Here is a 253,250-nt window from a genome sequence, read left to right as displayed (position 1 = left end):
GGGAGATCTGTGCTGACTCTTCTGACGTGTTCATAGTGCTGCAGGGAGAGGGCAGCAGCTCGTCAATATCTGCCTGTCAGTCATGGCAGTGACACGGAGAGGGGAAAGAGTGGGTGTGCGGACTTTCCTTCTCTCTGAGTGGCTGGGAGGCGGGTCTTGGGGGAATTGCTGACCCTATAAGTTTCATTCTGCTGTTCCCTCAGGTCTGCCCACGGAGACGTAAAACGGCGTGCGGAAGCGCTGGAGGAAAATCAGCCGGGACGAAAAATCCCGGCGAGACAAATAAATAAGAAAACAAAGAAAGAAAGATTTAGCAGTAGCAGGGAAAAAGAAATCTCTTGGGCAGCCCCGATAAAGTGGATAGCAGGCTGAGGGAGCCGCTAGAGTAGGACGGAGACCCGGGCCGTACGAGTAGCGACGGTTGGGGAGAAGCTGCCGAGTGCAGCACTTTTTATTTTGTAGTTTTGTTTACTGTGTTTTGTTTTCTCTGTTTCTTTTGCCTTTTGATTAGTATTTTTTGTTCTAACCTCTGTACCCTGTACCGCTCCGGTATAGTTGTGGCTCTGTCGCTACCATAGCTGGTACGGCAGGCCACAGACAACAGCGCCCTCTGCGGGCTGAACCCAAAATAAGTTTCTAATAAAACTGGGCACCTGTGCGGTGTTTTCAGCCTCATTTCTGTCTCCTGTGTCAGTGAATTACCCACCACCCTTCCACACGTGGTGTCAGAAGTGGGATTCACTGGCACTGCCCCCTTCAAGCAGTGCACACCAGCATGGATGCTTCCCAGTTTGCGGAGATGATGAATCTCCTGCGCCAGACCCTAACGGCAGCGGTGCAAGGGGCGGCTAGACCGGCGGGACCTGACCCCCGGTTGATGAGACCAACCAAGATGACGGCAGAGGATCGACCCGAAGCCTACCTGGAGGTGTTCGAGGCGCTGGCGACCTCTGCCGGGTGGGATCAGGCCCAATGTGCCAGTTACCTCTTGCCCCAGTTAACGGGGGAGGCGCAAGCAGCAGCGAGGACGCTGTCTCCCGACCGGATGATGGACTACCCCACGCTAAAAGCTACCATCCTGAATCCCGTGGGGGCCACACCGGAGGGCTATCGGAGGAGGTTTCGGGAGGAGCGCTTCCCGCCCGAGGAGCACCCTAGAACCATAGCGCATCGCTTAAATGAGTATGCCATGGGGTGGTTCCGGCCAGATGCGACCACGAAAGCGAGGCTGGTGGAGGTGATTGTGGTGGAGCGCTTTCTGGAGTGTCTAGCTCCGGAACCACGGCTGTGGGTACAGCGGCAGGCACCCGCCACCATGGATCAGGCGGTCGCACTGGCAGAGCAGTACCGGGCAGCCGAACCAACGCCAGCCAGGCTGCCGGGGAGAAGCACTGCGGCATCATCGGCCCCACCGGCCCCGGATAGGGCGAAGGGACTGGGGGGAAGGGGTGTACAAGGTTTTGGGCGGGGGGGGGCTGTGCGAGCTCCCGGCCCGGGGACCGGGGCAGCGTGGGGTTCCCCGCGGGCTGCTGCGGGGTCGGACCGGGGTCTCGCACGGTTTCCTTACCGTCGAGCCCCTTTGATGGCTCCGGTGTTTCCACCTCTTGCCGAGGCTCCAGGGCGAGAAACTAGCCCACTGCGGTGTTGGACGTGCCGGGAGGTGGGACACCTCGCGCGGGATTGCCCCGTGATGGAGTGTGACCTCAGCCGACCAGGTAAGCCTGTTCAATTACCTCAGTCACTTCAGCAGACGGGTTTTGTTATTCCTGTGACAGTGGATGGTACAAAAACCCAGGCGCTCCTGGATTCAGGGTGTGGTCAGTCCCTAATACAGGATAGCCTAATCTCACTGGGGCATAAACGGTTATTGGGACAGGTGCATATTAAATGTATTCATGGGGATGTACGCTCCTACCCTAAGATAAGTGTGAATATAACGATTGGCCAGCAGGGGACGCAGGTGCATGTAGGGTTATGTCCTCGATTGCCAGTACCAGTAGTTCTGGGGCGGGACTGTGGGCAGTTTAAGGATTGGTTAGCTGCTCTGACAGCCCCGCCCACCCTATTGGCCAAGAAGGAGGAAGTAATTGGAGAGATCTTCCCCTTCTGTGACCCGAATTGGTTTTGCCATAGATTTAGACCCCGAAAAACTAAACGGGAACGTCGGGCCGCTAAGAATGAGGGCTGGCGATGGAAGGAGTCCGAGAGGTTTCAGGTGGGGGCGGTTGGTGAAGAGTCAGGGGGGGAGGCTGCGGAGCCGGCACAGGCGTCCGGCTCGGCTGCCTCCGCTCCGGACCGACCCGACCCAGAGCTGGAAGCCATGGGAGCTGATTTTTTAGCTCGTTCCCGTGACTTCCGACTCGAGCAAGGGCGTGACGACGTGCTGGGCAGGCTCTTTGACCAGGCAGCGGTGGTTAATGGTCGGGTGGTCGAGCCCAGACGCGCCGCCACGTACCCTCACTTTGAGATTAATCGAGACCTGCTGTATCGTGTTGACAAATTACCCCAGACGGGGGAGGTGCGTCATCAGTTGCTCATCCCTCAGCCCTTTAAGGAGGATTTGCTGCAGCTTGCTCACGCTATTCCCCTGTCTGGTCACTTAGGAAGGGACAAAACCAAAGCGAGGCTTGTGACACGGTTCTATTGGCTGGGGTTGGATGGTGACGTCAGACGGTTTTGTGAACGGTGTGGGGAGTGTCAGAAAGCTAGCCCTAGAGCCGTCCCACGAGCACCACTGGTGCCGTTGCCCCTAGTGGAAGCTCCGTTTGAGCGTATTGGGATGGACATAATCGGGCCATTGGAAAGGAGTGCGGCGGGATACACACACCTATTAGTCATTTTGGATTACGCGACGCGTTATCCAGAGGCTATACCCCTCCGATCTATGTCCGCTAAGTCTGTTGCCGACGAGCTCGTGAAGGTTTTCTCCCGGGTGGGGATCCCCAGGGAGATACTGACCGACCAAGGCACCAACTTTATGTCTCGGCTAATCCGCGGAACATGTAAACTTTTGGGGATTAAGACCATTAGGACATCGGTGTTTCATCCTCAGACCGATGGTCTTGTGGAGCGCTTTAATAAGACCCTTAAGAGCATGTTGCGCAGATTTATTAGTAGTGATGTGCGTTACTGGGACCAGCTGATTCCTCCCCTTCTCTTTGCGATCAGAGAGGTACCCCAGGCTTCCACGGGGTTTTCTCCATTCGAGCTGCTGTATGGGCGAAGACCCCGGGGTGTGCTCGATCTGGTCAGAGAGATGTGGGAGGAACAGCAGGATAATTCGACTAATGCAGTCCGGTATGTGTTGGACCTGAGCAAACGTCTGGAGTCTGTTGGAAAATGGGCGCAGGATAATTTGCAGCAGGCACAACACAGACAGGAGACCCAATACAATAGAGGAGCCCGGTTGCGCACATTTCAGCCGGGGGATAAAGTGCTTCTATTATTACCCAGTTCTGAGTCAAAACTCCTGGCTAAGTGGCAAGGACCCTTCGAGGTTACACGCCGGGTTGGGGCGGTGGATTATGAGATCTGCCAGCCGGAGCGACGGAGAGAGAAACACATTTATCATGTTAACCTCCTGAAGCCCTGGCTGCAACCGGAGGCATTGATAGTGGCGCAGGCAGATGACGTCACCGACCTGGGACCTGATCTTTCTGTGTTGGCGAAAACAGGGTCGGTACAGATTGCAGAGAATCTGACACCAACACAGAAATGTCAGGCTCGGGCGCTGGTGACGAAATTTCCTGATGTGTTTTCTCCCGTCCCGGGGCGGACTCGAGTAGCCCATCATCACATTGAAGTTGAGCCGGGGGCGCTAGTTCGCCAGAGGCCATACCGTGTACCTGAACGTAAAAGACAGGTAATAAAAACGGAAATTGATGAAATGCTGAGACTGGGGGTAATAGAAGAGTCCCAAAGTGACTGGAATAGTCCAATTGTTTTAGTGGATAAGCCGGACGGGTCAACTCGATTTTGCATTGACTTCAGGCGAGTTAATGAAAAATCGAAGTTTGACGCTTATCCCATGCCCCGGGTAGATGAATTGCTGGAGCGTCTTGGCACGGCTCATTTTATGACGACACTGGATTTAACGAAGGGGTACTGGCAGATACCCCTGACCCCGGAATCCAGAGAGAGGACGGCGTTTTCGACTCCCTTCGGATTATACCAATTTAGGACCATGCCCTTTGGGTTGCACGGAGCACCAGCCACTTTCCAGCGGATGATGGATCGCATTTTGCGGCCCCATCAGCAGTACGCCGCTGCTTACATAGATGACGTGGTTATCCACAGTGAGGATTGGCCGAGTCATCTGTGTAAGGTAGCGGCGGTATTGCAATCCTTGCGGGAGGCTGGGCTCACTGCTAACCCAAAGAAATGTGCCATTGGGAAGAGTGAGTCGGAGTATTTGGGGTATCGAGTAGGGGGTGGCCAGATCAGACCGCTGATTGCTAAGGTGAAAGCCTTGGCTGACTGGCCGGTCCCTACAACCAAAACCCAGGTGTGCTCTTTCTTGGGACTAGCGGGCTATTACAGGAAGTTCATTCCGGACTTCGCCACGCTTGCTGCTCCCTTGACAGACCTCACCCGGAAGGCTGCCCCAAATACGGTTCAGTGGACGGAGCCGTGCCAGAGGGCCTTTCTCGCTTTGAAGCGGAGATTGTGTAGTAAGCCAGTGCTATGCAGTCCGGATTTCGGTAAGAGGTTCACCCTGCAGACGGATGCGTCAGAGACAGGTCTCGGGGCAGTGTTGTCTCAGGAGGTGTGGGGAAGCGAGCACCCGGTCCTGTACATCAGCAGGAAGCTCCTTCCCCGCGAGAAGAACTATAGTACCATCGAGAAGGAGTGTCTCGCAGTAAAATGGGCAGTCGAGTCACTCCGGTACTACCTCCTGGGGCGACACTTCACCCTGGTTACAGATCATGCCCCCTTGGCATGGCTTCACCGGATGAAGGATAACAACGCCAGAATCACGCGATGGTACTTGGCCCTGCAGCCCTATGCCTTCAGGGTTGTCCACCGAGCAGGGAAACTGCATCAAAACGCAGATTTTTTCTCTCGGGAAGGCATGGGGTTGTAGGATTTTCGAATGGACCGGTGGTGCCATTCTAAGGGGGAGGATATGTAACAGGGGAGATCTGTGCTGACTCTTCTGACGTGTTCATAGTGCTGCAGGGAGAGGGCAGCAGCTCGTCAATATCTGCCTGTCAGTCATGGCAGTGACACGGAGAGGGGAAAGAGTGGGTGTGCGGACTTTCCTTCTCTCTGAGTGGCTGGGAGGCGGGTCTTGGGGGAATTGCTGACCCTATAAGTTTCATTCTGCTGTTCCCTCAGGTCTGCCCACGGAGACGTAAAACGGCGTGCGGAAGCGCTGGAGGAAAATCAGCCGGGATGAAAAATCCCGGCGAGACAAATAAATAAGAAAACAAAGAAAGAAAGATTTAGCAGTAGCGGGGAAAAAGAAAACTCTTGGGCAGCCCCGATAAAGTGGATAGCAGGCTGAGGGAGCCGCTAGAGTAGGACGGAGACCCGGGCCGTACGAGTAGCGACGGTTGGGGAGAAGCTGCCGAGTGCAGCACTTTTTATTTTGTAGTTTTGTTTACTGTGTTTTGTTTTCTCTGTTTCTTTTGCCTTTTGATTAGTATTTTTTGTTCTAACCTCTGTACCCTGTACCGCTCCGGTATAGTTGTGGCTCTGTCGCTACCATAGCTGGTACGGCAGGCCACAGACAACAGCGCCCTCTGCGGGCTGAACCCAAAATAAGTTTCTAATAAAACTGGGCACCTGTGCGGTGTTTTCAGCCTCATTTCTGTCTCCTGTGTCAGTGAATTACCCACCACCCTTCCACAATGCCTTAAACCCAGTCTGTCATATCTAGAGCTAAAACAAACTTGCCATGTAAACATATCTAAAGGCCAACAACTTGGTTAATGAATCTTGCAGTTATTGGCCAAATAATAATTGTATTGTTACTGCTTGTAGTGTGCATGAACCCAAAACTACAACATCTGAAAATCTCAGGCCAAGACACACAACCCTACTTGCTATCACAGAATCCTTCAACGGATGCACATTGAAACTACCATAGGAGATGTGAGGCTTCAAAAGTGTGTAAGCCCATACAAAACTGATAATGGAGAATGCAAAACTGTACTAGTATAGTAGGTGGTGATTACCAAGTAGTTACATAATAGTTTTTACACTCCATGTAAAGCATAATTATCAAATACTCCAAGAGGAGCTATATGCAGAATTATTGTAACTCATTCATGCAGCTAATTTAATCTTGCTGCACTTGGTGGTTTAGTACTTAAATTCACTAATTGATTAGTGCTGCGCTGGAAAGCAAAAGTGCAGAAAAAGCATTGCAGAAAAAAAGAAAACTGTGATTTTAAGGAGTTATAATTGAGCCTGTTACAGTACCACAAAGAACAGAAGTCTATATTTAGGTTTGGAATTAGGAGCTATTATAATAATAGTAATGACTTATGTAGTGGTACATACAAAGGCACGTCTGAAGACAGTAAATGTGTTGGCTTCTGCTGCAGTAGTGAGGCTTCTTATCCAGTGTTTTGATACAGGATGGTTTCAAAAATCTTTCAGAACTTGGAATAAAAACATACACTATTTGGCTTCTTTTACCAAGATCACGTGACTGTGACACGAGTCACTTTTGTGGGGGTGCCATCTTGGTAAAAGAGGGCAGCACAAGTACGGCAGCCGTGTCATGATTCAAGTGCTTTAAGAAGACAGAGACAGAGGGCTGGGGGGAGGGACGACAGTGCTATTAGTTAACCTGTGCTATTTTTCAGATTCAAACGTATTGCTACAGAAACTCACAGCCTGTCATTGCCGTCCCTCCCACATCCTGGTTTATTATGTTTTTTTTTAAAAAATAACAAACCTGCTTTGTTTACTTTTGTTGTTGGATTGTGTTTGTTTTTTTTAATTACATCACCACTCACCCTATCCTGGCACACGGAGGAAGAGGCTGGTGCGGCCGGGCATCTGAGGTTGGGCAGTGAGCTTCACTTGCTTCCAGAGGGAAACTATTGCACAGGTGGTGCAGCATAGTGGAGGAGGAAAGGAGGAATGAGGAAATGGAAAGGGAGATAGGAAATAAGGGCATGACCTGAGGTTAAATAGGGAGTTTGACAAATAGGGACAGACCAGGAAGGAAGAGCCCTAGCTCCTGCCTCCTGAGCCACACCCCAAGGTTACAATAAAATATTTACCCAATACCATAATTTACCCTATACCACAAACTGAGATTACATGCCCTGTTCATAAGGCACAAAGCTGTCAGTTTATTGATGAATTAACTAATGCCATTTTTCCATCTGCCAATGGGACTAAGTTGAATGCAATTTAAAATCAATCAAATTTGTTTATCAGCGGACCAGGATAAAACTAATTAGAATTGAGACTCTGTCAGCAGTAGTTAGGATTGCATGCTGGCAAAACTTGAGGTGATTAGGAAGTTACCTAATTTGTGTCTAATGCCAAGAACACAAAAGGCATGTATTTAAACGTCTGATTGTATAAAGAAAAAACATGTAGGCAGAACAGAGGTTTGTGATATAATTGTGCAGTACTATCAGAGAAATATTTGATAGGTGACTGGATTTCTAAAGTGAAATGATACAAAAAAAAAAACATTCTACAGCCTGCAGGTTGTGTAACATCTGGTTGCATACAAGGCTATACATTTAATGCTTTCATGCTTTAAAATCTACATAATGTGAAGAGATTGTGGAGGCTGTGTGGTCCAGTGGTTAAAGAAAAGGGCTTGTGATGAGGAGGTCTCTGGTTCAAATCCCACCTCAGCCACTGACTCATTGTGTGACCCTGAGCAAGTCACTTAACCTCCTTGTGCTCCGTCTTTCGGGTGAGACGTAGTTGTAAGTGACTCTGCAGCTGATGCATAGTTCACACACCCTAGTCTCTGTAAGTCGCCTTGCATAAAGGCGTCTGCTAAATACACAAATAATAATAATAAGATACCATGCTAGCAGCTACCATTGTTGGCATCCTAGCAGGGGCTGTGCTGAAATTTATGAATACTGTAAACCTGGGCAGCTGCTGCTGTTTCAGAGAAAACCCTCTATCTCTCTCTCAGAGTCATTGAAAGCAGATCCCAGTCCCGGATTGCAGAGGGAGTCTGCATAATCAATTTCAGATTTATGAAAAAGACCAAAAAACAAACAAACAAACAAACCAAAAAAAAACAAAAATATACAACAGCCGAAGCAGTGAGATATTTTTCCTGATAGAAACTGGAATGGCACTGTTTGTCATTTGTTCATTGATGACGGTGTGACAGCAGGATTGCATTAAAGCAACCGTCTGATGCAATTACAGGGAAAGAATAATGTATTTCCCTAAGGAAGAGTTGTAGCAGCATTTCTTAGACTATAATTAGCTCATCTTAAAAGCCAGGGGTATTGGAAGCTATGCAAGATTTGCTATGCATGTTCATTGTTTTTTATTTATTTATAAATGTAACAACTAACTGTTTTTTGTTGTTTTTTTTTTTTGGGGGGGGGGTAATAATAATATTGCTACACTCCTGCATAGTTGGTTACTAATATGCTAATATGCTAATTCTTTAAAGAACGGACTGGAATATTGTATTTGCTTTCTGGAGCGATGAAACCAGAGACCATTATATTCTCTGGTAATTTGTATTTGTGCTTGACCTTTTACAAAGGCAAAATAATACTTTATCATTTAGACTGCTTCAAGATACAGTACAAAGGCAGGTTGTATCAGTAGGTAATGACCCTTTAGTTAACTAAGAAATTTGTTAAATTAATGTTAACAACTCTGGTTGCCTCAGGGAAGAGTAAGCCTCACTGAACAAAATAAAAATGGGATTAAAGTTTGTTTTGAAACATTAATATCACTAAGTAACACAATTTTTGTTCCTGGGTAGTAAGTGTTATTTCCTAATTGCTTATGCCTCAAAAGTATAGAAAATGGTTATTATTCCCCACAAACTTTGCTTTTGTGACCAGGACAGTGATATTTTGAAATGTACCTATTTCCAATGAGAAAACGGGCGAATTTGTGTCTTTTCGTTCACATAAAGTCAGAAAAAAACAACATATGAATCCAAATTAACATGTATTTATACTAAAGTAATACAAAAATGACTACAAAAGATTTAGAAGTGAGTAGTTTTTCGAGATTTATGATTATACTGTAAATCACTTTCACGAATCAGCCCCCAAATGTAGTCTCCCATCATGTTCTCGTTATACTGTCCTTGGTAGCGGCGTTCAAAGTCCAGTATATCCTGGTGGAAGCGCTCGCCTTGCTCCTCCGAGTATGCTCCCATGTTCTCCTTGAATTTATCAAGATGAGCATCAAGGATATGGACTTTGAGGGACATCCTACAGCCCATTGTGCCGTAGTTCTTCACCAGAGTCTCAACCAGCTCCACATAGTTTTCGGCCTTGTGATTGCCCAGGAAGCCCCGAACCACTGCGACAAAGCTGTTCCAAGCCGCTTTCTCCTTACTAGTGAGCTTCTTGGGGAATTCATTGCACTCCAGGATCTTCTTTATCTGTGGTCCGACAAAGACACCGGCTTTGACCTTTGCCTCAGACAACTTAGGGAAGAAGTCTTGAAGGTACTTGAAGGCTGCCAACTCCTTACCTAGAGCTCTGACAAATTGTTTTGTCAAGGCCCAATTTGATGTGCAGTGGTGGCATCAGCACCTTCCGGGGGTCCACCAGTGGCTCCCACTTGACGTTGTTCCTCCCCACAGAGAACTCAGTCCGCTGTGGCCAGTCCCGCCTGTGGTAGTGTACCTTGGTGTCCCTGCTGTCCCAAAGGCAAAGATAGCAGGGGAACTTGGTAAAACCGCCTTGGAGACCCATCAGGAATGCCACCATTTTGAAGTCTCCTATGACCTTGATGCCATCTCAGAAAAATGCAGATATGTAACCACTTAGGCAGCTGGAACTAAACTGAACTGGTGGGCTTAAGGCCCCTGTATTTATACTACTATTTATATTACTGGAAAGTTCTAGAAAGTTCTAGAAGTTACTCCAAGTTTACTCAGCACTGAATCTATCTGGAATGTTCTGGAAAATAGGTAAATTTCAAAATATCACTGTCCTGGTCACAAAAGCAAAGTTTGTGGGGAATAATAGCCATTTTCTATACTTTTGAGGCATAAGCAATTAGGAAATAACACTTACTACCCAGGAACCAAAAAAAAAAAAAAAATTGTTACACGGTGTATTTATTTGGATTGAGATAAAATGCAGTAGAGATTGCATGTATTTAATTATTAGTATTTGTCTCTTAGCAGACGCCTTTATCCAGGGAGACTTACAATTGCTAGAAAATATCACATACAAAGTATCACGTTACAGAATATCACAGCTAATCTTCCAGTGGTGGAGGAGCGAAGGGGGTGAGAGGAAATGATAGTCTGGAGATAGGAGGTAGCAGAAAGGTCAAGACAGCGATAGGCGAGTGCAAGAGTTTTGAATTGGATGCAAGAAGCGATAGGGAGCCAGTGCAGAGAGCGGAGCAGCGGTAGTTCTGGAGGGATGAGGAATCCAGGGAGGGCTTTTTTTAAGATGGGATGATGCAGGCCTGTGTGGTAGTGTTATCAGGGTAGATCCAGGTTTCAGTGAGAGCTACCAGAGAGAGAGCACGGGGGGGGGGGGGAGCAGAGGAAAGAGGGAGAGGCAGGGAGATGAGGTTAGAGGAGTTAGATTTGCAGCGGCAGGGAGAAGCCAGAGGATAGGAATGAGAGGAGAGGATTACGGGGATATTAAAGATAGTCATGGTGGGGAGTAGTGAAGGAAAGGAAGCAGAATTGTACCGAGAGGGAGGCAAAAACAGACAGGTACAGGAGGAGCAAGAGCTTAAATAAAGAGAAATAAAGAAATGCATGCAAACCTGGTCTGGAGTTGGAGCCTTCAGTTCAAAGATTGGGTAGAAAGTTATGCAGTTGGTCCATGTTGGCCTGCCCTCGTGGGGACTACCACAGTTTAGACTACCAGCTCTTTTGGTGATGAGGCCCATTGGTGAACTGGCACTGAGTGCTGGTGCACTAGCTTAGCGTCAGTACTTATATAATGCCCTACAAGTTGAGAGCTGGGTGCTGCCAACAATTGTTTTGAAATTATTCTAAATCCAGTCAGCTGCGCCCTGTGCAAGTTGGTCGATTGTTACACCAACACAACTCACTTATGTTACAACCTCAAATGGCAATCATTCAAATTACATATTATTTACTTACAGAGCGATCTGATCCGTCGACTGCTAGGCTGCTTGCAGTGTGGCTTACTGCAGACCTGACAGTTGCAGGAGTGTAAATAGGTCTTTGCTTCAAACAAAGATTTAACTTTTTAATGGCAAAATAAAACAATAATACATATTATAAATGCTGAAATCAATGCAAGTAGAGTAAAGTTGTAGGTCCCTTCATAAGGTGAATTATTATTTGTTTATTTAGCAGATGTCTTTATCCAAGGCGACTTACAGAGACTAGGGTGTGTGAACTATGCATCAGCTGCAGAGTCACTTACAATTACGTCTCACCTGAAAGACAGAGCACAAGGAGGTTAAATGACTTGCTCAGGGTCACACAATGAGTCAGTGGCTGAGGTGGGATTTAAACCGGGGACCTTCAGGTTACAAGCCCTTTTCTTTAACCACTGGACCACACAGCCTCCCGCATATTCTGTGCTAGGGTATACAATCCAATACGATACAATACAATTGGTTTTTATATAGCGCCTTTCATGACACAGTTATCACAAAGCGCTGAACAATGAAAAATAAGCCAAATCAAAATGATATGTTTTTAACCTATTTTTAAAAATCGAAAGCGAGTCAGCCAAGTCTCAGGCAGCAAATTTCAGAGTTTAGGAGCATGAGTAGAAAAAGCTCTTCCACCCATAGAGACAAAGTGGAAAGAAGGAACAGAGAGTAGACCTGAGTTAGAGGAATGAAGAGAACGACCCAGAGTGTATGGCTTCACCAGCTCACAGATGTAATCAGGGCCAACTTCCCAACAAGCCTTATAAGTCAGAAGTAGGATTTTAAAATAAAATATCTGCTTAACAGGCAGTCAATGTTAGCGTCTGCGAAGAAATAAATAATAATAATATCCTTGCATTGTTCCATCATCTTTGTTAGGTTTAACCAGAAGTCAAAACAGCTTAAAAACTGAAATCCTCAATAATGCCATACCATGTGTTACAATTCTCCAGCTACAAAGCTACATCGGTAGGTGCACTTCTACTATAACCCCCATTGCCAGAGAGATACATTATCTGCAGGAGATAACTAGGTCCAAAGTATTTTTTATCTGGCACACAGTGACGTTCAATCACAGGACATAGAAGTTTTTTTGAAGCATAACAAATGTCAACTGTGGTAAATCAGTATTCAAAGTGAAGTGTAAAGTAATTTTAAAAAGTAGCACAGATCCAAATCAAGAAGCATCTAAGTATGTTATACGCTACAGACTTAAATTCATTTTTGGCCTTATAATATGTTTATCTTCATCGTAATTTTTTTTTTTTTTTACCATGACATTAAACATATTTTAAGTCCACAAGTGGAAAAATGAATTGAAGTCTGTAATTAATGTTGTTTTCCTAAGGAATGCTTCTATTCTAGTAATATTACCATCTCTATTGCAAGTCAAGATAAATTTGGGATCCCTCAGGCGGGGATTATATTTGAATTATGGCCTTGCAATCATTATAGAGGCTTTAAAGTATCACCAAATAACACAACAAACAAGACCTGCTCTAAAGATTAGTTAGCTTAGTTAGATTACATCTTAAATTTAAGTATAGTATAGTGATGCATGTATTAAAATCACCAACAAAAGACATGACTACCCAAGTACACAAACAGCAACTGACTGCTGAGAAAAGCAGCAACGTGACTTACTGCCGAGAAAAGACAAACCAAGCTTCCTAAGGAATTCCAAGAGAAACTTTTACAAATCCATATGCGTATGTACTGTTCTGTTAGTTGGTATTGTGCATACCGTTCTGGCTGTTGTGTTTGCAATGCGATCAGTGCTGTTGTGGTTGAGCTCAAGGGCCAGTCCAGCCTTCCCTGTGGGATGCCCAGCTAAGATCGGCAAATAGGGGCAGCCAGGAAGCAAACTTGCACTCCTCTCATTGCATGACTCATCCTTCACACTATGCAGTCATGCATTTACCAAGCGAACCCGTCAGAGATCCTTCTTTGATTTATTATTAATTAACCCATTAAGTGCCATTGGCCTAATTTGAGGACAGGTTACTTTGTAATTTTTAACTGCCATCTCTACCTCTTATTTTAGTTTTCTTTTTAACCATATTGTTATGATAACTTACTCGAATTGTTAACTGCAAAAGGTATGTCTAAATATGAATGTAATCAAATTACATAAAAACATCTTGTGTTGTGTTTTTTTCAAAGAATTTAATTTGGTACTTCATGAGTTAATTGTGTAAAGAACAGAAAATGTAATTGAACATGAAATCAGAGGTGTCTGAATGTGTTCTCTGACGCAATTAAGATCTGTCTTTTCTTCAAGCAATGATTCATTCATGAGGATTCTAACATCATGATACATTGTGCTCAACCACCATGAATCGAGTAAAAAATAGAGAGAATTTGCCCTAAAGAGTGTATTGGCTACTGTATAGCCAACATCTTTTTTTTTTTTTTTTTTAAAGATAGGAGAGTAAATGTTTACTATAAAATGAAAATAATAAGCACACGATTTTATCACAGACCATTTTTGTAATGCTGTTATGAAATTTAAAAAAACATGGCAACCATAACATCTTTTCATGTTTCAAGGCAAATGGCAAAAGAGTACTTAAATGTGTTCCAGCATAACACACATAAAGGATTTTCTTAAGTAGAATAGGCTTTTTAATCTATAGAAGCTGGTGCTTTAAAAGGTTTTTTAATGGAAACTTCCTTTTTACCTAATGCTTCGATGGGTAATGTATTAATACTTTAGGGGGTTACAGATTCCCTTGCCGTGATTCTAACAATTTGAACATTTTCATTTGTACATCTCAGCTATTCCTCTGATCTGCTTTTAAATTAACGAGAACTGGCTAGAATGAGACTCAGTGAATGGACTGCAGAATTTTAGCTACTATAGGCTTATGTACAGGAGTATGGAAAGATGGCTAAAATACATATTCTTTTTCTCCAACACAGGTTATAACAGCATTGCCGAGTATGTTAACCCACCAACACAGGATCTATTGAGTCAAGACTAATAGCTGTTCCAGCGCTCAGCAGTGCTAGCAGCAGGGGCTCTTCAGTACTGCTGTACTTTAAGTGTTCCTTTTCACAGCAATGCCATAACATCTTGTTCCCTGCTAACCTTTCCAGCAATTCACATTATTGGAGTTTTCTTCTCTTTTTATTATTGAATTGTGGTTTGTCACACTTGAACAAAAATTATTGTATTTCTTGCTCTTATTGTATTACTTGTATTGTAACACTTGAATGTATTTGTATTTGCTTGCGATTGTAAGTCGCCCTGGATAAGGGCGTCTGCTAAGAAATAAATAAATAATAATAATAATAATAATAATAATAATAATAATAGACAATACTATCATACCATCAAAGGGTATGAATACTTTTGAATTAACAAATAAATGAAATAAATAATTGTTCACATCTATTTCTTTAATAATTGTAGCCATATTTTTTTTCCTCATACACAAAAGCAAATCTTTTGCTACCAAATATTTTTCCTAAAATTATTTGTTTTCAGGAAATTTCGATTGGGGTATGTAAACTTTTGACAACTGTATATAATGGGAATTGATTTTATTCTTAATACAAGGACAGTAAAATGTGACTAACGTGTATTGTATATCCAAATGCTGACTGTATATAATTGATCAGCACTGTATTTCATAGATCCTTATTCTGAAATAATTCTTAAATTGTTCAGCAGTGTTTTCAGAAGCAGGAGGAGGTAAAACAATCATTACTATGCTGTCCCTTAAAAACACACTTTTCTTTTATGTTCTAAATTAGTTGCAGGGTTGAAAATGACCTGAAACACTGATACTCCATTATCTGAAGCACAAACCAGCATAAGATCTAAAATGTGTGTGCAATTTGGCAGCTACTGAGGCGCAGAAAAAATTCAGTTGAAATGCCAAATGCCATGTTGCGATTCATCAGACCCTTCTGTGACATTTAAAGGCTCAAGTGCTTAAGCAGTAGAATGCCATGGACTGGGTACAGTGGTCTAAAGCCAAGTCCTTCCCCTCTTGAGCAAGCTGTGGACACCTGTGTTGTAAACAGTAGATTGATAGATGCCATATGGGTGGTCAAGGAGGATCAGTCTTGCATCTGCTAATGCCTGGAACACATCCAGAAGAATAGCAGAAAGCTGCAATACCACCGGGATACCTTGGTTTCCCTTCCAATTCTCACGAAAGCTTCACTGGATTCAAATAAAATGAACTTGCAGTAATTGTTTTTACTGAAGCTCCAAAAAAAAAAAAAAAAAAGCGAGTGTGTAAAATGTCCTATTACCCTTTTTAATGTATTCCTTTTACAGAATTACTGAAACAAGAGTTAAACCCAAAACACAATCGGGACCTGAAAAGATGTGAATTAATCTACTGTCAGCACTCTACCATGAATGTACTGTACATATGGAACCCCAGCACCACATCAATCTTCTTAACGCAATGTGCTTCCAGGAAAATTATGCTAGGTTATTAATCAACTTTTCTTTCTAGGCTAGGCTTCTAAAATAATTCTTTGGAGACAACTTGGAGCAAAAGATTTTCTAAATAAGTTGTACAGCATGACAGGCCTATTATTTATTGAAACTGGTGTATCAAAATTTGGTGGAAATCTCAGATGGTAATGCAGGTCTGGTCCTGGTACAGGATCCACATAACACAGAATACCTCATGTAACTGTATGCTAAAAAAAACAGATACATGTTTGCTTTTGAACCATTTTATTACAGAAAACACACCATGTACACAAGCTACAGTCACAAGTAGATTGTATTTCCAAATAAAAAGAAATTATCCATCAACAGACTTTTTTCTTGTTCAATTGCATTAATTCATTCACTGCGTAATATGCTACAAACTTGCCTTTGCAAATTTGAAAAATCTCCAATGAATATTATTTTTTTCTGCTTTACATGAACTCATTTTAAGCTATAGGTCCATATGCAGATCCAAAGCAGCAGGACTGAGTTGACATGCTTCAGCCACTTTCTGCATTTATAGAATACGACTCCACTCCTGATATCTCTCCCACCACATGAGGCATCCTTGTCCCAATCTCCTCCATTCTGAACTGGTACGATTTGTGAGACCATGTACCTGCGTCTGGGAAAGTTTCCCAGTATTTGATTACTACCTTCCCAGGCATGAGCAGGGGCTGCTTAAACCTGACCTTAACGCAAACAGGGGCTTGGATTGCATCTGTTCCTGTGAGTAAATAAATACAAAAGAAAATGCAGCACATTATCTCTAATGAATACAGAGTCCAACTCACTACTCACAATAATCTTTACATGTGGGCTATCATTACAGAGTAGAGCAATAGAGACTGGCTTTAAGAGTATTTTGTACAATGGGAACATAACTAAGTGCTAAACACTTCAACTGCAAATAGAAATTAAGCTATTGAAACGTTTACTACTGTAGGGTGGTCAGCTTTATATCATAATCATACCAATGCTAATTTGGAGAAAAAAAAAATACTATATTGGAAAAATAGCTGTAGCAGAACATTTAGGAAATGAATGGGTCTTTTGTGAAAGTAGGTTTTAAAAGTAAAATAAAGAAAGTGCTGCACCAATGTAATGGCGGAATTAAATAAGTATAACGTTGGCATGCAATATGATCTTCCAGAACTATTTTGTCAGGGTGTTTTTACACATAGTAAAAAGGGACAGCACACATTAATAAGGGGAAATATTTGCTAGACTGTGGGACTATACCTAAAAATGTTTTACAGCTTTTTTTCAATTCCATATTGTAGCTAATTCACATTTACATGCTGGCTGGCAGCAGAGAAGTATTTTCTTCTCCTAGCTCGTATTAATCTTATATTGACAAGTCTTGTTTCAGGCAACACACCATTTTAATAACTAACACATGAACAACACGTATATCATCTATTAATCAAGGTATTGTCAACTGTTTTGGCAACTGGCTGCTAGTATGAATACTATAATATACAGTATATAGTATATTAAATCTAATGGGACATGGGATGCATTGTATGTTGGTTTATTATAAGCAATGTAATTAATTGAGTTTCTGTTATCACATTAAATTTCATGGATTAGCTTGTATAAGTGGCAATTCACTTCAATCTTATCTGACAAACAATTATGGTACAAAATGTATCCTTAAGATCTTTCATACGGTCACCCCAAAACAATAACAGTTTGATTTCTGTATGGTCAGGTTGCAAACACACAGGTCACAATAGTCTGATTGCATGAGAGTATCTGTTTTTAGCTACTCCACTTCTCTGAATCTGCAGTACCAGATTTATACAACATTAAGCACAAACCATGCTGAATTCCAAATCAAATGGAATATACAGGACAGTGCATTTGTAATCTCAATCTTTCTTGTAGGACCTTGTGGAACCAATACAACAAATAAGTGCTTAATGAAGCTGACATGTAACTGAATTTGGAATTGACCTGCCTATACGCCTTATCCACGCAGCGGCCATGTTTGATTGAAAACGAGGCTTGGTATGCGAGCAACTGTCACGGCCGCCGCAGCTACTGATAATATCCACTGTGGACGAAATCTTTAATATGTGTTCCTCAAATAAAAGTTGAAGAAATTGATAATTGGGCAGATGGTAATGCGAGGATTCCAAAACACATACAGCAGTAAGGTTACAGCAATTGGATCGAGGGTTATATTCATGAAGTAGAAGGTAAATTAGCAAGCGTATTTGTGATCGGAAAGTGAATAAGCTACTAGCCTATACTAGATTCATAAAATCTGTTTAGATCTCGCAGTTTTGGTTAGAGAACGTTTACTTTAATTAATATTGATGTTGACATTAAGCCTCTGTATTGTTTCACGTTTATTGGTTTGGTATAAGCATGTGTTAATTGTTTTCTAAATACAGTTATGAGGCAGGAGAATGGATGTAGCGTTAGGGATAAGGCATTCCGGTCAATGAAAAAGAATGAGTCACCTTACAGGGTTCAGGTAACACCATATCTGAAAACCTAGGCTTTGTTTGTTTCTCCAAGCTTAGTTCTGAGTAGGAGGAGTGCTCTGCTTCCGAGCAGTCATTAAAAGGAAAAAGTAAGTCTCAAGAACAGAGTGTTTTGTTATTGGTCAGGTAAACGGCTTAGCCGTCCTGAGTGTTAGTTTAGGTTGCTGTTTGTGTTTTAGTTTAGTGCTCAAAAAGAGCTAGGCGTTTGTTTTGTTTATTTTGGTTTTTTTTTTTTATTAAAAGTAGCGTGTCAGCACTTAAACCTCAATTTCCTGTGTCCTGGGTCAAAGAACCCGAGTGGGTGTGGTTTTGTTACAATATTATATAATTAAATAATACATGTACAGAATTTGGAGCTTTAACATCTAAAAAGGGCAATGTGCACTGGGTTACTTCTTAAATCAGAACCACAAAATGGAACGCACCAGTGCAACGCCATAACTTCTCTCCACTGCAGTTGGAGACATCAGCGACCGGAAGTTAGCAGCTGCACTCCAAGCCTTGTTTTGAGGCTTGCATGAATAAGGTGTATTTGAGTAAACCCTGGCCAAATATTAAGCTTAAAACTAGGAATGTTGAGTGATGGTGATGGTCATTAAGCTACAATCCTACTACTTTTACCTTCACGCTTCTCTATTTCAGCAAGACATCGAGACACCATCCACATCCCGTGAGCTATGGGGCTTTTATATCCAAGTAGCTTAGCCGTTGGTGAAAAAAGGTGATGTGGATTATAGTCTAAAGATGCAAAAGCGTATTTGAGTCCTGTGTACCAAGGTACCAATATTTCAATCACTTTCACTTCCTCAGGCTCTGAAAGTGATAGAAAACAAACATGGATCATCAATTTCACAGCTTTCTTCTTCAAACAAAAAACAAAACCAGTGCTAGTTATGTTGTGACGTCACAGTAAGTGCAAAAATGTAATAGAACACGCAGATGTAAAAACATATACAATATTCGTGTACATGATATCATTCAGTCAAGACTCCAAAACACAAACCATCTACAACTAGATAACACAGCGAGTTTACTTGGCTTTTTTTCTGGCTCATATAAAAGCCTTCTTATTCACGTGATGAGCCCTATAGATATTGCTTAAATGTATGCCCTGTAATAAGCACTTGCACAATAATCATTATTATCAGTAGTAGTCGTAGTAGTATTACATTATTTATTTTTAATTACCACAGCTTTCTTGGGTATGTTGCTTTTTTCTGTTGAGTTTCTTCATATCTCTCGAGAGCAATGTCATGATTCCTTCCCAAACAGGCTCCTTGACTCTATCTTTTAGCTCAAACACAATGTCCACCTCTATACCAAGTTCTACTGATCTGTATTCCTTCACAGCGGCCTGAAGGAAAAATGGTCCTTTCTTTATTTCATCCACAGGTTGGGAAGTTCTCATGGTCTGCTGTACATGGATAAGTCCTATACAGCAAAAACAAATGACATAAACATGATATAGAGTACATGAGACAAAGCAATCTTAAACAATATACTGCAGGAAATCACATAAACAGAACACAATGCAGGAGATAAGATCTATAAATACTGATCTGGGTGGGTTCAAGTTTTCTTTTTCTAAAGACTTCATGAAAAGATGTATTTTTTGTATTTAACAGTGTTTCATTCATTCACTTACCTAGATCTACAACATGAACATTTATTCATTATATGACATTGGGAAAGTATTACACTTGATATATTTGTTTTTGAGGCTTCACATTTTCAGAAGATGAAGCAGTGCCTCCTGTCAATGCCTTTCTGTTCAGCAAGAATGATGACAATGTTCAGAAAGCATTCAAGAACCTGGGCCAGGCTAGCAGACAACAGTGCTGTTGAATACTGAATTCTCAATTGCATTTAAAAAAAACGAACTTAATCAGGCTCTAAGCATTTGTATATTATTTATCAATGTATCTAAATACATGTATACATATAGGGTGGTAGCATTCCAAGGAGGAAAAGTTTGATTGATGGGATTTGCCAGAAGATTAAGACGTAGAGTTTTTTGCAATTATTATTTTTAACTCTCTATGTAATGTTATAAACCTATTACTTCAATTATTTTCCCATCTGTTATGTATGTGTATTACTTGCACCATACATGCAGTATGTGGTTTGAACCACTATGTGCAGGTTACATTTCCTAGCGTAATTATCTCCTTTTTTAATATGGTTGTCATACATAAATACATTCTTGCTTATTTAGTTTCTCCATAAATCCTCCCTAACTTTGCTATTTTTACCGCTTTGAAAGTCAATGTGAGTTTCCTTTTCCTAATAACTATAGTTTCACCAGGATTTGTCAATCTGAAGTTGTCTAAGTTAGTAAGGGTTTTATGAAAACTGGTAAAGGCAGGATACTGACAAGTTTTGTATATTTTTTTTGCAACACACTGTTTTGGTGATTTTCTTTTGTTGGCTAAGAATAGGAGAAGTTGGCAGTTTTCATTAACTTGTTTTCTTTTTTTATTTCTTCCTGAATAATGCATGTACAGTGTATTACCAAAGTGATGGTGCTTTTTTGTTCTTGAATGGCTATGCATTTTATCACTCAAAGAAAAGCATCTACAAACTCCTTGCATTCTTCATGTAACAGCAGGGCAAAAACAACCTGGGCTGGTGGTCCTGTAAACGTTAGCTTCCATATGAACATGAATGTTAGCATTTCAGGACAATTTATTGTTGCTTTGTGTAGGGCTGGGAAAACAAAATATTGGATTTCTACACAGAATCGTCATAAAATATGTTTTATATTGTTTGCCATTAGTTAAGGTTTTCTGTCAGGGAAATGGGGTGTGTTTAAGAAAGTCCCAGGTACATCATAGGTAGTGTTCCACATTTCCGATTTATTTAACATTTATGAATGTTACCGGAGAAAATGTAAATCATTTTATGAATATTAAAAAAAAAGAACGTTTTGAAGTATACAAAAAGCCAAATAGAAGGGGGCCAGATGAGTCAGAGGATACATAGCATTGCAAATACTGCTGCATTGAGGTACATGTTCATGCTGAGAGAATAAAAGAACATACTGAAAGTAAGCGACACTAAAAACTAAAACAAGAAAGTGAACAGAGACAAGCAATCAATTTCTGCAGCTTTTACACACGCTTTAATAAAAGAGAGCTCAGAATGACTGTGTTAATGAGTTTGTCAGAGCTCTGTGCTTTCCTGGACAGCCACTGTTTATTGCAGAGAGGTATGTATTGGTGACTTTGTGCGACAGTACTGTCCATCAGCTAAATACTGTGTAATGCCGACAATCTTAATCGTAAATATTTGACAGAAAATGATGATGCTTTAGTTGGTAAACTTATGGAACGTATTGATGGAAATGTCTCCCGATAGCTTGGACCGTCCAGTTCTGTCAATTCTCTTTTCTTTTTATGATTTCAAGGCAAATAAACTTGGCTTGTTTTGTGCTGATGTCATGTTCATACCTTCTGCAGATACTATTTCCATCAGCACAGCGATTGCCCAAACGTTCGCAAAGTACCAGCTAACTTGGGAAAATGTGGCCTCGACTTGCACAGATTCTGCTTCATCGTACATGTCAGGGACATTAAACTTATTCAGAAACCAGAACTGCTACGCATCATATTCCACATGTAAAGTGTGTATACTGAGATTTTTTCCCCCCAATTTTTACAGATGTTTCAATTAAAACATTTTTTTTTACTGATTTTATCCCTATTTTAATATTTGCAAAATAAACTCTGAAAAATTCCCGGGACATTTTTTTTAATGATAAAACCCGTAAATGCGGAACACAAATCATAGGCCACTTTAATACAAATTGGGGTTTATAGAGTAATGCCTAGTTTCAATCGTTTGGCCTTTTCAAACAATTAAATAAACTCAATGGTAAGGCAGGACATGCATCACGTGTATTCAACTATATAAACATAAAAAGAAAAACCACAAAGAGCACTTGCCCAGGGGGCTTAACCTGAATCCATCAGAGCTTATAACCATTGCCAACAAGCGGAAGAAGAGTATCTCTGGATAGCACACAGGGATGTCTCTGTTGGTAGAATCAGGATAGTCCCAGCCATAGCCACAAACACTGCAGTACTGTCTCAGGCCTTTGGACTCTAGTCTGCAAAAATAAACACACCTTTGTAACTGTATACAAGCCTCTATTAGAAAAAACTTACACAGACAGGTGCTATTTTATTGTGATCAATTATACCAAAATGATTTATTTTAGAATTAATGGATAAATACGTTGTAGGCCTATGACATTTAAACTACACATTTTCTTTTTTATTTTTAATTAATTTATTTATTTCTTACTAAAACTCAAGTGTCTTATTTAAATTGTAATTCAGATCAACTCTCAAAATATACAGTAAACTGTAGCACAGACACTCTGAATAAAAACTGACCCTTCTTTATAAAACACTAGCTTACAGCCATTTTTGGCTGTATTTGTATCATTCAGTTAGCAGTAGTCGCATCTTTCACAATAACTTTCACACAAGGCCAACAGATGCAACATTGCAGCGACGTATAAGTGCATGGGCAATTGATAGCCTTGCCAAAAACAATTCTATGCTTGAGTGAATAAAGAGTGGACAGAAATACTGTCTGATGCTTAACCCCATATTACAGCTTTAAAAGTATTTAGATACCATATGCATATCTTATGGACTAAAGGTGAGGTGGGGCTATCTCATCCACCTTTTGAAATGGTAATCATAAGTGTGCATACATATGAAAACTATGATGCTGAAAATATACATTAAAGTAGTGACTAAGGCTGCAAATTACCCAGAACAATACAGATACATGTATGCGAGTCTATTTATTAAGAAAAAGGATACTCCACCCCACAGAACCAAAACAATATTCTACACTGACCAGGTACAGGTCTATTCCACCCCCTCCCCTGCAATTGAGGGTTTTCCACACCAAACAAAAATTCGCGGCCATTCCATCATTTTGCATCAATTGCATCTTTTTGCAAAGTATTTGTGCTATTACTAAACAATGTGCACACGATAATTCAGATTTCTAAATTTACAAGATACATAAGACAATATGTGGGCCTGTATAAACATCGGTGTAATATATTATGTTATGAAACACTTTAGTCAACTTATTATTTTGAAAGCCATAAATGTGATTCTGTAAGAACTGTGATTCAAATGTACTGAGGAGATCGATATGCAGTCTGACCATATCCTAATATTTTGCTCTTGACAGTAAAATGTCTGATTTCATGATTAGCGCTTCATACGATCAGAGAAGACCTGTAATCAGTCTAATCTAGCCCAACCTCCCCTACAGAGCCTGGACAAAGGGACGAAAAGATTTGTATACGTGTATGAAACATCAACCGTGCAATTCACAATCTGTCAGCCACACTGAATTCACAGCTATCTATCTTCTGCGACGCATCTGATCTGCGTATAAAACTGTGTAGTGTTACTCTACTACTAGTTTATTCGTAATACCAAAACAGGTATTATTAAGAAATAAACTAACTTGCAAACAAAAACATGAGCAGAAAACAAAACTGTGAAGAAATATTTTCCCCGAGGCTACATTTTAATTCCCCCCATTAAGACAATTATTTTTTACATACAATTACCCATTTATACATTTGGGTTTTTACTGGAGCAATCTAGGTAAAGTACCTTGCTCAAGGGTACAGCCTATTTAAGGGCCGATAAAAAAACTGCGCCAGCTGCCTATTGGCAGCCGACGCACGGGTGAAAAGATTCAGTTTCTTAGCAGACGCCCTTATCCAGGGCGACTTACAAGATATCACATTATTTTTACATACAATTACCCATTTATACAGTTGGGTTTTTACTGGAGCAATTTAGGTAAAGTACCTTGCTCAAGGGTACAGCAGCAGTGTCCCCACCGGGGATTGAACCCATGACCCTCCGGTCAAGAGTCCAGAGCCCTAACCACTACTCCACACTGCTGCCCAGTATTTCAAAATAAAAGACCCAAATAATCTGCTAAAAAAAATGCCTTACTGTATTTATTTTTGTTTATATTGCTTATTGTATTTCTATTTGTTTATATTGCTTATTGTATTTATATTTGTTTATGTTGCTTATTTTATTTGTTTATATTTCTATTATATATTTTGTATGTAAAAATCTGTCGTGTATATTTCAGCCATTCCTGAAAAAAATAAGGATTGTAACTCAGTAAAAGGGGGGTTAAATGTAATGAATAGACTCATAGTGAATAGAAAATGGGGTTGGTTGTGCCGGATCTATTTAGAACCGGACCCGAGACTACCCCGAGGTGGTCTCGAGTTCAGTTCTTAAACGCTGCGTAGTATGGACGCTAATTGGGCTTGTTGAGAGTCGCTTTAATTTTTTGAGTCGCGGTTTTTTTTGTAATATTTTTTTTTTAAATTATGGAATTTGTATAAACACCCCACCCCTCCCTCTGAAATAGACTGGGCTTGTTTTGAAAGGCAGTGCCACTTTTTATTTCTGGTAAAACATGGCAACACTGATGCTAACCATATTTAGCACTAATACGGTTTTAAAAGCATAGTGTGGACAGGGCCAAAGAAAACATTGAATTAGACTACAGTATAGACTAGGGTAGGAATTGACCTCATCTATCACTAAGACTACAAAAACATTTATTACATTCCATTGACTTTTCATTGCAATTTTGCCAGTTTCTCTGGCATTTGCATCAAATATCTTTTACATGGAAGGATAAGGAGAATCATACCTTGCAAGGGACACCTCTTAAGAGACAACGGTGCATTATGCCATACTCCTGACCATTCTAACAGTTATACATAATACAGACCTTTCTCCCATATAGCATTACAATCAGAAGCTCTTCCCCAGCCATGATAATGCCACGCATATCCCACTAGGAAAATAATAATAATATACATATACAAATATGATGGGTGGGCTATAAACTGGATTATGCAGCAGCCAGCAAACCAGACGGAGAAAAACTTTGATAACTATACGGTATGAACTTTAAAAACATTTTCTGTTTATATATATATATATATATATATATATATATATATATATAGTTGTAGTCAAAAGTTTACATACCCCAATGGAAATTTATAATTTCTAGAAATTTCTCAAAAACAAAGAATTTTAGGAAAACTCTTTTGTAGCAAACATTTTTTTGCAAAACTCCAACTTTAGCAAGATGAATGTCCAAGGTCGAAAAAACCAAGATGCAAACCTTTGTTAAAAACAAAACACAAAAGAAAGCGATTGAAGTTTTCCATTCAATACTTGAAGAAGCCTGATGATTTCTTCAACCAAATTTTATGGTCAGACGAATCCAAAATATAACTTTTTTCACCAAGAAAGAAACAATATGTTTGGAGGAAGAGAAGAATTTAATGAAAAGTTCATCATGCCCAGTGTTAAACATGGTGGAGGTTGTGTGATTGTATGGGCTTGTTTTTCTTCCTCAGGCAACCTTTCTTCCTTGGCAACCTTTGTATTGTAGAAGGATCGATGAATGTTGCAAAATATGAAGACATTTTGCACTCTTATTGTTTACCTAGTGCTAGAAGGCTTATTGGGCAGAAGTTTATATTCCAGCAGGATAATGACCCTAAAAGGGAGATTACAGTTATGGATTGGCCATCTCAGTCCCCAGACTTGAAGATGTTGTGGATTGAATTGAAGGCTGCTGTTGCAAAAAGGAAACCAAAGTCGATTGCAGAACTCAATGCTGTATGTGTTGAAGAATGGGCAAAAATATCTCTGGAAAGATGCCAGGAACTGATTTCAAAACACAAAAAAAGACTGCAAGCTGTAAAGGAAGCAAATGGTGGGCACACAAAATACTACTGTAAGGGTGTCCAACTGCTTTTGTCAAAGTATGACATTATTTTATGTATGTTATGTAATAGTTGTTGTTTTATTATGAAGCTGAATATCTTTCAATAGAACAATTAGAAATTATAGAAATCACTTTCTTTGTGGTTTTTCTAAAAAAAAAAAAACTTGTCTGTGATAATACGGAGTATGCAGTTACCCAAAGTTATACTGATGTTAGGTCATAACTATATTTATAACAAACAAACCAGTGAAGGATCCTTAGAGGGGGCAAGGGAGGTAGTGGCTCCTCAAATTTTCAAAGTGAAACATTATAATATACTAATTTTCAATAAAATAAACTAAAATTATTGTCTACAAATTTAAGAAAAAAATGCAATTTTAACCTAAACCCTAGTCAACAGTATTGTACTGGGTAAGCTAAGCATGCAGTATGAAATTGCAAAGAAATCCATCAGCCCGTACCAAATGTTTAAAAAGCAAGTAAATGTCAATACATTATTTTTGCTTCATGCACTGCAATAAAACTATTGCCAGTTGAAAATTAGCACCCCGTATGAGGTAAAAAATTTATGAAGCTATTTTATTTATGGGAACATTGCTCAGCCAGTTATAGGGGATATGTAGTAATTGCTCTGGAAGGCAGATGGAGGAAGGGCACTTTTTCTACAATGTCAAGAGGCCTCACAAATATTAGTGGTTCAACCGTCAGAAGTCATCATAACATTTTGGAAAGCAATTGTGCGTGAACGCCTAGAGTCTAGAAGTTGCTCTAATTGCACAGGCATGCCACATTCCTGATGACAACACCCCACTCAAAAAGTATTTCATACAGCAGAAACAGCATGTCAACAATGAAAGTACAGAAAAGTGAAGAAAAGCAGTGTTACTTAGTGGCAAGGCATGTTTTGAAAGCTATGATTCATGAACTGTGGTGGGGAGCATGCAGTTCATGCCACACACCTCCTCTCATGTGCACAGCACACATGACCGCAACCAGCCACCTCCCCCCTTGAAACACCACCCCCCTCCCGCTTTGTCAGTTTTCCCCCCTCTGGATTATTGTGGGTTGGCTGTCGGGTTGATCCCGACTCCAGTGCTTCCCCCTGGAGACTGAGAACCAGCGACATGGACAGGGATGTGGACATTGCAACAAACTGATAAACGTGCATGAATAAAAATAAAAAACCCACAGTGCCTGAAGATTGAAGTTATACAGTAATAACATTGTGTAGAAAGGTGGTTTAAAATATTATGATTGACGTTATACAATGCATTAGTAAGACCTCACCTAGAATATTGTGTTCAGTTCTGGTCACCTCGTTACAAAAAGGATATTGCTGCTCTAGAAAGAGTGCAAAGAAGAGCAACCAGAATTATCCCGGGTTTAAAAGGCATGTCGTATGCAGACAGGCTAAAAGAATTGAATCTATTCAGTCTTGAACAAAGAAGACTACGCGGCGATCTGATTCAAACATTCAAAATCCTAAAAGGTATAGACAATGTCAACCCGGGGGACTTCTTTGACTTGAAAAAAGAAAAAAGGACCAGGGGTCATAAATGGAGATTAGATAAAGGGGCATTCAGAACAGAAAATAGGAGGCACTTTTTTACACAGAGAATTGTGAGGGTCTGGAACCAACTCCCCAGTAATATTGTTGAAGCTGACACCCTGGGATCCTTCAAGAAGCTGCTTGATGAGATTCTGGGATCAATAAGTTACTAACAACCAAACGAGCAAGATGGGCTGAATGGCCTCCTCTCGTTTGTAAACTTTCTTATGTTCTTATGTTCTTATGTTCTTATGTTCTTATGTAATAATATTGTGTAGAAAGGTGGTTTAAAGTATTATGATTGAAGTTATACAGTAATAACATTGTGTAGAAAGGTGGTTTAAAGTATTATGATTGAAGGTATACAGTAATAACATTGCATAGAAAGGTGGTTTAAAGCATTATGATTCCTTTATTTTGGATGCAATGCATTCTGTGCACTTTAAGCTTACCTTTCATAATAAATTAAGATTAATTAGGACTACCTTTTTTCTCGGCAAGTCTGGTCGCTCATCAATGAGTTTGTTGCGCTCCGCCTGTTGACTTTAACAACAGTTCAGTGAGCACAGAGGCTCACCGGTGGAGCAACCTGCAAATAACACAAGGCGCCCATTATATCTGTGCAGGGAGGCAGACCCCTCCCCTAGACTGAACCAACTACATATGTGGTAATAGAAAAATAAACTAAACATTTTATAATCATAAATAAATACAAACGTAAGCAATAAATCAAACATAATCAAGCAAGCACATGCATTAAAAACTACAGCTTTAAACAAGCAGAGGGATACTTAATTAAAATCAGCTACCCCTTCTCTACATTATCAATGGTACTGCCCTGACTACAGTAAGTTAGTACCCAGGGAAGTTATTAAAAGATTCCCTCAACAAGATGGTGGTTTCCCCACTTCCTGTAACAAAATGGAGGACCTCACCACCACACCCCACTCCTGGTAGGCCAAACCATGCATACAAACAAATGCATAATAAAATCATTTTGGTTTCTTTTTAACCAATTATATTAGTAATAGTTACTGCAATGCATTGTCTTGGGCGTGTGCACCCTTCCAGTACAACTACATGTACAAAACATTTAAAACTTTCTTTTGTTTTATTTTTCAGGACCCTCCCAGCTGCAAAACAGGTAATACAGTATGTGAACAATTAAAAGAAAGTCTTTGCAGTCCATTGCAAGATTCACAATGTGAGGGCCTAACCTTCACACTGATACCTAAACTAAAGTGTTACCCAAATATTTGTATTATAATTTTGTTGCAGTTAGAGGTTTTGCAAGTGTGTAGTAAGGGATTATTGGTTGTAAATCTGTTATTCTTTTTTTTTTTTGCTTTCTGCTGTTCACTGCTCACATATTTTGACAAGACCCATTTAAATTAACTTCATATTAAATAAGTGTATTCATGGCACTTCATTTTAAGTATTTGTCAGTTTTGCCATTTGAAGTGATCTTTGTTAAGAACATATCCAGGCCATTAAAGAGAGTGGAATAACAATTGCAGCTATCAGATTTTAAACCACGACCCAAAAGTAATGAACTTCCAGTTAATCAATGCACTTCAGTTGCCAGATCTGTCTGAGCAATTTTCTAAATCTTTAATCAGTTACAAATGGCCTGCCACTGGAGCTTTTATAAACTAGTCAATTCTATTTTATGTGAGCATCGAACTTCATATGAAACAAGTCCCATTGCTTCCTATAAATTTAAACCAAATATATAAATGCTTTATGGCATACATTAACCGATTCCTGTACGTATGGACGTACGATATAGTGGAGCCCATCTTTCCATGTATCTGGAGAATCCCTAATTCAACTGTCACCAAACTTGGTATTAACATTATTCAGCATACATTTTTGGAGATATAGGGGTGTCTGTCTGTTTGTACAGTACATCAGTCTATCTGTATGTCTGTAGCAGTACTGCGGGTTGAAGCGCTGCTGCAAGTATTTATAGTACAGAAATAAACGAAACACTTTTACAAAATACTGCTCACAGAGGGAAATAAAAGTTCAAACAAAAACACAAAAATACTGACACCAACAAGTACCATGCTGGTCCTTTACATGCAGGGCTCTTTTACCCTGCTACAATGTCACACTTAAGTTTTTGCATATATCTGGATAACCACTTATCCAATTTATTAACATTATTTAGTTGTTGAGAGTATCAGATTCTGGAAATATATGGAGGTATCTGTCTGTCTGTCCATCCGTCTGTATTTTACACATATATTTACATATGCATGATCTGGAGAATCACTTTTCAAATTGTTATTAAACATGTGCATTGCCATTTCTTATTCTACACTAACTGTACATACTGTTGTCATGGTCATCAAAATTCTCTTGATACTGATGGCTCTAATTTTGAACTTACAGCTGTGGTGGAGGATGTACGTAAGTAATATACTTGTTTACTTTGAATCCTAGTAACTGGGGTACACAATAAGACATATATGTATACTGTATATATTTTTAATTTAGTCATCGCCAATGTTTTTTACCCCAGTTTTCTCCCAAATTTGGGATGCCCAATTATTATTTTTATCCCCCCAGCAACTCAGGAAACGGAGGCTGAAACACGCGTCCTCCGAAACTTGTTCCTGCCAATCCGTCATTTTTCGCACTGCGGATCCACAGCGAAGCCACCAGACCTATAGTGCCGGAGGACAACACAGATCTGAATGGCTCCATTGCAGAACCGCAGGTGCAGCCACAGTGTGCCAATTGTGCGCCGCCCCCTAGGAACCCCCAGTCACGGTCGGCAATGACATAGCCTGGATTCGAACCTGCGATCTCCAGGCTATAGGGCGCATCCTGCACTCCATGCGGCGAGCCTTTACTGGATGCGCCACTCGGGAGCCCCAAAACACAATTTTTTAAGACAACCTTACACAGCTTTCATGCCACACCTGGAACAGAGAAACAGCTGTGGGAATTTACAAAGGACAACTTTTAAGGAGAATAAGAGTTCAACAGAATCAGGGTTTCATAAAACTAAGGAATGGCCATAACACTTGAAAGGTATGAAAAGCAGAACTGTATAACGCCCATTACGGTATCTCCATATTGTCTTACTTTTAACAGCATATAATGACACATAGTGTCATGATTTGCACTAGCCCTCAAGCCTGAACAATAACCAAAACATGTGCCATAACAGCAGCAAAAGCATGTCAACCCTAACACAAACTCCTAATGATAAGATTAACCTAATTGCTCCAAATTGGTTCTAGAAATGCCAAGTCGAACTCTGTTGTAACCTATTGTAACAAAGGTTTGGATTCAGCACCCACCAGCACTTGAAGCATCTGAAATGCTGCATTCCAGACCACTAAAAAGCCATAATAATGTGCAAACAGGGTGCAAGTCAAGTGTCCACCACTGGAACCACTGATGCCAAGCTCTTTGGCCTGATTAGTGGTCTCTAAGAGCAGATCTGGTTTAATTTAATTCAGTTTCCCCATGACCGGCTGCATTATGCAGATCATGTCATCAATCATGGAGCTCTTTCTTTGCTTTATATTTCTCCTGTGTATAGTTGCTAAAATAATGTCACTTTAAAGACTGTTTTTATTTACACTAAATTAAATAAATAGTGATTTCTTCAGGCTACTTTATTGACTTACTCTGCATCTCGAACCTTCAAAGTCCCAGTGCTCAAGGAAAATCTTGTGTTCTAGCTTCTGTCCCCTGTAGTCTGTGCTTTCTCCTGTAGTCCCATTATACTGGAATGGCTTTGTTTTGGTTTACTCTTTACATCTTCCTCAGTAATTTACCTTTTTACTTCTATTTTCCTTCACTCATCTCTGTGCAGGTTATTACTGTACTGTAGTGTTGCAAAGAAACAAAATCTTATTTTAAAGTGGAACTGAATAGGCTGTAGGGTTTACAACCAATCATGATACTTCCCGTTGCAGCCTGCTGTGTTGTACCAATTCCTTCATCATCTATATCTATAATTGCTGAGATATGTGTTGTCAGTCAGAAACTGCAATAGAGTAAATTCTATGTACCCTTGCTGTTCCTGTGGCTTGCCTAACAAGTTGATTTATAGTGTTGCTATAGGGAACATTTACAAACCATACAATATTTCAAACACAAAATCATCCGTGTATCACGGTTTACTTTAGTGGACATTCTGTCTGCCGCTCACTGTAATTGGGATTCCAAATCCACGGTGTAGTTTCAAGAAGTAAACTTCACAAATAATCCTATTCACAGTTTGCCACGGAACGAGCTTGAAATGGAAAGTCTAATACACCCGTTTCATAATCGCTTTTGCTTGAGGATGCAGCGAGTGTACTTGGAGACAACTGTCTCTATACTCAATGCGTCCTGTAGTTACTGCTTAAGTATCTCTACTGCAGGGGTCTGACTGTTAACATGGTCTGCTTCCAGGTGGTAAAGTAGGCTAAACTATGGAATAATGTAGTAAACAGACACTCAGGAATTTATTGCCGTACTGAATAATTTCCTTTATCCTGATTTCATTAAGTTGTAAAGTTATTGTTAATCAATCAAAGATCACATTGTGTTTTTGTTGCAGGCTTTTTTTATTCTCATAGTATTATAATGTCACCAACAATTAACTCTCACCATCCCAGTTAAATGCATTATTATCTTTTCAAAACCAATATGAACATGATCATAATATTTGTGTGTACAGTCACTTGTTAGAATCTGACTCTTGCTCCAGGCCTTATGGAAAGGAGATCTTAACTCTCGTGGGAGCTTCTTTAATTTAAAGGGAATTTGAGTCCAGTGTGAAGAATGTGTTTGACTAAATGCATTTTGTCTGAATGTTTAAGCGTGGTGTTTGGAAAAATACATTTCATCCACAAAATGATTTTTACGTCTGTGACTTCAGCTGCAAAACCCTCAGTGACTTATCTGCATATAAGGACCACTCTGAAAAACGATTTCTTCCCCATGTTAAATACAGAGATATAATGACCACCTGTCTGTAGAGACCACTTTTAGATATCCCTTGGTTGTTTGACTGTATATCTTTGTTTCTGGCAGCTGATGTAATGAAGCAAGTGTGAAAGGAGTTGACAAAGAAATGACTGTATTTGGTTCATTACAAGTTTCTACTTACAAATGACACGGAAAAACAAATTGTCACTAGAATTTTGAAGAAAGTAATGTTTAAAAAAAAAAAAAAAGTAAGTACACATTGGAGTAAGGGGACTTTTGTTTTGGATATGTAACAAATAAACTAATAACATAAGTTGATGTGCACAGCCCATACAATATCCAATACAGTTTTATTTGTTATTGACAATTCATATCTGGCAGAATATGGAATGAGGCAAAATAGCAACGCATTTCAGTTGAACTCTTGACCCATAGTGAATGATCTAAAACTGATGGCTGTGGCTGGCAGGACTTCATCCTATGCTTCAGTGCTTTGCTCTATGGTTGCCAATCTAGCTATATTTAAGCCCTTCATTGGGGTTACCTGGACTCCCAAGCACAAATTTAAGAAGCATCTGTTCTGGAAGAATAATAATTATTTTTCACACACCATTTACTACTATAGATATGCTAAATCAATTTAACCAGATCTCTAAAGGTCATTGTGCTAGTTTTTTTCAGTTTTATTATGGCATGGCACATACACTAGGCTATATGTATGTGAAATAATTTGATTTGGGCATCAACCCAGCCTGCCCCCCACCCCCTGCCAATACACACACAAAATGACACTTTTTCAAAATAAAGTTGTAGTAGAAATATTACCGGAAGCGGTGGGCCATATGTATTTTACTCAGGGCATATAAGACATCTTACCTGCTGATGTTCCAAGTGCCAAGTACAGTACTGGTCTGTATGCTGTCTTCTTTCGCTTCTGTTAATATTAAAAGTCATATCTGTTATTCAATTGAATGGTTTAGTAATACTACCTGTTACTGTTTAGTAATTTCTGGTAGTTGTGGTGGATTTGTCTTGTGCCATTAACCTTCGGCATAGCAACAGCAGCGAAAGAAGAAAGACACAGACTTACCCTTTTCTCATTTGGGAACGGTGTTATTTAGGATATGATTAATACAAGGGAATTGAAGATTAATCTATTTTTTTTAAATCGACTACACATTTAATTTAACTGTAATAAAGTAAACACTAAGTAGAGCCAATGCATTTACTAAAATAGCTGTGTTTTTACTTGGTATTTCAGAGCTTCGTTTTATTATATAGTTTTACTTCTACTGAATGTTCTAGTGTTGACTCGCTCTAAAATTCTGTATCATATGGGACACATGACTAATAAAAACCCTAGTTAATGTATTTCCCATTCCTTATAGACTACTGGCATGCAGTAAATCAGTTATCAGTAGTTTTACAGTTGAGGCATTGACTACAAGCAATTACGGTATAAATAAGTGATACATTTCAGCTGCTTTTTTTTTTTTTTTTACGGGACACTGTAGAGAAATGCAGGCCTGTTGTATTTGTAATTTATTTACCAAAGGAGTGATGTTTCTTTTAAGACTAAAACTAATTTCCTCCTTAAAAAAATAATAGCTGATTTAGCATAAACCATAAGAAGCTTCTGTGCAGACATTTCAAAAGTTGTTTGTGTATTTTCTTAGGGGTTGTCAAGAATCATCACAGAGACATGTCGTCTGCAAGGTTGACAATTATACTGTGTAACCTTCCAGTAAAACAAACACAGTGGAGAAAAAGAGCATGAAATCAGTGCTTTGGCTGCTTGTCTTCATCTGGGGGAAAAAGTGTAAGCATACTACAATACATTATACTGGCAAATGAAGTGCTACTTAATAACAATGTTCTCTTTTTGTTCTTGTTGACATTTTTTTCCCATCTGAAAAGTCTTGAATGTCAGACAATGGGCAGGATTTTCAGAAGGTTGTAAATGATAGCTCCAGTGCTAATCAACTAATCAGTATGTAGCATTGATTTTGGCATTTTCAAGCAGTCGTTATGCCAATTTCGTTATTGTGATTTCTGAAATGATGTTGATTTACAAAATAATATTAATATCTTAACGAGCAGTGCTTCTTACGACTATTTCTTTTGTTTGCAGGTGAATTTAAAAGCAAATCTGTGTTGTCAGAATTTATCAGGAGTTCATTTGCACTTGGAAAAGGAGGGTTTTAATTAACGAAAGAGTAGAGAGAGAGCATACAGGACCAGAGTTAATTTCTTACAGACTAGATCATTCAATATTTGTAGTTATGAAAATATTTATTTTCCATACTTGTAGTTATGAATGAGATTTATTCACTTGTTTTAACCATTTTTAACCTTCTGGAATGTTTGTTGTATTGCTAAAATGATATACTGTTTTTTGCACCCAGTGTAATGTTACTACCAAGAAATGATCAATGCAACTGTGGCCTATCTGAATTCTGCATAAGTACATTATATGACATATGACATCTGACCTCTACCTGTAGATTTTATTTGAATTATACAAATAAAACCTAACTGTAAATAATGAAATCTTGGTATAGAAAATGGCATATTAGATATTATAATAGCATTTCCTTGGGTGATTGCAGATTTGCAATGCGTCCTTGGCTTTAGCACCTGTGTCTAATCCACACAAGAACGAAGAACAAAGGAAACACACATCCACGGTAATGACTCCCCCCAGACTTTATGTACTATGTACACTTTCACCTTCACACGTTTGAATGCATATACAATGTTCTTATAATACTGTAAGTGTTCGGTGGCTACTTCTAATCATGTTGCGTTTATTTATTGCGGAGGCAAGCAAAGAGTACCAGAGAAAATGCATGACTAGAGGAATTCACCAAACAATTAATTATAAACAAATTGTGTATTGGGTTAGGGAGTTCTATTGTAATTTTAAAAGTTTAATACATATATAATTAAGTACTACATACATGGTATACAGTACATGTTTAATAACTAACAACTACAAACACTTTATACGTATTTATTTATAGCCTACAATCGTACATACTAAAAATTACAACCAAGCCTACACTTCATGAGCTGACAAGTCTACCACACCCACCGCCCCTTAAAAAAAAAAGTGCTTTTTTTCTTTTTAACCAAAAAAAGATTGCAAAATACACATTAAGAGTTGTGTATAATAAGTTGTGGCAGGTGGGAGAGCTGTATCCCTGTTATCTACAAAAGCTCTTATTACCATACCGCGCTGGGTTTTGAAAATCCTGCCCAATGGGTTTTACACTGTAACCAATTGTCTCAGCAGGGCATTGGAGCAAATGTGCACTGTACCAAATTGGAGAATATTGGATGCTGAGTTACCAAAGTTGTTTGTGCTCAAATTCTGCTTAATGGCCACTTCAATACAAACCCCCAATTAGAGCCATATTATTAGTCTACTTATTGACTTCTCTGTAAATAGACCTTCAATATTAAGGCCAAGCCACTATTGCAGATTACTTTTATGTTTGATAGCGTTGCTGTAATTGCAATTGCTATACACAGGATATATATTATATACAAGACGTGCAGTTTACATGTGTATCATAAGTTACAACCTAAATTAATACTAACTGTTTTTCTTGCAGCTGTCCACAAAAGATGATGTTACTGCCAAGTCTTTATTTATATTTGAGAAAAAAAAAGTTATATTGTGAAGACTAAAGCTTATGCTTAATTGATAATATACAGTAGTGTATATCAACACAGTTTAAATGATGATCGAACTATTAACAGTGTGTTTTTGGCATACAGAAGAGTGCATTTTATGAGAGGAGCTTGTTATACAAAGCATGGGCTTTATACAAGGGATGTTAAATGAAACTGTTTAGTCATGCGCCCAATGCGTGCGGTACGTGCACTACATGGCAAGAGAGTAAATTCTGTGTACCCTCAGTAGTAATACCCCCACTCTATTAAGGTTATATTGTGGTGGTCACTTGACTGGTCTTAATAGAGAGTTTTCAGGTTATTGTTTATTGCCACCTTAATCTACTTAATATCTGCCTTATAATTCCGGCATGTACAAAATTATTAAAATGCAATCTCCTTTCCTTTTATTATGAGCACCCCACATACAATGCTGTATTTTTCAGAGATGAGCTGGAAAACTGGGTGCCTGCTGGATTGTAGCTACATGTCGTAACATTGATTCAGTAGGTCTGTGACAGTCCTCCAATGGCATTTTGACCCCCTCATCTGTTAATGTTGCTCTCAGCTGCTATGACAAGCTAGGTGGTGGCTGTCTTGCCTGGAGTCATCGCTCCAAATTAAGGTCGGGGTACAGGGGAGGTCACTGGAAAGGCCTAAATTGGTTTCATGCTCATTCAACCAATTGATGACTACCCTGGCCTTGTAGCATGGCATATCATCTTGGAAAACTTCATCACCTCTGGGGAAATACTGTATTCAGGGGTACCCTGGACATATAAGATGGATGCCTAGACTATTGCCACATCTCAGCTGTCAGGTGGAATTTAAAGTACTGTGATGAAAATTGAGTTGGGGGGGGTAGGGTAGGAGACCCGGTTCCGGATTTTCTACCCGTGCCGACCTCTAGTTTAAATAAATAAAAAACAATTCTGTATTTCTACTATTCTGTGTTGTTTTCAATCATTGTTGTTTGGATTCTGTTTAATTCCAGTAAGTCTACTTTCTCTTTAAAATACCAATGATGTCCTTCCCTTCTTTTAGCTAAAGATGACTATGTAATTACTGTATATGCACAGTTGAATATGTCTCTTATTGTAGAATACCATCTTGTAGTACTTTGCGGTTTCTGGTCTCCTTGCCCCTCCAAAACATATTCAGTACCAGTGCCTTTCCTGCTTAAAGAAGCCTCTGAATCCACCACACTAAGTCATTTTTAGATATGCATGACATTAAATTCGCTTTGACATTGTAATGGGAACATAGCCATTACTTCATTCACACTTATATCTTCAGAATGTGAATGTTGTTTATTATTTAGGTAGTTTGAATAGTATATCAATTAAAAAAATATATTCTTAATCTAAACAGGGGGTACAGTATGGGAAATGATTATTTTGCACTGAAAAACATATCACTTGCATTTTAGATTACAGGATGCACATAACCATGTAACAAGATGGTAACAAGTGAAATTGAGTTGAGTGTGTTTGTTACAAACTTTTTAACAAGTGGGTAACTATCAACGTTTCCTTCTCCTACATGGTAACTACCAATGGTGTGCCCGAGTCCAAGCACTAAATATATATATAGGGGGAATGGCCATATATATATATATATATATATATATATATAAGGCTGTTGCTCAATTAAAAATTAATAGGATAATTTTTGTGCATTAGTTGATTAATCGGTAGATTCATCCCTGCACCTTTTTAATAATGGTAATGATCTTATAGTGGCTGTCCTGCATATTAATACACACAAAAAATCAATAGAATCTAGAATAACATAAACCCAATGGGAATTTTGTCATTTTAAAAGTGTTTTTATTTCAATAAATGTAACACATTTTCACAGAACGTCGTTAATCCATGAAAGAGTTTAATAGCAAAATATAATGCACACTGAGAATGGAATTTTTTTTTGTCTTTGATGCAAACATACCGTATATAACACTTATGGCTCCTTATAAACAACCTTTATTTTATTTATTTACATTATATTTAGGGCTTCCAGATTTTCAGTATTAAAAATAACAACAAAAAAAAAATCAGGACCATGAAACAGTTAACCATCAGTTAAAGCAACTCTCCTACCCATGTTCCACAATATAAACTAGTAAAAATCGGTACACATAAACAACTTGAACAGTAATGTAATATTAACCGTACTAACATCAATAAAACAAAACGTTATAGTCGCAGCTTGTGACACTAGTAAAAGACATTTACTCGCCTGAAACCATGCCAGGCCAAATCAAGGAATCGTGAAAGATATGCTGCACTGCAGTCAACCCTGTTAAAATGAACTTTGTACATCCAACTTCAACATAACATATATACACTACCGGTCAAAAGTTTTAGAACACCCCCATTTTTCCAGTTTTTATTGAAATTTAAGCAGTTCAAGTCCAGTGAATAACCTGAAATGGTACAAAGGTAAGCGGTAAATTGCCAGAGGTTAAAAAAAAAGTTTAGGTTACCAAAAACTGAAAAATAATGTACATTTCAGAGTTATACAAAAAGACCTTTTTCAGGGAACAAGTAATGGGTTAACAACTTACAGCTGTTCTGCAGCAATGGAAGTAAATTAAGCCTTGAAAGTTGATGCTAACAATTCCTACAGGTGTCCCAACTTTTGTTGATTACTTACAAACCCTCTGTCTGTATAAAAGCAGTGTTGGAACACTCTTAAGCATTATTTGGACAGTATTGTACTGCAGGAAGTAGTATATTGCTCTCATAATGGCGAGAAAAAGGCAATTAACAAAGGAAGACAGACAGACCATTATAACCCTTAAAAGTGTAGGTCTTTCCTTTAGAGAAATTGCAAAGAAAGCCAACGTGTCAGTGAGTACAGTTTCCTACACCATCAAAAGGCACTTGGAAACTGGAGGAAACTCTGACAGGAGTTTCTGAGAGTCAACAGCTTGCGTGATAGGCGGCTCACAGGACAACAGCTTCAAGCACAGCTTAACACTGGTCGAAGTAAGCAAGTCTCAGTTTCAACTGTGAAGAGAAGACTTCGAGCTGCAGGTTTGATAGGTCGAGTGGCAGTAAGAAAGCCATTGCTAAGATGGCAAAATAAGAAAAAGAGGCTTACCTGGGCCATGAAGCACCGCCAGTGGACTACTGAAGACTGGAAGAAGGTCTTATGGACCGATGAATCAAAATTTGAAATCTTCGGTTCATCACGCAGGGTTTTTGTACGCCTTCAAGTAGGCGAAAGGATGGTTCCTCGGTGTGTGACACCAACTGTCAAACATGGAGGAGGAAGCGTGATGGTCTGGGGCTCTTTTGCTGGATCCAGAGTCGGCGACTTGCACAGAGTGAGTGGCACCCTGAACCAAAACTGCTACCACAGCATTTTGCAGCACCATGCAATACCCTCTGGTATACGCCTAGCTGGTCAGGGGTTCATCCTACAGCAAGATAATGACCCAAAACATACCTCCAGGCTATGTCAGAACTGCCTTAGAAGAAAAGAACAAGACGGTAGGCTTCAAATCATGGAATGGCCAGCACAGTCTCCAGACTTAAACCCCATCGAGCTGGTTTGGGATGAACTGGACAGAAGGGTGAAAGCAAAGCAACCTACCAGTGCAACACATTTGTGGGAACTTCTGCAACAGTGTTGGGAAGAACTTTCCGAACAATATTTGATTTCCATTGTAGAAAGAATGCTACGAGTGTGTTCGGCTGTTATATCTGCAAAAGGTGGCTACTTTGATGAGTCAAAAATTTAGATTAAATTTTGTCAAACAAAACGATTCCATGATTTCTTTTTTATCTCCAATTGTTGATTTGTTCTATGCTTTAATTTCAGAGTACATTGAGACATTAAACTGCGTAAATTTCAATAAAAACTGGAAAAATTGAGGTGTTCTAAAACTTTTGACCGGTAGTGTATATATATATATATATATATATATATATATATATATATATATATATATTGTTTATTTAGCAGACGCCTTTATCCAAGGTGACTTACAGAGACTAGGGTGTGTGAACTATGCATCAGCTGCAGAGTCACTTAGAACTATGTCTCACCTGAAAGACAGAGCACAAGGAGGTAAGTGACTTGCTCAGGGTCACACAGTGAGTCAGTGGCTGAGGTGGGATTTGAACCGGGGACCTCCGGGTTATAAGCCCTTTTCTTTAACCACTGGACCACACAGCCTCCTTATATTCCAAGCTGTATTATATATATAAAAAAACACAGCTTGGAAAAATAACAACCTCTGATTGGTTAATCAGCATCACATGACCGTGCAAATATATAGCGTATAGCACAGGTTGCATACTAATGAGCCGCTTCACACTGAATAAATCACTACGCACCACTACATTCTAAATTCCATGACAAACTGCCATTTTATTTCTTGTTAGTTACAAAACCACAGCCCAAAATGAGTGACATTTCACCTATTTCCTTTAATATATTTGGGAATGAAACTCCACTTAAATGGTACAACACTAACTTTCTGGGTGAAGACAGCAGTCCATCTAAAAAAAAATAGATGAGGAACAGCTAAATGCAATAGAAGAAAACAAAGATTGAAAAACACACTACAGCATGGGCTGGTTAATGTACTTAAGGAAAAAAATATGGCCATTCATTTTATGGAAATAAGTCCAAAAAATCTCAACAACATTAAGGGAATTTTATGCCAGTGCAAGTTCTTTTCAGTAGTATTCAGTCTCCGGTTTTATAACGCTGAGCTGGACTAAATATATTTTTTAACAGTAGAAGTTTTAACATCTCTGCTGACAACGAGTTTAAAACCAGCAATAATGTATTCTAGTCAGTCAGGAAAACTCTTAGAAAAGCAGGTAAAGACAAGGCCAGACACCACCCCCCGAATTACCGGCCTGGATTTGAAGTGTCTGTGGGAAACTGAGGCACTGTCCCCTGACACCGCGGTCGGATTGGTGCGTAACATCTGGTTCGATCGTCAACTTAATCTGGCACGACTTGGACGCGAGGGTGTCCGACAACTAACGACTTCCGACTTCAGTCTCCATTGCAGCTGCTCCCCTTACTTCCTTAGTGTCATTTGAAACTCCACCCATCATCACAGCTTGTGGTCAGTCCTCCAGTTTCTAGTGAGATGGCACTTTCGATGCAGAAATTAACAAAAAACCAACATGTACAATTTATTTTTAATAAGCGAACAATGAATTAAATTCAATTCAATTTGGGACTATATTACACTGCGGATGTATACACAATAAAAGTTTCTGGTTTTGTCTTAATTTAAATGTGTTTTAATTTGAATTATTTTTCTTCCCACAAGTAACAGGTAGCCGTGTTCCAGGCGTGGTATATATCATGGGAACCGCACGGCCCGTCGAGGTGTATACCTTGCATATATGGGTCAGAATATATTAACACACAATAATATGTCTCGAGTTGGTTTTGAGCCAGAATGCATGAGTGGTGCAGCCACAATTGCATTACAAGCTCTAGTATGACTTTGTGAAGTTTATATTCTATATCATGCGCATGAAAGACTGCATCCCAGCTAAGACAGCTATGGAATGGACCCCAGAAGGACCCCACAGAATATGAAGAACCACAACAATGTGGCGAAGAACAATCAAGTTAAAATCTGCTGGGTTAACCTGGGGCACGACCTTGTGCAAGCTTTATGTGCCACTACTAGGCATGAAGAGGGTGAGTGAGTGAGTGAAATAAAAATGTTTTAAGTGGGATTACCAGCTCAATGCAGATTTGTTTCTCTGGTTAACCACTTATCATTTTCACCCCTTGCAGAGGAATGATGCAGATGTTTATATTTCATGGAATTCCTCTCATTATTTAACATTATTTAAGGTTTAAAAACTAGGGGTGTGCAGGAGTTTGCTTTACTGTAAGTGGGACAACTGTAACTGGGTGTAGTCATAACAGGAAGTCGTGTAAAATTATAAAATAGCATGTATAGGGATCATATTCGAAGACCCTGTCGTGCTGTCATATACTTCTGGTCAGAAATGCATGTCTCACTAGTCGGAGCCCACTGTAAACATGTCCTCTTCCTGTTGACCACCCCCATTTCTGAACCTGAATCCAGCACACCCCTATGAAAACCCCTAGTTCCTCTACAAGAAATGGGTTTGTGTATCTTCTTGTTTTTCAGACTCTTGAACATAGTAAAATATATTGGTGAACAAGCTCACCAAACCAGTTACAGTTTGAGACCTCCTTCCTGATGTTAAAAGTAAAGATGCATCCATCTGCAATTCAATAGGAATATAATTGTCTATTGTAATTTATTTTGCAGTTGAAAGAAAACAGGTAAGCAAAAAACTGGAAACATTGTATCTTATTGCTCTGAAGCTGTTTGAAATTCATTAAAGCCTGACAGTCAAGCTCCTACCTCTGCAAACAGCTTGGTGTATAAAATAAACCTGACGTTTGTGATCTTAAGTAACACTACCCTTCCCTTTGTACATTTGTTTTACTAATAGGCCTGAGCAGTATCTTCTGTTATGTTCAGATCAAGGCCAAAACATAAAATCTCAGAACCAGCTGTGTGTGTGAATTAGGTCATTAAAACTGATTTCACATCATGGCAATCGAATGCTACAGACATTCAAAATGATGGACAGTCAGTAATAGCTGCAATCATTCACTAAGGGTGTGCTACAATATAGATGGCTTCAAAAATGGATGTAATAGTGGTTCAAAGTTTTTCCAGAAGCAAATGGACCTTCTGTAACTGAAATATATTCCAATAAAAACATAGGGCAAACAATTGACCATTGTAACTGAGATTGTAAGTATGCAATATATAGTAGAGGTTGACAAACATAACACCTTGGTGTGCTTTCAGTGATGTAAAACCATGTTGTGTAGTGTGCGTGTTGAATGAACAAACAAGCCACAAGCAGTTTGGTAGTGATGTATGACTACAACCTCTAAATTACAACATACTGTCCTATAGATTCCCAGTGTCAGGGGTCAATGTGAAACTGGTGTTTTTGTGTGGCAGCATCTTACAGACCATGGGCAATGGTTTTCTTAGAGCAGCAAAGTGCATATCATTGGTAATCAGATTTCCATTCTGTGGGGTAAACAGTATCATTACTCACAGGAAGGTTTCAACTATATTTCTTATTGCTTCAATTAGTCATGCATTAACTTCCACCCCTCAGATAATCAATGGCTGTAGGCTATTCTTTATGTATTAATACTAGATTTGTAGGATGCTTTTAAGCACCATGAGATTTTTTAAAACCCTGAAGCCATTTAGAATATTATATAAAATATCTAGCTTGAAAGCTTCATTACATTTGTAAACAACCATATGGGGATGTAGTTTGTTTTTCAATGCCTGCCTTTTAGATACAAATCATACAAAAGAGCATTACATTCATGGTTAGAAAGAACACACTTGCAAAATACACTTAATAAAATTACTTATTTTTTATAATAAGTTGAAAACCCAGATGTGTTGTGTCTAAACTATTTATAAATGACCACATACTGTACAATATAGTACAATACGCTGTACTGGTATTCTAGAGGGGAGTCCCAGCTTTTAAGAAAATGTACCTCACAGATGTATGGGATGACAAGGAATGCCCTGTTTAAAGGAACAGTGAGTAGGCAAATACTCATTCTTCTTACCTAGCACACTTCATTTTGCAGTGTTTCTCTGTATATTTAGTTGTTTTTTCAATGCTGTGAGCTCTTTACCACTTTCGTTAAGTGGCCCAATAGTCTATAAACCTTTTGTTCACCTCAAAGGATCTGTTGTGGTTAAAGTTGCATGTAAAATGAGATTGTTGCTACAAAATGTTTTATATTCAGCCTTGGAGGATAAAGCTACAGATGGGAATGCAGTTTGGCATGACTTACAGGTCCCAAGATTTCATTACCATGGAGACTGAATTACTTTTTCCTTACCATAGAAGGTGACCCATTTCAACACTTAGTTTGCTTAACAGCAAGGGTTTGCTTAAGTAACATGTCGATAAATGGTACACATAGCCTCAGATGCAGTATTTTTTCGCTTTTAAAAAATGAAATATGATATAACACAAGTCATTGCTTTGTCCAGTGAAAAATTGTTTGGTGAATATCCATGACTCCGGGAGCATATGCACTTTTACATCACTAAGCGCACAAGCTCACAACATCTGTTTATGTTGATGTTTCTTTGTTGCTGTAGGCATTATTATTATTATTATTATTTTTTTTAGCAGATGCCCTTATCAAGAATCACAGTACAAGTATTAATACAATTAAGAGCAAGATAAAATACAATGACTTCGGTTCTAGCAAGTACAAGTATATGACAAAATACGATTCAATAACGGGGCAGATAAGTGTCAGTGATAGTTACATCAGGATATAATTGAATACAAAATACTACAGATTAAATAACATCATGGTGCAAGGGAAGTGTCTCAAAGCAGTCAACCTGCACATCCAACAACTAATTTGATGGAAAATTATGATTTTTTTCAAATAGTTTTTCATACAGAAATTATACGTGTTGTTAGGTGAAATTACAGTACATAGTAGTAAAAGAAAATAAAAACTGCTGCTGCTTGTCATGTGATTTACACAGTGGCTTTGTTAAATGACTGGTTGTGTTCGCTCTTTCTTTCTTTATGGTGATTATTTTGAGCTGCATTGTATAATGGTTTTTGGAAGTGCTCATTGCGGTTTTCCACCTCGTTGCAGTATCCCCTTGGCTTTTGGAAAACTGGTGGTTGTTAATGTGTACTGTATAAATGATAAGTCCTAAATTTACTTTTTTTTTTAATAGTCCCAAATTCATAGTTTCTACGTATTTCTTTATTAGCTTTTACGTTGGTAATCCACTAGGAAACCATTGGAAAATGTCTCAATCTCATTTGGTTTTCATGGCTTCCCTACAATTATCTCCAGTGGATAATGTTCCAGTGCCTCACTCATTCATAGAAAAAGCATTATTAGCATAAACAACACAGTGTGCTTAACATAGACTTTTTTTTCTTGTGTACAGTAACTTGATTCATTGAATTGGATGGTGGATTGATTGGTCTGATTCATTGTTAAGCAGATATGTACATGATGGTCATTACCTCACCCTATTTGCCCACGAGAAGGCAAGCTCAGAACAAGCTGTTCGGTTTGATGTGAATGTGCTGTCTAACAACTTCTGTGAAGCAAAATAATCTCTATTATATTAAAAGCTTTTAGCTGTACGAGTATTTCTAACATTTTGTAAAGCATGTCAGGTTATAAATGTGCAGTGACTGTATAGAATAAAAGGGTTCTAGGCAATTTTGTTACTCAAACAGGGAGCAGGCTGACTGACTGTCCCTAATTGATGTGATCTAGTGGTCACAGCTGTGGACTTCCGTTCCTGGCACACTTCATGTAATTGAGCTGCGGTCCACCTAGCTGTCAAACCTGGTAAATGCAAGACCCTAGTGACAGCTAAACACACACACCAGTAAATAAATAAACCTCAACATTTACGTTAGCTACTTTAAGTTAACATTCATCCAACACATCAACACTTCCTTCCTTAATCAAAACATTTAGAGCTGTTTATCACCTGTATAGCTTTTCTGCTTTGTAGAGCTATTCAATAAATGTCCAGACAAAGAATGCCAGGCAGTGACTTTAACACAGTGTCAGAATGTAGATATAAGAAAAAAACTAATATTGCATATCACCACAGCACAGGAAAATATGTTATTTGTAGTAGGGCTTCTACAACTAGCCATTAAATAGATCATCTGAGTATCCCACACAATAAATAGTGAAACCAGTTACAACTTCAGGAGGATCACAGACTTCAAGTTATTTATGAACTTTTCCTAGTCTGTCATCTGAAATGTAAATAGTGGTGTCATGTGTGTATGTAGGTCAAATCCTGACCTGAACAAAAGTTGCTGTTGTCCACTGTAGCAGCACATTTCTGACCACTGATTAAAATATAGCTTTTATGTTGAGACTTTAAAACAAGTTAAGAAAGACAAAGAAAAAGTATTTGTCTAAATTTAAGACGTACCCATTCAGAGTGAATAAACAACTATTGAAAGTATAATTTTTTATTGTTTTATAAATACAAATTCAACCCCCCACCCCCCCACCCCCAAAAAAAAAAAAACCTTTGTCCATTATTCTGAGCTCTCATTCATGCCATTCTGTATGAATTTAAACACATATTTGATGGGTCTATGATTCTGTTGGGGCTGTTCTCTTTGGTTTCTATTACTGTAGTTGTCTTGAGTGACTTCCTAGGAATTGTCATAAAAGGAAATAAGAGCCCAGTGTCCCTGAAAGTGTTCATCCAGGCAGGGTCAATAAAATATTATTTGATTTGAAGCAGTCAGTCCAGACAGTAGTTGTTTCCAAGAGAGAGGGGCAGCTGCAGATAGTAAATAATGATAAAAACCCACAGCCCTGGTGCACTGAGGAATTGCTGATCAAATTTTGGAGCAAGAAAGCAGTCCCAGAATATGTTGTTCTAATGTTATTTTGCACATTTAAATACATTGGAATACTGATGTCAAGCAAGTAGCTTGAATAATGGTTTTCCTGGTTCAATGACCAAATACATTTTCAGTATTTAATAAATAGCCATTCCCTGCCTTTACAATGATGGGAAGGTGAGATAAGCCTTATGTAGCCAATCCCCTTAGGATTTATTTTGAATTATCTTCAAAATAAATGTCAAGTATTAATGATGAGCTTACCAAACATGTCAGCAAACGTTTTTGATTAAACTGGTAAAAGCACTTTTTAAAAAAAAAATATCAAATCCCTAATTGAATTGTACAGTAATGCATTTTATTTACATTAAATAGTCCTTAAATTATACAGTATATGCCACTACAATGTATCAACATTACAGTAACATACTCTATAAACACACATGCCTGCAGTTTTACTGTGCTGTCTGTGAGTATGTGTGTGTATACAGCATATTTATAATTTTATGGCAGGGTGTTGGAATTACATCATTATGGGCCAGACGGTATCTAAGCTCCATTTAATGGCAATTCCTTCAGTCTCTTTTTAGTCTCTGTCACTATGGCAACCATTTCTACTAACACCACTGCCTCTGGGGGCTTGGCCTTATTCTCTTGTTCACATGTATCTCAGCTGTTTCCTCTCTAACAAAGCAATTAGCACACAGGGATATAACCTGCATTTTAAATCTGGTATGCCCAAGGGTTTTTTTTCATTCTGATATATGTGGGTCACAATTTCTTTGATTTTGGTGTACTTTATTATTTGTCCTGCAGGCAGTTATGTCCCCTCATTAACTTTTTTTTAAAAAAAAATATTGTTGTTTAATTGTTTTTCAGCATTCTTTAAAGTGTGAGCCAAACAAGATCCTCCCAAAGTGACTAAAAAAGTGTTTTTAAGTAGCCACAAGAGATTTTAAGATTCAGCAGAAAAAGAGACAATGCTGCAAATTACCTTCAAAAATAATGTTAATCTGTCATAAGCAAGGTAATTACACATTCATAAATGGTCTCCTCAAACCCCAGTCCTCTGTCTTCATAAAGAACAAAACCATTCAAATCCAGTGTACTGTTGAAATGTCATAGTGTGCCTTTTTGCTTATTAAAGACGAAACTCAGTAGATAATTAGAGTAGATTCCTACAGCAATACCGTTAAACAAATTTGTGCATCTACAAAGCCCTCAATTTTGTCAAAACCAATGCTCTTCTCACAACCCCCAAATCATTCCAGTCATATGTATTACAATGGTATTAACCCTCATCCTTGTCACAGTGCCCTAAAATTTGAACCAACATCCAATTTATGGTCGTAGAAACACTGACAATAGCAAACCTGGTAATTACTCCAAGAGGTGTTCTTTTTGGTTGCATAATAACCTTGTTTTTTGCAATTTTATATTCTTCTACAACACCTCTGGCTAAGAACATACAGTATTGCACATATGAAGAAACTGATGTCTGCTAACTTAGTGATTTAACATTTTTCAACAGTATTCACATTTTTGTCACCATCCTCATCATTTACTTTTATATTAGTGTAACACCCACTCGCTCAGAGGGGTTATTTTTAATATATAGTCAGATTAAGCCTGTTCAGTGCGATAAGTGCAGAACAATATTAGATAATCATCAGGTTCTTTTTATTCAGATACAGGGCTAAAATACAGGGAACAGTGTCCCCAAGAAAAACACAGACAATAGATATAAAATCAATGAGAATGTTTTTATTTGACAGCACGGTTAAAAGGAGCAACAACACATTGTTCAATATCCAAGTGATCAATTACAGATTTTCCATTAACAGGTTGTCATAATTAAGATTTATCAAAATAGTAATTTTAAGCCACTGCAGTATTGCACTTTAGAAAGTGCTTAGTGCATGTAGTAAGGATATGGCTTGTTAACCAGGCGTAAATAGAGGATAATAGTACAATCACTAACCATTGTAAAAACACAAAACATATAACACGTTGTCTGTGCAGGGGAGGGAGCATCAGAACGAGAGAAAAATATGTATAACAATCTCTTACTTTACTTTCCATGTTGTAGGTTCGGGAAAAAAAAGCCCTCTTAATTAACTCACGCTCATTGCATTGTACGCAGTGCTTGAGTCCTGCCAGAAGGCACCGGAACTGTGGTCCAGCACTTTTTTTTAACCTTTTTGACAATAAATAAATATTTAGCAGCAAACTATGTTCGAATTTGACCACACACATGAAAATGTATCAAAGAATATTGCCTTTGCTTCGTTCCAGGCATTGTGACCACAAACTCCCGCTGCTTGGGTGTGGACCGTCAGTCTCTCTACATGCTCAAAGGAAAAGACAGCTTTTTTCTCTTGATTTGTATCTACATATGGAATGTCTAATAAAAAGTGTAGTGGTATACTGTCCTACTTATCTCTCGTTAACAATAAGCCTAAAAACAACTTTGACAGGTAAGTTACATTTCCACAATACAATACTGGGCTTCTACTGTATGTTTTTCTAAAGTATGATTCGCATGGGACACAAATCAGGTCTCCTCAGAGTTGATCAAAAGCGGAAGATGTCTAGTAACCTCCCAGAAGTGAATTACTTTTCATCAAGCAAAGTTGGTAAACCCCCACATATCTTCAAATGCACCGTTCAAAGCATCAATTTTATAAATAGTCACCAGTTATGTTTTGTATTTTCTCTCGATCCCCAATTTGGTTATGCCCAATCGTTGCGTTTTAGTGAACTGTCGAATCTCAGGACAGATTGTATCAATTTTAATATTATATTATGGTTTATTATAAAGTCTGGTGTTGCTTTGAGGCAAATACACCCCGGAAATACTGTATCAATTCTAACATAACACTGACATGGTCGATTTGCTCAGGAGTAAAAAGACACAGGTGCCTGAGTTTTACATTTTACAGAAGGTCCCGATGGGATAAAAAGAAATGGATGGTTTGCACGTAACTAAGTTTCACCAATGTTGGTAAAAATTCTGAAACCACCTGTTTGTAGTGATTTTTAGTCCTGTGCAGACTTAATTTTTAACTACTTGTTGAAATGATATGTGTTCCCACTCCTGCATAAACAAAACCACAACAAAGGACGGACAGACAGACACAAACTGCCAGGATGGCCATCCAGTTTGCAAGAGATGTGGGCTATTTATATTCAGGTGCATAAAACTATCAATAATTCAATTAGTACCCAATAAGGCATTACAAGTGAACTGAATGTTTAAGCTACTAGAAAGTGATAAATCAATTACAAAGTGTTAGTCAATAATATATCAAACATGCACTTATCAAATAAAAGTGTAAACTTATAAAGATAAAACATACAAGTGACAAATAAGTAAGGGAAAGATGACAGGGACATTATTGACCATGTTACATTAGCCTTCCACAGTTACCCAAAATTCCTTCATAGAGTTAGATTGAAATTCCAAATCGATCCTAGAAAATTAATTACTAAAATTGTAATTTCCTGCTTGCAGACCTTGAGTGCTGTTAATCTCCATCTGGAATATGAACAGCTCCCTCATCAGGCTCATTTAAAAGAACCTGCTAAATGTCATAACAGAGACACCATTGTTAAAACCGTTACATAAAGCCATGACAACAACTGTTCAGTTGAGGTGTATTCAAAGTGTGTATTCTTTTAGCAGCTGTGCATTGCCAGGTATACATAGTGTCCTTCTTCTTCTTCTTCTTCATCATCATCATCATCATTATTGTTATTATTATTAAGTGCCTTTGGTGTTATTTGACTTTGCTCCTGCTTCAAGTTAGCCTCAATATTTTTCTGGTACGTTGCAGTAACAGTATGCAGTGACTGTATGTATTAATATGTTAAATAATTGTAGTGGTACAAAACCTAAAGGAAACTACTCAGAACAATTAAAAAAGCAAATAAATACAAATTATTTTACTGATATTTACTTTTTCGATAGATAGAAATCTCTGGGCTTTGTGTTTCTCTTAAGTCTGTTTGCATGAATAAAATAAAGTTTGGTTTTCATGAAAGTCTTCTCGACTTGTTAAAAACGTCATAACAGCATTGAACAGATTAGTGAATATATTACAGTTTTCTACGAATAAAAACAGACTTTGAAATAACATTCTTTAGATTATTCACCAGTTAATGTTTGGTGTGAAGGTCCTTAAAGTGCTATTTATTTAAGGCACACAAGGTTTATATTGTATCATTACCTGTGTAAAGTCAATCTGTAGAATGAGCCACGTGATAAATATACTGCAGAAGTTTGCTGTCGGTACTGGTAAATGTTTCAGGTGATGAGGGCATTTCCTGAAATCTGATGGAAGTTGTTCTTACAAGAACTACAGGGTGTGCAAACCTATCTGAAGAGTAATTACTTTACAAAATAATGAAGTAATTAAAATGAAATCAAAGTGTAAAATGCACAGTCAAGTAAAATATGACCTTATTAATGAATGTCTTACCGTTTCAAGGAGGATGCAACTCCCATCATCTGTGTTCAAAAATCTCAGCAGTATTTTATTCCTTCTAATGACTATTTAATTGGATTTAGTTTTGCACAATGTAACATAGTGCATAATGCAATTCTACTGAAGGCCAGCATTGTGTGTCTATAGAATTAATCTAAATCTGAGTTCAAATTGACAAGGACAGAAACTGATTGTGTAGAAAACAAGGCGAATGCTATTCAATTAAAACTGTGGTGCACCAGGTTATGAAAGCTTGTCTAGAACCATTGCTGCATTTTTTCAGTCTCATGGAACACCAGTGCTCTGTCCATAGGCAGGGGTGGTGGTAGGGGCGGGAGCTTGGGTGGGCTGAAGCCACCCCAAAGTTTACCTCAGCCACCCCTGTAGACCCGCCACCAAAAATTTAGAGGGAGATCTCATATTTCTGAATTATCATCGTGACTTACAGTTGTGTACAACTTTTAGGAGACTTCATGTGGGTTTCAACAATCGAAAAGCACTCCAGGTATCATCTTCAACAAGGCAACTTTAATGAGGGACCATCAATACAGTACAGACATTCAACATGAACTCACAGCCTTCACTCCAGGAAATGCTATCTCACAAACTCTTGTGTTGATTCCATTTCAGTACATTCAAAAGTTCCTATTGGTTTATATATAAAGAACACATTTAGCAACTCTTATTGTTTTACTTTTAAACAGGACAGAACTGCGTTACTCTCAAACATTCCCTCAAGGAAACACTATCTCAAAAACTCTTATGTTGATTCAATTTCAGTATGTTCAAAAGTTCCTATTAGTTTCTATGTAAATGTTATTTAAAGTTTCTAATTATTTCAACTTCTACCCCTTACTTAAACATTGAAATATACAGTATAAACTATAAATGTTAGTTGTTTGTCCACTTCTTAACTGCTTATTGTGTTACAGTGTAACGGGCAGTGTTGTGTGATACCCTGCCGTTACAGATCCTGCAATGTGTCGGTGGTATAATATGACATTAAAAGCTCTAAAACCCTGGTTCTTTTACATTGTGATGAAGCATGCTTGAGGTGTGTGGGGTCGCTGGTCCGTGCCTAGCCTCAGCCCTGTTACAACAGCACTTTCTTTATACTGCACTGTAACCCTTGCAAATTGTGTTGGATAAAGGCATCTGTTGCTTATTTTTATTTGTAGCTTTGTTTTGTTTTGTTTTCTTTATTAAATCCGGTGCGAGGATAACCATTGTTGGTACCCTAACATCGGGCCTGTGTTGTAATTAAATCTGCGCACCTCTGTGGCGTGTCAACACCCACTGCTCTGTGTCTGATTCAGTATTATTCAGTGACGACGCACACATGAACACTTGTTACAGACCCTTTTAAAATATAAAACATTATTCTTTTGCTGCTCTTCTGAATAATGAATTAATATTTAAAATGCGTGATTTTAGCAGTCCATGTAAGTCTAATTTAGCACCATTTTTTCCTAGTAAATGGATTTGAGCACAGTCAGTTGACACCATTAACCGAGCACATTAATGTATTTCAATGCTGTGTAAAAAAAAAAAAAAAAAAGAACCAAGAAAACTAATATCAAATAAAGACTCCCTTGTATTGCCTTAAACCCACTTTAAACAACCATGAATGATCTTCTGTTCCTCCTCATTAAGTTCTTGGGTTAGGGGAAAGCAGCTTAAAAAGCCACATAATTAGCAATTATGACAGTAAACTGATAGTCATTTATATCAAATAGGATTAACCTTCCAGCATTAGGAAACACTGTCATATTTCATTTGTATTTCCTAAGTAGTGGGGATAATCTTTTTGAATAATCATGCCCTTTTGTTTTATAAAATCACCTTGTTTTCTGGGTTTAGGCCAATCACACTGTGGACCTACAAAGCTTCACTGCTGCTCAGGTTTAATGCAAACTACTGCGATTGACTGTACCTATTGTCATTTCTAAAATCTCTGAACTACCTCAGCAGAACTCAACCTGTTCAGTCAATGCAGGCACACTGAGCATAAATTCCTGTTGGTGCAGATCAAAATTCATATTACAGCTGCAGCAAGGCACTTCCACCAGTTGGTGAGCGATTTTGTAGTTAAGCAATACAGTTTTAATGGATTTTACATTCAATTATTCAGAAGGTAGCAGCAGAAATGGCTGCAGGAAAAAAAAGCAATTTTGGATTTTTTTTTCATGAACTTCAGCCAAGGGTCTAAGTAATAAGGGAGCCAAGAGGGATACAGACTTTCAGGGCAATAGTATGTGGTAGGCCTTGTGTATTGTTTGAATCGTTTTCATTATTAAGCATCCTGTGGGAGATTTAACAGAGCCATCATCAAGTAGTCACTGCAAAAAACAAGAATAAAACGACTAACAAATGCTGTCAAAGTGCTTTCATTTACATAAAATTAAAAAAAAGCTGTGAAAAGCAAAAGTGAGCTCTTACTGTAGCTTGAGAGTGAGTACGGGTACTTAGACAGCAGCTACAAGCAAATATTCTCCTAACCTGTTTCTCTTGGGCATAGATTTTCTTCTTTCCCTTATTCGGTTGGGTTTAAATAGTCCCTTCCTGTAAATATCCCACTATAAGATACCATATGATAATAATGATATTTAAATGTAAAAAGAAAATATGTATCAGTTGTAATAACAGAAAGTGTAATTATAGTGTTACTGTGTTACCTTACTAAATTAATTTAGTCATGTCTTATCATTATAACTAGGCTTGCTACTATTCGATTTTTATTTTTTTGCCAAATCGACGATTAATAACGTTTGGTCACAGCAGAGCTATACCTTGTAAAGATAAAGATCCTACAGAAATTAAAAAATTGTCTCAAATGAATCATGGAAAACGCAGCATATAAAAGTGTATTACACAGACTTTTATAGCATACATTTACGAGTAAAAATAATATGCACAGAACAAAACATTAGATAGCTGAACAGAACTAACTTGCATTTCTTATTCGGAGTCTGAGCTCCACCCCTTCAGCACAGCTGGACTCAGAGTCACTGGAAGGCATGTCAGATGGGCCCGCTTCGTCTTGCTACGGAGACTTCAGCTGTCAGCAAGGGTACTGTGCACAATATTCATTAAGTGTTTTTCTCTTGCGCCCATTTTCAAATCAAACTAGTAAAGTCAGACAGCAAGTATAAAAATTACACAAACTAGGGAGGATTTATAAATGATTATTTTTGGTAAGAAAATAAAAAACAGTGAGGGTTTTACTGACGTTTGTCATATATAAATTTATTTCAGTCAAACTCATATTTTTGGGGAATTCAACGTTTAATGAGCTTTACTGATTAATATCAAAAAGTAGCAAGCATGATTATCACAGAAAAATAGGGCCCAAGGTGACTAGCCATCCCCTTATATACTGTACATGTGGCTTCTTTTTATTCTGTTTTTAAACAGGGATTAGACAAATTATATGTCAAGACTGATACAGTGTTCCTAGCTCAGCAGAAATACTAATTTACAGCTACGTGTGTGTGTGTGTGTGTTAGAATCTGCATTGTGTTAAAATTGCTGGTTATGTTGTGCACTGCTAGGTGTGTTGTAAGGCACAAGGCAAAACATTCTAGGAAAATATATGTAGTGTAAGAAAACAAAAGTTTAGCATTGGGGCTAAAAAGTTCCAACTAGTACATGGGTTGTCTGACAGCGATGTGTGAAATCTTGTTCAGCCAATCAAAGTGCTCTCTTCACCCAAGTCATTTTTTAATATTACTTCTTCTAAAGTTTTGTCATGGTAAACACTATTATTATAATGGTAGCATAATGATATTGTAAGATTGTGATCATTTATTAAATGTTTTTATGTCATAAAAATATAATAATAAAAACAATGACAAACTTCTTTAGGTAAATCAAATTGAATTACACGATTTATTTAATAACACACATTCCATCATTGCATGATTATAGACAATACATGATTATAGACAATAGACCAGGGGTGAACAACCTGTCACAGACCAAGAGCCAAGAAAATAAAATGTACAAACAGCCACAAACTTTAAAAAGTGCTTCATTTAGCATTTCACTGATATTTGCACTGCAATATTACAGTATATCACACACAATATTACATGCAGCTGATCTTTTATCCAGTACATACTTAATATTGATAGATATCCAAACAAATATATTTTCAGTATATATAAAAACATAATTTTGTTTTTGATTCTTATTTGGGTGAGTAGCTAACTAGAGTTTTTTTTTTCCTCATTAGAAAAAATAACTACAATAGTAAGACTTGCTTACCTTGCACGATACACAGGCAGGATCTGCACTATTTTTTTTTGTGGCTTGTACTCTGTTGTGCTTGAACGCAACAATTCACGTAAGTGCGAATCAGTCAGAACAGATCTGTGCTTGGATCTCACATGTTTGAGGGTAGAAAAATCGGACTCACAAACATAGGTTGAGCCAAACATTGAAATAAGTCGGAGGGTAGCATGTCTTATGTTTGAGTATTTTTCCTTTGGCACAGCACTCCAAAAGTGAAGCGTTCCCTTTTTTAGAGCCGACTTCAATCTATCATCTTCCCAAAGTTTAATGATTTCTATTTGAGAAGCTGCTTCATCAGTGACTCATGGGGAATTCAAACAGTCTGCTTCAGCACTGAAAGGGCCAACCAGAAATCGAATTTGAAGTCTTTTCAGCTGAAGATCTTGAAATCAGCTAACAAAACTGTCTTGAAGATCTTGAAGCAGGGCTGAGTATTGATGTATACTCTGTTGTAGTGCTTCTGCTGTATCGCTACTTGAATTAGCTTTTAACATTGACGGAAAGTGTGTCAGTTATCCTTTTTACAACTGTCTCTGAAACAATGAACACAAACACACTTTGCAAAAGATTGGGCAATAACTTCCCTTGTAGACCCACATTTAGTTTATCCAAATGCAACAACATATCTGCCAGAAATGCCAAATCTAGCACCCACTAAGAGTATGTCAGTTCACAATATTCTTTGCCCTTTGCTTCCATGAATAGTTTAACAGTATTCAATAATTAAAAACAACAAAAAAAAAGAGGTTACCTTTCCTCTGGAAAGCCATTGTACAGTGCAGTGAAGCACCAGTTCTCCTGGAAGATCTTCGATCTTCTTTGATCAGAAGAAGATCAAAGTACAAAAGAAGTTGACAATTTCCAGAACAATTTTCATGACATGTTCAAACAGGTGTTTCGACACCAGGTGCTCTCGATGAATAATGCAATGAAATGTCCAAAATTCAGAAAAGCTATCATCAACTTTACAAAGGCCCACTAACCCACTTACAGATCCTAACATGGATGGTGCTCCATCTGTAGCAATTGCAGTAAGCTTCTGTAAAGGTAGCTCATCTTTCTCAATCACAGACATTACTGCTTCTTCAATTTCCACTGCCTGGGGTCTGTCTTTAAGTGACACAATGTCAAGCAGCTCTTCTCTTACAGTACAGTCATCTGACACGGTTCACACAGACACAGCTAATTGAGGCTTGTCCTGAGCATCGCACGACTCACCCAAAGCGATGCTTAAATATGCACATTGTTGGAGTTCTGAATGCAGCTGTAGTTCAATGTCATGATTTAGATTGGAGATCCTATGTTCTATGTGACGTGAGAGCTGCAGGTCTGAAATTTGCTTTTTTAAGTTGTTTTCTGTACATAGGATAGCAGTAACATCACTAAGGCAGGTTTTCACAAACTCGCTTTTGGAGTAGGATTGTTTTGCACGGCAATGTTCCAGGCTAGAGCCGTGGTCTCAGATTGTTTGGCAAATTTGGGGAACATTTGCGTCTGTGTATCCATTTGCTTTTTCAAGGTCTTAACTTTTAAAGACTGAAGTTCAGAATCTGTCAGAAATTCCTTGTCAATATGGGCATTGTTTGTAGTGAAATGACTTTGCAGATCTGAGGATTTGAACTGCCACATAAAGGCCTGGTAAATAAGGCACATAGGTTTTCCATTGCATTCAACAAAAAAGACATACTGTCCCACTCCGGTAAGAAGGTTTGATGTTCATCTTCATAGTTTCTTTGTCACGTATTTTTTCTGCTATTATGAACAAAATAGAAGCCGATCCTGTTCACAATAAAGTTAATGGTCTCCAAGCTCCTGTAACTCGAGTCCCACAGAAAAGTGTTGCTGCAGTGCTGCTGATTGGCTAAGGTTGAAAAACAAAAAAATCCTAATAAAACCTTGTGTAATAAAATATATGGAATGTTCGAAGAACTGCATTTTGACCACAAAAGAGCCGCTTGTGTCTCGGGAGATGCCCCTGCAATAGACAGTTATTGCAAATATTTCTTTATACAAAAAATATTAGACTAGTTTATATGATACCAGCATTAGACTACTGGGAGTGTTCTCTCATGGCAGGGCTGGAGGTCCTCATTTTTTGAGTTGTATTCCTCTAATCACTTATTTGTATGACGAATATACTCCTTATTTTATACCCACAAAACAACTCCACAGTCAAAAACCCAATGTGTTCTAAGTTGATTGGCTGTCTATACAAGGCCAAACTGTTCTCTTATAACTGGGTAAGACCGCTGTTGCTATGCACTCATTCTGATTATTCTATCACTGTTCTGCTTTTATTATTCTTATCTTAACCGGTTTCAGCTAGCTTTGTGGTTAGGCTATTGTGATCTGACCCAGTGCATGCACTTTTGAATCATATCTCAGCATAACAGAAAATACTTTATTTCCCTACAATATTTATTCTACTTCTATAAAGAGCAGTGGCTCTTGTAGCAACATTTAAATGAAGTTTACATATTCACAATCACTAAATACAATACAATCATTATGCATTTTATTAGTTTCATTACGAAAAGATATAATCCTCATGATAACCTCATCTTCAAATAGACAGAGATTCAACCAGGATAACAAGGAGGCTAATTAAATATGTGAAGACACTGAATAAAGGTGAAGAAAGATTATGAAGCTTAAAACTGTTCTTTTTAAAGAATTATGTTCAAAGCATTTCTAACTTATCTGGACTAGATATATTCTATAGTGATTTTAAAGTGGATTTTACAAGAAATGCATTTCACATAATTAGAGAAAATAGCAGTCAACCAAACACAAACACAAAACACTTAGGCATGCAGAATGCATTAAGCTGTGCCTGTATTATTCATAGCCATGTATTACAATGGACATGATTTTTTTTATTAGATTAGTGTAGAATTGGGAAGATTTTTTTATGATACTCACAGAATACAGTCAATTCTCATTAAAACAAATTCAAATTAGACACATTTCTTGATACTACGTGGTCCTGGTTAAATTTAGCAGTCGCTTATTCTAAATTACTTCTTATAATACGAATTCACGTAACACAAATTTCCTGTTAGGGTGAATTAATCTGGAGTCAAGCAGCCGACTCTGCCCTCTGGGCCAGGGGAGAACAGTTAAGCCTCGATTAATTGGGCACACAAAATATAATCGTTCGAGTAAATATCGATGATTGTACCGCCCTCATACATTTTTGCTCCATTCCTCTCCCCACGATATTATTATTTTAATATCATTGCTGTTAAGTAAAAACTTATGCACAACAATTCAATGCGAGGGGTAATTACGCCTTGGTAGCATCAGGAGAGAAAAAAACACAACAACATTCGCAACAAGCCTAAAGCAAGTTTAACATACTACAGGAGTGTTACTAAAATATTTATTCCAAACAGATTACAGTACTTTGGAATGTTATCTATATAAACTGCTTGTCTGGCAGAAATACTGTAAATAGCAAGGCAGGGCATTCGATGGATTGATAAGCTTAAATAATGTTATTAACTATGCACGTTAAAAAATGTAATTATTGAATCGATTATCCAGTATTTCTATCGATGTATATAATGAGGAATGGAATCGATCAAAAAATCGATTTTCGCTTTAATCGTAGCAGCCCTAATAGATGGTGCTTCAGAATCTGTCACATTTATATGGTTAAATGGTATGCAAAACTAACTGAGTTTGGGAGGATTGCAGGAAACTTTCAGCACTTCAATGTTTCCTGTAAATCCTATGGTGGAACCATAACAAATACTTGCCACACTAAGGTATAGCAGTAAGTGTATGTGTATTGGGCCACTACACACCATATGACTTTTCTGGGATAATGATAAAGGCAATGACAACCAGTTCAGTTCCTCTTACTCTGTGTGACACAAGTTGGAGTGCTAGCGTCAGTAATATGGGTTCAGAAGTCATTTTCTTGATTTGCTTTGGGGGTTTTTGAAGCTGCAGCTTTTGAGTCAAATCAGGATCTTTGAATTTGAAGCAGATTTCAAATTCCCTGTGGCATGGCTATTACAAGTGTGTCACACAGTTCAACCTTTGATAGTTACAGAACATTCACAGAAATTGTTTATCTTTTCCAGGGCAAATTAGGTGGCGATGTATTCTAATCTTCCTTTCCTAGAATTAATGGTTTATGCAGAGATCTCTGAGGGTACTTTCCATGTGAATATTTCACTGTGTCCAATATTGTTTTGAAGACACATTCCCTGCATTGTTAAATACACAATTTCAAACATACTATTATTTTTTTATACATAACATTTTAATAAGATTGCTCATTCATACTGAATAATAAAAACACCATTTGGAAATGGCTATCACCTTTTATTTTGTTTTGCTTCTTCAAGTATAACGGTTTGACTATAAAGTTGCATGTTTATTTAGCTGATGTAGTTGCAAGCATATTTAAATATGACTGTAAACAAGTCTTTTTTATAAAGTAAAATGCAAAGAAAAGAAAATATGGAAGGATGTTGAAAACAGACACCAAATATGTTAGTGTTAAACATCACCTGCTTTATACTACAAAGCCAGATGCCAAAAAGGGTTTGGACAGCATAGAAAAACAAGGTTGCATTTCAGCAGATCAGCCAGCCGTGTGACACAAATACTTTTGCAGCATTGTCACTTTAATGTGTTCAAATTAAATCCAAACATTCACAATCGCTGAACTGGAAGTTCCAACAGGGCACTGCAGTGTTTTGTAGTAAATAGATGTGACAATGGCCTGGCTTCGTAGTGTTATGCAACTGAACCAATCCTTGTTTACGTTTGTAAATGTCTCTTTCACAGATGTGTATTCCTCATAAGAAAATAAAGAATTCCAAATGTGATCTAGTTTGATAAATATTATTACTGTCATACTTTCAATCATCCTCCAGTGTATCTCCTCTGTGCAATCTCAAATTATTACAGGAACATCAGATGTGTGGAATTTCGGTTTCATACAGTATAGGCAACCTTTTCTCAAACGCAAACTGCATATACTCCAGGTTAATTTAATGTTCTATCAAGCCTCATAAGATTTGATAGCCTTCGGCAATGAGCCATGAAAGAAAATCACTGTTTCTGTCTTCCTCTCTCAGTTTCGCTGATGAACACTACTGCATCATGTGACAAGTGGTTTGCAGTGTGAGGGTGTAGTTGGTGTAGTGCTCAAGAATAACACACACACAAGACAGTGAAAGTTCGATAAAAACAACTTCTTTATTTGGCTGGGTTGCGTGTCAACAACACTTAACTAATAAGCACAGGCTCTACACAGTAATTTGTATTGCTTCGTGCAAAAGAAGGGTTTCAGTCCCGAAATAATAACACAGTTTATAATTACACCCAATACAGACACTATCACTTCTCCCGACAGTGCTCTTTGTGCAGGGGTAGTGCAAGACAACAGTTCGTGAGACAATGGTACAGTGTAATCCGGGTTTGGTGCTGGCTTGTAGAGACAGCTCCCGGTTAGTGTTTAGCCGTCTGACAAAGACAAATGACAAACAGTTAAAATGACAAACAAACAAAACACTTAACACTCATGATACGTTTAACACTCTGTTTCATTTACCTGTCCTTTTGATAACCACAACAAAGGAACAGATTACAGCGTCACATCCCCTATTATACCTTCAGTCACGACCCCTGCGATAGTCTCCTCCAATCCATGACTGACGCTTTGCGTATTGCATTAGGGCGATGACTTCGGGCATTGTGACTCCGCCCCTTCCTGGATGCCAGGCTTCCGACTGACCCTGGAATGAACTGCCAGACCATCCAGTATGAAGCACGCTGTTTCTACACATGGAGTGTAATTAATTTAGTCAGTCCTACAATGGTTCAAATTACAATGTGTTTTATTTTTTTTAAAATGGTCATACTGTAAATTACAGTATGACCAGAGTTTATTGTACGCCAGTAACATTATGGAGCATGCTGTGGCACAAATGTATGTGCAATGCAGCGGAGGTAAATTAATTGCCAAATAGATGGTAGTCATATCTCACAGTAAGTTACTTTGAAAAAAGACAACCCTACTTTAACTAATTAAAAAATGTTTCATGGAAATAAGTTAAACAAAACATATATCCAATATACCAGGAGCTATTAACTGGTCTGCTGTAAGGTTTTTTTTTTTTTTTTAAACAACTAAATATTTGTATTGCTAGATGAGCTGGTAGGCTTGAATAGGGCTATCACTCCAGTTTTGCTGTTCCTTTAAAGCTCAATATGTCATCTATCACTTGGTACAGTAGATGGTGGAAAGTATACCAAAGTATTTTACAAACATGCTGTAACCTTTTTATGTTGTGGTCCATCTGTGTTCAATTGTGCAAGTCAAGCATGACTTCCCACATCCATACAATCATGTGTCTGGCCACGCATACACAACATGCTGAAATCCAGCTCTCTGGTTCAGGGTCTGAAATCACCTGCATCACACTCAACACTAGATTGTTTTGAACTATTTTGCCCTCTGCTGTCCTGGATTAGTCATAACACACTTCACATCTGGATTTTAGGATACAATTTTAGGATAATTCAGGACCAGTTCTGTGGGGATAATTCTTTTTTTTATCCAAAGTGTTAATTATGCACCTGTTTAGCTTACAGATCTTGACATAAACACATAATGTGTTTCATAATGATACCATTTGAAAACAAAAATAATAATAATTTACTCTTTGAAGTAAAATGCATGAAAATCCCACTAATGGCTTAACCATGGGCTTTCAAATATAATAATCATTAAAAAAATATCATTTAATCACGTGGAGCCTTTACCGTTTATTCTCACAAAAAGGAAAGGAAATGTATATTTATTGAATGTATTATTGCTAATGAACAGGATACTCCCCTATATCTCATGTTACTGACTATAAACAATTTGGGGAATATGCTTAACCATACATAACAAGACATTGATTAAGTTTCTAATTTATTAAACATTAAACATACAGTATGTACATTTATTTTTTACTCTACTGTAATTATGACATTTAATTAAAGAAAAACAAGAGGAGAATTTAATAGAAACAGTAGAAAATAAGAACATTGTGAAATGTAATTACCTGCTGCTATTCACTTTTTTAGTCACAGTATCTACTGTATAATACTGCATAATACACGGCACAGTGTTAATGGTAATAGTCAGCATATGTGGCATCAATATAAAGTAGGAGTTTACTTACAGAAAAAAGCAATGACTTGGTTTACATGCAAAAATAAATTCTCGCCATTTTGTCACAACATTTGTCACAAATGACCTAATTGAAGAAGAAGAAGAAGAAGAAGAAGAAGAAAAAGAAAAAGAAAAAGATGAAGATGAAGATGAAGATGAAGAAGATGAAGATGAAGATGAAGATGAAGATGAAAAAGAAAAAGAAAAAGAAAAAGAAAAAGAAGAATTTATCATCTGGTAAGGTCCACTTGGTGCCGTTAAGTTCCCAAGGTGAAGGAGAAACATTTAACATCATGAAAAGGGCCTTACCAGATGGTAAATCCTTCTTATGAGGGCCCTATTGCTATTAGCAAATGGATACATACAAAAATAATAGGATTTAAAGTTTTTCTTTTTTATGCAGCACTAGTTTATATTGCTAATGAATACAGAAATGTTCCTCAATATTCCATGAGTAATGCAGTTTGCTCAGAATTCCATATGTGGTCAGATAGCCTTCAGGCTTCAGTGTCCCAGCGGTGAACGGTGTTGTGTCGTGGATATTTACAATATCCTAAATAATACCTCAATACTAAAAAACAAAATCTTATGTGGAGCTGTCCTTCAGTTCTTGCCAGTAGAATGTTGTTATATTTTTTTTCGTTATTGGGGATCCAGTATATCGGTAGCCCATGCTAATCCATCTGGACATTTTTGTAATTTTCTGGAGCATTGTTCTGCAGGTCTCTCAGCAAGCTGGTGTTCAGCCCCATATTTGTATTTATGAACTCATTCGTGGAACCAGCAGGTTTTATTTCATGTTCTCGTTTTTGTTAAATAAATCTTGCCCTATGAATTAAGTTTAAGAAGTTTTACTTGAGCTCTATACACGGTCACTCAAGCCTGGTGCTGAGGCAGGTAGCTGCACAGCAATAATATAGGAGACCACTGGCATGAATTTCCAGCTATGCTAATTTAATACATTTTGAGGTACAAACGTGACTTCTTGGTAGGTCCCCATGATAGATGCTACTTAAGGCTAGTGTAACATGAATTGCAACTCATCTTACTGCTAAGTGACAGAATAGTCTAAGCTTAAAGCAATCAGCTATCCAATCAGCTAACCTGTCAGCTAACCTGTCACCGAACATGAAAATAACAAAAGTGTAATCTGGAAGAAGAAGAATAATTCTATGCTCATTATTTATTTATTTATGTATTTATTTAAAAGAAGGTGTCCCGTATTCATAATCCAGCAAAAAGATGCATGGGTTCAACATGAAGTTGGTAAAGCCTTTAGCACAAAAACTTTTGCTCTCAGTGATTATATATATATATATATATATATATATATATATATATATATATATATATATATATATATATATATAAAATGAGCATAACATGTGTAGTAGACGTGTTACGGTACAACAGGGTATTCAATAGAGCCCAAGTCCCCCCAATTCCCTCTCTAGTAAATGAATGCATGGGAGGCCTCCAATGCTGCTACATTGTCGCACCACATGGTGGCATTCTTACCATACAATATGATGCTGTGTGTTTTCTCTTGCCTTCTCCAAAGCAGTCTTGCTTCGCATTAGGCTGAACAAACATATTTAGTTTACAGGACTTGGAAAAGTAGTTGTTTTTCTGAAAGGAGAATCTGCCCCTTAATCAAATACATAATCATCAAATCATATATATACAGTCAGTTGTAGTCAAAATTTACATACCCCAATGGAAATTTATAATTTCTGGAAATGTTTTGAAAACAAATAAGTTCAGGAAAAATCTTTTGTAGTAAAAGTTTTGCTTTTATAGATGTCTACAATTATTTATTTCAGCAATTTTTTTGCAAAACTCCAAAAATGCTAATTCAAAGTATTCATACCCTTTGATGCTATGATAGTATTGTCTGCAAGGTGCTAGAAATTTCAATATGATATTGCAGAACCTAATTCTAGAAAAGTCTAGAAAATTCTGGATTGTAGGTGAACATTCTTGGAGAGTATAAATGGGTTTGGCACAGGATGATTGCTGTCATTACCAATAAGTCAATATGGGAAAAAGTAAAGAGCTATCTGAAGACCTTAGGCAGAAAATGATTTATTGTCATAAAGCTGGAGAAGGATACAAGAAGATTTCCAAGCATCTGAGTATTCCAATTTCAACTATTGTTTCTATTATCAAGAAGTACAAGACTCATGGTACTGTCACAACGCTCCCTGAGGAAGGTTAATAACAATACAAGATTGACTGCCAAAGGTATTCAAAGTGAATTGGCTGAGAGAGTATTTTTATGGTCATGTTATCTAGAGAGTGAAATGGTTCCCTCCTGTCAGTAACAAAGCAGCTGCTTTCGCTAATCACTGACAGGCTTTTGCAGCCAGTAAGATGCTTGACCCTGATGACACTGCTCAGGAGAAATGACCCAGGAAGTGCAAATGTAACAGACTTCCAGAAAGGCAAGACAAGCAAACTGGGAACTTTCTTATCAGTAGAATACTGGAATTAGGCAAATAACCATTAAGGTTTAACCGATAAAATGACCTCGTAAAAAAAAAAAATGTAGATGGAAACCACTTATAAGGCCTAATCACTATCGCATGCATATTACAAATGGGAATGTGTAATTCACCACACTAAGTAATTGGAGATGAGGACATTTTGAATTGTAAACAGTAAGTCCCTACTCTATGAAAGAAAAATCATTGAACAGTGAAAGAAATCCCTTCAGTCCCTAGTTCTTGTTGTGAAGAATTCCCAAAAGAGCAAGGCCCTGGACTTTTGTTAGGAACCTAACAAAGCTAACATTGTCTCAGCCTCTGATATCAGTGGTACTGTGAATGGTCTTGTCACTGTTTCCCCCTCCTAGCCCTTTGCGTTGTAGACACACTGAAGCTTTACCATGCGATCCAAGATTCCAAGACTGAAAATAAACTTAAAAACTACATTTTTGTCATGGTCTGTAAAAATTCTGGGATACAAGTGACCGGTAAACAACTCTGATGTAACCCAGTCCAAGCAGTAAAGTTGCCAATGCTGTGGCTCTGAAGAGAAAGAGATACTGTACAAGGGCACCCAGAAAATGTCAGCTCCTTTTGGAATGCTAGAGGTCGCATAGTGTTACAGCCTTCAAGGGCAACCGCTTATCCAAGGCTTGTAAGTACAGTCTACTTCAGTTGATAAGACATTGCTTTGTCCTGTGTCTAAGCTCTTTTTTCTGTACTAACACACATTATTTAGGCACTGGAAAATCTTCACATTCCTTAATTCATTTTAACCTATGCTAGTTTCGTGTGTAAGTACCAGATAATGGTTTATCCTCAGAACAATAATTGACAATACAAGAAAGCCTTCCTGTGTTCTATTCACCTGTAACAGAAGTTTAATGGTTTCTGTATTTTACTTGCGATATATTAGTTCAAAGGCAAAACAATTCTAGTGAATGTCCTATGGATTCATAGTGTTTTTACTTATATTACTGCAATACTCATACATAATGTATTACTATGTTAGGTTTGAAAAAAGTGCAGTTTAGCAGTTGTAGGCATTGGGCCTGCTTCACAAAGCTATTAACTTGTAACCCAATTTAAAAATAAAATAAAATAAAGGTAAACACCATTTCATAAATTAATATACCCATTTAAATACTTTCATTCACAAATTATACATGTGGCTTGTGTGCAGTAAATAGGCATGCATTAGTTGCAGATTATATGCACCTTTTTTCATCTAAAGGGTTGCTTTTTTAAGGTACATGTCATTTTTCTGACAGGAGAAATCAACAAAAAATGTTTCATGTTGTATCCAATTATTGCTGCCATAATGAGGGCAACACCAATCTCAGTAATAAAGGTCTTTATATAACTGTTAGAAGCATACCACCAAAGTATTTTGGTAAGTAATGATTTGTAATTGACATTCAAAAGTCTTGTATCACCTGAGAATACAATGCTGAGAAGTCTGTGTATCACCTGAGAGCTGTGTGTATTACCGTATGAACATACAGACAGGAGTGTGTTACTATGCTTACATGTCTTGATATTGTAAATAAAGAAACTAAACAGCAGTGACCAGGATTGTACAGACGTATTTATACAGCTATGGAGTGTTGCTGGCCAGTCAGATCGCTCCCAAATGAAAAGTGATGAGCTGATATGGTAACTTCATTGGATGAGGTTTTTCTTCTTGATAAACAAAGGGCTAATGGTGATTTGGAGTAAAAAACTTTTTTGTACAGGAGAAAAACAGGAGTAAATGGTACACAACAAATTGAGGTTAAGTACAGGTAAAATAAGTTAAATTAACATTCTGCATTTAATAACATCCAGTGTTGCTGCAAAAGGCCTTCCTTACAGTGCCTTCATGAGGCATGTGGCAGGGCAAAATTGGCTTTTTCCTTGCCAGCAGGCATTTAGGGATATTAAGGTACAAGACCAGTAAAAGACCAGCACCACTCTGGGTTAGGCTTGGAAGGGTTCAGGATTTGAATAGTTTAGAGACGTATGATCTTGGGATCAAAAGCTTAAAGTCAAATAAAAGTTCAAGGTAGTTTGTGAACCAGTCATAATTGTGATATTTACTACAAAGCATTTTGACTGCATATTTTATTTATTTATTTTATAATATCATTACCTGAAACTAACCCGGTTTTTGCAACAATCCTTAAGTCAAAATGTTTAGATAAGTACAATTAAAACATATTGGTAATAAATCTACTATAATTAAGTGAATGTCTTACCATTTGAAAAACTCTTATTTTACCCCTTGTAGATCAAAGAAGTTTGCAAGGGCTATTTCTTAATAGCTTTATTAATGAGATATTCTCTGCTGAATCTCAAGAACACACAGCATTCTCACATTTTGGCAGTTTTAAGGCCTTTTTCCACAAAACAGTGATTTAAACAGTCTTTTTTGACTAGGCACTTCACGTGTTATGATAAATTTGTGCGATATGTGCACAAGGTTGATTTTAAATCCAAACATGTACTACACTTAGATTCTACTGGATGGCTGTTGTGGGTTATCCGTCTAGTCTTATTGTACCTGTACTCATGATAAATGAGCAAACAGCCTTGCACTTTACAAGAAAACCCAGAACAGACAAGAAAATGTTTTTGTTTCAATAAGAACCACAATTCATACACAAGTATTTCAAGTTATTACTCAAGACAAAAAAACAGTTCAAAATTGAAAACGCAATACATGTCATCAGTCACTTTTGAACATATAGCAGACAGGCAATCAGAGTGCTTGCTGACTTACTGTACAACAGTAGGATTATAAATTATTGATTACTAGATGTTTTACCCTGCATTCTCCAGAGATGTTTGCTGTAACAGATAATCCCTTTCAAATGTGAACCCTGGTGATGGTTTGATTCTTGTGAGTGGGTGTGTCACACTGACACTTGACATTCCAAAACTAGGAGATCAGGGAAAAATGCTGCCAAACAAGATGTGAAAGAGATTGTATTTATGCCTGACAGTCTGATAACAGGTGCTAAATAGCTAGCTGTCATGTAAAAATGTGTACCCCCTATTGTAATACTTATAGCAAATCTTTATACACTACCTTGACCAGTGGCGGAGGAATAGCTGGTGCAGCCGGTGAACTTGGAGAGAAAGTTATATTGCATTGTGCAAAACTTCCACTTTCTCAGTGTCTCATTATGTAACCTATAGAAAAATGCACCCTGATGGTCCGTTTTAACTTGCAGGGATGGGCATTATCTGGATGCTAAACTTGACTGGCATATTTAACATGATTGCTTTCTTAAAATAAAGAGGGCATTGTTAAAAGAATAAGCACATTATTAAAATATTTTCAATAGGGCTCCCGAGTGGTGCATTCGGTAAAGGCGCTCTGCTTGGAGTGCAGGATGCGCCCTATAGCCTGGACATCGGCGGTTCGAGTCCAGGCTATTCCACTGCCGACCGCGGATGGGAGCTCCCAGGGGGCGGCACACAATTGGCTGAGCGCCGCCAGGGGGGTTGGGGGGCTTAGGTCAGCCAGGGTGTCCTCGGCTCATCACACACCAGCGACCCCTGTAGTCTGGCCGGACGCCTGCAGGCTTGCCTGTAAGCTGCCTGGAGCTGCGTCGTCCTCCGACGCTGTAGCTCTGAGGTGGCTGCATGGTGAATCTGCAGTGTGAAAAGAACCGGTCTGCTGACGACACACGCTTCGGAGGACAACGTGTGTTCGTCTTCGCCGCTCCCGAGTCAGCGCGGGGGTGGTAGCGGTGAGCTGAGCCTAAAAATAATTGGGTATTCTTGAATTGGGAGAAAATAATAAAAATAACTGGCGACGACTAAATTTAAAAAAGATATACACTGTATATATTTTCAATGACTTTTGTAAATCTTCTATGACAGGACTCTTAAATGTTTAATCCAACAGCCCTGCTTGAGTTTCATATGCATGTGGCTTCTACATTTGTGGCGGACTAATGCATTAGAATTTAATCAAAGAGATGAGGCTTTGTGTTTATACTAGATGGCTTTTACTGGTGGATAATGATTTGAAATGTTGCATCTTAATGGGTTGAGACACAGTCCATGTATGGTTCAAAGGACAAAAATGAACCAATAGTCTCCCTATGGTTCTTGACTTGCTTGGATAACATAATCTTTGTTCAATCAAATTGTCATTTGAAAGCCGAGCACATGATGCAGTGATCCTGTCAACAGCACCATTATGATAACAATATAAGGCCTTGGTTGTTACCCCGTAACTTACTGCCAAGAGACAGTTCCTGGGATTTGATTTGATACAGTATCTCCCTTAAGATAACGAATACTGTTTTTTATTAAATCCATCGTTCAGTTATTTCACAAAAAGAAAAGATTTCCTTCCAACAGTTGGCATGACAGGACTTCTAGAAAGCTTAAGCTCTCCCCAAGCTGCACATAGTTTGTTCCATTGAAGTCGGATCATATTTCCAATTACAAATCCTAAAACCTGTGAACCATTTGATGGACATCCTCTAAACTTTGCAACTTGCAACTGTACTACACTATTGAAAACAAGTAAGTGTATGAAATAGAAAGTATGTTAAAACCTATATTTGAAAAACTGAATGAATGAATCTCTGCATCTGCTTAGCAACGCTAAATAATTTAAACAATCCGATTCACCCCGTCATTCTCTTGTATTTGAATGAATGTAAGATCGATTCCAAAAGGGGATCCCATTAATATCTATTTCTGTATCTAATATATATATATATATATATATATATATATATATATATATATATATATATATATATATATATATATATCAGTGAATATGAAAAAGTTATTACAAAAAGTTAACATTTTTCTAAAATACGTTATGACTCAATTTCACAATCCCAGCTTCTCCACATATTTTCATTTTGTAGTGCAGGACTAAAAAGAGTGTGAACTGTGCAGCTGCACATAACTTGCTTAGATGAAGGTTTTATTTGATTGCAACAGCCTGCCTTAGTCTGTAATGCGCACAGACACTTCCTTCTCATCAAGGGGGTCATAATCAACATTCACACAGAATTTACATCAAATATTGCCTTGCGGTTCTCTTGGAAAAGAAAAGTGTGGCTTTGGACAAGAGTCATGCAGCTTTAAGAACTAATATAGGAATAAAGACCAATGGCTTGACTCTCTGAAATCACGATAACTAACCAAAGGCAGAATAAATAACTGAGTGCCAGCTTACAAGGTAACTCAGTTTTCAGGTCCATTATCACCCGGTCATGGCTCAATGAATAATGAAGTATATTATTATTAGAACTATTGCTATTATTTTTACTGTACTAATATTTGTAACAAATCAGGTCTCAAATTTTTTGGTTGCTGCCACCCGATCTTGCAAGTCATCTATCATTCTCTTCTGCATTATTGTACTTTATTTTTATTTTATTTTTATTTATTTTGTTGGCAATAAACTGACTTTTTATAGCATTGACTTTAGAACTACAGTAAATAATACCGTAAATGTTCAGTTTTTTGTCATCAACTTTGTTTGAGACAGAGTAGAATAATTTGGTTTGCAGAATAACATTATTGTATACTTAAAAAAAATATTACTTGTATAAAAAAAAAAAAAAATTCTCTTGTAAAAAATAAAACAGCTTGTGGTTTACCATGTCATACAAACCTCTCAATGGCAATATTATGCACAGTTGGTTATGCATATTATTATTATTATTATTATTATTATTATTATTATTATTATTATTATTATTATTATTATTATTTATTTCTTAGACGCCCTTATCCAGGGCGACTTACAATTGTTACAAGTTATCACATTATTTTTACATACAATTTCCCATTTATACAGTTGGGTTTTTACTGGAGCAATCTAGGTAAAGTACCTTGTCAAGGGTACAGCAGCAGTGACCCCCACCTGGGATTGAACCAACTACCCTCCGGTCAAGAGTCCAGAGCCGTAACCACTACTCCACACTGCTGCCATTATTATTATTATTATTATTATTATTATTATTATTATTATTATTATTATTTGTTTTTGTGGGCATTGTTTATTTCAAAACACACACAACTTTCGTATGGATGGGTCAACCAATTACTATTGTGGTTTTAGAAATTCCTTTGGACTCACAGTTTACAGGTCCTATGCCTCCCTAAAGCTTCTGAATACGTGGGGTTCAAAGCAGCAAGTAATTATTATTTTGGGTGGGCCTTGTACTATGGTCAGACCATGACTGCTGTGCTTGGACAGCTGCCTCGAGCAGATGACAGCTGCTCTGTCTACCTTAGATGAGCCTTGGGAGGAATGCGTAGGGTACTGCCCTCAATGGCTGCCTTGGCTTCTGTGCATCGCTAAGAAGTAAGGGTCAGTTGTTCTGAGGAGTGGAACTGCACTTAATTAGAATGAATTAAAAATAAATAAATGCATACATTACATGTCTGGAGGTTGGACATAATTATAGTGATAATTTGAATAAAAGGAAGTTTAGTAATGCCTGTTATATTTAGCAAATAACGGTAACTTAACTTGAAGTTGTCTCAGTTAAATATAATATTAACTTTACATCGTGGGCAACAAATTATGACACCACATTTTATTGAATTGTTCATTAGTTTGCAAATAGGCAGGCCTATATCTTTAAATAATATATAGCTTTTAATTTTCCATTACTCAAAATAAGCAGAATTATGACGCACAAATCATCTATGCATTCTGGGTCAAAATTTTAAAAAAAGTGCCCGTTCATGCAAAATAAATGTTGTGTAAGAATGTATTACATATGCAATAACTGAAGACACTTGTTATAAAGTTATACCACCTTGTATATATTGGCAAGTTCAGGAAATTAAGATTGAATATCCTCTGCCATAGTGTGTAAAGAGAATTTCATATAATTAGATATGATGAGCAAGCAGCCTCTGAAAACCATTTGTCTAAAAGTGGAATATGTTAGTTATGGTTGCATGGTGTGGGGAGCATAGCAGCAGTGGTGCTGACTGTAGTTGCTTTTCTAGAGTGATCAACAAAACAACAAACATGTACATAGTGGCGCTCATGTCAAGCAGCCCAAAGTGTTGGATCTGTGTATGCAGTTGGTCCAGAAATAAACACCTTTCAACTGTATGCATTTGATGGAGAAAGGGGGTTGCAGTTGATCACCTACATCAGATACATTTATTTTCCCAAGACACATCCACATAATCCTTTGGCAGTGGTCATCGGAGCATTCCAAGAGCATAATGTTCTATTCCACAAAGCCAGGGCTATAATAGAGACATTTGATGAGTTTAAAATGGCATTGGAAAAGCCACAATAGAAAGAAAGAAACGCTGATGTACAGGTAAGTAAGCTGGGCTGAGTTGAGTGGGGGACGGAGGGGGGTGATGCTGGGACGCCAGAATCACCGTCGAGCCCTCTTGAGGTGTCGTGGGCTAGTCGACGAAACACTGAGGATGGAAGGTGCCCACTTGAAAACCCCAGAGATGTACCCTACTTAGCTCAATCCAGACGGTTGTCATGCTGATGCGCTGGGGAGGCCGCACTGTGGTTGATCCCCGGAGCCAGCATCGCAGCCGTTGTGTGTGCTGATGCGCCAGGGAGGCAAAATAAGCTGATCCCTGGAGCCAGCATTACACTTCAGCCATTAACACCAGACAGAAGGATATCTACATCATCATATGGAAGGAAACGTAAATGGATGGAGACACATATGGATCACATTAGTTTACTGTAAAGCTACGTCTTAGTTGGTGCTTATCTTGGCGAGAGCCGAGTTCAAATCAGCATGAAGTTTTAACATCTACTCTCGTGTAATGGAAATCAGATTTGATGGCAAGACATGGTGCTGGTTCTGAAGGCAGCTGGTGTTATAGTTCACACTAGTTGATCTGAAGTGAGAATCTATGTGATTAAACCTATTTTGATCAATCATCCAGCTGTTTTGAACCACTAGGTAATTTTTAACAGACTCCTAGATTTTTTGAATCTTTTGTGGATAAAGGGAAACAATGGGATCAGAAGCTGTTGTCATAGACCCTACTTGCTGTGAACCTCCATATCAAAGGTACAGTCAAATGTTGTCCAGAGAAAAGCACCAGAAGTTAAGTTGCAGAAATAAATGAGAGTTCTCTTTGCCAGTGATTTCATTTGTTTTCACTTATATCATCAAGTTGGTTGTCGAGTCTCATGGTGGCAGCAACATAGGTGCTTTGATACTCACATAACAAATACATTTGCAAAATGTAGCATATTTTCAGTAATCAGCTACACAGATGTGAAACTCTGTGTGATTGCCAAGAAAGAAAAACACTCCTATAATCTAAACATACCAAAATACACTGGATTGTGTGAGTGGATGCAGATTAAACAACCACCACTTTTATTGCAATAAAAGGTGCACCATTTTTCCCTGTTGGCTATTTTACAAGCACCCTCTTATTGTAAGACCTTTGGATACCCGTATCCCTTATCAAGTTATTCAAAGCCAATTCAATTATTCAATAAGAGACAATGATTTAAGATACAGCAATAATGGTATGAGTTGTAATTGAGGCCTTCAGACTAAAAATAAAGATTATTTTTTGTAACTTTATTAAAAAATGAATACAACTTTTGTATCCACTCATCTTAACAGATCAGTTTCAACTGCTTATTACTGTGTTGTTTTCACCAACCTCATCAACTCAACCCAGCACTGTTTGATTAAATTCAGAACTCAAGATAATCTGAACTATGAACCAAGAACCTTGATGTTACAAAATGTAATTTAAAAAAAAAAGAAAATGATTTCAGTTTATTAGAATACAATAAAATGTATAGAGGTTGTCAATACTAATGGGCAACATCCATTTTAAAAGAATAAATATGTAGATAAATAGCTGCTGCATATATGGCAAGCCAAATGATCATTTAGAGATATCTCAAATTGCATTTTAAGATATCTTGGATTTTTAGAGATATCTGTAAATCATTTGCCGATATATTTAAATGAACGTGAGATATCTGTAAATAAACCCTTTTGAAGATATTTTAATTTCATTTTGAGATATCTAGAAATTATCTCAAATTGATTTACATATATCTTTAAATAACGTTTTGCTAACATAGTATGTTAAACTGTAATTTAGAGATAGCTTGAAATAACTTCCTATTCATTTAGAGATATCTCAAAATAATTTAGAGATATCTCGCAATAACTTCCTGTTCATTTAGAGATATCTCGAAATAACTTCCTGTTCATTTAGAGATATCTCGAAATCATTTAGAGATATCTCAAAATAACTTCCTGTTCATTTAGAGATATCTCAAAATCATTTAGAGATATCTCGAAATAACTTCCTGTTCATTTAGAGATATCTCGAAATCATTTCGAGATATCTTGAAATGAACAGGAAGTCATTTCAAGATATCTCTAAATGACTTCCTGTGAAAATGCTCTATGTTTGATCATTTGGCTTGCCGTACTGCATATCAAGTAATGTAAATCATACCAGTTAATTGTATTTAATGACTTATATTTTAGTTTCAAAAGAAACTAACTAAAATAATGAATCTTTCCTTGAAACTAGGGAAATACATGGTGTATTATAAAAAGGTGCAGGAGAAAATAACAGAGGACATAGGAAATGGTCCTGGATTTTATGCCTGTCTGAAAATGTAATATGAAAGTTTTGCTGAAGAGTTTGGGGATTTCGTTTTTACTTCAATACAGAAAAAGCTACACTCCCAAAATTCCAGAGAACCCATATGTCAGATGGCAAGGGGAGCATGACTGCATAATGGCAGTATGCCTGAATTTTGCAGAAACCATCTGTTAAGTCCCAATAAATCATTGCAGCCAGTCACCATCTTGCTAAACTGCTGACTGAAATTAATGTATTTATGGAAGAATGTCATTTTTTTAAACATTTAAGCTGTGTAAGGTATTTTGACTCTGCGTTCTAAAGCTCATTTTATAAGCAGGGGTAGTGCCCAATTGTTACCCGTTTTGATCAGGAAAATTCAAATATTTTCTTTAAAAAAATAGAAGTACATTTTAAAATGTGGCTTTTTTACATATCTTATTCAACATCACACAAAGTAGTTAATCAGGACCATCACATGCATTGTTTTGTATCTTGGCCAGTATAGCATAATATATATTATACATTAACAGTGGTTATAGTTACACTGTACCAAGCATGTTGTCTTTTCAAAGTGCACAGAATCCTGTAGTATGGAAAATAATAAAGATAACGCTAAATCAGCATATAATTACCTTTATTGAAAGTGTGTTCCTTGTACTGGTTCTTGGCATTACAAGGAGCATGCTTTATCACTATCATATGCAACAGAGCTTATTCCCTCTACCATATGATGTAATGTATGGTACAGCATGGTTTTTTATTACACTGATTAGCTTAAATAAACAGAAAACCCTGTACATCCAGGTGGTCTGTTGCACTTTTTAAATGTCACTGTAACTGATCAGACAAATCAATCGGAATCTGATAATCTAGTATAATATAGCAACAGGCACAAGTGGCTCCTACTAAATGTGATCTAAAATGTTTATAGTGACTTTAAAATTGCATGCACCATACTACAGTACTTTTTTGTAATACAGTACTTTTTTGTAAAGGGTGATAGATTTTTTGGGGAAATGTGCCACAGACGCCACCAAATTCTATCAAATTCTGTCAGCCTCTGGGAGCCAGGTTCTATTCCGGATATTTACATGTTTCCAAGCAGTTGTCATTTATATATTATGCTCAAGACTCATTCTGGAATTATTTGGGGAAATTTGAGTCCAAAGTTGGCAGTGGTACCTTGAACGGCTGCCACTTCAGATTTGTACACAGTTAACAACTCATTGATCTTTATGCTAACACTTTTTTAAGTTATTAAATAACTGACAGAAATAGAATGATCTTTGGTAGTAAATCTCCCTCCCGACCCGTGAGGGCACGAAGTAATGGGAACAGAGTACCCTGGACTGCTTGGTCTTACAATTAATTCCCAGGGTCAAAATGGAAGTCGGTCCTCTGGAAAGGGGGCGGAGCTTCGGTGCATTAACTCATTGACCCAGAAGGGAAATGATGTGGCAGCCGCGGATTGGAGGAGCAGCTGCAATCATTTACCAAGGGGTCATGTGTGATGGTACAAAAAGGGGACGAAGTTCCTTTGTTTTGGTTAAAGAACAACCCGGAAGGACCTGTGTTTTGTGAAATCGTATCGTGAGGGTTTGTTTTATTTTGTCTCTAATTGTTGCTTGTTATTTAGTAGACGGCTAAACATGTCCGGAGCTGTCGCCAGAGGCCAGCACCACCTAGGACAGCACTTCACTTGTTATCATGATAAATTGTATTTAGCACCACAAGCACTACAGCACTCACTCAGGACTGGTGACCATGTTTGTGTATTGTGTGTGTACTATTGACTGTGTTTATTATTTGGAACTGCAATTCCGTTATTTAGAACAGTTATTGCCTGGGAAATATTATTTACGGTCACCAGACCTGGATTATAAATAAAACCACTTGCACTTGGATTACCGTTGTCTGCCTTTCATTTAAACACCGCATCACTCCTGCACCTGTACACTGCAAGCCACCCTGCCACAATAACACATTATTTTGGAGTTTTTCTAATGCATTCCCAGTGAGCAGCATGCTTTTAATGTGCATTATTGGAAGAAGAAAACATATTTCCTTGTATCCAAGCTTAGATTACCTTGTCAGACTGTTGTGATGTGTGTCTCAGAAACAAATACTTCAGCTGTCCAAAAATATAGCCTTGTTTTCAACATTGATGCTTCCATAATTTAATAGATTTGTATATACATACATATGCTGGATACAACTGTATTGATACCCAATATCTTATTTTAAATGCCCTCCCTTCATTTGGTACATTTTGAGCATACATGGGGTTAAAGTCTGCATCTGCTGGCTCAACAATTTGATTAGGCTGCTTTTCTCTTTTACAGCTCACAGAATAGAACAGAGAGGGTAAGGATCCTGTAATCCTTGCCAATGAAAAAGACACTATCCAATTGCTACCTCTTTTCTATCCCCCCGCAGGCTACACTGAGATACTATGCAGGTTTTTAGCAGACAATCTGTGGTGTGGTGAATTTGGAGGAAGGAAGCTCTTTCTGGAAATAGAAAGCATTTTTACAGCAGTCTAAGGGATATAAAGTGAAAGGCTCCACCATGAGCATTCCTCTGTGGAGGAAGCCCCCAGCATTAGAGTAAGTAACTATATTTTTTAATGCATTGCCTATGCTTACTTCATATGGTTACCATGGAGATGTTTTTTGAGCAGTTGCAAAGCAAAAGGTTGTTGCTGTGCTAATGGATTGCGTTTCTATATGGATCAGAACAGGTGTCGAATATTTTGCAGTTCAATATTTTGTACTGGCCTATGTCTTTATTATTATTAATGTATACTGTATAAATATAATTGCATTACAGTAGGTTAAGTACTGGTTAACAATTAGCTCTTTTAGATTGTATTTCTCAATAGACCAGAATGATGATGCAGCGAGATGCTTCAATCCGATTAGACAGGGACTAGATACAGATATTCTTTCATTTTGCCTGGTTTATACTGTGAATCAGCATTAGGAAGAACATTTATAATTATATTTGTACTGTTGTATTTATGTAATGCTATTGTAGGTGTAGTCCAATACCACGTGTAATTATATTACTGCAGAATAACTAATGGGCTGGTTGATTGATTCATTGACTCTTAAGATTTCCACATGGAAAAAGCTATTTAGACATAACAACGTGCAAAACAGATACGCCCAGATGTTTTCATTTTTCGAATATATTAGAAATTTGTATATGAAAATTCTTTATTATCTTCCTGTCAAAAACTAATCGCATGCATGTACTGTTATTAAGCAATAGAACCCAATTAGAGAGCATTACTGTCGGGTCAAACTGTGTTGTTTTGGCCTGGTTCTTAAAAAAACATGTGATATTGTGACCTTTCAACTCTATTGACCCCACCTGCTTATATATCTTACCATAAAAAAGCTATTCAAATTGTATTTGTAATGTCCTTTATGAAGCCCACCATGATTAACTGCTGAGCTAAGCCATTTTGTTATTTGTTTGTTTTAATGAAATGATTTATGCATATCATTTAAAAAATGGCACAATGTTTTGTATTTAGCTTTTTTTTTCACTCTCTTGTTGAATCCATGAATAGGACTGCTGGCTGACATTGCTATTAAGGTTGTGTTAAGTATGAGACAAAATGCTCCACAATTATTTTTTAGTATAACCATCCATTTTCAGTTGTTTTAAGTGATTTCAATATATTTCCACAGTTAAAATAAATAAAATATAAATGAATAGCTGTTTGCTGTATGTTTAACTTTGAGAATATATACTACGCCAAATAAATTTAAAGAGCAACATTTCAATCTTTAATTTTTTCAAAACAGAACTTACAAAAATAATCAAATTTCAATATTTCAAGGGAGTCCTCTTTAAACACAGAAATTAACAGAAGCATTAATTTAATTATGTGCCTAACATCAGTGACACATATCTGAACATGAGACCCATGGAAATCAATACCTATAGGCTTAGTCTCTGGATTTAAATTTTGTCATAGAGTTTGAATGTCTCCAGTGCAGATGCCTACCCACACCATAAGTGAGTACCCACCAAAAAGGTAATATTCAACAATATTAAATTGAGCAAATCCTTCTCCTCAAGCTCTCCATACTTGAAAATGTCGTTCAGTAGTGAACAGATAAAATCTTGATTCATCTATGAACAAAACAAGTGTGACGTGACGGAGCTGCCAGTTCTGGTGACCAATGCAGCAATCAAGGCTCCCTTCGGTGTCGTGGAATCAATTGAGCAGCTGCTGCTGGTGTTCTTGACTCATCACAGTTCGGTTACTTATACTGACTCCAGTTGCTGTCCTGAATGAGATATTGAGCCCATATGCAATGGACTGGCGATGCCTTAGTGCCATATTGTGTAGATATCAGCCATTGCATAGTGTGGTTGACCTCCCATGACCTTGTCCAGGATGTCTAGTGTACAAACCTGTGGTTTGAAAATGTTGCCACAATCTGGAAACAACAAAAGGGGACACAGCGAATTGACCAGCTACGTGTCTGTGTATCCTCAGATTGCAGTATATGAACAGCTCTGCCACTACCAAGAATCATAAGAAGCCTTGATTCCAAAAACTGGATCATATATAAATCACCTCAGTAATGTATGCAAGTAAAGGAATGCCATTTGAATTGCCCACTTGTGCAAAAGAAGGACTGTGCTTATCATGTGATTTTAGTAACTGTGTTTCCCAGGTCTGTTGTTAAATGACAACGGCGTAAAACGACAGGAATTTAGTGGGAATGGCGCCATTAATAAGATCCAGCATTCATACAACCATTTTAATCAAAAACTATCGCTGGTTGTATTGTTATTTTTAATCGGAAACTAATTTTATAATTTTAAGTCTGTATTTTAGTCATGACAGGTTGTGTGTTGTATTGCAATATCCTTGTATTTAGTGTTAGAAGTAAATGAGAAAATAATTACCAGTACTACAAAACAGAACAGTTTGTGGTATATACAATTCGCCTGAAATTAGGACCAAACCTGTTATTTAACTTACTTTTTTATTATAATTTTTTTTTAACAATTATTTGTATTAATTTTTACAATTTTTCTTCCAATTTTGGAATGTCCAATTATTATTCAACTTGGCTCACCGCTGCAACCCCAAACTAACTCAGGAGAGATGAAGACGAGCACTCACATCCTCCTAAACAAGTGCCGTCAGCCGTCCATTTGTTTTCACTCTGCAAGCCTGCCGTGCAGCCATATTCAGAACTTACAGCGTCGGAGGACCACGCAGTTCTGAATTGTGTACAGGCTGGCCTGCAGGCGCCCGGCCAGCCACAGGGGTCACTGGTGTGCGATGAGCCAAGGACTCATGAGTTAGGACCTAACCCCTACCCCGCCCGGGCAACACTTGACCAAATGTGCACCGGCAGATTGTCTTTACCAGATACACGACTCAGGAGCCCCCATTTAACTTACTTTTAAAGAAAAATAATTACATTTACTGCCTCACACACACTATTAAGAGGTGTTGTTTATCTACTTGAACATAGAACACTGCTTTCAGTCCAACCAATTTGTTTAGATTTATCACAAACTATGTTTTGGCTTCAAGAGATTTTGTGTTACTGTTTGAGATTCATGCAACCTTCTGGGTTTTTATTGCAAACCACAGCCATTTAAAAGTTTATTCAGTGCAGTGACTGTTATGACAGTATGTCTTGTTTGGTTGAGTTTTTGCCTTTAATCTGTCTGAGGACCGGGCAAAATTTCAAAAAGTTATATTAAAATATAGTTTGTAAAACACTCTCACAGCTCATGAAACAAATATTGAACAATAGCAATAACGACCCTGGACCGGGGCATTTCCAGTGGATTTAATAACCAGCTGGGACTTTTAAAATTGTGTGCTCACTGGAGCCTACATTTTAATAAATAAATCCATCTTGTTTGTTAAGTAACAGATTACATAAATATTTCTTACAATTGTCATGGCTCAGTACCATATTAGTACCAGTGCAATTGTTCCAAATCCACCAATGCAGTATTTGTTGTCGTTGCTGGTAATGCTATGGTCATCTGTAGTTGTTCTGCTACCATTTGTTCAGGGTAATACATTATAATGTATGATAATGATATTTTGTTTCCTTTTTCTGTAAGGGACAGGCCTAGTGTAAACAGAAGGTGAGAAATAACGCTGTATGTATAAAAATGACTAGTAGTTATACTACATTTTGAAAACTATAAAACATAGCCTGGCTATTTAGGACACAGTATATAATGCATTCATCTTTGTAGCTCTTTTTCTATATATATGTTAAGTCTGAATTTTCTGCAAAGTCAAAACCAATGACTACATTTTGTAATAAAATACTTGTATTGTAATGTGCGACAGCTGGAGAAATGTATGGAATGAACATTAGGTTTTCACAGTGCAGGTTTCTGTTTTATTGCTAATAAACACTATTTATGTACGTCAACTACTGTGAGGTCACAACTATGGAAAATGGTTTTGGAATGTGCAACTTTTTCATTGCAAGCATGATTCATGTGGACCATCTGAGTGCTCTGTTTTGAGAGGAATAGTAAAATATGGGTTGCACTAAATCAAGGCAACTTCCTGAAATAAGGCTTTTACTCCTTTATATTGTTGGTCATCACTTGACCCAGACTAGCTTGACTGACAATTATTCTAACCTGACAGCTGTACAGGTCTCTTGTGAATGGGTCCCAGCTACAGTATAGTATGTTCTTAGAGCACAAGAGTACATTTCAATAACATTATAATAAAACTGGCATTGATTAAACCCAACTGGTAACCATTTTTAATGTGTCAAATGCATTAGTTAAATACCCCGTGTTTAAAACAGACCCTCATGTAGTGACCTTGGGATGCTGTCACCCCCCACCACCATCTAGATTAATATTCATTGCGAATAAAGTTCCTTGAACTGAGCTGACATTTATTAAAGCCCACACCTGTCTGTCAACAATAGTTCATGGGCCAACATATGCTGCAAATGGAGGCAGTCTTTCTCTCCCTACAAAATCAGACATAGAGGTGCACTTCTTGTCGACACAGCACCCAGTTCTCCATGCAAACAGTAACTCTCCTAAACCAGCGTCAGGCACAAAATGCAGGCACTTCAATGCTGTTCTGTTGTGTCCTATACTTTACTGTTCTATTTAAACCCAACAATTATTTAGGTACATAAGTGCAACTTTCCTGCTACCAACCAACAGATCAACAGGTAACATCTGTTCCCACTGTTAGGGCAATTGCCTCTTTTCACCTGCCTAACCAACATATGTTACCAAGGTACTGAACCCCGGAGGCAAAGGCCATGGACTCATAGGTTGTCTGACCGATTGGTGTTGCTGAAGCATGAAAAGGTGAACTATCCACAGCTGATTTTCCTCCCCAAAGGCCAATGATGCTCACCCTGTACTCTACACTGTAGTGAAAATAGAGGCTTACATAAAGTAATACAGGCAAAACCTACTGTGCATTTTCTCACCATGGGTTAACAAGTAAAATACATTTCAGTGTATTAACTTGATTGCAGATAGAGGGCCCAGAACTAGACTGATATTACTTATTTAAAATATTTGATCTCACTTCCAAGAGAATCTTAGGAGACAATGCAATAAATCATTACAGTACAGTAATTAATACCACCTATTCAGACAATCATAAAGAAGAGCTGATGTGTAAATTAAGTGTCTTGAATAAGTCCTGTAGTAGCAACCACACTTCAGGCAGTTACAACAGAACCTTTCATAGCAGTCCTTTCAAAGTCAATTGTGTTCATGTGCATGCTGGAAGTGTACTAACTCCCTGTGACATTATGACAGTATGTTTAGGTTAGATGTTTTAATTTGATCTTGCCTTTCAAATGATCAAATACATATGAAGGATTTCAGAGTAAGATGATGTGAAGAGGTGAGTCTGTGATATGCTAAGGTTTCTGGGCTAGTCAGCCACATGTAATATGACCTTCTTGTTTTTAAAGATGACAGTTATAGAAGGCACAGGTATCAGACATTGTGTAGAGGTGTGTCTCTGTCTGTGCATCTGTCTGCCTGTATATCACACTCTCATGTGGAATATTATAACCATATGTAATGCATTTAAATGGTGAACAACCCTATAGTAAACATATTTAAGGTTGGAACCATATCCCCAAAACTTGCGCATTAAAATAATATCCTTGTCAAATACAAGCATCTGCACATGCTTATTTATACCAAGACCCATCCTGTGTTTTCACGCAGACAATGGAAACATGCAGAGACTTTGATTAGGAAGAAACATTTTAACAAGACATGTTGAATTAACTGCACAACAAAGTGCATATTTAACCTTCAAGGAACTTAAGTGTAATCATTTCAATGTGACATGGGTGCTCCTAGCAAGCTTGTGCTCTGGTCCCTGTTCCAAACATTGTCATGTCTTCAGGAGATTAGTTACAGGAAAGATTTCTGTTATGTCAACCCCTTATAAAAGTTTACCACAGTAAATCTGCATGCTAAGTATGCAGCTTTCCCCATGGTTATACTATGCATTTACCATACTTTATTATAGTTTGCCATTTTTATTAATATACTTTACCATACCTCTGAGGGCTATACAATGCTTACCTATACTATACCATGCTTTCACTATTTGTTATTACACTTTATGTTTTTACTACAGTAAAGTGTTATAACATTTTTAAAAATACTTTTTTCAGCCACTTCAGATAATCAGCTGTTAGAATGTCCAATATCGAGTATTGTAGCTAAGACAGGGCTCTGAGTGAGCGCAAAATATGGTATTTAATGTATACAGTATATACACATGATCCAGGCTGCGTAGGTAAAGCCTATAACTAAACGTTCTTATCTCTTACCTGAATAATTTTTTTTTCACACTCGTCCTCGGCATGTAATTTGCATACACATTTTCACTTGCCAGACCAGAGTCGTTCACGATCCAGGCTAGTTGCACAAGCAGTGCTGTAGCTCCCTCCTTTTCATGCAGAACTGAGGAACACTAGAGTACCTACACATGCAGTATGTTGGTACCTTCATTCTCTTAGCCAAAAAAAGAACCTGCTGGACATTTACTACATTAATTGAAATAAATTAACAATACCCTAGGATAGTGGCATCCAATGCCAATACTGCACGGTAGGGTGGATCTGGGTAACACTTTTTTTTGCGTACTTCAAGTATTTGGGATTGATGCCATTTTAATAGATTGACACCAATTATTCTTTACTGTTGCATAATAACAGCAAAAAAACTATCTACGTGGACATTCACTGTCAAAAATATATACCTTTAACACAAATAAACCAGACACGTACTGTTATTGTGGCACCCACTAGGTACTGGCAGTCACATACATGACAGGGTGGCTTAAAGTAGAATATATCTTTTCTTTATCTGTAGCTGACTTTGCCATGTCTCTAGGCTCCAAGTGGTATCTGTTTATACCTGTATTTGTGACTTCCTCGCAGTAGGTGTACAACATGAGTCAGGGTTAGCAACATTGCAAAGTTCATTTGTGAATCCCAGGATACAAATAACAGTTGCATGCAAAGAAAGATGGGAAGGCATTCTCACAAGTAGTTAAAACACAAAAGGGTACCCGTTTTATAAACCTTAATGTTTTACTTTAAAAGGAAAAAGACTGATTTGGGTTTGTTTACTTTCCTGATCCAGGCAGCTCTTGAATACCCAGCAGCCCTTGGGTTGTTTGACATCTGGACTGTGTTAGTAAGTAGAGCTGGCTTAATGATGAGGTAACTCACTATGGATAACAATGTTGCTTTTGTCTGTCATGTCAGATGATGACGTATGGCTTGTTATAGCTTGCTGTTTGACTGAACCAAGAGAAACAATAGTTTCTCTTCAAATCTGGAGACTAGACTACTGTTAGGATTATTTATATGTGATGGTAATTTTTGTTTTGATTTGCAGTTGATGTGTTAAGACTGTACACTTTTTTAGATTTAGTGACAGACCTCGTTGGAAGTAATTTGGCCCATCATTTTAAAGTTAAACACATCAGACATCATCAGATTGAACGTGGGCATGGGATTGAAGTGAAGGCCTTGGGGTATGCTACTGTTCACTCATGGAAGTTTCTGTTCGTTTACTCTTTCTAGGAATGTGATTTGGGTCCAGAATACCAATTCTAACTGAAATGTCACTAGATAGAGAAAAATCTAAGTAATGTTCACTAAAATGTGTAGAAAGATAACAAAAAGTTTTATGCAAAGGTACAATATACACATTTTCAGTAAAGCATGATACCAGCATGTGTTTTCAGTGGAAATCAACCGGAATGGGCTCTGTCCAGCAAAGAAAGCATGAGGGACTCAAACATACATGCAAGACCTATTGATTAACCATTCATCAATAACCATATGGTGTGCAGGGTCTCAAGCAGTCAGGGGAGTGCAAGTTTGATTCCTGACGGCCAATAGACTGATCTTTACATTGGCCCTGGTGCACATGCGTGTTGGGAAGTGAAAATTGGCATGAACTACTTCACCTTATTGTGCTACAGCAGCCCTTACTGGCCGGGCTCCTAGTGAGCTGGAGCAGACACCTGCAGGACTAGCCTTCATCAGTAGTCTGCTGTGGAGCTCCTGGCTATAAAAAAGCAGTTAGCATGGTGGTGAGGTTGAAGGAAGCCCACTGACTTTCAATTACATAGGAGCTGACTCATTTACCAATATTTAGAAGAAGCTTAATTGGATACTCCAAATCAAATATATTCATTTACATGAATGCACTAATGGATTACAACTGATACATGAGCAATGTAAAATAAAGTAGACATAATGCCTCCACCAGTATCATTTGTTTACTTTCACATTTTTTGACAGTATTACCCAAAAAGTAGACAAACATTTCAACTACAGTATGGTTTCAAGGGTGCGTGTTCATTCCTTTTTAAAGGCTTATTTGTTGACAAAGTTTAGGAGTTCTGATTTCCTTTTGGCTTTGATTTATTTTTTCTGTAGCTACTGAACCAAATATACAAAAGTATGTGTTTTTTTTTATTTTTTAATTCCTTTAGTATGTTTATACCATAACAGTGCCAGGGGAAATGGGTTAATTGCAGTCAGGGCCGGCTTGGCATCATGGTGTTAGTAACATTTTTAGATCTGTGTGCTAGCAATAAGTAATCCTCATTTTAATCACCATTTAAAACCCAGAGGAAAAAACTGCATGCATTTGATATAAATGGGTCTTTTGAGGTCCAACTTTTCATTACCAGACGTAAATACACTTTGTTCTACATAGAAGAGGCAAAGCCAATTCAAACAGATCTTACTCAGGCAAAATGTTTGTTTCTGCTTTACTGGCAAACCTTAAGCAACAGGCATAACATTTTACTACAACCTGTTGAAAACCAGCTTGCTGTCAGATAAATGCTGTAGATTAATGAAGGGGCTTGATAAATGAACAAGGCACTAACAAAAGTGTAAAGCTCTATACGATCATGCACTGCATAATTGAAATAGATGATGCCTGTTTTGAGGGTTTCTGAAGGCCCAAGCCACTGAACCCACATGCTCTCTTTTATTTCTCTTAGCTTCTTTCCAGTCACTATGAGCTGCCAGGCATTTCCTCTTTCCTTTCGCTGAGGTCAGCCAGTTGGAGAATGTGTAAACAGACCAGACAGTGCTGCTGAGCTATATAACTCCTCTGTCATGCTTCGACTACTCGTCTAGAAATTTGCATAAGTTCTCCGTGTCTGACTTAATTTGCTTTTTTTAAAAATACTATTTACACTGTATAGCTAACAGAAATGTTATATTTTTCTTCTGAATAGGAACTGTCAACCAGTTTTTTTTCTGTGGTGACAGATCAGGACTTAATCAGTAAACTCAAATACTGCTGCTCTTATCACTACTGTGTAAATTCAAAAGATTTTTAATTGACTTGAAGTTAAGTGTAAAGTGTAGATAGAAGTCTTCTGTTCATTAAATTTTACAAAATAGTTTATCACCTTATTAGGAAGTCAGCATTGATACCGCTGAATGCGGAGTGACAGTGTAGCACTTAAACTTTACAATAACCTTACCTGCTATCTATTATCCAGGTTTATTTTATTCAAATCAGTATACATGGTATAGGCTATGACACTGAAGAAATCTGTATGAATAAATAATGAAATAAGATTACTAAACACACTCAAGTACAGCATAAATATTTCAGTGTTAGATTGTCTCAGTCTTAATACCTAGATTGCTGTTGTTTTTTTGTTTTGTTTTTTTTTACCAAAAGTTATAATTTCAAAGTTATATCATTTTTACTAGACCAACATATACATTCAGACATGTAGGTTTTTAAGACCCCATTGGTACCTTCATTAGGTTAAAGGCCCAATAAAAGTTCTGTAGCAATACGGCCAACTCAATTGTTTTTATTAAGAAAAATACACTGATGCTCCTTCACAGGTGTACTGGACCTGGACTCCTGAAAAGCCATAAACCCTTTAATGATGTGTAGCATGTAAATATTTAAAAAGCTAGTATTACATTATTATATGTATTATGCACAATGTTACCTTTAACAGAAAAAAAAGTGTATGTAATGCTTTCAGACCTGTATGCCAAAAGTTAGTTTAATAAATAAATAAATAAATGAAGTGAGGTATAAAGCCAGTGTGTCTTTATTTTTTACTGCAAAATACAGATCAACATGGCAATGTTAATGTGCCTGTATTAAAACTGTTAGTCTAAATAAGTACCACAGAATAAACAAGTTTCTACTGCATATGTAGTAAAATATATTTAAAATAGCTAGCCACCCTGAGTGGGAATACATGGAAAACTACATGGAAACCCAAATTGCCAGAAAGATACTATAAAACAGCGTGACAGAAAGGTGAGTTATTTTTAATTTTTGCATGTAAACCAAGCCATTGCCTTAACCATGGCATGTTCATTGCCCGGCCATTGTACACCAAGACTTAGGAAGTCAATAATTAGAAAAACAATGATTTAAATAATAGGGCACATATCACACCACTGTAACCTAAGTATCACAAAATAATGTTGAAAATGAATCACATAGGATTTTTAGCCACCAGGTAGACTTATTTCACAAAGTCCCTAGCCAACTTTTAGTCACTTTGTCAAAATTAAACTTCAGCAAATCAACTATCCTAGCCATAAACCTCCTCCCCCAAACCTCCAGTCAGTCATCACTCAACATTCTCGGAAGGTATGCCTAGAGTAGTTGTCATATTTCAAATAAGTTAATCTACTCCTCATTTGGTATTCTCAGTGGATTGTTCTAGGTATCTAACGCTAAAGTAATTTAGGTATTTTATTGAAATTTGGGGGGGGAATCAGTAGATATAGATGCTGATCCATATGAAGAAGGGATAATGTTGTCAGTTAAACTAATAATCAGAGATTATTTTTCATAATTACAGTAATCATCTTTTTAAACATATTTTTTGCATTTAGGACAAATCCAAACACAATGGATTTACTGTATACTTTGTTAAAAAAAAAGCTAACTTTAAAGTGACTTTATTATATTAATATAAATTCACACTACGATTAACAAAATGATGTACTGCTGTATTAGTGTTGGTAGAATCTACAGGCCTATGTGTTTATATTATTGATAAACAGAATCCACTTTAATATCAAGCCCTGCCAGTTTTCGCTTGCAGCTTTTGGACAAACATGGACAAACACAGACACTACTGCCATCAAAGTATGATAGTTCCTCAGGAAAGGGATACTGTAATTAGTAGAAATGCACTTCATTTAGGTATGCAAATAGATCATTACTATAAAGCTAACATACAGCAGCAAATCATCTGAGTGAATCTCATAAAACGGAATCTGTATTTACCTACAGAAGTTTTGATACTTGCTCTATAAATATCCATTTATTACAAAAAATAACATGGTTTTCAGAGAATCTTGACCAAAGTGTCTTATACCTGAGGATACTGTATATAATATGCTGTACTAAATTCAAACATTGGGTACAAAACTTAGGAAATCTGGTATTTCTTTAGAAATGTTGAAAGATTCCAAGCATTTAAAAGTTTATCACTCAGAGTCGAGGGCCAACTAAGAATGTATTTTCCCATAAACAAGAACTGTTGATCAGACTGCCTTCTATTAATAAAGTGTTTGCAATTTTGCACATGTTGCAATTTCCCATCACTTCCCCATTGGATTCCCAGAAATTCTCCTCCAGCAAAGAGGTCATTATTCTTATGAGTGATGACTGACTGGAGGTTTGGGGGAGGAGGTTTATGGCTAGGATAATTGATTTGCTGAAGTTTAATTTTGACAAAGTGACCAAAAGTTGGCTAGGGACTTTGTGAAATAAGTCTACCTGGTGGCTAAAAAACTGACATATAATTCTATGTGATTCATTTTCAACATTATTTTGTGATACTTAGGTTACAGTGGTGTGATATGTGCCCTATAATTTAAATCATTGTTTTTCTAATTATTGACTTCCTATGTCTTGGTGTACAATGGCTGGGCAATGAACATGCCATGGTTAAGGCAATGGCTTGGTTTACATGCAAAAAATAAAAATAACTCACCTTTTTGTCACGCTGTTTTGGTAGTATCTTTCTGGCAATTTGGGTCACCATGTAGTTTTCTTTTAGGAAGAGAAATTATCCTTCAAAATTCAAATGACCTAATTAATATAAAAATATGGGAGCACGTTTCTGTCAGTGTTCCAATTTTGCCTTGCACAACTTTTTTTTTACAGTAAGTTTTTAGGTTGTGTTGATGAACCACAAGTGCAGCCTGCCTCATTTGGCTACCAAAAAATGTAATTAAAAAAGCGAGGGAAGCAAAACAAAGCTCAGATATAGCATCACACAAATACCCCCCAAAATATGAGAGCACTTTGTACTATCCATGTATTATGTGCTTAACATTTTTTTACTGCATATATATTTATATACATGTTATACACATACATATATAATATATACAGGGTTCTACAAAACGATGGCTTCAGCAATTCTAATCCTTATGGTAGTCTACAAACTGAGCAAAAATCCAGCACCCTAGGTTAATCATATAAAAAGATATCCAATCAAAATGATTAGCTTAGTACATTCAGGCCCGGCACCAGGAACTGCACAATGGGGGTGTGTGAAAGGATAGCGCGGTGGCCAAGGCGTGTTACCGCCAAGAAGGAGGCATAAATGGGATTGTTGCCGGGGCACACTTCTATTAAATAAAACATTTAAACAAAAACAACAATACAAACAAAATAAACTTTCACCCAAGCAAGGCTATCATGGTACGATAGCAGCGAGCACAACCTGCTACTCTCAGCTCTTCTGCTAACTACCTCCACAAAGAAAGGGTCTGCCTTCCTTTATGTACCATGTGACTGGGGCTTGCCACATCCCTCAGATGGATTCTGGCAGGGATGGAATTAACCCTATCCCAGCCAAACTTATATTCAAAGCAATCAAACTTTATTTACACATGCACCAAACCACACTATTTACATACAGGGTCTCCGCCCTGTCACACCCCGCCCCCCCTTGTGCAAAGCACAGGTGGCCGCAAACAAATAAACTACAAAGCACTATTATTTTAGGAGTCGTCTGCAAAATGGCAATACTTTGAAACGTTGAATGAATGTTGTCGCATTAAAAATAAATACTGAATGAAGAGGTCTGTAAACCCTTCGTACTGTATGCTTATATTTTCTATTTGGTCAAAGTAGCTTGCCAGCGCTACTTTCAGCAGATCACAGTTGTTATTAAAAAATTGTTTGGTACAGCTTTTAGCTATAATAGAAATCTGCGCAAGGCTACATCACAAATGGGATCGTCATTGCTGAAGTCTCTTGAACACATGGTATGGCTTTCAAACTTGTTGCCATGCAATTTACACGGCTTTTTAGCGTGAGAAGGTGATTTTACCCATCCCTTTTTAGCCGTACCATGTTTTGGCTTCACACGTGAGTAATGTATGTGATGTAGGCATGCTACATCACATTCTCAAGACAACGGAGAGAGAATTTTGAGTTTCTAAACTGCATGTAAACCAATGATGCAATACAAAAAATCAAATGTGTGCCAGAGGTTAACCCTATGCAGTGTATGCATATCACATACACAGTTAATGAACCATGTGATATAGGCTTCAAATGGACTTACCAATGGAAGTTACCCTTTGAAGCGATTTTGAAGGCGACGCACAGGTCTTCCATTGCTGGCACAATGTACTGAACACATTATAAAATAGGAATTTGTGATGGTTATAAAGGAAGGAAATAGCAGAGAGAAAACTACCTAGAAACTTAAGTTTATATTATTTGTTTAACAGAAAGATACAAAAAAACATGTTTGTTAATTACAGATATAATTTTAGCCTTTTCAAAAGGATAAATCTGATTTGGCTTTTTATTCCAATTTGTACACATATTCTGTTATATTATGTTGTTTATGTTTGCACAAAATGTGTGTTTTTTTAATGTATTTTTATTTTTCATTTAAGAACTGGCTGAGATTTGGTTAGTATAAGTTACCTGGCTTTGAAAATGTACAAACTTCAATGTTTAAAAAAAAAAATCACACTCACACTTACACTCACACTCACACAAGGAAAATCACAAGAATGTAACATTTTCTCGATGGAGCCAACACTTCTTCAACTGCATTAGCAGTCTGTGATTGTAGCTGCTGCTAGGAAACACTTCATTTTAGCACATTATCAAGTTAAAACCAGATCTTATAATTAATACATAGTTTACAGTTACCTCATTATTTTGTGCAAGAAGAAGCATTGACCTTGGCTAGTGGCTATAGTGACAGACACAGTCAGTCATGTAATATTCTGTAAATTAGAGTAGAATTGGAGTTACTGTATGTCTAATGGTTAAGGGCAAAGCAATCTGCTTGAACCTCTACAGTCTGGCTTCCGGCAGCATCACAGTACTGAAACTGCTGTGCTCCGGATTGTGAATGATCTCCTGCTTGATGCTGATGCTGGTGCTCCCTCTGTGCTTGTCCTCCTTCATATAATAGCCACTTTTGACACCAGAGATCATGGCATTCTGTCTCTCCTGGATGTCCTCTTACCTATCCAGACGCATGCAGTCTGTTTTCTATGCTGGATGCAGTGGTGTCGCAAACCCAGTCACTTGTGGTGTCCCCCAAGGATCTGTTCTTGGGCCCCTTCTCTTTAATATCTACATGCTTCCCTTGGGTCACCTTATCCGCCAACACAGCCTCATGTTTCACTGCTATGCTGATGGCACCCAGCTCTACTTAAAACTTGACCCTGGAACCCCCACTGCCATGGTCCAGCTCTCGACTTGCATTCAAGACATCATCTGAACACTAGCAAATTTGAACTCCTTCTAGTAGGATCTAAAACTCAACTTAAGAATCTCACTATAGCTGCTCTGAACCTCGGAAACTGTCTGCTTCTGCCTTCCCCCACAGTACGAAGCCTTGGTGTACTTCTTGACAGCAACCTCTCCTTTGATGCCCATATCTCCTCCGTGGTCAAATTTTTTTTCTACCATCTTCAAAACATCTCCAAAGTCCATCCCTACCTTTCCCTCCTGGATGCAAAGATACTTTGGCATGCATTTGTCTTCTCTCGACTCGACTACTGCAACTCTCTCTATGGTGGTCTCCCGGCACGTACCATAAACCGATTGCAGCTAGTTCAGAATGCCGCTGCCAGGATGTTTACCAGATGTAAAAAACGTGATCACATCACCCGCCGTCTTGCCCAGCTGCACTGGCTACCTGTAAAGTTCAGGATTACTTTCAAAACTCACCTACAATGCTCTTCATCACACGGGTCCTGAGTACCTTCTCAACTTGCTGACCCGCTATGTCCCTGCCCGCAAGCTGAGGTCCTCCGATTCTGGCCTGCTTGTTATCCCCAAGCAAAAGTGCACCACACTTGGAGAACACTCGTTTAGCTTCATGGCTCTGACTCTTCGGAACTCTCTCCCAGCTTTGGTGCATGATCCCACCGTCGCTCGCTTTAAATCAGCTCTCAAGGTCCACCTGTTCTCTCTTGCTTTCCATGCTCTTTAAGCCTGATATCTGCTATTAGCTGCTGTGTTGTTGCTACTATTTCATGTATTATGCTATTGTCACGTATTATGCATTTTTCACTGTATTTAATGTATCATGCATTGTTTTTTTTACTGTATATCATGTATTATGCATTTCTCTGTATTTAAAGTATTATGGATTTTCTTGTCGTTACTGCATCTTGTAAAGCACTTTGTGTTGGTGGTCCACTATGAAAGGCGCTATATAAAATAAAGATTGATTGATTGACTGAAGTTTTTACACTTTCCTATTACAAAAGTCACTGAATCGTAATTCAAACTGCTCTTTCGTCCAGCATATAGGGCACCAGTGCTGCAGATTAGTAAACTGGTAGAAATGGAAGAACTGGAAGGATTTGCAAACTAGATATGACAGTAAGTTTACTTGGAGATAGCAGGCTGTATTGTGAGGAGGACCATTGCTGTAAACCTTTTAAAGAGCAATCAGTTCAACTTACCTGTTAAGGGTTAAACTTACATCTCCAAATCAAAAGAATGAGCGTATAATATATTTAGCAACCTGAGTTCCAATGTAAATGTATATGAAAGATTTCCCACTCAGTAAATGCCTTGCAGGCCTTACCTCACGAATGTACAAGAAGCCACTTCTAAGGATAAGTCAACGCACTCATAATTGTATAGAGAACTCTTTGTAATTTCTCATCTCGGCAGCGTCATTAGTTAACAACAAAGCAAACAGGACTTTTGCATACAGTATAAGTTGTACAATTTCAAAATGTTGGGCCTGAATAAATCTGCGATTCCTTGGTGTCATCCCTCAAAACCTCTTGTATCCTCAAAGCTGTGATAATGTACATCTCATGTGTGCCTAATTATTTACAGCATTAGCTTAACTGTTTACTTATTCAGTGTCCTTTCTGGTAATTCCAAACTGATAGACAGTTTTAAATTAATCTAAAAAAAGGATGCAAACCTCTTTTCTTACAAGGACTAGCTACCCAGGCTTTTGGGTATTCATGTCTACTAGCTAAGACTCTTGTTTTATGAAATTCTGTCAGGTTACAATGTAGTTGAATGAGCATTTCTCTGGGCAGGAAATTTAATTTACAGCTCAAAATGTGAGTATTAGCACTATAAGACTCAATAGAACCAAAGGTACAGGGAACAAAAGCATAACATAATCTGTACATTTGTTCCATTTCTGAAATGTGGAATCAAGCATTTGTGACTTCATTGCTGAAATGCCAAGTGAGACCATTTCCTTGAAAGGAGTTTGACACAGTTTTAAATTGGTTGCTATGACTTCGGACTGTCGGGCCCTAGCTGTCACTGCAATTACATCGTTAACATTGTTTTGAGGTATATGTTACCTTTCATTTGCCAACGCTAAAGGGACATGGATGACTGGTTGTTCTGGAATGACAAAAGCACCATTCATTGAGAGAGGGCTTTTCAGATGCAAGTCAAACAGAATAACCTGGGATCCAAATAGCTCATAAATCATTAACAAATGCTGAATAAAATGTTATTTTGGATGGTGTCCATTTGTTTGGGGGATTCAGCACTTTGCTACAATAATTCTACCTTAGAAGTATTGAGTACAATACTTTGAATGCAGCTTGGAAATGTGGTGAGTACAGATTTGGTGTGGCTGTGTGGGATGAGGCGGGGATCACTTTACAATAGGCTGGGAGGTAAAAATATCTATAGGATTGAAATTATGTATTTAAATATTAGGTTGCATTAATTATTATTAATTTATTTCTTAGCAGACACCCTTATCCAAGACAACTTACAATTGTTACTAGATATCACATTATTTTTTACATACAATTACCCGTTTATACAGTTTTGTTTTTATTACTGGAGCAATCTAGGTAAAGTACCTTGCTCAAGGGTACAGAAGCAGTGTCTCCCACCTGTGATTGAACCCACGACTCTCCAGTCAAGAGTCCATAGCCCTAACCACTACTCCACACTGCTGCATTAATAACATTGTAATGAAATATTTTAGATAGTACACAACACTCGACTTAGTGGCAAGACACTTAGCTGAATAATTTCTTTACCCAAATAATATACAATGTTATTTACTCTGGATAGCTAAATATGTTGTGGTTTGTGAAGGCATGAAGTTTAGGGCAGCAGTGTGGAGTAGTGGTTAGGGCTCTGGACTGTTGACTGGAGGTTCGTTGGTTCAATCCCAGGTGGGGGACATTGCTGCTGTTCCCTGTTTTCATCAGAAATATTATAATTTTACTCTTAAGTAACCCACCAACTGGATGAACAACCCCCACCCCCACCCCCACATATTGCCTTTAGCTGAGCACACATAAAATGTGTGGCATGCAGACTTGAATGTGTTCCAGAAGCGCTGCAAACATACCATATGTTGGGATTTAGTAATAGAAAGGAAGTGTTTCAAAATGACAAGCAAGACGGGCAAAGCTATTTATTTATGTCTGTCAAGGCAGTTGGTGGTGCACTGATATCACTTGAGCTGTGAAAGTGAATAGCAAATGTCCCAGTTGTGTGGTAGTTTGTCCAAACTATTTTCTAAATATATATTAAAGTTGGGTGCTGCATCAGTGCTGCAAATAGGAACAGAATTAAGTTGAAAATCTGGAGTGAAAAATAGGCAACAAGATTCAAAGACCACTGCAGTAGGACATAGGGGGCGCTACAACGGACACTTCTGAATCATCAGATGTTCAGTAGGAACACATTCACATTCATCCTTGGTAAAAAAAAAAAAAAAAAAAACAGTTTCTGTATGTCGTTCTTGTTAAAATGCTGTGAATGTGGCATTCTTATTACTTATTACTGTCTTACTGTGTCTTGTTACTATGTCTTAAAAACATCTGCATGTAACAAGGCTCCTCTGTGCTACTGTAGAATATATGGACACCACACACGTTATGATTTATACAGGGGATTAGCACACTGTCAATGAATCCTGGCGATATTATCACACAGAAAGCCTGTCAGGCAGGTACAGGTGACTTACATGTCTGTCAGCCAAATATAATAAGCATTATAATTTACTCTTTAAATTTTGCAGTAAACATACTGTATTTCAGTAGGACCGTGTTACCTAATGGGTCAATAATTCAAGTTTTACAATACTAAATGTTATAGGCCTTTCTGAGAATGTTTTATTTCCATATGCCTAGCTAGTATCAAATCAATCACTGAAATTTCATTTAGGCTATATTTGTGGCTTTATAATAGCAAGCATGGGTGAGACCCACCTCAAACACACACACACACACACACACACACACACACACACACACACATATATAGAGGGTTATATTACCATTACATTACTTGAATAGACGATCTAGCAGTCAGTCAATTTATTTTAAATAGTAATCTAAGAAAAGCCTGAAGCAGGCATATGCATCTATATAATGGTGTCACAGTTGGGACATATTTACATGCAACATTTTTAATAATATATGCTAATAGATGGCTTGGAGTCCATTATTAGAGAGGAAAAGGGGAGGGAATTATGGATGTCAAGTGTGTTAATAAGCAAAGCTGTTATTCCTTAAATAATGTATGATACAAGACAAGGGTTCGTTTTCATAATAAATAGTTGTTATGCCTTCACTACCTGTCAAAACATGTAGAGGCAGTTTCAGGAAGTAGCAGTTCAATTATTGTTCTCAGTAAATTCTTCCTAGTACAGTTACTTTTATTTTTTGCAAACAAATTTGCCTTAACCTTTACACTTGCTTTTAAAAAACAGAGCCCATCAAGAAATTACAGCATGTATTTCAAGTTGATAATAAATTCAAATTAAGATTATAAGAAGGTTTAACAAAGCATTTAAAATGGAAACCTTTGTTATAAATACTAAAAACATTCTGTTGCATCAATAGCGCAAACATTATACATCTTCAAAAGTGACAGTAGTTTACTATGCCTGGGTTCTCAAACTGGGGGCAGGGGGCTATGAGATGGTTTCAAGGGCGCTGTAGCATATATCAAAAAATCTCTTCCAACATGATCCTGACAAAGCAATGTTCCCCAGATCGAGTGGCTCAGTTAATTTATACAAACACTGCTGTTAGGTGCTTTGGATTATTTCGACTGGTACATTGATGTCAGCTGGTGCCCACACTTACAGTGAGCACCATTATACAACAGAAGGCAGTGATTGTAAGGAGTACAAATTAGGCAACTTTATTAATGTACTTTATAATTATAAATATTGATATATTTATACATAAATAAAATTAACTATAACTCTCCCGCTTACCTTGACAGGAAGGTTTATGTTGGTAATAATCTTTTCCAGGGGCATTTGCATTTGCAGTCAGACAGAAATAACACTGAGCATAATGTAAGCAGTAGTACTTTACTTATATTGGTACAAACAGGATGCCTACTTGCATGGTGGGACCTTGAGCCAAGAAAGCTTGGAAACCCCTGTATTTTTTTTTACATCCAAAGCACTGTGTTTGGCTAATTCGGTTTGCTTTGACATGTTAGTACTATGTCTAGCACCTCTAGTATGTAGGGTGGTGAAGCTGAGTTAAAGCTAGGTTGGCCTCTTCTGATAAATGTCAGTAGATGGCGACTACCACAGTTGTTGGCATGCTCATATTGTACCATAGTAACTAGAAAGCCTTGCTCCTAACATATAGTACACTTTTAACAAATAAGGTACCTCTAGGGAAGCCAAGTAAAAATAAACATCCTGTGGAGTTAAACATGTTGGTACACAATGCTTATATTGTTTGTGCACGAGTTGGTCATAACATTATGTTATAATCTTTTCCAGGGGCATTTTTTCTGCATTCCCCAGAGTATTTCAGCACCGAGACACACTTCAGACTGCTGAATGGTTGGTTCAGCCTTTTTTCCTTTTAAGGCATTTTTACTTGTGTACAGGAAAGAACAGCGGGCTCTCCAAAGTGTCAGAGCTATGAGGAGCAGACAAGAGTGTGTTAGCATGCTTGAGGCCCAGGTCTGTCCACAAATCTTTACACTTGAGCTTTTTTTGTGATAATGGATCAAGAGGAATGCTAGCTTTTTGGCTTGGAAACCAAAATGAGCTCTGGAGATGCAGTTACAGAACTATGGGGGTTTGGAGTGTAGAGAAAGGAAAAGGTCAGAGTGTTGTTTTTCAGTCTCAAAGAGGTAATCTGACAAATGTTGAGGCTAATATACTTAGCCTCAACTGTAAAAGTGCAAACTGAAACCCAGTTATGAGGTGTGATATTTATTCTAAAATAAAGTAATGGAACATATTAAAGAGGTTCTCAAAATACAGCTACTGTATGTGTGACAGAAAAACTCGTTTACATCTGTACTGTTTCACATAAGCCTCTGGATAGAAGTCAGCCCTGGACACTAACTTGTGCTATAATTAAACTGGTGCCTGTTTAGCATCAAAACCCTTTTTAAATTGAGAAATGATGGTATTCAACTCAAACCTACAACTAACAGAAAATAATGGAATTAATGTTGTCACGTTTAACAACATCAAATTGCAAAGACTTCATTCAATCAGAAATATGTTATCAAAATCTTACTCTGCCTTAGAAAACAAAATACAGGATGAAGTAAGTTATACCGATGGGCAGTTCTGCTTAATAACAGAATAAAAAAATAGATCAATGTTGTCTTAGAATGCCTAAGGGATTCACAATATTATTAATATATTATATTGTCCACAGATAATATACGTTTTAGAGTATCCACAACCTGGCACAAGCCTGAAGAGACTTAAAGGATCTTTAGATGTATTACAAAAAAACAAACCAAAATAAACATGTCACATAATCAAAATGATGCAAGTAAATAAAATTAAAAAAATCAATAACCAGCATTTATTTTTTTGTAAGAATGTGAAATGCATACAGTTCTGTCAGACCCCATTGTTTTCATTTTACTCGCTCTCTGAAATGTATTATTTTACCATTTTTATAACAAACAAATTCAAAACCAAATACATATGCTGTAAGGGTGTAATTATAAGCTTTGCTCATGTGGGTCTTGATGTCATGGGATTACCAATCAATCAATATTTATTTTATATAACGCCTTTCATAGTGGACCACCATCACAAAGCGCTTTACAAGATAGTGAGGAACAATGCATAATACATTAAATACAGTGAAATACAGGTAATAGTACATTAAATACAAACAGTAAAAAAACAATGCAAATACATTAAATACAGGCATAATACATTAAATACAGGGCTAGGATGTGAATTCTAAACATTGTGGATGTGTGTGTCATGCAGAATTATACAAATAAGATGGTGAAAAACCTGAAATAGCAATTTAGACAACAGCTAATAACAGATATCAGGCTTGAAGAGCATTGAAAGCAAGAGAGAACCAGTGGGTCTTGAGAGTTGATTTGGAGCGAGTGACTGTGGGAGCTGAAAATAATCTTATTTTCAGCTCCCACAGTCTGAAAATAATCTTATATAATTATTACCTGAAAATAATCTTATATAATTATTTTCAGGTAACACTTTTGACTAAGAAGTTGTCATTTCTTTGCAAGGTTCACATTTAATAGGAATCACTTCACTCCTCCTTTAACTTTGCCAAGCAAAATAAACACATGACAGCTTCTGACAACTTACTGCACAAAACATAACCATCTACTGAAGCTTCTGAAGATGCTACAAAGTTACCAGCATTGATAGTTTCTAAAGATTCTTTGCAACAAAGAAAAGTAACTGCAAGCTAACTTCTCATTCAAAAGTGGAGTCCCTTTGTTGCTGGTTTCTTTTATCAGAAGGATTTAAATTATAACGGGTCATGCTTTATTTTAACAGCACTGTTAGCAACTCTAATTGTTACTCAATATATATATTACATCTGTTCTAAAACCAATGCCTACTGAGGATAGGCTTCACAGTGACTCTCAAGCCCTTTTCTCAAAAGGTTATCCTTTTCAGTGGATTATTTCAGACAAACAAAGGTAAATAATCTTGGGTTCCATTATTACCTTGTCACCCACCACAGCAATACCATTATCCCTTAAGCAGTATTCCTTGCACAAATTAACATTTGTATAAATCCAGAAAGACACATAATCATATATTAGGATATTCTTTGAAAGCTTATACAAACATGCAGCACTGTAGAATGAAAAATTAAGGTTTGTATCCCATTTCATTTTAGAAAAGTGGATATCGCCCCATAGCGTGCAGATCATCAAGTGGCACGTGTCAAGGATTCAAACAGCGATGTCCAGTTGCTACAGGCCATAACCCACTGGGGTTGCCCTGTCTGCCAGTATGTCTTATATAATAGGGAATAAAAGAGCCTCAGAAAAGCTTTTGTCATCTTCCTTTTTGTTCTAAATGGTGAATGGTACTCTCCCACAACCTCATTGATTCTCACATATGCAATTACTATCTGTTAGTTTTTTTTTTTTACACCACTACACATGCAAGCACAGATTATTAGCATGCTGCTAATGTGAAGCTCGCGCCTTCCACCCTTGTAGAGGAGGAGCATTCAGCTTTAAGACGTCAAAGCAGCAAAGAAATTACAGCCATGCCAGCTATCCCTCTACTCAGCTGCTTTCCCGTGCACATACATGGTCTGTGACAGCTAGAGCAGAGAAATGCAGGCAGCATTACAGGCTGAAATCAGGCAGCCGTCCAGTGACTGAAATGATCCTTCCTTCAGCACACAGTGCCTCAAACTGACTGGAGACTCCACACGAGAGGAGCTGGCTTCTGTGTTATTTAGCTCTCACTCACTGACTCTCGTTGAATAAAGCAGTGGCTCTGCATTTCTCCTTTTGTGACTACATTTCTTCTGTGTCCCCCTCTTTCTAGGATGGCTGAGGCAGAATTACACAAGGAAAGGCTTCAAGCCCTAGCAGTAAGTCAATGGCTTTTTTATGTTTTTTCTTAAAGCTCATCTTTTTTTACACTCTCAGATGGGCATGTGTTTGTGTATGTGTATGTGTGAATGTGAAGGACAGTTTCAATCTTATGATATTTCGAACACTAAATTAGCAATATACTCTGGAATAGTCCATTGTTATTTATTGTCTTTTATTCAGAATTTGGCTTGTAGTTTGCGGAGGATTTCTCTAAAAGGGATAATGTGGAACTCGTTTTCTGGAGTATTATCATCAAAAGAGATTACTGTTTTTCCAGGTATTTAAATTTTAGCTGGGTTAAAATAAAAATGAAGGAAAATTAAACTTGAAAAAATTGAAAGAGTAAAACTGGATGTACCAAGTAGCAGCAGGTCAGTTTTGTCAACAGTTTCCACAAGGGTTAAGGAAACTTAAAACTAAATTTAACTCCAGTGTGTGACTCAAGGCAAGCAAGCCCGCGAAAGTGAGCAGCATATGGTACATTTTTAAATCATATTGTGCTTTCTGATATTTCATATGCAAGTGCAAACTCTAAACTCATTTTTACTATAAAACATTTTATATAAAAAAAGAAAAGACCAAAGCTTATGAAGTATACGTATGTGTTTCTTCTGCTTTGATTTACCTTGTAAGTTTGGAGATATATTCTAAACCGCATTTCCAGCCAATTTACTGGTTAGCACTAGCTTCAAACAATGGGAACATGAAAAGCTATGGTATAGTATAAGATATAAATTACACTTAATGCACCTGGGGATATTCAACATGTCATGTAGCTGAGAAAAAGCCTAGACAGCACAAATAAGAGTAGTTTATTGTGAGTGGTGCTATTATTGTTAGTGGTGTGTGTTGACAAGGCATGGTTATATTTCAAGTTAGGATTTTACAGGAAAATAGCTACATTCAGTGTCTATTTTTTATGGATCATATCTTCTTTTATAAACTTCTTTTTTTTAGTACATATGACAGTATGTAATATTTATGCACCATTAATATTAAACGTATTTTAGTTTTCTATAAGGCAAAAGTAGATCATTTTCATCCCCGCCAGCTGAGAATGCACTTATACATATCTGCTTTGGGAACGTGAGGTTAAATAGAGTTGACAAGCAATTCAAACATGCCCTGCTAGCTAACAGAAAGCTTGGGCCAAGGCAAGGTAGCTTCATAATTCACATCGTTTATTTTTTTGGAATAGATAGATACAGGTTCAATTATTTTAAAGCAAAGCCAAAGCCAAAGGCACATTTTGTGATTGAACAAAAACAACTGTTACAGTAAAAAATAGCAGAAATGTTAAATTACTGTTACAAATATTTTCTTGATAGTTTTACACATTAAAATATGGCAAAGTGCTTAAGCTACAATATCTTATAAATTAGTATAGGCATAAGCCATATTATACAGTGGTACACATATCATAGACTCAATGAGAGCATACAGCTGTTTGGAAAACCCAAAGTCACTGGTCAATTAAAAACTGTTTGTCATTTATACAGCACTGTGTTCCTTGGAGTAATTAACAAATTCAATGTTATTAAAAAAGGAGTCAGTGGACCAAGTTGTTACATTCTATATAACAATGGACAAAAGTTATGCAACACCTAGAATCTTAGGATTGAGGCATAATTAAAAAAAAAAAAAAACTATATGAACAGAGTTTGGATCTATTATTTTACTTAACATTATGTAAACAAGGAAACAGCTAAATGATATTGCAGAAGTCTACTGGAAGCCATAATAGTACAGTATTTCAGGTTAGATTTTGATATGTCGCATTGTTACATTTTTGTCAGTTTTTTGTTAAGTATATGGAAAGCTGCAAAGCGATATGTAATTCAATATGTTAACATTATTCAGCAGGTTTCATTCAACTTTATGAAGCAAAATATGTTAATTATAGGGTGATGCAAAACCTTTGGCCATAGCTGTGCAATAAAATAAACTGCAATAGTGAAGTAAAGCTTCCCCATCTGCTTTAAAGAAATGGGAGCATTATTAAATAAAATCTTTGAATAACAGGCTAACCCGAAGCCACACATAGCAACTTCTTTGTAGAACCCACCAATGTCCCAGTTGCAGATTAATTGAAATCTAATGGTCATGTGCAATTGTGTATTCTTAATTTGGAAATATGCACCATAACCTGAGGTCTAGATCCCAACCCACATGTTTGGGCTCTGAGCATGAAGGTCAGCAGTTGAACTCCTGCCTTGAGAATTATATTTTCCATCTTCCAGCTCTACTGCATGGCGATTGTGGGTGATACTTCAAACTAAGGACTAATGTGATCCCACTGACTTATAAAGCCTATGCTTTAGGACAGTAGGTTGATCGTAAGCCAAACTTGAAGCAGGACCTGTTTGGAAGTGAGCATGTAGTTTAAAAGTATGGAATGGTTAGAGAGTTTGGCCCAGGATCTAACATGGCCAGATTTCAATTAAGGCCAAGTTATACAGGACCACTGACCCCCAATAAGGTAGACACAGTAGCAAAGGAGGCAGTGTGGAAGAGAGAAAAATAACATTTTGTGATGTGGGCTTGGTCTTTGTAGGATTGGTTTGCTAATATAATAAGTTTAGTGCGATGAACCTCACCCCAAGAATCGTCTTGAACTGGGTCTGCTGCAGTCTCGAGTAATGTTACATTGTTTCTACTACTTGTTGCACTATATCTGCCCCCACCCACGTACTCTAGGCAAATTGTTTTGAGTCCCCCAAATGCAGAAAGGTTGTAAATTGGCTGATGAACTAACTCATCAGCTTCACTTCTTGACTTGCAGTTAAAGTTGTCAGATAAAATAAAAAATAATTTTAGTTTTAAATACATCACTGTAGCCTACATTTCAGACCACTTAAAATCATTAAAAGTACTTAGCCCCCAAAAAACACCCAGCCAAAAACAAATATCACATAGTAACAACATCTTAGTGAATCTTAGTGAACTCTTCTAAGTACATTTTTCAACTAAACAACAACATCCAAGCATTCCTTTCATTACTTTTTATTGGCGGTGGAAATGATGGTTTAAAGCCAAATGTAATATATTCTAGACAAAAATATGTGCATTTATTAGACCCTAAGGACAAACTTAAACTTTTGGCAGGTCTTCACTATAGTCTCGCATGTGTCATTCAGTGTTTCTTGGAAAGGGTTAAAAACTGTTGCTTCCAGTAAATGCAGGAACTGTCTATTCAGGCACAGAAGTTGCAGCCTGAGGGGTGCTTGGCTGTGTGTAACTAGCATTATGATGTTTGTTTACACAGATGATTTTAATTTCAGAGCCCCCTTCCCCCAGTGAGAAGAGTTAGATGGGAGGGGATAGAGTTAGCTAATTATAGTAGCAGCTGCCTGGCAGTGTCTGCTGCCCCATGCAGGGGGGCAGGACCAATCAGTGGGAAAACTGAAAGGGCTAGCCAGAGTCCTCAGGTTTCGTCTCTTATAACATTTGTGTGAACATGCTAGTAGGAACAGGAGGAATTCAGGTCATTTTATGTCTCCCGCTCAGCCATTCCTTCCCAACCCCCAAATTCCCCTCCTGCTACCAGTTGTTCTTTCTCAGTAAGAGCCTTCCATAGTGGTAAACATACTGAGTTACAAGGAACTGAACTGGTGAAAGTTACATGAAAAGATTGGCTTTCCTAGGTAAAACCATTACATACAGGGCTGGCTCGGCAGGATTGAAACAATTCTATGAACTTTTAATTTGTGGTCCCCACACCCCAAATGACCGAGTGTCCAGTTCTAACCCCCATGGCTGTTTTAAAACAACAAGTTGGTTTTACTTGCTCTCCACATGCAGTCAGAGTGCTCATCTTGAGCTTTGTGCTAAATCCACCCCATGAACGCCCGTTCCATGTCATTCACTGGCCAAACCCTTGCATTACATGTTACAATATCCTACAGTGAGCTTTGTCCATGTAGTCTTATGCAAATGTCTAGCACTAATGTCTGACCCAGTGGTCATAACCTGTGTCAATGGTTAGGTGTCACAAGCCTAATGCAAGTGCACTTAACTTAAGACAAGGTAAATTATATACAGGTAATGACCCCTGTGGTGGATATTATTATTATCATTTATTTCTTAGCAGATGCCCTTATCCAGGGCGACTTACAGTCGTAAACAAAAATACATATCAAGAATCACAGTACAAGTAATAATACAATTAAGAGCAAGATAAATACAATGACTTTGGTTCTAGCAATACAAGTATGACAAAATACAATTCAATAACTTAGCAGATAACACTGTCAGTGATAGTTACATCAGGATATAATTAAATACAAAATACTACAGATTAAATAACACTTGTCAGATTACAGTACTCTAAAGTACAGGATTAAATGCAGTAAAATAGGGGGCAGATAAGAGCAAGTAAAGCGCATTTAAGGAAGAGTGTCCATAGGGAAGAAAAAGAGGAGTTCTATTAATGCTGTTATGAAACAAACAAAGGTTTTTGTTTGTGAAGACATTTTTAAGATATGTTTTTTGGTTAATATTTGTAGTTATGAATCAATAATCAAGATTCTAAAGTCTTTTAGAGGGAATCTTCCCGTGGGATAATGACCACTCTACTTGTTACCTGATTGGTTGAGACAGTCTGTGAGGTTTAAGTGATAATAATGAGTGGCCGAAATGCGTGTCGCTTTTTTTTTTCTTGAAGCGTTTTTCACTTTTGTTGTTTTATAAAAGTGTGATAGAATAGCTCAGTAATAAGGACTTGCGAGGTTCATACCATATTAGCATTGTGGATACATTTGTAATAATAATATTGTACTGTATCAAGTTAGTAATACTGTGTGGTCAGTGTATTATTGGATAAGTATAGCATGTGTGTGGCATTTCTGAAATCAGAGGTCATGAAAATAAAAGGTAATTGAATTATATTCCAGTATAGTAAGTCTTCTCTAGGAGAGAACAAGCAGCTATTTAAATTTCTCTTCCAAGGGTTTTTTTTTTATTTTCTGTAGCAGACATATTAGCTAATTCCACTTAGTCTCCTTTTCACTGCTCAACTTTATTACCCCCTTTTGTTTTTATTAATTGAACCTCACTATGACGTAGTTCTCTTTACATTGTAGTTTTATTGTAGTGCTGCTATTGGCCATCTATATATGAAGCCTATAGTTACTCTGCAGGGCTTTACCAAAAAGGTTTATATTGGCACTAATTGGAATTCCAGTGGCTTTCCACTGAAGCTTCGAGAAACTCCCATGAGAACACATACGAATCAGAAGAATTTGTATGTCATGAATTTCTGGGTTCAAAATATCACTATCATTATAATGAATGGCTATAGCCTGTAAATGCTATAATTGCCCTGTCTTCAGAATTTAACGCGCTGTGCACCAATTAGATTTTAGTGTTTTTTGTTTTGAGAGTTTTCCCATTGTTATGCATGCTCTGATCTAATGATTGTTTGTTATCTTGTGTCCTGTCTCATTAGTACTATTATATTGTGATGTTCCTCTGCAAATGATCTTTAATTGCTTTGTCTTATACCTATTTAATTTCCTACATCCACCTGTGACTGTGGATTTATTTATTTTGGCAAAGGCATTATTGGACCCTGTACTTCCTACCTTCTCTCACTGAAAATGTGTTTCCTCCAGTGTCTATCTTTAGGCACTTGGCACACAGCTTCATTGCATAAACAGTCATCATCTTCTGAGCTAACTCATTACTTAGACAATAACACGCATAGGGAGGCAAGCCATTGGCCCAAATCACACTGAACTAGTCACCTGATTGCTTAGAGTATTCTGTTATTCTGCAGTAATCCAAAGTGTAATTGTGCATGCATGTTGGTGATTTAATAGTCTAACACATGCATACCTGTCCTTTATTTGCCATCTGGTAATATGGTATAGTCCATGTCTTGCAGAGAACCGGGGTAAGGCTATCCCTTTTTTAAATTCCCATGGATCACTTCCATATCTAAAGCTTTGGGCCATGCATGAAAGAAAAAGCTAAATAGCATTTATAAGATACCATCTGTCCATTGGCATACAGAGCTGGTCATGTTTAGTCGTTGTACATTTTACCTTTTCTTTTATTTGAAAGTTACAAATAATTTGGTTCAGCAAAACTGTGTTTTTAAAATATATTGTGGCTTGTAATATTATAACTGTGACCTGATACATTTCTCTGTTCAGAGAGCCATTTTTGATAAGATAGCATCTGTTTTCATTGCAAGGAGACATACAAGATTATCTTCACATCTAACTATTATTGGGGCACTGGGATCTATTCTAGTCCTGTACAAGAATACCTGCCAAGTAAAATCCATTTGAAAAGCACTATTATAACATGCTGCCAGAGTAAGAAGATAAGAGAAGTGTATTTTACCTTGTGGAACTGGTCTGGAATGAGATGTTGCAGACACGATCTTGTACATTTGTAAGCAGTTTGTTTAGTTCTTAGTTTTGTGTGTTTTTGTATCAATTTGAACCACTGTATATCTAGATGTTATACATTTGGATGTATATTATTATTATTATTATTATTATTATTATTATTATTATTATTATTATTATTATTATTATTATTATTATTAGAGTGCTAACTCTGGTGATTTATCAATGTCACCAGAAACCCGGAATAGAATTATAGCCTTACATGTGCAGTTTTGGTGTATATTATTTGTTATAATACATGGTGACATAACAGACAGAAATTGTAGAACTAGCAGTGTTTATTTTTAATAATTGAAGACTAAGGGGTAGGTGTACTAAGATGGGCCAGTCACAGTGCAAACATACAGCAGTTTGCATTTCCGTTACGACAATTCGCAAAGTGCACATTTTGTCGTATGTACTAAGAAAAAATATGTTAATGAAGAGAGCTGCAATATACTCATTTAAATATTATTTGTGTCATCTTAGCGAGAGTTACCTATAGCAGTGGAAATGCCATTAAAATGTTAATCTACACAGCTAAAGGTTGAACCAGTGTGGGGCCTTAGGTGACCTTTTTAACACATTTTCCATCTGATTAAATCTAATCAGCCTCTTCGGAATCTGCTTCCAGTGACTTCTTAAAGGCGGTTAGAATGAATCATTTAGAGAAAAGCCTTCAAGAATCAAATATACAGTATGCATTTTAACCCTGGATGCACAATTGTATTTTTCAGAACGGACTCGATCGTCATTCCTTGAATCCCTCTAATCACTGTTGTCACTTTCTATATTAGGAAATAATTAGCATAGAGTAATGTCAACCTAACAGAAATACAGAGGTGGCTGTGGACTTAATTACCTCCTCTCAGAAATGAACCTGTAAAAACATAAAACACTACAGTAATGTATGGTATAAAATACACAATGATGCACTATGCAAATAATAGTTCTAGGCTGTATTAATCAGCTTGAAGAAGAAAGGTGCTAATTACCGAAGAACCACTACAGTTCTTCAGTGTAAAATGGTAACAGTCACATGAGAGCTAGTGGAGTGGATACATTGAGTCTCTGCATGTTGTTTACAATATTGTGAGCAAAGCAATGCAAAAATGGCAGCAAAAAAATGTTTTTTGACCAGACAAATTTAGTAACTGGTCTTAATTACAATAATGCAGTCTATATATCCAGCATTTAAATGAATAATGTGCACTTTTGCTGGCTTTTTTGCAGGCCATTTTGCTATAGTTTTTTTTTTTTTTTTTGGTTTGTTTGTTTGTTTTTATGATAAATAACATTTTGTTCACTAAATTGTTCTGTGGCACAAATCCGCATAAAGCAAAGTTTTGTGGAGATACACCAAACAAACAAAAATATTATCGAGGTCTTACTATCCTATACGTTGTAAAACAAAGCCAGCAACATGTTTGTATTCTATGTGACACATCCCAACATTACCAAGATCATACATAGTGAAGATTGTGAGCCATATTTATAAAGCATTTTCTGTCAAGTTCACCGGACTGTTTTAAAAGGAAAAACTAAATAAAAGTAAATAATAATACTAGGTAAGTGGTGACCTGCGCATAATAACACAGATTTTAATAATAGTAATAATATTAATAATGAAGATGGTGATTATGTAGTGCTTAACAACAACAACAACGTAATAATAATAATAATAATAATAATAATAATAATAATAATAATAATAATAATAATAATAATAATAATAATGCACTTTAAAATACTTAGGTTAATAAGCAAAAAGGATCAAAGAAGGAATGTACAAAGAAACACAGTTGAGATTGCAGTAAGTTGTCCATATAAATGTATAACAATAAAATTATTTTGTTGAAAATATCATTTCAACTATACTTCTATTGTCCAGCTGTCTTCTGACAGATGTACCAGGCTTCAAATCAGACTACTACAACTACTGGTACCATGAAAAAAAAAAAAGAAAATACTATGACTACAACTGTACAATTACTATGACTAATAATGATAACAATAAAACTGATGGATATATAGGGATGTTCAATAACTCTGATCTATAGATTTTACAAGTCCAACCTTTATTTTACAACAGAGTTGCCGGAGGTCAGGGTGGTAACCTTTTATTAAAACAAGACCTGTTTTGTTATACGGCAGCCCATCTCTAGTGTGTCCAATAGGAATGCATGGGCGGGGTCATGTATTTATTTCCAGTCTTTTGGATTGTTTCCAAGTCGCGTCTGGTGAGGATTGACATTCTGCGACTTTGCTCACGTCGCTCGCATCCAGTGAGGATGCAGCTTATGACCGCAAATAAGATTATTTCTGTGAAGTACAGTCTCATGATACTGATGATATTGATATAATCAAATATTGCAAGTGTCAATGAATCTTTTTTATTTTTTAATTTTGCTTATTAGGCATATAATTCACTGAATTGTTCTTCAGGCACAGTCTTGGATCAAAGCAATGAAGCAACATGATATTAAAACTGTTTTTATGTTTCCCCTAACTTTTTTTTGAAGTTTTAATTTATTTATTCATATGTTTTATATTTATTGGTAGGGGTAGTTGTATTGACCTGTATGGAGCTTTTGCCTTTAAAGGGTTTATAAAGTTTGCCTCAAATGAATGTCATAGGATCTTTAATGTTACAGTGTATATAGACAGACCCTTAGTTTAATGTCTAATCAGAAAGGGCAGCAATTGCTTGGGTTTTGGTTGCGCTATGACACAAGGAGAGGACTACCTCCTGCTGAGCCACTAACACCACTCCTTGTAACCCTTATTACCCCCACCACACCCAAGAGCTCGCCAGGACCAACCCTGCTTCCTCCGAGATATGACAAGATCATGCTCTGAAGAGGTACAGCTTCAGGCTTTATATCAGTCTTACCTAAAATAAAAAGGAAAGGGAGAGTGCACAGAAGTTCAGAATCAATTTTTGTGGTTTTGAAGTCTTTTCAAAGAGGGTCCAATTTAATCATATATGATGGGAGTAGTGAAACAATAAAGTTTAATCAAACATGTTGAGAACTTAATTTTGCATCCAAATGCAGATCCCACAAGGCATAACCTCTAGAGAAGAAATACATTGTAGTTTTAAATTAAGTTCTGTGGTATTGATTTGTTTTCAATAAAGTCGTTTTACAAATCTCAGAATACTGTGGGAAGAGTCAAGAACTGTACATCTGATTATTGGCTTACATTTCCAGGCCAAAAAAATGTCTCACAGACTGACTTTTCCCAGAGATTTCAGTGTGGAAAGTATTCTTCCTAATCAGAAGAAATCAAATCAAAGATTCTGGCTTTCACAATAGACATTCAAGTAAACCCCATCAAAAAAGCAATGGTGCAAGGTGTTGCACCTTAAATGTATTACAGTATGATAACCAGTTCCTTCAAATCCATTTCGTTTCCTCTTATACTACCCTGTATAATAGTCGATTGTGTATTTCTTATGTGTGTGTGTGTGTGTCTCCACAGTATTTTTAAGCACTTACATGGTCTGCCTGCTCAAACCATGGCAGTGTCATATTTGAAGGTGCATATATAAGTCTTCAATAAAAAGTAGCTGAATGTTTTGAAGGCATTTGTTTCTAGTTGATGATTTTTATTTTATAAAATGTAAATGTAAATATTTCTCAAGGGTTGTACATACACAGTAATTACCAGCATAAACAAGACATATTAATGTTGACAAATGCTGACTTTCTTTTCCATTACCATTAAGACTTTAGTGCCTTGAGCTGATGACACTAAGAGTATTCTGGCATAGTTAACACTATGTCAGCAGAACTTTAACACTAAAACTAGAATGTATTGTACACCAGGCATCACAGTGCAAGAGTACTTATATAGCTAACATACAACACTAAATGTATTAGTCTGATGTATCAGATTAGGGTAGTTTGTTTACCAGAGTGGTTTATTTTGAATTTGATGAAAACCAGACCACACGTATGAAGCAGTTCCAACGTGTTTCAAGCCTCCTACAGTTGCTGATTGTTTGGCTCTATATGTCAGACCGTATATGGAATATCCAGGTGTTAAGATGTCACGTAGTGGAGAATCTATTCTATATGACAGTGCTCCATTATGACCTACATTATATGTATTTGTCCTATTGCTAAATGTAATTAAATGTAATTAATTTTCCAGGTACACCTTTTAATGACCTGGCAAAGATGTGTAAGATGGTTAAAAAAAATCTAAAGACGAGCCCATTTATATAAAACTGGGGCCACCCATTTTATTAAAACAGGAATTACTAGAGGAACAAACTTTACATTGTCTTTAAGCTGAGGAAATAATAATATAATAATGTCATAATCTGTACTTCTGATGCACAGAAATGCAGAAAGAAGTACAGGTTTTGGCAAACACACATTTTCATTTAAAAAAATAATATCTGGTATCAGACTACTGTAAGTAAAATAAAGCTTTTCAGTCTTAATTCCAGGTAGTCTGTTATACAGTATTTGCACTGCCTAGGTTGTTTCACCTGGAGACTAAAATCTTCCCCACCTTATTAATGACTACTTTCCTATCATCAACCAACCAGAAACTGCTCCTAATGACTGACGTGCTTCACAGCCAGTGTAATGATTGGACCGACCCAAAGACAGATATATAAAATGAAATAAAAAATGTTTGCTACCTGCATATCACAAGCTTGTGATCACTTTTAGCAGCCCATGTTATGAATATTTAAGATATCAATATCTGTGTAAAAATATCAAAATATTCAAGTAGTTTGCCAGGAGTTTACAGTACAGGTTTGGAATGTTTCAGTAGATTTTCAACCATATAAATGTCTTGTGCTCTTTATTTCTAAGTTAGGTCTGTGCTCAGTACTAGAAGATAATTCACTCCATTTAATTATAACAGACAAATGCAAATATAGATAACTCGTTTCTTATCGCATGATTGTATTGTGGTTGCTAATTATGTTACTCAGTGTTGACTGGCAGTTGATGGGTATACTATAAAAAGCCAGTTTGTTTGCTAAATGTTCTGCAATATTTCTATATGTGAACACATGTCTTCATAAGCAACAGGCCTCAGGCTATTGCTTCTGCCTTGGTTGTCACATATAGTAACTCTTCAGTGATATATGTTTCTGTAGAGATAGGTTGAACCTTCATTTAGAGACAGGCTTTCCAATGCATAGGTCATTGCACAGCGAGGAGTCTCCAGTACTTGTCCTTGTCAGAGAAAGTTATAAACAGTATTTTTATGTATTTATTTTTTCTCTTAAAAACAGTGGGCTACATTCTTAAAGCACTCTTTTTCAGCACTCAATAACACTACCAAACCAAAAATAAATAACTCTTTCCTGTGTGTATTATATTATTTGTTGAATTATTATTTAAAATGTATTGTTTGTGTGTAAAAATTGTTTGTGTGTTAAAATGCCCCATCCAGATAAAATCGTGAGAATGCGTGGTCAACAGCGAGTGATTATTGACAAACTGGCTGTTGACCACGCATATTAGAAACCCCGTGCCGAATATGATCAGGGGATAAACTAGGTAATTGATAGCCAGTTAATCCTTCGGCCACAATATAAAAACAAGCAGCTTTGGCTGAACGTTGAGTGTGTTCAGAGGCGGAACGAGACGTGAGTGGTGAGTGGTGAGTCGTGAGACGTGAAACTAAAACTGAATGTCAAGCTTAGAGAACAATTTGCTACACGTGCTTGTTCAGGTTAGCATGATACTTGTGTTCCGTGTCTGTTTGTTAGTCTGTTTGTTTTGGCCACTGTGCCGTTTCGTTTTTAGTTCAGTGTTTTGTTTTGTTCAAACTGCACTGCTGTCTGTCTATTTTCCTGGCCTGATGTCACCACAGGAGCCAGCCTGGTCACAGTAACCCACTTGCCTTTGGAAATGTATGTAACAAAGAAAATACCCACATTCTCCTGAGAAATAACAGATTCTGCGGTACAGCTTCAGAGAGACAGCCTCACAAGACATTGCTATTGATTGCAATTTCACTTTGTCTTATGCCTCTTAAAGGGAGCAAGAGGGTATATTGATGGTCTCAGGACAACATGGGTTTCTTTATTATACGATGATGAATACTTTGGAAGGATTTTTCAGTGCTTTTTATAGTGTTTTAGTGCTCCACTAGCTCAATGTAATTTCCCTGGAGAGGCAAATGCCGGTCTCAAGTTGAAATATTGAAATATATATATATATATATATATATATATATATATATATATATATATATATATATATATATATATAACTGACCTTCAAGAAAATGTTATATATCTGTTGATGAAGTGTCATTATTTATACTGGTATGGATGATGATAACACCAGTGATTTACCCAGCAATTCGATAAACCATCAATCATTGTTCTGAACTGTTGCATTGCCATTAAAGGTAATTTGGTAATGGTGGATACAGATTTAAGGGTCAGGCATTAAGACTGAACTAATGAGCAAATAATGTGTTGTGGCATTTTGCCATATTTTATTGTGGATCAATAATTCACAAGGGAGTTCTTTGTACAATGAACCATTAATGTGAACTTTTAAAGTGGCAATGCTACAGGAGGATCCCATTGTAATATAACTGATTGTAATATAATTTAATGAGTTCTACCATGTGGCCATGTACAGATATAGACTGGAAACTACTAATTGCTAATGTAAAATAAGTGCTTTAATGAACACTGATTCAGAAAGGAGAATCCACAATTGATGCAGAATGACCATTTATTGATTTACAGAAAAGAAAACATATCCATACAGATATACAAATATGAAACATTTTTTGCCCATGGCCTTGTCCATAGGAGCTTGTTAGCCACAGAATATGTGATACCTAAAAAAATAATTGAACTAACTAACGAATGCCGGCGGGGTGGAACGAGTAGCCTCGGGCCACCTTCCCCTAAATAAGGCCGCTGCGAGGTAGAGGCAGTGGAGGAGGGGGCCAAACAACAAAACAAATGTCAAGAGGGAGTAGACAAACTGGGCTTTTATAGGGCTGATGATTACGTTATTGATTAATGGGGGGATTCTCCTATCCAGAAAAACAACAAGTTTGCAATTGAACATTCTCGATCAGTTGTTCATGCAGTCTAATATTATTCTATATTCTAAGAAAATATAATCATGTCAGCATGTCCTTTAATGATACATGGTGTGCTATTAAAGTTAAATAAAGCTGACTTCATTTGACTAGTGGAACTGAGTGAAATACACAACCACAGCTGGGTGTACTATGTTGGCGAATAGTTAAAAGAGAACATAGTTGATGGTTGCTTTACATATTATTTTGTAGTTGTTAAAATCTAAGTTTGGCTTTCTGTCTATGGCATTTATTTTGTCCTTAAACAGCTGGCCAAAACTGAAACCCAAATCCCATTCCATTTTTAGTTTTTTATTCAGTCCATAAAGATTCAGTTTCAATTTGAAATGCATTTTCAGTTTATGTGGTAATTATTACATGTAAATCAGAGTTGATTATAGAAGCAAAATCTGGCAGGGCCCTTATAGTTATGTGCCATGCAACATTTTTTGTCCAAGATTCAGTTCTCTCTTCAGTTCCTATTCTGCCACAGCATTAGAGCTCATGAGATGATGTGCGTTCGCACAATTCTCCACCATTTTTTATTTGGTAAGCAAATTAATTCTATTGCTGCGGACTGTGCTCGCACAAGTATTATTATGGGTAACAAACTCTAGTTACCGTAGCTACTGATGAACTTGACAAGTTATTTTATAGGAGACCTGATGTTCCAGCCTAAGTCAGTCGGTCACGTGACAGCCGCTCAAGACGAACTCAGACATTGCACTTGGAAGGCTGTGTAAGTGTGAGAGCATGTGTATTGTTAAAATGGCAGCTGAAGCGCGTTGGATAACACCGTTGCTGACATGAAAAAGAGACAGATCACTTTTTTATGTTTCATTTTGTACAGTGATTGATAAACCTGAGTGCTGTGATGAAGACAGTCTGTTTGCATTCGTGAGTGCTAATTATGATGACTCTGATCAAAGAACACCAACCACTGCCGCCAACTATATAATTATCAGCTGCATGGCTCCAAACAACCCTGTACTAGAACAAAAAAACTTACAACAAAGAGGGCTAACAGGACCTGTGGAAACATTAATAAAGAACCGAGCGCATTTTTGACTCACCCTGTAATACCTTGCCTGTGTATTTCCTGGTCCAGTGGCCTAGCCAGGATTTTGTTTCTGCGGGAATGGAGATTTTTGCAGGTAATAATTTATAAAAAAATTTCTGTAAATAAAATTTATCTAGACTCCAAACTTGCAATTAACTCGAAATCGCCCTATTAAGAATCATGATGTTTCACCTCACAATCACTACTATGCAGTGATCAAACATACAAATTAAATAACAGAAATAATAAACTACCTTACCTGATGTTTAGATTCCCAAGTCCATCCTCCTGTTTTTCATTGCAAGCTTGTCTAGTACTCATAGGTCTCAGTTTAAGGCAAGATTCGCACGCGACTAAAAACCTCAGAGTTTGTCAAAAGCAGACGGCAATGAATAATGAATTTCAGGGGGTGGGGGGGGGGGGGGGGGGGGGGGTCTTACGTCACCCACAAACCATCCTGTCTACAGAGGCTATTAAATACAATAATGTCTCGGATATTAATTTAAAACCGGTGGTGCAAGTACTAGCAAATGTTATCAAGTTCTATGAGCCCTGCACAGCATAGTGCCACTCATGCACTCTACATACAGCCATTCACTCTATGGAAAAAAAAAATGTTAACACAGTAGGGTGAGAATACTCAAATGTTCCCCCTCAAGGAGATCCAGATGCTGGAATGACTAGAAAGCGCTGTTTTAAACTGTTCCCTCCCTCATGTCACACAGATAAACCCTCTATGATGCATGCTGCCTCCCCGATGAAATGCTATGAGATAGGAAGTTACCAGCCAGTTGTTACGGTGGGTTGCATTTTTTCTGGAAATCTGCACCCCCTTATTTCATTTCCACTCTTATGATCACACAACATTCCTTTACTGTAAGAAAAGTTTCAAAACGTCAGCATGTCTCATTCCTTCAAGTATGTGGTGTTGGGGGAAGGGGGGGTGGGGGAGCACAGCTGTAAAGCAGCTGCTTTTGATTTAATACACAAGACAGGGCCTCTTTGTCTGTGTGAGATTACAGCAGCTCTGCTAGACTACAATCCTATTTTCAGGTCACAATCCCAAATGCTACCTATATATATATATATATATATATATATATATATATATATATATATATATATATATATATATATATATATTCCTCCCTGCTGAAGAAAAAAACATGTGCGAAAACACATTTGTTTAATTTAATTGTTTTCTTTATTGTTAATTATCACCCACACATGGTTCACATTCTAAATTAGAGCCAGATGCAGGGTTTAAAAGAGAGACAGTCAGTCTCTTCAGGGCTGCTGAGTAGTAGGAAGCAGAAGGTGTGCTCTGTTTCCGAGGAGTCATATAAAAAGTACCTGCTGTGTTAAACCTGTGTGGTTTGTTTTGGTTTGATGACAGGTAAACGGCTTAGCCGTCCTGCAAGCTAGTCAGGGAACTGCCTGTGTAGTCAGTGCTCCAACATGGAGTTAGGATTTTGCTTTTTTATTTCATTTTGTGTATTAAAAATAGTGCATAAGCACTTAAAAATCAATTTCTGTGTGTTGGGTAACGAATGACCGTGAGTGCCATCTGTGTTACAGTATATTATATATATATATATATATATATATATATATATATATATATATAAAGTAGCATTTGGGATTGTGACCTGTGTATATATATGTGTGTGCCCTTATGACCACTGTGGTTAACCAGCATCATCAAGGCTGGGTCTGTCAGATGTTACAATTCAGTTTTACACAGTGAGTCATGGAGGTTTCTGATCTATATGCAATTTTGTCAGTATTTAGTGAACAGTCTTGGCCTTATCGTTACATTATATTGCCCTTTATAAGGACCTTGTTAAATAACCACATGGCTGAAATTATAGTGTCTCATGGATTTTTGGTCGGTGAAAGTTGTTGGGGCAACTTTGCTATTGGTCATCAAACAGAAACATGTATAGAATACTACTCAGATAATCCTTTTGTAACGTGTTCTCCTTTGGTTGATCAAACATATTTTTTTTTTCCTTGATGACGTTTATCTTCATCATACAAACTAACAATCATGAACAATAACATTTCTGAAACTGAGCTTGCAATAATGCTTTGTCGGTAACACTTTATATTAAGGTGCTGCTTATTCATGTTTTATGCATGTTTTATAAATATATAATTCATGTTTAATAACTATGGCATAGAGTGTTAATAAAGCATTACAGGTGGTTTATAACCATGCAATAGCCATAGACGGAATTGCGTTTTTATAAAGGGGACAGTTTTAGCCACCTATTGAACTTGGGGGTGTTTAAACGTAATTCACTATGACTTTTGCATGGTTATAACTATGTATTAACACTCTATAATATAGTTATTAATCATCTATTATATATTTATAAAACATTAATAAGCAGCACCTTAATATAAAGTGTTACCTCTTTGTCTTTTAGACATCAACTTGTCTGGTTCTTTTGTCTAATCTGTCTTATAGCAGTATTTTCCCTTTCTGCAGATAAAAATCACCTGTACTTCCTTTCAGCTTTGTATCCTTAACCCAACCCAGACCTGGGTCCTGAATTTATGTCCTTATAAGCCCTGACTCTTGTTCTCTTTTGTCCTAATTCTATGCATTCTGAAGGAGTTCTTGACTAGGACCTTTTCAAAACAACAAAGCAATACATCCTCACACCACCTTTGGGGTTGTCAGCATCAACTAGCAGGATGTATGGGAGAAATAAAACCACTGACCTGACCAAAATGAATAAACATCCTTGCTAGTCCATCTTTTTTTTATTGATATGATTGGTATGGAGATCTTATTAAGAGATAAGAGTGGCACAAAGCTCTGTAGCACAACTGAATTTGAAGAAATGAAATGTGGCCTTGTAAAATACAGCTTGTTTTTTCAACATTGCCTCTTGATTTGCTGACATTATTTCCTAATTGTCTCCAAAAATTGTGTGGTAGTCTAACATATTTACGACAGTAATACATCAATTTAATGTAAATGTTGATTTAGCTGAAATTAGTCTGCATACTAATGAAAATGTGTTATATGTTAGTTACAGCATAGGACTGAAATGATATTCATCAACTTTAGATATAGACCTTAACAATATGGCAAAGGAAAATGAGGTATGACTGCATAGCTCTTCAGGTTTATTTATTGTATTTTGCTTATTAGAAAATATTATATATATATATATATATATATATATATATATATATATATATATATATATATATATATATAAAATACAAAAATAATATCATGTCCAAAAACACATTCTCCATGTTTACTCTGAAAGCATGCACAATTGTGTGTATGTGTATGTCTCAAGTTTCATTTAGCAATTAGTAAATCATGTATGAGTGGAGTGCTGAATAATGAAAGCATTTGCTTCTACAGTGCTGTTATGAGTAAGTTCCACTCTTCTTCTGTCTTTCTGTGTTAGTCATTCTGTTAGTGCTCCTGCAGTGTGACTTGTGTACTTCAAACCCCATCTAAAATATAAATACCTGTGTGCCACTGATAGAGATCCAGGTGCATTTTACAGCAACGCACACTGCTGATTCAGCAGGATTGCCCTAATACAGCAACTTAAGTTAATTAACCATTTTTATTATGCATGATACACAGATGCTGCAAACTCTCTCTGTGAGGGGAGGGGGGGATTGTCGCTTTCAAGATTCAATGTGTGGAACTATAGAAAATGTCAGCATCATATTTTAAAGTTATTTGATTCCTGTTGTGCGATGGGCTTCTATGGATTATTCAATATAAACTGCTTTATTTTGTCACATTTAATTAGGGAATGTGATACAATGCTATGAAATATTGTGGAATTTAATTTACAATGCAAATTGATACATGTTTTTAATAATTTATTTGTGTACATCAATATGGTACTTAAGCTGCCATGGCCCACAACCATGCTTAAAATGAACTCAAATAGAATTCATTGGCATCTGATTACTACAGAATATTCTTCCATAGATTAGTCTTCTATGAAAGCAGGCTCTCAGTTTATGTTTCTGATAATTTCAAGCTCACAACTGGTACTCTAATGTTATCACAGACAGGTGCTTTGTTTTTAACTTTAGTATTTTTCAGTGTTTTATAAGGTTCAGTAACATTACTGAAAAACTATTTTAAAACACTATGGGAAAAAGGCACCTTTTAAGATTTCAGTCAAATATTTAAGGAATTAATTTTTACCATAATGAGAACAAGATGTTTTGCCAGGGAAGATTTTAATAGATGAAAACAGTGACGTATTACCTCTCTTATCTTGCGTCAGTCAACAAAATACACATTCCTTTTTGTTCAAGGTTACATTGTGTGTCAAATTTTTAACTGCATTCATCTTTTGTCAGTTTATATAATTTCGTAGCAAAATAAGTAGCTTCAATTTTTTGAGGTTTTCAATTATTCTATATATATATATATATATATATATATATATATATATATATATATATATATATATATATATATATATATATATATATAATTTCAGGAACTGCTTTTCAGTTCTAGTTGTCTGACATGGATTTGTGTAATCAAAGCTATGTCTGCTAAAGTGTCTATAGAGAAGGAGCCACTTTGAAGTACACTATTGTGCCCTGGATGCTGTAGTCCAGGAGTGGTCAACGTTGGCCGTTCCACTCCTGGTCTTTTTCCCAACCATGTTCTAAATTGTTTAATTGAACCAATTAAACCCCCATCCAGACCCTGAAGTAGTTAATTATATATTTGTTCCTGTTAAACACCCCAGGTAGCCTATCTATGTCAGGTAGCTACAAACAGCTCCTGTCAAAGCACCTTAACAAAAAACACAATATTTGAGTTATTGCAAGAAGAACCACTAAGAATGGTTGCAAACATCATAAAGGAGGGCATAATAAATTAAGAAAATGTATTTTGTAGCTAGTTACTCTTTATTAATAATACAAATAGCAGGTTTATAATTTACAATGTTGCCTTTATCAAGAACTACACAGACATTCCTTGGTCACTCTTGTGTCAGTCAGAACAAAAAGAGTGAAATATCACATGATGACTACACATTTCCTGATAATATACTATTCATATCAGCCTGATTCATTCATGTCCTGTCCTTCTGGATGTACTATACTAGTATATGGGCCATAGAAAACCTCTATTGTTTGATACTTCTTGTGTAGATATTTTAAGGCAACTTCACAACCTTACAAATGCTCATTTTATATATGGTTCTTATGTAGCTCATTGTACATTGTAACATTTGTACACTGTACTATGCTTTTACTATGGTAAACTTTCATAAGGGAATCAAACATGTAGTTGGGTAATAACTGTGTAATAACTATGAAACAACATGTAATTACAGTATAATTAACTAAAGGGTGTTAACAAGCTTTATAACTAGGAATGGATCTGACCATTTTGTACAATTGTTAAGACACTCAATTGTGGATCTTTTGGGAGCTGGTTTGTTTATGCCTGAAACCGAATGAACACAGTTACTTCATAAGTGTTTGATGCTGTTTTTGATTAGGATTAGGATCATGGATTAAGAATCTGCCTGTACTGGGTATGGGTGTTGACTAGTGTTGACAATATCAGACAGTGATAATAAATAAGATTACAAGTTTCTGTCTTTCACTCAAGGAAGGGGTGTGGTCGAGGTCCTATTGTAAGTGACTCTGCAGCAGCAGTTGTTGATGCATAGTTCACCCCTAGTCTCTCTAAGTCTTAAGGATAAAATTGTCTGCTAAATAACAAATTAATAAAGAGGCAAGGAATGTTACCCTTCAAGACAGTGGCATCTACTTTTCTTACTATCTTAACTAATAAAGTAGCTTTTCACTTTGGTTGTAAAAAAAAGCATAGAAGATTGCTGCTTTAATTCCTATTTTCTTACTTCAATAACTTAGGCCAAGTGTGGGACAGTTTTATTTAGGAATAAAGGCTAATGCACAAAGTTGTATAATACAGTCAGCACGTAAGTCACGTTTTACTGTCCTTGTATTAAGAATAAAATTAACCCACATTAAATGAATGCACTTACCCGTCACATGCGATTTTCAACTCCGTCACCAGTTTTCTGGTACAAACAAAGCCCATCTCTTCAATTTTACAATTTATTTGATTATCCGTCACAGCCCGCATTTATTGTTATTTTTTATTGCATGCTCAAATCAAGTCTGTCTTTACTGTGCAGTTACACAGCGTTTCCTCCAGTTTCATCTGACAAAAATGCTGCAAAAACAAAGCGAATGAGACCAGTTACTGTAATGTAAAACAGTTCTTCATTAAACAGGTTTAGATACTGTGATGTTTTTTTTTTTTAATCTGTGATCTTTAGTTGCTTATGTGCATTTTCATTTGCAGGTGCACTGTGACTTTAGGGCCTTATCGAGAACTATATTCTGTAATTTTGAATACTGACTTTGGAGACTGTTTTAATTCTGGAAACTGTGTTGTTGTTTTTTAATCTTTTGCTAAATTGCATAGCATTTTACGTTTTACGTAGTTCTGTGCATCGGTAACATTTTGATTTCATTTTGCTGTTGTGTCATTAATGGTGAATTTTACATACTGCTACAATACGTACCAGATTTAAAAGTATGTACTGTATTACAGTCCACGTGTCGTCTCTTTTGGCAAGTGATATTTTCAGAATCATATCGTTCTAAATTAAAATACTACTTCTGTTGAAAATATAGTACTGTACCAACAAAATCAACTACAGTACATCTAAATGGAAGCCTACTTATTTTAAAACACAGTCTTTTCAGCTAAGTATTTTTGACATTGTATCTTTTTTGTGTTCCCTGAAAAACGTTCAAGGGCTGGAACAGGCGAAAATGAAATAATCAGATATGAGACCAGGAGTGCTGACTGTATAATTATTGAAGACAGAATAAAGAAGCAAGTGTCAGCAACACGGAACTGGTCATATGTATATCATTACTTAAATCAGGCTTAAATTAAATTCAATTATTTCATTTAAAACCACAGAAAAAAAAATTGCCATTTATCATGGAAAAGTGTGATGGCATGAAAACACCTGTGATAAAAGTTTCCGTGCACTATATCCCGGGAATGTTTTTGATCTGCATCGGGTGTATTTAATTTTAAAGATAACAGCAGATGAACACTCCTGGGAAGACTTTTCAGATGACCTTCTAAAAAAGAACAGCTGGTACAGAACATCTGTTTAAAATTAGCCTTTAAAAATAGCCAACCCCCTGCTCAACAAAGTCATCCTTTATTGCCCGTTATACTGTACATACCTGAGTACAATCATTATCATTATATTTCATACAATACAATATGTAAAACAGTAGCTGATACTTTTTGTACACAAAGGTGCCACACGTATTTCCCTGTGCTCCAGGAGATGGAGACATCAAGCTCGATAGTGCCCTCTAGTGGTATGCATTACATTAAGTGTTTATCTAGCAATCAGTAAGTATCAGTGCGTGGTATTTAAATTAATCGACACCCCCTATTGATGAGTTATTTTAATAATACATTTGATATTCATGAACGTGTTCTAGTCTATTGTTGAAGAAGCTGTCACTATAATAGAATCCAATCTGAAGTGTTCTTTAGCATGACTGCCATGAAGAAAGTACAAAATAAAAGTTTTGCTCTTTTGAAGTTACAAGAACACAGTGAAACTGGAAATATTAATGAAATAGTAAGGTCCATTTTTAATATGTAATACAATACCAAATTACTATGTAACCTACCTGAGCAATGTTTCACTTTAGCCTGTCTGAGGACATCAGAAGTCTTTGAAATAAGGGAAGGGGTTAATAATGTAAATGCTGAATTTCTTGTTCTTTTATTTCTAGTTGCATTGATTCACTAGCTTGCTGCTCAGATGCCAGGCTTTCAGTTTGTCTTACCTGTTTATGCAGAACAGAATGGAGATTATTTTTAAGTTGATAAAATGAAATTAAATGGAAGAGACTGCAGAGGAATGTAAATTAATTGCAAAACATCCTTATTTTAACTGCCATATTATGAATGAATAGAGTTTCATAAACTTATTTAAAATAAGTCTCCACCCAATTTGCATGCACATTGACATGGGTCAGTAATGCATTGTGATTTTAATAAAAGTAACTTATCCTTCCAACAGTTTCTCAGCAGTTCAAAATTGCCATTTATTCAGAAGTGTTTTTGGTCATTTATAAGGCATTTATATCTTTTCATTTCTTATTTTTTTCTTTCCTGAAGGGTAAATCTAAGCATATAAACTATGCCTGACACAACACAACTATAATAAGCTCAAGGTACTCAAGCTACACATTACTGGTTATAATTGATGGCGTAGCTCTGGGTGAACTGCAGTCGTTTACATGTTTGATCTGTAATTCAGAGCACCAACAAGATATGTTATGGAAACACATTGAAGCAATTCAGCTGTCCCGTGACTTATCCTGTGACATGCACCAGATGTTTTACTTTAGCTTTAGCCAGTGGTCTAATCCTGTAGATGACACAATGTACTGTATTTATAGTGGATAAATTCTAAAAAGATGCTTTAATTTACATCATTACACTATGATTACAGATATTAACATAACCAAAGATTAATTTCCATACACTTAAAAGAAGGCCATTTGTTTCCGCATAGTTAGTAAGTTATATTTAATGTGTGCCTATAAACAGGATAGTATATAAAATAAATCAGTATTTGATTAAATATGAAGTCCCTTAAACATTCTGTAAAAAAATTCTGTACATTAAATAAAGCATACATTTTTATTGAAATAAATGTGTAATATGTACAAAATCTGCTCTTTTGTAATCCCAGTAGTGTGAATACAATGTATTTAGGGGGATCTATAGTATGGTGGTTTGTGGGCATTATGATGTTGATTTATTCTCTGGGTAAATCAGCCAAAAAATGGCGCTATATATATATATATATATATATATATATATATATATATATATATATATATATATATATATATATATATATATAAAGCTTCAAAAACAAAAAGAAGTGTTAACAGAAATAAAAAGCCATGTATGACAGAATTCAACTTTTCTTTTTTTTCTGACCAGTCCCTGCAACAGCAGTGCTATTGTGAAGTATTAAGCTGCATTCCTGACACTCCAGTATAACGGGGTACTGTAGAGGTCTTGAGAAATATAACAGTAATGCATCTTAAATCAGTATTAAAATGCAGTTAATCTACATGAAACACAAGTGGTGCTGCCATTTAGGGGAAAAAAAACATCTGCCTTTTAAATCATTTCTACAATGTCTTATTCTCAAGATATTTGCCCCCAGATGACTTGCTAGGAGGCGAATAAGCATGTGAAAGTTTATTTAAGTACTGTAGACATGAACTGAGGCTATTGTTTAATGATTTATGTGAATGACCTCTTATAGTGATAGCTAACATTACTATGTTCACTACAGCCGCATTCTTCCCCCAATAGCCGAAACATGCAAAATACATTTGTGACCATTCTTTTAAAAAGATGAACTTTCTTATAAATATAAATGCATAAACTCACTTTTAATGAATTCAAAATGTATTTTCCATTTATCTTTCAGGAAAAAAGAAAAAGGCAAATGGCAATAGAAGATAAGAGAAGGCAGCTGGAAGATCTCATACTGCAGCTGCAACATTTAAAGGTAAGGGGCAGAAAGCAGCTTCCAGGATCGACTTCAGCAGCAAGTGAAACACAGCGTTATAGACAGGTGGCTAGTTTCACGGACTCCAAGCACCAATCTTGGACCACTCAATGTTAATTTTGGTAAGGTAGTTAGATTAAGCCTATAGTGCCGTTTTCAGTGGGTCGTTTGAGGCATTTGTTCAACAAAGACAGTGATATGCTAGTATTGACTAAAAATAATTACTTTAACAATAATTAATAATTTTTTCTGAAAAGTCACCAAACTGAATATTGTTAAAGCTAAATGGGAAACACTCACTGATTAACACCAGCAACAGCGTGACCCCAATGTGAGCTAATAACTCACTTACATAGACTAAGTAGAGTAAGCCCCCAACAACAAGCAACACAGAACTTTAGAACTCTGGCAGGAAGCAAATGCTCACCAGAGATTATAAAAATGAGAATTGAATGCCCATCCTCAGGGTGGGATACTTATGTAGCATCCCACCCCTCGGGTGGCATTCTCATATCACACCCTACCCCATGCATTATTTATTTATCAATTAATCAATTAAGAATAAACTGTACACTCATTATAAAGTCAGACAATCCCAATATAAAATCTGCGGTTTTAGTTGTAAATAATACAAAAATAAATGCTTCTCAAAAGAGTGCATAATATTTCTACATTTACGGTAACCAAGTTTCAGTCAGGATATACTATATATACTATATATATATAGTATATATATATACTGATGCACAATGAAAATGCAACAGTCTTTACATCAAGTTTTACATCAATAGCTCATTGGGCACATGCATAATGTTATTTTCATTTTAAATAGTGAGCAGATACGTTTGTTGATTGTTTGAGTAGTATTGTTCCTTGGGATAACAAAATACTGAGCTCAAGTCATGTGATTTCATAAAAACGCCAGGGGCTCAGTGTTTGGTATTTGAGTTGAGTCAAAATTGCCAAAATGAGTTGATTAAGAATCTGTATAAATAGACATTCGAAAAGACATGATTTTAATGAACTCAAGAACATCGAAAGATACGACCACACCCCGCTTGAGTAATAAATATCGCTTGTTTGCTATCGGCATGATTGAAGACGGCCTGTCTGTGAGAGAAGTTGCCCGGAGAATGAGATGTTATGCTTCAACAATCAGCAGACTAGTCCAGAGAAACCAGGAAACCGGCTCTGTGGGGAACAGGCCACCTCCTTGAAGGCAGAGTGTCACCACACCAGCCCAGGACCATCACATCTGACTGATCCAACTGCGTAATTGTTTTCAGACTGCAGTGGCTACAGCACAAGAAATTTTAGGAAGAAATAACCTGTGCTTCAGCAGAATGACTAGCTCGCCGTCTGCATGAAAATGTTCAAGGCCATTCAAGGGTAACATGTTGACAATGAGAGATGAAAACACCATCTTTTGTTGGCCATAGAACATATGAGGTGGTGGCAGAGAGGGTGGTGGAGTGTTTCATTCACCGATGAATGCCGCTTTGCCCTTGACAGACCAGACAGAAGACAATGTGGAGACGTTGCGGTAAGCGTTATGCTGACTGTTGCGTTGTTAACCGGTGCAGTGGTGGAAGAGTGATGATGTGGGAAGGAATCTCCTTTAACACAAGAATGCCTTTGGTCCAGATTGAGGGCAACCTTACTGCTCAGCGATATATTGACAAAGTCCTTGAGGCAACAGTTTTTCCATTCCTGTAAGGCAATTTGGAAGTGTCGATTTTTCCAGCAGGACAATGCAAGACCACACAGTGCTAGGATTACAATTGCACGACTTCAAGAAAACAATGTTGAGGTCTTGCCATGGCCAGCTTTTTCTCCCGACCTGAGTCCAATAGAACATCTGTGGGACAAAATCGCCAGTGCCATCCACAGGAGACAACCGCGACCAGCCAACCTTCGCCAGCTGGCTACAGCTGCACAGGAAGAGTGTTGGAACATCCCACAGCAGTCTATCCAGAGGCTGATCAGGTCTATGAGTCAACGCTGCAAGGATTGTATTTATACTCTGGGATACTAACTTTGTAATGTTTTCATTTTGACAGTGTGTCATGTTTCATACTGAAAACTTATCTTTGATCTGTATTTTTGTTCACATTTTCTGTGGTTTTGTTTGATATCTATGTTTAAAATATTTGATTAAATCCATTAGACCTGAGTGTTGCATTTCTTTTGTGCATCAGTATATATTACACCAGTAGCTACACCACAGTATTGGTAGCAAAAATGAAGCCCCTGCAGATTTAAGCTGTCCTGGGTCCAATTTTAGTTCTCTTGTAGAAAACTCAAAAACAAAGGAAACATGATTATACTGTTAAAAAGGCATGACTTTTTTATGATTTGTCAAATTACTTCACTTTTGTTTTTAATACTAACATTGCATACACATTGCATTACTCAAGAACCATTTTGTAACGGCTAATTTGCTCTTTCAAATAACTAGCTTTCTTTTTTTGGCCTCCAGGGAGAAGGTGACTTTTTGAGAAAAAGCACAAATTCCCAGTGACCGGAACAGTCTGATAAAATATAGGCCTGTGGGACTATTTACGTGACAAAAAAGCATGTGAAATAATGTGTTCACAATGGGAAGCAAGATTAACTCTCTCCCCATCTTTCTTCTATAATTAACAACTAAAAATACCACATTTTAACAAATTACAAATGATAAACACATACACTATTCTGTGAAGCAACATAAAGTGGCTACTGAGAACTAATTGATATGATTAAGTAGTTAGAAACAGCAGCTACTTGTACTTCTGCCCCTGTTTTACTGTTAGATATAAAAAACTGTAAATACCAATAGACCATATGTAACATACCAAGGGGCTCAATTGTAATGGACCGTAAGACTGCATTTGAATTAGGCATCCTTTGACAGGATGTGAGTGGTGATGTATATAAAACAATATAAGACAAGAATTATGATTTAGAAAAACATCCATATACTGTATATTTAAACCAAAAGAAAACAATAAATCACCCCTATACCAGCAATGGTATAGGGGAATCCAAAAATACAGCAGGTTTCAGTCCCAAAGGAAAAACACTCCACTACCACAATCCTCTGTGCACGAAATTGTGCTCCTTATAATCCCATGGAAAGCAGCTCCTGGGTCCTTAATCCTCCTCTGCAACAAACACAGACAATTACACGACAAAACCGCACAACACAACTCTGGCCATGTTTTGCTTTCAGCGCAGGGTAGCTGTTTCCCCTTTGTACCATAAAACTCCTCCCTGCAATCAACCCGTCACCATGGTTACTCCGATCACTCTCTGCTCTTTGGCTGATTGCAAGGGAGTCATTCCATGTACGTACAGCTACACGCTCCCCCTAATATGGTCACCTTCCAGTTTCTGCCTACCATCAAGGCTGTCCATCTAGGAGGAAGCATACCACCAACCTTACGCAGTGCCCTTTCTGTTCGAGGGGGAGATTTACAGCTTGAATTCCTTCGCTCTTTGTCACACATCCTTATAGCAGTTTTTAAAAAGCACCAAATAACAAAAAGTATGATACTGGTGTGCAATTTTTAACAACACTGCATACAATGCTAAAAAAGCATCAGTTATCTTTATCATAGTTATTGTTGTATTCATTCATTAAGACACACAGCATATGTGTTTTTTTTTTGTTTGTTTTTTTAAAATAAATGTTAGCGAAACATTCAATTGGTATAAACAGGGGGAGATTTTTAAAGAGACTCACAGACACTGTTATACTGTAGATCCATGTAGATCATGTAGATCAAATGAATACAAGTTAAATAGCGCTGGTAGATCTGCCAATGTTTAGATCATTAAAATGGACCCATCATCGTTAGGTGGATTACACCAGTATACTGTGGACAATCACATCTAGTTTCAAGTATTGCTGGTTTACATGAAAATAAAGGTTTAAAGGATCACGTAACCATATGAACAGCAAGATCTTTCCGATGAGAACGGGTTCAGTCAGCTGACGCCCACTGTTGAACAAACATTCAATTTCCTGGTCACATTGTCTACTTTCAAAAGCACCCACCCTATGTTGTTATATCTTGATTTTCCAAGGGCTGGTATACTGCACATGTTCTAATCCTCTAACTACATTACCTTCCAGCAAGTACTGGTACAAAAGTATAAATGCAGAATGTCTGGGGTGGGGCATTTGTTACCTGTTTTACCCCACCACTTGCTTATAAAATATCTCCTAATTGTCCCATCTTCAATTACATGCAAAAAGTTGTTCCACACATCTCGTGATACCTCATATATTTTAATTTACTCATTTATTTGACCTTCATTTTATACCTGTAACAAGGGGGTTTGTTACTTGTGTGGGTCATCACTGAACAACATTGAGGCAGACACAGAGCATTGGGTGTTGACACGCTGCACAGGCTCGTAAATTTAATATCAACACAAGTGCTGACACTAGAGTACCAGCAATGGTAGCCCTAGTGTTACATTTAATAAAGAAAACAAGACAAAACAAAGCTAAAAATAAAAGTTTGCCACACAAATGGCAAGTGCTAATCCCAATAAAAGGAACATCCCGCTCTAGGAACCGAATACTCTACACGAACCCTCTCTATACACTGTTTGGGATCAACATTCTCTAAACTGACCAACTTCTGGGCTCACAGAGTCCCGGCATTCTCACGGTGACTCCTGTCTCTTCAAACTGCCTTTTCACATGGCCTCAGCTGGGCAATGCCTTCACAAGCACTATCTTGGAGTGGAAGGGTTTCACTCTTCTCCTCAATGTAAACAAACACACAAGCTTTTGCTCAGCACCCATCTGTGTAGCAATGGCCGCGCAGTATCTTTGAGCTGTAGCGCAGACACTTTTTGAGATCCGCACAGCCTCCCCGATCATGCCCCCCAGCCAATCAGGACCTCTCAATAAACTCAGCACTGGGTTGAGCCTCTCTGCTCAATTACTTCCTTAGCAATGCGTCTAGTGTCCCAGCTGCTTCCATAAAGGCACACATGCACTCCAGAACCAGCGACAGGGTCTCCTTGTCACAATCACCAACAAATGTTTTCTGAAACTGTGACTGCCAAAAAAGGTATCACCACCAGTCATTTTGCATTTATTCATACATCCCATCGCAATATGCTGGAGATGCTACAAAGTTGCAATGCTACAACAGGTGTGGATTTATGAAGCTTATACCATAAAAATGTTTGGTAAAGCTTTTGTGTGGCGATACAGGTTATTACTGCAATGCTCATCTTTGTATCATCTTTTATGATAGCCCTCCCCAGGTCACTTTTGAATAATAGATGTTTCATCAAAAATTTCCTTGTAAAATATTTTAAATAATTAAACATTCCCAATGAACTATAGACCAATCACATGGGGTCACATGATGGGAGTTTTATTAAAAAAACAACAACTGTGAAGGCCAGACCTTGTAACATGTTACAGCAGTAACCTTTTTTTTTTTTTTTTTTTTTTTTTAAATTTAGTCGTTGCCAATTATTTTTTTTTATTTTTTTTTTATTATTTTCTCCCCAATTTGAAATGCCCAATTATTTTTAGGCTCAGCTCACCGCTACCACCCCTGCGCTGACTCGGGAGGGGCGAAGATGAACACACGCTGTCCTCCGAAGCGTGTGCCATCAGCCTCCCGCTTCTTTACACTCTGCAGACTCACCGTGCAGCCGCCTCAGAGCTACAGCGTCGGAGGACAACGCAGCTCTGGGCAGCTTACAGGTAAGCCCGCAGGCGCCCGGCCAGTCTACAGGGGTAGCTGGTGCGCGGTGAGCCGTGAGCCGAGGACACCCTGGCCGACCTAACCCTCCCTCCCCCGGACGACGCTCGGCCAATTGAGCACCGCCCCCTGGGAGCTCTCGTCCACGGACGGCTGTGGAATAGCCTGGACTCGACCCGGCGATGTCCAGGCTATAGAGCGCATCCTGCACTCTAGCGAGTGCTTTTACTGGATGCGCCACTCGGGAGCCCCTCAGCAATATCCTTTTTAACCTCAGATTCATTAGTTGAGGAAGCTTGTGTCCATACAGTTAAAACTACCTTTGTAGTGGCAGTAGAGTGTACAGAATGATAAAATAACACATCGGTGAATTTCATTTCAGTGTAAAAGGGAATGTAATTGGGGGACAATGCACATAACAGTTGTTTTTTACCTTTTAGAATATACTGGTTCATTTATACCATGCTTAAAAGTTCATTGATAGGTAATAAGCTTGTTAACCTAGAACAATTAAAAGCCATCTAGACTGATAGTGTTGTGACCAACACAATGCAGAAAAAGAGGATGAAGTTACAGGCTGTGCCATTTGATCTAGTTATAAACAGGTTCTCAGACTACCCAATTCTACAATGGCGGAACAGATGTTCTATTTAGTCTGTGTACAGCCTCAACAGGTTAGTAAGATATTTTATTTTATACACAGTGTAACTTATTTAGAAAAACTATTTCAGTGATTTATATGCATAGCACAATAAAAAGATATTGCCACTTTCTGTATTGTGTAGTGGTTTGTAATCCAAACCCCTAATTCAGAGAATATCCCCATAACCTTCTCCTAGGCTTTAGTTTTGTCATTTTTGGATGTGGATATCCAGTAATAGCAGGAAACACACATTAATATTTTATAGGAAATTGAAACCATTACTTGTGTCAGAGGGTTCTGCAGCACATCTGTTATTTGTCTGTTTGCTGTTAAGCGGAAACACACTGAAACCTCACGAAAGTGGTTGCTCTGATGTTAAACATGATGTTACTCTCTGTGTTTTATAAAATGCATTTAGAAGATCTGTTTAATGACCAACACAGAATGTAATGGCAGCTAAATAAAAAGACATTTAATGAACTGGAGAAGACCACTGTCTTCTTGCAATTTTTCTTGCTCGCTTGACATATAGAGTAAATGGGAAAATACCTGTGACTATATTTACAGGTCCAACATTTATGGGAAATCTAGAGAATATGTGTTAAAAGTGAATGTTTCCATTTGTAAGACAAATGCCCTGAAAAATAAATATAAGGGTTCATTATGCAGTTCAAAATGTGACCCCTGACAAAATGAACAAATAAACCATTCTGATAGGAGGTATACTTCATCACTTTATAAATACTAGGTTCTACTTCCCATGGAGCTGCTCCCAACTGAAAACATGCCAAGCAAAACAACTTCCACTATAATGTAGGTTCATAAAAAAAACAATACTCCTTTCTTTAACCAGGTAAAATCCATTGAGATTATAAGAGTGAGTTGGTAAAACTGCAAACGAACCACAATATTCACACAACCTTAAAACCAACTTAACAAATGAAGTCTTACAATAGTACAAATTAATTGTACAAAAAATGTCAGGTCGACATTCCAGAACACTATTTTATTTGTTTCTTACAGTCATATAGTTTTGTTTCCATGGAAAAGTGCCCATATCCTGGACTAGAAGGAAGAGGGCTCCCCAAGGACACGGTTACATGTCAGTGTATACTTAGAATAGAATTTTAAAGAGAAATACACTCACTGACAGCCCTCTAAAGTTAAGCCCATGTTGCTACCAGCTGTGGACATGTATACTGTTTATAGATCAACACCTTTTTTTACCCATAAATATGCTACACAGTATGTACTGTATAAAAATATATTTTCCCAGGAAAATATTCCCCTTTGAGACCATGATACTGTTTACAATGGCATTCCAGAGTGAGAAGTACAGTAACATGGGCAGCAGTGTGGAGTAGTGGTTAGGGCTCTGGATTCTGGACTCTTGACCGGAGGGTCGTGAGTTCAGTCCCAGATGGGGGACACTGCTGCTGTACCCTTGAGCAAGGTACTTTACCAAGATTGCTCCAGTAAAAACTGTATAAATGGGTAATTGTATGTAAAAATAATGTGTAAAAATAATGTAATTATATGTAAAAATAATCTGATATCTTGTAACAATTGTAAGTCGCCCTGGATAAGGGCGTCTGCTAAGAAATGAATAATAAATAAATAACATGAAATCATTAAACTGTAATACACTGTTTTAAGAGATACCAACAACAGTCTTAGATGTTTTCTACTGTTGTAACTAACCTCCTTCTCCATTTCCAACACAGTCCAAAGCGATGAGAGAGCGGTGGCTTTTGCAGGGAGCTCCAGCAGACACCGTAGAGGAGGAGGAATCCCGGAGGAGACAGACAGAGGAAGACGAGTTCAAGGTGAAGAAACTGGAGGACAACATCCACAGGTACAGCCTTCCGAATTCCCATGAGTTAAGAACAACATGATGAGCGCTAAGTTGGTCAGGATTTTACTCAGAAATGCAGATCCATGAAATTCCCTTTTTTCAAAGCTGATTGAACTGCTGCGGTTGTACATTTTAATTTATCTATGTATTTATTGTTCTTTCTTTTGAAACGGGAGGAATTAAGCCCGCCTGTCCAGACGTTTGACAATATATTCTTATCAAAAGTGGAGTATGGAAAAAAAGAAAAAAAATCTTTAGAAAATGGACATGCAGGCTAATATATGGGGTATGTTATTGTTCAGAACAATGTATGAGGACTCAAAGCATTTGAGACCTTTGGTTAATAGATTGGTTGACAGCCCCAATTGAAAATCAAAGAAAGTAATGGTGTTTCATAGATTATGCTCTCTGTCACAACTCATTTCTGCAATGGAATTCCAGTGTATATTAATTCTCATACCATTGAGCTACGTTTGTTCTTTAGTACAGTAAATTGGCAATGAACAAGGTCTTATAAAAGGGCTTGGATATTTTATCAGACCTTTACAATCTGCTTTGCACACCTGGGGTGTGCGGTAAGAATGGTCTTACAGCACACCCTGTCATGGGTTATTACTTACATATTGTGCACCTACACTACACAGGGACTGTGTCATAATTGATTTGGGAATACGTTGATATTTGCAGTGTCTAGTGCTATGGTACCTTTCAAGAAAACTATAGCCATTTAAAAATGTATGAGTTATTATGGATTCAAATACAAGGTTTGAAGTCTCTTGAGTCTTCAATATGAGTCTGATTTTCATTATAAAAACAGCTGGAGTTCAACTTGAGTATACATACAGTAGTCACTGCATTGAGAAATGTGCCTGGGTGTAATTGCTCACATGCTCAGAAACCCTCTCTTTGAAATTACATTTACCAGCTGTTTGTGCTAATCAGCCATCTGTATTGTAAAGAAGGCTCTGCCTATTTAATTACATTGTGCTGCTGTAACTATTTCAATTCAATTGTGCATTAATTTACTGTCTTTATTGCATTGACATTTTACATATGCAGAATGCACAATTAGTTGAATAAGCTCACTATGATGTCTGTGAACACCACTGTTACCCCTCTGTGTGAAGATGGCTGTATGTAATCCATCTTCATGTCTCTAAGGTTATTTTTACATATTCATCAAGGGAATAAACCTACATTCTTTGTATAACAATTTTAATTCTTTAGAAAAATAACCATTTAAACATTTACTACGATTTTAATACATGCTCACTTAAGTCAGTTAGCACTAATTTGTAGCACCTTTTTTGTATGGTAGTCTAAGACTAGTCTGAGGTAAAAGATGCTATTTCATTTGCCACACATTCAATGTTACCAGAATATTACACATTATTAGACTCATTTGTATTAATGTTATATTTATGTATTTGTTGTGTCCTCAAACCTCACAGGTTCTTTAGGGTATAAAAATTAAACAACATATTTACTGGAAACATAAAACATGTGTGTTGGAAAGAGTGCTATAAAGTATGTCAGTAAAAATATCTGCTTCCAAAGGATGCAGTGACCAATTAAGCCTTAGCGAAATGCCTGAAGATCTTACCCCACCCGCAAAACATATTGTAGCGTTGCACGGAAATGAAGGAGGATCACACAGGATTGCAGATCATGGAAATGAAGGAGGATCACACAGGATTGCAGATCATGGAAATGAAGGAGGATCACACAGGATTGCAGATCATGGAAATGAAGGAGGATCACACAGGATTGCAGATCATGGAAATGAAGGAGGATCACACAGGATTGCAGATCGTGGAAATGAAGGAGGATCACACAGGATTGCAGATCATGGAAATGAAGGAGGATCACACAGGATTGCAGATCGTGGAAATGAAGGAGGATCACACAGGATTGCAGATCGTGGAAATGAAGGAGGATCACACAGGATTGCTGATTCTCGGATTCACGGTTTTTTAACACAGGACGCATAAACAATAAAGGACCACTGTCTGCCGTGGACCATGCCAAAGTAAAACGCAAGAATAAAAATAAAATAAAAGCAAATCCAAAGCAACGACCACTAAGTACAATCTCTGGTCCTTGGTAGTCCCACTTCTCCTGCTCTGTCTTCTGCTCTGTGTCTCTGCAGCACTCTCGGTCTCAGCACCAGCCTGTTGGTTTCTGTCTTCTCACAGCAACCAGCCCGTTGGTTTCCTTCTTCTCTCTACAACAAAACCCTTCTACCATTTTTACTGTTGCCAGCTCAAGCTCCCTTCTTTGAACCTTCAAGACTCTGGAGTGTTCTCCTGCCCCATGCCGCTCAACACTCTCTCCGCGTCCAAACAGCAAAACAAATCCTCCTAGTTAGCGCAGACTGCTGGGTCGTTACACTGCTCCCCCCTCAGAGTTCCTCGTCATGAGGGGACTAACAAAGTCCTGAAAACAACCCGGGAGCTTGCGTCAGCATTGTAGTCTTGGCTGATCAGGTGACCCAGGGCTCCCTGTGTCCACAGTTGGTGGACTGTCGTAGCGGTGTTGTGCAGGGTGATGTGGCCTAGAGCAAGGCAATGAGTTCTGGGAGCCAGGTAGGGGGTGTTGTCAGTTTCCTGCACCCGGCAGCATCTCGCTCTCCTCTGCCCTCATCGCAGCCAGCTCCCAACTCCATCCTCGACCCGTTCTGGCTGTAGTGTCGTCTCTCGCCCCTCCTGGATCCCCTCCTTCATTTCCTGCAGTGTACGGTCCCTATCCCACTTCTGATTACCAATGTAGCATTGCGTGGAAATGAAGGAAGATTACATAGGATTGTAGATTCTCGGATTCACTCTCTGTCTCAGCAGCACTCTCTGTCTCAGCAGCATGTACTTTACACATGCTGTAAATAACTGAAAAATGCATATAGAGATGATAATTATTCAGCACACCATCCACCTCTCTGTCAGGAGAGGAGAGGGAAATAGGATGTAGGGGATAGAGGGTTGTATAAGGACACAGACTAGGCCTTTAAATTCAGTACATCTTCTGGAAAAAATAAACAAATTGCAGTTAAACAAATGGAAATTCAGCATATTTTGGCTGTTCAATAATTACTTACAAATGTATAGTGATTCCATATTCGTGGGCACCAGTGTAGGGTGTGTTATGTTTAAGAAGTGGAGGTGCATTGTGTCAGAGCTGCATGAGAATATTGCTAGAAAATATTTTCATAAGTAGATGCCGAGAAGGAAGTGAGATATAGGTTTGCAGTGGAGCCACAAGGTTCAGTGCTTAACTCAGTGTCTGCGCATAATCTGCATTTTAGGTCTCTTTTAAACTGTCAATTGTGCAGAACAATATGGTGTTTTTTAGATGTGGACCACTGCCTGCTAAGGATTAAATTAAAGCCACTCTGAGATAAACATTTATGATCCACCGTGCAACATAGACAGACTGCTGAAAACAAATTAAATGGTAGCTGCAATCACCTCTAAATAGATCTAACTGTCTATGTATAGAACAATAAATATAGATGGACTTCATGCCATGTGAAGCTCGAGGCATACTATGCATTAATATTAATTCCTGATAAATCATCAACCCTTCTGAAGTCAAGATGAAAATACCATGTGAACAAATTTGCTTAGCAATTGGGATACTTGGCATACAAATGTATTGTTTAAAATATACTAAATGATTTTACTAAAGATTTCTAAGCAGCTAGGTACATTAGTGTGAAGCATTTCAATTGGATACAGTGGAGCTATTACATTCAGTAAACTGTTCAACATTGCACAAACAAAGTAAACATTTTGTAACATCAAAGAAGCCAAGAGCAAGATATATGTTAAATTGTGGATTTAAAAATAAAAATAAATTATACACTAAAGGCAATAGGCAAGTTGTGGAATTTTAACTGATTCTAAAAAATATACAGCAAATGAAAAATGGTTTTATGCTGTCATTTTACCCCACCTTAATAGCTATTCTGGACTATACTTTTTAAAAAATAGAAACAAAAATATATGTTATGTCTTTTTTATATATGAAAGTTTACATCTGTTTTGAAAGACTCATTTGAAGCTGTGAGTTAGGAATCTCATCCCGGCGATCAGTCAGCCAGCCTGTGTGAATAATGAGGAAGCGGTCTGAAGCTGGCTTTACTTTGTTGTGGGGTTTGCCAGCCTTTCTGCTGCCAAACACTAACTATTTGGTGCTTGTCAGGATGTGGAGGGTGATGTGGTGTAGGTGCAGTCCAAACAAACAAAAGGTCTCAAAATACGTTTTTAACCCACAGGGCCTTTTAATATTTGAGGCACTATTTGGTGCTTCACATAAGGAAGCATTTGTGTTCACAGCTTCTGCCCTCCTAATAAGCTGCAGATAGATACTATTAAGTGGGGGAAGATATTACAGTACTTAAGTAAAGGCACAATCTAACTTCCTGAGATTTGTGTTAGTTTCCTTTACATTTTATTTTAAAGGCACCAAGCAGATTTGTTTTCTTCCTTTGAAGGACTGTAAAAAAATAAAAAGTAGTGTTTGTAGCATTTATTATGAGCTGGGTTTTCCTCTTTCTTTCAATATTAAGTTGTGTGGAAAATGTCCCTTCATTTCATTTATATATTTCTCTTTCAGAGACATGCAACATGAAAATACATGTCATTTATTAGTAAAAGGAATATATAAAACAGGTACCATTACAGAAAGTGTGACTATAGCATAATTTTTGGGGGTTATATAAAGTTAAGTAAATCAGGTCACGTGTTGGAAGGTCAATATAACGTTGATGGGTGTAAATTAATTTCATGTGAGAAAATTAAAGAAAACAGACAAGAGATTTAGATAAATAGTTATATTTAAATTTGGTACATATAGTACATACAGGTGGACCACAACAGGTTTAAATTGACAGACACCAGCTACTACAGAGGCATCAGGAGTCCTGGTAATGCTATGAAGCTGTTTCCTGACACATTTAAAGAAGAAACATTTTCTGACTCATATCCACCAATGGGGTGTAACAGGGAGGTGCTTTCATCACCGGATGCATCTGCCAACTCTGCCTGAGAAAGACATGGTGTTCTCAAGGGATAGGCTGCTTATTGGTGGCTTTTAAGAGTAGATCGAACTTTCACAGCATTCCAAAGATTGCATTTGTGTACACAATTTGTTGGGTAAAAACCGGACAGCTAAAGGACACATAAAGGTCCTTACTCTGGTATAGCCTACCATAGTGTATTAGCAGTGTGGAAAACTGCAAAACTGTTGTTAAAGGATACAAAATGACGTGTCTATGGCAGGTGTCTGTTCCTGAGGCTCATTTCTACTTAGATTGTTTTGCTCTATCAGATGCTAAATCACTTTTTTTGACAATATAGGTGACCCTTCCAGACTACATTATATTTTAGCTAGGATTGCTTCAGTCAAGTTGTGGATTAGATTATTCTGCATACCACTGGTATCTAGTTCCTTCATCTTTTTTTCATATATTATTTGTGTATGCTTAATTGAAACTTCTTAGTCTATTCCTTGATCTTTTGGAGACTTGAATGTGACCTGTCCAGAAGCCCCCAGCTGTGAAGGCGCTTCATCTGTCATCACCTAGACTCTAGGAATGTATCAGTACAAGTTATATAATTTCTCCTGGAGATAACTGAGACTTGAGACTAAGCAAAAGCAAGGAGGAACTGAGACAGACCACTGAACAAAGTGTCAGTCGCTGCTGTGTTCTGCATTACCACTTTATTTAGTGTGGCATAAATATATATTTCAATTATTTTCAATGCAAAAAATATTGGGATTTCTTACTGTTGTATTTCTTGCACACACTAGGGGCAGTGTTGCAGGGGTTAATGGCTATATAGGGGTTCCTTGTGTTTTAAAAAGTCATCTGAACAACAAGAATACATTTAAGATAACTGTGGTATGTCAGAACCATACCAACTTGCTGAACTCAGACACTTAAGAATTCTGATGATTTTTTCTTGTAAGAGCACAAAACGCATTGGCATGTATTGATGGTAGATTTACAAATAAAAAGGCACACCATATTGATGCCCAGCTATCTCAATGAAAAAATGTATTACGCATAACCTGGCAAAAAATATACTTTTTCAAAGCGAGTGGATTAGACTGTAACATTCTACTTGAGATTGAATTCTGGTGTTGATGTTCTGTATGGTGGACAATGTAGTTACTGGTTTGTGGCACAGCAGTTGGTGATGCAAAGAAGATTTACTTTAGAACATGTGTGTTTGCAAAACCTCTGTAACCCCATTCCTTAAAGGTTTCAATTAAAGGTCTTACTCTGAATTTTCCATGGAAGCTGTAATAATCTTGTGTCTGAATGAAGATCTTCAGGGTAGCTAAATATTGAACCACTTCCTGTTTTGAGCAGGGTGATGCTATCAGGAAAAGTTGGTGCTTGGAGTCCACTTTCTGTTCTTTCATCATTGCAATCTTGCAGTAAAGTTTTTTTTAAACCTTTAATTATTTACAAATGTTGAGATTACAACTTTAGCCCAAAAGGAAGAGGAATTAAACCTAGCGTAGCGTGTAAAAAAATGATTTGTGGAAAATATACTGTGGTCTGTCAGCTTGGGTCAGTCCATACCACAGAGTTAGCATAGTCATTAGCATGAACTATGGCATACTTAGTCCTAGAAATAGACAATGCCAGTTCTAAGGCTGCCATGCACATCAAGTAATACAGGAGTACAGCTATGGGCAAAAGTGTTGTTTCATCTAGAATTTTAGTTTTGAGACATACATATATATGTGAACATAATTTTGATCTTTTATTTAACATCATGTGATCAAATAAACTACAAAATGATATTGCAAAAGTCTACCGGTCGAAATGTTAGATTTTTTTCCATTTGTCAGTTTTTCATTAAGTATATGAAAACTACAAAGTGGTGTGTAATTCAATATGTTAACGTAACATTATTCAGCAGGTTTCATTCAACTTTATTAAGCAGAATTAGGCTGATGCAAAACCTTTGACCATAGCTGTAGACCTCAACACAGGCGATCTAATCCAAGTCTAACTGCAAGCTGCTATTTCTATCTGTAATGGGCATCTTGTTGATTGTTTCTTTAATTAATTCGTCTCAAACATGTTATAAGAAGTGGTGCAATCATTGTATGATTACTAGCATCAGCACATTGTGTTGAAAAAATGCACATGGTTGTAAATTTTGGTTACACAAATACCCAGTGGACAAACTACTTATCTGTGAATCACCTTCTTGGCTTATCAGAGGCATTCCACTTCCAACTCTTTCAATAGATAACTGAATTCTAGAGGTTATTTGGGTCTACAGAATGCTAACCATCTAATATCTTAGATATTCTTAGCCACATGACATGCATATCTTTCATGAAAATATAATCAACTATATCCAATCGAGAAATACTGCTTATCGGTGGAGTATCTTTCCAGATAGCCTTGAGATTCACTCTTTATTGAATCATGATTTTGTTCAGTCTCAACTTGTGATCAGCCACAAAGTAACCAGGATATCTGATAATGCTATTTAAATATGTATTTGTATCTTTAATTCTAAAGTATAGGTTATTTGACTTATTTCCTTATGATTTGAATTGGAATTCTGCAAAGGTAGTCACAGATTAGCACATAACTAACAAAACGTAGTACTTTTGGATGGTCCTATTGGATTCTATTTATTTTTTCATGTGGGCACCACTCCCCTGCCTCCACTTTGCAGTAGGCTCACGGATGGACACTTGTTTGTCCTGTCTGCTTACAGAAACAGTTGGTTGTCTTTCTTGAGTATTACCAGCTAACTTTAAATGCAAAGTATATTGAAGGTTAGAAGGATAAAAAATACAGGTCCCCCATATAATTGGCGGGTGTCTCCTTTCTTAAGTATGTTTTGGAATCATAGTAAGCACACATTTGGTTCAAAGGGTGAAAATAGCACCAGCATGTTTCCTACACCTGGGAGCATGCATTTGTTACTTTTTGGTATGTTCTTAAAATAGTAAGTAAGCATTAATGGATGACATCCAACACAGATGTCAGTAAAACCACACCTGGCTAATATATGTTTTTTTGTTGTTGTGTTATTTAAACTGCTTTGACACCACTGCTTTGGTCTTCTTTGAGGTTTTGCCTATAGCTTGCAGAGAACTCTGATAAATTACTGAAATTACTGAAACCCGAGGCAGCAGTAAAGATGAGTTTAATTTAGAAGGTAATGAATGTGAATGGGGGTGGGGGTGGGGATACACTTAAAATATATTTAAAGAGCAGTTGTAGTAGACATTTTTAAAGCTTTTATAAACAAAATCTAAATTGTTAAGCATACTTTGGGCTCAACAGTCCTTGAAAGTTAGCATGGATTGCATTTAGCTGCATTTCTTTTAAGTTTGCAGCTGTCATTTTATTTCCCTGCACGCTTGCATGTTGACTTTTAAGATCTTAAAAAAATAAATACAACATAGAATGTCTGGCAAGTATTTTAGATCCTGCATGACAACTTCTGTCAGTATAGTTCTTGGAGGTTTTTTTTTTCCCCCAGTGATTTGGATCACTGAAACTTTTTAGAGGACAAAATAATCTATACATTAATTTCAGTCATTGATTTGCAGTGCAGGCAATTTCTTTTTCTGTTTAAGTCTTGCAGTGTTGGTGGTGGAAGCACAGAAACAACTTTCCTGGCACACAGATTAGCTACAGGGAGTGTTCCCGGGCTATATTTGCACCCTACTGAACGGTATCCTAAAAATAAATGGAAGGAAGACCGTTCTTACTGCTCACCAAGTTTTGCCTATTTATGCCTAAGGGTGAGGTTTCATAGCAAACAGACCTAAATAAAGTAAAGGTTATTGCTCTGTGTACCAGCTTGCAAAAGTAGCTAATTTAAATTACCATTCCCTGACTGTTTATGCACATAGGAATTAAAAATATACACTTGAATACTACTGAATTGTCATATGACCAGGGTGTTGGTTACTTAGTTGGCTGGAATGACATTGGATGGAATCCTGTCTATTTCCAAACCTGAATGTACTCCTTATACGTATTACACATTGTAATTTAGGATGGTGTGCAGTGGACGATATGCCGTGAGAGCTGCTACTGAGGTCTCTCACATGAGCATTAAAGAATCTGTGGTGCATGAAAAGAATGTACAGTACTCTTTTTATCAAGCATGAACCTTCATGAAGTGTAATAAAGCCAAGTGTAAAAAAGCAAGCATGATAAGCACAGAGAAGTGGGACCATAGCAAACATGAATCCAATAGAAACAGTATTTTTTCATATATATATATATATATATATATATATATATATATATATATATATATATATATATATATATATATATATATATTAGCTGGTTGACTGTCTTGCTATTATGTCATCTGTAGATAACAGCTATGCTTGTGTACCTGTAAAGTATGGGCTACAGATACATGGTCCATGTGTAGACTCTGCTTTTTTAAGCATGCAGCTGGAGTTTCTAGAGCTCATCTCACAATGCAATTCTGCTTTGCTAGGTTAAAGTTTACAATTGAGTGTGAAGCTGTTCCTGGGTTCTGTGTCTGCTGTTGCAATCCCATCTAGCAACACATGAGAAATTTAACATGGCACTTCATTTGCTACCCTGTAGTGATGTTTTTGGGCAAAGGCACATTTTCTGTAAAGAACAAAAGAACTATAACAATATAAAACTAGCAAAAGGTTTATGCTGTTCAAATTATGCTATTGCTGTCTGAAAATGTATTTTTGCATTTCAAAATAGGATCAGCCAGCAATTAATGTGTACAGTAGCTCAATATAGTAGCTTTACTCAATAGCACAGAACATACTCATAGATAGGCAAGAAGATCCCTTGAGACAGAGACAACTGGGTATATAAAAATAATAAACAACTACCACTGCAAAACTTTATAGAACTACAATAAAATATACGTTGAATAACCAGTTTCATTACTGTAGATACTATTGATTACGTTGTTGAGTTTTTGTCTCCAGCAACTATATGGTTTTTAAGTACATTTTGGCCCGTTTCATTATGCCACATATCTAGGTGCTGCAGCCTTAACAACGTGCAGAGGATTTCACTGAATTGGCTGTCTTTAGGGTGCAGGCTGCCTAAAAGTCAAGCGCAATAGTCTTTGGATACTATATATTGAATTTAAGACTGTAGAATAGTAGTTATGACTGAATGCCTCAGTGTTTCCCGTGACCTGCGATTTATTGTCAGCATGTTCTGACATGTACTATGAGTGAATGGATGTATTGTAGGGGGTCTGATTTCTTTCCCATTAATCTAAAGCTCACACATAATCCAAGCAATTGCTTACTTACTAAACTGATAACTCTTAGAGGACTTTATTTTAAACAGGAACTGGTAATTGGCAAAAGTTTAAAAACCTCACCTACGGCTCCCTTGTTTTTACACACAAAGTAGCAGTTGTCAAAACCCTTGCACTCTTCCAGACCTTCTAGCATCGCTGTTCCTTCTCAGCCCGGATCCATGCTCACACAAGCTGCTTGCTGTCGCGAACGCCCTCCCGTGGCCTCCCTCGTTCTTCTTAATCAAGCTTTATATAGAATCCTGCTACACACAATTGGACTAATCGGTTAATTACATTGCAATTTCCTTACACAAATTAACACAAGCTTTCAAAACATGCCAATATAAAATATTCAAAGCACAATAAAAAAATTACAAATATTAAATCATTTTAAATAAACAAACATTAAGTGCAAAGAAAGTTTAACCCTGTTACAAAGGGATATCCCATTGTTTTAACTAATGGACAGGATTTCTTTCTATTTTTGAGAGACCTTTTCAAGTGATTTATACAGAGATATAAATCACATTTACCAATATGGCCACCCAGTAATTATTATAATTTGATTCTTTTGGCTCTTTGACTTATTTGCTGTAATTTCTTTTATGTGCTTTTTGACTTTAAAGAAGATATTTTGGGCCTGATTTACCACATTTTTAAGTTTGTAATATGTTCGTTCATTTGACCTTGTGAACAGGCTGGCTGTAGGGGTGATGTCAGGCCAGAAAGAAACACACAGACAGGCAGTACTAGTGGGTGGAACTGAGACGCTGCGGTGTTCAGTGTTTTATTACCCACACAGAAAATAAAAGGTTTGAACAAAACAGAACACGGCACTTGAGGCCAAAATAAATAGACAAACAAAACAGACAGTGGATGAACACTAAACAAGTACAGTGCTGGTGCTTCCAGCACTCGTAGCAGTTGTTATTGTTATTATTTTATTGTTTTTCCCTCCTCACTCTCTCCCGTTCTTTCGCCCTGAACACACAACCCCGAGTGAGTGAAAAGTGCATCTATATATACAGTTTCAATTACTAATTAATTATTCACTTGAATCCCAGCACGTGAACTCATTTGTGCAATCACGTGCTCACATACTTTATCTGCACTTGAAGTGATTATGCAATCCCCGTGCCTAAATACAACTATATAAATCACTCATGCTACACAGACCCATTTATATCCTGTGCACCAATACCTATACACCAATATTATCACACCACACGCAACACATGACACATAATCAATACATGGGCAGGGCACACTGCCACAGACCCCCACTTCATACTGAATTGATGTGCGCTGGAGTATACGCACCTCCAGGAGCATCTACTGCCTTTATACTCATAAACTGGTTATGTCTTGTCTCCATTAGCACAACAACTGACAAATACATTTTCTTAAATCATTTTAAGAATTGTTAAGTTACAACCAACATGGATTCAGCAATGGATGTCTAGACTTACTGCAAGGATGGATACAAACAGAGCTTATGACAGAATATATCTGGACTTTCAAAAAGCTTTTGAAATAGTTCTGCAGGGAAAACCAATCCTTACATTCAAATAAATGTTAATTCTAGGTTAGTACACACACGCGGGTTAAAACAGCAAAAGCAGAGAAGCAGAGTAAGGGGAGTAACTTCTAGTAAGGGCATTGTACTCAGCATGGTGTCACAGGGGTGTATGCTAAGACTCCTGCTCTTTCTTAAACACATAAGTGACCAAGATAGGGGAGTAATTAGCAAGCTTTTAAAATTGGCAAATGTTGGTGTTACATGCCGGGGAGAAAAATGTAGGATTTGAACACAAGACAGACCTTGACTTCGGTGTAAACTCATAGTAGATTGCTTGAGTATCTCGTCAAAAGTGTAGAGTCACATCAATGGAGGTGATGAGGAGGTTTTATTATGTACTAATGAAGAGTCGGTTGAAGGAAATGCATCCATTTGGCCTAGAACAAAGAGAGGTTAGCAGAGACTGAAGGGTTTTAAATCCTAAAGAGTTGACCCTAATCAGCAACTAACCCCTCAATCTAACCCCTGCCACTAAACCTAATGCCTACAACTAACCTAATCTCTACCCTAAACCTAATCTCAACCCCTAAACCTAACTGTGTTACTATTAAAGTCATTTTTACTATTATTTCAACACCGCTTTTCAGCGCCCTCTAGCGGCTACTACAGCCAACGTCCATTAAAGCGCTTGATCCGAACCTAGTCTACCTGTTGGGAGGCTAGTAGGTGCCTACTGGCCCATTCCTATGGGATGATTTTTCCTTGATAACGCCCCATTCAATCGACTGACCTCAATCAGATCGAGTGCAGCCTGTTGATGCTGAATCATTGGCACTTGAAAAGGACCAACTAGGCAAAGTTCTGTAATTAATTAATTAGCTACTACGATGGACCAAATGGTCTCCTATTGTTTGTGACGTTTCTTATGTTCTGCCTACTGTATCAGTGAAACATGTCCACTGCCAACCTTGGCAGTAGATCTCAATCCACAGTTTGAATCTCAAGGGTATTAATAGCTTTAGCACTGCATACTTTCTTTTGGAAAATGAATTGCCTTTAGGAGACCTTCCAACATTATGCAGATCACATACCAAGACATGCTTAAGCTATTAAATGAATGTATAATGCACAATAAATTATGTTATGTATTTTCATATATATATATATATATATATATATATATATATATATATATATATATATATATAAAGATTCCCTGTTTTGTGCTACAATATGTAACATGCAGTGAATTTAGTTAAAGTACAGTAATCCGTCACATATCTGCCCTAACCGTTTATCTGCCATGATCAACCTCTTCCGCAACGTTAGTTTATTATTGAACAGAGAAGATTAGTTCATATATTGTAGATCCTAACAAAGTTTTCGTACACTGTGTCGTATGTACTCTGTGCGATGACATTGCTGGCAGTTTCACATGAGCTGTTCAGTGTTGATATGTAAATAAATCTTGTTCGCCTACAGAGCGTGTCAACTTCAACCTGTCTCAATCTCCTGCCTGTCACTCAACAGCGAATGCACGCACCCACACGACAGCTACTCTGTAACAAGCATTAATACCCTGTATCTTTCTAAACAAGTGATTTAAGGGAGCTCCCTAATAAAATCTGAATATCAAAACAATAATTGTGTGAATATAGTAATTGTTACAGCTGTGTATAATGGCATTTAAAACAGGATTCATTCATCCGACTTTTTACATATCTGCCCTCACTCTGGTCCCACCGCAGTCGGCGATGTGACGGATTACTGTCCTGTAAAATACACTATGCCAATAAGTACTAACATTTTTGTACCATTTACAAAACAATCAGTAAAAGCCAAAATACCAATTGATTTTAAAGATAATTTACAGTTAAGAAACCAAGCTGTCAGATCTGTGTGTGTTTGTCTGCAGTATATTACTGTCAGCCCTTGAATATCCAGCTTAAACTGGAGCTGATGACATATTGACCAGTAGTGCATTCCTAAACATGGTAATCAGTGGAGGCTGCTGATAATGACTTATCCAGAGAGGAAGTGGGATATGAGGACAGGAACTGTAACTAGGTGTGGGAATCTTACAGCCTAGGATGATGTCATCACTAAACTATAGTCATGGTATGTACAGACAGGTTTTATTCACATTTCTCTAATGGGAATAAAGAAAATGCCTTGAAATGTGATGGTTCAATATTTTTCCTCTTTAATAAGTTTATTTTGTATTTCCTTTAAAAATATGTCCCTATATATTCAAACATGAGGTTAATCACATATAATATTGTGAACTACGAACAGCATAATTAAAAAGAAAGTTGTATAATTAAAAATACAAACTAACATTACTGACATATCCTGGCTAATAATAATAATAATACAATAAATACTGGGTGATTGAACTGTCCTGTAGTTTCTGCTCTTCAGAGTTCCAGCCACCTGAATGTCCCTCTTTTGGGAACCTTCAGGTTTTACCACATTATGTGATAGCATAGCAACGCTCTGAATGTTACGTTCAGTGTGATATGTGAGGAGATTCAGCAGCCAAGGCTTTGTGTACAGACTATCTACTGTCTGTGACAGTTCATATTACAGTCAGGTCACAGTGGTGGTTAGAATACTGAGCCAATCCAATATGCAACTCATACTGCTATTAAAGACAACATCCATCTAGTGTAATTCTGTTTGACCAGCTTGCAGTTATATGTGGTCACCAAAGTTTTTGTAATATTCCTTTTCTAGATTTCCATAATAGGTATTTGGGATTTTTTAATATGCATTTCTCTATTATTCCACAAGATGGCAAACTAGAACTATAATTGAGGCTTGTAAATCTAAATGGTTATTATTATTATTATTTGTTTATTTAGCAGACGCTTTTATCCAAGGCGACTTACAGAGACTAGGGTGTGTGAACTATGCATCAGCTGCAGAGTCACTTACAATTACATTTCACCCGAAAGACGGAGCACAAGGAGGTTAAGTGACTTGCTCAGTGTCACACAATGAGTCAGTGGCTGAGGTGGGATTTGAACCAGGGACCTCCTGGTTACAAGCCCTTTTCTTTAACCACTGGACCACACAGCCTCCTATGGTTCTTCCTGTGAAATGACCTATGCAGATGTTTAAACTGTATTGTTGTATACAGTAACACGTTATACCATACCCTTTTAAACTGAATTTGTATTGTCATTCCTGGCACTTACAATCTTTACTTTGCTTCTATTAGTCTTTACTAGTCTTTACTATGCCTCTATATCTTACAATGCTACAATTTCCTTTCTCAGTATTTTAGGATATTGTTCTATGTTGCTTCAGTATTTATCATTTTCTATGATGTATCAGCTTGGCAACCTGGCTTTGACCCTGCTTTGAGCAATATATTTGTCAAAGTAGATAGACATTTGGTACAGTACGGTTTTAAAATCTACAGGGAGAGACCACAGTGCAAACTCCAGTACTGATCTCTGCCTGGCAGCATTTCAAATCAAACCAGTGGAAATACCAATTGCTGAGAGAGCCAGCTAGAACAGTCAAAAGGACTCACTGGCATGAGGAAATGAGGTACATTGTTCAATGTCAATGTAGGATTCGCCAAACAAGCTGAAAATTAGGTAAAGACAAATAGAGAAAAATGATAATAACTGTAAAAACAGTAAAAAAAATAAATAAAATAGTATACCTAAGTAGACCCAGGTGTATATTTCTTGCCTCATGGGTCAACATTAAACATCCTCATGCAACTCTTGGTGCAGTAAGCAGTGTTTTTCAAATTCATTGTAAGGGTCTGTTTCTGCACATGGCATGCTGTCATAAAACACTTTCACTTTAGATTTTACTCACAGGGGCCCAGTTGTTTTCCCATTGATAAATCATGGCCCATACTTAAGCTGTAGAGTAAGGTCAAGAATGTGCTGAATCCTGTGGTTGACCCCAGCTTTATAATTCATGTGCACCACAACCACTGTACTTTTACCCCCACCTCCCACTACTGTAGCTTCAGCATTAAGGATGGACAACGATTGAACAAAAGCAATTGTCTAGTTAATTTGATGTAAATTTGTTGTGCAAATGTCCCACCTGTCTTCTGTTGAAATTTGTTGTTCTTTGCTTTGTTTTTTATTCTTTATTTGGGTTGCAGATATATAAAAGGCAACACTGTAAACAAATAGGTGCTGCTTCCTGGTTCCTGTGTTGTAGTTCGATTCACTCCAATGGTCTAGCTGCATGAGTGTGGTTAATAGCACAGGTGCCAGGATGCAGCTGTTTAGCTATAGTGCTGAAAGATGTGCATATCCAGAATTAATGTAAAAGAAGACGTGAAGCACCAACACATTTGCAACAAAATAAAAGGTAAATGCATTGAACAGCATTTGTAGTCATTCCTTTATTATTAATAATAATAATAATAATAATAATAATAATAATAATAATAATAATAATAATAATAATAATAATAATAATATGCACCTAAACCTGTACTAGTTTCAAGCATACCCACACAGCTGCATCCCTTCAACATAATACAAATTTATTTATAAGCATACACAATCCTGTCTCGTGTATTTTTTCTATAGCACATTTCATTTACTCCACTATTGACACAACATTTGCCCTTGACTCTCAAGTCCATTAACAATATGATTGCAGCCGTGAGAAGACTCAGTTAATTGGAGTGATTGTTATTACTGACCATGTAACCTCTGAGCAAAACAATGGCAGGAAGCACGTGAGGGAGGAGGCTAAGAAATATCTTGCATTTTACCATGCTTGTAGTTTCCTGATTGGCTGGGATTGTTAAGAATAACCTATAAATGGTCCCGCTGAGAATACATTTCTCTCCTTTCTAACTGGGCCAGGCTCATCCTACTCAAGGATCAACTCAGTTATATAACAGTATCTGCAACAATCATAGAGAAACACTTCAAGCCGCTTTCTTTATTGACCTACCTCGTTCATCTTTGGATATAAATACATTATAGAGTGATATATAGCCAACAGACACTCCTGTTTAGAGAAAGACTGCTTACTTAGTAGCTGTGTAGGAAATGGAAATATTGTGTACAAAAGGTCTTCTGATACTAGGATTTCTTTACAAATAAGATATAGATCTCAATGAATACCCATTAAGTTTTGCAAGAGCGGGGAGCACAGTATGCTGTGTTTTATTGCCCTATGAGACCTGCCTATGTACCACAGAATGCCTGTGGGCACTTTACTGTTAGATGTAAGAACAACGTGTGCTGGTGTACAAAACAGACTTCCTTGCTAACACATGACACATCACTTGGAGCTAATAGGCTGCACATTTTCAATAGCAATTGTCAGAAGACATTGGTAGTGGGTGTAATGTACATGGTCCCTCCCATAAATCCACCAACCCCTTGCCTATACTTAAACCATGGAAACATTTCACTTCGGAGAACCGGCACACTCCTATACTGCCCACTTTGTCTTTTGCAAGCTCATTTTTAAATACATATTTATTATAGTATATTGCCTACATGATACTTGAAAAGCAGCTTCTTCCAATGTTCAAGGTACTGTATGTAATCTAGAGAACTCACATCATCACGCTCAAGTGTTCTATACTTCATGGCTCAATAGACCAAATTGGTGTTGGAGAAGGTATACAAGACTGTTAATGTTAAACCCCATCTCAATGATTCTCTTCCTGGTTAAACAAAAAAGGGGGATATTTTAATGATATAGATTTTAACATCATTAAAATAAACCCCAAAAACAACTTGAAAGATTTTTTTTTATTATTTATGTTACATATTTCATAGGTACAACAGCAACTCATTAGGCTTGTTAAAAAAAATGTGTCTCATGAACTTCCCTAGTGGATTGTGAAGGTGAGTTTGCCAGGGAATGTGAGCTTATTGTTGTTGATTTCACAATTAGTAAGAATTAGAGACTGGATTCAAATAAGATTCAAGTTTTCCATAATCCTATAATGTAAAATATATATACCTATGAAAAGGATGCATATACTCTTTATACACTAACCCTACAACACCACTCTATAAATTAGAGCAGCCTAATATGCGATTTTCTCCTAACATCAAATCATTCTCATTTTTCAAATCAAAGTTTGGGACTTAGAATGCCCTCATCCTCTCCTTATAAACAGACATGAATTACAATGGTATATAAGGCATTTTTAGTAGTGACTCTCTCATCATTTATAATTGCAGATGCATACTTATTTTTACCTTTCCCTTGTGAAGTGACAAAGTCAACAAGGGTCGTTCACAGAGTGCCAGTCATCCACTTCACCTGGCAGTGCTATTAAATCAAAATGTCTTATGCATACTATTGCTGCCCATGAAATTTGACTGTACTCAACAATAATAAAGATGCACCATTCTTCCTCTTGTCCCATGCCTACAGTATCTAGACCTTATTATTCAGTGTATTATGCCCTCGTTTGCAAGTGTTGATAAGTGCAAATGAAATTCAATGTTGAGGTGAGAACAGATGCTGATGCTGATGGCAGCTTGCCTCAGCTTGGATAGTTTGATTATTCTAACACAGATTACTACATAACAAGACTATATAATCAATTTCCCTATTACCAGACAATTGATTCCAAGTACCCTCTGTATAAAGTTTCCTGACCTGAGTGTGACATAGTCAGCATGGCAAGGGCTTCCAGGCTGTACTTCAATATTGATTTTCTATTTTGTTTTCCTACAGCAAGTCCAGAATATGTTAATGGATGTTGAGATTTTCATTATAAACTCTGGTGCTGGCAGAAGGCATTTATGTGGAAGTATCAAAGCAAACCTACTGTGTATGTTGTGTAAATGAATCTCCCAACATCTATTTACAGTGCTTTGCATAAGTATTCACCCCCCTTGGACTTTTCCACATTTTGTAGTGTTACAACCTGGAATTAAAATGGATTTAATAAGGATTTTTTTGTCACTGATCTACACAAAATAGTCCATAATGTCGAAGTGGGGGAAAAAAATCTACATATTTTTCAATAATATTTACAAATAAAAAACTGAAAAGTCTTGATTGCATAAGTATTCACCCCCTTTGCTGTGACACCCATAAGCTCTGGTGCAACCAATTGCCTTCAGAAGTCACATAATTAGTTGAATGGAGTCCACCTGTGTGCAATTAAAGTGTCACATGATCTCAGATTAAATACACCTGTTTCTGGAAGACCCCAGAGTTTGTTAGAGAGCATATCTAAACAAACAGCATCATGAAGACCAAGGAGCTATCAAAACAAGTCCGGGATAAAGTTCTGGAGAAGCACCAACCAGGACTGGGTTATAAAAAAATATCCCAAACTTTGAACATCCCCCAGAGCATCGTTAAATCCATTATTAAAAAATGGAAAGAATATGGCACAACCGCGACTCTGCCTAGAGAAGGCCGTCCACCAAAACTCAGTGACCAGGTAAGGAGGGCATTAGTCAGAGAAGCAACCAAGAGGCCAATTGTAACTCTGAAGGAGCTGGAGAGATCCACAGCTGAGATGGGAGAAACCGTCCATGGGACAACTATAACCCGGACGCTCCACAAAGCTGGGCTTTATGGAAGAGTGGCGAGAAAAAAGCCATTGCTGAAAAAAACCCATATTAAATCCCATTTGGATTTCGCCAAAAGGCATGTGGGAGACACAGCAAACATGTGGAAAAAGGTTCTCTGGTCTGATGAGACCAAAATTGAACTTTTTGGCCTTAGCGCAAAACGCTATGTGTGGCACAAAGCCAACACTGCTCATCACCCTGAGAACACCATCCCCACGGTGAAGCATGGTGGTGGCAGCATCATGTTATGGGGATGCTTTTCATCGGCAGGGACAGGGAAACTGGTCAGGATTGAGGGCAAGATGGATGAAGCCAAATACAGGGAAATTCTAGAGGAAAACCTGTTTCAGTCTGCAAGAGATCTGGGACTGGGGCGGAGGTTCACCTTCCAGCAGGACAATGACCCTAAAAACACAGCCAAAGCTACACTGGAGTGGTTTAAAAACAAGAACCTGAATGTCTTAGAATGGCCCAGTCAAAGCCCAGACCTCAATCCGACTGAGAATCTGTGGCAAGACTTGAAAATTTCTGTTCACCAACAGTCCCCATCCAACTTGACAGAGCTTGAGCAATTTTGCCAATAAGAATGGGCAAAAATTGCAGGATCCAGATGTGCAAAGCTGGTAGAGACTTACCCAAAAAGACTCACAGCTGTAATTGCTGCCAAAGGTGCTTCTACCAAGTATTGACTCAGGGGGGTGAATACTTATGCAACCAACAAATGTCTTTTTTTGTTTAATTAACTTTTGTGTCACAATAAAAAATATTTTGCACCTTCAAAGTGTTAAGTATGTTGTGTAAATCAAATGGTAAAAATCCCAATTAAATCCATTTTAATTCCAGGTTGTAACACTACAAAATGTGGAAAAGTCCAAGGGGGGTGAATACTTATGCAAGGCACTGTATATTAATTCAGGAACTACTGTTCGCTGTCTTTCCATAACTAACCAGCTGCTTCCCATTTTGATTGACATGCTTTGTAGCCAGTAATATGCTTTGACCCCAGAGACACTGCTGAGGTACCAGAATTAGACTTATTGAGAGTTAGGCATGGAAACTTTTTTTTAACCTATTTTTTATCAAATGTCATGTTTTAAAATAAGATACCTTGTTTTGTTTTTAGTCTGTATGCAACATGAAGATGTTAAAGATGTAATGTGTTGACCATTGATAGGCAGCACAGGTCTTGATTAACTTCAAGACTTGGGCTGTATTGATCTATACTAATGTAGGTGTCCTTTAGATTATTAGTTTAGAACATCGGATCTCACTGCGGGCAACCAGATTGCAGAATGCAACTTAGTATTCGTTCCACAAGTAGCTTTGTCTAGCATGACTCAGTTCCCAGTGAGTCATGTTAATATTAATCTGGGGTATCTATACTCACAGAGTGCTAATAATCACATATAATGACATTGAGCTCTCTAATGTTTGTCACTGTGCGAGACTTGAGTCTCAGACGGTGTTACTGGCCAATAAAAAATAATGGGTAAAACACTATCACAGTTGCCACTAGATCTTTGTAGCAGTCTTGCAGTCAGGCAGTGAATGGGGTGGGTATGGTAGCTGAACTACCTGTCAAGCATGGTCATGTTTGAGGCACATGGGGCAATACAGGGTTTGGAAGCTTGTATTGCAGCTCCTTGTCATGTATGGCATTTTACTTGCACTGTAAAAAAAAAAGCTAGTAAATGGGTAGTAAAAGCACGTCCATGTCATGTTCAAGGCGACTCATACAGTCGAGGGAGCTCACAGCGTCCTGGCTGTGCGAAGTTGTCAGTCTTCATTGGGGATTCTACAGGGAGCATTGCATTGGCTCTGGTGCTCAATGTTTATTTGTTGTTTCCTGACATTTATTTGTAGTAAATACTTTTTCTTTACTCCATTATGAACTCTCTCACTATTCATCTTCTCCATTAACGGAACCATGTCTCTTTTGACATTGCTGACAGTGCAGTGTTCTCTGAACCTGGAGATTGAAATTCAATCATTAATCACTATCTTCTGTTACCCTATGTTAAGCCAACATACCTTAAACGCCGGATGTAAATATAATTAAAAAAACTACCTGAAGTAAAGCATTTAATATAACATACAGTAATTTGATATACCTCTACTTTCCGAAAGGTCTCCCCAGAATTAAAAACAAATACTTTTGTCAATGCACTTTCATGTAAATTGGTAATCATTGCAGAAAATTGCTCCCATGATAGAACAATAACAAACAGTATTTTCAGACAAGACAAAACAAACGAAACAAACACAACACCCACGATATATTCCATAACACTGGTCCTTCCAGGTCGTCTGTAACCATAACTGAAGGAACAGATTACGTCGCTTCGTCCCCTATTTGTACCGTCACACATGACCCCTTGGTAAACGATTGCAGATGCTCCTCCAAACCACGGCTGCCACATAATTTCCCTTCCGGGTCGATGGGTTAGTGCACCAAAGCTCCGCCCCCTTTCTAGATGACCGACTTCCTTTTAACCCTAGGAATGAAGTGGCAGGCCAAACAGTCCAGGGTACTCGGTTCACGTTACTTAGCACCCTCACAGGTCGAGATTTACATTCCATTTAAGGAAACAGTTGACTCACAATTTGCTACCGGGGTAAATGACACTACTTTCCAAACTTGTTTTTTTAACAGTTTATAGTAATGGGGAAACACCGTTAAGTGCTTCGACACTTGGAAACATACTTACCAGTCTCCATATTGCACATGGCATTAATAAACACATACTGTGCAAGAAATACCTCTTCGTCCCTGCTTTATATAATATTGTGAGCCATGATTATTGGACATTACATTCATAATACCTGCAAGTCATCATTTGAATGTAGCTACAACACCATCCACATGCAACTCTCTCAAAAGGCCAACATTCGACATTCTCAGATAAAGACACTTGTAAAGAATTCTTGAAATGTTTGTCAGAGAACTCTTTTTTTTAACCTTTATTTAAATAACAGCAGTTGCATTATTATCTATGTGGCAGTGTGTATTTTTGTTTTAAAAACCAATGTGTTTATTTGAACCCAGCAGTGAATATAGCCACTCTATAAAGACATGACAAACATTAATCTAACTCTCTCGTTCTGTTTGTATTTTAGACTGGAGGGAGAAATAGATCAACTTGAGAGGGAAGAATCCCAGATTTCTGCCAAAGAACAGATTCTCAGAGAAAAGCTCAGAGAGACAGAGAAATCCATTGAGGACCTGCAAAAGGTAAGAGAAATCGCCACCACTGCCAGAATTACCATTGGGATTATCAGAATCTTGATGAAAACATCTATGTATTACTTGCCAATTAAGTAATTCAATATTGTGTTTGGGAATCTTTTATGATTTAGTTTGTCTCATTGACTTGATACACCCCATTGGGATGTCCACTGGGAACAGGCTGAGGTTGTTCATTCACCAAATGGTCAATGGTCAGAAATGGTCAGAAAAGCTGTTTACTGTAGTCCTTGTAATTCAGCCTCAATGCAAGATAGTCTCAGGACTGAGTCATGTTGTGTCCTCAGGAAACAAATGTACAACTCCCAGTTCATTAGTTCTGTCACATCTTAAAAATAACTCTTACATACTGTGCCACGTGGCTTTGTCACAATGAACATAGTTAGTGAATTTTATAAGGGTATACAGCTGATGGACTCCTATTTTATATTGCAGTGTATAAAAAAGAGATGATGGTTCACCACTAGTTATCCTATATCCAATATGTCTGAACCATATGTATACAGAATAGGAAGGGGAAAACCAAATGTAATATATTATGGTTGTTCAAAAAGCTAATGCAATTGCTACAGATAGCAAGATTGAAAATGTGTGTAGACAAAGTCATCTCTACTTTAACAATTGCTGATGTATGCAAAACCACTGTTAAGCTTTCATAGATTATGATAGTTTTATTGCTGTGTTCATTTTAGGCTGTTAAGATATATCAAAACGTTTTTATTTTTTTGGTTCCTTACAGAGTTTCAAGAAGCAAGATGGAGGTGTGTACCTGTTTTCTTTTGAATTGTTGCACAGCAGTACTAAACATTTTACTTGTTTGAAATATCGTTGAGCATGACTAACAGACCTTTGCAGTGCATTCTTAAATAAGATAATACAAGATGTAGTGCACAGTAAGGACACAAGTTCATATGAATTCAAACGCATCAGCATCTGTTTCTGTGGTGTTTCACTTGAATGCATAATGAATCTGTAGGGATTTATTTTTACATTATCTTCAGGAATAGAAACATTATTACAAAATAACAACAAAACATTTGCGATTCATACTGGGGATTGTAACAGCATTATGGAAGCAGACAGCAAATAATTATAAAATAAATTTTAAAAAAATTACACACATACATTGTGGTGCCATGTGTCATACATTTGATTTTGGTCAAAATCAGGGAAGGAGCTATGACAGCAATTAGGGTCTGAACTGACTGTTTATTCTGGCGTAAAGAGGATGCAGTTCTCTTAGTTACTCTAACCACAATTTCCTTGAACTCTGCTTTTAAAGTGCCCTTCATAACATCTGCCTAAAGGCTAGGTCTGGAAGAGCTCAGATTGTCAACAGCCAGTCATGTGGGTAATCATGGCATGGTAAACAGCAAACAGGTTTCCATTCTAGTTTATGATTAGAAAGACCAATGTCAGCTAACAACCCATTTATTATGTCAAGATCACAACATAATAGTTTAAGCGCAGACTCTTAATTTGTCCTCTGCTGCAAAAACAACAAAACAAAAGCTGTTAAAAACATCTAAAACAATCAAATTCCAGCTTGATAGGCTGCATTGTACAGTAAGACCCTCTTTTGTTATGCAGTTTTTTCATTGTATTAATTTAATTTGCAAATGGTCTGGTGTTTAAAATGGAATTTAAACACCAGACCAAGGAAAAAAAGTCTAGAAACGTGTCACTTTTTAACCCAGGGGTCGGATTCTGCAGTACATGAGCAACTTGGACCATTTCCCTCATGGCTCAGCTAGACTGTTGAACTCCAATCACAAGGCAGTGACTCTGCACTTTGCTTACTTTTATCCCCCTATTCAGTGGGAATCCCCCTGGCTGCTGGGGTCCATTGTTTCCTTTAATACACTGTCACAGGCTTTTGCTGCCTAAGCACTGAGGGGAGAGGGGCTCATGATGCTGGGTCTGATGTTACTTCCTCTTCTCCACTCCACCGACAGATGCAGTGAATTACATTTACTCCCAGATCCCTGACCTCCCTGAGCTTTACTCCCAAACAGCAGAGGTGGCTTCTGGGGACGACAGACTCCCAATGAAGGCTGGTAAGTCTGTGTGACTGTACATCAGCCGGTTGGGAGTTGACCTGAGTAGAGACCGTGATTAGGAGTAACTGTGTGGGACCAGTCTAGGTCAACATGACATGCTCTTCCTTAGGCTGGTCCGTGTTAAACAAACTGTGCTCTGTGTGCATGACTCCCGCACTCATGCCAGAAACAATAGACGGTGGTCAAATGTGTGAACTTGGTTGCATGCTTTTGATAAAGCATATACAGAAATGTATAAAATTATGTTGTACTGGTCATTCTACTTGATATACTATTTGTAATCGCATGTTGCCTGCATTGAAACAAAACTGTTGCTCTATGTCCACACGGTTACCCTACCTTAATTTAACTCTTAAGTTATAAAACAGAAACACTGCTGTTAAAGTGCCTCTACATGCTTTAATAAAGGTTTTGAATTCTTCTGTAGACACTGTAGAATTGAAAATGATAATGTATTGTATTAATTAAATATAACATTATCTTCTGAATAATATCCAATATTGTATGATAGACCTATGTTTACTTAATGTGGTCTTTACATGGACCTGTGACCTGCAGTTACATTTCTATGAAGTGTCACATAGATGGACGGAAGGAGTCTCTTTGTGCTGCAGACAGTATCTTCAGGCAGAAATACTAATAAGTGTCTATATATCCATATATTATGGTGAATCCACTATTGTTGCTGCACTCTCTATAAATAACCTTAACACTAAAACATCAGAATATTACACCAAGAATGATACACAGTGAAGGCACTGGGGAAGACTCAAGACAGTTGTCAAGACTCAAGAAGACTCAAGACATTTAATTTTTGTTTTTTTCTTTTTTTTATATTACTGAATATAGCACATTTAAGTGTTTTAGGATGATATGTAGTGACCCTTTACAGGTAACTTGCTCAGTAAAGTAAATAAATTAATGTTAAACCTTTAACAGTTCTCTGTGAAATCAAAAACTGAACCACTTGGCTGATTAAAATGTAATGCTTTACCTGGATTATATGACATTTTTGCTATTATGATGTTTGAAGAATTGTGTAAATGATAACCAGTATTAGTGACATGTTTATAATATCTTTAAAGTACTGTATATATATTTACCTGTAATTTACCTGTAATATATTATCAGTATAACTAACTATGTAAGTATGCTCTGGGGACAGCATACACGGACTAAAGACAAAAATAAATGCCCTAAAACTGTCCTGTACCAGGAGTAATATATTTTATTAAAGGTGGCATGGCCTATTTTGCCTTAGTCCCTGGGCACTGGAACTTGCATAGCCTGTCCCTCCTGTTGCTGATATAGCTAAAATCTAAAGGGCAGTACATTTATTAATACATTTACAGAACCACAATTAATTATGACTTATTGTATATTATGTATTGTTATTATTATGTATTTTTTACTTACTTTGCCCAGTCATCCAATTTAGAGTTGTCTACTCAGAATGTATGTCTGAACAAAACTTTTAATTATTATCTTATTGTAAAGACGCTAGTGCTGTTTGAGCAGGGCCAGAATGGCTCATGCAATACTGTTTATATCAAGTACCCTACAATGTATGGGCTAAGAATGATGCAAATGTATAAAAGTAACTTTTTGTTTTTCTTTGTTGAAGCAATGTATGCCATGGAGATCAGTGTGGAGAAAGACAAACAGACGGGAGAGACCAAAATCCTCTCCACCTCTGCTGTAAGTCCAGAATGGATCCACCAGAGAGGAGTCAAAGTCTACGATGACGGCACCAAAGTAGTGTATGAGGCCCGCTCAGGAGTAGGCACAACAACCATGGAAAATGGGGTTCACCCCTGGAGCGCCTCTGACGTAGATGAACTTATCCATCGGGTTGGGCAGTCACAGACCATCGGGGCCTCTGAGAGGGGGGCTGTATCTCCCAGGGCCCCAGCCACCACTGGCAGTGGCAATCTGGGCCAGCAGAAGGAACAGATGGTTCATAAGGAAGCCAAGCTGGAGATGGTGCGCAACCCAGAAAAGGGAGGGTTTGGGAATCCCAAGTACGGTTTTGACGAAGTGACCGACGTACCTGATGCCACCTCAGAGAAACCTGTGACTATGATCTTTATGGGGTACCACAACGTGGAGGATGAAGAGGAAACAAAGAAGCTGCTTGGCTACGACGGAACCATCAAGGCTGAGATTGTGCTTATTGATGAAGACGATGAGAAGTCTCTGAGGGAGAAGACAGTTACCGATATTTCCACCATGGATGGCAATGCTGCTGACCTGGTCTCTGGGTGTCCACTGTCTGACACTACCGAACCTTCCTCGGAAGGCAAAGACGAAAGCTTGGCCAAGGAGGCACCACAAGCAGGTATTCAAAAGAAAAAGCATTGTCGGTGCTGTACTGTCATGTGACCACTTCCACTTTCCTTCCTAGGAGCACATTCTCTAGTCCCTTCTACCTTAACCTCACCTTGTACTAATAGCATCTCTACTACCGTGACCTGGAAGGCACACTATTCTCTCTCTATGACCTCTCTATGGCCAAAATCCAGTGAAGTACTGTACAATGTACACCAAGGGTGGGGGTGGAGGGGGGGGTGGGGGGACTTGGAGTGCAGGTTTTCATTCTTAATTTATATAAATTAATGATATAAATAAGTTTGTACTGAGGAGGGGTATTTATGGTTCATTTATTGATAGTTATTTATATATTGCAAAAAGAACCCAGCATTTTTAAAGAAAATGCAGGAATACTTGGCAAAGGAGCCACACTGGTCTAAAGCCTGGATCTAATTTAATTTCTAAAAGCATTAATTAAATAGTTCCTTACAATTCATCTATATATTATACTATAGCTTCTGTGGTTTCAAGAATTGTGTGGTTTGAAAGATGTGTTTCACTCTAGATTACCTACATTCTTAGAAGTTGTTCAGACACTTGCCATTTTTTATTTAATCTCTGTAGCTTACATTTGTCCAGTGGCCTTATGCAGATTTTGAAGCAGTACCCTCAGATCTGGGCATTTCATCAGTATTGGAGTGCCCTGTTTACAGAACTGAAGTTATCTACTGTTCACAAACAAACTAACAAAAATACATGTCAATATACTTAAACTAAGCTAGATACCTTTGATTTATTTAATACCATATGCCTTTTGGTAATTGTGCCTATTTTTTCTAACATATGAATAGTAGAGGTTTATTTTAAAGTATGCTGTTGTATTTTAATGTGTTTATAAAGAGGCCATTGAATAGACATTCACAATTTTGGAGAAGTGCTTCTAATATAAAATCACTTTTAAGTGCTTTCAATACCTGGATTTAATTTGGGTTTTAAAACTGCTTTTCTAAAGGTCTTTACTATGAGGTTGACAGTGGGCTTTTTCTTCTTGAGGACGTCTGCTGTCCTTTTTTAATGAACAACAACAAAAACTATGGGTTGAGAATCTGAGATATTTAACTTCTATTTTAGGTAGACCCATCAGCAAAGTAACTGCCAATTAGAGCTATCCAGCTGCACAATTGTTCCGAACTCTTTTCTTTCTGTGCATAACTGAGGCTATACTTTATGCTATTGCATTAAAAATGCTTGACAAATGTCATAGCAGAACAGATATATTCACCACCCGTTGTTCTCTGGCACATACCATATCTAAGAAACTGCCTGGTGATTCCCTTTCTTAACTGTGATTCATTCCTTTGTACAACCCATTTACTTCTGAGAATAGATGCGTGAGATGACCCTGTCCTTAGTTTACATTATTACATTATTAGGAGGATTGGTGCTCAAGCTTATGGGACCTGCATCACCTACTGTTCCTGTTTCATTTCCAGTTTCTCAAAAACTTACAACCTAAATGTTAATATCTTCTGAGGTACTCACTCACCAGGGGAAAGTATAGGGGCTAAACTAGATAAACCAAGGTGCTAGACACTAAAGACGATGCATTCATATTGCTAGAATTGACTAATTAATTTATAATAATTAATACATTGCCCACCCTCTGAGTATCTCTGATTGACTCCTACAATGACAACCATGGTGTTCACTGGTTCAAATAAGTGTCTCACCTTTTTTCATGCTGGAAAAGAAGACCCAACATGTATGAAATGTGGGTTGTATCCGTATTGTCTCAATTGAAATACTAAAGTGTTATTGTGAGGGACGTTGAAATCATCACAGTGAAGGCATGCCCAGATGAACAACAGGTAGCTAATACTGTTGTGAGAACCTGGATAACATCAATACCTGGCCTGGGTTTATATTTCTTGGTGGTCAGAGTTAAAATCCTCCTACACATGCAACATATGAAGTATACCATATATACATTATATGTGTATATCAAAATGTATATACTGTACAGAAACACTGGTTGTATTTAAAATAGCCGTATTTTATTTGTATGAAAATAAATGATGTAAACTATTAAGCTATATACACACAAAGTCAGTCTGTAAGGAATACAAATAAGTAACTTAATTATATATATATATATATATATATATATATATATATATATATATATATATATATACATAAGCTTTTAAGTGTTGCTGACATTTTTTTCTGCATCCATCACTGCTGTAATGCTATATCATATTATTTATCACATACCCTTACCCTTTGCTATCACTTCCCCTGGCTCACTGCTTTCTCACAACTAATTCAAAGAGCTGCCTTAGAGACATTAAGATTTAGTTCAACACCATGCATACATTTCATTTGAGATAGATCTATATATATATATATATATATATAGAGAGAGAGAGAGAGAGAGAGAGAGAGAGAGAGAGAGAGAGAGAGAGTGGAAATATATATTATATATATTATTCATGAGCCATTTTATATCTATGCTTTTGAGCTACATTGGTAATACAGTATTAAGCATATTAAAAAGGATCAATACGCAGATTCAGTGAAAGAAAGGCTCAGCCAGGATTGGTACATATTTCTCCTGGGGATTTGTTATTGGTTAAGTGGATAAAAAGCACATCAGTAAGTCAAGTACTGTATCAAAGCTCAAGCACAATTCACAACCTTTAGTCTCAGCCAGTGATGAGATCAAGCGCTGCCTTTATAAATGAAAAGGAAGTCTGCTATTACTGTAATCTGTGGTTTCCCTTTTAAAAAGGTCATCATATTAATTTGACTTAATTACCAAAAGTCACTGAAGGTACAACACAACAGAGCAAACCTCCATGTCAGTTCGCTCACACCTACAGCAGTACAGGTTTCTGTGCTGGACAGAGATTCCCTCTCCAGTTAGAACGTCGCTTAACAAACAGCACGCGGTGCCACACTGCCTTACCACACCTGCTGTCCCAGTAGATGCTGAGTTAAGTATTCTGCAAGGGTCAGTCTGTCCAGCAAAGAGCGGTAGGATGACTCAAATACCTGTGGAACAACGCCAGACTTACTGTATTAAGGTTAAGAAAACTATTAGAAATTAAAAGGGGATAATACTGTTTTTTTTTTTTTATTACCATTGCAACAAATCACTGCATTTCTTAAAAGCATACACTTCAGGTAAGCGTCTTTCATTATTTCTTTTTTTTTTAATCACTCAGTAATTTAAAACATTCTTTCCAAGGAGGATGTTATTTGTAATATTTATTTTTTAAACCTGAATGCAACAAACAACCCTTTGTTTAAGGGGAAACATTATTTTTGTCTAAATAAAGGCCAGGTACTGTTTAGGTATAAAAAAACAAATACAGAAAGAAAAGAATTACAACCATTAGGTTGATATGCATGGTTTCACAAAATATTACAATTTTCTCTATATATATATATATATATATATATATATATATATATATATATATATATATATATATGAAGTGTGCCAATTCCGTATGGTGTGCCATTTTTACAGTTTGCATTAGTAGTTGTTCAGTGGCATGACAACTGTGGTTACACAACATTTTGTAAAATAATGAAGGTAAAAAAATGGCGAAATGTACAAAGGGACTGGAAAATGGGTACTAGTTTGACATTGAAAACCATAATGATTTAAGTATCTTAATTTGTCACAATTATTTTGACTCTTTCAGTTCTATACGTTTTAATTCCTTAAATTAACCCAAGGTTTCACAGAGACCAATTAGCACAAATATTGGACTACCTAATGTTACTTTAGTTAAGGTAGTTTAAGATTAGTGTTAATCAAGGCCTGTAGAATCACCCCTACAGGTATTTTAGATGCAGCCCACAAAACAACACAGTCATATTTAAGTTCCTACTGTGGTACTGTGCAAAGCTGTAGTCTGAAGCACTTGTGTTAACGAGGCAGGTTTACGTGTAGGCAGGAGAGCAATGGAAGGCAGTTAGTGAATCTTTGAAAAGGTGGAATCTTTGAATCCTCACACCTGCTAAAGGAACTGTATATTTTAAACAGGACTAATTTGGCTTTTTTAAATTCAAAATATAATGCTTTTGGAAATAACAGATGAAGTGACAATATATGTTATTATAATATGTAAAACACTATAAAAGGTATAGTCACTTTAAGCCAACGTACAGTGCTGAACCAGGAGCAGACACTGCCAAGTTCTGACTGGGGTTGAACCAGATTGGGCTGTTTTGGTGGTTGGATCCATGATGATCTTCTGATGGAGAAAGGAGACACAATGAGGTAAAAATAGACATGAAGGTAACACATTATGATGTGGCACTGTGCAGAGCACTTACATAAATATGTACAGTGCCTAGATACTTGGTATATACAGACGTTTTCCAATACAGATACTGTACTAATTGTGTATCAGTCTAAGCTATATAAATACGGTGCAAAATCTTTATCAATCCTAAAAAAAAAATATGTGTTCAGGTTTAGCACCTTGATACAGAGCAAGTGTTAAGATGCTTACAGCGTAAGTAATGCCACATAACAAGAAGTGCTACCAAGGAAACAGCTGAGTTGACAAGCATAGTTGGCCTTGAAAGTAGAAACCTTGAAAGTGATTAACAAAAGCAAGCTAGCATTTTAACTATTTTTTAAAAATCTCTTTTGCTTAAGCTTAAAAACAAGGTTAGAACCTTCTACATAAAGTATACAGAACTAATGTGGAAACACAACTAATATGGAAACAAAACAATGGAACGGTATTCAACAACTACAAAGAAAAGAGTAAACAGAGAATGTTCTCTATATTATATTATCATTTTATTTATTAAGTAGATTTTGGAAAACTAAGCTCACAAAACAAACTCACACTTTATTTAAGACGGTTTATACCTGAATGCCTAAATTATCAGTAATGTAAAAGGGGCTGCACTTCAAAGTGCTGGTCATCTTGTTACACTAATTAATATTTCCAAATATTTTCTACCTGCACTTGGCACACAATTCTGTGATTGGCAGGATGAAACTCAATACACCATGCTTTTAAAGTTATTTTCTCAATCAGATAATTTGGTTCTAATTTAAATAATGTAACGATATTGTAAGTGCATACAGTCTAGCTACAGTGCAGGTAAAGTCATTTTGAAGTGTATCCATAAAAAGAAACCAAAAGTTGTTGGTTTTCTTGTGTTTAAAATACTTTATAAATGTTTACAAAAAAGTCACAGAGTATTATGTGAGTGAGTTTTGTGATTAGAACCCACAAATGCTTTAATTGCATACTGTGTGTTGAACTTCATAAGCTCCATGTGATTGCAAAGAATTCCTTGATTTTCTTTACCAAACTTCCCAGTGGGAAACCATCCCCATAAATGTTGTGTAGCGCACAGTTTGCAAAATTAGACACACTGTCTGTGTAGAGCTTTGAAAGTGGGATTTGCAGCTTCAGTAGTGTTCTCTTCTGTCTGAGCAAAACAATGTGAATAAATGAACTTGCAATGGAACCGCTGTGCTTGTTGATTGGAAACTGCTGTACGTTTGTAACCTGAAGTGTATTTTTAATGCTGTTTTATTTGACTTTTTTCTCTCTCTTTCTGATACAAACTGCCTGCAGCCATGCTGTAACTGTGGCTTTTTCTCTGTATGGTATATCTAGTAAAATAAACTGCATTTTTCACTCTGCCTACCTACTTTGTCTCTGTGCTCTGGTTCTTTCTAACTCACTTTGCAAGGACACTTTCCTTCTGCTGCTAGGACATGTTGCATCCCTTCACATTTCTCAAGCACTAACTCCACACTGGCCTATTATGCATTACTACCTCACACTACCCCATCTGCTTTTCATTTAATTATTATTTATTGATATATTACAGATGCAGGAACTATTTTTTATGCCAGCTGGAAAGCATAAATGCATAAAAAATATCTCCATGTATGAAGTTGTATTTTTATTTATTTATTTACCTTGGATAACCCTATTTAGATGCATGAGGTTGGACAAAACAATAGAAACACCTCCCGTAATACCGCCTGGGCATCACTGATCGGAGTCTGCAAGGTGTTTAATTTGTTCTGGTTGGATACATGACAATTCTTCAAAAATTATTGCCTCTTATTCACTTAGGTAGATTGGGGGCGGACTGCAGCAGTGAAGCAGGTTCTCATAATGGCTCTCAGAGGGCTTACTTTTGACTGTTTCCTGTGAATCATCAGTAATTTGTGTAGTCTTGGGCACGGCAGCACCTGCAGCTCTCTGTCAATAATGTTTTCTTGCCAATTGACTGAAACTGACTGGCAACAGGGAGATGCAGTTTTTATATAATTTAAATAACTGCTTATCTGAGCAGAAAAGAGACTTGCCTAAAGTAACTGTTTAAAATGAATATACGTTGTGATTCTAATATGAAACATACAGTACCAACATCCTAGGTACAGTCTTTATTATTTTTATAATCATCTGCTTTGTATTCATCTGCTCCTCAAATGCTGACTCAGCTCATTGATCTGCATAGAGTAACACAACTGGTATAATACAATGCACCCTTATTTGCGACCTTTCATTAATTAGATTTGCTTCCAGTGAAACCTCTAATTAGAGCCCCTATCTATTTCTGCGAAAGCCCACATGAAAGCTTTGCCAGGTTTGCACCTCTTTTAAAAATGTTACCTCCAGTGTTTACTATAAAAATTACATCCCACTGAAGTGGGATAACAAAAATGTATCCCTAGATATACTCTCGACATCGTGCATTACCAGGCATTATGGGACATTTGGGTAATGGGGCCCAAGAAGTCGAGTTGAAAAGTCTGCTATGGTTTTTATAACTAATACCAAGCCAAATAAAACAAATAATTCACCATTATTATAAAAAAATTATATGTCCTCAATGAATAAAAACATAGCACGCAAATGAATTGTTTGAAAAAGTTCACAATAATATATTTTTATTTCAACTTTTACAATTCAAATATTATGACTTACTTTTCATTCATTCTGTTTTCAATGGGGGTTGGGGGTCTTCCATGGTTACACAGGTGACCCAGCATCTAAGTCTAATTTCTGACCCGGGCCTTAAGCTTCATTACACATTGTAAGAGAATAACTTTGCTCCTTGGGGGAAATTTCCCTCATATTCACACTAACTACAGTTCAAATTTACACTAACTAGAATTGCTTGGTATCAGGTACTACTGTTTAAGGCCTTTAGGAATACAAACATCCTCCCTCTTAGAAATCTCATGCGCCACTCTGTGATGCTGTACTACAGTATTGTAGCACTGACAAGCACAGTTGTTGGGATTTACCTGAGAAAGACAGGTAGACACCAGAATTAGCTCTCAGCTCTTTTATTAAAGCAGGCGAACCACCAGGCAGCCAAGTAGTTAAGCACCACTCACACTCTCTCCCGCAGCCGCTGCCCCACAGATTAGCACTACTACGACTCTCAGGCTGGCACACACCAAAACACAATAAAATAACATAACCATGCTAACAATCTATGATATATTTAACGCAACAAGACAATAATTGCAGCAACAAATAACAATTATGTTATTTCAATTTTTCTCCAAAACCCAGTAGTCCCAGCGTCGTTTTGTGCCTGTTTACATAATCTGCATGGTCCTCCTGGATTTCTCCGGGAGCTGCCTGCTAGATTTCAGTGTCCCAAGCTTCCAGAAGTGAACATGAGAGCTGCTGGCGTGCTCCCCATGGACTCCTGGACAGCCATCCGGTAGGCCATCAGGATCAAGAGCAGGTGCTGGTCCCAGTCATTTTGGTGAATGGCAATCAAGTGGTTTTAACACAATCATTACTGTACTTAGTGAGTGTAGATAGGGTATTAGTCAGCCAAAACACCCAACCAATTTCTTTACATTTTAAGTAACAACACAGCGATAGGCTAATGGCATAGTTGTCTTGGAAACCTGCCATATAATCTGTTGCTACTGGATAAATGTATTAGTTGTTACTAGCATCAAGTGGTGGTATCTAACTTTACCACTGTGTCAATGTTGAGATGATGATAATAAACAACTCCTATTAACAAATGCAATTCTTAATCGACTTTAAAAGGTCATTAAAAATGTGTAGCAATGCAAACAGTTCCCTGTTCATGAAACAAGCAATATGAGTATTATTTTGGAACATTTTTGAAAGGCTGAAATAAAAGACATGTGTATTGTAGCGTTAAGCGTGCTGTGGGTTCCAAGCGGGGACGGTTCAGCGGCAGCAGTGGTGAAATAATCAGGCAGGCTTGAGGTTGAAAGGCACTTCAAAGCACTGTTTATTGCTCTTTTAACTCAACAGGGAAATTGCTTTTAAATGAACCCCAAATAACTCAACCAGGGCAGCAGTGCTGTTCGCCCTCTATAGCCCAGCAGGGCTCTGTCACTGGCCAATTATGGTTTCCCCTGATTAACATACTAGCCCCCAATCCCCCACTAGCTGTGTTCCCACCCAATCCCAGCTGCACACAGACAACCCTCATACCCCAATCATAACACAAGCGAGAACAGAAAGAACAACAGTCTTTGATAGCTGTCCCACCACTACATTATATTTGTGATGACTTGCTGTCCCTTATAAAGACCACACCTGACCTACATGTGCAGTCCCATCCACGGTACCTTACTTTAAATGTCTGTGGTGATTGAATACCCAATATTGACAAACTAACAATTGCAGAGTGGCCTTTTCTAGGGGTAGGACTGAATAGTCAACTAGAAAACTGGTATCACATGCTTCAAATTCAAAGCAGCAGAAGCAGTATTATTTGTGTGTGTTTAAAGGGTATATAGTAGCGAAATAGCAATGTCAGTATTTTAATTCAGCTGTATAAATTGAAACAGAAAACGATTGTGAAGTGTGCAGCTTCATATGGATAGAAGTGCAGTTGTGTTTGCAATCTATTAATAAATAGTTTTTAAACAATTTCTAACAGCTGTACAATATAGAGCGCATACAGCAGTGTTACACAACTGCACGTAACCAAATAGAGTACCAGACATTATCAAATACATGATTCATTCATATATTTTTTAGTGTCACTAGTCGACTATTTTTACCTTGACTATTCGACTCTGGCAAATAAGTAGTTCTTCTAACCCTACCTTCTACATACCTATATTATGAAAGCATCGAGGGCTGTGGATTAATTATGGGTCCTTGCAATTAATGAGGATCTTTTTTGGACAGACCATAAAACAAGACATTATATAGGAAATATTACCCATATCCAAGGAAGTAGTTAGCTATACTGTTATAAACTGTTGTACAGTTTATGTACAATGTAAACGTGGTAGCCAGTCATAGGTGTGCTTACACTGAGGAAAATGTGGCTAACCATGGAAATGTGTGTGTTTCAAACTCTTTTCAGTCATGTGGATTTCACAGAAACGTAGTTCACTGGGTGGCACTGCTAAAGCTGACACACTCACACTCAACTTACACCTGGGGAAGTATTACTAAAGACCCCAAAGCAGATCTATGTACAGTATCTGGATGAAGACAAACGATATAGAGTACCACTGTATATAACAAGATAGGAAACAATTCAAATAGGTTCACCAGTATCTACTGATCTCAAAAACCATGTTTAATTTCTGAGACAAGTTGGTCAGTTCATTCAGCTCCAGGTAATCCAAGCATCACCAGATTTGTTTTCTTTACCTGCTCAGCACAGATGCAAAATTGGTATTTACTGTAATTATCCACTTATCCAAAACAGCTGTACAACAGTAATGCATAGCAGATGAATACAGCTGAATATGATGCAAATTCATATGTTGCTACTCTTGAACTGCTGTGCTGGTGTAGACAATATACACAATAAGATAATACTAATTGGAGATATTATTCAAATTAAGGTACAAAAAGCTCACTCTCCTCAATAAGCTAAACTGGCCTATATTGCTTTCTTTCTTTGGCAGACGTCTGACTGCCACAGCTTGCACTTCCCAGGAGATAGCCTATGTGGGTCTCTTTTCATACTTTCAGTTTCAAGGTCTTTATTCTCTCAAGCAACGAATGTCTTTTTATATGTGCTAAAGCAGTTCAGAAGGACATATCAGAAATCAGAACTGGTTACAGAATATTTAAGACTGACCTGAGAGGAACATGTTACCAGGATGCTTCAGAAGGTCTGCTAAACTCACAGCATTAAATAAAGCGCACACGCACACGCACACACACACAATTTTACTCAATATGAAACAAACTTTTGTATTTAAATTGAGTATGAAAGGATACCAAAACCATTAATTTGATAACCAAAATGCATTCCAGCAAAGAGTTTAATTGAATATATTTATAACATGAAAGCAGAATTTGAATCTAATATAAAGTCCAAGTTATTAAAAAAAAAAAAAAAAAAGAAAAAAAACAGATCAACAGTATGCTGGGTTAGTGTATCAGATTCCATGACTTTGATGAGTTTAACATGAACACTCAATACTCATCTGATGAAGAGCTGCAGTATAACACAGGTTTTAATGAAAAGCTGTTAGTATTAATATTACTATTTGTTTTATGATAATGGTATTGCATTCTAGGTCCAGAGGCTGCCTCCCCTTTGCTGGTGATTGTGGAGAATGAATCTTTTATATGTGACCCTGCATTCCCACAACAGTCTTCTCTGGTGAGTGTTTGATTTACCAATTTTTTCATCACATTGGCTGAAGGAATCACTAAATTAGCAAGCTCACATCTGGAGTATTTAATCATTGTTTTTCCTGTTCATGGAAGAAAACATGGTTTATCGTCTCAACACAGCCTGTAATTTATAATAGTTTTGAGAAATACAAGTTTTCTGCAGTATCAGCAGTCAGTCTGTTACGTGTTCCTGCTGTAGGTTAGTATAATACTGCATACTGTATAACATCCTGTAAAGCAAGAAATAGTTATTTTCCCAGTGAATAAAAGCTGTAATCAGTCAAACAGATTTTACAGTGAAGAAGGTTGATTAAGGTGGGACACTGAAGAAGCCGTTTTAGGAACACTAATGTTTATTTACACATTTTAAATACCATAAACAAGACCGTTCTTGATTACTATTTACATTCCTGAAAAACGTTCCTAACTAGACATCAACTAAGACTGGTAATTGAACACAGTTGGGGTTGACGGATAAGGCTTTTACTTTTTTTTTTGTTTATTATTTAAGCAGTTGTTCAGCTGTTAAGCACTGAGGCTCCAGTCCATAGACCTAGATTTACATGCTATCAGTTGACATGAAATTGGGAAATGCCAGGCTGCATAGAAGACCTACTGTTGAAGGAACTTCCACTTAGCATTGAATATCAATGTCTTCAGCAAAAATATTCATCATTACTGCTGGACAAATCCTTGCCAAGAGACCACTGTCTCACACATATACAGTTTTAAACATAGTCATGCAATTTCACAGCAACCAGTTAATTCTCAATACACCCTTTTATTAATTCAAGCTCATGGTTGATGCCACAGTACAAAAATATTGTGAAGTTTCGAGCAAATTTCAATCGGCTTTGAAATATGATGCATTTTCTTGATCTACAAACTCATATTACATCCAAAAATCAAGTGACATGCTAGGAATTCTTGCTACAGTTGTTAAGAAAAACAGCTCTTTTCAAAACTGAAAGGCTATTGGAAAAAATAGCTCTTTCCTCAGCAGCAAAAGGGTATAAGGGTACTGAGTCATTTAAAGACATAGGAGCTTCAGTTTCAAACATGGCTCTGTGGACTGAAAAACATCTTGCTATTTTGCATACTGAACAGTTGTGACACAACATACCATATCCAACTATTTTAGGGAACTCACTCCTCCAAAGATACATCTTTTCAGATATTTAAGAAAAAAGTATAACATACATTATTAATTATTTACCTTTAGGGAATATAAGTGCTGTTAACTCATTTGGATAACTTGGTTTGTGAGTTGAAATTCAAAGATACCATGTCCAGAGTTGTCATAGTTAGGCTGAAAGAACTGCTTCTTTAGCTTACCTAGTAAGACCTAGCTTTAGATGGAGGGAAAATATGATATCTACTAATTGATATTATCAAATTAAGTAAGGATTTACTGGAATTATTTTGTTAGTTCTTTGTCCTTTTGAATCCACATTCTTTCTTTCAAAAAAAAAAAAAATTATAAGAGTCTCCTTATATGTAGGCCCACTGAAATTGAGCATAGATATGTTACCTAAGTGTTTGTCAGGATAGTGCATACATATATGTTGTTAATTTATATCTATCTAACCAGCTAGATGGTTTCATATTGAGAAAAACAAGTATTAAAACAGCACATTTGGTTTTATGAGTATCAAAATAAATATGTATCAATTTAAAATGAATACAATTAATTAAAAAAAAAATCCTTAAATGCTTGACTATGATGGGATAAAGGTCATTGAAATGGGAAATAAAGCTGTGTGTTGATTTTTCTCGAAAAGTAACCCCTGGAGCAGGCCACCAAAAATATCTGGAATTGTAAACAGATTTCCTCTAATCAGTAAACTTACAATATAGATTGGGGGGGGGGGGGGGGGGGCTTGATTTTGTCAGAAAATGTGTTTGCCGCATGCAACTTCCACTGAATGGTTCTTATTTGAGGCCAGGGAAAACAATAGCAGGATGAGAGAGACTGCTGTGCTGCTGAATGGGGGAGCTGTAACCTGACCTGACTCATTGTGTGGCTTAGCTCTGATCAGTGCCTGGTTGCACTGGAATGGGAGAGAAACCTCCAGGACTACATGCTTCATTCATTATTCAGTGGCAGCAACGCTCACCGTGAGTGAGTGAGTGAGTGAGTGAGTGAGAGAGAGAGAGAGAGAGAGAGAGAGAGAGAGAGAGAGAGAGAGAGAGAGAGAGAGAGAGAGAGAGCTAGAGCTAGAGCTAGCAAGCGCATTCAATGTCATCTGGAGTCAAAGCTGCTGCAAACACCAGCACCACACACACACACACACACAGCGGGGAGAGGAAGGAGCTGTATCTAAGTTGAAGACTGTACTTCCAGACCTCTTGAACTGACTTTTACAGTTTACAACTCGAAGGAACCATTTACAGCACTGAGGAAACAAGGACTCTCCTTTGCGTACCTGGCTGGGAATCACATAATGAGGTATGGTGCAGTAGTGATATGATGCTTCGGTAATTGGTACTGAAGAGATTACTACTGAAAATAACTGAAAATGTGTTTGTAAAGCGTTTAGGGGCTACAGGTTGTGCTGCGAGACTTACCAGTATACAGTATTTTTCTGAAAGAGCAGATTATGTTCTGAAATACTAATAGGGGACTGAGTAAATTCAGATGTGTTTGCTGTAATTTATAGTAAGTTCTGTGTGCTTGCAATTAGGTAAATTGTCAATACAGAAACCAATACAGTGTCTTTTTTATATCAGTGTGCTTAATAAGATTGCAAAATTATTGTTATTTTCTGATAGATTTTGTCAATAATGGCAAACCAGGGAAATCTGCTCATATTGGTCACCAGTTTCAGGAGACTGCAGAGGTTTTGTGAAGCATAAGCACTGTGTATGCTGGTGCCCGCTGCAAACGGTTTTCTGCAGTTGAAGCTATACTGTACCATACTGGTAAAGCTATACACAGCTGGTATCATAATAGCAGACTCATACTTGCATTTTAGTTTATGCTAGTAGCTGCATTGTTTACTTTGGTTGCATGATGAAGTTTCAGTTGGCCACAACTTATCAACATTCAAAGGGGTAACTTTCACAAGGAGGCTTGGTGATCCAGTGGTTAAAGTCTCAGATAAAAAGCATCTGTTATATGACTAAATAATAATAATAATAATAATAATAATAATAATAATAATAATAATAATAATAATAATAATAATAATAATAATAATAACTGTAACTGACAACTACCCAGTATCCCAAGACAAATACAATTGATACATATGCATGCTATATATTTAAACCAGTATAAGATATTTGCTCAGATTTTCATATGCACTACATTCTATGGCTGTAACTGTTATGAATTTTATTCAGTACCAGGATTTGTGTCTTGGTTCATAATAATTTTTCGAATCACAGCAATTACTGGGCTTGTGGCTGGTACTTGACTACCAGTGACTAAAGAGTTAATTGGGATAATCAATTGGTTAAATAACTGAAGCTACGTTAAAAAAGAGTTTAGGCTACAACATGGGTGGGGCACAGTATTAACAAGGATCAGTGATCAACTGGTAGTGGGTGCTGGAACTTTCTAGTTTGTCAATAACGTTACCATACAAAGCTCCTTTTTTGAAACTGTGGCAGTTGGTAGTATAGAACTACAGCTGTCCTAATTTTCCCTAACACTAAAGCAAATGCTGTATATTCAAACAGAGAGTGAACCCCTGCCTGACCCACAAATCCAGTTTTCTCAACCTTGTTTTACATGGAAGAAAGTTAATTTGAATGATTTGTCCTAAAGCTCAGTACTGAGTATATCATTTATGGTGCACATGTATTAAGTTGACACTAAGTACCATTAATTTTCACATGTGATTAAATGCCTGCTTTGCACGCAGTTGCAACAGTATTTAGATTCTACTGTACAGTGTTATGTGATGAAGGCTATAAAGCATTGTCTTTCTGTACCCACAGACTGGCGTTTCATAGGGAAGCAGAGGCTTGTAGATTTGATGTAGTGAGGTATTAATGTACTTCATTGACTGTGGTGGTAATGGAATTTATGATTGTGGTAATAGTGGAAAGTCAATGGCAATGTATGTAAAGTATATGGTTTAATTTGCACACACTCTCCCCCAGAGTGCAAATCAATAGCAACTGGTCAATTGGTTACAAATCAGTCACAGACTATATTTCATCTTGGGAAGTTTATGTACAATAGCATTCCTCTCTAAACTGTTAATCAAAAGAGGCGTCTAGTTAATCAGTTGACATTCGTGTGATACCAGTGCTTGTGCTTGGAATGTACATACCATGTAAATAGTGATGATGGTTTTACCCAATGACTACACATGCATTTTTGTATAGTTTTGTAGCAGTAATATATATATATATATATATATATATATATATATATATATATATATATATATATATATATATATATATATATATATTACTGCATTTTGTATTAACCATACCTTCAAACAGATGGATCTGCTCCAGTTTAGATCAATTAATAGACAACTGTGACAATAATTTGTACACACATTTGAGATACTGGACATCACCAAGATTTGTTTGTGTGTGTGTGTTTGTTTGTTTTGTGGCATATAAGTCAAAATTACACAAGGGACAAGGAAACTCATCTACAATTAATTACATATGCATATACTTCTTAAAGTATTTAGTCTGTGTGAGTTTACTTGCACATTTTCATATGTGAATAAAGGCACAAATATGTATTTATGCCTCCAAATAATTTGAAAACTGCTGCGGTATCTAACTAGCAAAGCTTTTAGAGGCTTGGTTTGCTGACTGTTACAATTACTTTATCTTGGTTCACTGTACTCTATGCTGGTATAGCACCGATAACCACATGGCACACTGCAGCTATTTGAATAGTACTGCTGCCTATCGCAATAGGTTATGCCAATAAACGGAAAAACATTTTTTGGCAGATGATGTCATTTCTTGTCTTGTTTCCCAGAGCAGGTTATTTCTGATGGCAGGTGAGATTTATGCAGCAATGTTCTTTGTTCACATCTACGTCTGCCAATTGAAGCTGACTGGCACAAGCTTTTTAGAAGCAGAGGAGAGAGTAATAAACTAACCAACACTGATCAATATAGGTCTTTTATTTTGGAAGGGGCTGATTGAGGTGCAGTCTGAATCATTTTCTATTAGGCAAGAGAATGGCTTCTGTTTTTGATAACGGGGATAAAACACTGCCCCATAAAATGACAGGCTCTAAGAAAAAATATTGGCTAGTGATTTTTTGCTGCAGTATCCATAATAGAATTGCTAACTAAGAAAAGCATCCCCTAGTATTTATTTTATTTTCAAAATTTTAAAGTGTTTTTATTGTACAATAAAAGTGAATGTGAGTATACATATTCAGATTTTACTCAGCAGTGACATGTCAGACATTTAATTTGTAATGTAAATGTTAATTAATGAGATACATAACAGCCATCCAAATTGTAATCAATGAGGTCTTTATTCCTCTTTTTTCTGAGACCTCCTTCCTGCAGTAAAAAATATGGAGATTTAATGTGAAAACCTCTATAGTGTAGGAACAGTGGCACTTAACCTGAGCCTCCTATACCAAGACTTCTATTGTAACAAAAGGCCACTTAAGAAAATGGCTTTTTACTGATTCTCAATTGAGAACAGCATGTTCCATTTTAGTGATCCCCCAATATACCTGATCTATTTCTTTTGATCTCACCTTCATTAGTCTTCTTACAGCACTGCAGCTACTCACAATGATTGTTAATAAAATGCACCTTCAGCTGATATCTCTGTGCCAGACAGGGTACTGGTAACTGTAGTCCTGTATTTATGCTCAAAACAGAAGCTTACAGTGACTTTAATCACGCAATCAAAAATGGTTAGATTTACGTCATTTCACTCTTAGTTCAAATGGTAATTGTCAGAGTTGGAGAGATTTATCTCACAAATTATGACTAGCGGCTGGTTTCACAGACCTTGATTAGCACTAATTTTGGACTGCCTTACCCGAGATAATATTATGTAGTCCAAGATTACTGCTAATCGGGGTCTATGAAACCAGTCATGAGTTTTTAACCTAAGGTACAATGGAACTATGTGTCCCAGAAATACATTATGCTAACTATTTTTGCAATGAGATACATGAAACAGGGTTTACAATGTACTGACAGGTTGGATCTGGTCATCCAAATTGTCATCTTCCTCTTAATATTTGAGTCACTTTCAAATGTATTTCAAGAAGAAACCTTTTGAACAACGATCGCTCAATTCCTTGTGTACCTTAAAGGGTTAAAGTTTTTCTTATCCTCGTCATTAAAATCAAGGCTTCCTTTTGGGTGTCTTATAGTCAGCATTTCTGACAATTACACCTTCCATTGTCCTGCCAGTGAGCTTTCTGCAGTTTAATAATATAAATGTAAAACAGCTTCAGCATTAATCAACACATTTCCAATCACATTGTGGAATGCTTTTCCTGTTATTATGTTTCCATCCCTACTGTTTTCACAATAGGCTTTAATACGGTAGAGAGAGTGGGCTTGAGCTAGACTCTTTACTTTTCGCCTTCATGAAATGCATTGCACACAGTTGTTCCTTACCTACTATAAAAACACAATAGACATGCTACTGAGTTTCTTGTATTTATACTCAGTCGGTGTTGAAGGCAAATGATTGTTTTACTCGACTAGCTCCCTAGCTGTTGTGCATTAACTAATCAAGATATTTATATGAAGCAGTCTGGCAGGCACCACTGTTCCACCCATAGCCATGGACCACCTCCTGCTATTCCAATACTAAGTGTGCCAGTTTTTTAAATAACATGTTCATTTAAGATATAGGAGTCGATAAAACTAAACCCTCAACCTCAATATCAACCTGAAGGGGTGAATTTCAAATTGTATACCAGACCATGAGACTAATATAGAATTAGTTAGGCTGTTTCAGTCCAGGCTGCTTATATTAAGTCATAATGAATATAAAGTACAATTACAGTACACATTTATAAAGTGCTGTAAACAACGAAAGGCTTCATAAATCATCCATACCGGAACCATAAAACAAAATGTCACTATTATTCTTTTGTTTGGCATGTGCTTTCATGATGCAACTGTTAGAATATTCATTGCATTCTGTCGACAGAGTAAAAGTTCAAATGTGCTCAATAAGACTGAACTGAACTGACGTAGCCTTCAGTTGCCAACATCACATTCAAACAGCGACAGGCAATGAAAAAGCATTAAGCTTTCAATTTTTTTTTTGTTTTATCTCATTCAGTTACTTTTACGTTGATAGATGAAATGATAGCCAGTATCAGTCCAGAGATGATAGATAAAGAGAAGGAAATGTGATACCTTTTATTGGACTAACTAAACAATAATTAATCACAAGCTTTCAAGACCTTAATGGTCTCTTCTTCAGGTGAAAGTATGAGTTTTTAAAATGACAGTACAGTATAGTTATTAGGGTCATTATACTCAAATGGAGCTCAGCCTGCTTGTATTCAGCACCCTGTCCTTTTATAAGGTGTGTGGATTAGGAACTATTGTGTCTTATATATAGAAATAAACAGTAGATGGGCTATTATTTGCCTCAGGTTTCTCAGAGTGAAGTAAAACAATAAGTTGATTGCTGTCAAGATATGAGTCTTTAGCCTCACATATTTGTTTTAGGTCCTGGGACGACTTCACAAGGTTTATATTTTTGCTCTGTTTTTGTTTACTTTATGTATGTAACGTAGCATGCGCATACCACGCACATTCCACTCTCTATAGGAAGTGCACGTCTAAACATTGTACAACTTCAGGAGTGGTTAAACTGTCTTCTCACACTAAAAGCAGTACAATTAACACTTTTTTCTCTCTTTTGCATGGAAACATGTCCAGAAGTCGTACATCATGCTTACAAGACTTCAGCAGTCAAAATCCCGTTTGTGATATAACCTTGCGCAACTTTCTACTGTACATAAAGGCTGTAGTCATACCACCAAGCAATCATTTATTATCTGAGAGGTTCTCTGACCAAATAGGAAAACACAAGCATACAGTATGAGGGGTTTAGATATCTCTTCATTCATTTTTTTTTTTTTTTTGTGACACAATTTATTCAGTGTTTCAAATTATTGCCATTTGACTCAAAATGATAGTACTTTATAGTTTGGTTATTTTATTTTAGTGATGTTATAAAGGCATACCGCTACTACACAAAAAATGCAGCCCTTTGCAATACATAAATATATAAATAAAATAATAATGCCATTTGCAAAGCACAGATATTTGTGTTCATCCTTTTAAACTTTTGCTATTTTCATGTTTGGTGATCGGATAACTTTAAGCTTAGGCTTTTCTTTCCCTTAGCTATAACTAAGATGCAATACACTGCACACAAGCCTCAAGTATCTATCTTTGGTATCTATCAAGGACAAAAAAGTCACGCTTGTGTACCGCTATGTATAAATTAGCATAGCTGGGAATTAATTGCCAGTGGCTTTATTATGGCTGCGGGCTAAAATCTCTTTAATTCATTGAGGAAGATTTGATTTAGAAGAACAAAAGCATGAAAAACAAAAAAAATCAGTTGGTTCCACGAATTTGTTCAAAAAGACGGGCTTAACATTAGCTTGCTGCAAGACATACCACAATTGCACAAAGTTCACTGTCCCTGTTGAAATTGGATTCAGGTCATTATTATTATTATCATTATTCGTCGTCGTCATAGTAGTTTGGTGGGCGAACAGAGCGTGATCGGGTTCATCTTATGGAATGCCATCCGGGTCAACAACACACACGTAGATTCGTACCAATCAGAATACATAAAACAGTATGTGTTCTAAATGAATGTAAATTAACTACGCATTTTTTACATACAAGCTGGTCATTTTACAGTAGTACCTAGTCATGCTGACGTAGCCACTTGTAATGACTTCGTATTCACAGCGTAATTACAAGAGCAGCCAATCACTTTCGGGATGACATCAAGAATAAAGAAATTGGAAAATACTCCGGTGAGAGATTTCCTTATATCCTGTAAATATAGATTTGCTGAGTGCTGCCTATTATGGGTTACCAGGCGTCTCAGAAAAACTGGGATTGTCAGTTTTCAGTCCAGATTTTTTGTCCTGGTCGGAAACATTATAATTGTAAAATGTTCCTGGTTTTGTTATTGTATTTATTATGGCCAAATGAGGCAGGCTGTCCTGTCAGTGTTTTAAGACAAACTGACAGGGCAGCCTGCCTCATTTTAAGAATTTGGAGCAAATATCAGAAGCAAGTTTCACCTACACACACCCTCAGGTACTGTTTAATGTTTTGCTAGTGTGGTTTTACAGTATATTATACCTATTTTATTAGTTTACAAATTAGTGACTGTATATCTCTAAATGAGAAACATGTGTCAATATATTTATACTAGAAAAAACTGCTGAAACTTAGGCTCTGTCCACCGTATTAGTTGCCTGTAAACTGGCTTAAAAGTGCTAAATACCTCAGGGGGTAGTCTCGAGTCTGATTCTAAATTAGATCTCATCAGGTAGTGTGGTTTGTCAGATGTGTGGACGCTGTAATACCGAACTACATCTTTTTGTGTATCCTCCAATATCCCAAAATGCTTTCTGATATGTTTTAGCGCATAAACATTACAAATACAGTGCTCAGAACAGGCGCCTGAAGGAATTGAGAACAACTATCAATACTGCCGTACCGTATACAATTTCCGAGGCTTTTTGTAAAATGGTGGATCATGGAGCGACGTGATCAGATGCCGAAATCAAGGCACATTGGTATCTGGAGTGAGGAAATCGGTCAAGGAGAGTTCAAAACAAAATGCTCACATTGTGATAAAATGTACTTTGAGTTTTTAAGAAAAAAAGCCATAACGTTCATGATAAGCGCTATGTCTTCCGTGGGCACGGGCTCTATATTTGCCTGGTTGTAAACATAAAATACAGTGCATGGTGGAATAATGTCAAGCCCGACTAAACATGAAACGGTACTTTAGTATAGAAGCTTTGAGCTTGATTAATTAAAACGTTTTGAAGTATGGTTCTCGAGATTGGTTATGTAGTGTGGACAGGGCCTTAGTGGCGGCAAAGATTTGAAAACCAAAGGATTTGAATAAAGCCTGAGCAGAAAACTATAAATGTGTTTACAAACATAAGGCGCTGTTTTGGCAGGACAGTAGTACTAGAAATAATGCAATCATGATTGAAAGTTTAAGGTGTATATTGTACAAATGTAAATCGCCAGGCAATGGACGTTAGTTCAGCACCTCGTTCAAATGGAGTAAAAGTCAGTTTTCAAAAAGCAATACATTTGACCTTCTTGGAATGGTCAAATGACATATTATAGCATCTGGAATGTAACTTTGGCAAAGACAGAACAAATGGCCTTGAAAGTGAAATTCTGAGCAAGCTGATTATGCATATTATCAGTGACTTCCTTGAAAGTTTAGGAAAGGGGAAGTTTCCTTTCCCACCCTAACTGCTGCTAGCCAGCAGTGGATACAGAAGGAGAATATGGGGAATCCCAGTGTCATCTTTGCAAAATAAAAAAATCCCCATGAAAGATAAAGAGATTCCCAGAGTTTGTTTTTAAGATATGAAACTAGGAAGATATTACGCAACATCTCAAAAATACAGTCAAAACTACTTTTTGTGAAATGGGACACTTATCAAAAAGAATGTTTGTGTATCATTTCCAGTATAGTGGACTTGCTGTATTCCTACTGTAGGCATGGTTGAGATGTTCAATATATTAATAAGGCATTATAGAGCAACTGGACTAATATTTGGAAAACAAATAATAATAACTAATGTCTTCAATGTGTAACAACTTAAAAGAGGATTTGATTGATATTTATAAAATCCTAAATGGTAGAAATAAGTTACTATTTAAGAGTTATGACGGAGAGTTTGACCACAGGGCACAAATGGAAGTGAATAGTTAAACTGATTTCAGAATGGAAGGTTGGAAGAACATTGTTTACAAGTAATTAAAGCATGGTATTGTGTAACAAGTAAAACACAGGTATAGTTAAAAAAAAAAAACATGACACTGCCGTGGGGCTCATGGTATTCTAGCAAGAGACAAGCCCTGATGTGCTGAACAGACCCTTCTCAATCACTTCTTATGTTCTTACTTTTATCTTGACACTCTTTCAGTTGGTTTTGTTCAACCAATATTAACCGAGAATAGATTTAGTCCTTAGTTACACAGTATATGCATTAGTCCCCCCACTTCTACCTGTGATTAATAAGATTATGGTGACAGTTTAAGCATTTAGAAAACCAAGTTTTATTTTTAAGCAGAGAACTCTAGAAATAGTGTTGTACTCATTTTGCAACACTTACAATGTATATAAATAGCTATTGTGTTGGAATGCTGCATGACTGTACAATGTCAGTATTTTTAGCGTCAAAGAACTTGTGATATCTTTCTGACAACAGTCCTAATATAGAGACCAATCGTGATCTTACAGTGGAGCTTTCTGCTCAGAAACCTATTTCAAAGTGACTACACATAGAAATAATATGTCTACACACAGAAAGTCTTCCTTAGTTTTGGATGAATAACTTAATGCATTCTTTTCTTACTTGAGACTGACATTTAGCTGCTCCAGCCAGATGTTTGAAAAGCTAAATCTGACATCTGAAATGGCTGACTGAAACACTAAATGTAAAAAACTTTGTTTAATTGCTGTCTGGACTGCTGTATAAGATGATATTTTTGTTCAGCTAACACATGTTCAATGTATTTTTTATTACATTTCTAATTTGTTTTTTTTGTGCGGAGTAAAGGATTTTGCTTTTATTTTTAATCAGAGTGGGCATTACACTTTAAAACTGTCTAGTAATTAGATTTTGTTTTTAAAAAGTTTAACATCAAGAAACCTTCAGCATGGATAAATTGATATTCAACATTATCATTTTATCTACATGCCCTTGAAGATGGATGAATCAGACTGAGATGAGATTTAGAGGACATTGCATCCTCTAAAGCATACACAGAACTGTAAATACATCTCAGTCTTATTCGAGAAAAACCAAATAAGCTACAGTGCCTCGAAATTAAAGGAATTGCACTGAATACACAAATACAATTGTTCCAGACTACAATAACCGTTATCAGGCCAAAACATATGAACTAGCTAAACTGCACTGGGGGCGCCTTGTTCATTTATTTATTTGAAATTGCTAGTGCTACAATAAGACATATTCATCGTACAGTCATTTTCCAGTTTTTGCATCTGTTACCATCACAATGCAATTGCAGTGCCAGAATAAATTAAATAAGCAACCAAGTACGACTTTCAACAGATTCAGTTTATAAACACTTCCTCACTTCGGATAGTTGTACAAACTTGCCCAGAACAAGGCCTCTGATGGTACTTGACTATTCTATAAACAGCAGGCTTTCTTTCTGTTTTTATTTTTTCTCAAAGGTAGTCACATTTTCTAAGAGAATAAGTATTCATTCAGTGGCATCATGGCATGCCCTACCTGTAAGAATGAGTTTTAAAATGCTGGACAGCACGTATTGAAAAAAAAACAAAAAACAGGACAGCTTGCCCTTCTGGGCAAACTCTAATGGACGTTTGAGTGCTGCACAGTCATTAAACTCAAGAGCACTTTAATCATTCACACCTCCCAAGCTGGGAACCCTCTTTTGTGTGTCCAAGGACAGCTTTTTAATCTAAAATAATTAACCCAAAAGCTACTTTGTTTAAAACTTATTGTGAAAGTCAACCCAAATAAACTTCACAGTTTTCTAGTTCACTAGGTTGCCCTACGCATGTAAACACGTGTATAGAAAAATGGTAATGTTATACATAAATACATCCTCTGCAGTCCACACCATGGATCCTAAAAATCTTGATTTATTTTCCTTCTAATAGCAGATGCTATTTTTACGGTAAATGGAGCTGTCATCATTTTTTTCCCCACAGGTTGGCTATATACCTGTTTACATTGGGAATGCACCGAACTGTGATTCCTAAATGAAGATAATGTTTACATAAACATTGTTAGCAAGCTGGAAGGAAACTCATAATTCGATCCTGTGTCGAAGGCAGGAAGAAATCTAAGGAAACAGCCCCAAGATTCAAACAAAAGAGAAAACTAATAAAAATGAGGTGCTGAGGCCTTGTTAGACTTGTGTTTAGTTTACATGCCCTGAGAATTGTTGCCGTGCCAGAGTTACCTAATTGTAGTCTGTTCAGAACAGAATAACCTATTCCTAAAAGCAGTTATTCCTCATATTACTGAAAATGAGTTATTGCTGATATTGGGTGATGCTCACAAGGGACCGGATTTAGTTAGCTTTTGCTGCAGTGCAAAGTTTGCTCCACTTTTTTCTAAAGCTATTCAGGAACAACTTGAGATGCAAATAGAAGCCCACTAAAAAAATGATTTGATTTTAAACGTTAATACCTCAGTAAATCCTTTCTACTGCTGAAACATACAAAACAAAAAAATGACTTTATCCTTTTAAGAATTCTGTCAAACGTGCTAGTGTATTTCCAGTAGATCAAGTGCTATTTCCTTCTTTTGGAATGTCCCTAGAGTTTCCTTCATGTTTCCCTTCTAAATAACACAGCCCATGCTCGCTATCACTTGCTTTTAGAAACAAAACTGAAATTGGCAATCCAGCGGTGTATACAGAAGACTGTTAGAAATCTTTCCACATCAATTAAAATATTTGTGTTTTTTAGCTTTAATGTAGATACAACATATATTGCGTTTGTACTTTCTTAATAAGAAACAGTGTAGCACCAAACCATAACAAAATAATGTAAAATACTATTGTGGGAAAACCATAGATTAGAGATCTTTTTTTTTTTTTTTAAAGAATAGTTGCTTCCTGATGATGATGATGAGGCTCCAATAGGGCTTTCTTTTACCTACTGAACCTACCATAGCCATCCTTTAATGAACAATGTGAAACTGACTCCCAGGATTAGCAGATTCTGCTGAACCAGCCTCTCTCAGAAGGCGATGAATATTGAGTAAATTGTCTAAAATATTAAACTTATTAGTTACATGGACTTGAACTTGTCAGTGTTTTTTTTTTTTAAGGAGTGCACAACATACTGCAATTACTCACCTTTTAGAGGAATTTGTTTTGAGCCAACCTGTGCTCTTTATTAAAACATCATGAAACCTTTAAATTGTACAACGAATGGTAAGCTTTTTCATTTCATTTGATAACTTTCAATGTATTTTTTTTTGGTTAGTATAAATATTTCACAGTAAACTACCATACAAATTAAGAGGAAACATTATTCTATTAAATTGTGTTTTAACAGCATTAAAGGTGCTGGTACACCTATTGGTACTTCAAAAAAGTGCTGCCATGTGTTTTGTTTTCATAATTTACGTTGTGTTAAACACTGTTACAACAGTTTCAGGAATGTAAAGCAAATCACTATGGCACAGATTTTTGATTATTTGATCATTAGTTCCCAAAGAAATGCAGTCAAGCTTCCAGGACAGGAGAAAGATAGGGCATTTAAATTAGAAGTTTAAATCTAAAGGAATTATCTGATCGTCAATCCCAAGGCAGTCAAGAAGAAAATAGAACTCGTTCTGCACAGGGTGTTTAGATTTCTGCTGCAGTTTCAGAAAAGTGCTGCCTCCTATCAAGGTCAAATTCACAGTGTATGTTTGTACCCAATTTACGAAAGACTTATTTAAAATTCTGTGGTGTTAAATAAGATTTGGTATTCTTGGAACATGTAAGAAATGTTTAAAATTGTATAATTATGGCCCATATTCTAGCTACTGCTTTAATAGGGATTTGTCATCAGAAACCTCATCCATCAACCAGGGCTTTTGGACCCAACAGAATCAAAAGAGTTACACAAGACAGATTGGAATGTGAGAAAAGACGGGCATACTTTGACACCCACAAGTTTAATTAAGCAGACAATTTTCAACAAACAGTTTACAATCATAATTAATCTCTGATTACCTTTGTAGTTTGGCATTGATATATGTATAGTGGGTTAACATTGATCAGAGACATAAAAACAAATGTTCAGGGCTTGGTGAATACATTTATCCAGTCTGGGATCACGTTTGGGTGATCACCGATGTGAAAGCTGTTTTAACTTAAGCACTTGAGTTTGTATGGTCAAGAACAGAACTTGCGATGTTCTCCAGTATGGTGTAAGTACTTTTGCTGTTCTCTCTCTCTCTCTCTCTCTCTCTCTCTCTCTCTCTCTCTCTCTCTCTCTCTCTCTCTCTCTCCCTCTCTCTCTCTCTCTCTCTCTCTCTCTCATTATTCACCTTTCATACCAGTTACGCAGGCTGTTTATTGGAATGCAAATGCACTAGATTCAATACAAAATGTATGCTTGTTGCGGGAAAGGGGACACAATTATAAAATACTGATACGCCTGTCTCTAAAAAGGGTGATACACAATATACAAGGTGACTTGTCAGCAGAAGCCATCTGTTCCTCAGATTTTTGGTGCTACACTGATTTAAAGGGGAAAATAATTAGTTTTTTTTTTTTCATAATTCAAGTTATTTCCTGGGAAGCTCCTTCAGGGAATAAAAACAATTAGATTTGTTTTGCACGCCTATGCTTTGAATTCATGTCAAAATAATAAAGCAAATTCAGCTGGAAATTTTACAGAAAAACGTGCAGTGTGTTTTTTTTTAAAACGTGTGGTGGCTTTACATTAGCTTTCCATAAAACGTACTGAAAGTAGTGCTGTGCGGTACTGTATTCCAACAAAGAAACACTAATTACCAGACAGCTGAAGAGAAACGCAATTAGTCTGTAAATACACACTCATTTTATTTCTTTCCATCATGAAAAAAGTGAATTCTTCAATGTCAGGGAGAACAGCCTTTCATGTCACGAACAAGTCTGCAAGACTTTAATAGTGTTATTATTAAGGGGTCACTGTAACAAAATAATATTTAAAGCTGTTATCTAAACAGCTGCATGTTCAATAACATCAACGAGGGAAAGAGAAAGTATTTTACTCAGAATAACTAAGGGAAGTCAGGTGACCTCGAAGCTCAAATGCCAAAGCATCTGGAGGGTCCTGAGAGTGATCCTGCAGCCATAGTGTATATTAGTCGAAATATTTGTAAAGATTTATAATAAAAAGTTCACTTCCCACAACTTTCAATTTGGCAGCATAGATGAGGATTGTAAGGCACAGTCTTTTGTGTTAAAGTACGTGCCGAGGAGCAAGTGGCAGGTTGGTTTTGTTCTTGTTTTGTTGGGATTTTGTTTGGTGTAGGCCCTTGGATACGGAAAGAAGCACTTCCTTTCTGGCTGGGCAGTGCTTATTGTACAACAAGGGTAAACAAGATTGCTGTTTTCTTTCAAAAATGTGTATACTTGGGCCTTGTGCAGTATTTTATGGGGACACAACATAACTCCTTAAAAGTATGTTAAGCTAAAATACCTCTGTATTTGATTTCTGAAAGTAATAGGGAGTTTTTATCTTTAGGAAAAATAGTAGAATCACAGGACTCATGGAGACAAATGAGTTGATAAGTGCAAAGGTTGCTGGGAGATTTACAAGAAGTTAAAATCCCAGCAGTCTTTGCAACTTCCAATATCTTTGGCTCTAGTTTACCATGTGAAAGTCATATTGACATCCATCCTAACTACCACAGTTTTTGAAACTGAGAACACAGCTCAGGCAGTGGTTTAATGGTGTGGTAAACCCAGGACATGGATAAAAAGATAAAATAGTCGCTATTGATTTCTGGGTCCTTAAATTTTAATAAGAGAAATATATTGGTTTTTTTTTACATGTTGTACACATAAACTGTGTTGGAAGAAATGTTCATTGAATGTGTTTTTTACATGAACAATGAGGCTATCTTTAGCACCCAGGTGTTTGGGCTGAAAGGCAGATAACATCAAAGAAAGTATGTCACTGCATCTCCTGGAAATCTGGGCCAATTCTGACAAGGACAACTTCTGCAATCAATTACACTCTCCTAGCTTTGCCGCAAATATCAGCCAATTATTCAAGAGGAATGGTCTCTCATAGAAAACACTGCAACACAAAGCGCTGGCTTCTGAAACAAGAAACCTGCAGGGATGCATGATGAGAAAGCAGCATTAGCAATAAATCTGTCCCATTGGCAGAGGTCGTTCTGAAAAACACATCCACCTGTATATATTTATATGCAGTGGTAGATACTGCACAGCAGACATTTAGATAAAGATGAGATACAGATATGCTGTCTGTATTTGTCAATGAATATGTATTGCAGATGGTATGTTTAAACAAATCTGCTTTATACTGATAACATTTAAAAAAATACTAATTTATAAACTGCAGGACGTGGCCACACAGCTGAAAATCTATCCTGTATCACTCCCAGTTTATCTGCTATCATTTAGCAGTCGCATATAAACACATGTACAGTATACAGTATTTATACTCTCAAGGTTCTTTCAGTTCATTGGAACACAGATAGCCATTATATTATTAAGCAGCAACAGTACAAATCCAATGCAGCAATGCAAATACTGGAGAACATAACCCTCAACAATACTGCTTAACATTTAGTTATAGCTAGACATTTATACCTACACCCCTGGATAAAACTTGCTCAAACCTTTATGCTGTCATCTATTTTATTTGGTTTCCAATTCTTATGTTATTTCTGTTTTCTATGACATCATTGAAACTTTTTTTTTTTTTAAAGTGCAATTTAAGCACAGCAACTTCCTTAGCCACAAGCCTTACTGCTGAAGACACAGTCAAATACAGTCGCCTTGGTTCTGAATCCCATGGAAGTTTGCACAGGTGTAGAAGGTGAGACTAAGTATTAAATGAGTTTCACTGTCTCATATAGCGTGACACATCCCCATGTGTTGCTACAACTTTTTAAATAACATACCTGTAATTTTTATTTTCATTGTTAACATCCTGACAACATTTACACTTCTAACTTTAAAGTATTGTATTTCAAAGCTCTTTTCAAAATGTCCGCTCTAGTGCACTGATAGTGTAAGGATTATTGCTCACATTGTCAAACAGGTAACAGCAATAACGATTCATGATGTGGTACTGAACAGAGAAGCCAAAGCACTCGTTATGTTTCCTGCAGTGATTTAGAGGACAGATCTCAAACTCCACTGTGCTAAAGCAGACATTTTAAAAAGGGCTTTGAAACAGACTTCAAAGTTATAAGTGTAAAAAGTTGTCAGGATGTTAACAATGAAAAGAAAAATTACAAGTTTGTTATTTAAACAGTTGTAGCAACACGTGGAGATGTGTAACGCTGTATTTTTCGGAACCCCGCTTACTCTTTAAGTCCCACATTGATGAAGCAAAAAGCCCATTTGTGGGACAATGAACTTATGGGATAGTGAACAGGCTATTTGAAATGATCTTCAGCAGCTAGAATTGAAGCTATTGACCTTGCTGAGCTTAAACTTTTTAAAAACAAGTTTTGATGATGTGATGAAAAACAGAAACAAGACAATAGTTTATTTTTTAAGCCCTTTCCATTCTAGCTTAAATGTATGTGTCCTTAAAAATAAAACAAGAAAATTGAGAGACTGCTTTATCACAGAGGGAGTACTGTATTAACCAGTATAAACAATAGGAATTATGGGAGTAATTAATGCAGTACCACTGTATCATATTAGTGCCAAACAAATCATTTGTTTTTCAAATCCATTGAGACGCCTATGCTGGTAATGCTGTAGCCTGCTTTAGATCTTCAAGTGCGAAACGAATTGAAGTCCAGGTCCAGGTTTTTCCCTAAATATTTTGTTTAACAACTGCGAGGAAATTTTGGTTTGGTTGCAGGAAGTTATCTAGCGTGTATGCTAATGGGTGGTACACTGAGGTTAATCAGAATGATAAACACACAACTTATTTAAAAAAGGGTATATTTAGGAAGCAGCTGTGTTGGTTTTTGTAAATAGACAGTGTATCATTTCACATAACTGATTTTTATCATTAGGGCAAATAACCTTGCTTTCCCACAACTGGCTCCATACAAGTTAAAAAAAATAATTGTAGAACAAATTGTGTGACCCATTTGAAAGATATGAATCAAGCATTTGTTTGCACTGGAGCTGCACTTTATGACAGGCCATAAGTACACATCACCTTTAAAGAGTAAGTAGTGGAGTTACGAAAAATATAGCATTAAACGTTAACATCCTGACAACTTTTTACACTTATAACTTTAAAATCTGTTTCAAAGCTCTTTTCAAAATGTCCGCTCTAGTGCACTGCTAGTGTAAGGCCACAGTGTGTTGGCCACATTGTCAAACAGGTAACACACCAATATGTGGGACTGAACAGAAAAGCAAGAGCGTTTTCAAACTCCAGTGCACTAAAGCGGACATTTTGAAAAGAGCTTTGAAACAGACTTTAAAGTTATAAGTGTAAAAAATGTGTCAGGTTGTTAACAATGAAAAGAAAAATTACAGGTAACTATTTAAACAGTTGTAGCAACGTGTAACGCTATATATTTTTCAGAACCCTGCTACTTACTCTTTAAGGTGCATTGTTATGTTGTTAAATGAGTTAGACAGGAAGCTACATCTGCAGAGTTAAAGCTTGAATCTCCCAGGTCTCTGTTAAAGTAGGGTTGATTGTTTGTTTTAGAGAGCCATTGTATAATAGCACTCCTTATTTGGTCATTTATGCTGTTGTTTGTTTGACTAACCAGGTTCTAACCATTACATCTTTAAAATCGTTGCATTCAAAGCTTGTAGGCCACAGCTTGTAAATGGAAAACATTACAGCAAAAAGATTAATACAACAGTAACAATCTGGTGTTTTCTCTCATTGTAAAGTTATTGCTCGGTGCATTTAAAGAGTTGTGAAAGAAAGGTACAGACTTGAGTTGAGAAAGCACAAATTAAAAATGGTACGGTCTACAATATCAATTGTTAGATTATGTTATGTAATCAAATGTATGATTAAATGTTATATATAAACTCTTGGTTGTTGGCGATAACAGGAAATACAGCCTCAGACATAATGTTGTTCCATTTATTGGTCATACTTTATATTAAGTATCCGTGCTACAGAATCCCTTATAACCTAATAAAACTAACCCCTTTCCCCAAAATTCAAATGTCCATAAAACCCATTTACGACTTTTAAACTGTATGCGTGAGCAGGGTCTTGAATCCAGGCTTTCCTTTTCCATATTGACACTACAATACTTTTGGAGGTCAGATCCACCATTAGAAGATGGCTCAATGAACCTTCCTAAAATACTGGATTCATTATCCCTTTCCTTTTTGCATTGTACAATGCATACAACACAGTATGCACTTTTAGCACCTGGTTCCTGTTGAAAATGAATGTTTGTGTCTGCAAACAAGAAAATAAAAAAATGTAAGGCAGACATTTTTCATACTCACATTTTTTATACTAAAGTGCTAAAAAAAATACATTTGTATCTACTTTAAAATGGAGACTGATAAGTCTATTCATCCTGGAAGTAGGGATAGCACAATACTGGAAATGTAAGCTTCCCAACAGCACTGCAAGCATGCCTCAAACCTCAAGGAGTTTAGTCTCAAAGCCAGTCCAAACCATCATCTATTTGTGTACTGCCTGTACATTTATTAGCAGTACAATTACTGTGGTGTGCTGGTTTTGTATTTTATATTTACAAAAACATATTTAATTGCCCATAGGATGACAAATAAACAAAACCCTTACCTAGTTTAATTTGATGGTGTGCTAGTGATCTCTTTGGGCTCCTGTTATGTACTGTGTCTTTGAACTTTGGGCATCGTATTTAGAGCAGTGGACAGCAGGGAAGATACAGAGGTGAGCAATTGCTGGATCTATGCTCTGCCTTTCCTCAGAAAGAGCATTTGAGACTGCAGTGAAAAGCACAGTCTTAAATCATCCCAGTTTGTCAGGGCAGCTGCCCTGAACCTCCGCAGTGTTGGCAGCACAGTTGCAGCATCTAACAGCTTCTGGACCATCTCAAAATGTTCTTTTCATTTAACTCTTTCAGCACTTTATAGAACTTACTGTATGTAACTTTATAGAATAAAAAATTGAGTAGTTTCAGTAATGGAAAATAAATAAAAATGTGCATATATAAATATGACTAGAATATGTTAGTTTACTGGCCTAATATTTATGAATATTTTTTATTTTTTATCTTTCCTTTATACTACTATACTAGTAAAAGGTATTAGTTATTAAGATACGGGAACTGAATCTATTTAGCATAAAATAAATAAGGGTTCTGTTTTTTAGATAGGAAGTGGCAAAGAAAATATATACTGTACAGTTGATATATTTTTTAAATATTCTCAAGAAGAATAAAAGCAAAAGAAAAACATCTTACTTTTTACTTTTAAAGATTTTGGCTCGTCCATACGTGCATACATACATACATTCATACATACATACATACATACATACATACATACATACATACATACATACATACACATTTAAAGTAGGGTAGGGAAGTTCAGCAAGCTGTAGTATCAAAAGCATGTATGTCAACATTTTGAAATGTGTTACACTAGGACACTACATGAAGAAAAGTAGTTACCCAAAGTGAGTTAGGGGCGCCACTAGTGCAAATCATGGACATGACAGGCCTCAAAGATATCACGTTCTTTTTACCTGTTATACTGTGCATCGATTGTATTTTAATCTGCAATGAGTCAGACTCCCATTGGCCCAATTTGGGCGTGTTGTCCAGGTGGTCTTCAGAGGAGCTGGTGGGAAGGATGAATCAGGAGGCGGTGCCCATTGTTTGTAGACCATCCCAGCAGGGAGGTGAAAGGTTAGCCATATAACTGAGTTTAATGCTAAGCTCTTCTTGAGAAGAAAGCTTCTTAGTAGTGACTTTGTTTAGCCTCCTGTGTTCAGTGCTGGAGACCTGCTGCTGTGTGTTGGAATGCAGTGTTTGCTGCCTACTGCCACCGCGGGACTGTTTTGGTGTTAAATGAAAGCAGTAAAAAGGAACTTAATAAAAGGAGCGGCCCTCCCTTTTTCTCTGGCTTTCCTTGAGCCTGTCCTGGATAGTCAAGATGTTTAGATATACTGCGCCCTGGCAAGTACTTTGCCTTTCCATGGAGCAGGGAATTAGGGTAAGACTGGCTTTATCTTTATACAACTTCCTCTATTTAAAATATTGTTCTTCAGCCCGCCTTCAATCTACCTATTAGAAAGTATATCTGTTATCTATCCGTTCACAGAATTGTTTGCAAAATTATAAAACGAGTCTCCAATTCTCAGTGTCTTTAAAAAACCACAAATCTTATAGGACCAATGTCTCTTCTGCTTGCTCATATTCTAAGGATTTATGTACCATATCTCCGGCCAAGGTTTGAGAAGTACGTTTACTAAGCAGGCATGTCTAAAATGTACACTTGGTTTAGTTGTAGCGCCAAACAAACTGTTCAGTGTGTTTGGATTGCTTAAAAAAAAGTGCAGTGCAATCCAAAGCTTGAAGGCAGCAAAATCCAGATTTGTTTCACAAACATGAAGGGATTCTATTTCTGTCTCGATATCATGCATCTTCAATGACCTACTTTTAAACCAAAAATGTGTTATACTAAGGATATAAATAAGTGGAATTTAAAGGTTAACATTTTTTAGTAAAAAAGAAAAAAAAAGTTTTAGTTACAAACTTCTGTTCAGTTTAAGTACATGTGTTCTTACTTAAATCTTGGAATTAATATTCCGTTGGCTCATAATTTCAACACTTCATACATCCAACATCAGGAGATTTTTATTTTCATTTTGTTAGAATTATTTCTCTTTACATTGTTTCTCTAATACAGCATAATATTTCTTTGGCCAGAATTTTACTGATTAACAGCAGTGCTAATAAAAGAGGAATGTGTATGTTTTATTGGACTTAAATTAAGATGAAATAAATAGTTGTGTTAAGAATGTGTATTCTAAAAAGGTAACATAACAATCAGAAAATGGATGGGAATCTTTCGTTTGTGTTAGTATAACTAAAGGTTCCACGATTGAGTGTTTGACGGTAATTGGTAATTAATTTGATGTATTTTATTGAGCTGTGTGTCTGTGCTTTTAGCCTGTGGATTCAGTCTTGTGTGATGCAGTGAAAAGAGAGCAACAGTTCAAGTTTGAGCAGGCCTCACGACAGATTAAGACTTCAACTTAAATTGACACATGCTTTTTAAGTTGCACTGATTTTGCAGACCATATTGAGACTTTCTGATTTGTTTAGTATTTTCATTTTTAATAACCAAATGCCCTCTCGATTACAAATCTTGAAGCAGCAACCTTTCCTCTGCTTAGGTGTTTAAAGTGGAGGGACTTGCATCTTAATACCTTGCAGCCTCTTAAAAAAAATAAACTGGCATAAAAGGATATCTGGCAAATCTATAAACCCCAGGGCTTCTTCCATTCCTTTATACATACAGACACACATTCATTCAAATATGCTTTTTCCTTGTGTAATTTAAGCAGATTTGTTTGTAAATGATCACATTGGATTTCTGAGAATGGTTGGATAATTTTGCTTGTAAGCACTTAATTAGATGCAGGTAGATAATACATAAATATCTACTGAGAATACCAAATCAGGAGTAAATTAATCCATTTGAAAATTTACAAATACTTTTGGTATAATCTCCTTCTGAAAGTGTTGCCAGATATCTGGTACTGCACTACTTTAAAGAAAGCCTTGCACTTCTTTGGTTATTTCAAATGATCTCCTTCTTTCACATATTGACTTGCATGCTTTTGCAACCAGTTTTCACCCTGAAGACACCGTTAAGGTGAATGACCTAGGAAGTGTAATATGAATGCACTTCCTGTAAGTAAGACAAGCAAACTTAGTATTTTTTTGTAGTAATATACAGGGAAAGGGAAAATATTCTATGTTTGCTATAACATGTTTCTTTCAAAATTGCACATTCGGTATAGCGAACAAAAGGCCATGACAGGTAAGATTAAGCTACAAGAAACCTGTACACATTTCAAAAATACCTACCAGTTTTTTATCGATGGCAGTTGCCTTCCAAATATAGCTGTGACAGACTCTGCTCTATTTCCTTGATCCCAAAGGGGTTCAAAATTAGGTTAACCCAGAAGGGACGAGCAGCTTGCAAGACAAAACTGGCAGCTATACCAAGTGTGGACTGCACCTGGACCATCAGTTTACTGGCTCTGTGAGACACAGCCTTGAGCGTTTTACTTGGCATACTGTGTCACTAAGATGAACTTGCTCATATATTGTACGCTTATTTGTTTGAGAGAAGAATTAAAAAGTTGTGCATTATTACAATATAAATACCAACATGTTGTTGTTGTTGTTGTTGTTGTGAGTCACACTCTTAACACACTCAGAAGTCATTACTTGACTTGTTTGTCTCCTTATAGTATCCCATGTACCGTATAAAGTAAAGACTTGTGAAAACATCAGAACCTGTTGGAAGGGAGGGTCACTGTTGTTGAGTGTCTGGAAAGGAAAACCATGGGATACTATTTGCAAATTAAATTTGTCACAGTGCTAATCAGCTTTCTCATTAAGCCCATCCAAGAAAAAAAAACTGAAGCAGACTTTCTATTTAAAGTCATTAGCATTTTAGCACTGACAGTGGCACCCTGTTTTGTTTTACAACTGATAAGAAGCATAATAAGAAAGACGAATGTGACCCACCCCCATCCCCATCCCCCATCCCCACTGTCAGTTACTGTAGCCCAGTTACTGTAAGTCAGATTTGAAACCAGGAAAACCATAACCATAACAGATTTCATAGCCTATTTTACCAATGTGAAATAAACCCCTTTACTAATGTTTCTCAAAGAAAGCTAATAAAATAAACACAATAAGTGTGGGCCAATACCTTTAAAGAAGTGGTTTTAGGCCCTGTACCCCTTTTCAAATAATCTAGTTTACCGCGTACCCCCATCTGAGATAGGGTCATAATATACCAATGAAAACAGGACAAAATATGGTATTTTCTAATTACTATTATTTTTATTGAACTCAAATTTGATCATGAACACTTGTGCTGAGACAATGTAAAATACTATGTGTCTTGTATCGAATCCAGCCAGAATAAGCACATTGTTTTGAAGTGAATATTTCAAAAAACTAATTTGTTGAAAGTAGAAAAGGGATATTTATATCAGGCAGTCAAATTACTTTTTTGTAACAATACTGATATTGTGCTTTTGCTTTTATTAATAATTACCGGTGTGGAGGCGCAGGGTATTGCACTCACATGACAAAGGAGTTCTTCAACAAATTAATTAATAATGAAAAAGCACATACAAGCATTGCAGGTAAAGAAGTCAAGTGGCTCCAGATCCAGTGCAGTACAAGTGAGTGATTTCACTGTCTAAAGTAGAGCAGCGCAGCTGCCTGCTCATCTCAATAAAGAAAGGGGCTTGTTACCAGGAGGTTCCAGGTTCAATACCAGCCACTGACTCACTGTGTGCGTCCCTGAGCAAGTCACTTAACCTCCTTGTGCTCTGTCCTTCGGATGAGACATAAAACCGAGGTGCTATTGTAAGTGACTCTGCAGCAGCAGTTGTGATGCATAGTTCACACCCAAATCTCTGTAAGTCACATTGGATAAAAGTGCCTGCTAAATGACTAAATAATAATAACTCAATAATACTTATTTAGAAACGTAAATGTAGATAAAGCACTGAACTGATTAAACTACTAACACTGAACATTTAAACTTAAGATAGTACACTTACCTAGTAAACACTACACATTTTTAAAAGAAGCAACGTCATACAATGACAATCTTTGTTTTGTTTTTTTTTAAGCCCTCAGACTCCAGTAACAAACACCCTGCTATTTAAATATGTAAATTAGCCATGTGTGCGCTCAACGCTCAACTCACTATCAGCAGCCGGCTGGGTGTTTATAGAGTTAACCTCACCCAACAGAAAGGAAACGTACTCCAGTACGGCTGTGGCTTTATTTGAAAGGAGATTCAACATTGTTGATTCGATTGCTAAGTCGCAAAGTACTACAACATGATAAAAGGTGTTGTCTGCCATTACAGGACTTCTCTGGCGTAACCCCTGACAAGAGCTTGCGTACCACCTGGGGTACGCGCACCCCAGTTTGAAAACTGCTGCTTTCATTCAATGTGCTCAACTGTGTAACGCCATGGGTAGAATTGACCTCATAACTCTTATCAGCATCATTAATAACCTGGCCAGCCACCTGGGTGGCTGCACTGCCACATTTCTTACCTGGCTAATGCACACTGCCATGATCTCTTTAAGCCTTCATAATCCCGCCTTCATCGAGAAGAAAGGACACAGCTCTAAATGGCCCATAAGCCCCTTTAGTAGTATTTTGGTTCAGTAAGTAGCAGGAGTTATCACCGGAGTAGAAAGTGTATTCACAAATATCTATTCAATCTATAAAATTAACATAAGTGGTTAATGGTGTCCTTTCTGACATAGAGCTTGACTGCACTATATGTTGACTTCTCTACTACATATTGTACTTAACATTGACATTAGTTGAGATTGTGAACAAAAGCCCAGGAAAGCACTTTGAAGAATACCCTGCAGGTGGTGAGGATGTGATTATAGATACTATTTTTGTCAGCACCAGATGTTGCCAATTCATTATAGGGTTATTGGGTTATTCTCCAACACCCTGAGGGCACAGCAAAGGCTGTGGGAAAATATAATCCAATTAACTAAAAACGTTGTTTTGTGGGACTGTTCCCGCCAATTATTTTTGCTGCCAGTCATGTTTGCAGCCTTACCCTTTTTATTTATTTTTTTATAAATATTTTATCCATTTTACCCCCATTTTCTAGCCATTTTGAATTGCCCATTTCGTTGTCAAGCCATCCTGTTTTGTGCCCGATGAATCTAGGGACCTGACCAGTAAGGATTGTTGAAGTGTGATGAGGAAAACTCCCCACAGCTGATTTCCTAGCACAAATGGTAAAGGCAGTGCTCCACAGTCAAGATCCCATGACTCAAGCTGCACTCCAAGTGGCAATGCTTTTACAAAGGGGTTCATTGACATCAGAGTTCCAGTGTTCTGAAAGGTCAAAATTGGAGGAACATGATTGTTTAAAATACAAGGATAATGATATACTGTACTTGTAGATTCAGTCCAAATCTTGAAAGAAACCCCAGCATTCTCTGTTTACTGTTGTCAAACTCTCTAACACCTCCACCCACACACCACAGCTCTTTGTTCATTTCGAGTATCTTAGTTATTTAACGGGACTCTGTGGAGGCAAAACAAATCCAACACTTAATCAAAGTTTGGCATCCACACCATCCTGTACTTGCAAATTGCAAATTCCGGTTCTTTGCTTGTGCTCTTTCTGTAAAGATGCACCTAGAAAATGTGTTTACTGGAGACTTGTCATGATTAATTTGACTAATAAACCCCTGCTAGTACTAGATTTGACAGATGGATATGGATAGAATTGGATGGATAGAATTCTCACAGAAAGCTTGTGTAATCTATTCTGCATCCAACACAACACTCCATTTAATTCTATCAATATACAGTATTAGCATGTTTTATTACGCCTGTAGTAAAACCATATACAGGCAACAGCAAGTCATGTAGAGTATACAAACACAGGCTCGATTGCACATTTGATCTGAAGAAAATACAAATCTTGAAAAAGGCAGTTCAATTACAGTTATTTTCACACCATAACATATCATTGATTTATACACAATTGAAAAGTTTAGGTTTGCTTACTTTTCCCTCACATTAGGTACAAATTGAGGAGCAAATTCATCTGTATTGCACCACTTATCCAATTGTCATGAAACTTGTATTAACTTTATTTTACATAAGTTATTGAGTTTATACTTTATTTACGTTTATACCCTACATACAGCACTGGCGAGCAGCCCAGTCCCTTACTCCCTTATCAGCAAGAATTTGCACGTCATCAGACATTTTTAGCTCATGAACTGTCTATATATAATCTGTCAAGCTTCAGTTATATTTATTGATTCTGCTTGGTCACTGTTTGGCCCGTGTTGTTAAACAGCAGCAAAGTCTTATTCGTGACTAAAATTGGAAACCTGGAAGCTGGAGGGAGCAATTGTTGTCGCTTTTAGCTACAGCTATGGCCAAATGTTTTGCATCACCCTATAGAATTAACTAATTTTGCTTCATAAAGTCAAATGATACGTGCTGAATAATGTTACGTTTACATATTGCATTACATACCGCTTTGTAGTTTTCCATATACTGATAATAATAGAAAAAAATGATATTTCAAAATATTGTACTACTATTATGGCTTCCTAGAGACTGTTGCAATATCATGTGGTAGTTTATTTGATTACATGATGTTGAACAAAATATCTAAATTATGTTTGTTTATTTGTTTTTTTTAATTATGTCTCAATCCTAAAATTCCAGGTGATGCAAAACTTTTGGCCAGATCTGTATTCTACTACCAAAAAGCAACAAATAGTACATGAGAATTATTGATAAACTTAAAAATGAAAAGAGGCAAAAACTTCAACTTTTGACATCAATTTGGTCTCGCTTGTTTTTATGACAAATGAAATAAGTTTTTTAATATCTTATGAGCCTTTCAGTTTTTACTGTGGTTATTATTTACTCTCTTGTGCAAAAGCTTTATTCACAGGCATCTTTAACCTTTATCATGTAGCAAAAATGGAATGGGTCCAGTGTCAACAGGCTCTGGAGATTGAACAGGGATCAATCATCTGAACTGTAATCCACACGGGATGATACCTGCCAACGTTCATCCTGATTGGTTACAGCGCGTGCGAACAGGAGCAGTTTAAAGTTTGGGAGAAAAAAATAAAAAAATAAATAAATAAAAACACTTTACAATAACAATAGGATTCCCAAGCCAGCTTGAAAGCCGGATATTATTAGTTTATTTAGCAGACACCTTTATCCAAGGCAATTTACAGAGACTAGGGTGTGTGAACTATGCATCGGCTGCAGAGTCACTTACAACTACGTCTCACCCAAAAGACAGAGCACAAGGAGGTTAAGTGACTTGCTCAGGGTCACACAATGAGTCATTGGCTGAGGTGGGATTTGAACCAGGGACCTCCTAGTTACAAGCCCATTTCTTTAACCACTGGACCACACAGCCTCCTATATAACTTTGTTCTTAGAAATTGTGCTGATGCTGAATTACTTTCAGTTAACTTCAAGCTGTTACCTTCACAGGTTTGCTAAAAGGAAACAACATTGCTTTACTAGGAAAAATAATTAAGAGAACAATCAGTAAAATACCATCATAGTTTGACTGCCATTATTATAGCAATAATCCTCAGCAGAGAGGGAATTACCTGAATATGGACTGTTTTGTTCAGTACTGATCCCAAATGAAGGGAATGTGGGAGATTTCTAGGACTACCAGGGATTATGGTCCGGTCTTTCAACTTTTTCTGGTCATTGGCACAGAATTGTATTTTGTGCTGGTAAACTGCTTGGTTATTGTTAATGGCCACAACCAAAAGAACTTTTCTGTCATAAAGTAAGATTTAATTAGATTATATTGCGGTAGGCAAATGTGAAAGACAGAGCAGGATTACATATTTAGAGAGAGATATTAAAAAGGAAAGAAGAATTTGTTTTTATGTTGTTGCATGGTTTCTAATAGAGAGGTATTTTAACAATTTTAATTAGCTGTCAGTATCATGCTGGAGAAACAGAAGTTCACAGCTCACACCTTGCAGAGGGTTGCTGATTAGTTTAAGCTGTGGTATAATAACAAGTGTCACGGAAAGGTGTGGAAGCCAATCAGGAGATATATGAAATCCCAAAGGCAACAATTTGCTTTTTCCAAAGCTTTGCTGCAGCTCTCAGCCAGTGCGTAATTACTCAAGGTGAAACACAGACAGCAGGATTACACCAAACCCAACTGTTAAAATGTAAATGCCATTAGTACAGAATAGTGCTCCCCATTGCTTTTTTAGCCTGCCACTGTTGTTTTAGGGAGCCAGTTGGTAGCTGTTTGGTTGTTAGCAGTGGTCTGCATGCCCTGTTTCTCTTTGTGTTCTAATTGAGTGTTGAAAGTCACAGAGTCTTCTATTCTGCTAATTGTACCTGGATTAGGGTCACAGACCTAGCCTGCAGTTACTCAGCACTGTTTAGCAAAAGGTGTTCAAAAGCACTGGAGTAAAATAAATGTTTAGAATCAAGTAAATAACAATCACATAGAGAAATCTTTGACCATGTTCTTCTCTGAAACTACAAACCTAAAATCAAATAAATGCTGGAGCTGTTAGTTTATGGTAATCGGCAGCACATTATGCAGAGATAATGTCCATTGTGTAACAGTATGCTGCATTTTGTTTGATTATCATAAGTCAATTGAGTGAATTGGCAAAAGCCTCCTGCATGTTCGAGCTGTAGAATGAAAATGGAGCTATTGAAGTGTAGCCTACAAGCATACATGGTCCAATTTCATGTAGAATACCACATAGTAGGATAAAACTAGTATGGTGTATTGCCAACCTTAAGAGTCCTATATGCAATATCTGTTAAGTATTTTTACATTGTTAAATGCATAGGATTGCAAAGCATTTCATTCAGAGGTACGTCATTTATGAAAATAGCAATGAATGCACTGCAGAAATCCTGCACTGGGCCTTTCAGCATGGGGGAAATCAAGGTACGGATATGTGCCAGCAATGGATTTACTTTAAAATGTGCAATTACTGTATGTGGGGGGTGTTAACAAAGGTTATTTATTACGTATATGTTTGATAAACTTTTGAAGTGTTCATTCTTAACTGATTTGTGTAAATTGCAGTGTTAGCATTTACAATGCTTATTGCTTTACTACATTTTGCTATGCCCTTGCATGGTTTCTCACGTGCAGACTGTGCCTGGACTCGATTGAATGATTAACAAGCAATCGAGCCAAGGCACAGCTGCATAAAAGAGGCAAGGATCTCTCACTCGGGGTTGGGTGTTCAGGGGTGGAACGTGAGTGAAAGATAACTAAAAGATAAGAATAGCAATTGCTACTCGTGCTGGCTTTAAACCAGCACCATACTTGTTGGTTTTGTCTTGTTGGATTATTGTCTGTTTTGTTTTGGCCATCGTGCCGTTTTGTTTTGGGAAGTGTTTCTGTTTTGTTGAAATCGTTTATTTGTTTAATAAACACGCGCACCAGTGCTTCACTTGCAGTGTTGTTGTCTGTCTCTTTCCTGGTCTGACATCACCACAAACCATCCCTGTCACAAGCTTGTAATGGATTATTCTCTTATATAATGAATCATGGGCTCAGGGTAACGTACATTAAAAACCAGGGACACTGAAAATAATACTTTTCTAACTAGTTTTATATTGCTGTATACCTGTATATTCAAATTTAAAAGCTTACTAATTGATTTGGTTGTGCAGTACAATATTGCTAAAATGTGCTATTATTAGATAATAGAAATAGTGGCATGAATATACACATTTAAATTATCTTAATCCAATGAATACATATTTTTATAAGAACTGTTTTACTAGATTTAAGCTTTTTTAATGTTACTGTTAATATGTTGCTTCTTATTGAATGAAGCATTCTTTTCTGTATTAGGAAACTACACTGGAAGCTGTTTCAAGCATCAACTCCTGTCTGCTTCAAGTTGAATTCTGATTCTATTCCCTTTGTGCTAGAATGACCCTCATTTGTTGTACTACTGTTCAATATAAATGCAATATAAAGTAGCTGTAGTATCATTACATGCATTGAATGTCATTCATAAAGCTCACAGCTGTAGTGTTCCACAATCATATTTGGTGTTCCTTGTTTAGCTATCAATGCAAGTTTATCACAAATCAGCCCTTGTTGCGTGTCCAGTTTTATTTACATTCCTTGAAACCTGTTTGCCACTGTGAAATGCTACAGTGTAAATGCTTCCATTGCTATAATACAGCAGTTAAAGTGTAGTGTACTGTACCTGTGTAGTATGTGGACAATTTTACTGTGATTCTCTGCTGCTTTTGATAATCACTTCAGTTCTTTTTAGGGCCCTCGTTCAAAAATGGGGGCTCTAATCGTGTCTGTCTTTTTGTCCATCTGTACATGTGTCTCTCTGTCAAACTCTATGTGGTGAACACATTAACAGCCTTGTTTCTGCACCAATCTTCACCAAACTGCTGTATATAATTCTAGCCTCCTATAGCCATCCCAGCTGGCATTTGGCTAAACTCTGATAAAATCTTGATTTTATACAAATATATGTTTGTTTGTTTTTTTATCTTTCCGGTACTGTGCAATTATTACATGATTATGAGAGCCCTCTGTATCTGACAAACATTTACCATTTTCAAATATTCTTTCGTGGATACTGAAATGTTCTTTCTTTTTTTAACTTTAACTTGTGGAATTTGTTTTATTGTATAGTACTATTTTTTTTTTATCAGAACACCGATGAAGGCACTGGCTGAAACGTTTGTCTAAGTGACTTAGTTTCCAATAAGTTTTACCATGTATAGTACGGTCAAATAACGAGGGAGCCCTACACTGCAAACTGTCATTAATTATTTGCTGCAGTAGTTAATTGTCCCATTAGTTGGCGATGCCTGTTGTATAAATTTCCACTTTGTCATATAGTCAGCCTTTTAAATGCAGTAAATAAATAGAAAAACAAACATTACTGGAGGGTGGAAGGAGTGCCAAGTTTAAAAACCAAGGTGTTTTCATCTGTGAAACAGAAAAAGCACTAAGTTGAAGCATTTTAGATTCTGCTCTGTAGTAATCCACATGTACAACATGGGTAGTGAAAATAAGAGGTTCCTCTCCAATTTACCAATGTATTTCAGGAGATTAAAACAAGTCTAATCTCTCTAGTGCATGCATGTCTCATTACTGCTTGTAAACTTTTGGCAGGGTTACGTGGGGCAGTGAGAGGGGATCATGTGGTTTGTTTCTGATTTGTTTCTGTCAGAAGGATGTTTTTTCCTCTGTTCAATATCATACAGCAATTAGTGATATCTGTTGGGGCAAGAGGTAGCCATAGTAAAGCTTTGGTTTCAGTGAAGCAACTTTTTGCCAATGCTCACTCCTGGTAAAGCAGTAGATGGCTTGTCTCCATTTCTCACTAGAGCAATCTGAACAAAAGATTAGGCACTGGGAGACATGACATGAGACCCAAACAATTAGTGGTCTTACTTTGTTTGGTGAAGCAATTCTGGCTCAGATTTGTGTACTGAGTAAGCACGAGATAATTTCGCAGACAATCAGCACCTAGTTTATTTTGTTTATTTAGTTATTGCCATTGTCTTAAACATTTTGCCAACAAAGTTCTTAAAAGTCTGACTTTAAATCAGTGAGACCTGCTGTAATTCATGCCTAATGTGCATGGCTAAGCATTTACAGAAAGCATTTAATACAGTTAGCATTTCAGCTTTCATGGAACTGAAACACTTTATATTCATTTGTTCTACCTATGCTACAGTATCTCAATACTTGGTTTACACTGTGGAGCTTTTGGCATTACAATGGCATACTGAAAATGGTATTAACCTATGTACCCGTTAAGGATGACAAGCTATTTATGACACCTGTTATTTGTATGCCTGAGCAATAGGATCTGCTAAAATGTCTGCTGGGAAAGAAAATGAAACTGGTGACAGATAAAGATGTACAGCTTTGGGGAAATTAGTCAAGAAGTGATAGTAGCCATCCTTTGGATGAAACATACTGTAAAATCGAGGTCATATTGTAAGTGACTGCAGCAGCAGTTGTGACACTCTTCAACCCCCCCCCCTTCAATCTGCTTACTTAAATTTCATCTTTACATTTAAAAAAATGACATAAATTAGGGGAAATATGTTAAAATAGAGAGCTATTAATATAACCAGGGGTTGTTGTTATTATTATTATTATTATTATTATTATTATTATTATTATTATTATTATTATTATTATTATTATTATTATTTATTTTTCAAACAAAAAACCTTGACAGTTGAAAGATTGTTGCTAAAACAGCTTTCATCATAAACATTGGCTTCAGAAAATCTGTCTACATTTTGTGCATACTGTACATACTGTACTGGTTGCTTATCTTTTTACTCAGCAATTTAAAATCTTAAAAGTCTCTGTGCTAACTGTCAGACAGATCTACTGTGATTCTTAGACTTGTCGGGCATGTTTACAAAACTTGTTTACAAAGAACTTTATCGCTGAATCTGGTGGAGTAGCCTGACAGTTTAGTAAAAATAAAACCACAGTAAACATCAGGAAATTGTTATTGGTTGAGGGAAAACAAAGTAATTCAGTGATCCAGAACTCATAAATTAGCGGTACACACTCTTAGTTCCATGGCCTGATGCAAATCAACGTGGAATTTTATGAGCCTCAAAGGCCTTTTGAACTGAGCTAGAAATCATGATGTCTTTTTTGTCACACAGAAAGGAGTGAAACTCCCTAAAACTGTAACACATACTTGAACTGTGATGTCTAGCTGCTACACGCTGCTGTTGTCCCTTTGGTTTTGTCTCAGGGAACTGTTACAGTGACATAATGCTTTGAGTTGTCTGAGCTGAAGAGAAAGGAGGAGATGCTGGAGAAGGGGTGGGGTGTAAAAGGGGGCCTTTGTGTGAATGGGCTGGAAGGAGGGAAGCTCTTCCTTCACCAGCCCCCAAACCTATGACATCATTGCCTGCAAAAAGGCAGGGAAGGAATTTGACTTGAGGAACCAGAGAAGGAGGCATTGTAGAAATAAAAGTCACTCTACACTGGAGCTTGAAAACAGCAATACTGGGTAAGCCTGGTTCACTGTTTTACAATCAGTTAAAAAAGTCGTGTGTTGTTAAGAAAGTGATATATGTGATGTTTATGCCTTAAATCGTAAATGATGCTTCTTCTCTTTTACCTTAAAAAGAAAAAAAAACAAGATTTCTAAACAATTCTATTGTACATCAGCATAACTTTCAGTAATCTTATATTTGGTATTTTCTTTAATACACGTGGTAAAAATACAGTATATAAAATTGCAATGTACTGAGTGGAATGCTGTGACTTTCTGATTGCTGCACTTCGGATATCTTAATTTGCCTACATAAGCCAGAGATGCTAAAGTCAGCCTCTCAAATAAATGCAATAGGACTGATAAATGCATGGTTTATATGTCCTAGAACTAAAGGCAAACATAAAAAATCTATGTAATTGTAGTAAAGTGAAGACATAGACATATATATGAGATATATATGTGTGTTTAAATGCTTGCAGGGATAACTTAAGTGAACTAAGTGGTATTGACCCCAAAACCATAATTCCTGTAATATGTGTGGATTATATGACCTATATATCATTTTTAGTCTGTGACTCAGCATTTTAAACAGTATTTTCTTCACAAAACTACTCAATTTAGTACTTAAAACTATAGCTTTAACAATAATTAAAGGACAGTATTACTAATGGTAATCAAAAAGGTCACAGTTTAATTAAATGGGCACTTTTGTATTACCTATTTATAACTAGCGTACTATTTACAAAAACAGTATCAGTTTTAAGTCATCAACCGATACCATAGAGACAGGATTAAAATAAAATGTGATTACCATTGACAATACTTTTTATTGTAAGATCCTACTGTATATTTGTATACTTTTTTATACATTCAGAAATAGGTTATGTATAGACACTGGGGTAAAAGTATAAATAGGTAGTTTTAATACAGATTGTATGATTGAAAGATTGTATATTTAACTGCATATTTAAAACATTTGCTAGTACCATAGTAAGCAACATTTTTTTATTTCCTTCAAATAAATTGTTACCCGAAAGATTAAAAAAGTTGAAGCAACATTAATTCAAACAAACGTTGTCTTTATCCATGCTATTTTAGTATTCCCAATGGTGACATGAGCGTTGGAAGTTATGGCTGAGCATATAGTTTGAAATATTCTTCTGTTACTCACTCTTTGTGACTCACATTTAGCACTGCATAATGCCTCAGTCAATGTCTGGTTATCAAAACCGATTATTAAAAGCAGCTGAATTCACAGGAGGAAGTTAAATCTGTCAAACCACTCACAAATCAACAGAGCTGAACACACTATTCTGAATTTTAGCAAAAACGGCAGACAGGGACCGTTGTAGAGGACATTTTAAAATGGAGGACTTGTGTTCCTGTTATGGAACTTAATTAGGGTAGTCATTCAGAAACCCCACCAGACTAACATCTCTTGGTATCTGAAAGAGTTAACCCCGTGACACCTAAACAGCTTCCAGATGTAGGGTGAAAGCTTTTTAATGAAGCGATTTCACAATGCTGAGTTGTGACTTCTCAATGGCATGCAGTGTTCTTTTTCAGAGAGAAATACACGGGTAGACTACTGTTGCAGCCAACAACAATTTACAAATATAAAAATCGAAAGGGGAGGCCTGTAACTCAACAGCACGCACATCTATTTGCGATTCCTGTTTAATTAAGAACACAGAGATAATTAAATCCCCATCCGTCAGCACCAGACTCACACACCAGGTCATATGTTACTACCTCAGGACAGCCAAGGCATGCAGAGAATGTGAAAGCAACCCACCTGATGGTCTTCTATATAAAACTTATTGGTTTAATATGCAGTTTTAGAAAAGGAAAAAAATGACTATTTTTTTTTTTTTTTTGAGATCTCAGGTTGAATGTGATGTATTGTTAGCCTATGCCCCATTTAATGATCTAAGAATTCCTGGAATTTCCTCATTTATTTGAACGGAAACCTCTGTCTGACCCACTTTGATGGGAAAATGATTTGGCGTTTGTGGGGGTGATGGTCAACATATGCCTTAAAATGACAAATTCAGTGGGATAAATTCAGTATGTTGTTGTCTTAGGAATTATTTGATTGAGGAATCTGGAGTCTGTGACTTATTAAAATGTGTTTCAGTAGGCCAAATACTATATGTTGTCCTTTTCTTTTGAGTTTCAGCAATGGAGTTGTTTTTGAACTCAATAAACTCAGTATGAAATTATTTAGCAATATCTGTAGAATTTGTGATGAATCTTGGTTTAGACATTTTTACCTCAGTTTCTTGGTGTTGATGTGTTGATGAAGATAGTAAACAGCTCATTTCTCAACCTGACCCCTTTTTATTGCACCTCAGAATTTAAGATTGAGATTTTAAAGTCACATACAGTTCTCAAGCATAATTTCCTGCTTATTACACCAGTAATGACATTTTCTTGGGACATTTTCTAGTAAATTTGATTACACATAGCTAGGGCATTTGTTACAAGAAGTTCTTGAACATACTCTCCACGGAGATTACACCACCAGACAAAATGATTCAGTGTTATTTACAGTAAATGCTTTGCGGGTGGTTTCACAGTGCTAGTCCCCATATTTGGAGCACTGAAAATAGCAGTGTGTGTATTTTACCGCCCTCTAAATATATATCATTTATATATTTAACTCTGTACAGCACATTCAAACTGAGATTCAACACCAGTGGAGTCCTGCTTATAACCAGTTTACAGATGGACACAATCATAAACCAAGGGGGTCATGTGACTTGCTGATGGTTTACACAGTCAGTAAATAGTGATTTGAACTAATTACCTCCAGTATCTCTGACATTTCCTCATGAACCTCATCTTTAAATTATACTGTAAAATGTAACTATACTAGCATTCTAAACTGCAGCATGGTAGCCTGAGTGTTAGATGTAATGAGATAACAAGTAGCTGGTGATTCAATGTTTATCTTTAACTTGATGCTTTGTATATAAATGTTCTACATGCAGTAAATGCTACATAGTTTGACTACAAAGCACTACACAATACCAGTAGCTTAGTGGCTATTTTATACATTAGAGAACGCTCACGCAACCCAGCAATATATTGTATATAGAAACGATGCAGGCAGTTTAAATGTACTTTTAAATACTGTAGTTATGTTTAGCAAAGGAGATCAGGTTTTATTTTAGCATACCCTTTTATTAGTTTATCAAAAGGGAACAGATATAAACTAATCATTAACTCAAAATGAACAATGTTTGTTAATGTGTTAAGCTAGTTTTTAATACACCAAAAAAAATGCCCCTTAAAATAGTGAGACAGAATCACTTTTTAGAGTTAATACCCTGCTTTGGTAACAGCTTTGCATATTACTTGATGCCTAGCTCCTGTCATACTTAAAACAGCTTAGCACATCAGCATTAGCAAAAAATAAATTAAAAAAAAAAAACATCTTTGAACATACTTGAACAGTCAGGATAATGCAGTCTTTAGTCAGCTAATTTCAAGGGGAAAGAAACACATTCTGCTTGTAAAAGCATGCAAGGTGTTGGATTGACAGTTCTGAAGATGAAAGAGTTTTGTTTATCCAATGAGCAGGTTCAGTTTGGGTAGTCATTCTGTTAACTATTCCAGGGTGCCTCTTGCCACTACTGTATATCTCTGCTGGGCCCTGGAGGGACCACTCTCAAATGACCACTAGACTACCAATAAATGTACCAACTATGAGGTTTTGATTTCAGTGTTCACTGGGCATAGGCCCTTAATTCCACTGGAGAGAAATTTAATTTAATCCTGTTGCCACTGGGATACAGTATAATTAATCTACAGTAGTCCATTAATCTATTCGACATCCAACTATATTTTGACACAATATATAAACTATATATTTTTTAATGCAGTACAGAAATAGATAAGAGGATCTAAGGATGAAAGGCGGTTGCAGGATTGAATAATGTAGGTAGATAATATAACTGTGCATGGAAATATGTCAAGCTTTCTGCTGGAGAAATATGAGGTAAAAAAAACTGGCAAGATGTATTACTGGGCAAGCTTTTTATACTACCCAATATGGTTTGAACAATAATCTGATTTTAAATAACTAGTGCATTGGCAATAGGTTAAGTATTCTCTTATACTTGCTATGGTTGTAGGTCATAATATGGTGATAGCTATTATGTAATTTGTATACCTTTGAAGTGGGTATCCTCCATATAAAGGCATTTCACTGTTAAGACACCACTATTCAATCAGACATAAGTACATTTTTTCTCAGCCATTTGGAGGACATACAAAATGGTTTCTAATGTATGACTATCAAGGCTCTTTATTTTCAGAAAAATTACAAGCTATCACTCAAAATGTGGCCTCCCCAAAAATAATGATTTATACCAATCAATTGGTAACTGCTTTCGGTAGATATGTTTATGTAAATAATTATTTTTTGTACAAAAAGAGTAAGAAAGACTTTTTGTAAGAAAGTCTGAGTCAACATGTCTGAGCCATCGTGTAACAGGGAACAGAAGCAAGTGAGATCTACATGAATGATTTAGATTCTGGTATAGTAAGCAAACTTGTTAAATTTGCAGACGACACAAAAATAGGAGGAGTGGCAAACACTGTTGCAGCAGCAAAGGTCATTCAAAATGATCTAGACAGCATTCAGAACTGGGCAGACACATGGCAAATTACATTTAATATAGAAAAGGGTAAAGTACTGCACGCAGGCAATAAAAATGTGCATAATAAATATCATGGGAGATACTGAAATTGAAGAAGGAATCTATAAAAAAGACCTAGGAGTTTATGTTGACTCAGAAATGTCTTCATCTAGACAATGTGGGGAAGCTATAAAAAAAAGGCCAACAAGATGCTTGGATATATTGTGAGAATTGTTGAATTTAAATCAAGGGAAGTAATGTTAATAACTTTACAATGCATTAGTAAGACCTCACCTAGAATATTGTCTTCAGTTCTGGTCACCTCATTATAAAGAGGATACTGCTGCTCCAGAAAGAGTGCAAAGAAGAGCAACCAGAATTATCCCGGGTTTAAAAGGCATGTCGTATGCAGACAGGCTAAAATAATTGAATCTATTCAGTCTTGAACAAAGAAGACTACGCAGTGATCTGATTCAAGCATTCAAAATCCTAAAAGGTATAGACAATGTCGACCCAGGGGACTTTTTTGACCTGAAAAAAGAAACAAGGACCAGGGGTCACAAATGGAGATTAGATAAAGGGGCATTCAGAACAGAAAATAGGAGGCACTTTTTTACACAGAGAATTGTGAGGGTCTGGAACCAACTCCCCAGTAATGTTGTTGAAGCTGACACCCTGGGATCCTTCAAGAAGCTGCTTGATGAGATTCTGGGATCAATAAGCGACTAACAACCAAATGAGCAAGATGGGCTGAATGGCCTCCTCTCGTTTGTAAACTTTCTTATGTTCTTATGTTCTTATGTTCTTATGTTCTTAATATTACCCTAGATATTTACTCTGAAAACCATGAAGTTGTTTATCTGCACAGATTTTCATCAATTTTCCCCCCATGCAACAAATATTATATAAAATAAAAACTAAAATAAGGGCCTTGATTACCATTAGTGTGCTACTAGTATAAACTATGTTTGTAGAAATGTGGCCAACATTGTCTTAAATGTTTAATATGCCTTTTGTGAGCCTCGTGTTTCTTTAAAGAGGAGCCTGACAGTTCATAACCTAGCTCTTCCCTGCTGTGTTCCTAATGCATTCAACCTCCACAGGATGTAAAAATCATGAACTGGCCTAGTGAGAATAAAGTTTAGATCAAATGATGTATTTATTGTTACTGTGCTTGTAATAATTAAGTGGCAATTAGTAATATATAAATGGTGGTATTTTTAATAATTTAAAATATTTTTCACAGCAAGAGGTGGTCAGAAATAAGTGAACAACTTGATTAAGTATTTTGAAAACAGCACACCACAACAGTATTCACAAATCCATATAGAGAGACTGTATTCCCTTTGACTATTAGTGTTGTCTCATGTTTTGACTTTCGGACACCTGTCTTCATGTCCTTGATAAAGGAAAATTGAGTTTTCCTTCACTCATCACTCATGGAATTGTCACATTAAAAGATTCCAAGAGGTCAGTAGGGCCAAGGCGGGGCAAGGTTTGGGTTTGACCAAAAATTGGTTTGTTTGTGTTTTATTCTTCAGAGCAATGAAGCATGATGGAAAAACATAGCACAGCCCGGTTGTGAACTATGAAATAGTCAATAGCTCATTAGTCACCCTGTCATCCCCATTGTATGTGGATCCTGTCGCGTGAACAAGCTGAATTGAAAGTCTGCATAGAAAATTTGAAGCTACTGATTATGGAGCAAGGCTATGTAAAGGGATAATAAGTGTTTGCTCAGCTGAAGACCCCTCAGAAATGCAATAAGTAATTTGAATCTATTAATCAATCAATAAACCGGTATTATTTATATAATGCCTTTCACGATAAATCACCCCAAAGAGCTTTACAAAGATAAAACACTGATAAATAGTAAAAGTAGCAATAAGCAATACAAGTGAACAACACAATAAAAAATAAGAACAATAAAATAGAGGGATTGAGTGAAATATATACAGTACCGTATTCCTTCGAATTTAAGAGCTGCGCTTTTTAAACCATTTTTTGGTTCTCAGAAATGGCCTGCGTCTTAAATTCGAATACAATGCGAATATACAGTGCGCAGCACAATAAACAAGCTCCGTGGTTAATCTGCAACAGCACCGTTTCGTTGTCAGTTTTGTACGATACAACAGCATAATTTAGGTTGTAGTTGTATCTTTGCAAATGCATATTTATTTGATGTTTTATTTTTTCCTCAAATTCTGGGTGGTAAATTTGGGCTGCGTCTTAAATTTGAGGGCACTTTAAATTCAAAGGCTATCAGGATTGCTATCCAATGATTTTTTAAACCATTGATTTTTGGTTTTAGTGCTTTGCAATCCTGAGTAGTGGAAATGATTCAAGAGGCCTGTGGAAGACTGGTTTCTGTTGAAATCCTCTGTCAAATGACAACTGCTCATTCTGCCAATTGATTAGTATTTTTCAATTCAATAAGAATTTTGTCTACATTTTTTTTTTTTAGTTATTTTAGGTAAATATGTTGTACATTGTATTTACTAACTAATTATAAAGTTAGTGCTGCAGATAAACTATAGCCCAGTGAATTGTAGGCGAAGATGCAACTTGTATTACTGATTGGTGGAAACAAATGGTATTTTAAATATAATGACAGTAACCACTTACAATCTTACAATGGCTGTCCTTAACCCTGTGGAACCCATGATATATTATCTTTTATCCTCCCTTTGCCACCCATATTGCCTGGATAAGCACTAATGGTACTAGCTTTAAAGAAGTGTATCTCATTCATAGTGAGGGAGTTTGTTGGTCCATTGAGGATTACCTAGTCTGGAAAAGTAAATCTGGCATGCTTCTGTGAAGCTTGATGAATTTACAGATACTGTCTTCAAAATGTCTGGTAGTAGAGCAGACTCATTTAAAGTACGAAACAGACGTCAGTAAAATTCTGAAATGCTGTTGTGTTTTATTATAAAATGCATTTTAAAGTTATTTTATTGAAGGAAAAAAATGCCTTTTTTTACCATGCATCTACTAGATGCATGCAAATGCTTTCAAATGCTTTTACCCTGCTTTACAATGTTTGCCTTTAAGAGACAATTAGATCAATCAGAAACCATACACTAAGCTGTCACCTATGGTATGTGGTCACTTGAAAAAAGTAAAGTAATGTCTGTACATCGGGTCATGGGTCACTTATATTGTAAAGGCTTGGGCGCTGGTGTGTGAATGAAGTGTCAGTGACAGGGGGAATGATTTCAGAGGCAAAACCGCAATTCAGTTAGTCCAGTTTCCAATGGTAAATTGTGGTGTTATCTGCTAGAGGGTCTTGAGAAGATTAATGTGCAGTTTCCCTTCAGAGAACCTTATCCAAATTAGAGTTGGGGGTCTGTACAAATGACAGATTAAACACATTTAATCAACAATAGACCATCTTAGCTGCAGATATTACACAGACACACACACACACACACACACAGAAATGATTCTGATAAGAGCACCATCCTTGTCACGCCTGTGCTTTCTATGTACAAACCGCTGGAAATAAGAAGTGACTGTGTATACCAAACCCATTTTGCTGTGAAACTGTATCAGATGACAGGCTCAACCTGACAGCGTAGTTTGCAGATAGCTCTGATTAACGTGTCAGAGACCAGCTATGGAAATAAGAATATTGCCATACCCCATTTAACACCTTGATTCCTAATAGCAAACACAAATAAATGCACAATATGGGCTATGAAGTAAAAACACATAATAAAAATATAAAAATAAACTTTTGTGAACTATTCAGCTAAAATCTTAGTGCCATTCACTTTGTTTTTAACAAAATAAAACAATGTAGAGTCCTATTATCCGTTTAATCTTCCTACAGGCTGAAATATGTATATTAGGCAACCAATGCAAGATTACTTTGAAGGGAGTGCAAAGTTTGCCAAAAAAAAAAATAATTCTGAATCAATAAATCTAGCATGAATGTATTTATTGACATATTTGTGCCAGGACAAAGTCCAGCTGATAAAACGGTGTCATGTGATGCACAAACACATGTATCATACTCCATTTACAAAATGTACATCTCGTGGGAATAGGAGGGTTTTTATTATTGTTTTTAGTTTTAATTCTGATGTATTTATTTTCCAAAAGGGAATTTCTATTCACTCAAAGAAAACTGAAAAAGAAAAATGATTGGGTGTTGTCTGGTAAAGTACCAGCAGTAAAACTTTATAATCAGCTTTGCACATTCCTATTTTCTGAATTGTATTGAGAACAATATATAACCATACATGTGGCCTGATTACATGTACTTTTTATTATCAATTAAAAAAATATTAAATGTCCTTGCTTTTGCATTTTAACTTAAATACAATGCTCTGCTCTGTTTTGCTCGGGGTAAATTGTTGTTGAAGTAAAATGCAAAAACAAAACAAAAAAAAGGCGGGAGGGGTGTTGCTTTTCTGAAAGGATCTATTGACAACACTTGTTTATAAAGTGTTTATAAACACTCTCTTAAGTTAAAAAGTGTTTTCATGTATGATAATACATTATTGTAATAAATGCCTCTCAAACAGCTGAAAACAATTGGAAAAGTTAAATCGAAAGGGTCTTAAAAAATAGTCCTAAGCAAAACATTCCTTAAAGCTTTGTTGTTAATATGTCCCAGTGTGAAAATCAAGATCACTGGGGCCTTTTCTCAAGAATACAGTCAGTAATTTACAGTTTTGTTTTTTTTGTTTGTTTTTAAAGGTGAAAACTAATTTTACAAAACTAGAACCAAATCAACCTAGAGGTCTAATAAACATGCACAAGTTGTTTTTTCACCTTGTTAAATTGAAAGGGAGTTTAATATTTATAACATAACTAAAATGAGGATGTATTATTATATGTACACATATATATGCCTGAATAAAAAAAAGCCAGTTTTTTTTTATCACTTTGCTGTTAACATCCTGTTAATAATGTTTAACCCTGTCAATAAAAGAGCAAGGAGGAGGCTGGGATATAATTAAGATATTTGGAAACTAATATTTGTATTGGTTGAGTAAAGGTTCTAAAAAGGGTGCTAAACTGTTTCTAAATTAAATTAACAAAAATTGGTGTAAGCAAGGGCTGCCAATCCACAGCTCCCGAACACTGGCCAAGCAGCCATTTATATTGGTTACAGGGAGGATTTTCAGACCATAAATGTGGGTCACCTACCTTGCATTCTGGCATCAACAACTGTGGCAGAGAGAGTATTTAAGATGTGATGTCTGCTAGTGATTCAGAAGTGTGACCTATTTAGAGGCTTTCTAGTGCTGCTATAATTAACACAGACTAGCTGGCTAACCGGTGTGGTGTTTATGATAAAATACAATAATATTTTGTGCATGATTTGTATCCTTTCTCGAGGCCTTTTAGAGAAGTAAATAATTTGAATTATAATTGTATGTATATACAGGTATGTGCAGTATATATTATTTGTTTATTCACAGATATAAGGATATTGACATACCTTGAGATTTTGGTTAAAGAAGATCCATTTACGTTGTTAGCAAACAATCAATCCAAACTTGTATGAACACACATCCTTTCACTGAGCTTTGTACAGTAAAATAATTCTCCCTGTATTGTTAGCATTTACATTTCTAACACAAATGTTATATTTTCTTCTTTTAGAAATCTTCCTCCAAAAGCCCAGAGGATGACAGTAAATTAAAGGAGAGAGGCTTAAAGAGTGTCAGTTTCCTGGATTCTGTCGGCATAATCTCTGGAAGCAAACACAAAATGGAATTTGAAGCCCCTTTTTCAGAATCCCAGTCGGAGAACCATCATGGCTGCTTTCCTACCAATGGTCAAAATGGCTTGAAAACCAGACACGAGTCACTGGACAGTGATGTCGCCAAGGAGATCCAATATTTGGATGAGGTCCTGGAAGCCAACTGCTATGACTTGGCTGCAGAGAACCCTTTTAATGGAACATCCTCTCCAGAACCAAATACAATCACAGTTGATAGCTCTGGATCATCAGTCTACGTTTCAGGTGAATCTTCGCCTACCAATGAAGTAATAGTGATAGGCAGGAAGCAGGCAGAAGCTACTTTTTTAGAGGACCAGGATACCAACCAAGTGAGACCCAATGGTCACAATTTAATTGAGGAGTCTAATTCCTACATGCCCCAAAGGGTGTCTGGTGAGCCAACCTTAACAACTATCAAGAAAGAGGCCAAGTTTGAGCTGCGGGCTTTCCAGGAGGACAAGCCATCTAAGCTCTTTGATAGTAGTTTAGAAAAGACAAACGTTCGAATAAAGAAGATTCGTCCCACAGAGGAGGTGGCAGAACTGGAACGGGAGCGGAGAGAGCTTATCAGGAGCCAGGCTGTAAAGAAGAATCCGGGTATCGCCACAAAATGGTGGAACCCACCCCAAGAGAAGGCAGTAGAGGAACAGCTAGAGCCTGACCAGCTGGAGTCACATAAAAAGTATGAAGAACGCAAGCAGAGAAAGCCTCAAGCAGTAAGTGTGCCACCAACGTCACCCAAGCAGACATCAGCCCCCTTTGTGCCACCAGAGCCCATGAACATCAACAAGGAAGCCATAGTGACAGAACAGATTGACTTCTCAGCAGCCAGGAGACAGTTTTTAATGATGGAGCCCACTAAGCAGCCTAGCGCTCCAAGGAGAACTGTGGCTCCCAAACTGTTTTCAGCCAAGCCGTTTTCCAAAGCACCCCAGCCGGCCCAAATGGAGAGGCCAGTGAGCTTAATAACAGTGACAGGGTCTGTTCCTAGCCAAGGCCAGGCTATGCAGGACAATGAAGTGACCACAATCAGAGCTGAGAAAATATATTATGTACCAGATGATCAAGACGTAGATGAAAAGGAATCGTTAGATGTTTCACCAAGTATAGCAGATAATGGATTGGAAGAGGAGCAGGTTACCAAAACATGGGAAGAAGACGGAGATTTCAAATGCGCCAGAGCAGTGATGACTATTCTGAAAGAGGAAGATCATGATATGTCATATCCATATCCACAGTCAGTTAATGTCTCCTACCATCCGGAAGAGCTTGACTCTGGCTTGGATGACCTGTCTCTCAGATCACAGGACACCACAGTGTTAGAAACCTTGTCCAATGATTTCAGCATGGATAACGTGAGCGATAGTGGTGCTTCAAATGAGACAATGAATGCCTTCCTGGAGAACTCAATGGGAGATTTCTCTCTGCCATCTACTCCACAAGCCATGACTCCTGTTGACTGCAAAATGGAAGGGGGGGCCAAATCACCAAGTGAGCACAGCATTTCCCCACTCCAGTCCACCTATCAAGGTGCCGTGCTGACAGAGGAGCAGTTGGAGTATCATGCAGGGATTCTGGTACAAAATGTAATTCAGCAAGCCATTGCTCAGCAGAGCGATGGAAGGGACATTAAAACTCAACAAGCCGTGGAACAACAGCCTTGCAGCCCCACTAAACATGTGAAAGTGGTTGAGCAGCAACCTACTCCTGAAGAAGAAGCCTCCAGGTTTGAGCAACCCCAAGTGTCGTCATCTCCAGTGCAGGAAAATAAGGACATTACGCCAAAGATCTCCGTTGAGAGACTAGACCTTGGGGACAGCTTCCAGCACCCCCTGGTGGTAACTTCCAGTCAGCCTACCCCAACAGATGACAGACAGGCGTTCAGCTACTTCAGTAAGTACTCCGAGGCAGCTGAGCTGAGGAGCACAGCCGAGGCCGTGCGAATGCATGAGCCAGAGGTCACCGCTGGGCCTTTCAAGCTCCGCTCTAGGAAGCAAAGAACTCTCTCCATGATCGAGGAGGAGATCCGCGCAGCCCAGGAACGAGAAGATGAGCTGAAGAAACAGCGTCAAAGTCTCAGCACTGCACCAAGCCCTACCAAGAAGAGTGGACCGGGTTTACCCACCAGAACAGTGTTCACCGGGAAGACAGCTCCAGGTAAGCCTTATATTGTCATTAGCTTCAAATATTTTTTTACTGTGCCCTTGCCATTTTTATGTTTGCAGTCAACCTTGATTTTTTTGTGCGTTCAGGTTGTTTCCTTAGTTCAGGAACTGCTCTTCTTTTATAGTTTCCCCCTTAGACATCTGAAACCCAGCCTAGATCAGCTAAAGTGTCTATATGGAAAATGGGGACAGTAAAAACCTAAAAACTTAATTTGAAGCTACTTACTCTTCAACCTTAAAAATAATAAGCTTGCAGTTTTCAGCTTTGTCCATGCATATAATATCTATAATTTTTCTGGAGGCATGTCTGTACAATATTTCCAATCCTGTGTTATTATGCTGTGTCTGTTATGTGTTACCAGTTATTTTGCATCAGTCACTTTATTGTCAGAGTTATTGCAACCTCTGGTGGACAGTTAGCATACTCCAATGCAGAATAATGATATAGAGTGATGCGTACTCTCCCGACTATATATTTCATTATTATTTCATAAGCTATCAGAAATAAAACTTTGTTAAAAAAAAAAAAAAAAAAATGAACAGCTGGATTTTTTATTTTATTTTAATATGCTCTTAGCCACGTTACTTTCTAAGTATTCTCTCTGTACTGTACTATTCATTTCCACAGGAGTGTTGGTTTGGTGTTTGCAATAATATTTAACCTTTTTGTAGAAATTCAGTCTCTACAGCTGAATATTTCATTATGATAGAGTGGTTTGGATTGTGGGTCAGTTCGGTCTATCGGCTTCCTGATAAGCAAGTGTCTACAGCTATGCCAAAAGTTTAACATCACTCTATAGAATTAATTACTTTTGCTTCATGAAGTCGAGTGAAACTTGCTGAATAATGTTAAGTACATATTGAATTACAGACCGCTTTGTAGTTTTCCATATACAAAACTTTTGGCCATAGCTGTACTGTAACTGCTTGAGGCCTTTTAACAGTATGTTTATTTATACTGTATACAAAATACATGATGGTAGTTCATATTCTATATAAATTGAGTTCCACTGTGAGAATTATGTCACAGCTGGTCAGAGACCTGTTGAGCTGGGTCACATAAAATGCTGGATTTTTTTTGTATTATTATTTTGTGACTTGTTTGTCAGTTGGTAAAAAGATTGGTAAGTGTTTCAAGGCTCCAGAGGTTCAAGTACTCTGCTCTGCAAACTTTTTGTTTTTAATAGGAAACACAGTTGGATACATAAATAAACCTTCCAAATAACAATTGTGTACAAGTTTCTAGCACCTCCGACCTCTTCACAAGAGCTCACTTTTGTTGTGGTGCTCCTGGTGTGGGAATATTCCACAGTCTGCTGTTTAAAAAGGCTCTGAGAACTTTAAGAAAATCAGTTTGAAATGTCAATGTGCCGACACACTAAGGAATAATACTGCTTTACTATTATTACACTTTTTTTTGCTTGGGGTGCTACTCAACTATGAATATACTGTAAGCGCATGATTCTAGGTTAAGTTAGGCCTTTTAGGTTTTGTAACTTAGGCTAGGTCGTTTTTGTCAAAATGTGTTTGTTAATTAACCAGTTATTTTTCATTAAACATAAATTGAACCAAGAAAGGCTTTTTTAACTAGTCCATATTGTCAAGCATAAATTACTGCATTCATATGAAAATCAGTATTTAGTACCCGTATGGTACAAAATTAACTAATTGGATTGATGTTGTCAGAAGTACATCCTGTCTGTCTCATTCCTTGATTGGGGTTTTCTCACCAAGCAGATTAAACATCTGTCTCCTATGTTTCTGGGCCCTGGCACTGGACTGGACTCTTGACCTCTTAATCTGCTATTATCAACTGATTATTATTTATTTATTTATTTATTTATTAGCAGATGCCCTTATACAGGGCGACTTACAGTTGCTACAAAATATCACAGTACAAAGTATCACATTGCAAAATGTCACATTACAGATAAGAGCAGTTATAAAGTACAGTAAAATCAGTAGAAAATAAGATAAAATTCAAATAAGAGCAAAATGGGAGAAATGAGGAAGGGAAACGACAAGGCAGGTAGTAGAGTTTTGGATGAGCTGGAGTGGACGGATAACAGAGGCAGGGAGCTGGCCATGAGGAAAATGCAGTAGTCAAGGTGGGACAGTACCAAGGCCTGAACTAAGAGCTGCATAGAGTAGTTGGTGAGGAAGGGGCGAGTTCTGCATATGTTGCTGAGGAAGAAGCGACAGGAGCGTGCCAGAGTAGAGATGTGCTGACATCGAGGTTCTTGGTGGATCAGGAGGGAGAGTGGGTGGTGGATTCAAATAAGGAACAGAGATAGAGAGATCAGTGGTGGGGGAGGAAGAGGGGGAAGGAGGTCTGATTGATATTTAAATCTTTTATATTTAATAATATTTAAATCTTTATTAGACGACAGTCCTTTCTTAGTCTGTTTAGTGCAGTAGTTAATACATAGGAACCCCCCAACCCCTAGTGAATTGAGAAAGGAGGGTCCTCAGGTTCACAAAAAGGGAACAATACTGCTTCCTCATTCAATTAAAACTAATCTTTAATTGTCACACTCTCGACCTGGGGTCATCACGCTCCAATTGCTCATTCATGCTCATGCAGCATTACTAGTTGGGTCCTACCAATTGTTAAATACATTTTTCAGTGGCATAATTTGTTTTTAAAGTGTTAAGTTGTTAAAAAAAATAGTGCGCTTTTACACCAAGAAAAAAGAGAGCTAGGAATAATCCCTATAGGCTCAATTTACCAACTATTTGTTATACCTTACAATTTTTGCAGGGCATGAAAGTGGTGTCCTTTAAGATGGATTCTGAATGTTGCTTAATCTTCATGTCTACCTTTTGTTGCAGGCAAGATTGAGAAGATTCGCCCTGTACCTCCTGCTTTCCCTTCTGCTGAAGGCCCACTCCCATCCCCACTGCCTGACTTAGGAGGTGAGGATGCTGAGGGCAACCAGCGGCCCAAAAACTACATGCAGACCCTCATGGAAGACTTTGAAACACACAAAACAAAACGACGGGAAAAGATTGACGAAACAAGTGTAAGTCCATTAATTAAAACATACCGTTCCTATATTTGACTTATTAAATTGTCCGTCATGCTAGGGGTCTCTTTTATTAGAATTTGTTAATGCAGCTTTTTCCTAATAAAGCAACACGGTCCAATATAGTCGTATACAACCAGGTACCTCAACTCCAGGGAAATATATACTGATGTATACTGGTATAGTACATATTCACTTTGAAAATGGTTTTGACTCAATTAAGGTTTGTTCAACCAGGGTCATACCAATTGTCAAGTTAACATGCCACTAAATCTTCTGCTCAAGCCTCTCTCTGCTGCTTTTACATTTACAATAACAAGCATAACACTTCTAATGAAGTACAGCACTGTAGCCATGGTGGGGAGACTGTGTCATTAGACCCTGGATCAGCTACATCTTGATTAAGTCACAGCCAGCTCCTCATGGATCATCTGACTTTTAGAAAAAAAAAAAAAAAAAAAACCTGTGTGATTGCCATAGAAAATAAGGCAACTTTGAAATTGGCCTTATAGTCACATACAGTGGGTAAAGCCTTCCAGTTTGCCCCTATCCTTTTAATTATTCCACAAGTCACACAATTTCTGAAAGAAAAAACACTGGTGGTCAATTTAGGACCCTAAAGTCCTTTTACAAAAAAGGTTTCTGACAGTAGTTAGAAACTTATTCAGGAAGACAAACGTTTTGCCTAGTTCCTTTATTATCAGTGTATTTAGTTTCTTGTAAGTTTTACCTTAGAATGTATGATTGTGTATTTTTGAACATATCGATGATTTAATAATGTTATATTTGTTTTGTTTCTCTCTGACAATGTGCCTTTTGCGTTTATTGTATTTTGGTTTAAAAAAAGGACCCAATGTGTTTTCCATAGTATAAACACTGGGGCTGCATCACATTATATAACATAGAATATAGAATAAGCAGAGTTTTATATCAAGGCAGTAGTTTTTACAGTATGAAGTGCACTGTGTTGTGGTGTTCTCATTTGCTACATCTGTGTTGTTTGTTAAATTTAAAAATACTTAATGCAGTATCTCCTTTAAAAGTATGTCAGCCTCACTCAATTTGACCATGCTCTCCATTCTTTGTGATAAAATCTTGTATTTACAATATAGATAATGTGCTATTTATAATTATCAGCCAGCATAGCTCTAAAGGTGAATGTTTGCCTCTTTGTAATAGCATTATTAATAATACAATAACTGTTTTGTTTGATACCAAAACAACCTGCCCTTTACTTGTTAGTGGTTACTGAGTGGAATATGACGTTTTAATTGATTTTTATAAACAGGGGCAAGCCAATGAGACAAGCACTCGCTGTTGATATGTGGGTGGAGAATTGTTAAATGTCACGAACTCAGAGCACTGTGGCAGAAAATCTGTTTTAACTACAACTTGTGAACTAAAATCCAGCTCATTCAATGGGAATGTCCCTCAGCCCTTGCAATGAACATTCAAAATTGCATAGTGAGCTGAAGTACATTCTCAACACTTTCATTTCTGAGCTACTGAAACCCTGCGCTGCTGAAGTTAAGTTTGCAAGGTCTACAGCTCCTGCGACTCAGACTATTAAGTAGAGTGTTGATCCTGGGCAGAATGTGCGATCACAACTGCTGCAGTGGAATTTTCCATTACAATGTTTTTGCCCTTAGTTTTGAAATATCCTATGCAGATATCAGTCATCGGTCAGTCAGTTCTAGACTTCTCAGTGCAAGAAAAATTAAGCTTGTCACTTTTTGGTCCTTTGAATAAATTCTAATCAAGTTCTGTAATTATTGCTAGTCTTTCTAGCTAATGGGTGTTGGGAAATTGAATTCATCTTGATGGCTCTATTTAAGCTGTAGCATGACAGGAGTTGAAGGCAAGGGTGCTAACAAAAGTCAAAGTTCATTACCACACAGTAGAGCCTTCATTGAGAGGGCACTATCGCTATTAGAAAATCATTATTTTGTTAAAAACAACATTTTAAAACCCAGATTTACCTTGAACTTTTAATGATTGGTCAGGTACCCGTCTGCTGAGAAAAGATTGAGGAAAATAGTCCAGAAATTCTTAATTACAAAAAAAAAAAAAAAAACAAGAATGACATACATATTAAGAAAGAAAAAAAATACTTTATTAAACAAATAACCTTTTAGTTGTCAGTGGGGCTTATAGTTTATCTGTCAGATACAGTAACTAAGTGGAGCTACATTATTGAACTGTCCGTGTCTCAGTTTGGTGTTAATGAAAGATGCTCAGCTCCAGGCCAGCTGACAGACCATGGACCCTGGACAGTTACAGGACTGGTTGCTTTCATAGTTGCACTGTATTAATTGCCTAGTTTTAAGGCACAGGACTGAAGATACCAATATCAGAAAACACCATCTTGTGGCCACTTATTGGCCCCTTTTCTAAAGGTAAAGAGACTACTCCTCATTTTGGGGAGGGTTGTGGCATATTGATGGCACCTGAGAAAGGGTGTGGCGAGAAAATAAGGGAAAGCACAATATGTGTTTTCTGGAAACTTAGCAAACATAGATAACTACACTGAGCTAAAAATTCAAACTATCCAAAATGTAGTGAGATTCAAGGATAATATTAGCATGCTTTAGTACTCAGTAAAAAGCAGCAACCTAGGAATGTCCCTTTAATTCAAGACAGGACAACAATTTGTTGCAGATACAACATTCTCAAATTGAGGGAGGGGAAAGAGAGCTATCAAGTCAATTCACAAAACAAGTCGTCAACAAGTTCCCAAAGTTTAAATGAATTAATAAAACATTTGGGAAGAAGGAAATGACTTAGTAAAATATTCCATTTGCAAAGGAGATACTGCACTTACTAATGTTGTTCTGTAAACACCTTCATGTGTCACATTATTGACTAATGTTACTTCTTTCCTTTCCATCAGTACGCCCTTTTATTGCTCGCTAATGACGTTACTTCTGAGGTAACTGTTCACTGCTTGCTTTAAGGCTCTTATTTTTGCATGCCTGTCTCAGTTTTTTGCATGCTTCTACTCAAATGGCAGCATTGCCTATATTGGTGTCAGTTCATTGTTTACAAGCAAATTGGGAGTTTGTTTAACCTGATTTTTTTCACATAAGTAATAATAATAATAATAATAAATTATATCTTCTTTGAAGGTACAACACTGTAGCGCACCCATCTTCAGAGAAACAGTTTATATGTGTGTCATTTACCTGTCTAATGGCTTTAGTACAGCAGGATGGTAGACTACAAGTCTTCTATTTGAGCATTGTTTTCAGAGGAGAAACATACGAGTTCAGTTTTCTGTTCAGAAAGTGCCTATCATGGCAGGCTTGTTTTCTAGCCTCCTGTCATGTTTGCTGAAATAGTGTTAACCATAGCCAACTCAATACTGCAGTTTGTTATACAGTACCAACTAACTATATATTATATAAAAAGGCTAGAAGAAACCTGGTCATCAACTGTGTTTGAATTTGAGTTAGATTAGCTCAGTGCTATTTACAGATTAGCTGAAAACTGTTAAATTAAATATCCTGTTCTACAGATTTAGTATAGCAGGATGACACAGCTCCAGTCAACATGTTTAAAAGTTCAATTGAGTAATGATCAGGGAGAGCTGTGAAAATGGGACCGGCATAACAAAGGGAAAGAATGTGTATTTTTAAATGTTAGGGACTGCACCTTTATTCCAGGTAATTGTATTTTTTCCAGTGAAACTATTCCGATACCAGCCCCCATCCCATTTACCGTGGAAGTTACCAGAACATATTTTGGATATGGACTTTGGAACCTAAGGCAGTCATATACCAAATATTTAAGTATTCGTCAAATTCTATAATAGTTTTTTAATTTGTCAAATTCTAGAATAGAATTTAAATCATCTGGACATTTCATATTAAACATCATGAGTCAAATACTTCTTCTCGTTCTTTTTTCCTATTTGGCTGTCTTTTTAATCTTTATAATGTTTTAACATGCTTACCCACTAGGAGTAGACAGTGGATTTGTACTTTGAAGACAAGCAAATAACTGAAAAGTATTTTTTTTCTCTTTCATTTTTGAAAATTCTTTGCTTTCTATCTGATATAGACATTGATATAAATTTCAATATAGATAACTAACGCCATATACAGTAATCTAGATGGTTGTGAGTGAATGTTTCCTAAAATAATCTTTCTTAAACAAAAACACCTCTTAAGTAATCTTTACAAGGCCTTTAACTTGTTTTAGTTTAGTTGAGTTTAATTGGACACTCCAGGGTTCATAATAGTAATAAAGAACTGCCCTTGCTGCTATGAGCATCGAGATAAAACAACAGGGGGAGGCCTTTATTCCTGAATTACAATACTCCTGTTACTGTTTCCTGGCATGCTATGACCCCAAAACAATTACAGTTGTACTGTGCATCAGTATAACAGCAACGTCGTTCACTGGGATTATTACACATCCTAACCACACTATTTCGGTGCATGTTATTTCCCCAGTGCCAGATTAGCACTGCTATTACAAGTTGTGGAAAGGTTACTCCATGGTACTGAGACATACAGACATACAGGTCATGTAGGAAATGCTGAAAGTACATAAATACCATTAATATTGTCTTTCTCTTAGCTGGTACCTGTCTGTAAGAAGCCATCCTTTAGTGTTGTAAAGAGTTTGAGTTTGTTTCAGTTTTTGATGTGTCTGTGTCAGGTTCAGAAAGTGCCCATCGGGGGAGGCCTATTTTCTAGCCTTCAGTGCTGGATTGGTCTAATCCACAGATTGCAGGAAGGTCACAAAGAAAGCTAAAATGTTGGTTTAAATGTTGTAAGTAACTGTAGTGATCTGTCTTCAAATGGACAGAGGTGTAACAACCATTAGCTTTCTTATAAACTAGACTTTGAGTTAACTTTATCAGAATACTATTTACAGATTAACTGAAACTATTACCTGTACAGTTATGTGTTTAATCATCTACCCTAATGTATTTTTAATACTCAGTTGTTGTTTTTTCAACAACTGAGTATCAATACATATTTCAATGTCTTAGTTTACATGAATAGTTTATTATTATAGCTGGGTGTTTTAATAATTATTTTACACGCCTCATGTTTGGCAAGAGTGAATTGTGTTCACATTGTGCTTTCAAATCGACATATTCATATTCAGTGTCTGTGGTTATTCTTATTTCAAACCACCTAGCTAATAAGCATTGGCATCATAAAACAACCAAAACCTTTCACAGTTTACATTTGGGAGTCATCACCCATTGCCCAGCATTTTTGCAGGTAAAAAACAGCACTGCCTGTCTTCGTACATAAATACAAAACTGCAGAAAGCAAAAGACCTGTAAAGGTAATAGAAAAACACTGATACAATATGATTCATTTCAAATATAATGGTTCTATTCATAACTATGTATAAAACAACGCTGAATTATACAAATTCAGCTTGTTTTTATAATAAGCACTGGGACCATAACGACATATAGTATGAACTATATTAATAAAGATATTTCATATGGATGGTTCAGTTCAGTAGAAGATAGTAAATGGCCTCCCACTGAGAAGGGTATCATTCTGTTTGTGGACACCCGTGTGTTCAGACAATCAGTGGAGTAACTTCACCTTCTTGGTTTCCACAGGTATTGGATGCGACGAGGGTGACGCGCAGGAAGAGCTCAATGGCACTGCGATGGGAGGCTGGGATCTATGCCAACCAGGATGAGGACGAATAATCCTTCCGTCCCACAGACACACACATGCACCCCTGCGCACCACTTGACAATCACAGAGCTGTAGAACCAGGACTGGACAAACTTCACCTAAATATTTATTTTAGCTGGGCTTTCCATTAGAAGAGAACGACCGACTGACCGACGAACTGGGACTGACCGACGAACTGGGATTGCCGACGCACACGACAAAAAAAGGCTTTCTTGCTTCTCAATAAAAATCACAAGAACCATGCAAAGGAAGGAAAACTTGCAACTGCTAGCGAGGACACGATTTTGTTTTTCAGGTTTTACTTTTTTTCAATTGTATTTCTTCTTGGTTTCTTTTTTTTAGTACTCAGAAATGCTGAGAAAGTGCAAAGAGAGACTGCAAACAGCGGAGAGAGATGAGCTGTGTCTGTTTGGATGGGTTCATTTTGTGATTCCTGAAACCTAACCGGCTCTCATTCGTCCCTATACCAGGATCTGAAGCTTTGTCTAGGGCACAACAGTAACCACAGCAACCATTTTAGACAGTATTATGTTATATTAAGGAGGCATTATATTTTGCTGGGAATGTAATAGTATAAGATAAAAAAAAGACAGCCTGAGTGATACAAACGCCTGCGATCAACCTTTTTAAGCTGTTCACAAGGCTGCTTCTTTAAACGGTCTAAAACACAGATTTGTAAAGGCCATTCGGAAAGCTAATCTGGGCTTCTTTGATTACAACCCTTTGGGTTGGTCTGGATACACTCACACATACATATAGTATGCTATATATAAAATGCATACTCATACCACTTCATTGATGTCAGCACAGAAAACAAGATCTGCCATGAAAAATGTCATAAGTCATGCATCACAGGTTGACCACACTAACTGGGTCAGCTAGGCTATAAACTATATGACACAGGCAGTCTCCATCAGCTTGTTGTTGAGCAGGTTCTAATAAACTGGTCAGTTTCAGTGTGTGTGTATGTACAGATGTAAAATTCACCAGCTGTCAGTGGTGCTAGATGAACCAGGGCAACACAGATAAGACAAAGGCAGGATCTTTCACTAAAAGCAAAGTGGACTTCTGCTTTGAATTGACGTTACAATTTCAACTCAACTGCTAGTTCCTTAAAGAAAATTGAAAGCTACCACAGTAATAATATTAAGTCCATTATAGTGCATTGTAATCCATAATCGTATGCAGTAATTTTCAATAGTACTACAAATTACACTGCCTTAAAAGTTTACCGTATCCAAAATAAAGCATTTTATTGTATTATAATATTTAAAGGTGTAGTATGGACAACGATATTAAAACCCATGCTACTAAAACCACACCATTTTTGACAATCATGTTAGTCTGTTGTTATGGAGGCACCCATGCCCTCATAATAAACACATTAACATTCTTGATAAAGTACTTTCAGAGAATGTTCTGTTTTTGTAGGTTGTCATATTTGTACTTGTACAAAAACATTTATCTTTTTTTTAATCATTTTCCTGCAATTAAGCTGGGTTTTTACTCATAATTTATGAACTGCTGCTGTCATTCTAACTCTGCGGCAAATGCAGAGTCTATAAATATTATATTGAAAAACAACTTATATGCATAATCCTACATATATACACCGGTATTCATTATATTATATAAGTATACGTTCTGTTTCAAATATCAGTATTTATTTGCTTGAACATATGTTATATCCAGCTTGAAGAAAAATAATGATGGTCATTGGATGCAATTAGCAAAGAAACTTGATCTATGACATGAATGGAGGCCATTGACCTGGAGACCTGATTGCTTTTCCTCAGTAGAAGTGAGACGGTCTCTGGGTTTAGAATTGCCAACCACATAAATCTGGGTTTTCTCAACATGTAAAAGTAGGTCCTGTTATATATGTTGCATTGTGTTCATTATTGGTGTATATTAAATGGCAGGAAAATGTAATGAAACCCTTGCCCTCATTAAAACATATCCAATAAGGACCCCCTCCCTTCAGAAACCAGCTTTCACAGTTCTACAATATAATACCTTTTCACTTTTGATTACATTTTGTAGGGGCTGTTATTGGTTGCAATGACAATTTGATGGTGGAAATGGGTTAGGCCAAAACAGGAGTGTGGATTTTTAATTCCAGTTGACCCTTGGGTATGAGATACTTGGATAGACCCCAAATCCCAAAGGAAAGAACCTGCATTTCCATACTCAGTTTCACACTGAACATATATATAATTTAGATAGCCTTTAGGTGTACCCACATCTTTACGGCTTGGAGCATCCCACAAAGTCACCAATCAAATGACCAATGAAGTGGATCAGGAAACTGGATGAACGCCCTCTCAGGACGTCAAAATGGACACTTGGCAAACCTGAAAAAGACACCTTGGACACGATTATCATAAATCTTTCAATATGGTGTCACTTTTCAAGGGATTCCCTACCATATTGCAAGGCTTTTGCACCCAACCTTGAGACTTGTGTCGGACGTTGACGCACTTTGCTTATCCCTTGTACAAAGAATATGATATATATACACACACATATATCTTTCTCTTTTGACTTTTTGTTGCCAGTATTGAGAACGATCCCGGAATCTTGTATGAAAGTCACTGACTAAACTCTCCTGGATATGGATGCATTACAGTATATTCACAATGGCAGAAAGGACTGGTTTGGCTTGTTGCATGACATACTGAATAGGGACTTGTGCAGCAGGTTTCTCTTTTGACATTTCAAGGAGAATTGTGGTATTTATTATTTGTGCTTTTTTTATATGTTACTCGTAAGAATGATAGGGGCTAACATCTTTTTTTTCTACCCCATAAGCAATACAAATAGTGCATTTACTTCATGGTTACTGTAATTTCTGGATTAGGAATTTCAGAGAGAACATTCCTTCTCCTATAACCCCCAAAATTGTTTTTACTGAAAGTATAGCAGCTGTGGGTCACCTATAACACAAATGCAGGTCTTAATTTATTGACTCAAATGCAGTTGGGTCCGAATTATTATTATTATTTTCATGAAAGCCAGTAAGATTATTTTATTGTTCTATGTCAGTGATATACAGAGTTGCATTTTGTTAGTATTGATTTTCTCTAAACATTTTCTTATTATTCACTGTTTGAAAATACTAATTTAATATTAACATCACACATGCATCTTGACACTTCTTAAAGGAGAAACAATCATAGCCAGCCATGGTTAAATGACAGAATTATAAAACATACAGTTAACTTTTAAATGATGTTGATATAAGTACAGGCTGAAGAGCTATTTTGTATACTGGTGTGGGACTGAAATGAGAATTGAGTGACACATTGCCTTGTTGCAGGAGGCTGGTTTTAGTGTGTGCACAGGGACTGCATTATTATGGTTCTTAGTGGGCAAAATACATGAATGATTGTATGAGTTGAAATAAAATACACATTTAGATCTGCTGGCGTGGAAGTGAAACTTAGAGTGAGCCAGTGCGAATGTCTGGGAAGGTTGATAAGTTTTTGAAAGGTTGTGCATATTTAAAGTGGTTTCAAAGTCAGGGGAATTCTGTTTGTGAGGATCCCTAGATTTGCTTATGAAACATGCAAGCTTGCAGCTGTGGGATTGTTTCTGAGGTTTGTTACTGGTTGTGAAAGCAGGGCTTGATGAGATAGTAAGAACGTGTATAGTATTTATTATATATAACTCCGGAACTTTATGAAAAACAAAATGTGGAAGTACTGATAATGCTATATGCAGTATTTTTTGAAAGGGAGACTCCAGGTTCTCTGGTGATAAGTGACAATAGTTTCAGTGTTGTTCATTTCCAGGTTATGTTTTATTTGTTATATTGAGTGGCACAAGGCCTGACATGACTGCAGTTCACACTACACAATGTAAGGCCGTTTGTAATGTGGTTTAATATAGTTTATTAGTATGTCTCTCTTACAAGGTTTTTAATCAAGAAGCTATTTGAATGGGAACAGTGACTCCTAGGGTAATGAATGATGATGAAGGGATAGACTCATTTAGAACACTTAGGGGCTCTGCAGAGTAGCATTCGGTCACAGCTGGGAAATGCCTGATTTTGCAATGCAATCTTGACAGATAGTGGTACTCCCAATCGGCTAACACCACATGATAATGCTTTCTTTACAAGGTCAAGCCACTGTATGACTGGTAGTTTAGCATTGTATTGTTTAACCAGCAAATTAGTTCTGTTATTGGTGCTTTGGAATACACACTGAGACACACACACCGATGTATCACAAACAAAACACATACACACCACATGACTCAATATTAAAAATAGCCTGTTGCTTCTAATCCAGAAACTACATGAAACTATGTTGTAGATGCCAGGAGTGAAAGGCTGGTAGTGTGCCAGTGCTGTTAATGCCATGCTATACAGATACTTACCATTTCAGTACCTCAGGCATGCTGTAGTTTCATATATATATATATATATATATATATATATATATATATATATATATATATATATATATATAAGAGCTACAGAGGAACATCTACCATGGAATAAGATAATCTTTCTGTGTTATGTGACTGCGTTTTGTGTATGTAATGTAAACACAGAAAAAACTTTGTGAAATAATAATTAAAATTCTGTTTTTTTTAATGAAAGATGGCACAAGTTTTCTGGTGAGGGAGGGGTGGGGCAAGGGCTTTAAGCACTATAGCCTGTTTAGACTGGGAAAAACTGGGAGCTAACCAATGAAGAGTAAAGGTTAGCTGTGGCAAATCATTCAGGCTTTAAAATGCATCATGTTAATATGTTAACCACTTATTGTATGATCATATTCTGCTTCTGTTTTATAGATATTGTAAGGCTCACAATTACACAAGTATATAATTATTTTCTCATTAACGAATTGAATTGTGTGTGTATTTTTTTTCCACCACTACCCACCTACACATTTGTTTTGTTACCTTTTTGTGGATATTACACTGCAGAAGAAGAAAAAAACAAAACAAAACAAAATACTGTTGCACTTGTGGTTTGGTTCTCAAGCAAAGCATATTGTGTGGGGAACTGTTTCTCCAAAAGGGGTTGCCCGCACAGTAGTTGTCTTCTGTGGAGACATTTTATCCCCAAAAGGACCAGAATATACACACTTCCCCAATCAGATTTTTCAGACTGATATTTTGGTTTTATGAAAAAAGGTATTGCTAGAAAAACACAATTGTTCATATGAGCACTTACACCTGCCTCAACACTGTCAATGGGGTGTAGAGCATCTGGGCAGCCAGGACAGCGCAGATTCAATGCAACAAATCCACATGTTTTTAAAATATAGTACATTAGCATTCCTCAATGATTTCTCCCTCTAATTTGCTGAGGCACATTTTTGTTGAACGTCTTATTTGAATTTGAGGCCATTGTTTCAAAGTGGCAGCATCCCACAATCATGTTATATTTTACAGTAAAATATACATTATACTATTCTATAACCTGTGCACTTAGCTCTACGGTCAACACAAACCTAGACGTACTTCTCCTTTCTAAAAATAATATTTACCTCTGTTCCATTCTCCTTTTGTATGTAGTATTTAGGCCTTATCTTTTCAGCAAAGAAGGCATGGGTTGGAGAAGGCCTGGAGAATAGATTTTACATCTATACTCTTAAGCATACACTGACAGCAATTGTGGTGAAGATACGGCTCCTATAGCCATGAATAGCCTACTGGGTTTAATTATTGGGCAGTGGGGAATCAAGACCTGTTTTAAGCCGTATTCTAAATCAAGAAGCCAGGTTAAACCTCTTGGAACAATCTTCATGGACGAATGATAATCATTATCAGCCAGTAAAGGCCCACAAGTGAAAACAAAAAGCCTCAATACTTTGATTAAATTGTAATGCATATTTCATGATAACTGTAGTCTGTAGACTAAATGCATTTTCAACTCAAAGCAAGGCTCCTTATAAAGACCAACTTACCATTCTGACCAATCTGTAAGTTGCTTTTAATACTTGGACCAGCTGTTTGGTGGTCATAATAGAGGGACTACTCTGTATCTTTATTTTATATATATATATATATATATATATATATATATATATATATATATATATATATATATATATATATATATATATAATGTTTATTTTACTATAATTGGACTACAATACCCAGTTGTCAATAATTTGCTGTAACATGGAGAGTAAGAATGCCCCTGATATTGATATTGATAGTAGAATTATTTTCATATTGACCCCAGAGCAGCAGTCTCCATTCGCACCTTTCAACGAAGCAAACGTAGAACAGTAATTTGTATAGCTCATAATATACAGGAAGACTAGGAATAGTGCCTATACTGCTATAAAACAACACGTATATACTAGTTATCCTGTGTGTCTCTTATTGTTGTAAATACCAGCAAATAGCTTAATTTGGCTAGACAATAAACAGTTGGCTTTAGAACTTTACAGTGAAGGGATTTTAATGATCCTATTTTTGCTGAAATTTCCCTTGAGATATGTCATGTCATACATGTTTCATCGTTAAACAAAAATATTAGCAGTGGCATTTCTCCATTCACCATCTTCCTAGTTCTTTATTGGGGCAACATCGCCCTCTAGTGTTCAATTTGTAACAGAAACACAGAAATACAGTATGTAGGCACTCTCTAGTAGTTGATTATGACTGGCCAGTAATATTGATCTACTTGCACTCTTACTTATTCACGTGTGGTTTGGCTTTTAAAAAGTAAACATGACATATTAGATATTCACATTATTTAGGGCTGTTTCGGCAAGTTTCATAGAGCTTTTGCTACCGTGCAAAATTTGCTTCTCTAAAAGGAATACACATTTCCCAAAACTAAAGCCTCCAGAGCTATTTGTATAGTTTTGATAGATGTGTTCATTACTGTTGAAGAACACGAGGCAAACTTTGCAGTAAAACAAACATTTAGAAAATGTAGCTCAACCCACCACAAGGGGAAATTTAACACACAATATTTCCTTGTGTACTACCGTAGCATTTCAACGTCGTACTGCAGCATCAGTAAAGCTTACTGGAGTCGAGAAACACTGCAATGATACAAACCATTAATCGATTTAAAACTGTAATGTGTTTACATTTTTTTTTTTTTTTCAAAAACGGCCACGTGGATATGTGGATACTGCGATAAAAAAAAAAAATGGGGAAATGATGTCAGTGCCAGTAAGTAAGTGTTGATTTCATGATGTATAATGCAGGTGCTCCTCTGGTAAGACTGGCATAACCGGTTTCTTAACGATTCATTTTTAAAGGATATTCAGCCCAGTGGTTTACATTTTTTTTTTACAAGTTCCTCATTATTTGGTTTTTAAGATATTATCTGACTTTGAAAAGGGTCGGCAAAAAAAGACGATTCAACATAAGAACTATTCAGTGAAAGGATGAGTTGTATTGAATTTATTGAGCCGGTAGTGGTTGCTGCACAAGTTGCCAGTGCGTTCTACGATACCGGGCTGTTGATGGTAGTGAAAGAACGTTACAATGTGACTTCCAGCAACTCCTCGCTTACCAACTCCACGGACCATGGAGACAACGCGCAGCAGACGGCAGTGTCGGATTTCCTCATGATCTACGGTATGATCTCAGGGTTTGTCCCATTCCTGCCGGCTTTCTTCCTGGCGAGGCTCGGGGACAAAAGGAACAGAAAGATCCCGATATGTGTGCCTCTTGTGGGCTACATGCTCTCCAGATTGATGCTGCTCCTTGTTATTCTTCTGCAGTGGCCTGTCAAAGTGATGTTTGGGGCAGCTGTTGTGTATGGTTTGTTTGGGGGATTTTCTTCTTACTGGGCTGGGGTCATGGCTTTGGCATCAGCACGCTCGGATGAAACTCGGAGGTCCATCCGACTGATAAGCATTGAGTTGGTCTATGGAATAGCTGGCTTTATTGGTAGCATCGCATCTGGTCACATCTTCAATATGTTTTATGTTTCACAACATCAAGGTGTTATGCTGGTGGGGATCAGTGTTTTTTTGTACATATTTTGCTTGTCCTACAGCATTTTCGTTTTGAAGGTACCCAAGACTGGGAGAGCACCAGCAATACTCCCCCATGGTCAAACGGTAGACAACTGTGGTACAGGTGGATCCGACAATGAACCCACAGTAGCAGATGGGTCATTGACTTCTGGCACGTTTGACTTGATCAGCGTTGTGCTTTTGTTCGCTGGTGCTATATTGTATGATGTGTCAGTGTCAGGAGCCATGGACATCTTACCATCCTTTGTCATAAAGGAACCCCTGAGCTGGGGAGCTGAACAGATTGGCTATGGGAATGCAGCCGGCTTTGTGATTTTCATCACCAGTTTCCTGGGAGTGTATGTATTCTCCAAGTGTTTAAGGGACACCACCATGATCATCATTGGGATGGTGTCATTCGGGACTGGGATACTGGTGATGGCGTTTGTGCGAAAGACCTACATGTTCTACATTGGTAAGAAACAGTTCATTTTTTGTTTGATTATTTGCAAAGTTTCTAGCAGTTTGGTTTGAATTTAAGCACATTAAGCTACATTCAGTATTTTGTCACATTAAGAAATAAAGAAGTGAAACTTCATCTTGATTTCTCTTTCTCTCTCTATATAAAATATGCAGCAGAAGTGGCTGCATTTTATCAGCGAGACAGTTGTACTAATAATAGAACCTGTATCATTTTAGTCTACTTTTATTCTAAAACCTTAACCAATGTTAAGGTGCATTTGAACAGAAGGATACCATACTGGGGGAAAAGTAATCTACTCAGTAGTGTAATTGTGCCAGCGAAACACTACTATATAAATCAGCTGATCTAAATGCCTGACCCAAAACATTTAACAAAACATATTAGTTTAGAACATTAAATTGTCTGTTTAAAAATATATATCATAAACTGTCTAGTGTTGTTTTCTCTCAGTCGGCAGCTCTCCCAATAGGTATGAGCAGCTGAATGGCATAGTTGTCGTCTTAAGATACTGAAAACTACAGAAATCCCAGTTCAGTTTTCTAATGTTGACCTCCCTCCTGTTTTCCTCCACCCAGCTCGAGCTTTGAATCTGTTTGCCTTGATTCCAATGCCTACCATCCGATCACTGCTGTCCAAACAAGTCAAAGGCTCATCATATGGTAAGAAAATAAAAATAATAATTTTCCACTTTCACTCTTGATATTACGGGAAACCCAAGCTACTGGGGTTGGGTTTAGTGTTTTTAACCAGTTTAGAAAAGATTAAAAAGATTTACTCAAATAACAAATACAAATAGAATTTGCACCCAATTGTATTCCGTACCAGCTATCACCAGTTAGTTTACCTTTAGTTCATTATAAAAAAGAAATAGTTTTGCTGTTTACCCTAAACAAACCCAGGCAGGGTTAAAGTACTTTTTATTAGAATATACTGGGCACCATGTCTTACCGGAGGTGTCTCACCAAACTGGTAACTTGCTTTCTGATCTGTGCAGGCCGCCCCACAGTATTTATAACCTCCCTTCCTAACATCACTGACAGGATTCCAACCCAATCACAGCCCGCCATCCCCATACCTGTCCCCAAGTGCTCAGAGTAGTGACAATAACAGAAATCAATAACAGAAAACAGACAGGACTAATTTAGCAATGGAACCCTCTCAATTGACAGTGCACTCCCAGGCTGGTTGATGTATTCCTACACCAACTGAACATGAAAATGTAGTGCCCCATTGAGAACTAGCTACAACCATAACCCACCTGTAAACACAATATGTCCTTTTCTGAGAATTGCCTTGTTTAAAGCAAAACTTCCATATTGATGCCTAAATCAACTATTTCCTTATTTATTATTATGGATTACAGGACAACTGGTTGTTGTTGACACATTATTACTGGCCCTGTTTTACCTTTGGACCTCTGATTCATTTTAGAAGGGAGAGAGACACGTATTAAATGTATAATTATAGTGAATTATGTTTCAAGTAGATTCTTGTTTTCTTTCATTTCAATGACTGAGACTAGATAGAACCTTTGAATGTTTGATATGAAGTCCCACATCTTCCTTCGCTTAAACAAATAATAATGCTGAAATGTCTGATTTCTCATGATGCAGTGCTCTATGATCAAAGTCTACACAGAAAGGTAAACATGTTTTCCTGCTTTGATTCAATATTATAAAAATTAAACTGTATTTACTAAAAGCTTGCAGTACAATTTAGTAGGAATAATAATCTTATCTAAACAGGAGTCTTTTTAATGGCTTTATACACTCGCCAGACCCTATGGTAATCACTTGAATAACCTCAAATGAACTATAGGATCTCTCTGCTGCTAAACATATCACAACCTTTACAACCAACCAATCACATCACTCCATTGCCATATATCACGCTACACTACAGCCTTTGAGTTCTATAGTGTAGGAATGGAACTAGTTTAAACTGTTAAAAAAAAATCCTGTCACTACGTTAATAAAAAGCATAAAATAAATAAAAAAGAATAAAAAGCAAATAGTTTTTAAGGTATAATATAAGAGCAGGCCTTGCTGTTTGTTAGAATTCAGAATGTTTAACTCAAAACAAATATACAGAGCTGTGCATCACATGGGTTTCTACAGGAAGCTGGTCATCAGAGATGAGTGTGCTGCTTTCACAGGGTGTGTTTGTGCAAGCAGAGTTTCAGTTCCTCATTCAGCTGTAGCTCAGGGTTGCTTTGTATGATTATTGAGAACTGACATCATTTTCTCTTTGTTGAAAGAACCACCAAACCTCCCCTTTTTTTCCCAGAGTCCATAATAAAGTTAGTGATAATCTAAAAAGCTGACTGAAATGAAGGGTTATTTTCAAAAGTTTTGCTCCAGTCTTTAGCTCCTATTTTTTGAAAGATGTAAAACACCAGTTTATTTTACAAAACTGGAACCAAACAACTGTTATACTGTACATTTCAAGTCCCCCGTGTTTTATTTTTGTGTTTTAATGTGTAATGTGTTTTATTTTTCATTTTGTAACATTATCATGATTTTTTCTCCTTTCAAAAAATTGAATTTAATTAAAGAATGAAGGAAACAGTGTCAAGATATGTTTATACTTTAATTGCTTGTCCTTTATTGCTAAAAGGAATTGTGTTTAATTTGATTGTCTTGAAAATTGATAAAATAATAGGCTGCTGATATAAAGAGGTTCACAACATCTTTCATTTAACCTGTGTTTTTCTTTTCCAAAAGGCAAAATTTTCATTTTGCTCCAGATGTCATTCACCATCGCCAGTGTGGCCACCTCACCCATTTTCACCAAGATTTACCAAGCCACCCTTGTCTGGTTCGCTGGATTCTGCTTCATTTTGTCCTGCATTCTCAGCGTTTTGGCCATCATCCCTATTGTGTAAGTTTGTGTTAAATGAGCACTAATCTTGGACTATATTACCTTTAGGAAACAGTAGATCTAGATTAATACTGTAGTAATCAGGTTTTGTGATACCAAGTGAAAAAATATGAGGCTTTAGTGACTCAAAGTCTATAAATAAATAATGATATATTATTTATAATAATAATTATATTATTCCTGCCCTGACTATTGTTCATGTCATCCTTTTTTTCAGCATTGTGGGATACAGGACAGGGAGACATGGCTACACACGTCTTCCAAGTAACTGACCAGGCAGTTTCCCTTCCTGTAATGAGTTGCATCACAATGAAGGACATACATTTCTGGTGCATCACATGCTGCAGTGCTTGGCATTTACCCCCTAACTAACCCTAACACTACTGTTTGTAGTTTGCAGCCAACAGCTGTATACAAATGTGTATAAAATGTGTAGAATTTGTCATTCATGAATATATATATATATTGCACCCTAAGAGCTGTACTTCAACTTCAGCTGCAATTAAAGAGTAAGTAGCGAGGTTCAGAAAAATCAAGCGTTACACGTCCCCACGTGTTGCTACAACTGTACTGTACCTGGCATTTCTCTTTTCATTGTTCACGTTTATTATCTGTTGCTTGTAGGTGTTTCATTCTTAAACATTTGATTTTACAGTGATACAGTACACCTTACCATACAAAAAGCTTCTTTTAAACTAAAATAAATAAATACAGCTAGATTGAAAAATTCTGCCTCTCAAATAATACTACTCCGTTTCATAGCGAAATTGGATGAGAAATCTCTTTCAATTTTTGAAAGAAATCTCTTTCTCGTTTTGCAACACCTAGATGCAAATGAACATAATTTAGATATTTTATTTAACATCATGTAGGGGAGACCGGGGATGGTTTTTACTCTATTGTCTTCAGATTTGTAATGAAATTATATAAGGTTATGTTCCTAACAAAGTAGAAGAGTAACATTTCATGTATATAGGGATATTTTAACAATTGCATAACTACTCAAAATATGATATTTAAGCTGTTCAAAAAGCAGGGTGCACCCGAGACAACCTGCCCCATGCAGGGGTTGGTTATCACAGAATATGGGGTTGCTTTTACGATAATGTGATAAAATGATGAACTTATTTATGAAATACAGGTGAAAACAGTACTGCGTATCACCTTTCAGTTCAGTGTCAGTGTCACCTTCCACTGTCACTATCAAATTACCTGTTACTATTATTTCAACTCTGTTTGTTTTGCACCCTCTAGCATCACTACATTTGATGCTCACCACTCTGAACTGAAAGGTAATACGCAGTAATGTTTTCACCTATATTTCATTAATAATTCCATAATTTCTGTATTTCCCTCACTTTATATTTCTTAAAATGACCTATTAAAGCTTAATGGTAACATTTTCTATTTATGTGTGTGTGAGTTAAGTGTACCGTAACCAGTGAGTTTAGCGAAAAACACAGAATTTAACAATGCTAACAACAAATTATTAGCAGTAATTAAAAAAACTACAAGACAAAAGACAAAACACACCATCCCCCAATAACACCAGCCTAGCTGGAGAAGCTAAAAAAAAAGTTCCAACAAGGCACAAAGCGAGTACTGTATTCTCACACAGACCCTGCTGCTGTCACCTGCAGCTAATGTTTTGTCAGATTTATTTATGTAATTGAATAAGTTTAAATATGTATGGCCATTAATGAAATAGTAAATTAGTAAGTAATATGTTAATATAATTTATATACCAAAAATGTTTACTTATTACACATTTTAATCAATATGTATTATATTTATGAATAAACAGATGTTCATTTATTCAAATAAAACACTTTTAAACAAATGTTGTTTACTTTTCACTGAACTCTTGTGCTACCCCGCTTCGTGTCATGCCTTATAACGCCTTAAGTGTACAGTTATATCATGTCAACCTAACACCGTCATGCCTCAATGCTTCATTAATATATTTGGTGACATAGCCTTCATGTCGGCATAAAATGATAGGCCCATATATATGTTTGTACAGCTATGGCCAAACGCTTTGCACCACCCTGTATAATTATCTAATTTTGCTTCATAAAGTTGAATTTAACCTGCTGAATAGTGGTACATTAACTTATTGAATTACATACCGCTTTGTAGTTTTCCATATACTTAATGAAAAAAAAAACAACAAAAAAAACATTTTTTAAATTAAACATGAAATAACTGTACTACTATTATGGCTTCCGGTAGACTTTTGTGATATCATTTTGTAGTTTATTTGAGTTCATGATGTTAAATAAAAGACCTAAATTATGTTCATATAGTTTGTTTTTTTTTAAATGGTGTCTCAATTGTAAAATTCTAGGTGATGCAAAATGTTTGGCCATAGCTGTTTATGTGTGTGGGCTATTGTTGGGCCGGCTGTCACATGTGACAACTGACCTCAAGCATTATGAGACACCTGCCCTAATCAGACACTACACAATCATTTATTTATTGCAGTCCCATGTCTTGTCCGACTGGTTTTGCTCTTACACCATAGATAGCTCATATCTGGCTCTATTCAACATGATAATCACTTCAAAACAAAACTCAATACCATTAAACACTATAACATGAATAACAAGATCTCAAAATTGTACTTGCAGTATGTTGTACGTTATAAACCTAATTGAACGTTGCACACTGCCAATCAACATGCAGAAATGAAGGTCATTATCAGCCAGTAAAGGCTCACAAGTGAAAACAAAAGGCCTCATCACTTTGATTAAATTGTAATGCATATTTCATGACAACTGTAGTCTGCAGACTAAATGCATTTTAAGCTCAAAGTAAGGCTCCTTATAAAGACCAGTTTACCATTCTGACAACTGCAAATCCGTTTACATATTTGGACCAGCTGTTTGGTGGTCATAATAGAGGGATTACTCTATCATTTTTATAGTAATATATTACAGTGTTTATTTTAATTGGACTGTACAATACGTGTAACCAGAGCTGTCAATAATCTGAGGTAACCAGTGGTTAAAGAAAAGGGCTTGTGACCCTCAGAAAGTCACTTAACCTCCTTGTGCTCCGTCTTTCGGGTCAGACGTAATTGCAAGTGACTCTACAGCTGATGCATAGTTCACACACCCTAGTCTCTGTAAGTTGCCTTGGATAAAGGCGTCTGCTAAATAAACAAATAATAAAGTGTAGAATGACATCATAACATACAGGAGTAATAGTGCTATACTGCTATAAAACAAGTATACACTAGTTAAGCTGTGTACGGGGTCTCTTATTGAAAATTCCAGCAAATACGTGATTTTTTGGCTAGACAATAAACAGTTGGCTTTAGAACTTTACAGTAAAGGGATTTTAGCCCGCTTAGTCAGCTCTTCATCCAGCACCAATACTCCGTCTGAAAAATGTCGAACCACTAGCTCTGACGAGAGCCTGGTCAATGCTGAAATTTCCCTTGAGATATGTCATATTATACATGTGTCATCGCTAATTTAAACAAAAATATTAGTCGCATTTCTTCACACTGTCTTCCTAGTTCTTTATTGGGGTAACATCGCCCTCTAGTGTGGTTGTATTTAATTTGTAATGAAATCATAGAAGTACAGTAGGTAGGTTGAGACTGTACCACTGGCATATCCAGGACATATTTGCCATTGGGGCAAAAATACAAATATCTAGAAACTTAGCTTTTTTTGACAGTGCCAAGCGTTCCTGTTTAGCACAGCTATGACCAAAGGTTTTGCAGCACCTAGTATTTCCTGTTAGATTTCAAAATGTCACATTTTTTGTTAAGTATATGGAAAACTACAAACCAATATGTAATTCAGTAAGATAACGGAACATTATTCAGCAGGTTTAATTCAACTTTATGAAGCAAATTGTGTTAATTCTATTGGGTGATGCAAAACTTTTAACCTTAGCTTTATGTCAATGTATAGGGTTAAAGGTTCATAAAACGTAACCAAAATGCACGTCCCTAGTACCTTATTAAATAGCTAAATACTAAAATAGGTTTTCATATCTCACATTAATATATTCATATTTGTTAGACAAGGTGTATTCTTTCATATTTTTCTGAAAACATCCAGATTGAAAACAATAATTAGTTTAAATAAAGCTTTACAGTTTTATTAGAGCGTGGCAATGTCGAATAATGCTTAGAATAAAAGGCACTATTAATTTGCCAGCTATTCATACCTTAAAAGTTACAAGAACAAAGTCTCACAACTTGGATGGGCAAAACGCCAACTAGTACCGTCAAACTATATTAATCATATTTTCAGCATGGTTAAACTTTGCATCTTGCCCAATCCTACTGTGTTGTTTCCAATAGCTTGCATTGCTTAGTCTTTAATTACATATATTAATTTGTCAATCGTGATTTAAAAATAAGCAGCCCTGAAACCAAGATATAACTGGACCTGTCACTCTTTCTTTGCGATGTACAGTATGTTCTAATATAAGTTAAACTCTGGGAGCTCGCTCACCAGTATTGCTTTTCTGGTCTGAATTGGTCCATGTTTCATATAATGGCACTGGATCACATTTTAAAAAAAAAATTCTAAACAAGCACACTTAACCTCATCCATACTGTACTTTGTGTAAAAAGAAAAATTAAACTGTGTGGAGTCGGCGATTAACGAATATCCAGCCATTCGGAATATTTGGCAAGCAGCTGTAACTTTTTTTTTTAAGAAACTATTTTCGAGTGTATGTTTCCCTGACTGAGATATCCGATCAATGTGATCACTGCTATCCTGACACCGCCCAAGAGAAAATCCCGCCGGCCCCTGTCAAAAGCAAATAAATACATTTTAAAAAATGAAAAATGGCAGGACCCATCCTGGCGTGGGACCGGCTCAGTCGGCCACAGTAGTGGACTGTACAAGTAATATTTTTCTACTTCTACAACTTGCACTCTTACTTAATCACATGTGGTTTGGCTTCTAAAAAGTAAACATTACAGACATGGTTGGATTTTCACATTATTTAGTGCTGTTTGGGCTAGTTTTAGAGTTTTTGCTACCGTGCAAAGTTTGCTCCAGAGCTGTTTATGTCTAGTTTTGATAGATTGTTTCATTACTATTGCTTGCAATCCAGTTTAAGAACGCGAGGCAAACATTGCAGTAAAACAAACGTTTAGAAAACGTAGCTCAATCCAACACACGAGGAAATTTCACATAATACAGAATTTTCTTGTGTACTGCTGTATTGCTTTCTCATTTCAACGTCATCCTGTATGCTTGTAGCTTTCGTTTAACGTCACAGTCGTGGTCCCTCAGCAGCTGCAACAGCCAGCAGCAGTAAGCCGACTCGAGAAACATTGCAATGAAACAAGCCACCGGCTAGAAGTTAGAAAGTAAGTCAACTGTAATGTGTTTAAATGTTTTTTTTCAAGACGGTCAACGTGGCTACATTGTGGATACTGCGATAAAAAAAGTGAAATGAAAACCACCACATTCCAATGTGTAAAATATGTCAGTTTTGATCTGTACTGCAATTGCTGCTCTGGTAAGACTGGCATAACGATTAATTTTTAAAGGATGTTCAGTCCCGTTGTTGGCAAAAAAGACGATTCAACATAAGAACTATTCAGTGAAAGGATGGGTTGTATTGAATTTATTGAGCCGGTAGTGGTTGCTGCACAAGTTGCCAGTGCGTTCTACGATACCGGGCTGTTGATGGTAGTGAAAGAACGTTACAATGTGACTTCCAGCAACTCCTCGCTTACCAACTCCACGGACCATGGAGACAACGCGCAGCAGACGGCAGTGTCGGATTTCCTCATGATCTACGGTATGATCTCAGGGTTTGTCCCATTCCTGCCGGCATTCTTCCTGGCGAGGCTCGGTGACAAAAGGAACAGAAAGATCCCGATATGTGTGCCTCTTGTGGGCTACATGCTCTCCAGATTGATGCTGCTCCTTGTTATTCTTCTGCAGTGGCCTGTCAAAGTGATGTTTGGGGCAGCTGTTGTGTATGGTTTGTTTGGGGGATTTTCTTCTTACTGGGCTGGGGTCATGGCTTTGGCATCAGCTCGCTCGGATGAAACTCGGAGGTCCATCCGACTGATAAGCATTGAGTTGGTCTATGGAATAGCTGGCTTTATTGGTAGCATCTCATCTGGTCACATCTTCAATATGTTTCATGTTTCACAACACCAAGGTGTTATGCTGGTGGGGATCACTGTTTTTTTGTACATATTTTGTTGGTCCTACAGCATTTCCATTTTGAAGGTACCCGGTACTGAGAGCACACCAGCAATACTCCCCCATGGTCAAACAGCAGACAACTGTGGTACAGGTGGATCCGACAATGCACCCACAGTAACAGATGGGTCATCGACTTCTGGCACGTTTGACTTGATCAGCGTTGTGCTTTTGTTCGCTGGTGCTATATTGTATGATGTGTCAGTGTCAGGAGCCATGGACATCTTACCATCCTTTGTCATAAAGGAACCCCTGAGCTGGGGAGCTGAACAGATTGGCTATGGGAATGCAGCCGGCTTTGTGATTTTCATCACCAGTTTCCTGGGAGTGTATGTATTCTCCAAGTGTTTAAGGGACACCACCATGATCATCGTTGGGATGGTGTCATTCGGGACTGGGATACTGGTGATGGCGTTTGTGCGAAAGACCTACATGTTTTACATTGGTAAGAAACAGTTTTTTGTTTGATTATTTTTAAGTATTCAAATGTTTCAGGACAGACACAATTCACAAAACTTAACTGTTACTTAATCTAAATACTTTCTTAATAGTGCTTGTAAACATCCTTCAAGGTTTCCAGGGTTCTGAAACTCCAAGTACAAGAATGCTTAAAGTGTTGTTAATATAACCCAGTAGTAGTTCTTCCATAATAAAATAGGAGGCTGTGTGGTCCAGTGGTAAAGAAAAGGGCTTGTAACCAGGAGGTCCACGGTTCGAATCCCACCTCAACCACTGACTCATTGTGTGACCTTGAGCAAATCACTTGTGCTCCGTCTTCCGGGTGAGACGTAATTGTAAGTGACTCTGCAGCTGATGCATAGTTCACACACCCTAGTCTCTGTAAGTTGCCTTGGATAAAGGTGTCTGCTAAATAAACAAATAATAATAAGGCTTATTATGAGAGATTACTCTTTTATAGCTCTCAACGTGTGTCCCACTTCACAATAAATGCACTGGTATTGAGAATAACCTTTTATTAAAAAAATAATAATCCGTAGTGATCAGCTTAAAAGTACCTTTGATGCAACAATTACTGCACTATAGTTACAGGATGTAAGGTGGCTCTTAGCCAAGGACGGTTTACTTGGCGCCATGACCAGGTGCTGCGTTGTTTGGCCTTAGCATTGGAAGACAAGCGTAACATGACCAATAAGTTGTCACCTGTTCCATCAAAACATTACACACAAAAGACAACATTCCTCCGCCCAGGAGAGCAACCACCAAGAAAAGGTGTTAAAACCAATTCTCGCCCAGGACAACTGGAAGCTGCTAGAGACTGGAAAATGCTGGCAGATGTTGGTCAACGGCTTATTTTTCCACCTGAGATTGCCACCACTAACCTTCGACCAGATATTGTCTTGTGGTCTGGATCAGCACGCCTTGTTCACCTGGTAGAGTTAACAGTGCCATGGGAGGATGCTGTAGATGAGGCGTATGAGAGGAAGAAACTGCGGTATGCTCAACTAGCCACTGAAGCAGAACAGCGAGGATGGAGAGTTCGGGTTTACCCAGTGGAAGTGGGTTGTCGAGGATTTGTGGCACACTCTACAACCCGGTTTCTCAGAGACGTCGGATTCAGTGGCCAAGAGTTGCGTCGCACAGTGAAGAACTTATCTGAAGCAGCAGAGAGGAGCAGCAACTGGCTGTGGTTGAGACGGAAAGATTCTGGCTGGGGACAGGTAAGTAAGCTGGGCTGAGTTGAGTGGGGGACGGAGGGGGGTGATGCTGGGACGCCAGAATCACCGTCGAGCCCTCTTGAGGTGTCGTGGGCTAGTCGACGAAACACTGAGGATGGAAGGTGCCCACTTGAAAACCCCAGAGATGTACCCTACTTAGCTCAATCCAGACGGTTGTCATGCTGATGCGCTGGGGAGGCCGCACTTTGGTTGATCCCCGGAGCCAGCATCGCAGCCGTTGTGTGTGCTGATGCGCCAGGGAGGCAAAATAAGCTGATCCCTGGAGCCAGCATTACACTTCAGCCATTAACACCAGACAGAAGGATATCTACATCATCATATGGAAGGAAACGTAAATGGATGGAGACACATATGGATCACATTAGTTTACTGTAAAGCTACGTCTTAGTTGGTGCTTATCTTGGCGAGAGCCGAGTTCAAATCAGCATGAAGTTTTAACATCTACTCTCGTGTAATGGAAATCTTGGAAATAATACTTTTATGTACTGTAGTGTCTATTTTTTTATTTTTTATACGGGATATCCCCATCCAAGGGTTTCAGCAACTCATTTTACACATCAGGGATGCTTTCTTTATGTTCACAAAAACTCACATTTCTAGTTCCTTTTATTTGACTATATTTAGGTTTTTTTTTAGATCTCAATAAAATGTCAAATTTACCCCCTGCTACGAGTTTGCTGATAAGTCATAAACCTCTACCCATACACTGTATATTGAATTCTGTTCTACCAATGAATTCTGTGTTGATAGCTGTACCTAATCAAAATAGCCAATCATATTATCAAGTCTCTTTCAAAACAACGTAGGCAGAGATAGAGGCAAGTCTAAAGAACTGGGCAGAAATGCTGGAGTGTTCTCCACCCCTGTTGTGACACAGTGTTGGCATGTTATTAGTCTTGACTCAATAGTCCTGTATAGGGCGGTAACCCTGCCCACCCTACAGTCATTATTAAAAAGTACAGTTGAGTTGTATTTCTTGTGAATAATATCCTTTACAAAGGGTACTGTTTAATCATTAACAAAAGTAACTGTATTACATCTAGCCTGGTGCAAATCTATAAACAAAGCGCCCATTTTTCTCTAAGAAATTTGCCATGCTAACACTTATCATAATGAAATCTAAACCTGTTATATGTGGAGACTTTCCTTTAATTTAATCTATGTAAGGGACTAATATATACAGCACACGTTATTAAAACAGAACTGTCCCAAATTCATGTTACATTTTTGCACTAATATAATTTGCCTTAGTTTTTTTTTTAAACTACAGACAGTCTGACAATCTAGTTTGCATATACTCCATGGGTGTAGTTAGAATGGCCTTATTTAATATGAAAATAAACATGTTGAGCTACATTCTTCCTCCTCTACTCTCTACTTTACCAGAAAGTAGACCTTGTTGACAACCCAGTTTATTTACATTCCTCAGGTAGTTTTACTACGTTTGGAAAGGTTATTACTTTAAATGTCAATGTTAAAAATATCTATAACAAAGGCTAAAACATAGCATGAATATGGCATGTATAACCTCTCAATGTATTAGTACAAATGGAGCATGGCTATATGGCTCACAGAATGACATAGTGGCTTCAAAAAGTGGGCTGAGGGAGCTTAAGTGCATTTGAGGATTGTGAACAAAGTGGGATGTTAACAAAGTCTACTTTATAATAAAGTGCACAGAATGTAGTTTGTCCTTTCTCATGAATAAACAATTCTATTCCAAGAAACAGTGCTGGGCGGAATTCTAGCATTGTCTTACATTATCCTGTGATTCCTTTTTTTTAAAATTTATTTCTACAAAATCTTCATGCATTTATAAAGTAACATAAAGCACCTGCAGTGTCGGGTTTGGATTTGGCGTCATGTCAAGATCTGTGCCAGACAGTGATCAGAGCTAAAGGAAATTACATTATGACTCACTGAAGCAATGAGTTTAGTTTAAACAGTGAATGAGGTGCTGCCATCTCAGTAGACTAGTCCAGAATATTTTTCATTGTACATCAAAAGTTCTGTTATGCTCCCTTCTCTTGGAGTGTTTTCTTGCCTGGTCACATTTGGTGGGGTAAAACTCAAAGTACAATTTATCAGTAATTAACAATCCTGGCCATTGGATAGTACAGGGTCAATGTCACACTGAGTGCTGTGTACACTGACTGCAGCGACTCTAGGCAACCTGTATGCAAACATAAAGGAGGACCGCCTTCAGGCGTGATGTTATCAAACATTGTCTTTAGCGGATCAACACCTGTAAACAACAGAACAGTGCTCAAGACAATTCTCGCTTTCCCTGCTGTGAATGGACTGTTTTTTAGTTCATGTTCAAAATATGAAGACTTGTGCACTGATCATGTCAGTCTGTCACACTCTACAAAGTGAACACTGTAACTGCATTTAATCTTTTCCTAACTTTTGTAGTCAACTGTAATTTATTTTTTATAACTTTTGCAAATATTTACACAATTATAAGAAACCTCTGTATGTGTCTGTATTTGTTTTTTTCCAATGGTGCCTGAGCTTTGCTTCACCCTGTATAGTTATTATCTTTTCTGTTTGTAACCACTTTCTCTCTCTATCTCTCCACATGTATAAAATATAAATAAAGAGTAGAAGTGGCATTTTATCATCTAGACAGATTTAAAACAGTACAAAATGAACTATTACGAGAAGACATTCAAACCAGGAAAAATACAGAGAGGAGCTGATATGTTAATATAATATCTTTGAGGTTTAACATTTTCAAACCGAGGGCCTCAAATTACTGTATTCATTGTTATTTAAATTGTCTACAGTTTACATTTTATCAATGTGTGTGTGTGTGTGTTTCTTTTCTTAAGTAGCATTGTACAGTATATTACAAATAAAGCAAATAGCATTGTAGAAGCTGTTACTGTTGCAAACCTGTGGAAGTCCTCAGAAAAAATAATTTAAGTACCAATTTTTTTATAGATATTGTATCTCAACAAAATTAACTTACTCCATGTTTTTTTTTCATACTCTTCTGATAGAGAGGCAAACATCCACCTGCTTTAATTCTGAAAATAAAATTGTAATTGACTCAAAAATGTTTGTTGACCTAGTCTTGCCCAGGCATGATTAGAACTTGTGATTACATTACCAGTATGTAGCCTCTAAAAATAAAGAAGTGAAACTTCATCTTTTATCTCTCTTTCTGTCCCTATATAAAATACACAGCAGTGGCCTGCATTTTATCAGCGAGACAGATTTACGAGAAGTCTTACACGCTAGACAATAAATAGAACCTGTGTAATTTATGTAGTCTACTTTTATTCTAAGACCTTAACCTGAGTTAAGGAACTTTACAGAAGGAGACCATATTGGGGGGAAGCAATCTACTCAGTAGTGCAATTGTGCAATTGAAACACTACTACAGGGTGATTAGACAGTGATGATTTCCATTACATCAATAATATAGTGCATTGATGTGGTAAGCTTACTTTCTAATCACCCTGTATATAAATCAGCTGATCTAAATGCAAGACCCAAAACACTTATCAGAACCTATTAGTTTATAACATTAAATGGTCTGTTTAAAAAAACTATATATATATATATATATATATATATATATATATATATATATATATATTAGCTCAAAGAGTCACAGCTGCCAAACATTTCGATATGATGTACATATCTTTCTCATGGGAGCATGTGTTTGAATCAAAACATTGGAGGTATTTATAGGTTTTTGACGGCATGGCAACTACTTGTTATTGTTCATATTCAAATCCATGATTTATTCTTACATGATGTAATGGTGTTCTATATATTGTGACATCATTTTTACTTCTATCTTTAAATCCGTATTAATGTTAATTAACATTATTTTATATAAACTTATATTTATATTATCATGCAATGCTGGCTCTGAGGATCAGCCTTGATTTGGCCTCTCCAGCACATCAGCATGCACAACTTTTGAATGAATTTTGTTTATTTATTTATATAAATGTTATGTAATTATTGGAGTAAATTAGTTCATTCTTTTCTGTTGAGTCCCGCTGGCATAATCGTGTTCAGTGTATTTATCCATTTTCTTTCTTTTATTCTTCTATATGTCGCATTGTCTAATTTTAGCTGTTCTAAATGCTACAAACTTTACATCATTTATGTCATGTCCTTGACTGGTGAGGTGCTTTACTATTGTTACTATTATGTGTGTGTGTGTGTTTATATATATTGTCTTAACACAGGAAAGAGATACTGAAAAATACAGTAATCACGAAGCATCAATGAAGTTTTCTAATGTTGACCTGCCTCCTGTTTTCCCCCACCCAGCTCGAGCTTTGAATCTGTTTGCCTTGATTCCAATGCCTACCATCCGATCACTGCTGTCCAAACAAGTCCAAGGCTCATCATATGGTAAATACAAAATTGTTTTCCACTTTCACTCTTGGTATTAGGGGAAACCCAAGCCACGTGCATTGTGTTTAGTGTTTTTAACCAGTTTAGAAAATATTTACTCAAATAACAAATACAATTAGAATTTTCACCAAATTTGATTCCGTACCAGCTATCACCAGTTATTTTTGCTTTTAGTTTAATATATAAAAGAGGCTGTTTACCCTAAACAAATCCAGGCAGGGTTAAAGTACTTTTTATTAGAATAGTATTATTCTATTTTGCTATATTGGGCATCATGTCGTACCGGAGGTGTCTCACCAAACTGGTAACTTGCTTTCTGATCTGTGCAGGCCGCCCCACAGTATTTATAACCTCCCTTCCTAACATCACTGACAGGATTCCAACCCAATCACAGCCCGCCATCCCCATACCTGTCCCCAAGTGCTCAGAGTAGTGACAATAACAGAAATCAATAACAGAAAACAGACAGGACTAATTTAGCAATGGAACCCTCTCAACTCTTAACATGACAGTGCACTCCCAGACTGGCTGATCTAGTCCTACACCAACTGAACCTGACAATCTAGTGCCCCATTGAGAACTAGCTATAGCCATTACATGACTAAACACAATATATCCTTTTCTGAGAATTGCCTTGTTTCAAAGCAAAACCTCCAGATTGATGCGTAAATAAACATTTTCTTAATGTTTTATTATGGATTACAGGAAAACTGGGAAATTCTGTTGACACATTATTACTGGCTATTCACTTGTGTTCATGTTTTATTTAGTTACCGTTGGACTGCTGATTCATTTTAGAAGGGGGAGAGCCATGTATTAAATGTGAATCATGTTTCAAGTAGATTCTTGCTTCCTTTAATTTCAATGTTGAGTGTACTCATTCGACTGTAGCTCAGGGTTGCTTTCTATGATTGAGAACTGACATAATTTTCTCTGTTGAAAGAGACACCAAATCTCCCCTTTTTTCCCCAGAGTCCATCTTTCAATACATTTTCAAAGGTTTTGCTCCAGTCTTTAAGCTCCTATTTTTTGAAAGATGTAAAACACCTGTTTATTTTACAAAACTGGAACCAAACAACTGTTATACTGTACATTTCAAGTCCTCTTCAGCACTTTTAATTTATATTATTTTTCATTTTGTAATGTTTCTAATTTAACTGTTTGTCCTTTATTGCTAAAATTAATGGTGTCTAATTAGATTTTCATGAAAATGTATAAAAGAATAGGCTGCTGACATAAAGAGAATCACGACATCTTTCATTTAACCTGTGTTTTTCTTTTCCCAAAGGCAAAATGTTCGTTTTGCTCCAGATGTCATTCACCATCGCCAGTGTGGCCACCTCACCCATTTTCACCAAGATTTACCAAGCCACCCTTGTCTGGTTCGCTGGATTCTGCTTCATTGTGTCTTACATTCTCAGCGTTTTAGCCATCATCCCTATTTGGTAAGCTCCAAAGTGAAATGCCTCCCTGAGATCTGTAAAGTATCTAGAAAAGGAAAGGATGAAATTCTAGGGAACAGCTGAGGTATCACTGAGGAATTTCACCCTAACAATGTGAGATGTATTGGTACTGAATATATAGAAGTGTTGCTGTGTTTGTGACTCTGGCCATATGTTAATTAAGCAACAAGGAATGTATGCCACATCTGAGGATAGTTAATACTTCTATGTCTGGTTTTGCAGACCATAATCTTAGACTACATTACCTTTAGGAAACAGTAGTTCTAGATTAGAATTGTAGTAATTGGAGTTTGTGATACCAGGTGAAAAAATATAATATGAGAGTAAAGTGACTCAAATTCTTAGGAAACAAATAATGATATATTATTTATAATAATTATATTATTCCTGCCCTGACTATTGTTCATGTCATCCTTTTTTTCAGCATTGTGGGATACAGGACAGGGAGACATGGCTACACACGTCTTCCAAGTAACTGACGAGGCAGTTTCCCTTCCTGTAATGAGTTGCATCACAATGAAGGACATACATTTCTGGTGCATCACATGCTATGCCTGGCATTTACCCCCTAACTAACCCTAACACTATTGTTTGTGGAGTTTGGCAGCCAACAGCTGTATAATGTATAGCACTTTTTTTTTTTTTTTATGCATAAAATGCTATATTGACTTATACAGTATATTACTGTAAACCTACATTTTGTATTTTACCAAAATATATGCTTCCACTCTAAGAGTGGCAGAGCTGTACTTCAGGTTTAGTTACAATTAAGTGTTAAAGACAGAGCACAGCTACCTTCCTGGGTGTGTTTTGTAAATGACATATTACAATTAAACAGCACCCGAGCTTGATATCTGAAAACGTGTCTAATTATCAGACTCATAGTAAAACCTGGAGTGGCTCAATGGCTTATTTCCATCACTACACAAAGATATTTAGTTGTTATCTTAGCTGAGGGTGTCTCTTGTAGCAGACTTGTAACAAGTTTGCCCCCATGGAAGTTACCAGTAGAATCCATTTCCATTTGGAAAAAAGGATCCAGAAATACTAAAGTGGTAATCCTAAACTCCTAAAGTGACAAATTTGGGTAACTGCACAAAGGCAATTTAATAATGGTTAAAAAAATGTATAGAATTTGTTATGTGATTGACAAGTGTGCACAGAATAAAATGGACACGTACTGTGTTTATCAACAAAACACAATTTCTTCAGCATATATGAAAATCAGGTAGCAGATTAAATATACATTTGTTTGCTGCCTTAGCTAAGGCAGGACAAATGTGGTATTAAAATAACAAATTCACCATGTGGCTCAACTGCTTGGCAGTAAAACAAAAACAAAAATGTATATTTGAAGGAGTTATGTAATTTATCTTGGTATAAAAATAAATCCATTCAAGCTTTGTAGAACACAAGTGATATTTAATTAACGCAAGATAGCTTGTATCAGATAGAAATGATTGTTTTTTAAAATTAAGATTGTACATTTTAATGAATGTATGAAATCTAGGTTTGCTTAATATGTAATTATTATTATTTGTTTATTTACCAGACGCCTTTATCCAAGGCGACTTACAGAGACGAGGGTGTGTGAACTATGCATCAGCTGCAGTCACTTACAATTACGTCTCACTCGAAAGACAGAGCACAAG

At 37.1% G+C, this 253,250-nt stretch overlaps 4 protein-coding genes and 1 long non-coding RNA gene across 11 annotated transcripts; 4 read left to right on the top strand and 1 right to left on the bottom strand.

The window, feature by feature from the left end:
* Positions 1 to 15,980: 15,980 nt before the first annotated feature.
* Positions 15,981 to 28,182, bottom strand: LOC131736987 (3-hydroxyacyl-thioester dehydratase X-like). 2 transcript variants are annotated; one of them, XM_059023395.1, is made up of 4 exons: positions 28,096 to 28,182; positions 19,432 to 19,674; positions 18,865 to 19,056; positions 15,981 to 16,475 (listed from the first exon to the last, which is right to left on the bottom strand). In XM_059023395.1, the coding sequence occupies exons 2-4, from the start codon at positions 19,649 to 19,651 to the stop codon at positions 16,249 to 16,251; spliced, it is 639 nt and encodes a 212-aa protein (XP_058879378.1). In that variant the 5' UTR covers positions 19,652 to 19,674; positions 28,096 to 28,182; the 3' UTR covers positions 15,981 to 16,248. The 2 variants fall into 2 exon arrangements, with proteins under 2 accessions (XP_058879378.1, XP_058879373.1); XM_059023390.1 differs by having other exon boundaries at positions 28,063 to 28,120.
* A 67-nt stretch (positions 28,183 to 28,249) lies between these two features.
* On the top strand, positions 28,250 to 37,100 carry LOC131736992 (uncharacterized). The gene is made up of 3 exons (XR_009328597.1): positions 28,250 to 28,563; positions 28,733 to 28,754; positions 30,185 to 37,100. It is a non-coding gene; the product is annotated as an uncharacterized LOC131736992 (long non-coding RNA).
* Positions 37,101 to 65,550: 28,450 nt separating this feature from the next.
* On the top strand, positions 65,551 to 231,397 carry LOC117420538 (A-kinase anchor protein 2). Of its 6 annotated transcripts, XM_059023358.1 has the most exons (14): positions 65,551 to 65,775; positions 77,154 to 77,323; positions 100,552 to 100,597; positions 124,694 to 124,774; positions 132,862 to 132,992; positions 155,483 to 155,597; positions 156,349 to 156,370; positions 157,565 to 157,666; positions 159,294 to 160,007; positions 170,535 to 170,620; positions 215,559 to 217,836; positions 220,677 to 220,867; positions 223,761 to 223,799; positions 226,464 to 231,397. In XM_059023358.1, the coding sequence occupies exons 2-14, from the start codon at positions 77,286 to 77,288 to the stop codon at positions 226,554 to 226,556; spliced, it is 3,936 nt and encodes a 1,311-aa protein (XP_058879341.1). In that variant the 5' UTR covers positions 65,551 to 65,775; positions 77,154 to 77,285; the 3' UTR covers positions 226,557 to 231,397. The 6 variants fall into 6 exon arrangements, with proteins under 6 accessions (XP_058879341.1, XP_058879337.1, XP_058879359.1 ...); XM_059023354.1 differs by lacking the exon at positions 65,551 to 65,775 and having other exon boundaries at positions 77,072 to 77,323; XM_059023363.1 differs by lacking the exons at positions 65,551 to 65,775; positions 77,154 to 77,323 and adding an exon at positions 94,209 to 94,359.
* Positions 231,398 to 233,691: 2,294 nt separating this feature from the next.
* LOC117420807 (thymic stromal cotransporter homolog) lies at positions 233,692 to 240,258 on the top strand. Its single transcript, XM_034034452.3, has 4 exons — positions 233,692 to 234,966; positions 235,551 to 235,634; positions 237,699 to 237,855; positions 238,073 to 240,258. The coding sequence occupies exons 1-4, from the start codon at positions 233,916 to 233,918 to the stop codon at positions 238,125 to 238,127; spliced, it is 1,347 nt and encodes a 448-aa protein (XP_033890343.2). The 5' UTR covers positions 233,692 to 233,915; the 3' UTR covers positions 238,128 to 240,258.
* Positions 240,259 to 243,070: 2,812 nt separating this feature from the next.
* On the top strand, positions 243,071 to 252,941 carry LOC117973244 (thymic stromal cotransporter homolog). The gene is made up of 4 exons (XM_034924903.2): positions 243,071 to 244,497; positions 250,049 to 250,132; positions 251,424 to 251,580; positions 252,023 to 252,941. Exons 1-4 carry the CDS (start codon positions 243,447 to 243,449, stop codon positions 252,075 to 252,077), a joined length of 1,347 nt encoding a protein of 448 aa, XP_034780794.1. The 5' UTR covers positions 243,071 to 243,446; the 3' UTR covers positions 252,078 to 252,941.
* The last annotated feature ends 309 nt before the right edge of the window (positions 252,942 to 253,250 follow it).

Source organism: Acipenser ruthenus, chromosome 1 (assembly GCF_902713425.1).
Source record: "Acipenser ruthenus chromosome 1, fAciRut3.2 maternal haplotype, whole genome shotgun sequence".
Classification (NCBI taxonomy): domain Eukaryota; kingdom Metazoa; phylum Chordata; class Actinopteri; order Acipenseriformes; family Acipenseridae; genus Acipenser; species Acipenser ruthenus.
Note: the sequence above shows the minus strand (reverse complement) of the source record. Positions and strands in the feature narration are given on the sequence as shown.

Bases quoted from the DNA above. Each gene is read 5' to 3' on its own strand.
- LOC131736987 (XM_059023390.1), bottom strand. The intron at 19,057-19,431 runs GTAATTAAAAAT...TATCACTTTCAG, and splicing joins ACATACCCAAGAAAGCTGTG to AGCCTGAGGAAGTGAAAGTG. The intron at 16,476-18,864 runs GTAAAAGTAGTA...ATTTACTCACAG, and splicing joins TGAAATAGAGAAGCGTGAAG to GAACAGATGCAATCCAAGCC.
- LOC117420538 (XM_059023358.1), top strand. From the start codon at position 77,286: ATGAGCATTCCTCTGTGGAGGAAGCCCCCAGCATTAGA. The intron at 77,324-100,551 runs GTAAGTAACTAT...CCCTCTTTCTAG, and splicing joins AGGAAGCCCCCAGCATTAGA to GATGGCTGAGGCAGAATTAC. The intron at 157,667-159,293 runs GTAAGTCTGTGT...TCTTTGTTGAAG, and splicing joins CAGACTCCCAATGAAGGCTG to CAATGTATGCCATGGAGATC.
- LOC117420807 (XM_034034452.3), top strand. From the start codon at position 233,916: ATGAGTTGTATTGAATTTATTGAGCCGGTAGTGGTTGCTGCACAAGTT. The intron at 235,635-237,698 runs GTAAGAAAATAA...CTTTTCCAAAAG, and splicing joins AGTCAAAGGCTCATCATATG to GCAAAATTTTCATTTTGCTC. The intron at 237,856-238,072 runs GTAAGTTTGTGT...CCTTTTTTTCAG, and splicing joins TTGGCCATCATCCCTATTGT to CATTGTGGGATACAGGACAG.
- LOC117973244 (XM_034924903.2), top strand. From the start codon at position 243,447: ATGGGTTGTATTGAATTTATTGAGCCGGTAGTGGTTGCTGCACAAGTT. The intron at 250,133-251,423 runs GTAAATACAAAA...CTTTTCCCAAAG, and splicing joins AGTCCAAGGCTCATCATATG to GCAAAATGTTCGTTTTGCTC. The intron at 251,581-252,022 runs GTAAGCTCCAAA...CCTTTTTTTCAG, and splicing joins TTAGCCATCATCCCTATTTG to CATTGTGGGATACAGGACAG.